Here is a 288,358-nt window from a genome sequence, read left to right on the forward strand (position 1 = left end):
CAGGCTGGGCTGGGCCTAGCATGACCACCACCCCTGCCTGCCCTCTGCCACCATTTTGGGGCCGGGTTCACTTCCCCACTGTCTGCTCATCCCATGTCCCCCTGCTCCCCTCCCATGAAGGACAGGTGGAAGGGCATGGATGGAGTGCCACTATGCAGCACCCTGTGCTGTTACCACGTCCAGGGAGCAGGGGGTGACAGGTGAGGCCAGCGCTGCTTCATTCTCCTTCATTCTCTAGGCCAGGGGTTTTCAGCCTTTTTGGATTAATGTACCCATGGTGGCTGGTCAAGAACACAAGACTCCTGCAGCAGGCAGTCAACAAGCTGGGGGGGCAGGGCAGTGGGTGGCAGAAGTGCCAGCGGTGGTGCCCACTGCTGAGTATCCCCTGAGGCCATCTCAAGTACCCCAAGGGGTACATTTACTACCTCTGAAGCATGACACCTTGACAAGATGAAATGCAGCATAGTGTGTACCAGGAATCCCAAATGGCAGGCAGAGCATGGTGCTTAATTTTTACCTCTTGCTTACCTTCAGTGATCATTTTGATCCTTTAAATGGTTCCCATTCTGTAAGTTTCATGATGCATGATATATATATATCATATTATATATATATAATATGAGAGAGAGAAATGGGGCAGGGCAGGAGGAAACAAGACACAGCATCTCAAAGCTGTGATAACTTTTACAAAGCCCCCTGGGGGCAGACGTGGTTTCTGGAGAAAACAGTTTATAAAGGGAAGAAAATGCTTTTTGTTTTTAATTTTTCTTTCAAGTTTGAAAGTTTGCTTTCAGTATTGTTTGTAACATTTAGAGGACTTTTTATGTATTAGCTGTTTTGTGATCAAGCTGTCTTTGTTTTGCCTGAGCTTCATCCTTCACCTGCTGAAAATTGCTGCAAAGTACCAAGAGGCCTCAATCACAATGCCCTCCACAAACTGTTAAAAGTGATTGGCATGTTACAAGAGGGGTGCATATAGCGTAAGAAGTATGTCTAGCAGACAGGACATGGGACTGGGATTTGGGAGGCCTAGAATCAGTTCCTGGCACAACCAGAGTCTTCTAGTTTGACTGTAAACAAAATCACTTATCTACCCTGTGTCTCAGTTCCTACTGTTAAATAGGGATAACACTTACATGCCTCAGAGAGGTGTTGTTAAAAGAACCCCCTCAAATTATGAAGTACACAGATATAATTTATTATGTGGGGGTTCATGAACTGGTTATATATATATATAGGTGTATGCTTGCGTGTGTATACTTTACCTAAAAGTAAACAAGCATATTATTTGCATCACATAGATGATGGATGAGAAAAGAATTGGGAGACAGGAGAAAGCAAATTCTATTTTGAACTAAGTGCATGCATGTTCAAAGGTGATGATAATTGTAAAAAAATTTTTTCTACTGCATTAACATTAATGGTCTTTACATTTTTAATTCTGTCTTCATCTGCATACCTGTTTATTATTTAAGAGCTGGGATCTGGAAATTATTTTGTTTGGATAGGATTTATATTTGTGAGATTTTATTTATTTATTTTCTCTCTTTGGATTGGTTGAAGGACCATAAAATAATTGGTTAGTATTGCTTTTACATGCTAGGGTTATTACTGATAAATTATGGCTTTTGGTTCAAAGCTGCAGAATATTTTCCCAATCTGACAAAAACAGCACAATTATATCTGCCTCAGTTTGCAGGCTGCTGTTTGTTGCTTTTCTTTCCTATGTTGCACATTTTATAGTGCTAAACCACACCCTGCATGCAAGTCATTTGGGCTTTGATTTAAGCCCCTGAAAGTTAATGATTTGAGTCAAAGTTCATTGGACTGTATTCTACCCAGGGTTGTGACACTTGGTAAATAATGGTTAGATTTTACATTCAAGCCTCTGTTTTGTGAAATCCTCTTTCTTATCTTGTCTTATTCTTTTAATATGAATTTAGTGAATTCCCCATGCACAAATGAGTAAGTATAGGCCCACAGTCTCCAAAGCTTTCTATGTAGCAACCCAATGCCAATGCTATGAAAGTCCCCCCCCCACCACACACATTGTACTGCCAGTGTTTATCTGTTTATTCCAGCTCCTTAAAGAGTAGGCACAGTTAGTTTTTTGTGCTAACTCAGATCATGGGTCTTTTAACTGAAATGGACAACTACCGCCAGTTAGTTGTAGCCAGGGTGATACTTTGGTAGGGGGATATTTATTTATTAGAAGCAGCACTGGGACAATCTAATGAATAAGTATCTGTTGGTAACACAGTTTAGTCACAGCCAACCTGAGGATAATGCAACTTGGCCAGAGATGGGATAATCAATGATAAAACAAGACTTATTGCTTGCTATTTAGCTGGAGTTTTTTGGCATCATTGCATTGTGAATTACATGGGTTGGCAAGTATACGAGTGATTTGTTTTGTTTTGTTTTGTTTTGTTTTTTTTAAGCTGGACAATATGTGAAAATGCAGTTATGTATGTTCAGTCAGAGGTGGTTGCGTTTTGACTTTACAGAAGATGGGATAAGCAGATCATTCCAATGGATGATTGACTACATTGAAGGAATTTAAATAAAGTTGAGGTGTCTAACCATCAGGAAGCCAAAATGTATGTTTATTTAATCTATTAAGGCCATGAGTTTATCCCCTTATTGTTTTAAGAGTGATTTGTGTATTGTCTGAGTGATTTTGACAGCTAAACCACAACTAAGACACTGCTCTTACTGAACAACCCAATGATACATGTTACACTTATGAAACACTTTTTAGCCACAGTTTTATTGCCTATAGTTTGTTTCTGTTTATACAACATTTTAAAAGGCAGAGTCAATCTAACTTTAATAGAATAATCCACCTGGGGAGAGTTGGATCAGGAGGGAGGGAGAGAAGCTTTTCTAAAGGATGCAAAAAAATTGACATTTTACAAAATAAGAATAATTGAGAAATACTGGGCATTTGACAAACTCATAGTGTAGTTTGGGATTAGGGCTGATATAATAGGTGGATATAATATTGGCCATAAAATGATTTTAAATTACAAGTCCCTGTAGCAGGGCACTGGGGTGTGCCTGCTCCATTAAGGAAGCTAGCAGCCTGTGAGGATGCTTGCAGGTGGTGCAGGGAGCTAATGAGAGGTTCATCTGATAGGAAAACAACTCAGGCTGAAGCTATACAAGCCCAGAGCCTGAGCAGGTCAGGGAGTCTAGCCCTGCTGTTACCAGTTTTGCCCATCACTTGGGGGTGTGCCCATTTATTAGGGGTACATTTCTCAGGTCTCTGTAATTCTATCAATGTGGTGCTTGTGTTACTTGTGTTTCTATATACACAAGTGACTTCTGCAACTCATCACCCCCAATAGAGCTATCTTGCAGGACTTGGTTTCAATAGGCTTGGGTTCCTTCAGCTACTGAATCAGTCAAACACATATATGCACACACACACACAAATTAATAGGATACACCTGAGCCACATTGGGTTATTTAGCATTGACAGGCTCACACCCTCATATGCCTTGAACTGAGTTCATCAGGGCAACAATAAAATGCAGTCAGACACAAGCACACAGGTTAACAGAGCACATCTGAGTCAGGACAGACTATTCAGCATTGATCCTCATGTGCCTTGATCTCAGTTCATCCCTTATTTCAGGATGACAATAATAAATGCAGTTAGACTCACGTACACATACACTAACAGTACATCTGATCAGGCTAGGTCTGATCAGCACTTTCAGCTGATACCCTCATGTGTCTTGGAACTCAGAATGTCCTCAATCTCTTATCACAATGATTCTAGTAGTAACCTCCTTGATGAGCAGACCCCATGATAGTTTTGGGCATTACAGGGATCTTTGGTTTAAGTAAAAGGAGTGTTGCTGCAGAGCAAATGGAGAGGTCAAGGGGAAGGAAGAGTAAGTGAGGTTGAGAAAGAAAGTATTGCAACCAGCTTGACCATAAACGTTCTTTATTGCCAGGTATATGAACTTATGGTGATACCAGTATTAATAGCCATACAAGAGAACAAATAAAACAGTTACAATATTACATAGTTTCAATTAGGTATTTGGGGAAATCTAGCTCAAATTTTATTAGAAAAGTTAGGTTTAGAGAGAGCTGTGCCTGGAGTAAGAGAATTAAGGTCAAGTTCCTGGAGTCAGAGAGAAAGAGAGTGATCAGCAAAAGTCTGGTTTAGAAAGCTGTTCTTGGAGTAAGAAAGTAAATGCCAGGTTTAGAAAGCTGTGCCTGGAGCAAAAGAGTAAAAGTCAGGTTCCTGGAGTCAGAGAGAGAGAGAGTTGAGATCTCATCACTCAGCGAAGCTTGAACTAGTCAAGGTTCCCAGGTGTTTGTTGGAGTTTGCAGACAGGCAGAGTTCTGGTCATGATCAATGGAGGGATTGCAGGAAGAAAAGGAGTGGAATTGGTGCAGCTTTTGGATCCAAGCACCAGAACAAGTAGGGTTTTTTGGAGAGAACTAATAATGGCTCAAGGGAGGACACTAGGTTTGTTTATGGGTAAACAATGACTCATATGCTCATAATAGGAACTGATCACTCCTAACTATGGGTGGCATTACTCTGAGGGAGCTCACAATACAAAGAGGCAGATTCATTGTTTTGAGTACCAATAAAGGAGTCATTATTAGAATTGGTCTGATAACTGCTGAGCTGGGTGTGTGTAGATGTGGGTTGGAGCAGGGATCCCCCATCATGCAGTGCTGCCCTGCTTCTCTGGTCCCAGAACTCGGTGTGATCCTTGCCTTGGAATCTCTGTTCTCCATCCTGAATGCTAACAAAGGTGTATTCCTGTCCCATCTCCCATTTAAATGAGCTGTCATCCAGTTCCATCTTGAATGCAAATGAGACCAGGGGAGCTGCTTCACACTTATCAACCTTGTCTGGAGGGCTTTAAATGTGTCTCCTACTTCATCTTCATTGTCTTTTGTAAGTCCTTCCTCTAATCAGTTCTTGTTTAGGCAGAGGTGGGAGGGGGTGTGTCTTTTGTGAGTCAGACAGGCTGCATACTGTGCCAGGGTTCCCCAAAAACACAGAGCTGAGAGGTAACACTGCCAGTCACAGGGATATTAGACTGCTACCCAGATATATTAGACTGACTTTTTTTATGCCTGCAGTTAAAGGGGCAGAGCGCTTTTTTCCCTTTTGGTGTTTGTTATAGCCCAGGGTCTTATGGTTTGGTTTGGGGCCATAGGAGCTGTATGCAGAAGTCCCTTTAGTACCCAAGAGGCATATGATTGTCTTGAGCCCTGCCAGGAGCAGGATCAAGGCACAAGCAGCTGTCAAGCTTGTGCAAAGTGCAAGGCCACAGAGCCAGACAGAGGCTAGAGGCCCAGCTAGACAGGGATCCAGCAGACAAGGGCCCAGTCCCCCAGAGGGGTGCAATCAGACAGGGGCTATGGTCCCAGTGGCTGAGGGGCATGGCCAGACAGGGGTCTGTGGATCCCACAGATGGGCCAGGGCCCCATTGCTCAAAAGGGCCAAACATCATTACAATAACACTCATGAGGTTTGGGGCATGTTGTAGGGGAGGACTGGAGCCATGAATGTAGCCTCCAAAGCTTTAGGTGCCTTCCAGTAACACAATCATAGAGAGTCCTGGCAGGGGGCCTGGGACCACAGAGGCCCAACAAGGCACCCTGGCATAGTAGAGACTGGTATGGTACTGTTACCAGATTTGCCCATTACTTTGGGGTGTGCTCATTTATTTGGGATACATTTCTAGGGTCTTGGTAATTCTATTAATGTGCTGCTTGTGTTACTGGTGTTTCTATACGGAGCTGTATCTCTCTCCCTCTGCAAGCCCTCACCCCCAATGGAGCTATCTTGCAGGACTCAGTTCAGTGGGGCTGAGTTCCTCCAGTCCCCAAATCAGTCATACACATAAACACACACAGATTAACGTAACATGCCTGACCTGGCCGGGTTGATCAGCAGGGACAGGCTGATACCCTCATATGCCAAGAATCAGTTCATCAGAGCAACAATAGCCACAGTCAGACACAAGAACACAGTTAAACAGAATACCTCTGAATCTGGCTGGGTGTCCAGATGACACCCTCATGGGCCAGCATTCAGTTCATTAGGGCACGTCTGAGCCAAACTGGGTCAATCAGCCTGTACAAGCTGATCCTCTTATGTGTTTCAAACTCAGCACGTCCCAATCTTTTAGCCACTTGATGAGCAGACCCCACAGTATTTTTGGGCTACACAGGGATCTTTTGCTTCGGTAAAAGGAGCGTTACTGCAGAGCAAGTGGGGGGGAAGAGAAGGAAAGAAGGAAACATACCCAGTTACCACCAGTGTGACTATAAAAGTTATTTATTGCTAAGTAGATGAAATGTATAATGACACTAGTAGTAATAGACATGCAAAGGAAAAACAAACACAAACAGTCACAGTATACCCTGGTTTCACTAAGTATTTGGGGAAACTTAGCTCAAGCTTAATTAATACAGTTCAGGTTCAGAAATCTATGCTTAGAGAGAGAGAAGAGAGAGAGAGCTGGAATCTCACCAGTCCAAGGCACTCAGGTTGCAAAGCTGACAGGTCAAAGTTCTCAGCATGATCCTTGAAGGGAGACGATCTGCCTCCTTCAGCCTCTCCAGAAGAAAGCGGATGGTGTCAGCACACACACTGCTGCTTCTTTTACAGATTTTTATACCCTCAGTTCAGCTTCTTTCAAGCATTCTCAACAGTGTAAATCAAATTGTCTTTTCCATTGACAAGGGGTTATCTGGTTGGAACATCTCCAGAAACTGATTGATACTCAGGAAACGCATACTTAGGAGCCAACTTGCCATTCCTATGGATAGCAGATATACTTGATGGGATATCTCCTGGTGTCTTCAGAAACAATAGATTGCAGCATCAAGGTTCTGGATTTTTACTTGCTGTGAACAAGCCTCAGCTTAGCATGACTTTTCCAGATCTTACTATAGTCTTTTAATGACTTAAGGCAATTATTGGAGTGTTCATAACCTGTTGTGAAGAGGACTTCCACCAGTCGTCTCGGGAAAAGTATGACAACACTTGTGGTCAGGGCTCCAACGGGCTGGAGGCTGTGATGAACCCTTTACCATTGTTCAAATGTTGTCCATACCCCCTCCGACTCGGTCGATTGCCTCAGCATTCCCTAACCTGGCAACCGAGTTTTAACCAATTAAGTTTACATAGGCCTCCCATAGTGGGACCGGGGAATGTATGGCCCGAGATGCCTAATAAACTTACTTTTGCTTAGAAGTGTGTGTGGGGGGGAGGAAAAGTCCTTTGTAAATCCAGATTAGAACTGGTTTGATAAATGCTGAGCTGGGTGTGAGGGTTGATTAGCATTTGGAGCACAGCTTCCCCATCATGCAGTGCTCCCCTGCTTCTCTGATCCCAGAATTCACAGCAGTCTCTGCTTTAGGTTTCTGTTCTCCATCTCTCATGTAAATAAATGGTCATCTGTTCCCATCTCAGATGCAAATGAGACCTAGGGCAGTTGTTCCACTTTTGTCACCCTTATCTGGAGGGTTTTAGGTGTGTCTCTCACTGCATCTTAATCAGTTTCTGTTTAGGTAGAGGAGTGGGGGGGGACAATTCTTTGTGAGTCAGACAATCTGCATCCTGTGTCAGGGTTCCCCAAGAACATGGAGCTGACAGGTAACAGTATTGAGGAACCCCAATGGGAGTCCAGTTGGATTGGGGCCACACGATGTAGCAGGTGAGAAGGAAAGGTGCTCTAGGGGTGGAGCAGGGCATTGTCATAGAGTTACCAGGAGACATCATGGCAACCTCTGGGATCCCAACACATTACTGTTCCTTAAACCTGAGGGAGAAAAAAACAAACCTAGTTGGCAAATACTTTAAAAATGTCCAAATTCCTGTTCTCCTCTCCTTCCCAGTAAAATAAAACCCTCATGGAGTCATGCACACGAAGGGCTGAAAGGAACGAGTCCGTTCCTTTTCACTGAGCTAGGGTTTAGACCATTTAGAGCACTGTGGAAAGATGTTTGTCTAACCTGTCTTAAAACCTCCTAAGATTTTTTTCAAATCCAGGGATTTTATTTAAACCAAACTAATTTCATGACCATTTTTTTCAATTTCATGAATCAGAGGGAAAATGGTGATTGAAAAATTCCAAACAGGCTGTAACTATAAGGCTTTTATCTGGTCATTATTATTTTGTGATCCCTCCCACCATGACACCTATTTGTTATATCCACACTCTGCTCTCATCATAGTCTTAGGGCTTTTTTACAAGTGCTCCAGGAGCCGGGGTGGGGTGTGCTTTAATTAGTGAGCACTTTTAATTAAAAGTATCTGAGCATCACATGTATCAGCATTCCCAGGCTGAAAAATGGCAGCAAGAGCTTTGAACTAAAACTCATTGAATCAACTTTAGTTCAAAGTGCCCCGCCATCATTTTTTGGTGTAGAAACACTCAATTACTCATGTCTGGTCCAACACACTGGATTTCCAGCACGTCAGAACCAGCTTCCTGGATGTGTATAGGAGCCCTTAGATTGTAAGACATTTTAGGGCAGGGGCTGTCTGTATGTTATACTTATAAACTGCTTAGCTCAGGGATGCTGGGGTACCTAAATGCTAACACAAGACAATAAATAAATAATAAATGTATCAGTGCAATAAAGACAAAAGGTGAATTAAGTGCCCTCAGTAAATATAAAGAAACTTGCCTGAGCTCAGTATCATTCAGATAAATATGTTACTTGTGTTCTACGGTGTGTGTATATTCAAAACAAGAAAGCACCTCTTCTAGAAATGTATGTTTTGTTTTGTTTTTCACCTGTATTATTTTGAACAGGTAATTTATGTGGAAAAAAGTTTGCTGCTGTCCTGTTTCATGCTGGGTTTTTTTCTGACTGGTAAACTGAATACGTTTCATTATCTCACCTTGTCTAATAGCCCTTAATTGTGATGACCAACTCTTAAGTAATTTGAGTAACACAGCCCCAGTATACCCCTATACTTTTCTTTATTCCAAAAGCCCTACATACCTTTTACTTTGCTTACAAACTCATCAGTTCCTTACCTGACATGCATAATGCAGGTAAACATTCCTAACAAGAATATCTGCATCACCCTGTAAAAAACTTGGGGCTGTAAGACATAAATGTATTACTTAAATAACTGCATAGTAAAAACCCCACTGGCTGTATCATGTACTCATCTATTTAAGTCAATAAAAATCCATCTGACTGTTTTAGAGTTCCCAGTCTGGCCCACAGGGAAAAAAGGAACTTGGTCAGAGACATAAGGTCCAGCTTGCTGCAAATTAAACAAGGCCCATATCTTTGGCAGTTTATTTACTAGAATCCCAGGAGAACATTGATACAGCATTAAAATCTTTTCATACGGCTCAAAAATTAAGGATATTTTCATCATTTGCCTTAAAGAACTTTGCCCTACATTAAATAAGTACAGTCGACCTTTGCTATTCATGGGGCATACGGTCTCGTATCCCCCGGAAATGGTGAAATCTGCAACTAAGGCACGCAATACCCCTTGCAACGGGGGGGGGGGGGAGGGGGAGGGGTGTTGGAGAGGCATGGCTCCAGTGGCAATGGCAGAAGTGCAGCAGCTGTGGCAGGAGCCCAGCGGTGGGAGCCTGGAGGCAGCAAGAACAAAACTCCCAAGGAGCTCCTGTAAGTGTATAAAGTGTATTTAAAATGTGGTTTCAGCATTCACAAATAGTTGAAACCGCAAATGCTGAAGCCATGAATAGTGGGGGTTTCACTATTCACTCTATGGTTGTGAATAGTGAATTCCAAACCCATGCAAATGCCTGCCTAGGGAGGGAGGCTGAGCTGCCTATGGACCATTCCTCCCCCACCATAACTGCTGGAGCCTAAAGGTGCCTTGCCTGCCCCAGCTGCTTCAGCAGGCCACCCCCACCTTCACCTCCACTTTCACGGGAAGCACACCCTGAGTGGCTTAACTGGATGGCTCGCACCATCACTGCTGTGGTGGCCATTGTCTCTGCTGCTGCCCCCTCTCAGGAGAGAGGAATATTCCCTGCTGCACCACCTTGCACCACCTGACACCACACTTGTACTGGATTACTTCCTAATTGACTGACTGCTCCTGCCATTCCCCACATCTACCTCACTGCATCTGATCCTGTTTGTCTTCCTGTCTACTGTTCTGCTGCTGAGCACCTGGCTGGCGGTCTGGGGGGCTCCTGGATAGATCTTCCACAAACAAAGCCCCTCCACTGCTCCAGCCATCTTTTACATCTTCTACAGCAGCCTTCCCTGTGTGTTTTGCCCTTGTGGTAAGTCCTGTGGTCTATTCCCCCTGCCTGATATTTGTTGTGTAGCTGAGTAGCCAGCTTGAGTCTCCCCAGCTTGTGTGTTTTGTGTGTGTGTGTGTCCCCTCTCCCACATTCCCCAAGCATAGCTCTCCAGACTTTTTTCCTATGGGGATGTAGCTCAGTGTGCTTCAGCCCACTTCTCTTTTCCCCATATTTCCCCCACAATCCCAGCCTGCCCCTATTAGATTCACCAGACCCACTGCGCATTCTGGGGTTTCTTTATGGTTTTCCCCTCCATGATGTGAAGCAATGGCAGGGCAGGAACCTTCTTAGGGGGAAGATGCCCCCACAAAACTTCCTGAAGCCTGCTCTATGTGGGCAGATTGCAGCCAAGCCCCCAAGGGGATGCATGCCTCTGCAGCCTCAACCCCAGAGGCAGAGTCTGACCAACCTCCTCCCGGGGGTGGAGAAGCCTGCAACCTCTGCAGTGTAGCTAGCTTAACTTCAGTTTGTGCCTTAGCTTTTCTCAACCACTCTCTGCAGGTGTGGGTGAGTGCAGAGTAATCCTCTTTGGTAATACTTCCTGTTTTCCAGATGGTGTAGGCTATTCTTTTGAGCTTAATGAGATCCAAGAGCCCTGTAATAAGCCAGAGAGGCTTCCTTGCTTGTTGACTGTATTTCTTGTGAGAGAGAATGGTTTTGCCCTGTGCTTCAAAGATTATGTTTTTGAGTGATGATTGTTCCTCATGTACACCCTTTTGGGGGAGGGGGGGAGGTTATGGCCTCTGATTGCCTGACTGACCAGTTCTCTCAGTTTGCAGAAGTCTGCCTTCCCAAAATTAAGGACTTCTGTTTTACTGAGGGGTTTGCCTGCTCTTTGGTGAACTAAGAAGGTGACCAATTCATGGTTGCTGTCACCAAGCTTCCCTTTGATCTGCAGTTTGCTCACCAGGTCTTCCCCTTTGGCTAGGACCAGATCTAGCAATGCCTCTTTCTTAGTCTGCCCATAGACTTCCTGGCTTATGTATAGGCCATTGATGCATGTGAGAAAGCTATGTGACCTGTCAGATTTGGCCATGTACTCATCCCAAGAGATGTCACGGAAGTTGAAGTCGCCCATAATGGTCAAGCATCAGGAGCATGCGGCTTCAACCAGTTCCCTATTGAATTCCCAATCTAGGTCTTCCTCTTGGTGGTGGGGTCTATAGTAGACTCCTACAAGTCAGTTGCCCTCCTCATGTTCTCAGTTTATCGGGGTGCTCATCAGGATCTAGGGAAACGTCTGTTCACCAGATCACCCCAAGGGATGGCAAGATCAAACTGTCACAAACTCCACCACAACCAATTCAGGCTGGACATAAGGAAGAACTTCTTTATTGTCCAAGCCCCCGAAGTTTGGAATAGCCTGCCACCGGAGGTGGTTCAAGCACCTACTTTGAATACCTTCAAGACACATTTGGATGCTTACCTTGCTGGGATCCCATGATCCCTGCTGACTTCCTGCTCATGGGGCAGGGGACTGGACTCGATCTTCTGGGGTCCCTTCCAGCCCAAGTGTGTATGAAATCTATGAAATCTAATTCTTCATCTTAGTGGGGACGTCTATATTAGATAAGTACAAGTATGTCACCCTCCCCATGTTCTCCTTGTATCTTGACCTAGAGGGTCTAAAGACACCCTTCCTTGTTTGGAAACTCAATCTGCAGGGAGATAAGCTTATCTTTGATGTAGAAAGCAACACCCCCTCCACTCTTCCCAATGTGGTCTCTCCAAAAGAAGGTATCACCCCCTATTGCCTTTGACCAATCATAGGTGGAGTCCCACCAGGTCTCTGTAATTCCTACAAGGTCATATTCATTATCACATAGGAGAAGGTTCAGTTCCTCCTGCTTGTTTCCATAGCTCCTGGCATTTGTGACCAAGCAGTTAAATCTGCTATGTGAAGCCCAATGCTTCCCTGAGGGGTTGAGAGGGACCTTACCTCGGGCGGTCACTAGAGCGGGATCCTTTAGGCTACCTAGGATATTGATAATGTGGCTGAAATGACCTGGGCTAGAACTGTTAGTAGACTGCCCATCCCCCAGTGGTCTCAGTTTAAAGCCCTGTCAAGAAGGTCAGCAATTCTGGCTGAAAAGAGCTTCTTCCCTTTCCAGGTGAGGTGGAGGCCATCCCTTCCCAACAGTCTACTCTCTCTGAAGTGCAGGCCATGGTCAAGGAAGCCAAACCCACTATGATGGCACTGTCACCAGTCTTCTATTCACCTCACTGATGCATCTGTTCCTTTGGAGCCCATGTCCTGCAACAGGGATGATTGGAGAAAAAACTATGCATGCCCCCAAGCCCTTGATGCCAGCTCCCAGAGCCCTGTAGTCATGCATGACCTGGCTCAGACTTCTCTGTGCCATGTCATTGGTGCCAACAGAGATGAGGAGCATGGGATGGTGGTTGGAGGACTGGATGAGTTTGGGAATCCTCTCCATCAAATCCTGAACTTGAGTTCCAGGCAGGCAGCAGACCTTATGGGCCAGGGGGTCAGGGCAACAGATTGCTCCCTCGGTCCCCCTATGAGGGAGTCACCCACCACGATAAGTCTGCGCCTTCTTCTAGACGCAGGTGCTGGTGGCCCATTCAGTGGAATGCCTGGTTCCATTGATACAGGAGGTTCAAAGTGGTTGTGCAGCTCCAGGGGAGTCATGACCCTGGTGCTGTGCCCCTTTGAGGTGGAGACAGCCATTTTCCAGGCAACCCCAGGCTGAACTTCATGGTGGTTCCCAGGTTCCACCACTCTGTCATTAGTCATTGGATAGAGAGCCTGAAAGTAAAAGTCCAGCTCCTGCTCTGCATCCCTAATGGAGTGCAGGCACTGGACCGTTGCCTGGAGTTCCTTAATCTGGCACTGTAGGGCCCCCACCATTAAGCACACCCCACAATGGGGTTATCAGTGCCCCCAAATCCAGCTGCCTGCAGTCTTGCTAGGCAGCCTCCACAAGGAGCCAGGGCCTGTTTGTGCATCCTATTCTCATGGCTCTGGTCACACAGCTCCCTGTGGGGCTGGGTGAAGTAGGAGCCAGTGCAGGGTGAGACCTTCCTTGGCTTCTCTCAGCTGCCTCCCCCCACCTGTGCTATCCCCATCCCACCATGGGCCTCACTTACCTCTGGCTGTGCTGGGGGTCAGTTAAGGGTGCTCTGCAGCTTCTGGGGGTCACTGGGAGGCTTTGGGGTACGGGGGCATGATGGGCTTACATCCTTGCATCTTGCACCACTCCCAGAGCCCAACTGCCCCACAGCCCAGCTGCTGGCTGCCCCTTGTGTCCCACCCAGACTGCAGCAAGTGGTGGGACCTGCTCAACAAGGGCATGACTGGGGAAACCCAGTGACTGAGTCTTTACTCCACCCTCATCCCATGAGCCACTGGGGACCTCAGCTGGCAGCTTTTCTATGGAACCTTCAACATGGGCATGTATGTGGTGACCTTTGTGGACACCTCAGTCTCCTTTCCCTTCTGTGGACAGAGGGAGACCATAGTGCACATGACCCTCGAGTGTGCCAGGCTGCAGGCCTTCCACTTTCTGGGGACCTGCAGTGCTTCCGGTGCCATACCCCAGGGCACTTGCATCATGAGTGCCCTATGGGCCAGGCTTAGAGGCCATCTGCAGGTCCCATTGGCAAGAGGAGTGTCCCTACCACCAGTGCCCCTCCCCACTTGGGCTCCCCCGGCACACCAGCCATAACTACCGGCCCCACTGTGAGCTCAGAGGACCCCCAACCAAGTTGGTGGAGTCTCAGGGAGGGGGACAGCAACTGAGGGAGGAGAGTGAGCAGGATCCCCCAACCTCCAACTGTGCCCTTGCTCTAACTGCCCCACTGCCCCAACCCCCACCTTCTACTGGAGCCTGTCCACCTGAGGACAACCCCATGGCTGAGTGGGTGCAGGTCCCCTCCAGGCACAAAGCCAAGAGAAAGGCCCAGGAGCACCTGAAGCCCTCTGACATAGAGGACCTCCCCTGCCCTCCCAAGACATTCACATGGGGAGAAGGAGTGGTTCAGCTTCTGGGGACCTCCCCAGCTGTGCCTGACACCCCACCCCCAGTGAAGATTAAATGGGTTATTCCAGTAGAGGAGGCTTTGGGGCTACTGGACACTCCTGAACAGGAGCCCATGCAGAAAGCCCCTCACTCCACTGGCCAGGACCTACCCCCTGAAAGCATGGGTGCTGAGGCTGAGGTCAACCCAGAAGACAGTGTAGTAGTGGAGTCGACCCCCTCTGATGTGGGGTATACAGGGGCCCTGGGGCTCACCCTGGTGAGCCCTGAGGAGGGTTATCCCCTTTCCCATGACCTCAAGGCAGGCACCAAACTCACTTAGGTGCCTGACAGAACTCTTCACCCCCTCCCAAAAAACCCTCACTTCTAGCCTTCCCCATGGTCCTAGATGAGAGGGGATCAGAGTATTGTCCCCTGATCAACAAGCCAATCTTGTTGGGGACCTTGCACAGACCCCCCCAGGACTCCAATGTACTCCACCATCTTGTGAAAGACCTCCATCCTTACCCCCACCCCTGTCTCTAGGGGCTGCAGAGCTCTCCCAATACCAACCAGATTCCAGGGTGTTAGTGAACTGAGAGGGGGTTCAGACTGTACCTTAATGAGCTCACTGAACCCCAGGACCAGGAGGAGGATGCCCGAGACCTGGCATGCTCCATGGAGCCTATAGACTTCTCAGTCCTGGTGGTGACAAGGGGTGAGCTACTTGCATTTCTTAACTACAACTACACCTGGCAGTCCACCAGCAAGGTACAGCTCACCTTGGATTGCTGGGGAGACTTGGACAGCATCCTTACCAGTGCAAAAGCACTGGCAGGGGAAGGCGAGGGGCCCCAAAGCTGTAACACCATGATCTATAGGCAGGCCTGCAGTTTTGTAGACCCTCTCTATACTTATGGGAGGGGGCTATGTGAGCCAGGGAACCCCACACCAGGGATTGAGAGGTGTGAGACCCCTGCTGAACCATCTACTACACCCCCCAGCCTAGCGGTCATTTAAGATTGTAACCATCAATGTCCACTGTTGCAAGAAGGGTCTCTGGAGATGCCAGGTGCTCTCCTTCTTTCAGGAGGCAGGGAACCTCATGGTATGCTTGCAGGAGACCCCGACAACTCTGGTTGACAAGACTAATTGGCAGATGGAGTGGGGAGTCAGGGTCTTTTTTAGTCACCTCTCGGCCAACTCTTGCAGGGTGGCTACCCTGTTCTCCCTAGGCCTGCAGCCAGAGGTTCTTCAGTATGTTTAGGTGGTGCTGGGCCACTTGCTGCTGCATATCTGGGTCCAAGTGCAGGGCCTGGTCTTGAACCTTCTGAACATGTGTGCCCCTGTGAGGGACCTGGAGTTGGCAGTTTTTTTCACCAGGTGGCCACTTACATTGGCACTCTCAACCCTCACAAGTGCCTTGTCCTTGGCAGGGAATTTAATGTCACCCTAGATGCAAAATACCGGTCGGGCAGGGAGTGGAGCCAGGCTGCCATGGGCATCCTCAGGGAAATCCTGATGGACTACTCCCTGGTGTATGTCTGGCATGCCTGTCACCCTACCGACCCCCCTGCCTTCACCTATGTGAGGGTGGCAGAGGAGCAAGTATTCAACTCCCAGTTGGACCGGGTTTATATCTCTTTGCTCCACTTTGACTGGGCCCAATACTCTGGCATCTGGCCGACCCCTTTCAGTGATCACCACCTTGTTTGGACCCAAGCCATGTGGGGGCCTGAGCATCCTGGGTTGACCTACTGGCATTTCAATGCCAGTCTGCTGGAGGATGTAAGCTTCTGGGATGCCTTCTGGGAGTTTTGGCTGGCATGGTGGGAGTAACAGGCAGCATTCCCCTCAGCTCAGAGATGGTGAGACATGGGAAAGGTGCCAGCTTTTTTGCCACAGCTACACTTGGGGCTACCCCCACCAAAGGAAGGCAGTCCGGGAGCAGCTTGAGTAGAAAGTGCTACAGCTGGAGAGGCACCTGTCCCTCTGTGGAGAATCTTGGGAGAGGTGGGAAGAGCTTTGTGCTCCAGACAACCACGATGCCCATGGTGTGTTTGTCCTCTCATGCATCCATCTTCTTTGGGAGATGGACTGCGGCTCCTGTTTCTTCTATGCCCTGGAGAGGAGGTGGTAGCCAAGAAGTATATCACCTGCCTTCTGTCAGGTGATGGTACCATTCTCACAGATCCAGGTGAGATGCCTGCACATGCAGGCCTTCTACGAAGATCCTGGGATCTGACTGACACTGAAGCCTGACAAATCCTGTGGGAAGGACTCCTGCAGGTCAGCATGGGTGACTGGGACCAGCTGGAAGCTCCTCTCACTCTGGCTGAGTTTACAACCACCCTTTACCTGATGCCCGGCAACAAAGTGCTGGACATCAATGGGCTGACCATGGAGTTTTACTAGGCCTTCTGGGATGTCTTCAGCCTGGACATTTCCATGGTCTGGGACAAATCTGAGGGAAGTGGGGAACTCCCCCTGTCATGCTGGAAGGTCATGCTGACCTTCCTGCTGAAGAAGGGGATCCCCATGACCGGAGGAACTGGCTTCCCATGTCCTTCCTCTGCATGGACTACAAGGTGGTAGCAAAGGCCATCTTGTTGCACCTGTGGTCCATGGTGATGAATGTGATCCATCCTGACCAGATGTATATGGTCGTTGGATGTTCCATCTTTGACAACCTGTATGTGGTTCAGCACCTCCTGGAGCTAGGGCACTGGGAGGGCCTGTCTTTCACCCTCCTATCCCTGGACCAGGAGAAGGCATTTGACAGAGTGGATCATAAGCGGATCACAGGAACGTTGCAGGCCTTTGGCTTGAGGCCCTGGTTGTGCAGGCTCTTCAGGTGCTGTATGCCTCTGCAGAGTGTTTGGTCAAGCTCAGCTGAACCCTGATGAAGACCATCTCATTCAGGAGAGATGTGTGTCAAGGCTACCCATTGCCAGGCCACCTGATGTCTTGGTCCTGGAGCCCTTCCTCATTCTCTTGTTGAGGCAGGTGGCATATTGATGCTCGGGGACCTGGTGGTGTGATTGGTCCTGTCAGCATATGCTGATAACATGGTCCTCAGAGTCCAGGACTCAGATGGGTCCTCACAGTCCAGGACTCAATGTACTGAGGTCCCCAGTGGCTCATGGGCCAAGAGCTTTGGACTGGCAGTGGGTGACTGGTGGCAGGTGAACTCATTGCCACCCATGATCTGTGGGATCTACTGGAGAGAAGGCTCACTGCTCAATTTTTGGTCTATCTGGCCCTCACACATCCCTCCCCACCAGAAAACTGCAACCAGCTGGAGGCAAGGGTGGTGGAGAAGCTCTGGGCATGGAAATGGATCCTGACATGTCTCCCCCTGCTTCGGAGAGTGCTGGTGCTGAACCAACCGGTCCTGTGCATGCTCTGCCACAGCTTACACACCCTGTCTGTGCCCCAGAGGTCCTGGCAGGACTCCAGACGTGTACTGGAGTTTTTCTGTCCAGGACAACACTGGGTTGCTGCAGAGGTCCTGAGCCTCCCCTTGAGGAAGGGAGGCCAGAGATGGGTTTGCCTGCACAGCCAGGTCCTGGCTTTCTGCCTTCAGGCCCTACAGCAACAGCTATATGGTGGCCACTCAGCATGGGTCCACCAGGGGAACACTTTCCTCTGGCAGTTCTGGGGGCTCCGATACAACTGGCAGCTACTCAGCCTGCAGGACTTCTCCATTCAGGACCTTTGAGGGCTTCCAGATTTCAACCAGGACCTGCTCCAGGTCTGGAGCCTGGTTTCCACCTTGACGTCCTCCACAACACTCACCCAGGGTGCCAACCTGCTCCTTGAACCTCTCTGGAACGCCCAATTGGAAGTGTCAATGACAGACATGCCCTGGTTGTGACAGAGGTTGATCCTGGCTGGTGTCACCTGTATTGAAGACCTCCTGGACTATGGGAGGCAGGAGTGGGTGGACCCCGCTGTGCTGGCCCAGTGCGTGGTTCTACCCACAAAACGTGCGGCCTGCCATCTGGTCCAGGAGATGAAATTTGCCCTACCTTCCAATGCAGATGGAGCCCCTGGATCTCAGCTGCAGGGGCTGCCTGTCCCTTTTTCAGGCTCTGGGGCACAAGAGCATGGCTACCTCCCCTTGTGGGGTCTGCTCCCTTCTAGGGTCTCTGGCACGCCAGCTGGAGGAGCTCCAGGCCACAGTCCAAAGATGGCATGCAATCAGAGACTGTGAGCAGGAGATGGACTCCTACTGCTAGGCCCTTCTCCCCTGGGAGCCGGAGGGTCCACATCCCTTCAGGACAAGGGAGGACTCTGGGATCTCTCATTCTGTCCAGTTGGGGGATCGACCAAGGTGGTCAAGAGCCCTAAGGCCCGCCGCACCAAAGTCCCTGCCCTGCTGGAGCTTAGCAACAGGTATGAACCTCTTGCAGCGCCAGCAGAGCCTGCTGAGTTGCCAGCTCCCTCAGGCAACACAGGCCCAACTGCAGCTACCACCCCCACTCTCCCCAAGACAAAACATAAAGTGTTTGTTGTGGGAGACTCCATACTGAGGGGGTAATCTGCTGCCCCAACCCCTCAGCTCAGGAAGTCTGCTGCTTTCTGGGGACCTGCACCCAAGACATTGAAGAGAAGATCTCTAAGCTCCTCCAGCCCACAGATCACTATCCCATGCTCCTTATTCATGTGGGCACCAATGACACAGCTCGGAGTGCTCCCAGCCAGGTCATGAGGTGCTACAGGATTTGGGAGCAGAGCTAAAGGGTCTTGGGGTACAGGTGGTTTTCTCTTCAATCCTCCCAGTCTCAGGGTATGGGCTGAGGAGGGAGAGGAGGATCCAAGTAGTGAACCAAAGACTGTGGCACTGATGTCATTGGGAAGGCTTTAGCTTCCATGACTACAGGCCACTTTTTGGTGAAAGAGGCAGTGAGCTGCTGGGAAGAGATGGCCTCCATCTCTCTTCCCTGGGAAGGAGGCTCTTCTCAGCCAGACTGGCTGACCTGCTCCACCAGGCTTTAAACGAAGCCTGCCGGGGGATGGGGGGATTACCGCCACTGCTGGCTCACTGAGCAACCCTTGAAAAGCCAGCAGGCCAAGGCATTTAAGGGAGCTGACCCCTGCCCCAGCCCTGGTACAAACTGTGGGCAAGGCAAGAGCCCCCAAAGGGACACTTGCCTGCCTGTACAAAAATGCCAGGAGCTTGGGGAATAAGCAGGAGGAACTCATTCTCCTGCTTAACACAAATAATTACATCATAGGGATAATGGAGACCTGTTGGGACTCCACCCATGACTGGACCACAGGTATAGATGGCTATATCTTGTACAGGAGAGATCAAGTAGATAAAAGGGGCAGGGGTGTAGCTCTCTATGTTAAGGAAAGGTATGTATCCCTGCAGGCTGATGTTACTGACCAGGGTGGACAACTGGAGACCCTCCGGGTTAAAATCCATGGGGAACATGGCACAGGGGACACAACGCTGGGAATCTACTACAGACCTCCCACCCAAAGTAAAGAGCTTGATCAGGAGTTCACCTGGGAACCGGCTGAGGCTGCATGCTCCAGACCATGGTTGTCATGGGTGACTTCAATTCCCCAGGCATCTTGTGGGAGGATCACTCAGAAAAATCTGAGCTGTCACAAAGCTTCCTATCATGCATGGATGACCTCTACCTGACTCGAGAAGTCTATGAGCCAATGAGAGGTAAAGCACTGCTTGACCTTTTCTGGCTACTGGGGATGACCTAATCGGTGACCTTGTGATTGCTGGGAAGCTGGGTGACAGTGACCACAAGCTGATCACTTTCACCATCTGCCGTAAAGCTGGCAAGTCAGTCAGCAACACTAAGCCAACTTTGACAAGCTCAGGAGGCTTGCCAATGAGACCCTACAGGACCACAACCCCAGGGGGAGAGGAGTCTAGGAAAAGTGGTTGCTACTCAAGGGAGCGATCATTAATGCACAAGCTAATTCTATTCCATCTCGGAGGAAAGGCAGCGAGAGGGCACAGCAGTCCCCCTGGATCTAGCAGACCTCCTGAGGCTAAAAAGAAAGGCCTACAAAGGATGGAGGATAGGATTCACCTCCAAGGAGAAATATTCTGCACTGGTATGGTCCTGCAGGGAGAAAACCAGGAAAGCCAAGGCTGCAACTGAATTCCAACTAACTTCGAACATCCAGGACAATAAAAAGTCCCTTTTCAAACATGTGGGGAGCCAAAGGAAAAGCAAGGGGAACATTGGACCCCTGCGGAACCAGATGGGACAACTGACAACGGACGCCCAGGAAAAAGCCAACCTATTAAATGGTACTTTGCATCAGTCTTTCATCAGTCCCATGGGACACCCATACCTGCTACAGGACAGGGACGTCTGGGTGAGGGAGATCCCCTGCCCCTCATCAATGCCGACCTCATGAAGGAACACCTTGAGAGGCTGGATACCTTCAAGTCAGCTGGCCTTGACAATCTACACCCCAGAGTACTCAAGAAACTGGCAAGCATCATAGCCCAGCCTCTGGCATGGATCTTTGAGAACTCCTGGTGCTCTGGTGTAGTGCCCAAAGACTGGAAGAAGGCCAATGTGGTTCCTATCTTCAAGAAAGGGAGGAAACTAGATCTGGCAAACTATAGGACAATCAGCCTGACTTCTATCCCCAGAAAGATCTTAGAAAAGTTTATTCAAGAGGCCATCCTTAATGGACTGGCCAATGCCAACATCCTGAGGATAACCAGCACGAGTTTGTTACGGGTATATCTTGCTTTACCAGTCTCATTTCCTTCTATGACCAGATGATCTATCACCTCGACAAGGGAAAAGAGATTCATGTCATATATCTTGACTTCAAAAAAACCTTCAAACTGGTATCCCATGATCACCTCTTGGTGAAACTGGCCAGTTGTGGCATTGGGTTCACCATGATCCGCTGGCTGGGAAATTGGCTTCGTGGTCAGACCCGAAGGGTGGTAATTGAAGGAAGTCAATTGTCATGGTGCCCTGTGACAAGTGGGGTCCCCAAAGGCTCTGTCCTTGGACCCATATTGTTCAACATCTTCATTAATGATGTGGACTTTGGAGTCAGAAGTGGACTGGCCAAGTTCACCAATGACACTAAACTATGGGGCAAAGCATCCACACCTGAAGACAAGAGGGCAATCCAGGATGACCTGGGCAGGCTCAGCGAATGGACGGATGAGAACATGATGGTGTTTAACACTGAAAAATGCAAGGTTTTCCACCTTGGGAGGAAAAACCTGCAGCATCCTTAAAGGCTTGGCAGTGCTAGGCTAGCTAGTACTACAGAAGAAAGAGACTTAGGAGTCATCATTGACCACAAGATGAACATGAGCCTGCAGTGCAATTTTGTGGCTAGTAAAGTGAACAAAACACTGGCTTGCATCCATAGATGCTTCTCAAGCAAATCATGGGATGTCATTCTCCCATTGTACTCAGCCTTGGTGAGGCTGCAGCTGGAGTACTGTGTCCAGTTTTGGGCTCCACAACTCAAAGGATGTGGAGAAGCTTGGGAGAGTCCAGAGAAGAGCCACGTGCATGATCAGAGACCAGGAAAACAGACCTTATGATGACAGGCTAAGACATACGAGGCTCTTTAGCTTGGAAAAGCGCAGGCTCAGGGGTCATCTGATGGCCACCTATAAGTTTATCAGGGGTGACCATCAATTTTCTGGGGGAACGTTTGTTCACCAAAGCACCCCAAAGGATGATGAGGTCAAATGGTTATATACTACTGCAAGACCATTTCAGGCTGGATGTAAGGAAGAATTTCTTTACTGTTCAAGCCCCCAAGGTCTGGAATAGTCTGACATTGGAGGTAGTTCAAGCACCTACATTGAACACCTTCAAGAGTAAATTGGATGCTTATCTTGCTGGGATCCTATGACCCCAGCTGACTTCCTGACCTTCAGGCACGCTGCTGGACTCAATGATCTTCCCAAGTCCCTTCCAGCCCTAATGTCTATGAAATCTATGAAACTGTTTTGTTTTTGGTTACATCGTCCATGGCCTCACCAAGTCCTGGGACCTCCTGTTCAACCTCCTCCTGGCCTTGGCCAAGTGGGCCCTGTACTTGACCAGGAATGAGGATCTGGCCAGTAAGGTGCCTGGAGACTGCAGGGTCATTTTCCTCTTACTTGTCTGTGCCTGTTTCCAGGAAGAGCACCAGTGGGTGGTGTCCAATGGCTCTTTAGGTGCATTTGAGGAGCAGCGGGTGTGACACGGGGGGCTTGGCTCAATGTCCTCCTCTGGAACACTTATTTTCACGTTTTAAACCTTTGATCCCCGCATCACTCCTATCCTGTTTTTGCTTTAGTTGTCCCAAGGAATTAGTTGCATTATTCACCATAAGAGCCATTACTTAGTTAGGTGGGCCTTTGGTCCATGGTATTTAGGTAACAGAAATAGAAAAGAGCTTTTGAGGCCCAGCCACTTGGTATCTGGGGACACTAGCCCCTTGTGTCAGTTAGACTGCTGAAGCAGCATCCCAAATTCACTTTTTAAAATACCCCAAAATCCACATTGTTCCACAATCAGAACAAAAGAGAGAGAGAAAGAAGAAGACCTAATCAGTTGGACAATGTTTTATTGATAAATTTACAATTTTAAAGCAATCTGGAAGCCTACCAGTGCCTCCATCCTCATAATAAAATGAATCCTAAATATCTAAATGTTGTTATGTTTGCTTTTGGTTTCCTTATCACATGGTGGGTGTGTGATGCAGGGATGTGTGGTTTGCAGGAGGGGTAGGAAGAGGGATGTGGGTGGGTGCAGAGGGATGTGGTGTGATGTGAGTCAGTGTCTGGGTAGGGAACTGTGGGTGTGAGGGCTTCTTAGAAGGGTGGGTCCCCTACATGAATGCTGCATGCCCCCGGCAGCTGCGGGGCATGGCAGCACTGGTGGCAGTAGCAACATGGCAGCAGCAGGAAGTGGGGATCTCCCACAGATTCCTCCAGCACTGTTGGCAATGGGTGGGTCAGGGGTGAGCACTGACCAGGGTTTGGCTACCACCCACAGATGCCACCATAATGATCAGTGGTGGCTAGCGATGATTGCTGACTGCCCACAGGCACCGCCACCAGCAGGGAGGGGGGATTGGTAAGCGGCAATTGCCTTTTCTCAGGGGATGCACATTCACCTGCGTGCACCCCTTATGTGTTGCCAATGGTCCCCTGCCCCTCACAGGACAGAGCCCCTCCCCCCCACCACATGGACAACCCTGCCTGCAGGGTCTCAGCCCCCTCCAGGGTCTACAGCTACCCCCCCAGCCCTCCCTGCTGGTCTTCAGTCCTCTGTTAATTCCCATGCTCCTCTCCAGCCTCCAGAGGCTGGATAAGAGCAGGAGAACAAGCAGGAGGCTGGAGAGAGCAAGAGAATGAGCAGGACGCTCATTTCCCCTACCCCCATTTTCCTCCACTCCCCATTTGCTCCCCTCTCCCCATTCATTCCCCCAATCACTTGTTCATTCCCTCCACCCCCACATTTGTTCCCATGCTTCCCTTTCATTCCCCCTGATCCATGTTTGTTCCCCCAGCTCCCTGCTTGCTCTTCCAGCCCCCGCCCCTCCACTCACCAGCAGTAGCAGAGAATTAGCAGGAGGGTGGAGAGAGCAGGGGAAATCTCCAGCTTATCTCCAGGGGCGTGTCTCCAGCCCCCTGCTTGTTTCCATCCCCCTGTTCCTCCTTCTGCTTGTCTTCAGACTTCAGAGGCTGGAGATGAGCAGCAGAACTAGCAGGAGACTGGAGACAGCTCCTGGAGATATGTTGGAGGCATTCCACTGCTGTCTTCAGCCTCCTGCTTGTTACCCTGCAGGGGAACCAGGGGAATGAGCAGGAGTCTGCAGAATGATCAGAAGGCTGGAGACAGCAGGAGAGTGTCTCCATCTCATCTCCAGGAGCTCGTCTCCAGCCTCCTGCTCATTCTTCTGCTCATCTCCAGCTTCCTGAGGCTGTAGATGAGCCCCTGGAAATGAGCTGGAGACTTCCCCTGCTCTCTCCAGCCTCCTACTCATTCTCTACTACTGCTGGTGAGTGGGGGGGGGGGCTGGGAGAGTGGTCAGGGAGCTGAGGAAACCAATGGAGGAAGGTGGGAATGAACAGTGGGCAGGGGGAATGAACAGGGGTTTGGGGGACTGAATTAAATTTGCAACATATGACATGGTTTTTTGTTCCCACACATGGCTTTTGCAGACTCTCAAAGGGGTTTGAGATGCTGCCAGAGGCACGGGCATGCTCATCTGGATGCTCTTTATCCAAAGATTGGGGTTACAAGCATGAACTTAAACCTCTAGTTAAAATAAATCCTGCAAATCAACTAGAACTCTTCATTCAAAATGTTTGCCTCAATGTATCAGAGCTACTGGGTGCTAGGATGACTATCTACCAGAGGGAAACATTTAAACAGGTTAAGATTTATTCTGTACAGAGGCAGAACCTATCTGGAACATTTTAGTTCCATTTTTCCAATATTAAAAGACCTCTGTGCAGAACTCAACTTGGGATATGCTTCTGTTATATTTTGTAAGAATAGAAAAAACATCCTTTAGTTTTACATCCTAAATTATTTCCCTCTTCCCTGACAGATGCACTTGAAAGGATAGTGAATAAAATTTGACTGGAAACTTTGCCAGGAATGTGGCATCCAGTTAAGGTGAAAGAATGGACATGTATTCACATCACTGTACGGTGACATTGGATTGGTACTGCACCATGTTTTAGTACTTGCTTAGGGGAAGTACTAAAACCTGGCACAGTAGCCACCCATAGTGCAGCATATGGGTGGCACACAGTTAGATTCACCAGTTACATCTCCATAGTGGTGCACTATAGCCAGGCAGTGCACTGTTACAGAAAAGTAGCTGGCGATTACATGTAGACCCATGTGATTGCTATATGATCTTAGTGTGCCATATAGTGAGGACCCAATGTGTATTTTGCTGCATCTTCTGCTGAAATGTTTCCTCCTTGAAATCACTAATCATATACAGGAGTATATAATTTATCCTACTAAAATAACACCAACTTCATCTTAAGATCTCTGAAGACATTGTGAGGGGGGAAAATAAAACAACTGTAGGTTTTCAGTGTAGTTTAGTCACAACAGGGTTTAAGAAAATCGAGTGTGGAAACCTGAGAGAATGGGAATGAGAAGGACTTCTTTGTCCTTATTTTGACAGTGGTAACAATCCATTGTAGCTTTGTTTATGTAGCAAAGATCAATCAATAAAGATTACATAATTCCTTTTCTAGAGAAAGCTAGAGATTGATGATGTTTAGATTTTTGGGAAGCTTGAGGTTACAGAGAACAAGTATATTAACCCCTCTCCTCTCAAGAAGTTGGGATGATCTCTAGAAATTATGATAAATACTACATTTTGAAATGTGTCTTAACTGGAACTAGATTAAAAATTGTTTAATTTAACCAATGGCTATTGGTCACTTGGGCTGAGGGAACTTTTGGTTTTGAAGGCAGATTTTATTCTTCCCTTACAGGGAACTCGGGAGGTCTAGTCCAATCCTCTACTCAAAGCAGGACCATCCCCAACTAGATTATTCCACCCAGGGCTTTGTTGACTTGGGTCTTAAAAACCTCCAAGGATGAAGATTCCACCACCTCTAGGTAACCTGTTCCAGTGTGTCAACACCCTCCCTAATGAGACAGTTTTTCTAATATCCAACCTAAACTTCCCTTACTGCAACTTGAGGCCATTGCTCTTTGTTCTGTCATCTGTCACCACTGAGAACAGTCCAGATCTATCCTCTTTGGAACCACCCTTCAGGTAGTTAAATGCTGCTATCATATTCCCTCTCTGTCTTCACTTCTCCAAATCAAATATACCCAGTTCCCTCAGCCTCTCCTCATAAGCCATGTGCCTCATCCCCCTAACCCTTTTTGTTTTTCTCCACTGGACTCTCTCCAACTTGTCCACATCCTTTCTATAGTGTGGAACCCAAAACTGGACACAGTACTCAGGATGTGGAAGAATAGAGGGGAATAATTACTTTTCTTGATCTGATGGCACACTCCTACTAATTCAACCCAAGATGCTTTTAGCCTTCTTGGCAACAAGGGCACACTACTGAGTCATATCCAATTTATTTTCCCCTGTACTTCCTAGGTCCTTTTCTGCAGAGCTGCTGACTAGCCAGTTGATCTCAAGTCTGCAGCAGTGCATGGGATTCTTCTGTCCTAAGTGCAAGACTTTTCACTTGTACTTGTTGAACCTCATCAGATTTCTTTTTGGGCCAACCCTCCAATTTGTTAAGGTCTCTCTGAATCCTAGCCCTACCCTCCAGAATATCTACTACACCCTTCAGCTTGATGTCATCTGCAAACTTATTTAGGGTTCAATCCATCCTGGATTCCAAATTGTTAATTAAGATATTAAAAAAAACCTGCCCCAGAACTGAGTCCTGGGGTACTCCACTTGATACTGGCTGCCAACTGCACCTCGAGCCATTGGTTTCTACCCATTAAACCTGACAATACACAGGCTTTCTTTCCACCTTACAGTCCATTCATCCAAGCCATACTTCCTCAGCTTTCTTGCAAGAATGCTGTGGGGGCCTATATCAAAAGCCTTGCTAAAGTTAAGATATACCAAGTCCACTGCTTTCCCTGCATCCACAGAGCCAGTTATCTCATCATAGAAGGCAATCAGGCTGGTCAGGCATGATTTGTCCTTGGTGAATCCATGCCGTCTGTTTCTTATCACTTTATTCTCCTCCAAATGCTTAAAAATGGATTCCTTGGTGACCTGTTCAATGATTTTTCTAGGGACTGAGGTGAAACTCACTGGTCTGTAGTTTCCTGGATCTTCCTTCTTCCCTTTCTTAAAGATGGGTACTATATTTGCCCTTTTCCAATCATCCGGGGCTGGAGAGTATCAGGAGTGGAGAGGAAGGGGTGTGAGTAGTACTCAGGGCAGGTGTTGGTAGGGCCAAGGGGCCCAGTACCTGGGCTGGGTGGAAGCTGGGGCAGGGGGCCCAATGGCCAGGTGGAGTGGAGGCAGGGCCAGGGGCCGCAGTGCCCAAGCTGGGTGCAGGTAGGATCAGGAGGCTCAGTGCCAAAGTAGGTGTGACAAGGCTGGGGCCCAAAAGCCAGGTCCAACAGTGGACTTGGGTTGGAAGTTCCTGCAAAAGGAAAGGGGCAAAGGTTGAGGTCCCCAAAAGGGAGAGTGATTAAACATTGTGTGGGTACAAGACTACAAAGACTGAAGACTACAAAATTATCCCTTAAAGCTACAGGTGCCCTAGTGGGCAAGAAAAAGAATTAGCAGCATTGTATAGCACACACTTTTAATTACAATTTCAAATAGGAAAATCTGAAACATTAAAATCTGTACCTGATATTCACATATCTTTCAATATTTAATAACCAGAAGACTAATGGACACATTTAAACCAATTAAATAATTTATTATACAGTGTAATTCCAATATGTGGAAAGCAAATAAAATGTTTTTCTCCTTGGTATTTTGGCAAAAAAAAAATCTCTTTGGGATAAATTTAAATTTATTTGCATTAGTATAAATATGCAAGAACTCCACTGATTCTATATTTATACCAATATAAGTGAGATTGTGAACTGGACCCGTAATTTTGGTAAAAACTGGTTAGGAACTTTTTTCCTATTCACCCAATTTTGACATATTGAAAAAAAATATTGCATCTCAAACTTCAAATGCTGAAATCTCAACACGTTTATGGGAAAAAAATGAAAGAAAATAACACTTTAGGGGAAACTTAATTATGTATTTGTTTTTTAATTTCAATCTTTCACTTACATTTTGAATTGAAACTGTTTCCTGAACTAAAAAACTGCAATTTTTCATTTTGGGATTAAACATTTTACTAATTTTGAAACATTTTTCATTTTTTGAGTAAACTAAATTAATCTATCAAAATGACCCTTTCTCATAAACATAGTTTATGAAAATACAATGACATTTTATCACAAAATAATGAAAATCTCTGTTAACAGAATGTTTCCAAACAATGGCTATAGAGACTTAAAGTAAGCCTATATTTTCCTCAAAATCTGATATTACCTTGTTGATATCCAGTGAATGTTGTTTTCTGCACATGTGATCCCTCAGAGATTCTTTCTTAGTCATTTTCAAAATTCCTTTCTTTATCTTCCTTCCAATTGCAGCGAGACTCCAGGATCCTCCTTTTATAAACATTATTTTTACCAAACCACATATTGATCCTTAACGCAGCCTAATAGGAAATGTTGAAGTGTCTGATGATACAAATCTCTCAAAACTGATTTTTCAGTAGCACTAATGGAACAATGGAAGATAGATGACTTATATCATTCTAAATCTCCATGCATGTTGTGAGGTTGATACAAGAGAAGAACAAAGAACAAGAATGTAGTGAAGGTTTGATCTTGCAAACAGTACATTTTTCTCTATGACAGATTTGTTCTATGATAGGTGGAATATCAATAAGGCATAAAAGTTCCAATATATAATGGTTATTCATTGTCTTTTATTACTTAAGCCTAAAGACTTCAGATAGCCCCATTGTGCTAGGCACTAGGGGTAAAAAAGGAAAACTTTTACTTTAGAAGAAAAAAAAACAATTTTACTTTAGAAGAAAAAAAAAAGGCATTTTCCATTGGATCAGGCTGAAAGCTACATAGCATATGAAGGAAGATTAAAAGCAATGAATCTCTAGCTTCATATTGCCAGCATAGGCACCACTCATTATCTTCCAGTTAAGGGGGGAAAAAATCTCTTTGCACAAAATCCCTTTCAAAATGAAGAATTGAAATCCAGAAAAAGCAATTGGCCAGGAGGATAATTATCAATATTTTAGATTTGGTTAAGGTCCAGGAATGCAGACTGGAGGGAAAGGTTGGGAAAATTATAAATAGAACAGTAAATTTGGGGAAAATTGTGTGTGTCTTCACCCCCACTGTAGTTGCATCTATTCTGTAGTGGCATTATAGCTACGTACAAACATTCAAAAAGCCTGAGGTGGAATTTATCTAAGTTATGTGTTTTTCTGTAAACCGCGTAGTTTAGGTTAGTAGCAAACATAACACACATTTGCCCTTTGGTGGGTGATGCAAAATCTTAGACTGGGTTTTGGCATTTTTAAATTAGTCTATGGGCATGTTTACATGTGCTCTGGGTATGGGGGGGGCTTTAATTAGAGTGGCTATGAGAGGCACAGCACCTTGTGTATCAGCATCCCCACTCCTCAAAATCACAGTGGGAGCACTTGAACTAAAGCTCATTCGATGAGCTTTAGTTCAAGTGGCCCCACCACCATTTTGAAGCATGAGGATGCTGATACATGAGTCATGGGAGGCTGCTGAAGCACAATAATTACCATGCTCCAGCAGACTCAATTAATTGAGTTTAGAGAAGAGAAGACTGAGAGGGGATTTAATAGTAGCCTTCAACTACCTGAAGGGTAGTTCCAAAAAGGATAGAGTGAGACTGTTTTAATTAATTGAGTCTGCTCCAATCAACTTTAATTACAGTGGGTCGGAGGAGGCTCCACGCTTGTGTACAGGCACACTTTGCGTGCAGAGCTTGTGATCTGTTACAGGTACAGACCAGTTTCCAATTACTTATATTGGTAAAAGTGTAATATCTATACATGACCTAAAGGTTACATCTTACTTTCCCTTTACATGCTTAAGTGGCACTTACATGGTCATGTGGCTGTCATTTTGGGGACTTTTATGTACAGAATGGAAGAATGGGATTGTCAAAAGTAAAATGGATGGAACAGTACTTGCCTAGGAAACATGAGATCCAGGTCCTAGGCCCATTGGACTCACAAGAAGTTTGAATCTACATCTTCTGCTTCTTAGTAAAGTACATTAATCACAAGCCCATTGGTTAGATATTATTCAGTGTGCATTGTAGCCTCCCTTTTGAGACCTGACCACTGTGGAGCTGGAAGGAGAGTAGGGCCTAGAACCCAAGTCAAGGATGGAGATTCCACAGCCTCTCTGGGTAACCTGTTACTGTATTATACTACACTCGTAGTGAAAGAGTTTTTCCTAATATATTACCTGAACTTTCCTTTACTGCAACTTGAGGTCATTGCTCCTTGTCCTGTCATTTGCCACCACTGAAAACTGTCTCACTCTATCCTTTTTGGAACCACCCTTCAGGTAGTTGAAGGCTGCTATTAAATACCCTCTCAGTCTTCTCTTCTCTAAACTAAATATGCCCAGTTCCCTCAGTCTCTCCTCAGAAGTCATGTGCCTCAGGCCCCTAACCAATTTTGATGCCCTCTACTGGACTCTTACCAGTTTGTCCATGTACTTTCTGTAGTCTGGGGTGCAAAACTGGACACAGTACTCCACATGTGACCTCCCTAGTGCTGAATAGAGGGGCATAATTAGTTCCCTTGATTTGCTGTCAACACTCCTACCAATTCAGCCCAGCATGCCATTAGCCTTCTTGGCAACAAGGGCACACTGCTAGCTTATATTCAGCTTTTTGTCCACTGTAACCTCCAGGTCCTTTTCTGCAGAGCTGCTGCCTAGCTAGTCACTCCCCAGCCATTACCAGTGCATGTGATTATTCTGTCCTAAGCACAGGACTTTGCACTTATCCTTATTGAGCATTATGAAATTTATTTTGGTCCAATGCTCCAATTTGTTTAAGTCTCTCTGAATCCTAACCTTACCCTCCAACTTCTCTACTATTTCCTCCAGCTTGGTATCATCTGCAAACTTGCTGAGGGTTCACTCCATCCCATCTTCCAAATTGTTGATGTAGATACTGAAAAAATCTGGTCACAGGACTGACCCCTGGGGCACTCTACTTGATACCAGCTGCCAACTAGACATCAAGCCATTGACTACTACCCTCTGCACCCAATGTTCTAGCCAATTTTCTATCCACCTTACAGTCCATTCATCCAGCTCATACTTCCATAGCTTTCTTGTGGAAGAATTTTGTGGGAAACCATATCAAAAGCCTTGATAAAGTCAAGGTATACCCACTGATCTCTCTACATCTATAGTCATCTCATCATCGAAGGCAATCAGGTTCATCAAGCTTGACTTGACCTTGGTGAATCTATGCTGACTGTTCCTAACCACCTTATTCTCTTTCAAGCACTTAGAAAATGACTTCTTGAGTACCTGTTCCATGATTTTTCCTGGTACTGAGGTGAGGCTAACTGACCAATAGTTTTATGGATTTTCCATGCTCAGAAGCCAAGGACAGAGTGAACACAGCTAAGTACAGTGATGCCCAAAAGGTGTGTCACACCATAAGGGATGAAAATGTGTCAAAAGATTCCCCTGTGTGAGGACTTAAATGATCTCCCCCCATTTGGCATATTGTCTTATCCCCAAATACCATAGCAACACCTGCAGCTCCTGCTCCCAGGACTACCATGACTGCTGCTGCCTTCCTCCACTCTTCCCCCACACCCAGGAAGCCCAATGTGCTAGCCATGCCAATGGTCTCATCAACCAGCTGTGTCATTTGCAGACTGTCAGGTGGATTTACAGACAAAGCCATCCAAGCTTTACAGACCAGCTGTCCCCTTCACTTCCATGTTCCCAGGGCCAGGAGAAGCAGCTGCAGGGGTGGTCTCAAGTGTGCAAGATCCTGCATGAATTGCCTCAGCAGCAGAGGCTGCCCTTGCCCTTGAGGTACAGACCAGGGATTGAGAGGGGACAGACAGTGGAAAGAGAAGGGCACGGCAGAATGAGGTTCTGTCACAGCTTCCCTCAAGTGGCATCCACTAGATTCTCAACTATTTTAATACCAGGAGCCCTTTTCATATCTCTTCTAAAATTAGATCTATCTCAGTGATTTTCAGCTGAGTTGTTGAAAAATGAAGGAACGTTATGGATTGGGTTTTGAAGCTAAAACAGTTGAGAATCTCTGATATAGAAACTAATCCTTTGCTTAAAGAAGTATTTTGAGTTAATTTTAATAGTACAACTCTGCACTGGTATGATTTCCTCTGGCTGGGGAATGGAATATATTATGTTACAAAAATGTGCATGAACACACATTTTGGGGTGTAAGAGTGAAGTGTTCTGTTAATTTTAATCCAGAAAAAAGGGTGCTTTTACTATCAAAAGTTTGGGAAATAACCCAAGTAGAATCCAAATGGTATGCAAATAATATAAATTACTTTTACATGGGAATATAAGTGTCACTTAGGTATGTAAAGATGAAATAGGATTTAGCCCTAAAGGTGAAGGCTGCTGTTTCTGATCATGGGGTATTGTTCAATGCTGTAATAGTTTTCTTCCTTAATCCTCACTGATGTGAAGCCTACCCCTGGGGGAAAAAGAGGCCTGCTAAACTGCATTATTTAAACAAAATATAAATGATATATATGTTACAAGGGCCTTGGGATTACTCTGTGAGCCAGTTTTCATTTTGTTTAGATCAAGGTCACTTAAGGCATGTCTACACATTTACCTGTGGTGACATAGCAATGCACTATTTTGCTGTATGGCACACTACAGTGACTTAGTGATTACATGTGTCTACATATGACACAAAATCTCCCGTGCATTGCACACATTAATCATCCTTCTCCATGCTGAAGTACTAAAGTGTAGCACCATAGCAACGTCACTGTATGGTGATGTGTAGACACACCCTTAGAGAATAAAAGAAACCAGCCAAAATTTTTTGTAGTGTGCATGTTATGCATATAATAGATATGCTGACTGTAATGCAGTATACAACCCCCCCAAACCCCCCGGGGGGGTGGGGAGGGACAAAAAAGGAGGAAGCAGGAGGTAACCAGAAGAGATGGATGGAGCAGCAAGAGGGAACACATGGTCCCAGATACCTGGGGATGTTTGATGGGACTGGAGGTCTTGGTGGGTGAGTTGGCCAGGACTGCAGACTGAAGGAGCTTCACTCAGATTTGGGTGCAAGTGCAGGCTGCTGATTCAGTGCTGTTGACTCTAAGGGCTGGTTTGGGGATACCTCAAGAGGTGTGGTGGAGAAATTAAAGTGCTGAGTGCATGTTACCACAATGTTAACGTTTATTTATCTTTTACCTGTTCCCTCCCTTTGCTCCACTCTTCACAATCCCATTTCTAAAACCATCACTGCAGCCCCAGAAACTAGCACAAGAAGCAAAGGGGGTACCAGTTTTATATAGAAAATCATAGGGCTTAGGGTCACAAGCCAATGGGCCAAAGGGAGGGAATGGGTAACATTAACACCGTGGTAACGTACACTTAGCTCCTTAATTTCTTCCCCCCACACACTTCCACCTGGCCCCACACTTGTACAGGTGTCCTCAAACCAGGTTTTAGTCACAAGAGCACTCAAATAGCAGGCACTTGCTTCCAAATCTGAGTCCAGCTCCTTCAGTCCACAGCTCTGACTGACTTAACCAGCAAGAACTCCAGTTCCTTCACATCCTGCCCCCCCAGACATCTGGGACCATGTATTCCCTTCTCCCTACTCTGTCCTTCTCTTCCAACCACTTCCTTCTTCCTCTTCCTTTGTCTCTGCACTTCTTGGGTGCTTCTCTGGGTTGTAGTCCAAATTACAGTCATCACAGTTCTGCAGATTGCCCCCTTGCTGTTATACACATCACATGCACATTAGTTTCTGCCTTAAAAGGGTGCTTGAAGATTAATAAAAATAAATAGGAAGGAAAGTTTAGTAAAATTAACTGATAAAATGGAGAAACCCCAGAGACTATACAATGAGGGGGCTGGAAAAACTTACTGACTGTATGAGAGAACATTTAAAATTAAGCAAGCAACAATTGCAAGCCATCATAATAATAGTCTGTAACTATTTGAATTGTGTAAACAGAGAAGAAGGGGAGGAAATAATACAAATAAAGATCTGAAGAAAGAATTTTTGATGGATCAAATATTCTGTGAAATACCTTCATGATGGAGGTAATGGAAATCTCATTGCTTGGGAAATTTAAAACTAAACTGGGTATGTTTACACATGCATTTACTTTGGTCTAAATTTACTCTTATCTAAGTGTCCTGGGACACGAGGGATGCAAGAGTACTCACCGGCAGCTCAGGAAACAGCATGTGGGAGGTGGAAGACAGAATCCGCATGGCTCGTCAGCTGCCTGTTTATACAGCTGTGGCTAGCCGGTGACATCAGCACTGAATGCCAGCCAGCACAGATAAAAATGGCAGTGCATGCTGCAGAGCAGGCAGGGAAGGAGAGAGTACAGCCACCGATGCCCTTGCAGCAAAGATGAGCTGGAACGCTGGACTGGGAGAGCAGGAATGGCTGGGACAGAAGCAAGGAGGAGGAAGAAGAGCAGCTTGACAGCGCTGCAGACAAGGCGGCAGAGGGACACCAGGATCGCCTCGGAAGGATGACAGCAGGCACACCTGGAGAGCTCTGCCCCGAGAGAGAGCGACTGCATGGAATCCAGGGAGAGTTACCGCTGGAGGGAACATCACTGCTGGACCAGGAGGTGCCTTAGAGTAGGCAGGGAATGGGGTGCCTAAAGGGATGAGGCAGCCAGAGTCCCGCTGAAGTGCGGGGGGGGGGGGGACAGTACATCTGGTTTTATGTTAGAGCTTCCCTTTTTCTTTTCCTTTTTGATTTTGCTCTATCCTGAGCTCCAAGGGGTATAGGAGGGTAGCAGACCCACACTGTAGGCTAGATCGTGTTGGGAGGGACCAGAGCAGGACCCGGTTGAGGGTTCCAAGAGCGAGAAGCCGACCAGCTTGCTACCACTACACAAGAGGTGTGAGGCCAGGGTGCAGGGATGGCGAAGCCCCATGAGTAACCGCCGGGAGGAACCTTGGGTCAATGAGCATGCCTGATGAACAGCCCCGGACACTGAGGTCATCAAGTTGTGGCAGGTGAGCATGGGGTCAAGGATTCAGGTAGGAGTCACCAGCTCAGACAGAGGCACGAGCCCAAGAGATGCGTAACATCAATTGTCCGAGCGAAAGCGGCATGAGAGCGACTAGTTGAGGCCCGGCAGCGACACTAAGCTAGTCCAGAGTGAAGATTTTCAGGCAGGTGTCTACACATGCAGGAATTAGGAAGAATATTTGCTTCTGTTTGCACCATGTTTCCTGCAACCCTGTAATGGGCCCCTGCCACCATTGGGGGGAGGAGTTCCAAGCTCCCCATGGATGATGGCAGGGAACACTGGGGCTGCAGGGATAATGTCCCCCTACCCTGGCAGCAGGGAGCTCCTGGCCTTGGCTCCCCAATTAGGGGCAGGGGACTTGGAAAGAACTGCAGGGGACGGGCAGGTCCCAGCCCCAATCTTCTCATGGGGCAGTGAGATAGCTGCTAGCTGCTGCACTGCAAATTGGGCCAGTGGACTTGGAGCTATCCCACCCCTACAACTCTTTCTAAGCCCTGTGCCTTAATCACCTGCTCAGGGCATGGGGCTGGGACTGTTCCCATCCCCCAGCTGCATGCCAGACAGGGGCTGAGCTTGTTCCCTGCTCAGGTCCCCAGTTGCAAAGCTGGGCAGCTAGGAACTTCTTCCCCCCAGCTCCATGAGCATGGAGCTGGGGAGCAGAAACTTGGAGAGCTTGTTTCCCTCAGCTCCTAATAGGACTGTATGTGTAGATGTTGAGACATTTACTATGGAACTAATTAGGCAAATCCACAGTAAATGTCTCACATAGGTGTGCCCTGTATGACTTAACAGTACAGGACTTTTCTGTAAGATTCTTTGTTTTGTGAACTGATTTCTACTCCAGGAAGTTTTAAAAATGTGTAATATTTATGGAGTTGCTAAATAATATGAAAACCAAAATTAGTAGGAAAGTTGGTCTTTTTTAAAAACATATGAAAGATTGGAAGAACTTGTGGAATCTTTACTATGATGATTAAAACATTCAGAAGAGGCATTTTAAATGGTGTTTTGCATGACTTAGTTCATTGCTCACTTTTCTCCTCGTGTGCCTTTAAATTACATTGAGGAGACAACCTCCCCACCCACCCCACTCAATATTTAGGCCTTTGGATTTCTTCAAATGTCCTGAGAAGAGATTTGCATGTGTAGAAGGGAAAGAGTAATTAACAATGTTGAACTGATTACAGTAGTGCCCTTTTCTTTTGAACAGATGGATCTACCTAAATAACTCAAATGATGGCAACAGGGAAGTCCAGTCTGATTTATAACTACATTAATCTCAGACAGATAATAGATCCAGGGAGCAAGCCTCATGGGTTTTAGAGGTGGTAATGCTGGTTTCAAATAACTAATAATATCTGCTGAAAGAGAAAACTGACACTCAAGCTAACTTCATAGGAAAGGTAGGAAATGACAAACCAGTATTTGATGCTGCCAACATACCAATCGGTAATGTTAGTAAAAGTGTTTAGGTTCTTCATGCCAATAACATGCTGGCATGGAGGCAACTGTAGTCTCACCAATGCAGATGCATTCAGGCCCTTGATCATAAAAATAGATTTTCTGGTATTGAATGAAAACATGTGAGAATAAACTTGAAAATACTGCAGGATGAAAAGAGCTCTGAGCCAGAGATTAGCAGCCAATATTTTAACTAGGGACAGATACAAAGAGTGGCAATGCATAGGGGGTGCACAGGGGTGCACATGAACCCCCTGAGAGCGTTGGTGCACCCCCGGACAGCCGGCGCTCCCGAGTTAGGCAACAGGCAGGCAGGGGAGACAGGCAGGATGGCTCATGCTTCAGGGTTGGCATAATTGGTCATGGGGAAAACCCCACCCCGGTTGCTGACTGATGACTGGGGGAGCATGTGCCCCCACAACTCAGGAGGCACTAGTCATCTGTGGCCCAAAACATTACTCCTTGGTTCATCTATTTGCAGAAAGGAGGGATGAAGGACATAACATTCTATTTTTCCCCTTCCCAAACCCCACCTTTGAAACAAAAATACTTTATTATAAATTTTGTACAAGGAAGGAGTCAGTACCACTTGACAAGTCAACTTACAAAGATGCTTGTTGACAGATATGTTTGGATTTTGTTCTAAAACTCCCCAAGTATATTGAACAAATGGATAGAACATATGACATTTATGTAATTTGAGGATAGAGAAAGATGGAAAGCCTAGTAATATGGGACTATAGTCCTACAGAATGATTTTTAAAATAACAGTTTTTTGGTGCAATATCATGCATTTCAGAGGGGGGGGAAAGTTGATTATATTTATGAGCACCCAGGACAAGTTTCCTCTGGGCAGGTTTATAAACTCAGCAATCCCTAAGAGCACCTCCTGGGAAGTCTAGTGACTAGTAGGGTAAATTATTTTAATTTTACATTGTTGTAAAATTCTTCTCCTTCTGTACATAACACCTTCTTCATTGTTACCTTCCTTGCTTTCAGATATCCCTTTCCATTGTTTTCATTAAATTAATGTTTTCATTACATGAATCATGTCTGGCCCATTGCTACCCCATGCTCCTAATCCATGTGGGCACAAATGATACGGCCAGGAGTAGCCTATATCACCTGATGAAGGACTATCAAGCTCTGGGGGGCAAACTTTTCCTTATTTGAAAAGAAGCAGCTGAAGTGTATGAGTTAGATTGTTGGAATTTGAGTTCTTGGTTTAGCTCTATTTTCAGTTCCTTAGGCTCTACCGTCGTTCATATAGTTTGTTGATATTGTTTGGTATTTTTTTTGAAGTATGCCTAGTGTTTATGACAATACAATGTTGCTTAAGTTGTGCTGCCAAGCAAATGCAGAATAGGCCATTAACCAGAAACAAAGTGTATAATTTGTATATTGAAATAACGGAAAATAAAGGGAGAAAAACTAGGAGTTGAAAGGCTAATGGCTATAAATATCTAACTTGTTGGGCCAAAGAGGCCCAAAAGTGGGAAATATGGAAATAAATTTAACCAGGCTCCTAACTTGACTAAGAAAAGAGACAGAGACCAGAGGTGCTGATACTGCATATTTCAGAAAAATGTTCTAAGATAAGAAAATCCTGTATGCCTTGTTTTTATTTTTATATATTATCCTGTGTGCAGATGTTAGTTTTCTTTTCTCTCTGAGAACCAGAAACTGATAACCGTTCCAATAAGCACAATGTTTCCCTTTTCTTTAAGTAAACTGCCTGTGTGTCTGTGTGTGTCAGACCAGTGATTTACTCCTATTTGTTTCTCCAAGGTCATATTTTTTCTCTCTCTCTGTCTTAAGTATAAATATGCTTGTAAAATTATAAAGTTTGAGAATTCCTTTGAAACAGACAAGTGGGTGATTCGCCTTGCTGTATGGAATTCTCCCTGTGATCACAGAATAGCCCTAAAGAAAGGCTGGCTCTGTCAGTTCTGATTCAACCACAATGTGAAGTTTGATTTCTTCCACACCCAGTAGGCCATGGGGTAACACAGCAACAGTTCCACATCCTCAGTCAAATTGGCAGCCACCAAAGCCTGAGCACTAACTGCCTGCTGGTGGGGTCTGGTGCCTCTGGACCCCACCATGGAAGCCATGCCCTTGGCCCACATTGGCAGTGCCTGTGGTGAAAGAGGAGACTGGCTGGTGGATGGCATGCTGGCATGGGACAGTGGATCCCCCTCTTCCACGTCCCCCTGCCTTCTCCGTTCTGCCTCCCTGACTGTCTTCACCAGCACCTCCATCCACTGATTCAGACCTTGGCTGCTGCATATGCTCCCCTTCACCATCAGGTCACATATGGTGGCCAGCATATGAACCCTACTGGACCACAAGGGATCAATCAGTTTCACAATGCCCTCCTTCTTCTCTGGCAATGAGAGACTCACACTGGGAGGTGACATTGGGGTGGAGGAGACAGTGATGTCTATTTCTGGAGTTAGGGGAGGTGGTGCAGTTGCAGGGACATTAGGTATAGATACTGCTCCCACCTCCTTGCTTGCACTGGCAGCAGAAGCCTCATGGCTGCTTGGGAAGAGGATGTGTGTATGTTTGGGGCTGGGGAGGACTTGCAGATCAGGGTTTCCCTCTACCCCTCTCCCTCCCCTGCCAGAAGATCTGGTGCCTGCCTTTCCAGCAAGCTTCATATTAATCTTTCCTGTGATGAAAAAGATGTGTGTCTTTGTGTGTCTTACTTTTTCTGGGTTCTTTTTCTTCTGGATTGTGCAATTAGTTTGCTTTGTGTTGTGTGTAGTAGACTGTGGTGGGCTGATGAATCTGATTACTGATTATGAAAAATAACTAATAAATGTGTGTGTTGTCCTCTGTGATATTGGTTCTTCTTTTCTGGGTTGTGCAATTATTAGATTGCTTTGTGTTATGTGTAGTGGACTGTGGCAAATTAATGGATTTGATTATTGATGATGAATAATAACTATAGTGTGTGTTCCTCTTCTGTGATGTTATGTGTGACTGATTCTTCTTTTCTTTTGGGTTATGTGATTATTAGATTGCTTTGTGATGTTTGTAGTGGACTTTGGCAGTTTAATGGATCTGATTACTTATGGATAATAACTAATACATTTGTGTGTTCTTCTATGATTTTGATTCTTCTTTTCTGCATTGTGCAGTGATTAGACTGCTTTGTGTTGTGTGTAATGGACTGTGGCAGGCTAATGAATCTGATTTTGATTATGATTAATACCTATGGTGTGTGTTGCTGTTCTGCAATGTGTGTAATAAATATATACAATCTCAGCTTCTTCTATGAATATATGACTTCTTCTATGATCTGTGTGCGTGTGTGTAATGTGTGCTTCCCTGCACAGCTGTGGATCACACTGCCAGGGAAATCACTGAGCTTTCTTTTTTAAATGCTTGCAAAAGAGAGAGAGAGAGCAAATATGAATTGAAATAAATTAATTGGATAAGTGTTAAGTAGAAAGATTCTAAGATAAGATAAGCTAATCTGAGCTATATCCTATCCAATCCATTCTAAGAACAAAAATAGTGGGCAACTGACTGACTAGGAAGCAAGCCAGGCAGTCCAGTACCTTTCTGCACTGTTGCTCACTCAGAACCAGCTCACAAAAGGCACAGCAAGCCTGCAGGCAGAGGCTTTTATTCTGTTTCTATGTCCCTCCCCCAGACATTGTGATTGGAAGGGCAGACAGAGAGCAATCACACTCACTGGCCAGCTAGAGATGTCAGTTCTCCCCCACCCCCGACCCTGACCCCCACTCCCCTTCCCCCCCCAGCTCCTCCTCCCTTCTCTAAGTTTCTGTTTCCCCATAAAGACTGCCTTCTGAATCTCTGAATTGCTGAATCTTTTCTGAATCTTTTCTGAATTGATTCAGAGGCTCTGAATCAATTTGGGAAGTGTTACGCTTCCAGTGATTTGATCTGGATTCAGAGATTCATCCTACAAATCAGGCTGAGTCTTCTCCGAATTGAATTGTGAACCAAAGCTTTGGACATCCCTAGCAGATAGCATATGTGGGATAATCGGCTCAAAATCATCCCAGACCACATTACCCACTCACTTCTGGGGTGCGGGGGTGCATGTATGGATGCTGCAATGTTCCCGTCCTCAGCAGGCAGAGGCACAGTGACAGGAGGAGCAGACACAGATAATTCACTTGCCTCCATGCCCTCTAACTCATCCTCCTCTGAAGTGCCTTTTGGGGAAGGAGACCTGGCTCTAGGGAAAACTTGAGAGGTGTGGTGCACAAACTCAGATGATGCCCCCTCCTTCCCCAGAATTTCCCTTGCTATGGTGCTCAGATCCAGCTCCAGCTCTTACCTAGCACTGAACCATGCTGGTGCTGCTGCTTGTTGTTATGTTAGTAGAGGGCAGGGGGGAGGTTATGGCTGCTGCTTTTGGACGAGATGTAGGCTCAGGCACAGGCAGTGGCACTGGCACTGCTCCCCTCTCCTTGCTGTCTGTAGAACTAATGGAAGCCTCATGCCTACCTGTTGTAGCAAAGAGCCTGTCTCAGTTTGGGCAGGGTGGGACATACAGTTCTCTGTCTACCCACTCTTCTGCTCCTCCCTGAAGGCCTGCCAGCTGTCTTTACAGCACACTTCATCGTGTGTTTCATTGTGTCTTGACTTTGCCTTGTTGTGCTGGAAAATATGGGTCTTCTTCTGTAATGTTATCTGATTTATGTAATATATGTTGATAATTGTATGTATGTGTTCCTGTAGAAATTATACATTATAACATGTAATATAATTATGCTGTTCCTCCCTGCATAGTGAGAGAGAGCACAGATTTCAATAGAATCAAAATAGACTAACAAAAACAGAAAGAGGATTTGGGGCAGAGAATAAATTGAAAGAAATCAATTAATATAATAACAAAAGAAAAGGGTATAGAAGTACAAGGTATTGGGGAATCCCACTTACTAGGCTAGCAAGTAAGAAATGAATGTTGTTGTCTGACAGTGCTGAGCTGCTGGAAGACACCTCAGTAATTGACCCCAAAGAAGAAAGCAACCTAGTTCAAACAATGCTCCTTTTTATGCTGTTTTTGCCTCTCTCCCCTAGAACACTGGGATTAGAAGGGACCTCAGGGAAGGATCCCAGTCACTGGCCAGCTACACAGTCAGTATCAGAGGAGTACTTACTCCCACTTTTCCCTCCCTCTCCTTCCTTTCTGTTTCCCTGCAGGCAAGCTCAGCTTTAGCCTCAAAACTCAAAATGTTTCAAAACTTTTTAAACATTTCAACTGCGCTCATTTTGTTTTCAGGCTGTTTTGAAGCCCTTTATTTAATTTCAGTTGTGCTGTTTTGAACTTGAAACAAGTCATGAATATGGTATGAATATATTTTTGCATTTCCATTGTCTGATCTGAATGCTAGTTAAATTTGTGTCTAGCTTTCCAATAAAGTGATCATCTTGAGCAGAGACAGGCATACTCTCTCTTTAATCCAGGGCTCCATTCAACAAAGTCACTTTCCTTGGTCCCAGTTTGGGACTTCCCTTCAGGGGACTTACATGAAACAGTGGAAATCCACTTTCTTCTTTACATTTTTATTTTTCCCATAGGCAGGTAACCTACCTTCAAACAGAAATAAAATATAAAAATTCTGACATAAAAATATTAATTACAGTGATTGTGATAGCCTGATAGGCACTTCAAATTTAAGTGGAGAAAAACATTAACAAAAAATATCGACCAAACTTAATTAAAACCAATTAAAATTTGGAGTTTGGCTCTTTGCTCTACCTTTTATTTGATATGGCGCAACCTGATCAAACCTAATGATGGGTGAAATTGTGTCCTTGTGTGGGTATGCATGAAAGGGAAATAAAACCAACTTGGATACCTCAGTGAAGATTTATGTAAGTTTTGAACCAAATGTGCAGGTATAAGCAAGACTCTGTCTTGTGTTAATCACACATAGGGCAGGCAGGTGGAAAGAAAAATAGATCTTGAATCTATTAGTAAATCGATTCAATCAGTTAAGAAAAGCCATTGGAAAGAGAGAACAAGTTTTTGGCTGGTTTCATACTGGGACAAAAGGACACCTGGTAAAGCTGTAAATTTTCCAAATTAATCTCTCTATTGGATCACTTGAAACCTTCTGTAAACAATATAGAAAGTAAGCAAAATGTTGTTTACAATTAATCTCTGACAGACATAATTGTCATTGAATTAGACCTGTAGAATCAAACTTTAATTTCACAAACATCTTTAAGCCAGCCACCTCCTGAAGTGTTTTGATGAGTTATTAACACTTTTGAGAAGACAGATATTGTTTCAATAGCATTGATTTAGCTGTAATGACTTTTTTAAATATTGCCTCTTGCCAAGCTAAGGCACCAAAAATTTGCTTAAGCTGCAGAAAGACAGCCAGCCAATCTGATATGCACCACTATTAGAATAGAACTCATATTGTTTGGTGTCATTCTGACATCTGCATTTACTAATTGATAAAGACTTGACACTACACAAAAGTACTTGTCTCTTTCCAGGTCACCTAGCAGCTAATAAATGTGGCCAGGATTCCATCTTTTCATTACTAAGTCAATTAAGGGAAAAATAGGTTTGCTTTCAGGTCAAAATATAAATTGAGAATTTGAGGTGAAGTTTAGATGTCAGTGTCATCTCTTAAAGATATTCTATTTCTTGTATGTTTTAAACAAATGCTGGATTCCTTAAAACTAAAACTCTCCAGTATATGATACATGGTTGATTTAGTTGATTCAGAAACACTGTATACTAAGTGACTTGTGTCAAAAAAGGCTGAGGAATTAACTACAGCCATAACCCTTATTTTGAGTTTATCATCAGTTTGACAAGAAGCAAAACTCTCCACAGATTTAAATATTAAGAGAGCATGGTAAACAAGGTCATGTCCTATGGAAATGGCACATTTACTTACAATTATGAAACAGCAATAATGAAAACAACTTGGAAATAAAATGTAATTCTTGCCACCAAGTAGTCACTACAAAATAGCTATGCTTTGAATTATTTTAATAAAAATCTCCAGCAAAAATGTATCAGAAAATTCCTATGTAATGTAAGGTTTTTGGCTGCCTTGAAGAATTTAATAGAGCATTATAGTTCTATTATAGAATTCTGGCAGAGAGTGGAAAACCATTAAGAAAGAATACCATTCTCTTTTAATTAATTAGAGATATTTTTGTAGAACCTCCTGCTGGTTAATCCTTATAACTTTATATGTAAAAATCCTGCACCCTTGCAGTACATTGGACTAATTGACCTTATGATCCCTTCCAATCCTATGATTCTATATGAGCTGTGAAAATGTAAATGTTTAAGCTTAATATTGTATCAGTCTGTCATATATAGTTATAGTAACCGAACTGGTTTGGCTTCAGTATCAATGTTTTGCTTGGAAACCTTATGCAATGCTGAACTAGAGATTATTTTATGAAGTCATAGGGTATAAAACAAATCAAGAAGAGAGAAAGAAGTCTTAAAGGAGGACTTATGTCAATAAGAATCAATAAGTCTGCATCTATTTGCTTTTACAGTATGAAACATCCAGTATTTGGACAGCAGCAGGATTCAGGGACTGGAAGGGAGAAAATGCTAATAAACTGAAAAGTAGAGCAGCATTTTCTGTGCTATGTCTTGATTTGTCTTTGATGAGCCTTCCTTCTAAGACACAGACTGGCACTGTTACAACTGGATGAAAGTTTGTAAAGCCCCTCAAGACTAGATGCTACCTAATAACCGTAAAACTTCAGCTGATAGTTTTTACTTTCTGTTGGTTACTAACTTTCAAGGTTCAGTTTGGTTTAACATTTGACAGAAGACTCATGTGGGTACCAGGGAAGTATAAACATAGGAGAACAAAACATTAAATATTATAAACTGAAAATACAGATTGGTACCTGACACTGGTTGTGGAGGAGAGAGAAAAATATCATGGCCATAAGTAGAACTACTGAAGGGATAAAAAAAAAGGAGATTTTGAATGCTGTGAAGAAGTAGGATGAAGCAGCTGAAACAGGAGGAAATAGGGAATGTTTTATGAAAAAGTTCCTTAGAGGCAGAGATACAGATTATATGGTTACATGTACACAAGATGTTTAAGGCTCATTACCCTAAATTTAATGTGAATTACAGCACATGTTGCCTACCCTTAATGCACTTTAAAAATGGCAAATTTCAGCTATTTATGCTTAAATTTGATACCTGCAAAGGTATTAACGCTTTAGTCCCAAGTCAGTCCACACACAGTGTTAATTCACTTTAATGCTTGCATGTGTAGACTCCTGCCTAAACCTGCTTAATGTGCATTAAGATAATGTAGACACTGCCTATGTGACTAAGATTATGCAGTTTGTGACAGGCACACAAATGGCCTTGAACAGGAAAATTCAGGAAACAATGGTCCTTGTGCATTGGATCTTACAATATTATTGATCAGCATACTGGAAGCTCAAAAACAAGGAAACTTCCTCCTGAATAAGTCAGTACAGCTACCACGATAGGTTTAGAGCATTTAAAGAAGCTTCCTGTTAAAAATCCCATTAGGACTTTCAGAATTCTGTTTGCAAAACAATTAAAGCTATGTTTGTATATAGATGGGGTGCACTTCTGAATTTAGAATCTTTTTTTTTAAAGCAACCCTGTTGCCCTGTGGGGTCAGGACAATCTCAGGATCTCAATATTGCACTGTTAGACAGGAGGGTGTGACACAGTTGCAAGTATACAAACACACAAATCAATTAGGTGCATACACACACACACTACCATACAAATGCAAACCAGCCTAGGCACATGCATACCTACCACCAATTCAAGCACATACACACTAAAAATTAGACAAAAATCAATTGCCAATACCCACACAGTCAGTACAATACACAAATAACTAATTGATATATCATGCACACAATGAGATATATTATATACACACACACTTACCAGTTCACACACATACAACCCACCTACACATAGGTAAGTTCCTAAATTGATGGTATGGTATGTATGTGTGTGCTTTGGGTACCTGGGATACTTGGAGGGAAGGTTAAGGTGAGAGAGAGAGAGTTAAAGTGTAGGGAGTGAAAGGAGCCAGAAATGGGATTAGAACCCATGGACTAGAGAGAAGCTGACTAAAGAACTGAGGCTTGGGTTTACTTAAGATCAAGGGGCTCCAGGATTACTTGAGGTCACTGGTGCATGGGAGGGGAAAAAAGAAAAAAGAAGACACCTAGTGGCAAGGAGGAAACAGCCAGGAAAGAAAGACAGAAACCTGGGAGTTTGGGGCTGGAAATGTAGGCAGACAGAAGAGATATTGAGGGAGGGGGCAGATAACTGGTGGCAAGGAGGAAACAGCCAGGAAAGAAACTGAGGCAGAAACCTGGTTGCTCAGGGGAGAAGACAGTGACAAAGAAACGGAGGGTTTGGAGGCAGAGAGGATCTCAGGACAGGTGTTGGAGGTGGCAGTGAGTCAGAAGCAGGGAAGGGAGTAATGAGGCAGAAGTTAGAGGAGTGAGGAGCAGAGATTGGAGCAGGGATGAAACTTAGTAAAGCAAAACCCAACTCAGGGTCCAAATAACAGTTTTATTAAACAGACAAAACACCACACAGCCCCATGAAGTTATTGGTTCACACACGCATGCACGCGCACACACACACACACACACACACACACACACACACAACCACTCACAATGGCAGCAGGAGAAAGAGACTCAGTGGAAGGGCTGGAGTCCAGGTAGGGAAGAGAAACAGAGTCCAAGTCCTTGATTGAAGAGATGGTGCGGGGTGATAGCTACCTATCCAGGTTGGAAGGGATCTTTGTCCAGTAGGTGTTGTCCAGAGTGGGGTCACCAGTAGGGCCTCTGGGTGGATAGGTGGTCTGGCATGGTGCTGGTCCAGATGGAGAGGACGTCCCAAAGAGTCAGTCTTCACTACCTGTTTTTATGGGGCAGAATACCTCTGATCTCCTATGGGAAGGGCCTGTCCAGGCAATGTCAGTCCTGTCCCAGAAGGTTCCAGGTGTTTTTAATGAGCATGTGCAGCCTGGCACAATGGTGGGTTGCCTCATCTTTTGTTTCTTGAATGCTCAGGGTGGTTTGAAGGGCTGGGTCATTGGACCAGGAATTGGTGTTATGTTTGGTCATTCAGAGGGAGCTATTTTTAGACCTACTGCCATTGTCTCTCAAGCACCCTCATTTATCCCCATTCATTCAGGAACCAAGTTACATGGAAGGGGTAGGTGTGAGTCATGGGTTACACAACGGGCCTGGGTACAGGATGGGGGCTTGACATTACAAGATGAAAACTTGACATGACTTATGCGAACTTACATATATAGGCCTAAAACATTAATCACACAATATAAAAGCAGTAAAAAAAAATATAAAACATAATAATTATCTGTTATGATACAGTGGATATCTATATCAAAATAGCAGGGCACTTATTTGCAAGGAAGGGAAAGAAAAATAAAACTTACTACTGATATAAAGATGGGTTAGCTTGATTAATTGAATAGGTCATAAGAATAAGTACAAGTAGTTCAGAAGTTTATAAGTTCATAAGTTCAAGTATTTTAATATCTGTCTAACAAAATGTTTTAGTGAGCAGTTTGACCTATGCTAAATATAACTAATATATAACTATATATAATATATAACCAAATATAACTAATGCTAAATATAATTTTAGGAATCATAAGTACTAATATAGAAAGAAAATTATTCCGGAATTGGCTTGACCCAACTGGAAAGAGGAAGATGCCGAGGTCAGCTTGACCCAACTGGAAAGAGAAAAATGCCCTTGTGATGATTCCCATCGCAAGAGATAATTATAACTAACAGAAAAAAATTATGTTATGACTAATCTCATAGCACATGCAACTAAGCATATGTAGAAGGAACCATATAAATATGGAAGTTAAAAATTCCTCTGGGTAGCTCTTGGCCCTTAAGGCGGGAGTCTACCCTTCTGCAGAAGCAATAAATTTTCTACTGGCACTTCTGTGTCTCTTGACTTGTATTATCACGGCTAGTGCTCACAACACAAGACCAAGCTGTCCTTTCCTGTTTGGGCAGCTAACTCAGGTTTTTCTGACAATTTTGGTGACCCAGATGGGACCCTAGCTCTCCGGGCCTGAGCTGCCATCCCCTGCAGCAACACCCAAGCTGGCTATGGAGTAAGTTTGCCCTAGGGATCTTGAAGGAGGGGGTGATGGCTCTGGCATGGAGGTAAGATGAACTGGGTCTGAGACAGTAGGAGTGACAGTCCGGTACCCTGAGTACGGTGTTTCTCAGGAAATAATTGGCATAATGCTAGCACTCATTCTAAAATACTTGCTATTGGCTGTTTATATGTGTTTAGTTGGTCTTGTCTGAGTGTTATAGGCCCCTCTCTCTCCCAGTTCCTCACACTGGTGACACAGGCAATCCTAGTGGGTTGTCCGTCTGACCCTTTTGGGCCGGGAAAGCTGTGTGGGGCACCGGTCAAGCTTGTGGTCACTTTGAGAAGTCCCCTTTCCTGTTTGGGGCACTGGTTAAGTCTGGTCTAAAAGTTGACTCTGGTATTCTAGTATTCTGGTTTAAAAGAATAAGGGGTACCCCACCGAGGGAGACAACATGGGACAAACAGGATCTGTCCCTGTCCCTCTAGAAAGTCCCCTTGGAACTGTTCTGTCAGATTGGGCTGAAATCCCGGGAACTAATCAGGTTAAGAAGTCTAAATTAATCCAATTGTGCACAACTGCTTGGCCTCGATATACTTATCAGGACCCAAGTCGACAATGGCCTAGTCTTGGTTCATTTGACCAAGAAGTTTTAAGATATTTTAGAGGGTTTATAGAGAGCTCTCACCCTCGTCAGATGAATTTCTGGTATGTTTGGGCAAATGCAGCCCTTATAAAGAAAAAAGATCATAACAATAATAATCCAACAAAAACTCAAGCCCAGCATTTGGCCCCTCTTCGAGTTAGTCCAGAGAACCATCTTGGAGCTTTACCACCTCCATACATCCCAACAGCTCCCTGTTCTGAGGAGGATGAATGGCACCCGGCTGGACTGCTGCCTCACCCTGTCCCAGATCCAGACTCAGCCTCATCCCCAGGGTCATCGTCATCCTCAATAATGGGGAGCGATCGTAAAGTCATAGGCTCTCCAGTGGATAATCCTGCACCCCAAGCACCGATTGATAGTTCTCCAGTGTCCATCCATACGAGGAGCCAGAATAAAGAAAAGGTACCTGCCTGTCTAGCCCCGTTGCATCAGTATCCCATCCCTACTCAAGAAGGGGTCAGCTTTCCATATACTCATATCCCATTCAACCCTCAGGACCTTGTTCTCTGGCAAACTAATACCCCCAAGTTTAGGGATGACCCAGAAGTGGTGAGACGCAGGGTAGAAACTATAATTAACACCCACATTCCGACTTGGACAGATATGAATCAGCTCTTGGACATTCTTCTTAGTAAGGAAGAGAAAGTAGAAATTATTAATCAAGGCAATTTGTGGGCCATAGAAGGCGACAGTCAGGACTGTACTGCATGGCCCCTAGATCCTCCAAACTGGGACCCAAATGATGATCACCATGGTGACAATGATTTGAGACTTTTACAACGGGCCCAACAAACCCTCTTTCAGGGATTAAAAAGAGCAGGGCAAAAAAAGGCAGATTGGTCCAAGACATTAAACAAGGACCAGCTGAGCACCCCAGTGATTACTGTCAAAAACTTTTGAGCGCTATGATTAGACATGGCGAGGATTTTGACCCAAATAGCCATGCTAACCAAACAGTGGTCAATTCCACCTTTGTCGGCCAGGCAACTGAGGATATAAGAAAGTATATTACTAAGCATCACCCTGATTGGAATACCAAGACGCTCCCTCAGTTAGTTGACCTAGCTACTTATGTTTTTGACCGACGTCCTGAAGTCCAGAAACAAGAGAAATTGAAGTTTAAGCAAAAAGAAGTAAACATGTTAGCTGCCGCCCTCACCCAACACTTTCAAGCTGTGCCTTGCCACAACTATGACCAAGGCTGAGGGAGAGGACGAGGACAAGGAGGTTTCCATCCTAAATCACCCCAAATATTTAATCCATCAGCAGGGCCGCGGCCAAATGACACCTGTAATTATTGCAGGCAGAGAGGACATTGGAAGAAAGATTGCCCGGTTCGTCCACGGGGGCCCCCCACGCCATATCCGACTCCACGTTCAGCTGCCTCACTGCCTGAAATTGACCATCACCAGCAACTTCTAGGAGATTTACTTGAGTCTCATGAGTGACTGGGGTGGCGGGGAGGCTTTTCCATAAGATGAATTGCAGAAATTCAGATGTAACCGCATATAAGATAAAGTGTCCTTCTTCTGAACTGTATGTTAACATAAGAGTACGAGGCCAAGTGTATAAATGTTTGGTTGACACTGGCGCAGATCTTTCTTCACTGGGTGTTTCCCCAGGGCAGGCTAATTTACCAGTAAGGGGGGTCAGGCGAGTAATGGGAATATCAAGTAGGCCTTTTTATGCCCCATATAGTGTCCCTACCAAGGTCACCATCGGACCCCTTTCCACTGGACATGCTTTTTTATTGTCACATGGGTTTCCTGTTGGTTTGCTAGGAAGAGATTTATTATGCAAGCTGAGAGTGGTTCTGGAATGTAGCCCACATGGTATTCAAATTACCATTCCTAGTACAAATCTTCTAGCTTTCCAGGCCATCCTAAGTGATGTAGAGCATTCTTCTCTCCCAGTGGACCTCCTAACTTTACCTAAATCTTTGTGGGACTGGACCCCCACAGCAGTGGGGCTTCTTAAAACTGCAATCCCAGTCATTATTCAAACCAAGGCAGGTCCATCTCCATCAGTACCACAATATCCTCTGTCCAGAGAAGCAATAGAAAGTTTAGAACTCTGGTCCACAGCTATTTAGAGCAAGGGATATTAAAGGAATGCCTCTCACCTTGCAACACCCCTATCCTCCCCGTTAAAAAACCCAAGCTTGGTCCTGACAGAAAACCTGTATATCGATTTGTACAAGATCTTCGAGCAATTAATAACTATGTTGTCCCACAACACCCTGTGGTACCCAATCCAGCTAATGTCGTGACCACCATACCAGTGTCAGCAATGTATTATACAGTTATTGATTTCTGCGCAGCTTTTTTTAGTACCCCTATACACCCAGATTCACAATACTTATTTGCTTTCACCTGGAAAAAAAGACAATTGACTTGGACACGGTTACCCCAAGGATATGTAAAATCCTCCACAAAGATCTATCTACAGTTACCTTATCCTCAAACACTGCTTTGATTATTTATGTAGATGACCTCTTATTAGCTTCAAAAGACATAGACTCTTGTAAGGAAGATACAAAAAAACTGCTCTTTTCCTTGGCAGATAAAGGGCATAAGATGTCTCCCTCAAAGCTGCAATACTGTCAACCTGAAGTTGAGTATTTAGGTTATATACTCAGAGGAGGCACGAGAAAATTGTCCCCAAAGCATTTACAAGCTATCCAAGATCTACCATGACCTCAGAGTAAAAGGCAGGTCCATGCACTTTTAGGTAAGGCAGGATTTTGCAGGCCCTGGATCCCAGCTTTTGGAGAAATAGTACAACCCTTAGTCCAGGCCACTGCAAATGAAGCCGAAGATCCCATACACTGGTCTAGAGATAAGGAACAAGCTTTCCACTGAATAAAGCATGCCCTTATGACTGCACCAGCCCTGGGTCTCCCTGATTACACTAAACCTTTTATCCTGTACGTTCATGAGAACAGAGGAGTCGCTTCTGGAGTGCTAAAGCAGCCCTGGGGAGATCGGCCTCAACCAGTTGCATACTACTCAGTTCAGCTGGACCCTGTCACCCGAGGAGCTGTTGCGTGCCTCCGCTCCATCGCTGCTACTGCACCGCTGGTACAACGAGCCCAAGATCTGGTCTTAGGCCACCTGCTCATCGTAAGAGTGCCACACTCGGTTGAAGCTCTCCTCCTCCAGCATAACACTCAACATTTTTCAAATCAGAGACTAAATTGATATGAAGTTCTTTTGCTAACATCTGAAAACATCACCATACAACGATGCGCACGACTCAACCCAGCTACCCTCCTGCCAAAGGCAGATTAAGGACTCCCCCACCATGATTACTGCAAAGTGGTTGAATTTGTAGAAAAACTCCGGAGTGACCTTAAAAATCAGCCCTTACAGGACCCAGATTATATCCTTTTTTCCGATAGATCATTGTCAGTCATCAAAGGTAAAAGACATGCAGGGTACGCAGTGACCACGGTGCAATGGGAATTGGGAAGCCAGGCCCCTTGCGCCACGTACCAGTGCCCAAACTGCAGAACTTATTGCCCTGAGAAGGACTTGTGAACTTACTGAAAATTGTTCAGTGACTATTTTTACTGATTCTCGATATGAATTTGGCATTTGTCACGCAATTGGACAATTGTGGAAGCAATGAGGTTTCCTTACCTCGAACGGACATGCTATTGCACATGCCACTGAAGTAAAAAGACTCTTAGATGCTATTCTGCTTCCCAGAGAAATTGCTATTGTCCATTAGCCATTCAGCCTATCCCTGATAACTGTGACTCTCAGCTCTCCTGTATCATTTTACCAAAACTCTCCTCCATCTATCAACTTCTACAACCAGCTGAAGTTCAAACATGGGAGACTAAATATGAAGGGAAAAAAGGAGGAGATGATGTGTGGCGAGTACCCGATGGATGTCCTTGTGCTATTTTACGCATACTGGTCCAACAAATTCATCATCTTAATCACTCAGGAGCAGAAAATCTAGCACACAGCGTACTCCAAGATTGGTTTGCTCCCAGCATCTATGTGGAAGCTCCCAGGATTGTAAATTCCTGCCCCATATGCCAAGCCCATAACCATTTGACAAAAAGGGCACCTCATATTGGAGGAAGATCTTGGACATATTTACCATTCCAGCGATTACAAATTGATTACATAGACTTACCAAAGGCTTATCGTTACAAAAATTGCTTGGTGATAGTTGACCAGCTTACATGTTGGCCAGAAGCTTTTCCCACAACATGGCCAGATGCTTCTGCAGTAGTCAAAGCTCTTCTTAGAGACACTGTACCAAGATTCGGGCTTTCTGAAGTAATTGAGTCAGACCAAGGGTCACATTTCACAGAAAAAGTTTTTAAGGTTTTAGGGGTTCGGCACGGTTCCACACTCCTTACCATCCACAATCTTCAGGACAGGTAGAAAGGCTAAACTTATCCTTAAAAACCCTTTTAGGAAAGATCTGTGTCGAAAATAAATTAAAATGGCCTGAGGCCCTGCCTATTGTACTGTTTGCTCTTAGAACAAAACCACGCAAACCTCTCAATCTATCACCATATGAGTTACTATTTCATCACCCACCACCCTTGTATAAAGGATGGAAGAGTCTGCACTTGAGCTTGTTAGGAGGAGACAAGACTGATTATGTTTTATCATTGCAGCACTCTCTCAGTTCTCTTCACAGGGTTGTGACATTGGTGCAACCAGTACCTCTTGACTCCAGTCTTCACCGTTATAAATCAGGAGACTGGGTGTGAATCAAGATACACCGATGCAAGGACTCCCTAGCTCCACGCTGGGACGGGCCCTTCCAGGTTTTACTAACAACTCACACTGCAGTCAAGATTGCTGAGAAGGAGTCTTGGATCCATCACAGCCATCTAAAACCAGGACAAGCACCTGTAGCCGAGTCAGAACCATGCAGTATTCCACCGGTAAAAGAGCAGCAGGAAACATCTGGAAAATTTAGTGAACAAAGGAACTCAACCTTTTCCTTGTTTGGACTAAATAGTATGCAATATATACCCTGGGTTATCTTTTTCCTACTTCTTCCCCCTTTCCTGATATTTTTCCTAGTATTTTGTTGGCCATGGAGGGAAGGTCAATTATAAGAATGGCTCTCTTGCTCAGAATTTATTTTACGGGAATAACTGCTTATGAGAAAAACGTTGTGTTGCAACTAATACAATCATGGACCAAGACACTTGATCCACCAAGTCTCACGGTTGCTTACCCGTTCCTAAGTCAGTAGACATATGCCCACTTAGAACATATGTAACGCCCCTTGACATGGATAGGACCTTATCTAAAGGCCTTCATTATAGTGGATCTACAATATTAGCGGACTTTCACTTGGGAATGAAAGCAAACATTTCTTGGCCAGCCCAATCACACAGGTTACCAAAGAGTAATTTTGAGGACGAAAGCCTTTAAAATGCACCACAAACATGAGCAAGCAATACACACAATAATTATTACTATTAAAACAGAAAAAAGGGGTGTTTGTATAGAACTGAGCCACCCACTAATCATCCATCAAAAAGAGCCGGCCAATCTTCCGAGCCAGTTATTGCTCGCCAAGGCTACCTTATTGACTTTAGTAGCTATTTGCTTAATCTGCTCTATTTGGTGGTGTAGTGGGATTGAAACATTGGGAATAGTTATACAACAATATTCTTTAGACAAGTTGAGTTATTGACATAAGCCCCCTTCATGAATAAGCAGAGCGTCTATTGCCATTCTATTCTGTAAAGTAATTCAGGAGGTGGCCTGTAGTTGTTGATTGACTAAGCTGAATCCGTCAGCAGTAGCATTAGCTAATATTGCAATTTGCTCTGCTATTTCTGCTAGTGCTACGCTAGCCTTTGCGATTCCTATTCCCCATAGGAATTGTCCTTCAAGTCCCCATGCCAGCTCTTTTTTAACCTGTTCACCATATATTAGTTGACTCCAAGCTTCATTGGGAAACTGAGGAATTGACGAGTCGCTGCATCGATTTCTTTTACTATGAACTGCAGGAGGTGTACGACCAGTATATACTAGAGGTGGGCACAAGGTTACTATTCCTAAGGTGCATTGGACACTGCTTAAAATTGCAGGTAACTCAGTCCGGAGTTTTCCATCAGTACAGGCCCATAGGAGTCCGAGTGGGGCAGGGACACTGATTTCACTGCAGGAGAAGGGTTTTTTTTATCTAGTCTAGGCCCTTTATACTGTCCTAGAAATAATTCAAAATCTGGAACCTTTTTTCCCCATTAAGGTTTCCTGGTCTTCCTCGATTTCCCAATTAAATAGGTCAGAGGTCATGTTTAGCCAATAGGCTTCACCAGTACTATTCCATGAATTTGTCCTTGTGTTTTACCTTTGCCTGAAGCTGTCTCCATTTTGAATACAGCTGTTGCAAGCAATGTGTGCAAGTAGGGTTTTCTCCCTGCTTGCTCTGGCTAATGAGGAACAGGATCCATGAGTGATTAGATCATCATCTGCCTAGTCATTGTGCACTGCATGGAGCCAGGGTCTAACAAGTATAACCCATGATTTAAGAGGTTTATTGCAGGTTGCGTATATGGTGTTTCAAGATTTAACCTCAGACAAAGCATATGACAGCCTCCAGCAAGCACTCAATGCTCCATTGATTGTTGCAGTCAAAGACATCAAGAAAGGTCAGAAGACTTAAATAACAGCAGCCTGTCCATCACTCTAAAGTCAGTCTGGCAGTTTTGACATTATTGGACATTAACCTGGAAAGGATGTATAAAGAGCCTCTGCCACTTCACAGCCATTGGACCTGGAGGTGGATTCTGGACAAAAATCAGACTCTTGACTCCAGCAGTGGGATCTACATCAGAGGGATCTAGGTTTCTTGTCTGCAATCCCCTGTATTGGAGCCATGGTTTATGGATAGAAATAGGAACCATGTGAAGGTAAGGGCCTAAACAGCCACCACAATTAAGTTTTACCAAGCCACTATCCAATGGGGAAGTAATTGCTGTTGAAAACAGGGTGTGTTGGGAAGGACCCACAAACTTAATCTGTCTTAACCACACCCTATGGGTGAACAATACAGAAGGATGTGTGTGGCCTGTGGATTCAAAGGGAGTCTATTATAATTCAAACCCCCAAAGGTCCCACTACAATAAATTGGCCACCCGCAATAGAATTCAACACCAAAGCCAAGCTGACTCCCGCTAAAAGCTGGATAGCCATCATTTGGGCACCAGTTTTCAGGGTGGGAACAATTAGAGAAACAAAAGAAATTGGAAATGAATGGAGATGGGCAGCTCAAACCAGCACTGCTGCAGCTGAGGCTATGTGGATGTATAAATTAGCCATGGATGTTGCAGAACCTTATGGAATGGGAGATGTGTGATTGCAAATAGTCCACCCTGAGTCCGTGCTAGTGTTTGCATAGTAATTAGCATTTTTGCTTTGTTAGGTCTTATTGTTGTTGGTACTTGTGTGTGTATATAGCATATTCATAATAGAAACAAATAAATTCTGCTGCATGTTCATGCCAATGGAAAAGCAGAAAATATCTCTATGGTACCTTTGTCCCAGTTCCTGGCTCAGTCCCAGGCTGAAAAGCAAGTAGCCTGAACACTCTCTCACTCACTACCAACAATCGGCAAAAGGTCAGTTCTCTGTCTGAGTAACACAAAAGCACCATCTACCTTGCCGGGCCCAAGGGGTGTATTGTGCAGAAAGAGTGATGGTCTCTAGAGAATCGCCTGGGTTTCTCTTTTGCTGCCTATACTAATTCTGTGAGGGAGTGTTAGGGTGACTGTATTTGAATCTTGGGGAGCATTGGATTTGCAGCTAAAAAAAAGGCTATAACCTGTGGTCTAGCACAAGGCAGAACGACATATTAAAAGTAACATTGCAAGATGCTTAGGCAAGCATTTTCCTAGCAATGTAGTAGTGCTGTAAGATACATAGCTCATTTTGTAAGCAGAACAGGATGCAGACCACTGGCTATTGTTAAAGATAAAGCAGAAGGAAGAACTTGGAGATGATGAAGAAATCAGCAAAAAAACGCAAATGATCGAAAGAAGCCAGGGTCATGATTTTAGGTATGCGGTCATAACAAAAACACATGTAAATCAGTGAAATGCATAGGTAATTTCATGCTAATGAAACAAACAGTAAACAGGCAGAGCTTGAGCTAGCAGGGAATATGGGTGGAACAAAGGTGGAGTAAATGTTAATTGAGAATAAACTAAGGTGTATAAATGTGGGAAGAACTAATGTTCAGGGTGGCTCCCCAATTTGTCGGAGCTAGTCTGAAGCTGTCTCCATTTTGAATAAAGCTGTAGACTAGCAATGTGTGCAGTGTGCATGATGGCATCGATTTGTTGTCTCCCTAGTCATTGAGGAGTCGAGGTGTAAAAGTTATTAGTTATTAATATTATAAGTTATAGTTAGTTTACATACACACTAAAGATAACACAGAAGAAGAAATCAGAGATTGAGATTCAGATTAACATATACAACACAGAAGTTAGAGTCTTAGAAGAAGAAGATATACTATTTTAGGTACACAACAGAACAATACAGTAAAGAAACAGAAAATTTAGAAGTCACACATTCACATTCCTAATTTATGTATCACATCACAGAAGAAGACACTAGATATATAGTTATGAAGAATCTATCATAATCATAGCAGCGTCTGCACATAACACAGAGTAAAGAAAACACAACACAGAATATGTCATACACACACACATACACACACATTTTCCAGGACAGGAAAGATTAATATGAAACATGTTGGAAAGGCAGGTGCCAGGTCTTGTGGCAGGACAGAGAGAGGGTTCCAATATGCTCAAGGCCATCTCTGATGTCAGTTCCTGCCCCTCCCAAACATAGATGCATCCTCTTCCCTAGCAGCTATGAGGCTTCTGTTGCCAATGGAAGCAAGGAGGTGGGAGCAGTACCTGATGTCCCTCCACCTGCACCACCTCACAAGTCCAGAAATAGGTGCCAACAGCAGAATTACCATCTCTCCCACCCCAATTTCATCTCCCAGAGTGAGCCACCCACTACCAGAGAAGGAGCTGGAGCTGGAACCAGGGACCTGAGAGCCCTAACTAAAGCAATTCTGGGGACCAAGGAGATATCTGAGTTTGTGCTCCACACCTCTCAAATCTCCCCTAGATCTAGATCTCCTTCTCCAGAAAGCACCTTGGAGGAAAGCACCTCGGAGGTTGAGGTTGTGGAGGCTCAGGCAAGTGACTCTGCTGAGTCAGCTCCTCCTGCTGCTGTGCCTGCTGAGGAGGGGGTTAAGGCAGGATACCCACCTTCAACCCAGAAGTGGGGGAGTCGTGTAGTGTGGGATGATTTTGAAGTGGCAGATGATCCCAGGTTTGTTCTCTGCTAGCACTGCCAAAGGCAAATCAGTCAGGGCAAGGAAGTAAAACACTGCACCCCACAGTGATGCTGCTGCATCTGAGGAGACAGCATTCCTGTGCCCTTCTTTTTGCTCAGCCTGGCACCAGTGCAAGCAAGCCCAAAGGAAATTCCACCACTCACTCCAAAACCTCCGTTCACCCAAAGCAGAGGCAGGCCACCCTGGAGCATCGGGGAAAGCTGCAAAGTGAGGTGCATTGCAAGAGCAAGTGAGATCACCCAGAGCATTGGGGAGATGCTTGCTCTGGATAGCCAGCCCTTCTCCTTGGTGGAGCAGACCGAGTTTAGGCAGCTTATTGCCTCATCTCTACCAAGTACCTGTATGCACCACCGTTAGCAGAAAGGCGGTGCCCTGTATGAGGCATGCAGGGAACACTTGAAGGAGGAGCTGCACAAGGCAGGTCTGCAGATAGCCTTGCACTTCATCTCCAACATCTGGAACAGCCAGAGTGGAGATCACAACTAGCAGGGTCAGGGAGGTGTGGTGGAAATACTGGCAATGCGGCAGCCCCATAAATGCCAGGACCAAGGATCTCCTGGTGAAAGGTGGGTAGGCGGCACCATAACCTCCAGCTAATGCACTCACATGCAGACCTGACTAGGGAAAGCCCAGACCTGTCATATTTTTGAAAATGAAAATAGAGGCATCAGGGCATGAGGGACAGGCTGGAGAGGAGTGGGGGGTGGGGGATGTAGCAGTGTGGGTAAAAGTGCAGAGATACCTGGGGAGTCAGATGTCTGGCAGGTTGCAGTGTGTCAGAATTCCATGGTCTGCATTGAGTCCATGAGTTTGTGTACCATGAGTTTGTGTACCTAGTAGGCTGATGAAGTGAAGTTCATAAGCCCGGCCGTGAAAAGTGGTTTGTAAATTGTTCTCTCAGGATCAGGCCTGAGAGACTGGATGCAGAGTGTTTTTTTCATGAGAAATGTGCCACCACAGGTAGTTTAGTATTGTTGTCTTTGATAGATTCTGGTGTGAAGTTTGTGGGGGAACTGGAGATTGTTGGCAGGTTTTGTGGTTTGAGTTGTAGGACCTTTGCTTTGATTCTGGTGATGAGGTTAGGTGCTTTTTTGAATTTACAAACCACTTTTCAGAGCTGGTGCACCTTAACACACACACATACAAACACACAGAGTCAGACAGTGAGGGTGCACCTTAACAGACATGCTAAAGAAGAAGCTCCTGCAGGAGAGGAGAAGGGTTCTGTCACAGTTGGCTCCCTGAGATGCTGCTAGTACTACTATGCTAGTGCACAGTCACTCACTAAGTTATTTTATACCTGTTGCCATTTAAAATGATGGGCCACCTGTTCAGCACGGGCAAGTCCATTCTGGAGATGTGCAGCACCCTCCAAGACATTGTGGAAGACACTGTCCTCTGTGTCCATGACCCCCAGGTGGTGGTGGCAGTACTCTGTGCACTGGGGTTCCCCAAGTGTATCAGGGCCCTGGACAAGACCCATATACCAGTCACTTGTCCACCCCATGGAGATTACCCCTATTATAGCCATAGGGGTTTCCATATTGTGGTCTAGCCGGCCATTGTAGACGATTGGGAGACATTCATGCATCTGAGTGCTGACTGGGTGGGCAATGTGCACAAAGCCCATGTCTTCAAGAACTCTGACTTGGAGAGTGGATGCTTTGTGCCAGGTGTGGTGGACCTGTAGCCAAGAGCCATTGTCGTCCCACCCCTGATCATCAGGGGCCCTGCCTACTGAGAGCTGTGTGGCTGAGGCTATGCCTTACAGTAGCTGCAGGCACAAGGCAGGCTGCTGGGGGTATGCAGCAGACAGCCCTGGGGTACTGACCAGGAGCTGCAGCAGCCTGAAGCAACTGCTATGCACCCACCTGCCTGGTAGTAGCATTGCCCTGGCAGCTGCAAGGTAGAGCAGGGACACACAGGAACACAGGCTCCAAAGATGCAGGCACAGGTGAACTGTGGCCTGCCCAGGGGAGCACACAGAGCCTGCAGAGCCCTCAGGCTGCCTGTGATGTGTGCCCCAGGACACAAAATGGCTTGAAGTTTTTATAGCTTGCAGGAAGGGACTGCCACTCAGTCTCCTTCCCAGCCCTGCAGCAGGAGAAGCTCCTAGCCACTAGCCCTGTGGCTGGCCTCAGGCCGGCCCCCAAGTGGCTGGACAGACCAGGAAGCAAATTTGCTGCTGGATCACATCTACATGTGTGCTACTGCACAGTTACTAATCATGCTTAAATTTGCTACCTGAAAATTTGCTACCTTTAAGAAATTTAAGCACGATTAAGGTTTTTTACTTTGCAGTAAGCACATGCATGTGTAGACATGCACACTTTACTGTGCAGTAAATTAGGCAAACATGCAGTAATGCGTCTCATGTAGGGAAAACATGCCCATAGTGTTCTATATGTGACAGGGGGCATTCATTACACCTAGAGTGTACAATCAGAGTGTACAAGCTTTAATAATTTTGCAGTGTGTTTTAACAGAGCAATTAAAATTGTTCTTTCAAGCTGTTGGTTAAGTATTTTCTATTTCCAGACAGCACTGTTTGTGTGAAGAACTGTTGTCTTTTACAATATTGTATTTAGTAGGTCATTAAACTCTAAATTTTAAAAATGTGAGCATCTAAAAGTCAAAATTGAGCCCATTGAAATATTCTGAAGATAAAGTCATTTTTATCTGTGGAAGCTCTCTAGTATGATGTGAAGCTCAGAGGAAAGGGTGATCTGTTTCTCAGTGACAAACTGTGAAATCAGGTCTTTTGCAGGTGTCTGAATAACCAGAGAAACCATTCAAGCTTCTTCTACCTACTATGAATTTTGTCAAGTGTTCCCAAGATGGTTTTTTAAAATCAATCTCAGTTTATGGATCTGAAGCCATTTGCACCTGCTCAGGTACCAATTAAATGGCAGGTAGTGCTGTCAGTGCATAATGTTGATGTAGCATAGTCCATTCCATTATTTGGTATTTGTCCTTCCACGTGTGAAGGGAATTGGGTAAGTCTTGAAATTCCATTTTTGATGAGGGGTAGTGAGGATCCAGCTCATGAACTGTATTTAGTTACATGGCTCTTATTACTGAACTCACAATTGTTATTTTTTCCTTAGAACAGACCTGTGACACAGGGAAGTGTTATTCCCCCTGTATATCTCAGGAACAAAGGCACAGGGTACATTTAGTGACCTGCCCAAAGTCACATAAAAAATCTGTGGCTGAGCTGGGCTGAAGGCAGGGTAGATTTTCACCATCAAAAATGGTTCTCGACATTTTTGGACTCAAGGCATCCCTCACTAAAATCTAATCTGCAGATTTTTTTCATTATTCCTCCTTAGCAGAATTAGAATTGGATGAACTGGAAGGGAAAGACAAGTATAACAACCATGAATCTGTTTGAAAGATGATATTGTTGTGAATTCATTGTAGGTGGCAGATGCCCCGGAGCTATAGATTGTTCAGTTTTATTTACTCTAGTATTTTTCAGTGCAAGGAAAAACATACTGCAACTGACTTCTTCTGTGTTCCTATCCATAACACTGAGAATGACAGCAGCCAAGGTATGACAAACTACCCCTTGCATAATGACATTTCTGCAATGAGAATCCTTTCATTATAGTCTTGACTCTACTGACATCTTTCTTAAATTTTTCACTGTTAAACTATTACTGGTGCAATAGCAATGGTGTGAGTATTCATGAGGAATGTTCACTTCTGCCAGTTAATACCAGTTTGGCAAATGGGCTGGTATCCTGTGTTGCACTGTTGTTATTACTGGTGGAACCTATATCAAAGTGACAACTGGAACAACAGCATAACTCCAGATGAAGATGGAAAGTGTTGTATTGGCTTACTGCACAAGAAAATTTGGTGATGTTAACACTTTCATTGATGAAACAAATATCATAAATTTTGTGAACGTGTTAACATTACCTCTGCCACAGAAAAGCCACTACTTAGCAATTTGAAATATGCATTCTGTAAGTGTAAGTACACCTAGATACATTCTGTAGAAAACCAGCAAATACTCCTTCCTTAACCATTTAGATGCAGCAGCAGAAACATTTTAGAGTGTGTCTGACTTACCCTTTTGCAAGAATCACAGGGACAGGGCAATGGATGACGCTAACAAATTAACAGCATCATTGGTTGACTATCTCTTGTGTTTATTTGCCTTGATGTTGATCTATTTTAATAGAACTAGATGATAAGCAGCCCTGTTAAAACCCCTTCTTTGTAAACCAGAAGCTTGTTATGTGACCATTGCAGAATTTCCTGTCCTTTGTCTTTGTACAGTGTACTCTTAAAGCACACCTTAGTGTGACAGGCTCAGATGATCTACCCAGTGTCTGATGCCACCTAGTGGTCTGACCCAGCTGCCCATGCTCCCTGACCTCGTATCTCTCGCTTGCTGCAACTTTACCTTAAAGTCTTATAACTGGGGATGGCACCTCCAGAGGCTGGGGTAACTTTTTCTAGGTGCTTTCCTCTATGTACAGTCCTCTACAGTCCCCTTTAAGATAGCCCAATTGTGCCTGAGGAGCTATAACCATGGTCTCCATCCTCTCTTCTAGCCAAGCCCATGCTTCACAGATATGAATCAGTATTTGGAGGTGTGACCCTGGCTCTGATTCCCTGCTTGGTTCCTTAAGCCTCAAACCTTTGTTGTGGCTTCCATACTGCCCCCATAGGCACAACTCAGTGCTCCAGTTTTAAACTTAAGCATAGCCTAAATATAAGCAAATCACTTCTCATTAAAGTTCTCCACCACTCTGGGTCAATATTCCATCACAAACTATACTTCCAACTTTGCTGTCTCAGTCTTGCTCTTGTGGGTAGCTTGGATGTCTATGGACCTGTTTCTAGTAGCCACCTTCCCCATGAGCAACTCTCATTGCAGCATGCAGGGCCAGACAGCCCTGTTTGGTATAGGAACTCTGCTTATGTACCTCAGAGTGTCCCTTCCTGTCATGCAGCTTCCCAGCCAGACACAGTAGTTTCCCCTTTACTTAAAGGCCTGTCTGTGCTCTCCTGCCGCAGCCCCACACAGCCAGCTCAGCCTGCTGCACTCTCGTACAGTAATAGGAACCCCCTGACGCCCTGTTACCCTTTTCCTTTCAGATGCTTGGCATTCTTCTCATTATATATTGAAAGTAACTCAGGGGGCATATCTATACATGCATTTACAGCTCATTTAATTTAGTGGAAATAGGCTGACGTCTACATGTGCAGGCATTAAAGTGCATTAACTCTGTGTGTGGTCTGACTTGGGATAATTGTGGTGGGTGACATGGAGGTGGAAACCAGCCTCCAGGCCTGGAGGTTGTCTTGGTAGAAATCTGGCAGCCCTCGCAGAGCTGAGGAGCTGCTAGTTGTATTGGAGCCCCCGGAACTGGTGGAGGAAAGCGTGCCCCAGATGGCCCCATGCCACATGGCTGCAGACACTGTATATCAGGTGCTGCAGGGTCTGAAGGCAGAATGCCAAGACCTGGCAGTGCAGGCAAACCAGGCCCTGGCTGCCCACCCACAAGGGGAGGCTCAGGACCTCTGCAGTGACCCAGTACCCTCCCAGCCAAAAAAACTCCAGTGCCCATCTCTGTAATCCTGTCAGGCCCTCAGGGGGCCTAGGCAGGGTGTATAAGTGGTGCCAGAGCATGGACAGGACCAGCTGGTTCAGCAAGAGCACTCTCCCATGCAAGGAAAGACATCACAGGAGCCCTGCCCATGCCCATGCCCAGAGCTGCTCCACCACCCTTGCCTCCAGCTGGTGCCAGTTCTCTGGTGGGGAGGGGTCTGTGGGGGAGAAGTAGACCCCCTAGTAGATCAGTGAACCCACACCCCAGTGGATCCTGTGGAGCATGGGTGGGAGTTAGCCCACCTGTCGCCCATCACCCAACGCCAGGCCAAAGCTCTAGACCCAGCAGACCTGGGCAGAGGAGGCCACCGAGAACAAGGTCTGGTAGGCCTCCACCCATGCCACATCACCTGAGTCCTGAATCATGAGGAGTATGTTGTCAGCATACATTGACAGGACCAGCTGCACTGCTGGCTCACAGAGCATCAACCTCACCAACTGCTTCCACAGGAGAATGAGGAAAGGCTCCAGGGCCAAGGTGTACAATTGGCCTGACAGTGGGCAGCCTTAACACACCCCTCTCCTGAATGGAATGCACTCCATCAGAGTCCAGTTGAGCTTTACCAAACATTCTGAAGAGGTGTACAGCACCTGGAGAGCCCGCATGAAGCAGGGCCCAAAGCCAAAGGCCCGCAGCATGCCTGTGATGTACCCATGATCCACTCTGCCAAACACCAACTCCTGGTCCTGGGACTGCAGGGTGAAAGACAGGCCCTCCTGGTGTGCTAGCTTCAGGAGGTCATGAATGAGATACAGGTTGTTGAAGATGGAACATCTAGGCACTGGGTATATCTGTTTGGGATGGATAACATCTGTCAGCATGGACCACAGGTGCAGCAAAATGGTTTTCACTACCACCTTGTAGTGTGTGCAGAGGAGGGACATGGGACACCAATTCCTTAGGTCACAGGGATCTCCCTTCTACAGCAGAAGGGTCAGCACAGCCCTCTGGCATGACAGGGGGAGCTCCCCACTTCCCTCAGATTCAGCCAAGACTGCAGCTATGTCCAGGCTGAGGACATCACAGAAAGCCTGGTAGAACTCGGAGATCATTAATTGATACTGAGAGTCTTGTTGCTAGGCATCAGGCAGAGGGTGGTCAAAAACTCATTCAGAGTGAGATGAGCTTCCAGCTTGTCCTGGTCTCCCACACTGACCTCCAACAAGGTCTGACAGGTCACAGCATCAGCTGGATCCAGGGAGAAGCGCTCTTCATAGAAGGCCCATGTGTATTGGAAGGCCTGCAAAGAAGGGCCTTCCAGTGCATAGAAGGCTCATGCGTGCTGGTCCATGCATGCAGGTGTACATCTTGGCCCCTTGCCTCCTTTTCAGGGCATAGAAGAAGTGGGAGCTGCAGTCCATCTCCTGAAGGAGCTGGACGTACAAGTAGACAAATGCACTGGGGCATAGAAGCTCTTCCCACGTCTCCTGACACTCTAAGCAGAGGGATGGGTTGGTTGGGTTGGTGACCAGGTGCCTCTCCAGCTCTAGCACTTCCTGCTCAAGCTGCTTCTAGACTGCCTCCATCTTCTGGGTGTGCCCCTGAGTGTAGCTGCAGCAAAAAAGCCAGAGGGCTTCCCCATATCTCACCATCTCTGAGCCAAGGGCAAAGCTGCCCACTGTTCTCACCAAGCCAGCCAGAACCCCCGGAAGGCAACCCTAAAGCCCACATCCTTTAGCAGGCTGGCATTACAATGCCAGTAGGCCGACCCTGGATGCCCAGACCTCAGCATAGCCTGGGCCCAGAAAAGATGGTGATCACTGAAAGGGGTCAGCTGGATGCCAGAGGAGTGGGCCCAGACAAAGTGCAGCAAAGAGCTATAAACCTGGTCTAAGCAGGAGTGGCATGCCTGCTCCTCCCCCACCCTCACATAAATGAAGGCAGGGGGTTCCGTGGGGTGACAGGCATGCCAGACATCACACTAGGGAGTAGTTCATCAGGATCTCCCTGAGGATGCCCACAGTGGCCTGGTTCTGCTCTTTGCTTGACTGATCTCATGCATCCAGGGTGACATTAAAGGGGGCCATGTTGGTGGGGCCTGAGCTAGGGTCAGAGACAGGCTGCATGGGTGTGCTGCCTGGTGTAGTGCACCTAGTCCCCTCAGGCTCTAGTGGTCTAGGTTTCAGGGCCTTGCCCTTCCCACACCCAGCTGTGGAAGAGGATGAAGAGGAGCCTTTCCCACTGCCTTTGCCCTTGGTCCCCAATGATGGGAAAGGCAGTTTGGTAACCACTCCAAGGGTCCCCTGACCCTTTTGTCCCCCTACTAGAGTGCCACCTGCCCCTGCAGGTTGCAGGATTCTCCACCCCTGGAGGAGGTGGGTTGGACTCTTCCTCAAGGATGGAGGCTGCAGAGACATGAATCCCCTTGGGGGCTTGGCTGGGATCCACCCCTATAGTGGGGGCTGTAGGAAGCTCTGTGGGGGCATCTGCCCCCCAGAAGGTTCCTGCACTGCCATTGTTTCATGAGGGGAGGGAAGACAATAAAGAAAACCAAAATATCCTGTGGGGCTGGTGAATCTAGTAGGGGCAGGCTGGGGTTCTGGGGCAGAAAGGGGTTGGGAGGAAGGGAGCAAGGGAGCTGATGCTCACTGAGCCATGGCCCCACAGGCAAAAAGAACCCTGAGGCCTATGTTTTGAGAATGTGGGGGTGGAGGGGGAAAGCACACACACACACACAAGGGCTGGGGAAACTCGAGCTGGTTTACTCAGCCACACAACAAACACCAGGGCAGGGGAAGAGGATCACAGGACTTACCACACAAGGGCAAAAAACACACAGGGAAAGCTACTGAGGCAGGTGTAAAAGGTGGCTGGAGTAGTGGAGGGCCTTTGTTTGTGGAAGAACTGTTCAGAATCCCCTCAGGCCTCCAGCCAGTCACTCAGCAGCAGAGCAGTAGGCAGGAAGACAAATCATGATCAGATGCAGTGAGGTAGGTGTCGGGGAGGGTAGGAGCAGCCAGTCAATTAGGAAATGATCCAGTGCAGTTGTGGTATCAGGTGGTACAGCAGTGAAAAATCCCTCTTTCCTGAGTGGGGGCAGCAGCAGAAACAAAGGCAGCAGCAGCAGTAGTAGTAGTAGTAGTAGTAGTAGTAGTAGTAGTAGTAGTAGTGATGGTAGGAGCTGTCCAGTTCAGCCACTCAGGGTATGCTTCTGGTGAAAGTGGAAGTGAAAATGGGGGTGAACTGCCAAGGCAGCTGGAGCAGTCAAGGTTCCTTTAGGCTCCACCAATGATTTTGTGGGAGGGGCCCACAGGCAGCACAGGCTGTCTCCCCAGGCTGTCCCCTGATCACAGCTTGGTGGTGGGCTGGGCACCAGAATGGAACAGGGTGTAGAAGCTGGGGTGCAGTGCAGTGCAGTTGACCCCTCCCTGAGTGGGGCAGCAGCATGCAGCATAGGACTTTCCCTGAGGGGGCAGCAACAGCAGCTGTCCAAGGCAGGATAGGACGTGGCCAACTTACTCCAAAAGCTCTGGGACCAAGCCAGCAACTAATAGTAGCCAGAGGCAGGATGGGGCCTGGCCAGCTTCTCTCCAGAAGCTCCTGAGACCAAGCTTGTAGCAACCAGCTACAGCAGCAGTAGCCTGGGACCAAAAGGGGTGTGGCCAACTTCCTCCCAGCAGTTTGAGAAGTTTAAATTATTGCATAGGAATTGGTGATTTTTACAAGAGCGTTATGAGGGCATTCTACATTTTAGGCTCCTCCCCCAGAATCTCCTGAGATGGGTAGTCCTGAGCAGCTTTTTGTACAGATGGGGCCAGGACAGGGCAGCTTTTTATACTGCTGGGGACAGCACAAGTGGTGGCTCTAACTCTCTCTAGCTGCAGATGCAGGAGGAGCCAGGCAGGGTAATTTTGCCCCAAGTGGCACAATTTGCTGCACAACAAAGTGCATGTCTGACCACGTGCACTGAAGCAAATAGCCCCAGCTCAAATTTTCACCACTTCTATTTGAGCTGCTGCAAGCGCGTGTGCTTGCATGTGTGTATGTGCCCAGAGGGCCTGGGGACACTACTTCCTGTGCCACCTGGACTGCTGCAGCAGCATCCAAAATCCATTTTTAAAAATACACCAAAATCAATGTTCTTCCACAGTTAAAACAAAAAACCACTCTATACATACACACACACACACACACACACACACAAACACACACACACATCTAGAGAGAGAGAGACAGCAATCAATTGAGTAATGCTTTATTGCTATATCTACAATGTTAAAGCAATTTGAAAGCCTACCAGTGTGTCTATCCTCATGACAAAATAAATTCTAAATACCTCTATATGTTGATGTGTACTTTTGGTTTTCTTCACGCATGATGGGTGTGTGATGGGGGGATGTGGTGTTTGCAGGAAGTGGGTGAGAAGAGGTGTGGGGGAAGGTGGGTGGGTGTGTGTGGAGGGATGTGGGTTGGTCTGTGGGTAGGTGTGGAGCAATTGCTTGGGAGACTGTGGGTGTGGGGGACCTTGTGAGGGGGCTGCTCAGGAAGGGTGGTGCACTCCCCCAGCACATGGAATGCCCCCCCACCCAGGGTCCCAGCTTGCCCCTGAAGGATCACAGCCCCTATCCCCCATAGGGTCCCACCCCACCTGCCCAGGGTTCCAGGCACCCTGGAGGCCCCCACACCCAGGATCCCAGCTCCATCCTGAAGTGCCCCAGCCCCCCCACCCAGGGCTCATAGCTGATCTTTCACAGCAGCTGGGGGGGGAATATGTGCCGAGCCCTCCCTGGGGTTCCTCCTGTTGCCGAGCTGGGCCAGTCTCCTGGTGGCAGGACTCAGCCTGGCATGTGGGGACAGTGTGCTGGGCCCAGCCAGGTCCTGGAACCCCTCTGCCACCCGGCCAGGCCAGACACATTGCAGCAAGACCTAGCACTGTGCCCAGGCAGGTTCTGGGGCCCCTCTGAAACCCAGCTGGGCTGGACCCATGGCAACAAGACCCGGCGTGCCATGCGGTCCCCACATGTTGGGCCCACCCTGGTCCTGACACCCTTAGGTGGGGCCACTTTGTCATCTGGCTGGGCCCTGCCTATAGTGGCAGGACCCAGTCCAGCACATGGGAACTACATGGAGCCAAGCCAGATCCTGCCAGCTGTGGGGCTTCTTGTGCCGTCCGGCTGCACCAGGTGGCACGAGCAGCCTCAGGGCCAGCAAGACCCAGCTTGGCTCTGCACAGTCCCTGTGCACTGAACCAGGTCCTGCCATTATATGAAGGCCCCAGCCGGGTGGCAGGACCTGGCACGGTAAATGGGGACCGTGTGCCATGCCGGGTCCTGTCACCATGGGCTGGGGCTCCTGCCTCTACCCCGCTGTGCCTGTGGGGGTGTAAGGACCTGGCCCAGCTCTATGTGGCTCTCTAATCTGGCTTTGCACTGGAGTGGATCACACAGCTCCAGGAGGAGCTCTGGCCAAAATCAGTCTTTTTTGGAAGACTGATTCCCTGCTGGCTCTGGGCATGGTCTCGAACCATGCCTTGCTTTGTTCTATTGTGGAGTGGGTTTTTTAGACCCCTGCAAACTTTGCAGTATGGGGAACTTTTTTTCATTCCCACACGTGCTTATTGCCCGGCCTCATAGAGATTTGAGGTGGATCAAGAGGCACAGGCAAACTTGTCTGGATGTGCCCTCTGTGTTTATCTCTGTGATATAAAAATAAATTCTGTTATAAAGTATATTTAGCATATACTTATATATATATATATATATATATATATATATATATATATATATTTAAAAGTATAAGTATATCATATATATATATATATATAACATATATATGTTTAATTACCAAAGGCCAGGATTCATCATGGTTTTGATCCTCAATCTCCCTATACATGTTGGGCAGGTTTGGTTTACTCTAGTATTTTTCAGAGTTTAAAGACATCTGGTTTCAAAGTATTACTAACATATTTAACGATTTCTTTGCCTCTGTCTTCCTCAGTAGGGACCAGTTCAGCCACCTCCCTGCTGGGCCCCCCTCGGGCCCCGGGAGAGACACGCCTGGGCCAGGGGTTAGCGAGGAGTTAGTTAGGGTACTTCTGGAGAGGCTGGACGTGTTCAAGTCCGCTGGTCCAGACGATCTTCACCCTAGGGTTCTACAGGAACTGGCCGAGGTCATTGCGGGAACCCGGCACGGCTCTATGAGCACTCGTGGTGCTCTGGTGAGGTGCCGGAGGACTGGAAGAGGGCCAATGTGGTCCCTATCTTCAAAAAGGGAAAAAAAGAGGACCCGGGAAATTACAGGCCAGTTAGTCTTACCTCAATCCCGGGTAAGCTCTTTGAAAAAACTATCCTGGCACACATCCAGGAGGGCCTTGCGGGGGAATGCATGCTCAGGGGCAACCAACATGGGTTCATCAGTGGCAGGTCTTGTCAGACCAACCTGGTGGCCTTTTACGATCAGGTCACCAAATCATTAGACGCAGGGGTTGCTGTGGATGTAGTCTTTCTGGACTTCCGGAAGGCTTTCGACACTGTCTCTCACCCTGTCCTCATCAAAAAGCTGGGAGACTGTGGTGTCGATGCCCACACAGTCAAATGGGTCGCCAACTGGTTGGAGGGCCGCACCCAGAGGGTGGTGGTGGATGGGTTCTTCTCGACCTGGAAGGACGTGGGCAGTGGGGTTCCGCAGGGCTCGGTCCTCGGGCCCGCACTGTTCAACATCTTCATCAGTGACTTGGATGAGGGGATAGAAAGCACCCTGTTCAAGTTTGCTGATGACACTAAGATGTGGGGGGATGTGGGCACACTAGAAGGGTGCAATAGGCTACAAGCTGACCTTGACAGGTTGCAACGGTGGGCAGATGAGAATAGGATGGGGTTTAACACTGATAAGTGCAAGGTGTTGCACATGGGGAGGAAGAACCGGCACCACACTTACAGGTTGGGGAACTCCCCTCTTGCCAGCACGGAGACGGAAAAGGATCTTGGAGTCATCATTGACTCCACGATGAACATGGGCCGGCAGTGTGGGGAGGCAGTCAAGAAGGCCAACTGTACCCTGTCATGCATCCACAGATGCATCTCAAGCAGGTCCAGGGAGGTGATCCTCCCCCTCTATGCAGCACTGGTCAGGCCGCAGCTGGAGTACTGCATCCAGTTCTGGGCGCCACACTTCAAGAGGGACGTGGACGATATGGAAAGAGTTCAGAGGAGGGCCACTCGTATGATCAGGGGTCAGCAGGGCAGGCCTTATGAGGAGAGGCTGCGGGACCTGAGCCTGTTTAGCCTCCACAAGAGAAGGTTAAGGGGGGACCTTGTGGCCTGCTACAAACTGGTCAGGGGGGATCAGCAGGTATTGGGGGAGTCCCTGTTCCCCCGTGTGCTGCCAGGAGTGACCAGGAATAACGGTCACAAGCTGGCGGAGGGTAAGTTTAGATTAGATATTAGGAGGCGCTACTTCACAGTCAGGGCGGCTAGGGCCTGGAACCGGCTTCCAGGGGAAGTGGTGCAGGCTCCTAGCCTGGGGATTTTTAAAAGGAAGTTAGATGAGCACCTTGCCGGGGTCATCTGACCCCGGTGCTCTTTCCTGCCAAGGCAGGGGGTCGGACTAGATGATCTACGTAGGTCCCTTCCGACTCTAGCTACTATGAAACTATGAAACTATGAAAGCTACAGTATACTAATTTACACTATCTGATGAGCTTGTCTATTGTCTTTAAGTAGTAATTGGACACCTCTTGGCATCTACTTCTATCGTAAGACAGAATCTCTCTGGAGTGGACAAGTTTCAGAAAATTTGTTTATTTACCTTGGAGAAGAGGGGTTGCTTGAAGTCTGTAATATTTGGAAGTGTATAGCTTGGACCATTACCGGTTTCCCTCACTTTATGCTGTACATGTGTTCTTGGAAAACAGCACATAATTCAAATTCGCATACAGGGAACCCATATTACAATGTAATTAATAAGGGTATGTTCCAAGACCTCAACTGTACTAACCCCCGAGACTCCTTTCTACCACTTCTACAATACAATTTTGGTACTCCCCAACAGCAAACAGTACACACAAGCACAAGGCACTATCATAATGGGGATGGCAACTACAGAAACATGTGTCACAGACAACAAGTGAGGAGCACAGATCCATGCAGGAGACTATTTTGGTGCATGTCACTCCCACAATCCACCGCACAAAGCAGCTGAGTGAGGGCTTCCACCACAGCAATTGCATAAGAGTGAAATTACCTCACATATAACAAAATTTTGATATAAAAAGGGTCATTGTGTAAGAGTGAATTTACACATACAGAACCTGCATGAAGCAAGGGAAATCTGTATTTCCCTCTCACAGTGATGACTAGGTCCAAAGCTGTCTCAACTATGAAAAAGAGATATGTTTGACACAGGATTCAAAGGATTCCTAATTATGAGTTTATTACAACGGTAATCTCTGCTTGCTGAAAGAAGGAGAGATCAGTTTGTGTATGCTCTAGAATAGTCTTTGGTTTTAGAGCTGAGAGACTTTCAGCTTTGGTTTCATTTTATCTCTTCTTCATCTGAAGCTGAGAGATTCCCTTCTGACTTGAAAGTTGGAAAATCCTTCTCTATCAGTTATCTACTGTGAAATAAGTATATACATGTTCCACCTCAGATCTATGGTAAAATACTCCTTTAACAATACATAGTTTGTGAGTACCTATGGTAGGACAGAAAGCTGGAAACCCTGGCTTCCTTGAGACTATGTATAAAAGTCAAGCTTTGAAGCAGATGATACTGTACATATCACAAGGTCTTAGATAGTTTTCAAGTTCTAGAAAATCTCTGATAGACATTACATATTAGTGTATATAATAGCATAAATAATATTAGTATAGTAAGCTGTTCCTAAAGATAGAGTAATAGATTTTGTAGTTTTCCTGGTGATCATTATTGTTTACTGTTATATTGTTTAATAAACTGTTATAGTTTGTCTCAGTTAAAACTCAGCTGTGAGGAGTTGTTCACTAGTTTTGATTTAGTGTCCTGACAGAGCAATCCAGGTATTGAGATGATAGTTGCTGGAGGCCTGGATTGCACTTATTAGCGTTCACTCCCCTACTTGGCTAGTGGGGTATATTTGCTCAAATTGTTATTGCCTTTCATCTCTTGTTTAATCATTGTTTCCAGTCAACAGTGGGACCATGATGTCATGGTGGGAGGTCAAGGCCGAAAATCAACCGTTTCTGCTTTTGAGTCCCTAAAGAAGAAAGTACAAGTGTTTGGTTTCACACTGTCCAGCAACATGATCCAAGAAGTTGGGCCCCAGTGTGAATTCCTGGGAATCCAATGGCAGCAAGGTGGACCCACCATACTAGCCAAAGAGCTGCAGAGTCTGGTAGATACCTCTGCCCGCAACAACATAAAAGAGCTGCAAGCCCAGCTGGGTGCACTTAACTTCTGGTGCCTGCATGTCCCTGAGTTTAGTATGTTGGCCCAGCCTCTATATAATCTATGCAAAAAAACCACCAACTACAATGGGAATGGAGCCCCACGCATCAACATGCTATGCGGGCCCTCAAGGAGTCAGTGATCACTCATGACTCCCTAGCAGCACGGCTAGTGAGGATTGACAGCTAGTAATTTAGGGGGACGACACTTGCCAAACTGAGGTCCCCATTCCACTTTTGAAATAGAATGATTGTTCCTCAGGGTTAGTAGTTTTACTTTGGATGTAAGCTTGACTTACCTCTGTGGTGGGATCTGCACACCAAATTTCATTGCTATTAGCGTAATACCCATACAGCTTACATTGACCTGGGGAAGCATTGGACCTGTACATGACAGCAGAAGCCCCTTTAGGTGGGACTTGATTAACTTTGTCTCGAACTTGTTTGGTGTTAATATACCCTAGTTGGGTGCCAGGATAGACTTCTGCGAACCACGTGAGACTGCAGGGGCACCCAGTTAATGTGGGCAGACAGACTACTAACACAAATGTACTTATGACAGTACTTGCATGGCACATATTGTCCGTTGATTGTTGGATCTCTGCAGCCGAAGGGGAGGTACGCGATGAGGTTCCGGGTAAACGTTGCAGGTTTCATGTGTGTGTGATGGATCCACGAATTCCTTTCAGCAATTTTGATTGGGTGGTTAGTAAGAGTTGGTATGGTCCTTCCCACATTGGCTCTAGGCAACTTTTCCGTCGTGGAACACAAACCCACACGTAGTCACTGGGACTGAAGGGATGTATCTCGCAATCAAAAGGTACAGGTTGCTGAACGGCAGCACGGCACTGTAAAGAAGCAAGCTGCTTCTGCAAAGAAATCACATAATGGGTTAAATTCTCATCCCCTGATAGCAATCCTGTAGCTGGAGGAAGGAAACCATGGGTAATGGCGGGTGGATGACCAAACAAAAGCTCATAGGGAGATATCTTAACATCAGCTCTAGGCACGTTTCACATAGCAAAGAGTGCAAGGGGCAATGCCTTGGGCCACTTAAGCTGAGTTTCCAAACACACTTTGCCTAGAAGGGTTTTTAGAGTCTGATTTGCCTTTTCCACCCCTTCAGATGACTGAGGGTGATAACGGGTGTGAAGCTGCCTAGTGATTCCCAACCATGTGTAAATTGTTTGTAAGACCTGGGAGGTGAAGTGACCTCCTTGATCTGAGTCAATGACTTGAATAATGTCCTTTAGAAGTGCATGAGTGACTTGCTGATGAGAGGCATGGGTGGAAGGAAACACCTCCACCCAATGGGTGAACTGATCTCACACTATTAAGGCATATCTGTATCCTCGGCACTGGGGAAGTTCGATGAAGTCTATTTGCAGTCTCTCAAATGGTTGATATACCCAAGGTCAGCCCCCAGGTGGGGCTTTTCTCTCTGGGCAAGAGTTGAACGCTGGGCAAGTGTGGCAGATGCTGGTCACTTGCTTAGCCACTGCACGGATTCCAGGGGCAAACCAAAATCGGAGAATGGTTTCAGCTATGGCAGTTGCCCCATAATGACCTTGCCCATGGACTATTTGGCACAGGGGCCGGTGTAATGTTTTAGGCAAGATGGGGCGGTCATCACTAGTGTACCACAGTCCATCTTTTGAATAAGCCCCATAGAAACATTTCCAGTCTTCTTCTCCTTTGCACGCTTGCTCATATCCTTCCAAGGCTCTGGGTGTCTCCCACACAGGAGCAAGGGTGTTGAGATTTAGGGGTTGCTGAGCAGCAGCTTTGGCAGCAGCATCCACCCACTCATTTCCTTTAGCCTCAGGCATGCTCCCGCTGGTGTGTGCGGCGACATGTATTACGGCTATCTGTCTGGGTTTCTGGATGGCTTCCAGGAGCTCAGAAACCTGAGTGGAGTTCGCAATCTTTGCTCCGGAAGAAATAATGAAGCCTCACTGTTTCCATAATTGCTCGGTGGGGTGGCAAATTCCAAACGTGTAAACGTTGCAGTGTATACGTTTAAAGTCATCCCGGTTGCCAGTTCACATGCACGAGTTAAAGCAATCCGTTCAGCTGTTTGTGCACTCAGCCGGGGAGATAAGGGCTTTGCTTCAACGATGTTGACGTCAGTGACGACTGCATACCCAGTTCAAAGAACTCCAGCTTCTATGTAGGAGGACCCATACACATAGAAGATTAAGTCAGGATTGTTCAGGGGCACATCAGTGAGGTCATCTCAGGGCTTTTCCATCATATGAATGACGGTGCAGCAATCGTGATGTGGCTCTCCATCCTCGGGATGAGGCAAAAGCGAGGCCGGGTTGAGGCTAGTACAGCGTGAGATGCACACATTTTTGGCAGCTAGCAGAGTCACTTCATACCGGGCTAAACGCTGGTGAGAGAAGGCTTGAGTCTTTTCTTTAGTCATTAGGGCTTCAACTTCATGAGGAACCCTGACTTCAAGGGGGTACCCCATGACTAGCTCTTTCGATCGCTCAACAAACAGTGCTGCTGCTGCAATGGCGCGCAGACAGCTGACTACCCCTTTTGCCACTGGATCTAAGGTGGCAGAATAATAAGCGATTGGGTGTAGCTGAGGTCCCAGTTTCTGGGTTAGGACTCCTGAAGCTACTCCCCGTTTTTCGTGGACAAACAACACAAATGGCTTCTTGTAGTTGGGGAGTCCTAGAGCAGGGGCTAGTGATAGCTGGTGTTTAACTTGGTGAAAAGCATGGTCTAACTCGGGGGTCCATTGAACCACTTCAGGTTCTCCTTTCCGAGCGGTCTCTACCAGAGGCTTAACCATCTCTCCATAAGTAGGGATCCACGGCTGGCAAAATCCAGCCACTCCTAAAAAGGCTCGCATATGCCTCTTAGTGGTGGGCTTTGGCAAGTCTTTTATAGCCTTTACCCTTTCATCAGACAATTCCCGCAGCCCCTCTGAGATCACATGCCCCAGGTATGTAACCTTCTTTTGGCAATATTGTAAATTTCCTGGGCATACTTTATGTCCTCCTTCAGCTAATCCTTCTAATAGTCTTAAAGTATCCATCCGGCAGCTTACCTGAGTCCATGATGCTAGTAGTAGGTCCTCTACATACTGTACAAGCACTGTGTCCGAGGTAAGTATGATACCTTGTAAGTCTCTCATCAGGATTTGGCTGAAGATAGTAGGACTCTCGATGTATTCTTGGGGAAGTCATGTCCAGGTTAAATGTTGTTTTCTCTTCCAAGTGAAAGCAAAAAGGTATTGAGACTGGGCTGCAACTGGGATTGAAAAGAAGGCAGCACACAAATCAACTACTGTGAATCGAGTGGCCCACCATGGGATGGAGGTAACAATAGTGGCAGGGTTAGGAACTACAGCAGCTCTGGGAATCACATAAACATTTATAGTACGTAAGTCTTGCACAAAACAATAAACAGGCTTGCCATCCTTTCCTAATTTAGGTTTCCTGACTGGTAACATGGGGGTATTGCAAGGAGACTGACACTCCACTAAAATCCCTTTCCTGATGTATTCATCTATAAGGGGCTGCAAACCTTCTTCTGCTTCTTTATTCAGCGGGTACTGAGGCACTCAAGGCGGGACTCCCCCCTTGGTTTGAATAACAACCGGAGTGACAGACTTCAGCAGTCCTACATCGGTGGCCTCCCAGCCCCACAATGTGGCTGGCAATCGTTGTAGTTCCACTGGTAAATTTCCCTTCCCCCCCACCCCCAAGGCCAGTGCCCTGGCGAAATAAGGCAGTTTGTCAATTGGTAATTCTAAAGTTATTCCCTCTGGACTACAGCGTAGAGTGGCCCTCAGCTTACACAGTAAGTCCTGTCCTAACAAATTCATAGAAGCACGGGCAGACAACAAAAAGGAGTGTTCACACGACAACGGTCCCACTTGGACTCGAGTAGGGGCACTTCTGCTAGTTTTGAACAATTCCCCCCCACTCCCATCACGTTTTCAGTTCCTTCCTCAATTAGACCTGCACATTCAGGAATTGTAGATAACATAGACATAGTAGCGCTGGTGTCAATTAAACAATCATATCGTTGCTCTCCTACCTGAATTGAGGCAACAGGGTCGCTCTTATTGCAATTTATAGCTACCACAGGGCAGACTGGGTGAGGGTGGTCAATCGGGTCATTGAGTCCTTCTTTCCTGTGAGTAGTTTTTGACACCGGCTCCTCGCGTCACTGGTCCGGAGAGGGCCCCCGTTCTGAGATGGCTCCGATGTTCATCCCCTTCCTCTGGGGACACTCTCGTTTGAAGCGTCCAGGTTGTTTACAGTGGTAAAATACTTCGCTGTCCCTTTGAACTGTGGGCCACCCCTCGCCCTGGTTTCTCTGACCTAATCCCCTTCCTTGAAACCCCCCCTGGCCCCTTCCCCTGTTTTGTCCTCTTCCTGACATTCTGTGCATCGTTCCCTCAACCATTGCAGCTAATAGCTTAAAATCTTCCTTTCTCTCCTTCTTTCTTTCCCTCTCCTTTCTCCCATCAAACATGTAGCTTGCTATGTTTCTTATCTCTAACATACTCTTTCCTTTCCACCCTGGAGTATACCTGCAGAAATGCTCCTTAATATTGGGAGCACTCTGGTTTACAAAGGCTGATACCAGCGAAGGCACATGCTCTGGTTTATCTTCATCAAGATGAAAGTATGTCTTGGCTGCCTCACACAAACGGATAAAGAAGGCATCCAGATGCTCCTCAGGTCCCTGTTTGCATGCATGGAATTTTCCCCAATTCATTGGATTTTTACTCGCTTCATCAAAGCCTGCTAGTAAATCATTCCGGGCTTCCCCCAGGGATGCCCTTCCCCCGGGGGTATTGTAATCCCAATTAGGTTCATTAGAAGGCCAAGGATCTCTGTTTGCTGCTGAGGCAACAGCCCTGGCACAGTCTAAAACTTTAGCTCGCTCGTCTGGGGTCAACAGGGTATCCATGAGTTCCTGCATGTCTGACCAAGAAGGGTCATAAGTATGGACTATGCGCCGAATAGTCCATCCTACTTCATCAGGTTTTTTCCTGAAAAGTGGGGGTTTGTTGTTGCAAAATGAGGCGGTCCCCTTGGGTGAAAGGCACATGAATTAGAGTAGGGCGAACCTGGAAGATGCCCCCGCCATCCACAAATGGGACTGGGTAGGTTCGCAAAGGAGCCTGAACCACCGCATTCAGGTGTTCCTTCCCCTGGCTGGGTGGAAATGCCTCCCCCACAGGAGCCTGGCTCTGGGTCCAGACTGAAAAAAAGCCTCTGGAGGCAGGGAGCCCAGAGCTCGGAGCCAGTGCTGACGTCACGGGAGCTGCAGCGCTCTCGTCAGGGGGCAGGGGTTGACTGGGGACAGGGAGAGCAGGGTAGAGAGGCTCAGGGTCGTCTTCAGACTCCACAGAGACTGAAATCAGAGGATCATAAGGAGGTGGAGTGGTAGAGTAAAGAACCGGTTTTGGGGCTTTTTCGGCCAATTCAGCCCACAGGTACAAATAATCCATCTGTTGAGGTTTTAAAGCTACCAATTTCATTCAAAGGAATGCCAAACGAGACTGATCAAATGAGCCAAATTTCGGCCATCGTTTATCTGGAGCACCTTGTTGAGTTAAGACGGGCCACTCCTGTGTACACAAAATACAAGCGCGCTTCCTGCCCATGCCAGACTGCACTGGCAGATTCCCTTCTCCCCAAACCTGGAGAAGCCTCCCTAAAGGAGATCCCGGTGAGACATTTGAAGCTGATTGTCCCATCCTCCCAAGACTTAAGCACGCTGTTCTATAAATTCCTGGGAACAGCTATCCCTCATGGCGGGCCCCACTTACCTGACGCCCAGACTGAGCCCTCCGAATGGTGACAAACTCATCTATACCGGCTGGGAAGGCTGGTCCGGACGATGAGCAGCCAGGTCAGCACACAGGGGTTCCCTTCGTGGTCACCAAAATAGTTGAGGAGTCCGTGACCCCTTGCAGAGCTATTCCCAGAGACACAGAGTCGCTGTCTGTCTCAAGATTTATTCAGCATGCTGGGCACCCTGAGCGAACTCAGAGGCCCCGAATAAAACTGTTAGAGGCATTTTATAGTTTACAGACAAGATGAGTGCGCAGGTGGGAATTTTCCACTGTGAAAGAAAACAAGATATCAGGTCAGCTTGAGAGACCCTTAATTGGTTCAAACTGGTTTTTGGCTACGTGCTTGTTTTTGAAACGCTAACTAATCCTTGATTGCTTCAGACTTTAAGATGACTAAGGTTTAGTCATTCCAGAGTCTTATCAGGCTGTTTTCGTGAAATGCTGAGTCTTGTTTTGTAGTTTATTTCTACAGTATTAGCTATGATCTTGTTAGAAAATTTCTACACCCCAACCACCTCAGAAAAATATCAGAACAGAGGCTTATTGGATGTTGAAATGAGGGATATTCTCCAAAGACCAGGTTGAGCAAAATATGATAAGGCTAAACTGTATGCAGCCGTGCTTCAGAAATACCTGACCTACGTAAAACAGGGTAATCTGGACAGATGGAAATTAACCCTATTTCTGCCAGAACAGACCCCCCCTAGAAGCTGGATACCACCTAGAAACCCCCACAAAAACCGACACAGTCATTCAGGAAGTACTGGATAACATGCATGCCTGATACAGGAAAAATGCTAAAGTACTGCTCACTAAGCTGAGCCAGCACAAGGAGTTTCTTGGGATGATCAAGGGGGTTTTGTCTACAAAGGGGTGCTCATCAAGGGGTCTAACATGGTTGACTTGGTCCGGAGAACCCTTCAGACTCACGCCGAGACTACTAAATGCCCGCCTAAAGGCTGGGACATCTTTATGAAAGCCATGGCCGAGCTGAATGTACCATCTTCTGTTATGGGCAACGTCGTGAATCGTGATCATTCGGAATGCTTGAAAGGATCTGACTCAGACCAAGAAACACCAATAACACTACCTAAGAAGCCAAAAACTGTCTCTAAAAGCCATTGGCATGTAAAGTTTTACGCTTTGAAATAAACTATTCTATACTGCTATAAAGTTTTTTCTACAGAGGTTTTTTTAAATGAAAACACGTACACACACACACACATTTAAATAACAACAGCTTTATTTACACAAGATCAGCTGAGTGTTCTATTTAGACAAAGCATTCATGAAAGTCATGGCAAGAAATACATGTCTGGGCATGTTGAAACATGTTTTGAGCAGGCCCAGCCACACAGAAATTTTTATATTTACTTTTTACAAAATGCATCACCACCCTATCATTTTGTGCTAAATCATCGGAATAATACAAATTTAAAATCTGTTCAAACAATAGCCCCTTGCTACGGTGGTGCAGGAAAAACACACAATGGTATCCGCAGGCAACAGACTGGGGGTCTTGTAACTGTTTCATCTGGAAAACAGCGTCAGTAGCACTCTTGTTTAAAAACAACATAATGTTTTGAGGAAAGAGAGCGCTGTTTGGGGGGGGGGTGACCGTATGAGTCAAAAAATTCTTCCCGGTTCCGATCCTCCAGGTAAACAGCCAACCAGTGTTCTCTGGGTTGATTATGAGGGTGCGTGTTGACCACCAAGCTCAGGGGCCTTTAGACAGTCGAGTCTTAGGAAGCCAGTCGCAGGGGAAAACGTCTTAAGAAAGTTCCTTTGGCATAGGGGTGTGAGGACAAAACCCTGATGAGCTGTTTGGTATCCATCTTCACATACAGTCAAACACAACATTTCTCCTCCGATTTATTTCTATTACGATCATGTTAACCATGGTGGGCAAAGCCGCAGCAAAGCGTATTTCTGCTCTCAAGTTCCTGGTTTTAATCAGTGAATAATGATCACCACACTCCTAGTCAGGGGACAGGTCAAAGGCAAATAAGGTGTACCCCAGAGCAAACTGTTCATGGTTGATTATCAGGGCCCGGTCTTTCATGTGTTTACCAGCTGTCTGTACCAGTTGCATGTATTCTCTCACACAGTTACTGTTCTCAAAATCTGGTTGTAGGGGTTTTGTTGGGGTTTGTTCTCCATCGATGTAGAGGGCCACAAAATTAATATTGTAATGTTTAAAGTTAAAGGGGTCCTTAGCATAATTCCCACCAAAGGCATCATTATCCATGAACCCAATGACGATGAGTTTGGGCAACTGCCCCAGAAACAGATTCTCCTGGCTGCCAGCAGGAATGCTAAACACTTTCATACCCATGCAGTCTACGGGGTATTTAGCATTGGCTGTAAGCAAGGCCTCCACGTGGCCCAATTGGACGCCCGGTGCTACCTTCACTTTTTCACAAAAAGTGAGACAGATGTGATTTTTAGTTTACAGGGGCCAGCCGCAGCAGTACCCATCAAGCAGAAGGAATCTTTGCTGCGTGTCAGCTTAATTTTCATATCCACGCCATTCAGCAACAGTTTTTCTGGAAAAAACAAATCGCTATGGAGATGACCAAGCAGCTCTATCTTTTTGCTCCGGTCTGTCAGGTTTGCCCATCTCTGAAACCCCTGATTATTGCCATCCTGCACAACCGTTTCATTATGACCGGGGGGTATCTTTGTAAAACAACCCAGTAGAAAATTGTGTGGTGAGGGTGTCATTGCTGTAGTTGAGAACCGATTTGATGAAAGCTCGATGGGGTAACAGTTGTTACTCTGACTTATCAGACAGTCTCCCAGAGTGACATCCAGCTGACTGAAGACAGAAGCTAGCGGGTAATTCACCAAACCCACCACTGCCCAGGCATCAAGATCAGTTCCATCGCCTTTTACAATCTTGCAGCAAAGGTACAGCAGCGTATTGTTCAAATCCATGTAATCTTCGCCATTCCCCACTATGAAAAAGTCAAGGGGGCTGGACTCAGTAATAGCTGAGAGCGGGGGGATCTCAACATACAGGCTTTTCTCAATGCAAGTCTGCATAGGGGCTATTTGAAACACATCCAGTTCAGATTTGGCACATTCTTCAGACCCGCAGTGAACAAAGGCCATGGCGGTTAAAATATATTTCTTTTTCCTCCAAGAGAAAACCCCTTCTTTCTTCCAGGCTGCTTCTTTGTTTTTTGTGTCTGGCTGCCCCGTCGACTTACCCTCTTCTTTTTAAGGGGTTGAGGAGGTCCTGAACATCTGGAGTCTGTTGCATCTCTCTTTCTTTTAAAGCTCTTTCTTTGAATATACATGAGACCGGACCCCTCCTGCTTTGCCGGCTTGATCACCTTATATAGGACAGCTCAGGAGACATGACCAATCACATCTTTGGCTTTGTTTTGTGCCACATTTTTAGTATGGGGCTTAATAATCTCCAGGCCCCTTCTCAAAAGTGGAACGGCTTTTCTAAAGAGGCTGTGAAATATGCCACCCACTCCAGCCCCGTACATCCCAGACACCCCCTGATATCCGGGAAGACCATACCCAGCCTGGGCTTTATAATAATTTCTGTACAAATTAGGGTCCCCATAGTTTTTTACCATCACCATCATGCTTTTACTTACTTTAAAATCTCAAATTCTTCCGGGGGCGTAGGTGAAGCTTAACGGTCACCTTACCAAAGTGAAATGAGATGTGTTTGTTCTGATCCATCTTTATTTCAATGCTGATTGTGTCGATGTGGTGCTGGCTGATGGGGACATAATGCGGGTTGTCATATGTGATGGTGACAAACTCATTGTTGCTCCCACAGATAGGGACGCAACGTAGCAAAGGTACCGAAAACTCCCTGACAAGCTGATGTTCCCCAATGTCCATGTAGACATACAGCGAATTGAACCCACAGGTAATATCAGCAGGGAAGGGTGGTTTTTTAGAAGAGACTCCGGGTAGCATCCCCAAAATATAGGCTAGCTCACCATGCGTATAAAAACCATAAGTGTTATCTTTGGATTTAAGTCTCACTTTCCCGAATGCTCGATCATAGTGCATAAGTAGTTCGGGCAGAGCACGATGGTTGGTAATTGCATTGTTTATAAGATCCAGTAATTCTGTGATGGCTGTATAATACCCCCGAGGCACACTGTACCCCCATTTTTTAGTCCCAGAAATGATTTTGAAAGGCGTGTCTTCGTTGATGTTCTTCCAGCTGTGCGGATATTGTATTTCTGCTAACCCTATCTCCCAGTTCCCCAGCAGATCCAGAGGTTTAACCTGCTGTATGGTAAAGCTTGAGCTGGTGTTCTGCGGAAAAATGCTGGCACATGCGTTGCTGGGCAATGTGATGTAAAAGTCACCATCACACATTTGGTCTTCTGTCTGAGGTACCCCTATATGTTACAAACTTGGTTGGCTTCCACCCAGCTGTTAAATTTAGACAGTCACCCCAACCATTTCACCAACAACCACTTCTTTCTTCCCTTTCCTTTTGTTGCTAGAACTTTTTCAACCCTGTAAACTCTGCCCTGTTTGGGGTTCACTTTTTGTAGTTCTTCAGGGTAGAAAGAACCCTCGATAGGTTCGTCTTCATAATCTTTCAGGCGGTATACAGGCGTCTGCACACGTCTAAGGACTTCATCCACTATGAAACTCTCATCAGTGAATGTTTGTTCATAACCTTTTTCAAACCCCCCTTTGGTCCTAGACACTCTTACGTGGTCTCCTTTTCTAAACATGGGGGCTGCTGGTTTTAATTTGAAATAGTCCCTGTACACAGTTTTCCACACCCTTTGAGAGTTTGAGAAGTTCACGTCAACAGGCCTGGCGCAGATAGTTCTGTGAAAACTGTGGTTGTAACTCTTTATAAACTCTGGTAACACATCAATGTAGCGAAAGGTGCTGCGGGCTGTAAAAAACTTCCACATCTTTGATTTTAATGTTCTGTTGAACCTCTCTACCACCGCCGCTTTCACTTCACGATTCATCACGAAATGGTGATTATTATACTGTTTTAACAGCTTGCTTAAAGACTTATTTAAAAATTCTGTTCCCCAATCAGTCTGTAATTTTTGAGGTATATGGCGCTCAGTAAAAATGGTTTTAAAGGCCCGAGCTATTTCACCACCTGCCTTGTCTTTTAGACCCAAGGCCCAGGCATACTTTGATAATAACTGTTAAGATGAACTTAACTCCACCGTTGTGTTTGGAAAACTGCTGCATATCCACCAAATCTGCCTGCCATTGAGCATCAATATCTGAAACAACTGTCTTGTTTCTTTTAAAGCATCTTCTTGCTGGTTTGTATAGGGTGTAAGAATCCTGATCTGAAAGCCAAGCGGCCACCCCACTTCTGTTCAGAACCTTATTATGTCTTTTGGTGGCTTCAAAAAGCGTGTTCACCCTGCTAAAACTGCCAGCTTCACCAGGACAGTAATAAACTTCCTTTAATATAGCCTCCAGTGTAGAGATGTCTGGCAACCACTTCCCCACAACACCCACCCCCACACTAACACCCTTGTGTTGCATTCAAATGCTTGAGGACAAATTTAAACCGTGGCGTGTCTCCTCCTCAAAACTATTTCTACGGTAACGCTTTCTATAAAGCCGTCTTGGGGTTGTACTGAGTGGGCCTACAGGCATTGTGAAAGAATCCATATCTGCCCCTGCTTGCCTTAGCACAGTCTCAGATAAACAGAGTGGTCATTTGGGAAAGCAGACAGACCTGGTGGGATTGCTGCCCAAATCTCACCCCCTCTACTCATTCCAATTGGTTCAACATCGTTCTTGGGAGGTCTGAGACCTCTGAAACCTCTGCCAATTGGTTGGAGGTGGTGGGGCAGGTTGTTAGAGGGGTCACACCACCACCCTGCCACCCCATAGACCACGCCTGTGCTCTGGCGGGGGGGCTAGATCAGTCTGGGCCCTGATAGGCCAGAACTACACCACGTGATCTAGGGTGGTTCTTGCAGCCTGAGGGATTGGGCCTTGGGGGTCTGCATGGGCTGTCCTTCTGATGTCATGGACCATGGGGTGCTGGTGTCACACACCACATGACTGGGGTTGTTGGGGCGGGGGTGTTGATGCCACACACCACAGGACTGGAGGTTGGGGCGGTGTTGCTGATGTCACACACCATGTGACTGGGGGTGGGGGCGGGGTTGGTGATGTCACACACCACGTGACTGGGGGTGGGGGTGAAGTTGCTGATGTCACACACCACGTGACTGGGGGCAGGGGGGCGGGGTTGGTGATGTCACACACCACATGACTGGGGCGAGGCCAGGGTTGGTGATGTCATATACCACATGACTGGGGTCAGGGGCAGGGTCGATGATGTCATGCATCACATGACGGGGGTCAGGGGGCAGGACTGGTGACATCACACACCCTACATTGGGAAAGTGGGCGGGGCTAAGGGGCGGGACTTCTGGTCCCGCCCACCTGTCATATTTGCATTGAAAGGCGGAGAGCCTATATACTCCTGGCTACCCCTGTAGAAGAGGAAAAACTTCAAAAGGCAGGAAAAAGACATCTGGAGCTGTGAAAAGAGAAAAACTTTGTGGGAAATGGCACAGGGAGGCCTTGCCTTATACATATAGCATGTCAGTGCAGTGCATGGGAGCAGAAAGGCTAAGGGGCCTGGGGCAAAGTGGAACAAGCAAGTAGATGAGTTAGCTAGAGGCAACACAGAAGCCTTTGTTGCTAAAGCAGAGGCTCAGCCACTGCCAGAGAAGGCGCCCGGCTCCTCCCTCTGGAAGATCCCTGGAGTGCTAGCCACAGAATGGTTGCATTGGCAGCATGAGCACCCTGGCTGTGATGGCACTGCTCGCCTAGCAGCCACCTGGGGCATTCACCTAACTAAACGGGAAGGACAGAAACTAGTCAACTCCTGTATCACCTACCAGGAGGTCAAAGCTTGACTACCCCTGCCTCGACAAACCCTTTGTCGCCGTGTGATGGAAAGATAATATGGCAAGTTTAGCAATGTGACTTTATAAACCCGCTTCTTCGCACTCCCAGAAAGCAACAGTATGTGTTTGTAGCCATAAAAATGGTCACTGGAATGATATTCACCTGGGCCTATGCCATCCCAGATTGCACCCACTGCCAAAGGCCTCAGACACGCTGGGATACTGGGAATGCCCAACCACAATCAAAGAAGTGCAAAGATGGCCTTTCAGTTGCCGATGGTGAATTGTGGACTGGCAAGGAGGTCTCTGTCAATGTTAGTGTAGGACAGGGTGGTTACTTGATTTCCTTCCATATGCCAGAATCGGGAAAAACGAGTGTGGGACAGGGCAAAATTGTTATGGTTTCTTCCAGTGGCCCTGGTGCTGTTACATTCTGCCTGCAGGTGCACTGCCTACCCTGGGTCCTGGCATGACCACTGCTGCAACCCCACCTGCAGCTTGAAATTCTACAACCACCCAGAGCCCAAGGAGGCAACCAAAACTTCCAACCTCACCTCCATGGGAGACAATAGCTCCAGCGGTTCCCCTGCCCCATGACACTTGGCACAATAGTGTACAGCTCACCAAATACACCGATCTCTTCCAGGTACAGCAAGGTACTGTGGTGGTTTAAAAATGGCTCTTATGCTGTCAAGTGGTGGCCCACAGAATGGGAGGCCAACACGTCCTATGTTCCAGGCATTTTGTAGTTCCACCATATAAATGAAGGGGGCGCATGCTCACGAAATTAAATACACAATAGCTGCATATTGCCAATCAACCTGGGAAAACCTTCAGGGTACAGCCCTGGTCAACCTAGAACAACTGGCCGAGCCTATGGGGGGCACCGTGCCAGAAACATTTCTGCAAAATACCAAAGCCATAGTCATATCTGGGCAGTGTGCATTTAAGCATACAGATGGGGACACACCCGAGCAAATACGCTCCTTCAACCAACCTGATTGGGAGATTTACCAATCCCAAAGGGAATAAAAATGGTTAAATACCTGAACAAGAGAACCTCTAACTGTTTTTTGCATTAAGCAGGAATGCACGTTGTTAATCCAAAAGGACCTACGACAGGTGTACCTGCTACTTCGCTTATCTAATGTCAGTCCCTAGTGGAGGTCCCAAACCAGGGCTCCAGTCCTCCTTTCTGCCTCCTTGTTCAGTGCCCGAATCACATTTAACCCCAAGCAATAGTTTGTCAGAACAGTATTTCCTAACTGCTCTGCCGGCGCTCAGTTGGCAGAAAAATATACTGCGTTGGGCCTGGCCATCTGCTTTCCAACCCACAGCCCAGCCTCCAATTGCCTGGAAAAAGAGGGAAACCCTAGAACATGTGTGGAAGGGGCTCAATTCAGCCATGGGAGTTTGGAACATAAATAAATCCCAAAAAAACCCCAAGAAATCATGGATATACAGCAAGCCATAGTTTTTCTCAATAAGGGAGGTATGATTAATAGCATGGCCTTAGAATATACTGATGAGTTAGTGGCAACCACTGGCCAAAAAGCAGAACAAAAAGGTTACCTTTTGATGCATGCAGCCTTCCAAGCCGATGCTAATCAAACCTGGAGCACTGCTTGTGCCTAAGTGCAGCTTTCACTTAACTTTCATTTTTCCCAGGTAAGAATGGCCTGCTGCCTTAGAGCACCATGGACTACCCCAGCTTTAGCCCAACAGTTAGTTTACCAAGAGACATGGAGCAAATGCTATTTCATTGTACACGGGGTAGCAAATGGCACATGGTCCACTGCCCATCTCTTAACAACAAGACTAGAAAGTAAGTGCATGTGAGACTGGGACTTACATCGTCCCATTTAGAAAACTGTAATCCCTGAAAGTCTCAAGTATTTAGCCCAATCTCCGGTGTACCCTGTAAATAACATTCTAATAAGCTTTAAAACTTTATGGAGATGGTGGCCTAATAGTTCCCCCAACATAGTTTGTGTAACACCCCTACCAACAACTCCCTATATTACCCTAGCCCAATGAGTTTGCTGCGAAGGTCCTGGTCACTTATATCATCCTAACAGCACATTTTAAACCTCCTGCAGTTATGCGGAGACTCAAAATTTCCAAGGGGCATCAGCTACCTTATATGTCCATGACTAGGAAACCACCTTAATGTAACCAAAAACCCAATTAAAACGTGTCACCCTTAACCTGGGGCATGTTTATATCTTTAACCCAAAATCCCGAGCTAAAGGAATGGGGTGAAGTAGCAACCTACATTCAAGGTTTGTTTAAAAATGCCCAAAAAGAAAAACAACTTGCCCTTATAGCTCAAGAGGGAGGGTGAATTATTAAACGCACTACTAATATTCCCTATTATGTAAGTGGTATGAAGTAACCTGTACTGTGCAAATATATATCTTTACCGAAGGTACTCCTTTTCCTTAGTTTATAGTAGTAATAAGTTTAATCATAAAAATAATATTATTCAATATAATCTTTAAATATTGTTGTTATAAAATTAAGTCTAATACCTATGCCAAAGCAAATGTTGTTGCTTCTGCCAACCATGTATATACCACCTGGCAGAAATCATATTTGTAAACCTTACCAAATGCTCCAAAAAAGTAAAGTGTGGATTGTGATGACCAGAACCAGAGGGATTAATATGAAATAAATATGTGCTTCTTAGAGGCATTTGGTATTTCGCCTAAACAAGTAATATTAGTAAATATAAAACTTATAAGTTTGTAAACTGCAGATGTAACTTGTCTGTCATAACTTTAACCAAAATGATAGAATTAACTGTTCGTGGAACTAACTCGGCCCCATAGGTAAAGCTATAGATGTGAGACTAACTAACCTAACAGTTTCTGCTCAGAGTTCAGCTTTAACGATAAAAAACTGAATCCAACTGCCTGGCACACCCAACACATTCCAGGAAAGCATATTCAAATAAAACCTAAAAGGGGTTGGGGCTTAGGCAGAGCAATGCTAATTTCAAACCTAAAGGTGCTGCATTATAATTTGCTTATTGGATAAACCCGAGTCTGGGTAGTAACCTTTTATGATAATTTTTAATACCTTTCAATCCCACAGGGTAACAGCTATAGGGCAACATTATGAGCGTCTCTAAAGCCAACAGACTAGGTATAAAAAGCACATGCATCAAGTATCTAGCAGGAAGGAGGGAACAGAACGGTCATTTCTGTTCCATGCCCGGACCCCAGACTTCCGGTGTGAGTGAGGATTGGATCCTGATCAATGAACCTTCCCCAGTAATCCCTCTGACAGTGTCGATCAGGGACACCTAACTTTGCTGGAATCACTTGACGCGTACCTGGCATTGAGGGACTATCGATAAGTTGCCAACCCATGTCTGTCTATCTGTTGTTTTGAACAGCCCAGTGGCTAATACCCTCACAATGCCCAGCTGGCCTGCACAGAATTAATCTATCTATCTGTTGCTATTATCTGTTATTTACTCTTAGCTCTTTAATACACCATTATCTGCTTATCGCATTTATCTTCCTGTTAACTGTTGTGTGTGTGCAAGCTATAATAAATTTGCCTTTACTTCACTCCCAACTTTATCTCCTCAATCCAAAACTGAACCTAACAGCCCAGTTGGCCTGTAATAAAATTAATACTCTCACAATGCCCAGCTGGCCTGTGACACATATCCTCCTCAGTCTTCTCTTCTCTACACTAAATAATTCCAGTTCTTCCAATCTTTTATCGTATGTCATTTTTTAGACCTCTTATATATATTTTTTCTTAATCTGAACTCTCTGCAATTTATCCACATCTTTCCTGAAGTATGGTGTCCTAAATTAGACACAGTGCTGCAGGTGACAGCTCTGTAGGGCTGAATACAGTGGGAAACTAATTTCCAGTGACTTGTGAATGGCATTCCTGTTAATAAATTCCAGCATGTCATTAGCATTTTTTCCTACTATATTCTATTGCCGATTTATATTCAGATGGTGACCTACCGCACTGTATGGAATTAATTCCTTTTGATCTTTTCCATTCTTATGTTTTACCTTCAAATGAGTGATTAATTCCTATCCTTGTATGAAAAAATATTGATGCTGAAATACCTCAGTGGTACACTGAAAACAAGTTTTCCATTCTGAGCTGATCTGCAGCCTGTCTCAGTTGGTTGCTGTCAACCCCCCCAGGGGTGTAGGATTTGAATGTATTGCTGAAGTAGAATGTACAAACTCCTTCACGGGCAAAGTCAGATATGTAAAAATTGCCTGAAAATTAAATTTAAAAAAACCCTGTTTGAAGTGAATCGAAAATAGTTAGAGGTACAGGGTCAAACCTAGCCTTTAGGAACATTGCTCCTTATAGAGAAGGGTCTCTTGGTCTTTGCATTTTAAAAATCTATAATTACCTGCATTAGTGGTTGTTGGGAAACTTGACAAGATGGGAATTGACTGCTTCAGTGTTTTCTTTATTTATAGGGCTTTTCCTGAGCAACTAAGAAAGAAACAGGACACTTTGCTTTAACGTGGCTAATTCTCCTTTTGGTCAGATACCACATTTTCTGTTTAAGTTTAGAGTACAGTTTAAAACTATTTTCTTAGAGTCTCAGCTGGTATAAATTGTCACAGTTCCACTGAGGTCAATAGAAATGTTCCAGCTGACATGAGCTGACACTTGTCTATTGCAACCCAAGCCCCACACACCATTTGTGTTTTTATCTTTTCAGCCATGGGCTTTTTACAGGCCGATCAGGTTCACTTTGGTCACTTTGGTCAATCCAGAATGATTGTGAATATTGTCTTTTTTGTTAGCTCTGTTTGCATGGATTCTATTAATGTTGTCAGATTGGTCACTGGCTGTATGAAAATAAGAAAGAGCTGGTACATAATGCAGCTGTACTGGTAACTTCAATGACTTGCTTTATAATCATAGGACATTTTCTATAGCTGTGCTTTATAAAGTTCTCAGGGATCCTTCTAAATTAAGTGGACTATAAATGTCCATAATCATTATTATTATTGGTTAAGAGTCAGGGCCTGTTTCTAAAATTGGACTGTACATATTTATGTCCTTGTACAGTTCAGCCTTGGCTGCATCCAAAGAACATTTGTATTGCATTGAAATTCTCTAAAATGTATTAACCCTGAATATGGTAAAAATGATATTAATAATGATTCACTAGCACTTATTTTTTGATGGAAATAATGATCTAATTATTTCCTCTACATTTTCTCTTATTGGATTTGAATGGGAGACTTATAGAGCTTATGCTTTTGAGGGAGGATGGTATAATTACAAGGCACTACTAGTCTTTACTTCTGTGGATTTCTTTTGGTTGCTTTATTGCTGTTACATAGGAGGCTTTGCCCCTCAAAGCCTTGTTTAATGGTTCACTCCCTCACTCGCTAATTGTTACTGTCTTTGAGAAATTGCTTTTCCACAAATGACTATAGCATTGCTTTCATTCTGTAATACATTTATTAATAAATATTGTGGTCATGCTGAGAGGCCAGGACCCTACTGAACTAAGGGTGTATAAATATAAAGCCAGACAGCTTTTAGACTATAAGCAGCATGAAGTTATGCTATTATCATAGGAAATGCATTCTCAAGCTTGTGTTAATGAGGCACTAAGGTTGCATGATCAAATGATCAAAAATGAATTTTCAAGAGTTTATTTACTTTGGGCACCTTATTGTTATAATTGCATTAGCTTGTCCTCATTTAGCGTGCAAATTGCTTTCAGACACCCATTTGACTCACAGATTACATAGCCCTCTGGCTTTACTACTTTACACAGCCACCACATCCTAGGCAAAATTCTTCACTGGCCTAGCTCTTCTGCAATAAACAGAACTCTGAGGAGCAGAAAATTTGACCCAAAACATTCAGATTTCCATCTCTGCTCAGGTGAAGACTAGAAATAGCACCATATCATAGAATCATATAAAATTTGGGCTGGAAGGGACCTCAGGAGGTCATTTAGTTCAATCCCCTGCTCAAAGCAGGACCATCCAACTATATCATCCCAGCCAAGTTTTTATCTAGCCGGGTCTTAAAATCTTCAAGGATGAAGATTTCACAACCTCTCTAGGTAGCCAGCTCAAGTGCTTTATCAGCAAGAAAGGTTTTTCTAATGTAACTTGGGTGGCAGCCCAATAGTTGCCACCTCTGCCCAAATTCATAGTTTCATAGTTTCATAGTAGCTAGAGTCGGAAGGGACCTAGGTAGATCATCTAGTCCGACCCCCTGCCTTGGCAGGAAAGAGCACCGGGGTCAGATGACCCTGGCAAGGTGCTCATCTAACTTCCTTTTAAAAATCCCCAGGCTAGGAGCCTGCACCACTTCCCCTGGAAGCCGGTTCCAGGCCCTAGCCGCCCTGACTGTGAAGCAGCGCCTCCTAATATCTAATCTAAACCTACCCTCCGCCAGCTTGTGACCGTTATTCCTGGTCACTCCTGGCAGCACACGGGGGAACAGGGACTCCCCCAATACCTGCTGATCCCCCCTGACCAGTTTGTAGCAGGCCACAAGGTCCCCCCTTAACCTTCTCTTGTGGAGGCTAAACAGGTTCAGGTCCCGTAGCCTCTCCTCATAAGGCCTGCCCTGCTGACCCCTGAGGGATGGTGTGGTGAGAGTGGGGCAGGGCTTCCAGCCTGCCCCTGCTCCCCACAGAGCAGCCCATGGTCCCAAGAAGGTCTAACACTTAACTATTTAAACTTTATTTACAAAACAAGAATAATAAGAAAGGTTATTTACAAGTGAACTTAAATGGCAAAACAAACCAGAATGCTTTTGTCAACCCGTGACTCAAGAACCACAGGTAGGTTAACCAGCAGCTTTCAGCCGCTACTGAGATGCTACAGCAAGGAAGTAGGGTGCTTGTTTCCAGCAGCTCCAACAGGTTTCCCAACAAGTGACACTGCAACAGTGTAAGCTCTTCTGGTCTGCAGCAATCAAATTGTATCAAACCCCAATCCCCTGAACAGGCTGAAGGGTGACCCTCTGTGGCAACCCAAAAGGCAAGCAATAAAGTAGACTCCTGCAGCAATCAGCATGACCCAAGCACAAAACTCAGGGACTCCATCCGATGACAATCAGCTGCAGAATAAGGGACAGAACTGAGTCCCCCCTGGGGCAGTCAGTGGCAGAGGGTCAGCAGCACAGGCAGCTTCCATGGGTCACTGCTCTAAACCCCTGGTCCAGATGACATGCCTTGTGGCTCTCCAATCCTGCTCTGAGTGCTGTCCTGCACTCCAAGCTCCTGGGGACACTCATCCTGGTGCTCTGCCATGCCTCAGGATCCCAATGACTTGCTTGCTACTGTCCCACTTCCCCGGGGAAGATAAGGGGTTTCCTCAAGTCACCGGGCCAGCTCCCTGCTCTGGATAAGGATGCTGCCTATGCTCCTGGCCACTGCTTCTTCTCTGCAGCGGAGTAGGGGGCCGACTGCCACCTCTAGCCTCCAGGATGCCTGACACATCCAGCACACTGTGACGGGGTACACTGTCCCACATCCAGCTTTCTGCCCCAAGCCCTGGCTGCAGCTTCCTTTCTGCTGCAGGACTGGAGGCACGGCCAACTGCCACTGCTTTCTTCTTCCAGGGCCATCGAGGCTCTTCAGAGGGGTCTCTCTGCTCCCTCTTCTGGGTCAGCTCACCTCAGCTCTTCTTAGGTCTGCTGTGTGTTCCCTGGAGTCAGTGTCAGCATCCCCCACGTGCCCGTTTGGCTGCTGCTTTTATCCCTTCAGGCAGTCCCTCCCTGTCTTGTAAACCAGCCAACCAGGGCTCAGGGTGGCTGGCCCACAACACCAGCCATCCCCCTTCCATGTGAATGAGGGGATTGAAAACCCCTTCTTTTGATTGGCTTCTCCTTTTCCACAGGGCAGGTCTCTCCTGCTCCACCCTTCAGGTCGCTCAGAGTTCACCAGCACTATTTCTAGCCCAGGGTAAGTATCTCAAGCCAATCTGGTGATCCCACATTGGCAGTCTGTTACACTATTATGTAAACAAACTTCCCTTGATTCAACTTGAGGACATTGCTCCTTGTTTTCTTATGTGCCACCAATGAGAACAGTTTAGTTCCATCTTCTTTGTAACCATCCCTCAGGTAGTTGAAGGCTACTATTAAATCCTCCCAGTCTTCTCTTGCCCAGACTAAATAAGACCAGTTCCCTCAGCCCGTCTTCATAAGTCATGTGCCTCAGCCTTCAAACATTTTTGTTGCCCTCCACTGGACTCTTTCCAATTTGTGCACATCCTTTCTGTAGTGGGGGGCCCAAAACTGATGTGTTCCCACCAATGCCAAATAAAGGGGGATAATCACTTCCCTCAATCTGCTAGTAGTGCTTCTACTTATGCAGCCCAGTATGCCCTTAGCCATCATGACAACAAGGGCACACTGTTGGTTCATATTCAGCTTCTTGTCCACTGTAACCCCCAGGTCCTTTTCTGCAGAGTTGCTGCTTAGCCAGTCAGTCCCCAGCCTGTAGAGGTGCATGGGGTTATTCCTGTCCTAAGAGCAAGACTTTGCACTTGTCCTTATTGAACCTCATGAGATTTCTTTTGGTTCACCCTCCCCTGCATTTATCTAGGTCTCTCTGAATCCTAGCCCTACCCTCCACTATATTTACTGCTCCCCCCAGCTTGGTGTCATCTGCAAACTTGATAAGGGTATACTCCATCCTATCTTCCAGGTCATTGATGAACACATTGAACAAAGGCGGCCTCAGAACCAACCCCTGGGACACTCCACTTGATACTAGCTGCCAACTAGAAATCAAACCATTGACTACTACCCTTTGAGTCTGATAGTTTATCCAGTTTTCTGTCCCCCTTTCAATCCATTCGTCTAAACTGTACTTCCTTAGCTTGCTAATGACAGTGTTGTAGGAGACTAACAAAAGCTTTGCTAAAGTCAAAGTATATCTAATCCACTGCTTTGCCTACGTCCGCCAAGCCAATCATCTCATCATAGAAAGTAATCAGGTCGGTGAGGCGTGCCTTGCCTTTGGTGAATCTATGCTGACTGTTCCTGATCACTTTCTTCCCCTCCAAGTCCTGAGAAATGGATTCCTTGAGGACCTGCTCCATTTTTCCAAGGACTAAGGATCCCAGGTTTGTAGTTCCCTGGATCATCCTCCTTCCTCTTCTTAAAGATAGGTACTACATTTTCCCCTCTAGGACTTCTCCCAGTCACCATGAGTTTTCAAAGATGATGGCCATGGGCTCTACAATCACATTGGCCAACTCGCTCACTACACTCATGTGTGTTGCATCCAGCCACGTGAGACTCGTACACATACAGTTTTTCTAAATAATCTCTACCCTGTTCTTTGCTTCGATTAGTTGACTCAAGGAAGAGGATGTTTTTATCAGATCCCACACTTTCCTTTTAACTTTAGAGAAGAATGTTAAACTACTTGCTTAGAGTCTCAGCTAGCATAAATTGTCACAGTTCCACTGAAGTCAGTGGAGCACAATGGATGGTGGAGTAGTTTTTTAAAGTTATATTAACAGGGCAATAACAATGGAGTGAGACTTAAGTTTGATGTTTAGTCATGCAGAAGGCAAGGGACAGAATAGAATCTTTCAGAATCCTTCATAATCTAAATTTCAGGAGTGACCGTCCTAGACTGTCCTAGAGAAAAAATATTTTTGTCATCTATCTTGTCATTCTTGTTTGATTGATTGATTGATTGAAATGTTCAGGAAAGTGAGATTTTGCATATATCTTGAGGTAAAGGTGCTTTACAATTGTGGGAGGGAAGAATCCTCCCTTTTTTCTAACTGGAATTCTCTGCTGGGTTATTTTTGCAAAACATTGCAAGAATTTTAGCTGAGTAATAGAAACGTGGACTTGGTCTCTTGCTGCTGTTATTGAATTTTCATATTTTTTCATATATAACATATATTTGAAAGACTTGGATGCCAGTGACATCAGGCTTTAATTTCAGCTTGGAAGAACAAGGCCTAGTCTGTATAGTCAAAGTCTTTGTTAGGAATATTAGGAAAGGATAAGAACATTATACAACTGCCTAGAAAACTAGAGCGGGGAAATAATCAGGTGGAGGTGTTGATGATTTAAAAATGAGGTATGACTACATGAACACACTGAATACTGAAGAGATATACATGTGAAGTTATGTTTGATATAGCAGAATTTGAAAACTTGTGAAGAGTGAGAAGTTTACGTGAGGATATATAAAACTGACTGGCTTATTTTCATACCTTCAGAGTGGCTGTGTCTCATCTTAATTTTAGAAAGGATGAAAACTGCTAACCAATATAAAAAACTGATTAGGAGTTATTGATTTAACTGACAATATTTAATGAATCACCTTGGGGGGAAAAATTGGAAACAAGCTACTAAACTGACTGACATAATGTGGTGCATTATTTTGCTAAAATAAAATGTAAATGTCATCCCAAATTGTCAAACAACAAGACAGCTAGGGTCAGTGCACATCTAAAATATACAGGGAATCTGTTTCTTCAGAGCCTTCGAATTCACATATGCCCTCAAATGCTACAATTATCTATTGATGTGGAAGACTAGTTTGATAATTCTGCAAATGAAACTTTTAGGTGTTATTAGTTTTTGTCCATTTTGATTTACCTGGATGACAATGAGATAGTAAGAATTTACTGAAAATTCACTGAAAATACTGTTAAGTAAAGACAGCTCATATGATTTACAAATCAGCATTTTCTCCTGTTATGGTTTTAAATTAGGACAAAAAATTCAGGTCACATACATAGTTAATTTTTCTACAATTTCCACAGAAAATATTAGTGATTTTTAGTGTTTATTGGTTTAGTACCCAAATAGCTGCTCTCTCATCCATTCCCTATGACTTCATCACCTTGTAATAGAGATTGGATTACTTTTAAAATATTTTTCCCACTTTTTGCTCAGTGAAGTAAAGCTTCGGTGTGAAACTATGAAAAAGTATTACATGGTAATTACACTCAGAATGATCCACTTTGTAGAACACTGTTAATCACAAACACCTTGAAATTTGCAGGTCATCAGATACTGCTATACTTTTGATGCTACTGGCTCATGTGTCTTCAAAGTGTTTTCCTGTAAAAATAGAAAGATTCCTTTTGACCCAGTAAGGAGTTTCCTTGACAATGGGAACTGCTTGTGTATTGTCTCAGTGGATATAAAATAAGACAAAAAGAAATAAAACTTGGGCAATAACAAGTGTTTGGAGCAGGCAGTAAACTCTGAGTGCATGGGCATCAACAAAAGACAAGGCACATCATAAATGTTGATCTGATAGAAAAGGTTTAAAACAGTCCCATATCCTGGTGGGTTTTTGCGAAGATCAATAAATGTTAATTGCAGCTTGAGTGTGGCTTCCCACCTGACACTTTTATTATTCCCTCAGAAAGACAAAGTATCTTGATGATAGGAAAAGGATATTGGGAACAAGAATCACTGATGACAAGTTTAGTTTAGGCTGCTTTAGAAATATTGCTGTATTTCCTTCCTTTTAAAAAAGAAACCCACACCTCAGCCTCAGTGACAGAACTATCAAGAATTGGCATATGAGGATAATGTAATAAAAGGGAGAAACCAGGGAGGAAAGTGTCTGGGTGCATACACAGAGATGCAGCTCAATCAGCCTGGAGGACATGCTGTGATTTTTGTAGAAAGCTGACAGGAAATCAATGGACTTCAAGAAGTACCCACCATGAGGCAACAACACTTTTTCCACTCCTGTTTCTTTCCTTCTAAATAAACAGATCTACATGATTTAATACTTGAGGTTTTTACTCTATTTATCTGAAGATTGGAGGGAGAGGTACGTATATATTTACCTCTCCCTCCAATCTTCAGATAAATAGAGTTAAAATATATATACATCCACAGCCAGGATAATGGGTAGAGGCATAGGTAAGTCAAGGGGATGTAAGGCTGCTTCTTGCATGGATGCTCTGACTCCATCCATCCAGATCATTTCATCCAGCATTTTGCAGTAGCCTTTGATGAGTAGTTCTGCAGCCTACATGTTTATGACTGAGCTCTGCTTTTAAGAAGTCCTGCTCTAATGGTACCTTAACAGAGTGCTTCCTTCGATTGTATAGTTCATGAAGCATGTACCAGAGGGGCTTAATCATATAGGCCTTCGGTAGCAGATTAAATATTTTACTAGAGTATAGCAAAACTGTCCCTGATTATTTAATTTATACATGCATTGATCATGTTTTTGCAGAGCTTCAAAAGCTCAGAGATGGAAATTTTGACTCCTTCATCATGGTGGCAGGGGGTGCTGTAATTAAAGTTTATTGAATATACTTTAGTCAAAGCACCCCCAATGCCATTTTGAAATGTGGGATGCTGAATACACAAGATGCTGCAGGCACTTTAGAAAGGCTCTTGGAGTCTCCTTCTTTCTCCCCAACCCCTGGAGAACATATAAAGTTCCCCAAAGTTTTGAAAGAACCCTAGCTTGCCACAGGTAAAGCAGGTGAATAAGGGCATTAGCAACAAACTAGTTCTCATATGCATACACATATACACATATTCAGCCTAGCCTGAATATATATTAGTCCAGGGGGTTGCAACTTAGGTACCTGTTGCTGTAGACTGAAAAAAAAAAATCACACCTGTAGATAATACTATAAAGCTTTCATCCCAGGAAATATCTAGATCATGGTTGTTTAAAAATATACCAAGGTGAATGTGCACTCTTACTGAAATCAAGAGATCAATTCTATGTAACATCTCTGTTCAAATGAGGCTCAATGGCAGGCACCAACAGTGCCCTGCCAGAGGGTCACTGGTGGGATGGGTGCCCAAGTTATTGTCTGCTTGTAGTGGGAAAAAACAACTGCTTAATAGCAAAGTTAGCCAGGTCCAACCACACATGTAGGTTCCTAGCTGGGATACAGGACCTCCACATAACCCAGGAGGTGCATAGTCCCACCAGGGGAAATGCCTTGCTGGACTCGGTCCTTGCCACAGGCAATGACCTGGTGAGGGGTCTGCGGGTACTAGACCATCTGGGCAACAGTTATCATTGCCTGCTGGAATTTACTATCCATCACAGGGTGGTGAAAGCAAGCAGTGAGGCTAAAATCCTTGACTTCAGGAGGGCCAACGTCAATGAGCTAAGAAGATTAGTAGGAGAGGCATTGGGGTCTTGAAGGTTCAATGAGATGTGAGTCCAAGATGGGTGGTTGTTCCTCAAGGAAACAATCCTCTGAACTCAAAGGAAGTCAGTCTCAATGCGAACCAAGGGGAACAGGAGTGCTAAAAAGGCCCCATAGCTCAGCAAAGGTATCCAGGAATGCCTGAGGGCAAAAAAGGAGGCATACAAACAGTGGAAGCAAGGGGCTATCACCAAGGAGGATTACACCTCCATTGCTTGTGATTGCAGGGAGGCTGTTAGGAAGGCCAAAGCAGAGATGGAGCTAGGTCTAGCAACCAGAATTAAAGATAACAAAAAGTCCTTTTTCATATACATAGGGAGTAAGAAGAAGGCACCAGGTAATGTGGGTCCCCCTACAGGACAGGCTTGGCAATCTGGTGATTGCAGCAAATGAAAAAGCTGACCTCTTTAACAAACTCTTTGCCTCCATATTCCTTAACATGGACCAGGACTTTTCCCCCACTAAGATTATGGATGGACCCAGGGGAGGCACTACCATGCCTAGGCTTAGGGATGACCTAGTCAGGGAATTTCTGGAGGGGCTGGACATGTTTAAATCAGCAGGTCCAGATGCTCTTCATCCATGGGTGCTTAGGGAATTGGCAGGGATCATAGTGGGGCCCCCTGGCACAGCTTTATGAGCACTTGTGGAACTCTGTCCAGGTACCAGAGGACTGGAAAAGGGCCAATGTGGTCCCCGTTTACAAGAAGGGGAGAAAGGAGGACCCCAGAAATTATAGGCCAAACAATCTTACCTCAGTCCTTGGGAAGACCTTTGAGAAAATTATCAAGGAACACATCGGCAAGGGCCCAGCAGGGGAGGTAATACTCAGAGGCAACCAACATGGGTTCATTGAGGGCAGATCCTGCCTGACTAACCTGGTTTCCTTTTATGATCAGGTCACAAAGTCTTTGGACAAGGGCATCAAGGTGGATGTCGTTTTCCTGGACTTTAAGAAGGCTTTTGACACTGTTTCTCACCACATTCTCTTAAAAAGCTAAGTGACTGTGGGACTGATGCCTACACAGTCATATGGGTGGCAAATTGGCTAGATGGTCACACCCAGAGAGAGGTGGTGGATGGGTCATTTTCGACCTGGAGGGATGTGGGCAGTGGAGTCCCCCAAGGCTTGGTCCTGGGGCCTGTACTGTTCAACGTCTTTATCAGTGATCTGGATGTGGGTGTGGAAAGCATGCTGTCCAAATTCACTGACAATACCAAGACATGGGGAGAGGTGGGCATGCTAGAGGGGAGGGACAGACTCCAGCTAGATCTTGACAGGTTACAGAGGTGGGAGGATGAGAATAGAAAGGAATTCAATGCAGAAAAGTGCAGGGTACTGCATCTAGGGAGATGAAATCAGCAACATGCCTATAGGCTGGTGAACACCCTTCTTATCAGCACAGCAGCAGAAAGGGAACTTGAAGTCATTGTTGACTCCAGGATGTACATGAGCTGCCAATGAGAGGAAGCAGTCGGTAAGGCTAACCGCATCTTGTTGTGCATCTACAGATGCAACGTAAGCAGGTCCAGGAGGTGATCCTTCCTGGATCACATCCCTGGGTGATTAGGTTTAGTCAGGCTGCAGTTGGAGCACTGTGTCCTGTTCCGGGTGCTGCACTTCAAGAGTGATGTGGCTAGCATTGCGAGGGTGCACAGGAGGGTCACTCGCATGGTCAAGAGGCAGCGGGGCAGGGTCTATGAAGGGAGGCTAAAGGACCTATTCAGCTTCCACAAGAGAAGGCTGCGAGGGGATCTGGTGGCCATTTACAAACTCACCAGAGGGGGCCAGCAGAAATTGGGTGAGGCTCTGTTCCCCTGGGCACCACCAGTGGTTACTAGGAATAACAGCCACTACTTGTTAGACAGAAGGTTCAGGCTGCACATCAGGAGGCATTACTTTATGGTTAGGGCTGCCAGGCTCTGAAATGGACTCCCAAGGGACGTGGTGTTCTCTCCTACCTCAGGTGTCTAAGAGGAGGCTGGATAGATATTTGGCTGGGGTATTATGACCCCAGCACTCATTCCTGCCTGGAGCAGGGGGCTGGACCAGATGATCTGTTTAGGTTCCTTCCAGCCCTAAGCACTATGAAAAGCATCTGGGTGAAATGGGGTATCTTGGAAATCAATTTCTAGAAGAGTCTGAGTTTCAAGAGCAATTGGAACTACGCTGATGGAAAGGGAGCTGTCTTGGAGGTACTTTATGGGCTATCTGTAAGGCGGGCAGGGTCTTTGGATTTTCTCAGGCTTTGGAGGAGTCCAGCTTCCCCTTAGTCAGGGATGGCAGTATCAGCAGGAAGGCTAATCTCTGAAAATGCTGGCAAGGACTAGGACTTTGAAGGACTAGATGGTAGTCATACAAAAGGGTAAGGATATTTGTTTGTCTTTTTGGTTTTGTTTGTACACTGATGGACAATTTCTTATACAATCCTTTTCTTCTATATAATAAATTCATGTGTTGTTTGTCCCTTCACTGATTGCCCATGGTGAAAAGTAATCTTTGTATGAGTGATATTCCAGGCTAACCCATTCTATGGAAAAGGGGGTCTTAAATTTTTTTTCACAACCCAATGGGAATCCACGCAGAGCTGGCAGAGGGACCTATGAGGACTCATATAAGGTCAGTGGAGCTGAAGCTTGCAAGGATAAGGAATTATGCCAGGGTAAACCTTATTCCTTTGGATGGGCAGTGGAGTGAAACTAAGGACTCTGGGGGGTACCCCATAGATGGGTTCATAACAGGTAGGATTAAGAGAAGCATGCTATTCTAGGCCTCAGATTCTGTTTTTGTTTTCTAAAATTAGACACGGGGACTAGAATAGTGTTTCTCCTGCCCATATTTCCTTCTGGCTCCTTCCCTAACTCTCCCATCCACAAGCCCAGTTTGTTCTTTTGTTTAACAAATCAGGTGAAATAACTTCAGCTGCTGCTTGAAACAGCATAGGGTTGGCTAGTTAAAGACATAAGCAAATTTATTGTGTGACTTGTCCTGTGCAATGCTTCCCAGCCAATGTATATATCACTTTCTAAATTCACCAGTGTGGAGAAGGATGTTCATGAAGGACCCAGAGGGTGTATCCACACATGCAGGCATGTGCCCTTGCAGCAGCTCAAATAGGAGCGGCACAAATTTGAGCCAGGGATTTTTGCCTGAGTGCACATGCCCAGACATGTGCTTTGGTGTGGAGCAAGTTGTACCACTTGGGACAAAATACCCCTGCCCAACTGAGCAGGGGGAGATAAAGCACAGGTGCTGGCCCCAGCAGTATAAAAACATGCCCTGGCAAGCAGCTCAGGGCTACTTGCTCTAGATTCTGGTGTACCATGATGCTCAAGCATGCCAGGCTGCAGCCCCTCCACCTCCACATCTGGAACCTTCTCCTGTGGTTCTGGATGAACTTTATCCCCCACCTTTTTATTTTTGGACACCACATCCATGGCTCCACCAAGTCCCAGGATCTCCTGATAAACCTCCTCCAAGTGGGCCTTGTACAGGAAGGAAACTCTGGCTGGGAAGGTGCAGGTCAGTGAGTGGGTAGGTGTATGGAATTGGGGGACTGTGGGAGGGGCTGCTCAAGATGGGTGGATACCCTGCCTCCCACAGGGTATCCACTCCCATTCAACATACGGACTGCCCCCCTCTGCAGGGCCCCAGATCCCCCCTGCAGGGTTCAAGTCTCCCCACATAGCCACAGATTCCACCCACCCCTGCTGGGCCCACAGCTCTCCCCCCCGGGTTCCAGAACCCCCCCTGCAGGGCTCCAGCTCCCTATCCCTACAGCAGCAGCAGTCATGGAGCACTCAGGGCCCAACGCTGTTGGAGCTCCCCCATGGTGCAGTGCAGCCCTGATTGCCTCAGAGCCAGTGCCACCTGTGCCACTTGTCATGCGTGCGGTCCAGCTCAGCATGGTGCCACACAGGGCCATGCACCTTTCTGCAGTGCCAGGCCACTCACATTGTCACCTGGGGGCTGGCACTGAAAGCGGAGACCACCTGCCATGCTGGGCTGGGTCCTGTCTCCACAGAACCAGCCCAGCCTAGCGGCATGTGGGGCCCAGGCATGGAGGACCTGGCCTGGCATGACATGCGGACCCTATGAGTGACACTAGCTTCCAGATGACAGCACAAGCAGCTCAGCACTGCAGAAAGGTGCACAGCCCTGCATAGCAGCTCACCAAGCTGGGCCACACTCACACTGAGTAGCACAGGTGGCACTGACTCTGAGGCGATCAGGACTGCACCACAACCCAAGGGAGCTCTGACAGCAACAGGCCCTGGAGCATCTCATGGGTGGAGCTGCGGGTGCTGCAGGGGACCCATGCCCTCTGACCAGGCCACCTCTCCCACGCACAACCTCCCACAGTCCCCCCACACAAGCATAGCCCTCCCCTACCCCACAGTCCCTATTTACCCCTGACAGAGCCCGGGTCCTGAATCTTGCCACGCTTCTGCTTGCCCCAGCATACTAAGGGTGCATGCTCTGTGTGGTGAGGCAGCAGAAGCACATAGAGATGCTCTGGCCAGAAACCAGAGCATCTCTCTAGAGGGCTGGCTTCCTAGTTACCTCAGGGCTCAGTCTGGGACTGTGCCTTGCCCCACTTTTTTCTCTCAGGGTATTTTTTGATACCTGGATATCCAGGTATCAAATTTTGAGCCTATACTGCAAATATGTAGCATGAGGAACATTTTTTTGTTTGCACCATTTTGATTTGATTGCCTTTTGCAGCATCTCAAACTGGTTTGGGATGCTGCAGGAGGCACACGCATGCTCGTCTGGAGGTGCCTAGAGAGAGGAAAGTAAGCTTGTCTTCAGCTTTAATGAATACTTTATAGAAGCAAATAAAATGACAATGCCAGTTGGTGAACACAGGTAGAATTTAAATCCTATGGATGATTTTTAAGCATCATTTTAGCATATAGCATCTTTACTAATTTTCATTAAGTGCCTGTAATCTGTGAATAATGTTCTTAAGGAGAAGCCTTAAAAAAATTGCATGGTAAGCTGCAGAGGATGTATGTGTAGCCTTGTTGAGCAGTGGGATGCAGGTATAAATAGGTTTATGCATTTAATATTTAAACTTCTCTGGACTGCAGCTGAGGTTAGAACATCCAGACTAGACCATGCAGCTAAATGGAAGATTACTAGAGTGCAGGAGTGTTATGACCATGTTCTCTTATCCCTGATCCACCCTCTCACCACCCTTATTCTGATGAGGCTAAGAATGACATAGTTTGGGACTGCTTAAACCAGCTCAATGTCATCTTCAGGCTCCATTTTGCCAGGTTTGTCGCCCAGTTGGTCATTCCACAAGCTTTGAACTGCCATGGTAGCAGAAATAGGCACAACACAGAAAGCTAGATCTGGCCCCATCTGTGTCCTCTTAAGTTTCATAGTTGGTAGGGTCAGAAGGGACCTGAGCAGATCACTGAGTCCGACCCCCTGCCATGGCAGGAAAGAGTACTGGGGTCAAACGACCCCAGCAAGGTGTTCATCTAGCCTCCTCTTAAAGAACCCCAGGGTAGGAACCAGCACCACTTCTCTTGGAAGTTAGTCCCAGATCCAAGCCACCCTGACCATGAAGTAGCGCCTCCTGATAGCTAGCATAAGTCTACCCTTTGCCAGCTTGTGACTGTTATTTATAGTCACTCCTGGTAGTGCTCGGGGGAACAGGGACTCCCTCAATGCCTGCTAGTCCCCTCTGACTAGTTTGTAACAGGCCACTAGATCCCCCCTCAGCCTTCTCTTGTGGAGGTTGAATAGGTTCAGGTCCTGTAGCCTCTCCCTGTAGGGCCTGCCCTGCTGCCCCCGATCATGCAAGTGGCCCTCTTCTGGACCCTCTCCATGTTGTCCACATCCCTCCTGAAGTACGGTGCCCAGAACTGGTTGCAGTACTCCAGCTGTGGCCTGACTAGTGCCACATAGAGGGGGAGTATCACCTCCTTGGATCTGCTTGAGATCCATCTGTGGATGTATGACAAGGTGTGGTCGGCCTTCCTGACTGTATCCCCACACTGCCAGCCCATGTTCATCTTGGAGTCAATGATGACTCCAAGATCCTTTTCTGCCTTTGTACTGATGACAGGGGAGTTCCCCAACCTGTAGGTATGGTGCTGGTTCTTCTTCCCCAAGTGCATCACCTTGCACTTGTCAGTGTTGAATCCCATCCTATTCTCATCCGCCCACCCCTGTAACCTGTCTAGGTCTGATTGTAGCCTATTCCTTCCTTCTAGCATGCCCACATCCCCCGACATCTTAGTGCCATCAGCAAATTTGAACAGGGTGCTTTTTACCCCCTCGTTCAAGTCACTGGTGAAGATGTTGAACAGTTTGGACCCGAGGACCGAGCCCTGCGGAACCCCATTGCCCACATCCTTCCAGGGGAAAAATGACCCATCCACTACCACTCTCTGGGTGTGGCCCTCCAGCCAGTTGGCAAGCCATTTGACTGTGTGGGTGTCAACACTACAGTCCCCCAGTTTCTTAATGAGAATCGGGTGAGAGACAGTGTTCAAGGCCTTCCTAAAGTCCAGGAAGACTATGTCCACTGCTACCCCTGCACCTAAGGATTTGGTGATCTGGTCATAGAAGGCCACCATGTTGGTCTGACAGGACCTGCCTCTAATGAACCCGTGTTGGTTGCCCCTAAGCATAATCTCCCCTGCTGGCCCCTCATGGACATGTGACAGAATAATTTTCTCAAAAAGCTTACCCAGGATTGAGGTAAGACTATAGGTCAGTTAGTTTCCTGGGTCCTCCTTCCTCCCCTTTTTGAAGATGGGAACCACATTGGCCCTCTTCCAGTCCTCCAGCACCACACCAGAGCACCATGAGTGCTTGTAAAGCTGTGCCAGGCATCCCGCAATGACCTCAGGTAATTCCCTCAGCACTCTAAAGTAGAGATCGTCTGGACCAGCTGATTTGAATACATCCAGTCCCTAGTTAACCTAATGTATTATTTTTTCCCCCCCATCTCTCATACCCAAACTTCCTCCAATCTGTTGCTATTGAACTCAAGTGGGTAGAAGGGAGTGAAAGTTTAGGGAATTACAGTGGCAAGAGAAACTTTCTGTGCTGGAAGTTTTCCTCAGCAATACAATCATGACAGGGTGAATCACAGTTCAGGTCAGAGATCCAGCCAAAGCATCCATTAGACCTTCCTCTGTGAAATGGTGATCAGTGCTTAAATATAAAGAGAGATGCAATGTAGATTTTTTTTGGCTTAACTGCCATAAAAGCCCTAGAATATTGTACTGTGTTGTGCCATGCAGGAGGTTAAAGGTTAGGAAGCACTCATATGAGACAGTGGTCCCTGAGCACTCCAAATGTCCTCTGAAAGACCTCTCTCTTTCTCATCCTTACACACTCAAAATCATCTGTGAAAAGGTTTTATTATTTTTCTTAAACACAAGTTAGTATATTGTGTACTCAAGCTTATGAATGAAACTAAAGAGCTAATAGCACTGGAGAGAGGAAGTGGAGCATTGGGTAAACTTTACCCCCACAGTTCAGCTAAATCTGCCAGTATGGTCCATATCTACTCTGATCTAGATCCTTAAAACCTTACATCTCATATCACATGTCCTGCTACTCACTTCTTAGTCAAACTCAAAGCAGAAAAGCTTTTTTATTGTTACTTGCATCACAGTATAATGTAGAGACAATCTGGGTCTAGATGCTTTACATATGCTTAGTAAGAGTCAACTTGTGTCTTGAAGTGCAAACTTCTCAGAAATCTTCAAGTAGGAAACTCATCAAAATGTTTCCCACAAATAATTTCCATTCTTTTAAAATAGTGTCCAATGAAGCATCAAAGCATCCCCAGGCAGCTATACCTTTTTTTTTAAGTTAAGGAATTGAGGTACAGTGGGATTCAGGGCTAGATTTTGCCACCTTATGGAGTGGTTCTCTTGACTCCAAGTGAACATGAGCACCAGTGCTAGTGCATATCATACTGTCTAGTATTGACTGACCTGTTCAAAACTATGCAGAACGTTAACAGCAGAACTAAAACCAAAAAAGATACTCAGATCTCTCCAGACCCAACCAAAAACTTTAACCACAAGGCCATCTGCAACAGGGCCCACGCCTATTACAAGTCTGCACCCTGAACAGCCCCACATCCTGGAAACATTCCCCTCCCTGTCATCTACTGTGCCTGGTGGCAAGTCCCCACACCCACCTAAGACCTAGAGGGATCTATCAGAGGCTGGGGATGCAGGTCTAGGGATGCAGGAAGCTTCTCAGCAATGAAGCTTACTCAGCAATTAAGCCCATGCTACAGATGGTGATGTAGGAGAAGCCTGATATAAGCATACCATTTGGAGAGGACGGTCATTGCACTTATATTCATAGTGTGCTTATACAAAAACTTAACCTTGCTTTACTATTACTGGAACTGTAACAACAACAGCTATTACCTGAGTCATATGCTGTGCAATTCAATTCAATTTTATTTTGTTTTTAGTCACCAAATACATGCACAGTAGAATCACAGAAATCATAAAATAATAGAAAAATGAGGGCTGAGAGGGATCTCAGGAGGTCATTTAGTCCAACCCCCTGCTCATAGCAGACCATCCCCAACTAGACCATCCCAGCTATGGCTTTGTCTAGTTGTCTCTTAAAAACCTCCAGATTGTGAAATCTCTATCCATCCATCTCCCTGAGTATCCTGTTCTAGTTCTTAACTACTTGCATAATGAGAAAAATTTCCCTAATATCCAATGTAAACTTCCTTTGCTACAACTTCTGTCATTGCCATTACTGAGAACAATTTAGTTCCATTCTCTTTGTAACTACACTTCAGGTAGTTGAAGGCTGCTCTCTCTCCTAGTCTTCTCTTCTCCAGACTATACAAGCCCAGTTTCCTCAGTCTCTCTTCGTAAGTTATGTGCCTCAGCCCTCCAACATTTTTGTTGCCCTCCATTGAAATTCTCTCCAATTTGTCCAAATCCTTTCTGTGGTGGGGGGCCCAAAACTGGACACACAACTCCAGATGTGGCCTCATCGGTGCCGAATAGAGATCTATTTCTCGTGATCTGCTAGCACACTCTTACTAACGCAGCCCAGTATGCCTTCAACCTTCTTGGTAAGAAGAGCACACTGTTGGTTCATACTCAGCTTCTTGTCCACTGTAACCTCCTGGTTCTTTTAAGAAGAGCTGCTACTTACCTAGTCAGTGGTGCTTGCCTGTAGTGGTGGATGAGATTGTTATGTCCTAAAAGCAAGACTTTGCATTTGTCCTTGTTAAACCTCATAAGATTTCTTTTGGTCCAACCCCCGACCGTCCCAATTTGTCTAGCTCTCTCTGAATCCAAGCCATACCCTCTAATATATCTGCTACCGCCCAGCTTGGTGTCATGTGCAAACTTGATGAGGGTGTACTCTATTCTATCTTCCAGGTCTTTTATGAAGATATTGAATAAAACTGGGCCCAGAACTGACCTCTGGGGCATTCCACTTGATACCAGCTGCCAACTAGATGTTGAGCCATTGACTACTACACTTTGAACCTGATGCTCCAGCCAGTTTTCTATCCCCCTTACTGTCTATTTATCTAATCCGTACTTCTCTAGCTTGCTGGGGAAAATGTTTAGGGAGACAGTATCAAAAGCCTTTCTGAAATCATGGTATACCCCACCTACTGCTTTCCCTGCATCCACAGAGCCAGTCAGCTCATTACAGAAGGTAACGAGGTTGGTCAGGCATGAACTGCCCTTGGTAAATCTATGCTGACTGTTCCTAATCAACTCCTTCAAGTGTTTAGAAATGAATTCCTTGAGGACCTGCTCTGTGATTTTTGCAGGGACTGAGGTATGACTGGTTTCATCCCTGCATGCCTGAGCAATACACTTATACTCCCCCCTAGTGGTTTGTCCAATATTAGTCTTCCTGTACAATGAAATGGTTTGTTCCTGTGCCCCAAGTAAAGTTTATCGTTTTTGTTTTTTGTTTTTTTTAGGTACAACCCACTCTCCTGGACTCCTTTCACCCTCACTCTGGTCTCCCAAGGGATCCTCCCCATCCATTCCTTCATGGAGTTAAGTCTGCTTTTCTGAAGTCCAGGGACGTTAGTCTGATGCTCTCCTTCATTTGTTTCCTCAGGATCCTGGACTCAATTGTCTCATTGCTGCCAAGGTTACCATGCAATTCTACATTCCTCACTAATTGTTGCCCTGCTGCTCAAAAACAGGGAAGAAGAGCATGGCCCCTAGTCGGCCTCTCTAATACTCGCACCAGGAAGTTATCCCCAACGCTCTCCAAAAACTTCCTGGATTACCTGTGCACTGCTGTATTGCTCTCCCAGCAAATGTGAGGGTCCCTGAAGTTCCCCATGAGAACCAGGGCCTGTGATTGGGAAATTTATGCTAGCTTTTTTAAGAAAGCCTCATCTTCTTGGTCTGGTCATCTATAGCAGACACCCACCATGACATCATCCTTGTTCCTTTCCTCTCAGACCCTAACCCAGAGACTTTCAACAGGCCTATCTCCAGTTTCATACTGGAGCTCTGAGCAATCATACAGCTCTTTTACATAAAGCACGAGTCCTTCCCCCACCTCCCCACCCATACTCTCTTGCTTTTCCTTCCTGAACAGTTTATACCTATACCTATGCAGTCATGTGAGCTATCCCACCAAATCTCTGTTATTCTAATCATAGCATAGTTATGTGACTCTTCAAGGACTTTCAGTTCTTTCTGCTGGCTTCCCAGACTCCATGTGTTCATGTAACTGAGGTAATTATCCAACTGCCCTACTTTATCAGGAACAATATGAAGGCCTCCCCTGTTGCCTCCTTTTGCTTGTGCTTCCTTCAGGTCACCCACTTCCTCACTTACCTCACAACTTTGGTCTCCATCCCCTGAGGAACCTAATTTAAAGTCCTCCTCATTAGGTTAGTGAGCCTGTCTGCAAAGATGATCTTCACTCTCTTTGTCATGTGGATCCCATCTTTTCCTAGCAAACCTTTTCAGAACAACATCCCATGGTTGAAGTAGTCAAATGCCTACTGGCAACACCATCTGTATGCAAATCCATGCATGCACCCCCTTTAGCAGGGTGGTGGTGTCCTCCCTGTATGATGCATGCAGGGAGTACTTGAGGGAGGAGCTTCACAAGGCAGGGCTGCAGGTAGCCTTGCACTTAACCTCCAAAATCTGGATCAGCTGGGGTGGTGATCATGCCTACCTCTCCCTCATGGGGCACTGGTGCACTCAGTCAGGCCATTAGTGGGCTCTACTGCAAGCCAAGGTGCTGGATGAGTCCCACACAGCTAGGGAGATCATGGGGGCCATGAACTCCATGGTGCATGGGTGGCTTGTTGGGCAGGCTGAGCTTACCCATGGGTTCATGGTCACCGACAACGGGGCCAATATGGTGAAGGTTGTCCATGATGCCAACTGATCAACAAGCCAGCTGATTTCAAAATGCAGGAAGGTGATGGGCAACTTCCACTGCAGCATCAATGTGGTCAAGATGCTGTGGGAGAAACAGGCAGAGCTGAGCATCCCACATCACAGAATCATACAGGATGTGGAGACTCGGTGGAGCTGCACATACCTGATTCTCAAAAGGTTGGTGGAGCAACAGAGGCCTTCCATGAGATGGCCTTGCTTGGGGAGATTGGGATCAGCACCTCCCTGAACAGAGCTGAGTGGGGTACCATCTCCCAGATCTTGCTGGTCCTCAAGCCCTTCCTCAAGGCCACTGAGACCCTTAGTGCTGGCGATGCCCTCCTCAGCCAGGTGATCCCCCTAATGAGGGAACTGGAATACCAAATGGAGAAGTTCCAGGTGATCAGTGTTCCTGGCTGAGGCAGGCCACTGTCACCAGATGTGCAGGCACTGGTAAGGCAGCTGAAGGAGAGCATCAGGACATGGCTGGATCCCTTGTGTTCTAGTACAGTCCACATGATGGCAGGCATGTGTGACCTGAGGGTGAAAGGGAGCATGTGCACTGGCATCCCCAGAACCCTTGATCACTGGATGCTGGTGCTGGTGAACAAAGTCAGGGAGGCTGTAGTACAGATGCAACAGGATGTGGAAGAGGGAGATCCATTTCCCTGTGCTAGCACTCCCAGCACCAGCACCGGCACCAGCACCAGCCAGTCTCTGATGTGGGCCATGGGCATGGCTTGAATGCTGGGGTCCAAATGCACCAGACCCCAGGTGCAGGCAGGTAGCACCAAGGCTTTGGTGGATACCTATCTCACTGAGAATGTGGAGCCACTGGATTGCAATCCCTTGGCCTACTGGGTAAACAGTAGCAAGACATGGCAGGATCTGGCCACGGTTGCCCAGCAACACTTGTCCTGTCCACTGACCAGTGTTCCAAGTGAGAGGGTGTTGAGCATTGCTGGGGATGTTGTCACACCCCACTGCACCTGCTTGGACCCTACACTAATGGAACAGCTGGTGTTCCTAAAGGTGAACCTACCGCTGCTGGGGTTCCCTAAGCTCCACTTGCAGATGGACTGAGTGCCACCCTCCTCACTCCATCAACACCATTTTCCTTTTTAAAGTGTTTTAGAAGCCAAGTAATGCCTTGCTCTGAGCTGGAAGGGGCTACTAACTGCATCACCAGCCAGCAGAGGAAGAACATGTCCCTGCTGAGCTCATTCTCCTGCCAGGACAAACTTGGAGGTATGGGACTAGGGCTATGGGGAAGAAGGAGGCCCCAGGAGCTGGGCATGACCACTAAAACTGCACCCTGCCATGGTAGGGAGGCCTGGTGGGACTGCTGGCATCATGGAAGCCCCATAAATGCAAGGACCAACAATACCTTGGGGAAAGGCAGATAGGAGGCACTATAACCTCTAGTTAACACACGAATGCACAAAGTCCTGGATGGGGAACACCCAGACCTGTCACATCTTTGACAGGCCTGATGCTTGCTGGTGTGAGTACAGTTGTGAGGCTCTCGGTGAGCTCAGCTTAGCTGCCCAGGATGCCAGCTTTAGGGTTGAAAACCCCTTTGTCAGGCTGAGGAAGTGCCTACAGTTCATCTTGGATGGAAGGAATAGTAAAGAAGCCAGAGGATGGCCTGGACTGCAATGCAGGCAAGAAAGCCAGGCAGTGAAAATTAAAATGGAGGCGTGGCGGGGGGGAGGGGACAGGCTGGGGTACAGGGTAGGGAGGAAAGGGGGATATAGCAGTGCAGGTAAAAATCGCAGAGGTGCTTGGGGTGTCAGATGTCTGGCAGGTCGCAGTGTGCCGGAATTCCACTGTGTATATTGAGTCTATGAGTTTCTGTACCTACTACCTAGGAGGCTGATGAAGTGCAGTTCATAGGTCCAGCTCTGAAAAGTGGTTTGCATTGTAATTTGTTCCCTCTCAGGCTCAGGCCCGAGTGTTTTTTTGGTGAGGAATGTGCCCCCACTGGTAGCTGGGTTTTATTGTCTTTGATAGATTCTGGTGTGCAGTTTGTGGGGGTCCTGGAGATAGTTTGCAGGCTTTTAGCCTGTGAGAGTAGGCAGGTATTCTATCCGTCTTTGGATCCAGCTGCTTTGGATATCAGTGATCTGATCTGGAGCTCTGGATCAGTTTTCCACTTTGATCACACACACACACACACACACACACACACACACACAGAGTCACTCACCCACCCACATCTCAAGCTGCTGACAGGCAAAACTCATGATGCAGGGTCCTGGAGGACAGACTCCCCCAGCGAGACACACATGGTTGGCAGGCTTTGTGTCCTGGCAGGGGCCAGCACACAGGCCTGCACTACATTTAACCCCCCTGTTCCCCAAGACAGATGTAGTCACGCAAGCCCCCACCCATATCACAAGTTTTGCCTGTCAGCAGCTTGGGGTGAAGTTCCCCCCAAACCCCTGCACCAATCTTCTTGGAACTTGGCAGGTTTTGTGGTCTCACTAGGAGCCACCATCCCTGCAGTTTTCACTCCCCTGTGGCATAACACATTGATGTGACAGGAGTTTTGCTTTCAGGAATTTGGGGTGCAGTTCCCCCCAAACCCCTGCACTCAATTTCCTAAAACTTGGCAGTCTTCATGCTCTCAGCGGAGGATACCATCTCTGCAAGGTGCACCCAAATCAGAGATAAAATAACAAAGTTACAGCTATTTCATTGATCCTCCATTATAGCCTATAACCAGATCTCCAAATCAGCTCTGAAGCTTTGGAGCTGCTTCAGCTGGGCCAAAGCAGGAAACTGATCTGGAGCTCTGGATCAGATCACTGCCATCTGAAGTGTCTGGATCCAAAGGCGGATCAGATCGCTGCTGACTTGCAAAGGTCTATTAATTATTAGTCTAACTGTTGAGTTTCCACTACTTACACAAAATATATGTAGGTTAGTTAATCTTAAATAAAGGAATAGGTTACCTTAAAGGCTCCTCTTCAAAGTGGGGTCCTGCCAACTGACTTGCAAACTTCTGTGTTTGCTGTTGCTGTTTGTTCAGGGAGTCTCCTTTTATACTGTTCTGGGCCTGGACTGACTCCACCTACTTGTTAGGGCTTTTGTCAGACTCAGGCAGCAATCACCCACAACCACTCAGCTAGCAGCACTCCCAGCTGCTCAGAGCACATGCCAAACAAACACTCAGTACGCCAATCACACAGGCAGCCCTGGCTCACTTACCGTCCTGAAGCAGGATCTGGTGCCTGGCACCTCTTCCCCTTCCTCCTCTTGTTCCCAGTGAACTGCTTGTAACATGCCTTGTTGCTTCTCCTGTTAGCTCGCTTGTAGTTTGCTTGAAGTACTTGTATATATAGTGTTCATGGCTGATTAGAATCATGTTGGGCAGAGCACTTTGATGCTAATAACTAGTGATTCTAATAAGTGGAAGCACTGTAGATTTTCCTGCCATTGACCATCTTATGATGCTGTAATAGAACAAACAGACATTTTTATTAGAAATGTAATAAGTTGCCCAAAAAATCAGTGTATCAATTCAGAAATCCCATCAGTGCACTTTTCCGAATGTCTGCATCTCTCAAGAGATCTTAATGCGTTGCCCAAAATTCACTGAATAAATGGGGTTGTCAAAGACATGATTGACAAGATAAGCTACCTCTCATCAGCATGCAAGACAAATAATGATTGCTGACAAAACTTTTTGTTGCTAATTATGACCAATTCAGCACTAGTGTGACATATACTGTAAGTCTGCAGTCAAAATAAACACATATTAGGCTTGCTTTGGAAGACTTGTAGTGACAAAGGTTGAAACATGGTGTGCTTATATCAGGTGATCCACAGATGTTATATTGTAACATGGAATGCTTGTATGAGGTGATCCACAAATGGGAAAAAAAATCAGTCTCCTGGAAAAGTATTGCTTATACCTAAACTGTGTCTTTATTAGTTGTGCTTGTATACAGATTCACTGTACCGGTTTAACTGTTGCTTTTTGTGCTTGCTGTTAATTCTTCTAATAGCAGTTTTTTAAATGTTAAGTCCACACAAAGTTTTTGTGTGAATTGTATCACAAATATTCAACCGTGGCCACACTATTACATTCCTGGCAGACCTTCTTCAGCTTTAAGAAATAGATCAGAAGCTGTCTAGTAGGCCTGTGTGAAGCAGCTAGTATTCACTTCGGATGCAGATTCAACTGCTGCTGAAGCAGCTGAATCTCTGAATCACACAGGCCCCATCCCCTGCCCACTGTCAGTGGCTGCGCTGCCCAGCCTAGGTCCAGACTCTTTGGAAAAAAAGTCCTGACTCACTAGCTGCTGCCAGGTGGGGGGCAATCCCGACTGCCCCCCCCATTGCCCCATGCCATGGGGGGGCTCTGCCATGAGCCCCCCAACCCCTGCCCACTCTCCCCGCCCCACTCCATGGCTATCCCACCCACCCAGCTCCTGGCATTTAAAAAAATAATCCTGACTCATTAGCTGCTGCTGGGTGATCCCTGCTGTCCCTCACTGCCCTGCACTGCATAGGGAGCTCTTCCATGAGCCCCCAGAAGCCCCAAGGCTGATGCAGCAACTGGTGAGACCAGGGTTTCTTTTCTTTTTTCTTGTTAAAAGGCTGGGAGCTGGGGTGGGTGGGTGGGCGGAGGGAGTTGGGGGCTCATGGCAGAATTCCCCAAGCAGCATGGGACAGTGGGGGCAGCAGGGATAGCCCCCCTGCCTGGCAGCACCCGGTGAGTGGGGGCTTTTATTTAAATAACCAGGAGCTGGGGTGGGTAGGGCAGCCATGGGGGGCTGGGGGAGTGGGCGGGGGTCAAGGGGCACTCAGGGGGACTGAGGGAGGAGACAGGGGATGGGGCCTGGCAGGGGTCCTCCTATGGTCTCCTTCTCCCTCCTCCTGCCCTTTACTTACCAGGAAGAAGTCTGGATCCAGCTCCCTGCTGCAGAGAATGGGGACTGCCCAAATCACCAAAGCTCTGAATCTTTTCTGAATTGATTTGGAGAGCTTTGAATTGATTGGGGACCTTTTAATTGGTCCCCTGATTCAGTTTGGATTGGGAGATTCAGCCACTGAATTGGGCTGAATCTCCTCCAAATTGAATCAGCACCCAAAGCTTCACAGACCCCTACTGTCTAGTAGTTTTCAGTGTTCTTTGCTCAGTGCTCAGATGAACCTTAAGCACTTAAAGTAGGCAGATGCCAGTTGGGTGGACCTGGCCCATTACCACCCTTCTATCATTAAACAGTCACAGGAGGTGCTCCAAGTAATCTCATTACAGGCATGGAGGCTTCCCAGAAGATAATAGCTTCAGTCCACTCATGCCAGATTAATCAGTTGCTTTAAATAACTGCTGAGATACAGCTTTATAGGAGTCCAGTGTTTTAGCTAATTTAATACCCAGCTTGTTAGTGTTGACATAGATTTTCTGTCTAACAGGGCAGTATATATTCAGCAGGAACTCTTTTTTTTATTATGGATGATTCACAAATTCTTCTGTGCAACTCAGAAACTTTTCATGCTTGTCACCATTTTATATTTAATCAGCATGATTGGGATGAAATACATTTTAGAACAATGAAATTACAGATTGTCCCATTCTTTATCACCTTGAGGAAACAAAAGTTCTCAACCAGGCATGTAGAGCTAACAGAAAAAAAGAACTATGTTGTTTGTCAGTTGGCCAAAGAGTTATAGTTGTACTTTTGCCAATGATTCATCTGATCTGGGCTGTATAGGGTAGTCTCCAATTGACATGCTATTAGCCACTATACAATGATTGAGTACAAGCTAACTCTTTAACCAATTCTTCATGTCCGTTTTCTTGTGCAGGGACCGGGACTTCCCCACTGTGATGCCAGACAGACTCGAGGGGAATGCCTCCAGACCTCAGGTTGGGGAGGACCAGGTTAGAGAGCTTCTGGAGGGGCTGGACGTGTTCAAGTCAGCGGGTCCAGATGCCCTCCACCCCAGGGTGTTGAGGGAGCTAGCTGGGGTTATTGCAGGGCCCTTGGCGTGGCTTTACCAGTGCTCGTGGTGCTCCAGCCAGGTGCCAGATGACTGGAAGATGGATAACATGGTCCCCATCTTCAAAAAAGGGAAGAGAGAGGACCCAGGCAACTATATGCCCATCAGTCTTACCTCTATCCTTGGGAAACTCTTTGAGAAGATCCTCAAGGAGCACATCTGTGATGGGCCGGCTTCAGGGATGAAGCTGAAGGGCAACCAGCACGGTTTCATTAGGGGCATGTCATGTCAGACCAACCTGATTGCATTTTATGATCAGGTCACAAAGGCAATGGATACAGGTGTCGCCATGGATGTAGGCTTTCTAGACTTCAGCAAGGCCTTTGACACCATCTCCCACCCCATCCTCATTAAAAAACTAGGCGACTGTGGCATTGATGCCTACACAGTCAGATGGATTGCAGACTGGCTCAAGGGTCGTACTCAGAGGGTGGTAGTGGACAGGTCATATTCGACTTGGGGGGAAGTGGGCAGCGGAGTCCCTCAGGGCTCGGTCCTGGGGCCTGCGCTGTTCATTTTCTTCATCAGCGATTTGGATGACGGGGTGAATTGCAACCTGTTTAAATTTGCTGATGATACCAAAATTTGGGGTGAGGTGAGCACGCTAACAGGGAGGGAAAGACTGCAGCAAGACCTGGATAGGTTACAGGAGTGGGCTAACATAAACAGGATGCATTTCAATACTGACAAGTTCAGGGTGCTGCACTTAGGCAGTAGAAACCAACAGCACACTTATAGAATGGGAAACTCCCTTCTTGAGAGCACGGAGGCAGAAAGGGATCTTGGAGTCATTATTGACTCCAAGATGAACATGGGCTGACAATGCAAAGTCATGGTTGACAGGGCTAACTGGACCTTGTCATGCATCCACAGTTGCATCTCAGGTAGAGCCAAGGAGGTGATCCTCCCCCTCTATGCGACACTGGTCAGGCCACAGCTGGAGTACTACGTCCAGTTCTGTGCGCCCCATTTCAGGAGGGATGTGGACAACATTGAAAGGGTCCAGAGGAGGGCCACCCGCATGATCTGGGGACTACAGGGCAGACTCTACATTGAAAGACTGCAGGACCTAAACCTGTTCAGCCTTCACAAGAGAAGGCTGAGGGGGGGACCTGGTGACTGTCTCTAAACTCACTAGGGAGGGACCAGAAGGGTTTAGGGGAGACACTGTTCCCCCTAGCGCCCCCTGGCATGACAAGGAACAATGGACACAAGTTATTAGAGAGTAGATTTAGATTAGACATCCGCAAGAACTACTTCACAGTCAGGGCGGCTAGGAGCTGGAACCAACTTCCAAGGGAAGTGGTGCTGGCTCCTACCCTGGGGATCTTTAAGAAGAGGCTTGATAACTACCTGGCTGGACTCATTTGGGTCCAGTCTTTTCTCCCGCCCAGGCAGGGGGTCGGACTTGAGATCTACAAGGTCCCTTCCGACCCTACTTCTATGATTCTATGATTCTAAATGAATATATCCTGAAATGTTCTACTTGATAATGGCTTTACTTTGTGAATAGAAAAAACAAACAAACCACCCCCCAAAAAACCCAACCCAACTCAACCCAACCCAAGCAAACCAAAACAAAACAAAACAGGATTTTCTTAGCAATGTACAAAGCAGAGACAAGTCATTTAACTGCAAGTAATTTACTAGACATTGCTTTTATATAACTGCAGCAAGGGTCAAGCAAATAGCAACTAGCAAATAAAACTCAATGTATTCAAGAGCAGAAGCCTTGATATCTAAGATAAAATTCCCCTCCACAGAGGTCAAGTCTTGTGATTCAAGTTTTGTTCTGTGGTGATCTTATTAGTCATAATGGAATTCGATTTAAGTAGAGCCATCAGAAATTTGAGTGGAAATCTTTTCCATCAGAAAATACCACTTTTTATTGAAACTGAAAGGTTTTGTGGTAACCAGTAGTATGCTACGGGGGGAGACTGGGGCAGTAACCCCAAGAACTGAGCTATTGGGTAGAGGGGAGACAGGGGGTAGTAACTCTAGCAGTTGCTATACTACTGGCTCAGCTAGTACCAATGACACCACTGACACCCAGGGTACAGAAGTACCTAGATAAGCCTCTGCTAGGAACAAATTCATTTCAACAACACTTGTGCTAAACAACTTTTGAAATGATTTGAAATTAATAGTATTTATTTCAATGGGCCTGTTTTAACTTACTTTTTCCATTTTGTCTGACTGATTTATATAATTGTGAGTTTTATGTTATAGTTTATCTTTCAATTAATTTTAACATTACATTATATTTCATATACTGAACATTTCACATCACGAACAACAATTTTGCTATAATTTATATGATCAAAGTCATTTCAATAAAATCACTTCAAACTTTCTTTAGTTTTTGACTTTTCTGTTCTGTAGAAATGTTGGAAATGTAACTTCTCTTCCTAATATGGGATGAAATTTTTTAAAAATGTATGAATTTCACATGGGATGGAATTTCTGGCCACAACCATCAACAACTACAGTCCAAGCATTTTCTACAGAAGCAAAGTATGTGAAAAATTTAAATAGTATTTGAAAAAGTATAGCTGGCACCAGTTCAGCTGAACCATTATTAGCAATGTTGGAATTAACCTCAGATGCCTCCCTCCTGCCCCCCACCCCTTTTTTATTTGTTTTGCTCTGGGTCACATACTCCTGCTTGAATTGAGTCTAATTGATGTGGTGCTCACAGCATTCTTAGGATGCACGCAAGTATTCAAATGAAGTGGTAGAAGATTAGCAGTCTAGTTTAAGTAGCTGGAAACACTATCAGTACAACACTGAATAAGTGTTTTAGGGTCTGGCTGTGTGTGCCCTGTGCTGCCAATGGCACCCAGTCAAGGAGCTCTTATGAACACATCCCAGTGTGCTTTTCAGTCTTCCCTGTCTTCCTGGAGATGGCTGAGAGCCACTGAGGGCACAGGTCAGGGCTGATTAGCTGGCCATCTAGAGGACCATACTCCACCCCCTCCTCACAACACCTACTCTTCCTCTCCCTTCCAGCTATCATACTTTTAGTCAGATCCACAGTGTATCTGATATCTCTTCAAGCCAGTCATTTCCCTCCAGCAGCTCACAAGGAATCCTTAATTCTCTGTCATCTCTGACAGACCCTGATGTCTGATGGGTCTGATGACAGTCAAGTGCTAGCAAGCTGGATTTGGGTGCTGGAGGGTTGGGTGCTTCCCTGGGGGGGAGGAGGTTGGGGTGGGTGCTCCATTTCTGGCTACGGTCAGAATGGGCTGATCCATGTCAGTGTGTGCATGGTGGAAGAGTGGGTAGAGCATAGGTGGACACTTTTTCTGGTGGAGGCCCATCTCTGTGGTTTGGGTATGGGGTGAGGGGGAGGAGGGCAGAGTCTGGCAGCCATGGCCACAGTTTCTGCCCACAGTGCTGGTGGGGCTGTCAGTGGCTGAAGTCTCACCAGTACACTTGAGGGGTTGGGTCCTGGTGGATAGGATTCCCCTACCTGTTCAGGGCTAACAGCTTCATGGCCCTGGGGCTATGGAAAGGACCTGGGTTTTCCCAGCCCTTCAGCTGTCAAGGGGAGTGATTTGCTGTGTCTCAAGCTGCAGCAGTAAAATATGTCCTTGGAGTGGAGAAAGGGGCCTGAAGCAAGGCATGCTGTCAGAGAGGTAAGTTGCAAGCATTTGTTCATCTGGTGGCAACTCTACCAGAGGTGACTTCTACCTCTTCAGAAGTGATAGAACTTTCTATGAACCTGTCATTTTTGTTTCATTAGAACCTATTTGAATACTTGTACAGTTTGGGTTTCTACTGTTGGAACTGTGATTCTACCAGTAGAAGTATAGCACTTGCACACACCCTTAGTAAAATAAAATCAAAGTCCTAAATTGTTTCACTGTTTAACTGAACTTCTATAGCAAAACTTTACTTTTTTTATGTATATGTATTATTTCTATTGTCATAACACCTGGTGACTCTGATCTCATTGTTCTAAGCCCTGGAAAAACATAATGAAAAGATGTTTCATGTCACAATTTTTACAATATATCTACATTTATTTAGTCACTATCTATAGTGAAGTTTCATTCTACTGCTGGATTCCCCCTACTTGATTGATGTTCAGTGCTGCAATCCAAAGGTGTTACCTCCTTCCTACTTCTCCTTGAACAAGAAGGAGAGAAGTTTGTTTAAATTTTTTTAAACTTTAGATCGTAACTCAAGGCACTTAAACAAAAAAGTAGAATTTCAAACAGGATCTTTCAAAATAAATTGTGGGTCCTGTCTAAGACGCCATGAAACAGTACTTTTAATTGCCTACTTATTGAGGACTTCAGGTTTATTACCGTTATATATTATTTGAGTTAATCTAATGTCTTTAAAAAAAACACTTTACTTACTTCAACAGTCTGGTCAGAATAACAAAATTTCAACTCCCCATAAAGGTCTGCCATGATTCAAAGTGGGTATTACAGTTTTGGACCAAGTTCCATTTGTACAGTTGTATATACTTGTCCTATGCATGGTTCCAAGTTGAGCCATCAGACCTTTACTTCCATGAGCAATGAAGTCACTTTAAAAAATTAAATATTAAAATATTTAGTTAATAAATAATTGGAATAGTGCCTCATTTTAAAAGCTGAGTCTTTTAACTGGCACATTTTAGCAAACTGTCATTTTGATGTTCCTGGGTTTGACACCTTGATAACAAGTGTTTCTAGAAGGTGGAAGTGTGAGTCTGGGGACTGCTGAGCACTAAAACTTCCCTGTTACAAATACAAAAATTCCCAAATACTAAATCTTAATGTGACTTGATATAAAAAAAAATAAATGCAATCTTTAGTTCCATTCGCAAAGCTCTCATTCGATGACTTTGAGGCAGTTGTGGCTGCAGAGTTGAGGACAACATTTGAATCACAGTATATACATTTGGTCTCAGTCTCTTACATATTCTTTGGAAAGTGGGTATAATGGTGGCAGATTGGCTTATAATATAAAATCACCTGACTTGCCCTGAACAGGATTAATGATTTTTTTTTAATGAATATTACTTTTCACAAAATAATTGGTAAGAATTTTCCCATTTGGAAAATTTGAATTTTCTTCTAGTGAATTTTCACTTCTTCAGGGAAACGATATATTTTTTTTTTTTGTAGGAATTAAGCAATATTCTCAGTTAAATACACCAGCCTCTTATTGCTGTAAAACCCTTCTGTTTAGTATATACATGGAAAAAAGTCAAGGACAGGTTCCCTGTTCCTCTTGAACTCCACTTCTCTGTCTCTGAATTAGAGGCCTTAAAGTAGAATGATCACAAGTGTTCTCTAATATAATCTCTATTGTAATAACTGATTAGTTTTGTTCTCTAGCTAAGAGCTGCAGGATACTGCACTCAGCTGTGTCCCCAGCGTTTACTTGTCTGTCACACTTGTGAAGAAGTTGTACTTCTTGCCTTCTACAGTACTAGTAACATTCAGTAGCAGTCTCTGCAGAAAAGTTCAAGAAAAAAAGCAAGTATAGACAAGATAATAGATTTTGTTTTTAAAGGGTTACTATTCCTCTGACCATTTATTTCATTTGAATGATTTCAATTGTATTCCTTCTGTGAATGTTTTTTATTGATTTACTTCCAAACAGAAAAGAAAAATAATAATTTCCCCACAGAAATTGAAGAAGCTAGAATATAATACATGTGTCTGCCACCTGGAAAATAACATTAACTATACAAATAGTCACCAGCCTGTAAAGAATATGAAAGAAATACCTTTGCCATTTCCTGCCACTTTCAACTGCAGACAGTGCTTGACTCAGTAGTATGAGAAGCATTTTTCTGTATATCATATAAAGAGTTCTGATTTGTTTGAACTGAAACAATTTCTCTGACCAAAGAAAAAGCATTGCTTCTGACAAGTACAAATTCAGAAGGATTATTATTATTATTATTATTATTATTCAGTGTTTTCCTAAGCAACCATTACAGATTTAACTCAATAAAGACAAGCCTGGTTTGTATTTGATAGATTATATGACAGTTGGTATATGTTTCTCCTACAGAAAGTCACTTCAGCTTTCTGGCTCGCTCTGAGCCTTGTCACATCCATTCAAGGAGTGTGTTAGGTTTCTGCCAATACTTAGGAGGAAAAATAAATACACAAAATGACAGGAGGAGGTACAGGCAAGAAGGGGCTTCTGTTATATCAATGTCCAGAAGAGAAATGTACAAAGTGGGCTTTCTGCTACACTTTCTTGCAAGAAAATGCTAGCTGCACACTAGCACTGGCCAAGTATCTGGCCTCCCTCCATCTGATAACAGTTCACCCTGCAACTTTCCAGTAATGCCATGACTCCATAAAAGTCATGTGGTCATCAATAGCCAGGAAGAGCAAGTAACCAGGCTGCCTGGCTGCCTGGCTGCCTGCCTCCCTGCCTCCCTCTTGCTCTCCAACCTTGCAGCCCTGCATCCATACATATCATATCAAGAGATTACTCAAGGGACCTTGGAAGCATATTGTGGATTGGTGTTTTATCCTATTGTATTGTGTTCTCTGGCAATGGCTGTACTGTAAAAAAAAATGTATTCACCAACTGACTACCAATGACACTGTTGAGTAAATATACACACACACACACACACACACACACACACACACCCATTTTAGCTTTATTGTGCTTGCTCAATTGAATTGATTGCAATTCAATTTATTGTGAAAAAAAGAAAGATGAGGAAGAAAAAATTCTGATTTGTAATTGTCATGTCTGAATTCTACCTGTCAGTTAAAGCGCCGATGCCAGCAAAGCAAAAGACTATAATAACTTAGTAAGGACGCAGGCCATAAAGACCCCTCAGCACTAGTGGCCTTTATTTTTCCACTTAGAAAAGCATTGCGGTTGGAGTTTGTTAAAAGTCTGTTCTCCATACTTAAGAAGCTTGTTGTCTGTAATGGTAAGAATTGCAGGTGCCAATCACATGTTTGACCTTTTGAACCCGCTGAGGGCAGTAAAGTAGGTCAGATGAATAATGTATCTAGGTCAGATGAATATGTATTTAGGTCACTGGTGTAAGAACGTAATTGGTGGTCAGTAAATATTCACAATTGGCATGTAGTGATTGGTCACCACTGACTATAACTAAGAGCAGATTCCCGCTATTAAGCGGAGAATCCGCGCACACCAAGGAGACACAGTCAGCAGATTGGCCACCTGCAGACATCTCCCCGCCAACCGATCTTCATTTTGGTGTACTTCGTTCCTCACCGGTTCGCCTGTTCTTCTCGTCAAAGAGCTCTCTTTGCTGATCGAAAGTTTGCTGATCGAAAGTGCATTATAGTTTCTCCCTGTGTATTAGCTGTTGACCAGTTCTGCGACTATTGAGTCAGGCAGCCGCACCTAGCCTCCGGGTTAGAAAGCAAGGGCTCAGCTCAGGAACCCCGTGAACCAACAGACCCCTTTAAGTTGTTCTGTTTTATGCACTGTAACTGAACAAGCCAGCTCTCCTGCCTACGCTGCGACCATCGGTAGCATAAGTACAATAAACCTTTCATACAACCAATATGCTTCAAGCCGCCTGACTCCTACTCGCCGCTACTCCCCACCTGTCCGGTCATCTATCCCTTCTGCGCCAAGCCGGTCGTGCCGACCCAGGCTCGCAGGTCAAGGGTACACCGGTTACGAGGTGTAACAGTAATTGCTCCTGTTTGATTTCAGGGTGTGAACCTGGGAGTAGGGGAGCAGTTTGCAGCCAGCTAGGGGCAGGAGTGAGTGCAGTAGCTTCAAAGATTGGACACAAAGCTGGTCAGGGCCTGTATTTCAGATTGGTTGGCCTCCCTTCCAGGCACCTCAATGATATCTGGGCATAGCCATCTGCTGCATAACACTTCTGGCCTCTCTATAGGGAGCAGAGTTCTTTTTTAAACCATGGCCGTAGCTAATTAGCAGCTCTGCTTAGCTGAGACCCATCTGATGAGGATATGCCAATACCTAGTGTAGGAAAAGGAGGTATTACAAATTTCTTGAATTTGGATGAAAAGAAGTTCTCCCACTATGATGCTTTCTTTGAATACACTTGATTCTGCAGAGGCCTAGAGGTAGCTGAACCCTGGATTCGCAGATTACCCTGGGCTGCCTTGGGAGTGCTGCTCCTTGTTTCCCTCTCACCTTCTCCCTGTCCTTTGAGAAGGTTGAAAGGAGAGATATGGCAAGGGAGGACCAAGGAATCCTGAACAAAATCTGATGAGTTCTCTCCAGGGGGTCAACAGGTTGCAGTCGACCTGGGGTGGGGGGGTGGGGTCTGCAAACCCAGCTACTAACAGTTCTAGCCCAGGTCATGTCAGCTGCAATACCAATAACTTGGGTAGCTCTGGTTGAAAGGTCTCACTTAAACCCCTTAAGGAAGAATTGGGATTCTCATGGCAGACTTAACTGCCTGTACACAAACACCAGGAGCTTGGGAAATAAGCATGAGGAACTGGCTCTTCCCCTATGTGAAAATAACTATGACCTTGTAGGAATTACAGAGACCTGGTGGGACTCCACCTATACTTGGTTGGTGGCAGTAGAGGGACCTTATTTAGGAGAGACGGTGTGGGGAAGAGCGTAGGGGAGTTGCTCTCTACATCAAGGATCAGTTCACCTCCCAGAAGATTGAGTTTCCAAACCACGAAGGGTGTCTTGAGACCCTCTGGGTCAAGATACGAGTAGAACATGGGGGGGTAACTTACTTGTAGGAGTCTTCTATAGACCACCCCACCAAGAGGAAGAACTAGATCAGGAATTCAATAGGGAACTGATTGAAGCCACACCTCCTGAATGCATGATCATCATGGGGGACTTCAATTTCCCTGACTTCACTTGGGATGAGCGGATGGCCAAATCTGACAGGTTGCATAGCTTTCTCATTTGCATAGTTTCATAGTTTCTAAGGTCGGAAGGGACCTCAGCAGATCATGTAGTCCGACCCCCTGCCATGGCAGCAAAGAATACTGGGGTCAAATGACCCCAGCAAGATGTGCATCTAGCCTCCTCTTAAACACCCCCAGGGTAAAAGCCTGCACCACCTCTCTTGGAAGTTGGTTCTAGACCCTAGCCGCCCTGACTGTGAAGTAGTGCCTTCTGATATCTAACCTAAACCTACCCTCTGCCAGCTTGTGACCATTACTCCTGGTCACTCCTGGTAGTGCTCGGGGGAACAGTAACTCCCCCAATGCCTGCTGATCCCCACTGACTAGTTTATAATAGGCCACAAGATCCCCCATCATCCTTCTCTTTTGGAGGCTGAACAGGTTCAGGTCCCATAGCCTCTCCTCATAGGGCCTGCCCTGTTGTCCCCTGATCATGTGAGTGGCCCTCCTCTGGACCCTCTCCATGCTGTCGACATTCCTCTTGAAGTGTGGCACCCAGAACTGGATGCACTACTCCAGCTGCAGCCTGACCAGTGCTGCATAGAGGGGGAGGTTCACCTCTTTGGACCTGCTCGAGATGCATCTGTGGATGCATGACAAGGTATTGCTGGCCTTCCTAACTGCCTCCCCACACTGCCGACCCATGTTCATCTTGGAGTCAATGATGACCCCCAGATCCTTTTCCGCCTCTGTGCTGACAAGAGGGGAGTTCCCTAAACTATAGATATGGTGCCAGTTGTTCCTCCCAAGGTGCATCACCTTGCACTTGTCTGTGTTGAAACACATCCTATTCTCATCCGCCCACCCTTGTAAACTCTCTAGATCTGATTGTAGCCTGTTGCATCCTTCCAGTGTGCCCACGTCCCCCCACATCTTAGTGTCATCAGCAAATTTGAACAGGGTGCTTTTTACCCCCTCGTCCAAATCACTGATGAAGATGGTGAACAGCGCGGGCCGAGGACCGAGCCCTGCGGAACCCCACTGCCCACGTCCTTCCAGGTTGAGAAGGACCCATCCACTACCACCCTCTGGGTGTGGCCCTCCAGCCAGTTGGTGACCCATTTGACTGTGTGGGTGTCTACACCACAGCCCCCCCAGTTCCTTAATGAGAACGGGGTGAGAGACAGTGTCAAAAGCCTTCCGGAAGTCCAAGAAGACTATATCCACTGCTACCCCTGCATCTAATGATCTGGTGATCTGATCGTAAAAGGCCACCAGGTTGGTCTGACAGGACCTGCCACTGATGAACCCATGTTGGTTGCCCCTAAGTATGCAGTCCCCTGCTGGCCCCTCCTGGATGTGTGCCAGCATAATTTTCTCGAACAGCTTGCCTAGGATTGATGTAAGACTAACTGGCCTATAGTTTCCTGGGTCCTCCTTCCTGCCTTTTTTGAAGATGGGGACCACGTTGGCCCTATTCCAGTCCTCCGGTACCTCACCAGAGCACCACGAGTGCTTGTAAAGTTGTGCCAGGGGACTTGCAATGACCTTGGCCAGTTCCTTTAGAACTCTAGGGTGGAGATCATCCAGACCGGCTGACTTGAATATGTCCAACCCCTCCAGAAGCTCCCTAACTAAATCCTCGCTAACCCGTGGCCCAGGTGTGCTTCCCCAGGGCCCGAGGGGGGCCCAGCAGGGAGGTGGCTGTTCTGGTCCCTACTTAGGAAGACAGAGGCAAAGAAATCATTAAACATGTTAGCTTTGCTGTCTGGTGTGACGACCAAGTTTCCCATCACGTCCTGCAAGGGCCCCACATTACCCGGGACCTTCTTTTTACCTCCTATGTATTTAAAAAAGGACTTCTTATCGTCCTTAATCTGGGAAGCTAGTCCCAGTTCCATCTCTGCCTTCGCCTTCCTAACTACCCCCCTACATCCCCGAGCAACTATAGAATAGTCCTCCCTGGTCATGACCCTTTCTTTCCATTGGGTGTAAGCCTCCTTTTTAGCAAGGAGACATTCCCGGATGCTTTTGGTGAGCCACGGAGGCTTGTGTGCTCTCATGCTCCCTTTGATCCTCGTTGGGATTACCTTCCTTTGGGCTTGGAAGATCGTCTCCTTAAGGAGCGACCACTCACCTTGGACACCTGGCTCCCCTCCCCTCCGGGACCTCAGCACTTCTTCAACTATCCTCCTTAGCTCGTTGAAGTCTGCCCTCCTAAAATCTAGGGCCGCTGCCTTACTGCATGCCTTTTCCACCTTGCGCTGGATGGTGAATTCCAGCAGGCGATGATCGCTGTCGCCCAGGTGGTCGAGCACCCACAGCCCCCTCACCAGGTCATCACCCGTGGCCAGCACTAGGTCCAACAAGGCGTCTCCCCTGGTGGGGTTGTGCACCTCCTGGGTTAGATGGAGGTCCTGCACTCTGGCCAAGAACCTATGTGAGCGTTCAGAGCTGGCTGACTGTTCTTCCCAGCAGCTGTCCGGGAAATTCAGGTCCCCCATGACTACCACATCTTTAGCCTTCACTACCTCTGTGAGCTGACCCAAGAATTCCTGGTCAAGCTCTTCTCCCTGGTTGGGAGGTCTGTAGTAGACTCCCACCATTAAGTCCCTTTCCCCTCAACTGCCTTGTACTCTAACCCAAAGCACTTCAGAGTGCCCCTCCCCTGACTCCTTGCTAATTAACGAGGATGTGTATTCCTCCTTAATATAGAGTGCCACACCCCCACCTCTCTTTCCTAACTTGTCCATCCTGTACAGCCTATAGCCCTTGACATTCACTGCCCAATCTTGCGTTGCATCCCACCACGTTTCCATAATCCCCACTATGTCTGGGCTGGTGTCAGCCAGCAGGAGGTTGAGTTCCTCCTGCTTGTTGCCCATACTACAAGCGTTTGTGTAGAGGCATTTGAGGCCTCCTGTGGGTGTGTGTACTGACCCCTTAGTCCCAGCGTTACCCTGGCCCCTATCTCTTACCTGTTTATTTGCTTCGCTCATTGGTCTGGGCTGGGCTGTAGTTGTGGGTGCTGTTTAGTCTGGCAGTCTGATGTTTCCTCTGCCCTCATCTTCCCCTTCCCCCGACGAGCCTAGTTTAAAGCCCACCGAAGGAGGTCCGCCAACCTAGAAGAGAACACACACTTACCTTCGATGACCTTTACCTAACCTAGGTGGTCTGTGGGTCAACTAGGGCAGAGGTATTGCTTGATTTGGTCCTGACCAAAGGGGAGGAACTGGTGAGCAATCTGAAGATCAAAGACAAGCTTGGTGACAGTGACCATTAATTGGTCACTTTCTTAGTTCACCGAAGAGCAGGCAAACCCCACAGTAAAACAGAAGTCCTTAACTTTGGGAAGGCTGACTTTTGCAAACTGAGACAACTGGTCAGTCATGCAGTTAGATGCCCCCACACACACCAGAAAGGAAGTACATGAGGAATGGTCATCTCTCAAAAACATAACCCTTGAAGCACAGGGCAAAGCCATACCATCTCGAAAGAAATGCAGTCAGTGGGCAAAGAAGCCCCCATGGCTGAATAAGGAACTGTTGGACCTCATTGAGCTCAGAAGAGTAGCCTACACCAGCTGGAAAACAGGAAGCATTACCAAAAAGGATTACTCTGAACTTGCCCACACCTGTAGAAAGTGGTTAAGAAAAGCCAATGCACAAACCAAACAGGCTAGCTATTGGAATCAAGGACAACAAAAAGTCCTTCTTCAGATACATGGGAAGTCAGAAAAAGAACAAAGATAGCACTGGGCCCCATGAGATCCATTGGGGAAACTGACATCTGATGCCCAAGAAAGGCCAAATGGCTTTTTTGTATCAGCTTTTCACCCTCCCAGGAGGATCAAATAGTCAGGAACAGCACAAACCAATCCTGGAGTGAGTGATGGGCCCAAAATCGATGTGGATCAGGTGCGGTTAACACCTTGAGAAACTGAACATTTACAAGTCCATGGGCCCAGATGGAATGTACCCGATGGCCTTAAAGGAACTGGCAGACATCATTGCATCCCCCTTGACAGAGATATTTTAAAAATCATGCCACTTGGGTGAGGTCTCAGATGACTAGAAAAGAGCCAAGGTCCCTATCTACAAGAAAGAGAGAAGGGATGACCTAGGGAACTATAGACGTCCATCCCTGGAAAAAAAATCCTGGAGAAAATTGTCAAGGGATCCATCAACACCAAACTAATGGAAGGCAAGCTTCTGAATGCCACCCAACATGGCTTTGTGACTAGCAGGTCTTGCCTGACCAACCTTATCCCCTTCTATGACCAGGTAACATGTGCCATGGACAAGGGAGATGACGTGGATGTCATATATTTGGACTTCAAGAAGGCCTTTGACCTACTTCCCCATGATGTCCTGGTGGTTAAGCTGGGGAACTGTGGCCTTGTTCATCATATGGTCTGATGACTAGGCAACTGGCTATAGGGTTGGAACCAAAGTGTACTAGTTGACAGGAGCAAATCAACATGGTGCAGGGTGACCAGTGGAGTCCCTCAGGGCCTGGTACTTGGGCCGGTACTTTTTAACATCTTCATAAATGGTCTGGACTCTGGAGTCAGATGTGAACTGGCCAAGTCCACGGATGATATGAAATTATGGCGGAGGGCAGTCACACCACAGGACAGGCTAGGGATACAGGCTGACTTGGACATGCTGTCAAGGTGGGCCAACCAAAACCTGATGGCCTTCAATGCAGAGAAGTGTAAGGTGTTGCACCTCAGGAGGAAGACCCCCCAGCATACTTACAGGCTCAGCAGTGCAACACTCAGTAGCACCATGACCGAAAGGGACTTGGGGGTCCTGACTGACCACAAGCTGAGCCACCAATGTGATGCTGTGGCTGGCAAAGCTAACATATAGACTGTGACCATGGCTGGTTGGAGTCCAAGGGTGCTACAATGTGGGGCTGCTGCTGGCTAGCCCTGCAGTATAGCACCCTTGAACCCTAGCCATCCCCTCTGCAGCACGTTGAACCTGGAAGGAGCATCCCTTGGCTGTCAGACTGATCCTCTGGGCCCCCTGCCAGCTGGGGCTGTGCTACCCCTGCTCACATGCTGTGGTCCCACATGTGGTACATGTGTAAATGCTGCTCCTGGGAACAATAAACTCCTGTGTGAACTATGTCAGAGTTTATTGCATCAAATTAATTTAATGTGTCAACATGTCCAGTGTGCGCAATCCCCTACTCTCTCACCACCAACAAATCTGTCAAAATGTAGTGACAAGCAAAAGGGTTTATATCATTTTCCTAAACTGATACTTTTCAGCAAGCAGAGCTCTTCTTGGGGAAGTTTATGTAGCATATTTATGTATAATGTCCCCTCTGTGGTCAAAATGCTTGACTTGCAAGAACAGCAGCAATGAAGTAGGTTGTTTTCATGTTTAGATAGGAAGAGGATGGAAGGTATGAAAGGTCAAAATATTGGGGGTAGGCAAGGTTTTAGTAGGAGCCTCATGATAGGGAGAAGGGTAGGAGACTGATTGAATTATCAAGAGTTCCCAATCCTCTAAAATATATTAGAACAGCACTGTCAGTGTTATTATTCTCCAGACATATGAGTCCTTCACTTTTACTTGAAAAGTGCCAGGGGTAGGGTGCCCACCTTGAAACACATAATAGACCTAAAATTGTTTCTTTCTTATCCTACTGATGAAGTCTTTTGTTTTAAATGAAAGTATGAATAACACTTTCCTATGGGGCCTGGACCTCTTTTTTTCTCAGGAGAGGAGTGGAGCTAATAAGACCTAGTTTGTTTAAGTTATGTATTTGCTATTTATGAACTATATTGTGCCGCTGCGTTTGATTGTATAATTAAAGGTATCCCTGTGCAGTATTGTTTTTATTCATTGTTTTTATTATAGGACTTTCTACAGGCCCTGGAAGAGGTCAAGAATAACACTTATGGTATGCACTGGATAGGCATATCGTAAGAGACTGGCCTTACCTTGAAGTGCTTGCACTCTACGTAGACCAGAGAAAAAACAGGAGGGCAAAAAGAAATATTGTTGGTTCTTATTTTACACACAGAGAGCCAAGGCATACAGAGAGTGAATGATTTATTAAGGATATGCAGCTAGTATCTCAAATGAGCTATATCAGATGTGATATTTTTTTCAAGATCGTGATATTACAGGGTTAGAACGGGATTTGTATATAGAGAATGTGATGCCATTTCCCAGAACTTTGAAACTAAGAACCCAAGACCTGGACTATGCACAAACAATTTATTGGCTGACAGAAAATGAGCTAGTCACTGTCCACCAGTAAGGTGGTGATTATTCATACAAATCCACTGCAGTGATAGGGGAGGAAGAAAAGTGAAAGGAGTTGGAGGTGGCAGGGGTTGGGGTGGCAATGAGATGTTTCAGCTTTAAAGCCTACTTTTCTTATTTACAGGCCTCACATTTTATACCATGTTCAGTTCATCCATTTGCAAAATCTAGGCCTCTGCTTTTGATTCTCCTTGCAGTCTCTTAGCCACACCTTTATCTAGCCTACAATTAAGGAATGTGGCAGCCATAGGTAACACATGTGAGGGGGCACAGGAGGGCATGTGCCCTGCTAAGATTGGCCTCCACTGAAGATGCTGCTGGCTTCTGTGGGCAGCCACTGCCCCCACTTCTGTCAATACAACCACCAGCAACTGCAGGTGGTCCCAGCTTGCCGCCACTTGACAGTGTAGACGGCAGCTGCAGGTGGTCCCTGCTCACTGCCCGCAGCTTGCCACCCCCAACCCCTTCCCCCTAACACCACCATGGCCTCCTGTGGGTATTCCCCTTTGACCATTGTTGATGTTGCCATGGCCACATCCTTGTAAGTAGTGAAATGGCATCTGGAAATAGTCCTGAATTTTCTTCTCTTCCTTTCAGATTTACCAAAATAGGAACCTGTCATTCAGCAGCTCTTAGCAGGTCAGCCCTGGAGCATAGGCACTGAACGCAGAAAGGAACAGAACCTGTCACTGACAAAAAGGGAATCCTGTAAAAATATATTAGAGCAGCACAGTCATTGCTATTATTCTCCAGACATGGGTGTCAGTCTAGTGTCCAGTCCAGGGTTATCAAACTCAAGGGCTGACCAAGGGTGACAAACTTGTGGGTTGCATCCAGATGCCAATGGCAGCGCTGGCATGGGAGGCAGAAGTGATTGAGGTAGTGGTGTCCATGGGGGGTCAACACAACTGTCATTGACACACATCCTAGGTGGGGCCTTATGCTCCACATTTTGGCATTGTGTCCTGCCTCTGCTTCCCCTTCCCAGACCCTCTGGGAGCCCCACAGACCATGTGACATAGTTCCATGGGTCACACTTTTGACAGCCCATTTCTAGATCCATCATCAAACTGGGATCCTGTATTCAGTAAATACTGGCTGTATCTACATGAGACACTTTACTGTGCAGTAGATTATTCTACTGTGCTGTAAAGCACCACTGTCTACATGTGCTCACATTTACTGCTAACTGCACAATAGATACTGCACAGTAAAAATTGTAGATGCTGGCTGGCAGCAAACTTGCTCCCAGTCAGTCTAGCCAACAGGGTGCCACAAGGGACAGGTAGGTCTCTGTCCCTGACCCCAGCACTGCTCAGCTCCCTGAATCCCCTAAGGAGCTGATCAGGGCCAGAACCGGGGAACTGTCTCCCCCTGTACCTGCTTCCTGTGCAAAGATAGCTGCTCTGGGGAATGAGTAGGGCTGGGAATCCAGGCCTCACTTGTCCCATAGAGCACCCAGGTCCAGACAGCAGGAAATCCAGCTGGATGCTCTGGGAGAAACTGGGGGCTTGGAATCCTAGAGCAGCCAGCTGGATTCCCAACCTCTGCTTGCTCCCCAGCTGGATTGCCCTCTGAATAGAGCTGGTTGCTCTAGGGCAGGGGTTGCTACACATACCCCTGGGGGCACTTGGGAAGGCCTTAGGGGGTATGCATGGGTGGGTGGGCACCACCAGCCACCACCCCACGCTGTCACCACCCAGGAGCAGAGGTGGGACAGAGCAAAGGCAGCAGAGCTGCTCTGTGGGCCAAACAGGCACTACCCAGCCAGTCAGACATGGAGGGGTGGGAAGGTTGTATATGTTGGTGGCTGCTGATTTCATCCACCACCCCACACTGCTGCCACTCCACATCTGGCCATGTCTCCCCCCACCCCCCCGCTCCATGTCCAACTGCTGAGGGTATTCTTATTTTAAAAGATTTTTAAAAGGTTGTCCCCTCTAGGGGACAAGTGAGGGATGGGAATCTAGCCCCCATTCACTCCTTAGAGCAGCCAGCTCCACCAGTTCTGGAAAAAGTTCCAGTGTGGAACTCACTGCTCCAGAGGACAAGGAGGGCTGGATTCTCAGACCTACCTACCCAGAGCAGCTGGCTGCATGCCAAGCAGGGCAGCTGCTGGCAAGCCCCATGCCAACTGGGACCTGTTACCTCTCAGCTCTGTGTTCATGGGGAACCCTGGCAAAGTACACAGCCTGTCTGACACACAAAGAACTCTCCCCCTCCCCACCTCTGCCTGAACAAGAAATGATTAGAAGAACTTACAAAGGACAAGGAAGATGCAGTGGGAGACGCACCTAAACCCCTACAAACAAAGTTGATAGGAGTGAAGCAACTCCCCTGGTCTCATTTGCCTCTGATGCAACCATATGACAATTCATTTAAATGGGAGATGGGACAGACATGCACCTTCATTAGCATTCAGGTTGGAGAACAGAGATTCCAAGGCAAGGACCACACTGAATTCTGGGATCAGAAAAGCATGGGGGCATTGCATGATGGGGAATCCTTGCTCCAAATGCCACAATCTACACACCCCCAGCTCAGCATTTATCAGATCAATTTTAGTAATGACACCTCTATTCAATGTTCCCTCTAAGGAGTAGCAGTCCATGAGAGTGCTGCTTCAGTCCATGAGTGTGTTGCTTCGGTCTGTGATCACACCAATATGCGGCGTGGGACACTTACCAAAGGTAAGCTCCTCACTTCTCACCTGGGGCAGGCAGCTGGGACTGGGGACTGGGGCCTGGGCCTCTGGCCTCCAGGCAGCTAGGCCTGGGGCCTGAAAGCCAGGGGCTTGGGAGCTATGGGCCTAGGGGTTAGGGGCCTGAGGGCTGGAGGTCTGGGGGATTGGCCTGGGGACTAGAGGCCTGGGGCCTGGCACAGGCTCCACTGGCTCTGGGACACTGCTCCATTCCCCTGCTTCACCTTGGGGAGCAATGAGGCATGTAGCATCAAGGCCAGGGAGTGGAGCACTTCCCCAGAGCTGGCAGAGCCCATGGAGCCATTCACCAGAGCCGGAAGAGCCTCACTCAGGGCAGACAGTGGCTCCTCCCTGAGGGGAGGAAAGGCAGAGATGGAGGCTGGGGTTGGGGACTAGTGTAGGCTCTGCCAGCTCCAGGGAAGTGCTCCACTCCTCAGCCCTGATCCCACATGCCTCCTTACTCCCCAAGATGAAGCAGGGGAGTGGAGCAGTTCCCTGGAGTCAACGGAGCCCATGCCAGGCTCCTGCCTCCACCTCTGCCTCTGCCTCACCTCAGGGAGGAGTTTACCTTCTGTAAATGTCCCATGCTGCAGCCCAGCTCCTATCCCAGTGGTTGCATGGCCTAAAAAAGTTTGTGCATGGCCAGACTTCTACTTGTGCTCAGCCATGCACACACGCACCTTAGAGAGAACCTTGCCTCTATTGGTATCGAAAACACTGAATCTGCCTGTCTGTATTGTGAGCTCCCTCAGGGTAATGCCACCCACAGTCCGGAGTGATCAGTTCCTATTATCCACCATATGAGCCATTGTTTACCCATAAACAAACCTATTGTTGTCCCTTGTACCATTGTTATTTCTCTACAAAACCCCTACCCAAAGCTCAAGTTTTAGTACTGGTGCTTGGATCCAAAAGCTGCACCAGTTCCACTCCTTTTCTACCTGGAATCCCTCCATTGATCATGCTCAGAACTCTGCCCATCTGCAAGCTCCAACAAACACCTGGAAACCTTGACTGGTTCAAACTTCCCTGAGTGGTGAGACCCCCAACTCTCTCTTTGACTCCAGGAACCTGACTTCTATTCTCTTACACCAGGCACAGCTTTTTAAACCTGACTTTTGCTAATCAAACTTGAGCTAGACTTCCCCAAAAACCTAACTAAAACTTTGTAATACTTTAACTGTTTATTTGACTCTCTTATAAGGCTATTATTACTAGTATCATCATAAGTTCATATACCTGTCAATAAATAACTTTTATGGTCAAGCTGGTTGCTATACTCTCTCTCTGAAACTCACTTACTCTTTCTTCCCCTTGACCTCCCCATTTTCTCTGCAGCAACTCTTCTTTTACCTAAGCCAAAGATCCCTGTAATGCCCAAAACTACACTGGGGTCTGCTCATCAAGGGGGTTACTACTAGGATCATTGTGACAAGAAATTGTGATGTGCTGAGTTTTAAGGCACATGAGGGTATCAACTGAAAGTGCTGAACAGACCCAGCCTTCTCAGATGTACTTTGTTAGCATGTGTGTCTAACTGCATTTATTACTGTCCTACTGAAATAAGGTATAAACTGATTTCAAGGCACATGAGGGTGTCAGCCTATCAATGCTCAATAGTCTAGCCTGACTCAGATGCTCTCTGTTATCCTATTTGCTTGTGTCTGGCTGCATTTTATTGTTGCCCTGATGAACTGAGTTCAAGGCATATGAGGGTGTTAGCCTGTCAATGCTAAATAACCTGGCCTGGTTCAGGCATGTCCTGTTAATATGTGTGTGTATGTGCATACATGTATTTGACTGATTCAGTGGTTGGAGGAACTCAGGCCCATTGAAACAGTCCTTCAAGATAGCTCCATTGGGGGTGAGGATTTGCAGAAGGAAGAGATACAGCTCCAAATAGAAACACAAGCAGCACATTGATAGAATTATAGAGACCCCAGTAATGTACCCCTAATAAATGAGCACACCCCAAAGTGATGGACAAATCTGGTAAAAAACCACCTGGACTATCTGGGGTGTGGAGAAGTGTGGAGCTCCCCCTGGTTGCTACAGGGAGGGAGAGCAGGGTGGGAGCAGCCCTGTACCAGGCTGCTCCTGTTGGGAGTAAATCTCCTCCCATGAGGGCGCACATGTAGTTCATAGTTGGTAGGGTCGGAAGGGATCTGAGCAGATCATCAAGTCTGACCCCCTGCCATGGCAAGAAAGAGTACTGGAGTCAAACAACCCCAGCAAGGTGTTCAGCCTCCTCTTGAAGACCCCCAGGGTAGGAGCCTGCACCACTTCTCTTGAAAGTTGGTTCCAGACCCTAGCTGCCCTGACAGTGAAGTAGTGCCTCCTGATGTTTAGTCTGAAGCTACCGTCTACCAGATTGTGACTGTTATTTCTAGTCACTCCTGGTAGCGCTTGGGGGAACAGGGACTACCCCAGTGCCTGCTGGTCCCCACTGACTAGATTGTAAATGGCCACTAGATCCCTCCACAGCCTTTTCTTCTGGAGGCTGAACAGGTTCAGGTCCCTTAGCCTCTCCTTGTAGGCCCTGCCCTGCTGACCCCTGATCATGTGGGTGACCCTCCTCTGGACCCTCTCCATGTTGTCCACATCCCTCCTGAAGTGCAGTGCCCAGAACTGGATTCAGTACTCCAACTACAGCCTGACCACTGGCGCACAGAAGGGGAGGATCACTTCCTTGGACCTGCTTGAAATGCATCTGTGGATGCATGACAAGGTGCGGTTGGCCTTCCTGACCATGTGCCCACACTGTTGGCCAGTGTTCATTTTGGCATCAATAATGACTCCAAGATCCTTTTCTGCCTTTGCACTGATGAGAAGGGAGTTCCCCAGCCTGTAGGTATGGAGCTGGTTCTTCCTCCCCAGGTGCAGTACTTTGCACTTTTCAGTGTTGAAACTCATCCTGTTCTCATCTGCCCACCCCTGTAACCTGTCTAGGTCTGATTGCAGCCTATTCCTCCCTTCTACTGTGCCCACTTCCCCCCACATCTTAGTGTCATCTGCAAATTTGAACAGGGTGCTTTTTATCCCTTTGTCCAAGTCCCTGATGAAGATGTTGAACAGTGCAGGCCTGAGGACCGAGCCCTGTGGAACCTCACTGCCGACATCCCTCCAGGTCAAATAGGACATGTCCACCACCACTGTCTGGGTGCAGCCCTCCACCCAATTAGTGACCCAATTGACTGTGTAGGTGTTGACATCACAGTCCCCTAGTTTTTTAATGAGAATGGTGTGAGAGACAGTGTCAAAGGCCTTCCCTAAAGTCCAGAAATACTATGTCCACTGCTACACCTGCATCTAAGTGTTATGTTACCTGGTCATAGAAGGCCACCAGGTTGGTCTGACAGGACCTGCCTCTAATGAACACATCTTGGTTGCCCCTAAGCATAATCTCCCCTGCTTGCCCGTTGTGAACATGTGCCAGGATAAATCTCTCAAAAAGCTTGCCCAGGATTGAGGTAAGACTAACTGGCCTATAGTTTCCTGGGTCCTCCTTCCTCCCTTTTCTGAAAATGGGAACCACATTGGCCCTTTTCCAGTCCTTGGGCACCACACCAGAGCACCGCGAATGCTCATAAAGACATGCTAGGGGTCCTGCAATGACCTGTGCTAATTCCCTCATCAGTCTGGGCTGGAGATCATCAGGACCAGCTGATTTCAATATGTAGATGTGGATTACCCTGGTTGACAGAGACTAGCTCAATTTCTGTCAGCCAATACGTTATTTGTGCATAATCCAGGTCTTGGGATCTTAAGTTCCAAACTTTTGGGAAATAGCATCACATTCTCAACATACAAATCCCTTTCTACCTCTGTAATATTGTGAGCTTAAAAAAATCACATCTTATATATCTTGAATATTCATTCCTAGCTGCATGTCTTTAATACATTGTTCACTCTCTATATCCCTTGGTTCTCTAACTATAAAGTAAGGACCAACAATATATTTGTTTGCCCTCTTCTTATCTCTCTGGTCTATGCAGACTGCAAGAACTTCAGGGTAAGACTTACTGCACAGTATTTTTACTGTGTAGTAAGCCTTCTTAAATTAATAGCACACGTAGATATGCCCAATATGGATGACAACAAGCACCTTGAGGAATTACCCAAAGAGATAAATTAATCTCTTTCCTTTTTATTTAGCATACTTGCTGATTTATGGTACCAGGGAAAGTAAGAGCACTCTATAAAAGTAAATAAAAAATGGAATCATTTAGATCTAAAGGAAAACGAGAAATACAGAGGGATTTGCTGTCCTCAAATGGCCTCCCTTTGTTTGTTTCAATTTTGAATTAATAATAATAATAATAATAATAAATCAAGGTAGTTTTGATTTGCACTTCTCCATTCCATTGTTATTTAGTTGGTGAATGATTTCCATGAATCGGACTGCTGCACAGTAGATTCATTAAAAATATCAAGCCCAACCCTGTGTTCCATGGGGCTAACAGCTACTTTGACCACTTGTGTTTCAAACTGTGGTGGAAAAGACTACACAGTATGAAGTGTCAGGGAATACATGCAATTCATCATTTAAATAACCACTACTCAGCCTGCATAGAGGGTGAAGTGTTGACTGAACCAGAATCAAGTAGTTTGATGTTTTCATTATCTACAGACATGGTTTCTAAACTTTATAGACTTGAGACACCTCTTAGAAAATACCAGCTTGATTTTCACTCCTTTTTTGACAACAGAAAAATAATAGAGCAATTTTTCTGTTACAAAGAACACAGAAAAATCACAACAGGTCACAGTGTTTCTAACAGTATCAATTCCTGTAGCTACAAGTATGCACAGAGCTGACCTGAGCAGGGTGTGGGGCCTGAGGAAAATCTGCCCCCATTCCAATCTTGGCTCTGGACCTGAAGAGTGGCATCGTCGGGGTGGTGGGGGGTGGATAGTGAGAGGCTGGACATGGAGCATCTGCTTCGCCCAGCTCTGTACTGCTACTGCTCCACCCCACTCTGCAGGGGCCCCCAAAGCACAGGGCCCAGGGCAGTTGCCCCACTTTGGCCTCCCCTAGGGATGGCCCTGGTTACGCACCTCTCACATGACCCACAGAGACATCAGCAGAATCACCGGCTGTGGATGAGGGGAGGCAACTAACTGCCACCTCTATGAGGACAGATGGAGTGATCAGCTGTCCTGACCACCTGACTCATGAGGTCCACTGCCTCCCAGGGGCCCAAATCCAGGACATAGCAGAGAGGATTCTTAAACTCATCCAGCCCTCCAAACACTACCCCATGCTCATCCTTGTGGGTATGAATGAGATGGCTCAGAGAAATCCTGGCTGGGTCATGAGTGACTACAGGGCTCTGGGGGCTGGGCTTAATGGATTGGGGGTGCAGGTAGTTTTCTCCTCCATCCTCCAGGTTGTGGGCCATTGGCCTAGGAGAGATGGATGTATCAAGGAGGTGAACTGAAGGCTCTGGCAATGGTGCTACTGAGAGGGTTTTGGCTTTCTGGACCACAGCACACACTTCTGAGAGAGAGGTCTTCTGGGAAGGCATGGTATCCACTTCAGCCAGGATGGTGGACCTCCTTGACAGAGCTTTAAACTAAGGTCACCAAGGGATGTGGGAACAATGAGTGGAGCAAGCCTAGGGGCCAACAAACAAACAGCCATTACAAAAGGAGATGATAGGAAGGATGCTACAGCACTAACTGAGGAAATGGAGCTCCCTTAACATTACAGAAAACTGAGGTCCTCCAGCAGAGGGCTCAAACGCCTGTACACAAATGCCAGGAGCATGGGCAACAAACAGAAAGAACTGGCCCTCCTGCTTTCCAGCAGGGATTATGATACTGTAGGGATAACAGAGATGTAGTGGGATTCTAGCCATGATTAGACCATAGCTATAGAGGGATACACTTAACATAGGAGGGATTGCATAGAGAAAAAGGGTGGAGGTGTACCTCTATATGTAAAAGAGCAGTACACTTCTTTGGAAGCTGAACTTGGTACTAAGGAAGGGTGACTTGAAACCCTCTGTGTAAAAATTTGGCTGGGGGGACATGGTGAAAGGGACATAATGGTAGGAATATATTACAGACTTCCAAATCAAGATATGCAGCGAGACTGGAATTCTTCAGAGGACTGAAAGAGGCTGCAAGAACATGGGATATGGTCATCATGGGTGACTAACTACACAGACATCTGGGAAGAACACCCGGCCAGATCTGACCAGTCACATAGATTCCTGGCCTGTATCAATGAGCTCTACCTGTCTCAGGACATATACAGACTGACCAGAGGAAATGCCATCCTAGATTTAGTCTTGGCCAAGGGGGACAACCTGGTGAGTGAACTGAAGATAGAGGGTAACCTAGGCAACAATGACCATGAGATTATCACTTTCACTGTTCATTGAAGGGCTGAGAAATCTACCAGTAAGGTATAAATTCTTGACTTTAAAAAAGCTGACTTCAATAAGCTAAGGGCTTTAGTGAGTAATGCCCTACAAGATCATGGACCACAGGGAAAGAGTGTGGCTGAAGAGAGGTCATTCCTCAAGGATATGATTCTTGATGCACAGAAGTTGTCCATACCTGTATGCAAAAAAGGTGGCACAAGGGCCAGGAGACTATCTTGGCTCAACAGGGAAGTCACAGATCTTATGAAAATGGGAGGCTTACCAATGATAGAAGATAGGAGTAGGCACCAAGGAGAACTACATATGATTGGCCCACACCTGTAGGAGGGAGATTAGAAAAGCAAAAGTGGTGGTCAAATTCAGGTTAGCAACCAAAATCAAGGACAAAAAAAGTCCTTCTATAGGTATATAAGTAACAGGAGAAAAACCAGTGGAAATGTGAGACCACTGCTCAGTGCATCTGGACTTCGATCACCGACATCAAGGAGAAAACTGAACTCCTGAACAAGTACTTTTCATCTGTATTGCACCAGTCTAAAAGTGATAGCCTGCCAAGTGCAAATATGACACAGAATAGAAACAGTAGGGACGATCACTTACCCACAGTCAATGTAAAGGGGTAACCAGCCCACCAACTGTTAGCACAGACACTTGGAGGGGCTGGATGTGTTTAAATCAGCAGGCCCGGATTATCTTCATTCAAGGGTGCTCAAGGAATTGGCCAGTGTCATAGCAGAGCCACTGGCATGGCTTTTTGGGCACACTTGGTGTTTAGGTCAGGTCCCAGAGAACTGGAAAAGGGGCAGTGTGGTCCCTATTTTCAAGAAGCGGAGGAAAATGGATCCAGGTAACTATAGTTCCATAGTTTCATAGTTTCTAGGGTTGGAAGGGACCTGAGTAGATCATCTAGTCCGACCCCCTGCCATGGCAGGAAAGAGTACTCGGGTCAAATGACCCCAGGAAGGTGTACATCTAGTCTCCTTTTAAAGACCCCTAGGGTAGGAGCCATCACCACTTCTCTTGGAAGTTGGTTCCAGATCCTAGCCGCCCTGACCGTGAAGTAGCGCCTCCTGATATCTAACCTAAATCTACCCTCTGCCAGCTTGTGACCGTTATTCCTGGTCACTCCTGGTAGTGCTCGGGGGAACAGGGTCTTCCCCAGTGCCTGCTGGTTCCCTCTGACTAGTTTGTAACAGACCACTAGACCCCCCCTCAGTCTTCTCTTGTGGAGGCTGAACAGGTTCAGGTCCCATAGCCTCTCCTCATAAGGCCTGCCCTGCTGTCCCCTGATCATGCGAGTGGCCCTCCTCTGAACTCTCTCCATGCTGTCCACGTCCCTCCTGAAGTGTGGCACCCAGAACTGGATGCAGTACTCCAACTGCAGCCTGACCAGTGCCACATAGAGGGGAAGGATCACTTCCTTGGACCTGCTTGAGATGCATCTGTGGATGCATGACAAGGTGTGGTTGGCCTTCCTAACTGCCTCCCCACACTGCAGCTTGATTTGACAGTCAGATGCAGCACTTGCTACATATTTCACCACTAGATAGCTCATTCGTGCACAAAACTTATTGCTCACGTGCTTGGTAGGCAAAAGAAAATTTATTTCTGGACTGTAGAATGCGAACTGCTCACCACTGACTTGAACTGTTTGCACTCTGCTGATCTGGAACCTCATTGTACATACTAAATAAATATACTTTAGTGGCTCACTTGTTGTCTATGTGTCTTTACACCTTTGGGATGTTAGAACTTATTTACCATGCACTAAAGTTCTTAAAAATTTTCAAAATGAAACTGGAGTTCATACGGCTTTGTCTTTCTGATAACATCTCTGCACATTTTGCATTCTCATTTTGCCATTCTCTTATCTTCCTTTCTTCTCTTTATATATTTGATGTGCTGTAGAGAGCCATGACCTAAGTTTTAACATATTTGGGATGGAAATCATCTCTCATTACTTGTCTTCATAATGGAATCTTGTTCTCTCACTGGTGCCTGTTAGTAATTTCTGCAGGAAACCTAACGAACAATAATTATTTTATTTTCTGTCCAAGATCTAATTCAATTTGATAAGCCAATGTAGTTTGAGATTTGAATAAATCTTAGCCCAAGGCTATATGAACTTTTCTGTGTGGTTCCCCCTGCAGGAACTTTCATGGCTCTTAGTTGATGAAGAAGGAGCTGAACCAGTACCAGAAAAACTGGAAATTATTGGAAATGTCTCCCCTCTGTAAGGGTTACCATTTTTATAGGTCCAAAAAAGAGGACACCTTTTTGGGTTGGGGGAGGGGCAGAGGGATTATGGGGTAGGGCCAGTGCCATGCCGGTGTACTGCCCTTCCTATTCTGTTGCTGCTCACTGACAAGCCACACAGCAGTACGCTGCCCCCAACTGCCCCCTTGTGCTGCCAGTGCTCTGCACACCCAACCCAGTCACCTGTACCATTCCCCATGCCCTCAGTCCTGACCTGCAGCCCCTTCCCCCCCCCAATTGCTGCTGTTGTCCTGCCTCTGCCCTCCAGCCCTGCTGGTGCCCCTCACTCTTGACCTGCAGACCCCTGCTTCTCCTCCCCTGCTGCCCAAGCATCTCCTACTTACATACACACACACCCCCCTGTATGGAGAACACGTGACCCCTGACCGATAATCACAATGCCCACTGCTCCTAGCCCTATGCAGCCAGCCCAGGAGAGCAGAAAACCTGGACATTTGCTCTTACTTAAAAAACATGCCCAGACACAGCATAGGGGTCCAAAAACAAGGACAACCCGGACATATGGTAACCCTACTCCTATTGCATCGATTATTTGGGACTGCTCATGTTTGGGAAAGCCTACTCTAATTGAGTTCCAGTTCCAGTTTAGTGAAGTATTTAAGTATATTCGTATCTTGGAATTGAAGCGTGCTTTCAAGTGATTTGTTGAACCCTGGACCTATATCAGAGGATTTCTGAAAGCAGATGTTCAAGAGATTTCCAGCTCCAGAGTCCTGTCTCAAAGACAGGACAGTCTAGGCAAATATGAGGGCACCAAAGTTGTGAATGCTTCCTGTCAGTACTGGGAGCAGTGGAAATGCTTTTAGGTTGCCATTCTAAGATAACTTTATTTCTAATCTTCTCTGTTTTCAGCTTTTATCAGTACTTAGCTGTCCCAGGCATAGTTAGCTGAGCTGAGCTCCATGCTCCTACTGCCTCTTTGGGAGGAGAGGGAAAAGTTCCCCCCAGCATGGAACAAAGCTTCCTCCTAACCTGGGGGGGAGGAGTGGGGGAAGAGTACCCCTCTGGGGCTGGGCAGAGGGGGCTGGGCAGCATCCCAAAGAGGGGAGGGAGGGAAGAATTAATCCCTTCTCTGCCCACTTTGCCTTAATGAGTGTCTCCACTAGGGCTGATCCCTGCTCCAGCTAGAGAGCAGATGCTGGGGGCGTCTTGTTTATCTTTAATCAGCAAGGGGTCTGGGACAAGAATTGGATGACCCAGTTTGACCCAAATCAGTTAAGTCTGATACTACAGTTAAGGTTTATATCAACCCAGTTTTGGCCATTTTGAAACTGGTTTATGTGCACTGAATCTTTGTTCTGTTATAGTAAGCCAGTTTATGTGTAATGAATGTCCCTAGCCCATGTGTTTGTGGCATGTTGGTTGCGATTATTCATGCATTTTGAATTGCACTCACTCTTGTAAATATTAACAAAGCTCGTACTTAGTGGTTCATAGTTTGTTTGTTTTCTTATGAAACATCTCTCAGTATCTTACAGTGGGTGACAATGGAAGCACATCTTTGAGACAAGAACAGAGGCAAGTTGGATTTAAATAAAATTGCTACCATATACACATTAGTCTGAGGTGAGGCCCCACCCACGTGCTACTTTGAGCTTTGCCACATTTTGTTCTTGTTGGAAAATGCCAGTTTGTCAAAAAGAGTTCCACAGAAATGCATCATTTCCAACAAATTTTCACTGAACTGCAGAAAGCCAGAATTTGTTTAAATATTTGCTCTATTTTCTGCCACCCCAACCAGCAGACTACTTTTGAGTCCAGGATTCTATGGTCCATATCACACAGACAGCTCAAGCCCAGTGATTCCACTGCTTACACATCTGTGGCTTTAGGGTAGATCTAGTATGCTGAGTGTCCAGAACTAGGAACTCTGATGCTGTAAGAGCCCCAACTAGGATTCAAGGTTGAATGAGGCATCCCCTAGAACCTGGAGGTGGATCTGTTAAATTAAGTTCTCTAAATAAATTCAGAATGTATTTTCCTAAGGAAATATAAAACATCCAGTCTTGTTCCTAATTATTCAAATTAGGAACTGTAGGAAAACCCCCAGTTTTTCTTTTTTTTTTTTCCTTTTAAAATGCATTCCCTTCCCTTCCCCAACCATTTTTTATTTTTTCTCTCCCTCTCTATTCCCTATAGATAAGTATAAGTGAGCTAAGACATAGGATAAGATTCAGCGTTTTATTTTTGTAGAAAGTTGTATTCATTTTGTTTTTTCTCCTTTTTGTATTCTATAATTATTATGTTTATATTGATTTTTACTGTTCTATATAACTGTTTTACTGATACTATATGATTTAGGCCTACATATGCATGTTAGCATAAGTCATGTCAAGTCTACACCTTGTGTCCCCTGATGTTGGAATCTATGATTCATACCTACCCCTCCTATGTAAACTGGTTTCTGGATGAATAAGGGTGCTCGAGAGACAATGGCAGTAGGTCTAAAAATAGCTCCCTCTGAATGACCAAACCATCAGAACCAATACCTGGACCAACAACCCAACCATTGGAACCACCCTCAGCATTCAAGAAACAAAAGATGAGGCAACCCACCATTGTGCCAAGGCTGCATGCTCAGTAAGAACACCTGGAACCCTCTAGGACAGGACTGAGCTTGCCTGGACAGGCCCTCCCCATAGGGGATCAGAGATAGTATGCCCCATAAAAGGGGTAGTGAAGACTGACTCCTTGGGACAACTTCTCCAGCACCACGCCACACCACCTATCCACCCAGAGACCCTGCCGGCAACCGCCTTCTGGACAACACCTGATGGACAAAGACCCTTTTCCAGCCTGGATAGGTAGCTATCACCCCCACCCTCCCTTCAACCAAGGACTTGGCCTCTGCTTCTCTTCCCTACCTGGACTCCAACCTTTCCACTGAGTCTCTTTCTCCTGCTGCCATTGTGTGTGTGTGTGGGGGGGGGGGGTGTAGTGTGTTGTCTGTTTAATAAAACTGTTATTTGGACCCCAGAGTTGGATTTTGCTTTACTATGGTTTGGCCCTGCTCCAATCTCTGCTCCTCGCCCCTCTAACTTCTGTCTCATTTCTCCCTCTGCTGCTTCTGGCTTACTGCCACCTCCAACACCTGTCCCATGCTCCTGTGGCTCCAGCCATCCTGACCTCCTCTTTGCCTTTTCCCCGATCTCTGCCACTGTTATTGTCTCACTTACACTGCATTTTCCCCAGTTCTCTGCCACTGTTATTGCCTTGTCCCCACTGCCTTTTCCCCTGATTTCCCAGCTTTCTGCCTCTGTCTCCTGGCTGTTTCCTCCTTGCTACCGGGCTTTTTCCCTTGCTTCCACCCTGGCACCAGGTGAGCTCAGGTAACCCCATGGCCACTTGACCTTAAGTAACCCCAAGCCTCAGTTCCTCAGCCTGCTTCTCTCTAGTCTACCAGTTGTAATCCCAATTCCAGCAACTTTCACTCCTTACACTTTCTCTCTCACCTTAACCTTCCTTCAGGTACCTGAAGGTACCTTCTCAAGTACCTGAAACACACACATACATACCATACCATACCATCCAAGTTAGGAACTTACCTGTGTGTAGATGGGTTGTATGTGTGTGAATTGGTGAGTGTGCATATATATATATATATAGATAGATATATATATAGATATATATATATATATAGATATAGATATATATATAGATATATATAATTGTGTGCATGATATATGAATTAGTAATCTGTGTATGTGTACAGAGTGTGTGGGTATTAACAACTGACTGTTGTCTAATTTGTAGTGTGTATGTGCTTGAATTGGTGGTAGATATGCATGTGCCTAGGCTTGTTCAGATTTGTATGTGTCCGAGTTGGTAGTATATGTGTGTGTGTGCACCTAATTGATTTGTGTGTTTGCATATGTGCAATTGTGTCACACCCTCCTGTCTAACAGTGCAATATTGAGATCCTGAGAGTTGACCTGACCCCACAGGGGAACAGAACAACTTGAAACCCTTTTAAAACAGAAACTCCTGTTTTTTCATCAGCTCCAGCAGGGTGCTGAGCACTCACAATTCCCTTTGGAGTAATTCAGCATTTCCAGGAATAGAGTTTTGTCTAACTAACTTCTACATTCAGTTGCTTCTATCTGTGGTTGGTTATTTTTTCATAAATTCTGTTTTGATTTACAACCATTTGGCAAGGGACGCTGGAAAAAAAGTAGCAGAACCTAAAATTCAGGGAAGGCAAAGTCAGGAGAACATGTGACAAGGGCAAGCAAGTTTTTGATTTTCTACCTGAAAAAATGAAGTGTAACAAAGGCAGGCATCTGTGACAGGCTGCTTGTATTTTAAAGGTAGGAGAAGTACTAAGCTATATACTAAAGTCTTACAATATAGTTGTTTTCAGCACATTTCAAATCCTGTTGTTCATGCTGTTTCTTCCATTAGGAGCTATACATTCTACTTTATTTTCTTTGTTAACTTTTGTTCACTTAATTTTACCTGCACCCCTTTTCTTCATTTAGTCTTCCTGCTGTGTTTGTCCTTCATGTGTGTTGTAAGTCTTCTAGGGCAGATACACTTAGGAACATAGAGTCACAGGAACATAGGAACATTGTTACACTTAGGAATATAGGATCACAGGAAATTAGGGCTGAAAGGACCTCACAAGGTCATATAGTCCAGCCCTCTGCTCAAGGCAAAATTATTCTTCACTAACCCAGCCTAGCCAAACATCTATCTAACTTGATCTTGAAAACTTCCAGGGGTGGCAATTCCACAACTTCTTTAGGTAGTCTGTTTCTTCTCTAGGTAACCTGACCACCTTCATAAAAGGTTCCTTCTAATCTCCAATCAAAACTATCCCTGCTGAAGCTTGTGTTCTGTCCCCTATGGTCATGGAGAAAAACCCACCCCATCCTTTCTGTAATTGCCCTTCAGGTTTTGGAAGGCTGTTATCAAATCCTCCCTCAGTCTTCTCTTATTCTGACTAAATAACTCTAATTCTTTTAACCTTTCCTCATAAGTCTTTTATCAAAGCCCCTAAACTTGTATTGCTCTCTGCTAGAATCTTTCCAAAATGTCCACATCCATTTTGAAATATGAAGGCCAAAACTGAACACAGTACTCCAGGTGAGGCCTCACTGATGCTGAATAGAGCCAAAGAGACACTTCCCTTGATTTGCAAATGATATTCCTGTTAATTAAGCCCATTATGCTGTTGGCTTTTTTTTCTTTCTTTTTTTTTTTTTTTTTTTTGCAACAGGAGCACACTGTTGGCTCATATTCAGTTTAGGGTCTATTGCTAATTCCTGGGTCCTTCTCTGTAGTACCACAGCCTAGTTAGTCATTCCCCAGTCTGCACTTGTCCTTATTGAATCTCATCTGATTGTCTAGCCAGACCATTCTGGATCCTATACCCACCCTTCAGAATGTCTGCAGCTCTATCCAATTTGGTGTCTGTAACAGGGGGCCTTCTTGGGGCTCATTTACCTTTGGCCCACCCACCTGTTTCTGGGTTAACTCCCCACCTTCTCACCCACCACTCCTTTTTTTTAATTTATTAATTGGTGTTAATTAAGTGGGAGGCTGCCCATTTTTTGCTCCAATGCCAGGGGTTCTAGCTGCAGCTCCATTCCTCCCCTACACCGCAGCCCAAGCCTCACAGATGGCATCCAGATGTTACCAACATCATCAGCCCCACACTGGGCCCCAGAATCCTGCTATTTGAACCCCACCTGGATCCATCCATTCAGTTGGCCTATTTTGCCTTCATTCCAGGCTGCATAGCTCCATGAGCTGCTTCTCCCTTACATAAGTGGTCCCCCTGGGACCTTTGGCTGTACTGGCCCTGGTCTACCTCCAGGCCAGTCAGAACCCCAGGCCCTCAGCTCTGGGCATCCCTTGCAGTGGGCCCCTGGCCCTTTGACCCTTCCAGTCCTGGGCCCAGCATTGACCAGTTGGGGAATGTCAAGACAGGTTTGAGTCTATGGCCCCACTCTCTTGCTGGGGTCCACCTTCCAGACCCTACAAGAGGGTAATCTACCCAGTTGTGGGAGCTGGGATTAAGGCACCCTGGCCTGCATTTCACCAGGGTAGTAACTGGCCTGGCATTTCCTGGGGGCTCCTGCGCCACTGAGAGACCCACCAGGCCACCCACTCCTGGCAGGGTGCAGTTTTAGGTCATGCCCAGGACCAGGAGCCTCCTGACCATCCCCTACAGCTCCTTCCTTATCTCCAAATGATACCTGCAGCCAGGCAATGTTGTTGCCTAGCCTTCCAGCAGCAAAATGCCCTGTTTATTTGGGAAGCCCTGAATCCACAATGGTTGCCCTAATCAGGCATCTGCTGGCTGCTGTCTTCAGGCCCTGAAATTGTCAGGCACAAATGGTACCCTGCCACAGTGTTATTTGAAATTTGCTAAGCATGTACTTGATCCTTTCTTCCAAATTGTTATTGAAGATATTAAACAATACTGGTCTGAGGACAGGCACCTGGGAAACCCCATTTGATACCACCTCCCATCTAGACACTGAGCCATTAATGACTGCTTATTTAGTTCAGTGATCCAACTATTTATGTATCCACCTTAACAGCACTTTTATCTAGTCTGTATTTCCTTAACTTCTTAATGAGAATGTTATGGGTACAGTATCAAGGCCTTACTAAGGCAATAATATATTACATCCACTACTTACCTCCCATCCACAGAGCCTGTCACCTTATCATAGAAGGAAATCAGGTTGCTTAGACTTGTTATTGGTGAATTCATGCTGGCTATCCATGATCTTCCCTTTCTTAAAGGTGAGTACTATATTTTCCCTTTCCCAGTCATCCAGGACCTCAATCAACCTCCACAACTCCTCAAAGAGGATTTTTGTATAATAAGTGGAGTTCTAAGCCTTGTCTGTGAGGATAATAATGAGAATAAGAATAACAGATGAAAGCCCATCACTCTACTTCATTCTCCAGCCCTGTGAACAACTGATATAGATGTGCGACTTTAACATTATTTAGGAATTCTTTCTTTAAAGGAAAGGAAAAAAAACCCAAACCAAAACCTGTGATTTCTTCTTTTTCTTTTGCTTTGAAAATCCCACAAGCCATTATCTGCTAGTGAAATAGTATGTAATGAATGTAATTTTGCACAAATAAAATAATCACTGAAAAAATTATAGGGCCAGATTTATTTGCCTTCAGGGTGCTTTACAATGCTTATGATGGAAGAAGAAAATGTGGACGGACACTTTTAGGGAATAAATATAATTATTTTAAAAAGAAAAACAGTTCATGTGATCTGATTCTTTAAGATAGCGGGAACTTATAAGAGAGGTCATAGCCTATATCTTGAGAATTTAGCAACTTTACAGTTGAAAACTCTATTAATCCAGACAGTGAGAGAAAGCAGATCAGCTTTCCCAGGCAGCAATATAGCAAACTGCTCCCAGGCAAGAAAATTGGTCTCAGAAAGGAAGCAACAACAGAATTTGGAAATGCAATAAAAAATAAGATGTGGTCATAAAATACAACATAAAAACATATGTTTAATGGGTTTTTTTATTTCTTATTTTCCACTTAGTGTTGTGATTATGCTATGGCTAACAGATGCCATAACACAAATCAATGAAAGAGACAGGCTTGAAATACTGTTTTCAATTACCCTGCTCACAGCAGGTAACACAAGCTCAGCTATAAATAACTACCAGATCCTGCATTGCCTCACAGATTAAAATTAAAGATATGGAGATAATTTAAATACCCCAACATAAACTCCACCACTGTGAATGTATTCTGGAGCCAATTGCCTGTGTCCCACCCACAAAATGGGAGATGCTTCTGGGAAGTCACTGCCAAATGAAGCATTATTTCGTAATGTTTTATGACAAGATAATGACAAAGAAGAGAAAGCAGCCACATTTCCTCCTCTTTCCACTTTTTTTTGCTGTGTGGATGTTAGCTAATTATATTTTACCCCCTTCCTCCCCCTTTCTCCTTAAGGCTCCAGGAGAAATTAGTCAATATGTGCCTGTTTGTGTCATGCTGTCTCCGTGAGAGAGAGCTATATTCTGCAAACTTGGCCTTGGGGACTCCTCCTCCTCAAAATTCTAATCTGCTTAATGTTTTAGTTCTTATGATATCCAATACAAACACATTTAACTCCTTCCTTCCTTCCACTTTGGATGCTTTGGACCAGGTTTGCTTGGAGCTGTGGGAGTCGATCCTGAGCATAAGACTCCATGGCTTTTTATCTCTTTTCTTTTCTGACTCCCACCTGTCTAAAGGTTTCTTGCTTCTATTTATCTCCCTTTCTGATTTTTTCCTTGCATTTTTCACAGTGTTTTTTCTTCTTTTTCTCTCTGCTCTCTGTCCCCTCCCCCTCTACTTCTGGTTACTTTGCCTGCAAGCTGATATTTCAGTTTTTCTCTTACTGTTTCTTTTTCTTTCTTTCCTTCTTTTTTGCTTGTTTGTTGTAGGGAGTTATTTTTTTCTATATCTTGTCTTTTGAGGGGTGCTTTTTATCCCCCCACATTTTTTATTTTTTCTATTTCTGTTTTATTCATAACCCCCATAAGCCCCACTCTGACTCTTGTCACTCCTCCTCTGGGCTCACATTTCCCCTCCCTTTCCATTTCTTATGGCTGCATTCCCAGACACTTATCTCTGTATTTAATATACACAATTTTTTTTCATTTCCTTAGCTTTATCTTTTGAAATTAACCCTGTCCTAGCAGGAATGGCCACTCCTACACCCAGTGGCAGGCATGAGGATGCCTCTCAAAACCTCCCCCTTAACCATGGTTTGAGGGTTCACACCCCTCTCTATGTTGGGGTGGAGGTCTGCGTAGATGCCCTGGCTGGTCTCCTGGGACAGTGTAGCATACGCTATGCAGGTCGTGTTAACATGGTCCCAGTGATTTACCTGAGCATTCCACCCAGGTCAACAGGGTGTGTGGAGGACCAGGACATTACGGGTGTACACTATCTTGTTATGCCCCTAGACACCCAGGCTGTGAGGATGGTGATTTCCAATGTGCCCACACATATGTCTGACCAGGAGCTGACCAAGGGACTTGAGCCATATGGGGTTTTTATGAGTCCCTTTCACTGACTGATGATTGTAAGCAAAGACACAAAGTTGAAACATATCTGTCTTTTTGAAGGCAGGTCTTCATGCTCCTTAGGGAGGGCCCTTGGTCTCTGCCTCACTCCTTGAACTTCACACTTGATGGGCGGAGGTTTGTGATTTATTTTTCCTTGGGGGAGACCACATGTTTCCAGTGTGATAGCTTTTCCCACCTAGCAGCCCAGTGCCCACTGGGAAAAGTAGCTGAAACATCAGTGACTACAGCAGTACCAATGGATGCCGCATCCTGGACACAGGCCCCACCCAGTGAGGCTGGGAGCTCTTCCCGACCTCTTTTCACCCCTGTTCCATTTGAGGGGGCTGGGGTCTCCAGCATGAGAGTACCATCCAGCAGAGGAGCTGGGACTACTCCCCAGCAATGTTCCCTTCAAGCTGTGTATATGTGCAGCCACGCACAATTTAAAATCTTGCTATGCACTAACTTATTAATGCCACACACCTGCCTGGAGAGGAGCTGGGCACGGAGCATGGCAGAGGCACAGGGGCTGGTGTGGCACACTTACCAAAAGTAAGCTCAGGCAGCAGCTCCTCCCTGAGGCAAGGTAGGGGTGAGGATGGGGGCTGGGGCAGAGTGATTCCTTGCTTCCTAAGGTGAGGTGGGGCTGGGGGCTGGGAGCTGGGGCTAGGGGTTGGCACCAGGGAATGACTCTGCTCCCCAGACATAGATCCTCCAAGAAAGGGAGAGATAAGCTTTCTAAGACTAATAGCAGTTGCTCCTTGCATACCAAATATGTCCCAAGTATCTTCTCTGCAGCAGCTCCTCCATGGGTATCACCGCTGCCCCAAATTAAAATCAGCATCTGATCAAAGAGAAGAGCTGCTGTGCTGCAATCAGAGGCTCAAGTGAGATTTGCGTAGTGCAGGTGGGGAGAGAATTGTTCCCCAGCTCCCCAGCTCCAATGCCACGTAACTCCTTGCTCCCCAAGGCAAGGTGAGGCGGGGCTGGGGGCTTGGTCATTTAGAAATCACACAAAGCCAGTTATCTTCTCTTTGTCAATATTGGGAAATAGTCCCATTCCATGGAACAGGGTTTAGCTGTATTTATGTCCATTCATCCATCCATAGCCTGCCATATAACACAGGAAAGGTGAACAGAAAAGACATCCACACCCCACACACCTTCCCTTAGTTAGATAAATTAATGAAAATGTAAATGATCACACCTTTAAAAAACCATATGCATAGACTAAAATTATAAATGATAATGTTTTATTAGTTTAGGTGAATACAGGAATACCACAGATAATCTTCTGAATAGTAGTCAAGAGCAAACAACACCTGAGAATACCAGCCATGCTTCTGAATAACAGTGTGCACCCAAAGGGGAAGTCAGGACCAAAGCAGCATGCTCATGGACTGAAGTGGTGCACTCACAGATCACTACACCTTAGAGGGAACATTGCTTCCCAGTCCTCTCCCCCACCCATCCTACCTACAGTGCCCACCACCCCAGGGTAGAGGTGTAGAGGCCCCACCAGGTTGAGGGACTGTGATCTCAGTCACCTGATGACTGTCTGCATCACCCTAGCACAACACCATCTGCTACTCGTTAACATCTGCGCACCCACTGATGGCCAGGAGCGGGTCATTTCCTTTGAGATCTTGGCCACCCTCCTGTGCAATGCTAGTGAGAATGATGACCTACTCCTCACAGGTGGGGACTTTAATTGCACCATTGCTGCCTTGTTCGTTCACACGGGGCCAGAGCCCCACCTGTCTTCAAACTGCAAACTGCAGTCTGCCTTGGAGATGGCAGGCCTTGTTGATGTCTGGTGAGCCTGGCATCTTGACATATGCCAATACGCCTGGGCCAGGATGAGTGCCAGTGGTTTCACCATAGCCCATCTTGACTGCCTTTATGTTGGAGTGGCCTTTATGTTATGTGGCCATCTGCCACTCCTGCATAGCGGCTGCATTGTTCCCTTAGGCCTGTCAGATCATGGCTTGGCCTGCTGTGAACTGAGCCTCTTAGGGAGAACCTGCACACAGGCACCCTATTGGTGCTTCAACATCAGCTTGCTTCAAGACTCCTACTTCCAGGACTTCTTTGTCCACTTTTGACAGGGTTGGGAAACTGCAAGACAGAGCTACTCCTCCTGGAAGCTATGGTAGGACATGGGCAAGGTACATATCTGGGCTTTTTGCCAGCAGCACACCCAGCTGGCCACGAATTATGCCACCATGTCCAAGAGATGGAGGAAGATGTGGCAGAGCTCAAGGCTGCCCTTCTGGCTGTTGGCAGTGATGCAGTGCTGCGTGAGAGCCTCCAGTTCTGTAGAAAATGCCTGTGGGACTTGGCAGAGACTGTGGCCCATGGAGAAAGGATCCATACCCACTGCTAGGAACTGGCAGAAACTATTGCCCCAACCTGATTCTTCAACCTGGAGTGGCTGCAGGCAGCTAGCAAAGTCTTAGATCACTTCAAGACCCGCAAGGGCCAGGTACTCACAGACCTAGGTGAAGTACATGAGCACGCCATCGCCTTCTATCTTGACCTGTTTGTGGCCACACAGGAAGTGCACAAGGGCCTGCCATGTCTCTGTGCCCTGGAGGCCAGTTAGCTTGAGCAGGAATTGTCTCTGGAGGAGCTGGCAACTGCCGCAGCTAGCCTCACCTCCAGCAAAGCCCCAGGCCTTGATGAGTTACCTGTTGAGTTCTACAAGACCTTCTGGCCTCTCCTCAGCCCATGCCTCCTGCACTTTTTCCAGGACAGCCTTGCCAACAAGGTCTTGCAGATCATCTGCCACCAAGTGGTGCTCATATTGCTGCCCAAGAAGGGTTGGCAGCTGGTCTGCCTTCTTTGTGTGGACTACAAGATTCTGGCCAAAGCACTGGTGACCCCCCTATGCACTATCATGGCCTCCATCACTGGGCCTGAGCAGAGCTACTGCAGGCCAGGCAAAACCATCCAAGAAATGCTTATGCTGCCTGACCTACTCACAGCTAGTGAACTTTTTGGCCTAGAGGTTGGCTTCATCTCTCTGGATCAGGAGAAGACCTTTAACTGGGTGGGCCATGCCTATCTCTTCCAGACCCTGGAGGCCCTTGGCTTCAGGTCCCTCTCCACCACAGCCCTCCTGGTCTTGTACCAAGACACCTCCAGGCTGCTTAAGGTGAACAGGATGCTCTGCACCCCATTCCCCATGTGCAAGGGCATTCATCAGGGCTTCCCCCTATTGGGCATGCTCTATGCCCTGGCCATCATGCTGCTGCTGCATGCACTGCAGCACCACGTGAGTATTGTGGCCTTGCCATTGGCCATGGGCCCATCCATTGGCCCTCCACTCCAGCTGTCGGCATACATGGGTGTCATGACCAACTTCCTTAACACCCAGGAAGATGTGTAGACCCTGAAATATTGCCAGTGAGCCTATGAACATGCCTCCTCATCCCGTATCAACTGGATTGAGTAATACCTTGCTGTTTGGTGCATGGATCAGTGCAATCCCCTCTGGATTTGCCAGAAGGCATCACCTAGCACCATGAAGGCCTCAAGGTCCTGGGCATGTTCCTGGCCAACTTTCATGGCACGCAACTGGGACAGCCTTGAGGAGGGGGTGGAGGGCCACCTGCAGTGGTGGTGCTGGTGTCTACACAGCCTCTCCTAACATGGACGTGTCCTCATTGCAAAAAACCTGGTGGTGGCAACCTTGTGGCACTGGTGCACCATACTCAACCTGCCGCAGGACCTACTTGAGAGGCTCCAGTGCCTCCTGGTAGATTTTTTATGGGATGGGCACCACTGGCTCCCATAAGCCATCCTTTATTTGCCTGACACTGAGGGGGGCCAGAGCCTGGTTGACCTGGTGAGCAAGGTGGCTGCCTTCCACCTGCAAGCTCTTCAGTGACTCCTCTAAGATGAGGAGCACCTACCCTGGCAACAGTTGGCATGCCAGTTCCTGCAGAAGGTGGGGGCCCTCAGTTTCAAGTGGGAGCTCTTCTTGCTGGACCTCCAACTCTTCAACTGGGTGGTGCTTCTGGCCTTCTACCACAGCATGTTACGAGCCTGGCAGGCTACCTTCCGCCTCCAGCCCCTGGCCCAACACCAGGAGTTCCCATAGCTGCTGAGGGAGTCCCTGGTCCACAACACAGCCCTGAGGTGCCCCATGCCAAGCCTGGCCTCTTCCAGCCTCATGGCCACCCTCATCCAGGCATGTGTCCTCCTTGACCCATCTCCTTGACCCTCCTCAGTTGGCCTCGCTCTCACCTGAGGCCCTGTCCACCCAGTTAGGCATGAGCTCAGTTCACAACATGGGCCATCTTCTGCATGACATCTAGGCTGCGCTCCCACTGGAGGCAGAAGCCACCCTGGATGACCATCTTTGGGCAACCCAGGTCCCCCACACTGCAGATGCCCCAAGCAAGGCTTTTCCTGTGCTGTCAGTCACCCCGTACATGGCCAGCAAGCTGGCCAGTTGGCCTGGAACCCTGCTGATACTCCCTGTGCCTCCCAACAGTGACACAGGTTGCCTCTTTGCTTCTCTGTTGTGTAAAACCTGGGTGGTTCACATCTGCCATGTCTAAATGCTTGTGGACCACCCTGACACATTGTAGTGATGGTGCCTGGGGCTGCCAGATTCCCTACCATCCCAGCTGGCTTGGCACCAACCACCAAGAAGACAGGTGACCTGCAGTGGTGGTTGCTGTACAGCATCCTAGCCACTGGCACATTTACATCCCACTTTGACCCAGTCACCTCTACGGCCTGTCCCTTCTACCCTGGGGGCATTGAGGAGAACTTCTTTCATGACTTCCTCAACTGTCCCCACCTGTGGCCACTCTTTGTCACCATTGAGCCACTGCTGTTGGTGCTGGGCAGAAGCCCCTTGGAGAACACTGAGTGGGATGCCATTTGCCTGGTCAACTTTCTGCTGGGTCAGCCCAAGATAGCTGCCTTCAAGAGCTGCCACAACCAGCTTGCCAGGACTAGCTCAGATGATGCTCTGTGGCTTTTTGCCTCCTGGGGTGGGCGTGCCTCTCACTGGAGTTTGATCACACTGCTCTGTTTGGTGATGCCCAACTTTGAGGCATGCTGGGTCTTTGAGGGAGCACTATGCCGTGTGGAGGATGTCCATATTCAGTACACACTCTGATATCATGACCGGGCAGGCTCAGTGTTGAACTGCGACTCCCAGTTCACACCGCACCCTGGGCCCTCACCAGGCTGCTTTTTTCTTTTTTTCTTTGTGTGGTTAGTTGAAAGTTTTGCTACATGTATTAATGGATAGAGCAGGGTAGAAATCATTTGTTTATACAGGACTTTGGTCTGTACAACCACATGGCCAGGTGTCCTGAGCACATAACGACATGTTAGGCACAACAAGTAATACTGTGAAGGTGTCTATCATGGTGTGAAGTTATGACTGTAATGGCATGGTGATTTGTCTGTCTTTGCTTGTTATATTGGACCTGGACCCTGGAGGGGCCAGCTTTTAGTACCCTGAGCCCCTAAATAAAGTAGCTAAAAAGTCCGTCCTTCCTTCCTTTCTTTCTTCCTTCCCCTGAGATCCAAGTGACAGAAAGATCTAAAATATGCACCAAGAACCCATCTTGCAGGGCTGCTGGTTAGTTTAATATCATTGGGCCTAAAACAAAGTAGGTTTACAGGCAGACTAGACGAGGCAAGGAAATCAGTATATTGAAGGAGCTGAGAAACAAGATAGTGTTAGTGCTGAATTGGATGCAAGTACAAGAGTTTATATTGTGTGCTTCTGGTGGCTCTGTTTACAGAAGTGGGATGACTGTTTGAGAAAAGAGATAGTCCTGAGATCCAGTAATGGATTGAGGAACTACAACACTCAGCACTGAAATGTCTAACTCTTGGGTACCTTGCTATGTAGTGAACTCCTCATCTGTGCTTCAGGGTGAGCATGTAGGGTACAAAGCAATGTCATGCAGAGATGGAACCCACAAAGACATAATTTTGAAAGGGGAGCTATGTAAGTTAGTCAGTAGGAAGTGCAAAGGAGGGAAACAGTGCTTATATCTTCACCTTGAAAGAGAGTTTGGAACTTATGGCCAGATCCAAAAAGATCTAGAAGTGCATAAAGGTAGTATAATATAGGCACACAAATCCAAAACTGCTAATTGTATTCCTGAAGTCCTCTTCCCCAACACACACAGCTTCCCCTAAGCTTAGCAGTGCCTCGTCTCTCCAGTTTTAAGCATTAATGTTTCTTTGGGTTAGGGACAGACATTACACATAAACTGTTTTAAGTGATCAGAAACTTGTTTAAACCTGTAACAGAACTGATGTTTACTGCACATAAACTAGTTTGAAAATGGCTGAAACCAGTTTGAGATAAATTTGGTTGAATGTAGTATCAGGCTTAACTGATTTGGCTCAGATCAGTTTATGCAATGTCTGGCCCAGATCCTTTTCTGATTTAAGTTAAACCAGCCTCTCCCAGCATCCTGGCATGCTTTCTGGGCTGGGTGGGGCTCTCTGCTCCAGAGAGCTGGGTTGGCCCCTCCCCTCTGCTCCCTGGCTGGAGCTCCAGCAGAGACTGCATGTACAAGACATCTACCTGGCTTCCTCCTGCTCTCCCTCCCCACCCCAAGTCCCTGGGTCCCATACTGAATGCTTCTTTCTTTTAAAACATGAGTAAGTGGTAATAGTTCTACTATAGCCTAGTGATTTGAGTTCTAACTTTAGAGTCTGGCAGACAAGCATTCAGTTTCTCCTTCTGCTAACTGTCTTCAAATCCACAGTTCCAACCTCCTAGTAGAGTGCTCTCATCATCAGGATATGGGGTATCTTCACTCTTTCCCATGAAACAGTGATAGAATAAAACATGGAAAAATTTTGGACCATGGTTTGGAACCAGGCTTTCCCCATCCCAGGACTCTCTGGTCCTACTACTGGACCAGAGAGTCATGCTTTCCTTTTGTTTTCTTCCTGGAATTCTTTCTGCACAGTGGTACAACAAGAAAGCTGAGATGGAGTTGGGAAGGGGATGTCAATATATTCAATAACCTGTGGTTCTGTCATTCTGGGAGGATATTTGTACTCCTTCAGCTAGCAGAAATAATTGAACTGGATCACCCATATCATGGATATCATGGACAAGGGTTTGAATAACTAGACTAAAATATATTGTGTTTTAAAGGAATAGAGAGATACTGTCCTAGTTCTTTAAAAGAAATGATGTAGGTGCCTACCTTCAGGAGATGGTTCATCGCTGTGGATCTCAAGGGCTCTAAGTCTTATCCTCGTCCTCAGGCAACAGAAAAATACTGGTACACAGATTAGGTGGCTCAGAGTTTCATGTTCTGACTGTATGAATCCTAGTTAAAGGTGCCAAACTGTCCTATATGACGCATAGGAAGCATAGGTATTTAATTTAGGATTTAGGATTCTACTCCATGGACCAAATATTTAAGTCCCATATTAGATTTGGCTGTTAACTCTAGAGCTGCCTTCCTGCCCTCAGAATTCACATGCATGAACCTTCTCCTAAGCTAAGTATAGACAGTCAAAAAGCCGAGGCAGAATGAATCCTATCTTCACAGGTTTCTCTAAGCTTCATAGACTGAACCAATAACAAATTGAACTGACCTTCAATTTTCTCTTGACACAGGACAGAAGGCAAGGGGGACACTAGATCACACTTCTCAGCCTGCGGGATATTGCCAAGCCCAAGCAAGCAGAGGTCATCCCTAATTGGCTGCCCTGCACATGCCACCAATTCCCTGCTATGCTCCACCCCCCTCAGGGCCCCCTCTCAGGGCTGACTGCTTAAGCCAGGTGTCTGGTAATGAGGGAAGCTCCATACGTCTTCCTAGCCCAGACTGGGATCCCCCCAGCTGTGGTCTGCCCAATTGTGGAGGGGGAGGGTAGCATAACCTGCCCCCCCACATGAGGTGAGGCCAGTGTGAGTCATTCATGTGCACAGGAGAGGGGGAAAGGAGTCCCTCCTTTGGGGGATGACTCTGAGCCCAGGGTCTGATCATGTTGGGGGAGCCCCATGCCAGGGATCCCCCTGAGCCCTGGTCTGCCCAGCTGCAGGGGGTGGTGGTTCTCCATCTAGGATGGCATAAGTCACTGACCCACAAAAGGGAGGGGGAAACAAAATTCCCTACCCCAGTCTTGGCCCCCCCAAGATGGGGTCTTTCCAGCTGGGTGGGACCAGGCTCCACCCAGCTGGGCAGGCTCCATATAAAGAAGCATCAGGCCCCACCACTCAGCACAAGACCCCAGGGCTGCCCAGCATGCCTTCCTTGCTGCTGGTGGTGTCAGGATCCAGCAGAAGCTGTCAGGCATGTCAGGAGGCTTGCACATTAGGGTGGTGGGGATGGGAGTGCAGCAGGATCAGGTCCTGCCAGCATTTGGGGCACTGCCCAGGGAAGGGAAAGCCCAGTTGCTCACCCCAGCTCCAGGGGTGTGCTGTTCCTAACTCCCACCCACAGATTGGCTATTTTTATTCTTCTCTACCCCCCTCCCCCTACCTCCAGATGGACGATCTTTGTAAACCTGCCAGTCCCCTGCCTCCTATCCTACTCAAACCCCACTGGACTGGCCAACTCTCCCCTGGACCTGCTAAACCCTCTCCCCCACCCTTACTTAGATCACATTCCTAGTGCAGCCCCACCCATCACATGCCTATGCTTTATAGATCATAGATTGGATATATAGGAATCTATTCCTATAGATCCATTCCAGTAAATGGATCCAATCTATGATCACACAGGCAGGGATCCAATCTATGATCACACAGCTTAAAGTAGTCAGTGTGAATGTATATCAGGTTCCATAAACATGCACACATGTCCAGATTTTTAAGTATTAGGTGGAGGACTGATGTTTACTGATAAGTTCTCTAATATCTAGGCTGTAAAGTCATGTGCAGTCTCTCTTTCTTGCTCCCTCTGGCCCAATGAATATTTAAGAGCTCTGACAGAAGAGATAAAGAGAATCCTCCTTCTGAATATCCTGTGGCCTTATGATTCCAGCATTTCCCTGGGAAGTGGGAAGTGTGAGAGCAAGTCAGTTCAGGCAGTGGAATGATTTTAGTCTGGGTCTCCCATGGCTTGGGTAATTGCTCTGAATGTTGTCCAGTTGAGGAAAAAGGGGATGGACAGCAGTAGCACTGTTTCCTTCTTTGATGATAATTGGAGTGAGGCCCAAATAGAGAGATGTTCCCCAAACCTCCCCAGCAGACACAGGCCCATCAGTGAGATTGGTGGGGGAACCCCTGGTACATGAATATGTACCTGAACATTAACTGGATGCTTGGTGTTATTGTAGCACTACTAGTGCCTTTTTATTTTGTAAAAGTCTGGATAAATGTCAAGGGTTAGGACTTTTTTTGACTTGCTATGGAAACCAGGTATGCTGTTTGCGCAGGAAGGCCCTGTTTTTTCTTAGGATTTTATCATTTTACTTTGCATTCTTAACTCTTGCACAAATATATATATATCCCTATGGTATAACCATCCCAGTTCCATGCTCAGTCCCAGTCCCTGGCTGGAAAGCACCCTAAACACTCTCTCTCACTTGTCATCAATGGTAGGCAAAGGTCAGTCCTCTGTCTGAGTAATACAAAAGCACCATTGACCTTGCCAGACCCAACGGGTGTATTGTGCGGGCAGAGTGATGGCCTCAGGAGAATTGGCTGCACTTCTCTTTTGCTACCTATACTAATTCTGTGAGGGAGTGTTAGGGTAATGATATGAATTTTGGGGAATACTGAGTGTGCAGTTGAATAAAGGCTTTTTCCTGTGTCTCAGCAAAAGCTGCTTGTCACAAGGCTGGATAATATATTAAAAGTAACCTCAGCAAAAGCCGCTAGTCAGTGCATGATGTGTTGGATAAAAATAGAACACAGCCCACCAGCTAGTGCCAGGAGACAAAGTAGAAATATGGCCTTGGAGATGGTGCTAAAGTCAGCAAGAAAACCAGAAAGAAACATTGAGAAACCACAAGTGACTCAAAGAAGATGGGGGTCAAAGACTTACGCATGCTCTCTTAGCTGAGAGGCATGTAAATGAAAGAAATGCATGAGCAATACCATGCTAAGGAAGAAAACAGTCAACAGAGGTGGAGCTTGAGATGGTAGGAGAACTGGAACCAAAGGAAGGACATAGGCGGGGTGAATGTTAATATGTATGAACCAAGGTGTATAAATTGTGAAAAAAAATAATGTTCAAGGTGGCTCCCCAGTTTATTATTTTATGGGATCTAGTCTGAAGCTGTCTCCATTCTGAATAAAGCTGTTGCGAGCAATGTGTGCTGATGTTTATGCCCTGCTTGCTCTGGCTAATGAGTAACAGGATTCATGGGCAATTAAATCATTGTCTCCCTAGGTGCTGGGCGCCGCATAGAGTCATGGTCTAACACCCTTTGTGGAATAGTAAAGAAGCCAGAGGCTGGCATGCAAATGCAGGCAAGAAAACCAGTCAGTGAAAATGTAAATTGAGGCATCAGGGAGTCAGAGGCAGGCTGGGGGCAGGGTGGAAGGGGTATGTAGCAGGTAAAAATGGAGAGATACCTGCTACCTGGGGAGTCAGATGTCAGGCAGGTTGTAGTGAGTGATAAATCCAATGTCTATATTGAATCCATGAGCTTCTGCATCTAGGAGGTTGATAAAGTGAAGTTCATAGGCCTGTCTATGAAAAGTGATTTGTAAATTCCCTTTGAGGATCAGGACTGAGAGACTTGAGACAGTAGTTTTCTTGTGAGAAATGTGCCCCTACAGGTAGTTGAGTATTTTTATCTATAATAGATTCTGGTCCACAGTTTGTGGGGGTACTGGAGATATGTTGGCAGGTTTTGCATTTCTTGTCATGGCATGGTCTGGATCCATTCAGTGTGTTTTGGGCTGTAGAAAGTTGGCTTCTGGTGATGAGATTAGTGAGGTTTGGTGCTTGTTTGAATTTACAAACCACTTACAAATCCTGAATCTCAACTGAAATGAAACACAACCATTTTGCACAGCCCTACCAGCTACCTGTTGATAAGCTCCAAAAAGCCCTAAGCGGCACTGTGCTGTTTGCCTTTGTCCTTTCTCCCACATGATGAACTATAGCCAGCATGTAGCATGTTAGCTAATGCTGAGGTGTCTGGGTATGACAGAGGAAGGAGGAAGCCAGGCAGATGCCCTGTACCTGCAGTCTCTGCCAGAGCTGCAGACAGGGAGCAGAGGGGAGGGCCTAGCCCAGCTCTCTGGAGCACAGAGCCCCACCCAGCCCAGAGAGCAGGCCGGAATGCTGAAGGACTCTGATTTAACTTAAACCAGGAAGGGGTCTGGGACAGACATTGCATAAACCAGTTTGATCCAAACAGTTAAGTCTGATACTACATTCAACCAGATTTCTCTCAAACCAGTTTCAGCCATTTTCAAACTGGTTTATGTGCACTGAACACCTGTTTTGTTACAGGTTTAAACCAGTTTCTGATCACTTAAAACAGCTTATTTATAATGTCTTCCCCTAGCCTCAGGGAAGGTAGTGAAAATTTAAATTCCTAAGCAACTTCAGGCACTTCCAGGTTTGTGTGCCTAAAGTTCATTCAAAAACCTCAGCTGAATGAGGATTTTGAATAAAAGTGCCTAACACAGCAGGTAAGTAGCAGTTAGTCATGTAAATCCTTTTGTGGTTTTAGCCTTTATTGTTTATTGTGCATACTATGTATTCACACCTCCAGCTATACTGCTTATAGTACTGTCTAGCTGTCTATTAATTCCATCCCCAGGTATCCAAATGCCTTATAAAGGTTAAAGCTGTGGTTCTCAATCTTTTTAGACTCAAGGCACTCCTCGTTTGACTCAGTGTGCCCTGTGACAAATGACAGCTTTTGGGAAAAAATACTAGAGCAAGTCTTTTGTTGCAAAGAACTCAAAACTCACAACAGGTCGGTGTTTTTGAGACTATGGATTCCTAGTGAAATTTCTGGGTTTATCTTATAAATCAGTGGTTTTCAACCTTTTCATTTGTGACCCCCTAAAAAATTTCACATGGAGGTGCAGACCACTTTGAATTGTAAGTATGGGTATTCATGTACTTCTGGTTGAAAATAATTATCTTTTGTAGATCCCTTAGACATAGTCCTTGGACCCCACATGTGTTAGGGTGACAATATTTGGATCTTGGGGACCACTGGATTTGCAGCTGAATAAAGGCTTTACTTGTGTCCTAGCAAAAGCTGCTAACCACATGGCAGAATGATATCTAAGCCAGCCATTTGTTTATGCTAAGTAACCATCTTAACTGTGTCAACCATTTTCAAGTGAGTCTATGTAAGTCTGCGTGCTGTGAAAGAGGTGAAGTCTTAGGAATGTGGAAGATGGTAAAACAGGGGACAGAAAAACAGACTGGAATGTGGAAAACAACATGTAATTGGTAACAAAATCCAAGATGAACATATGCAAAAAGGTGAATGGTGATTGGTAAAGAAGCCTCCAAAATCTGCCCATTGACTGAAGAAGTGGGGTGAAGGTCTCAGACGTGCTCATAGCAAAAAGACGTGTAAATGAGTTAAATGCATAGGCAATTCTATGCTAATGAAGAAAACCATAAACAGAGGTAGAGTTTGAGATGGGAGAAAAAATGGGTGGAACAGGAGGGATGGAGGTGGAATAAATGTTAATAAACATGAACCAAGGTGTATAACATGTGAAAAGAACTATTGTTCACTGTGGCTCCCCGATTTGTTGTTTTTTGGGCAGCTAATCCAAAGCTGTCTCCATTCTGAATAAAGCTGCTGCGAGTAATGCATGCTGGTGTTTGCACCTTGCTTGCTCTGGCTAATGAGTAACAGGATCCACAGGCAATTGGATTGTCGTCCCCCTAGTCATTGGTGCTGCATGGAGTTGGGGTCTAACATCTTGGTGTAGCCAGCGGGATTCAACACACATTTGGAGGGGAACTGGTCCATCCTGATCCTACCAGGGTAAGGCCTAGCTGTGTACTTACACATGAGTGTACTAGGTTCTCCTGAGCCACCTCAGCTATCATACCCTGTCTTTTACCTTTCCCCAGTTGCATGGCAGTGCATTCAGAGGCTTTTCCTCTGTGTGTGTGGGGTCAGAGTGACCTCCATGTTTTTTATTGTGAGTTGGGTTAAATGGAATGGGGGTCCACTGCAGGGGCCCCAGGAGAATCTATTTTGCCTGACTTGGATTACAGCCTGGGGTAGGGTAGAGGGAATTTTAAGTAAAGCAACTGCCCTCCAGGCTTTAGCTTGGCGTGTTCAAATTTCACCTCCAAAACACTGACACCTAAGAGAGAGAGCCTCAGAGTGAAACCTGCACTCTGGCTGGATGTACCTTAACTCTGAGGACAGCCCTGAGCTTAGTAGACATAGTATTTTTTAATTGTTTGTATTGTTGATGTTTTTGTTTTTGCTCTGTATCAATAAATTCACCTATTATCAACTGGCAGGTGTTGTTGTCAGTCTAAAAGTCGTGCCCACCCAGCAACTTCACCAGGACACAAAAGTAGTAACTTAACTAAACAGAGAATGTGTTGATGCAGTGATCTGTTTTAGAGGGGTTAGCCAAAACTTGTAGTAGAGTTGTATAGTAACTAACTAAAGTTATAAGTGTTGTGCAGGAGATGCTGTTTGTTACTGCTGACCAGGAGACTTTGTCTGTCCAGGTGAGGCAGAGTAGTGGACATCAGTATATACTATGGTCCACTTGGAATTAAGTAAAAACCTCCTGTTGTGTTTATAATAGGAAGCTAAAAAGCAAAAGCGTCATTTCTGTGCTAGAAAGGCTGTGTGAATGAACAGGGTCCTTTCTCTCTAAGGTCCTTAAGAAAATAATTACAGTCTTCTGTGCACAAAAAAGAACAAAAGCAGGTGTGTGTTTTCTCTGAAGTTTGTAAAGTGTAAGTTACCAGTGCAGGTTATAATTAGAGTGTTATACAAGCAGTACAGCTTTAGAGAAATCAAAGACAGCTAGAGAAATGTGAGACAGACTCTAGGAACCTGTGTGCACCAGAAAATAAAGGCAAAAAGCACAGAAAGAGACAAGGTATGTTACTAGACATCAGTTCAGGCAGTGGCAGAGAATTTGTGATTAGAAGTGAGAGGAAAGTTAGTTTTCCCCCCTGCCTTTCCAGGAACAGTGAAGAGCCTAGAAGAAAGAGAGATTGTCAACAGCTGTGGAAACAGAGATCAGTGCCTAGAATTAATTTGAGTTAGTCTGAGCAGGGAAAAAGGAGTAAGCTTATCAGAGGCATGTTTTGTTTTTTCTCTGAAAAGGTATAGTTTAAAGGTTTCCTTTTTAAGGTGGAAAGAGTTTTCCTGAAGGGATTGTGTATAGTGTGTAATTTGTCACCCACATCTTTCAGGGAAACTTTCTTAGTCCTAAAGTAAAGCTGGCTAGGCCATACAGCTGTAAGAGAGAGTAATTTAATAAATAAATCCATTTGCAAAGAGCAAAGCAAGAAAAAGCCAGTAATGAGAATGGATTGTGAAGCCTGCAGAAAGAATACAGTTAAAATCCGTGAGGAAAGGAAAAACTAAAAGTTAAGTAAAACCTAGAAAAAAGTGTTAGGGTTCTAGAAAGGTGCTGGAGAGAAAGAAGGATCTAATAAAGAGTCTGCGGGACCTTAAAAAACCACAAGTAATCTGGCAGTCCAGAGAAGAGGCACAGAGAAAAAAATCACTGTTAGAGCTGCCAGAGCCGAGAGCCTGCACTCTCAACTGACCCGAGGGGTTGGCCAAGAAACCCAGAAGTCAAAGACCATGCCCATAAGAAGTAAAGAAAAACAGTCTGCTTTCAAACATAAGTATAGCTTCTGTATTTAAGAAATATGTATCAGCATTCCTCTAAATAAGTGCTTAACAGGGAACATGTTTTTCTCCTTGTTTGATGCAGTGTTAACTAGATGCTTTTATCTTTGTTTTTAAGAGCAGCTTTGAATATAAAAACGAATGTATTTTCAGGATTAATTAAAGTGCTGCATCATTTCTATTGTTTACTTATGCCCTAAAACCTTGACAATTTTTGTCGATGGTAAAAATTAGATTTAAATCTTAAGAGAGACTGAACAACTACTGAGCTCCTGAAATATCCTGGAATCAGTAATGGGTGGTGATTATGCTAATGAGTTGTACAGGCTCTGTCTTATATTTACTAGGGATATGGTTAATCCTTTCTTTGTGAAGAACTGAGTTTCTTCCTGTGAAGGAAGTCAAGCTGCCTCCCAGCTGAAATGAGCCATTTTATCTTCCAGGCAATGCACTATAAAAAGGATATACTTAGAAGACATCGGCTTTAATTTGTGTTAGGTATCAAGCCCCAGGGAAAGAAGGCTATGCAGAATGTAGGAGTCTATCTGCGCTCGCAGTCCCCAAAATAGCGTAAACTTTTAGATGACCTTATAAAAATCTTAGCGTTTCAATTTGGGAAATGCATTAAAAGTGGGGAAGTGAAGCATCTGTGGTGGGAAAATCTTAGTGGCAGGGTCTGTCTTGTTGAACTTCTTTGAATGTTCCCTCTAGCCAAGTTTCATGTACTCTTTCCAGTCCTTAAATTGAACTAATTTAAAATAATTTCTTGTGATACAGCAGTTAGTTTTAAGTGAGAGATTTGTGTCTAGTTGTTGAAAATAATAGTAGAGCCAGTTACCATGGGGGGAAAATACAGAGGCATAGAAAGCATAAAGGAGACTTTGGCAGAGCTTTGCAACACTGAGCACATGTTTTGTGGTGACAGGAGAGGTCAATAGCTAGGAAATCTCTTCATTTATCTTTTAGCTGAGTTGTCAAATGTATGGGGCATAGAAATACATGGTAAAGTTTAACAAACAAATGAAGATAGATTTGTGCACAGAGAGTGGCCTTTTCAAAAATAACAGTAGCCTGAGGTTAGATGTTTCTTAACTCTCATCATCATGCTGCCCTGTGAGGGGCTTTTTAGCAGCTGCTCCCAAAATACTCTTTCCCCCATTTTTCAGTACTTACTAATGTGAAAAGATCAAGATTAGCACTAAAGCTAGACAAATAATTTGTAATAAGTCATCTGTCTGACAAGTGTCTCTCTCCATGGTAATGTTGATGTGATGTTGCTGTGATGGTCTAGGAATTATACAAGAAGCATGAATTCTTGTGTGTAATATCTTTTTACTGGACCAACTGCATGGCTGGGATAGACCTAGAAAAGCTTCTGGATGTTGCAATACCCTTCCTCAGGCTTCTGGGAAAGCAGACACAGCAGAACTGAGTAGCAGATGGAACACAAGCTTGTGTAATATGGCATATTAGAGGGAAGGCATACCATGGCCAGGAGAAAGAAACATAAGACAGTCTCTTCTCTTCACTTGGCAGTAAGAGGGAAAGATGACATATATGAATAGTTATTTTTGTACCATTTCCAAACACCTTAAATCTCTCTCTGACAGTAGCTTTTCCTTGCAAGTAAAAATATATATTCTTTTTCACTTCATAACTAAATAAATAGTCTTATTTCATTTTGCAGTTAATTGTTTTGTCAGGATCCTTCTCTGTTCTAATTAATTATATGTCAGTTCTGAAGGTCAAGCTTTCCAGCTGAAATGACTAATTCTTAGCAATGCTAAACTGCAGGAAAGCAAAGGCACCTGTTTTCAACTGCCTTGTCAATCTTTGCAATGGCTGACATCTTTCTGTGTAATTAAGAAAACAGACTGTTCTATCAGTGTGTGACCTGTATTTCCTTCGTCTCTGGCAGTACAAGGGCAATATACCAGTTCTTTTCTGCTTCTATATTTCTTCCATGATGATTTTGTTGTGGTTCAGAGACCGCTTTTAAATATAAAGAGTGACAGTTAAAAGATGGATTGGAGTGATTTTTTCTGATCTGGGTCCCATCTTCTGAAGGGCTTACTGGCACAAATAGAATCATTCTGGAGCAGAAGAATTAGCTATTTGCCATGTCACACACCATAAAGCGCATGGGTGGGTGGAAAGACTGGGACAAACAACAGCTCATTCTATTATAGCAACTAAGAATGGGCTACCTAACCAAATAAAGCAAGAAGATCTGCCAGAAACCAGTCAAGAGTGACTCAGCATGTAAAAAGATCTTGCTACTTGAGCAAAAGATTTTTTATAAGTGGCAAGCAAATGTTATGACAATTGGCACTGGATTAGATTGGAAAAGGCAGGGGAATGTTTTGGGAGGCAAATGAATTAGGAGAGTTAAAAGCAGCACAGAGCATCTGGATAATAAGTAATGAACTGAATAACTACAAAGCAAAACCAGGACTTTTTTTTGATCATCAGACTACAAACAGAATTTTCTGTTTATCAGCCCCTTAAATATATGGGTAGGTTTTAGTGGCAGTACCAATGACACCAATGCTTCCACAGTGTCAACATGCAGGCTATCAGTATTTTGCAATACTTTCAGTGACAGAGATACAGCAGACATGTTCTGTTCAATTTTTTTAAAGGAAAAGAGATCAAAGAGAGAGCTATGAACTGATCTTTTTTTGGCTCAGAGAGATGGAAGTGACAAAATAGTTGATTTCATTGAAAAGCCATACACACGCTGTGAGAGAAACTTACCAATACATGAGAATAAAGGCTGACTGTGTTCCTTTAGGTAAATGAAAGCAAAACCAGCCCTTCCTTTGCCAATCAGTCTGGGGCTGGACAGCTGGAAAGAAATTTGAAAAACAAGTTCCTGTAATCAGGCTTTTAATTATGGATACCCAACTTCATATTACTGCGAGGAGAGTTACAAAGTACTGTGCTTATCTGGGAATTCCTCTGACAAATAATGTCAAAGTGAACAAGCAGCAGCACATTGAATTCTCCTTTGGGGTTGAGATTTGGCATCTGTAGCCAGCTGGAAAGGAATAACTGAAGGAAAGCACCTTGTTATCTGTTAACATGTAACTGCTTCATAAGATGCAAAATCTTCCTCAAAACTACAATAAGCTTAGCCATCATTGTCCCTGCTCCCAAGTGACCAACTTCTGGAAAGATTCTTGAGGTTCTAGTGGGTGAATAGCTTAAAATTTAGATTCTGAGGTTCAATTCACTACCTTTTGGATGCCCCGATACCAATATCTTTTTTTTTTTTAAGTCTAGTCTCCCAGTTTCTGGCTTTTCTGTGAATGGAATGACCTTTGCCTCAGCATGCTGGCCAGGGAAAAGTGGTTTAAACCTCCCTCCCTCCTCTCTCTCACTGGCATGGCATCACAGCTGGGGTCTTCCTGATGGGTACAACAGCCCTTGCCGGGTTTCATGCTCTGGCTCCCTGCTCGAGCAGTGGCGGTGGGGGCCAGCCATGGCCAGACACCAGTCCCAAGCTTGTAGCAAACCCCCAGTTCCTTTTCTTTTTTTCTTTTTTTTTTTTTTTATTGCATTCCCTCCCCTTCCCCAAACATTTCTGACTTTTTCTCTCCCTCTCTATTCCCTATAGATAAATATAAGTGAGCTCAAACTTAGGATAAGCTTTAAACACTTTTATTTTGGTAGCAAGTTTTTGGTTTTGGATATTCACTATTTTTTATTGTATTATTATTAGGTTTGTATTGATTTTTACTGTTGTATATTGTATTATTATCATTTTTGTATTGATATTTATTGTTTCATATGGATATTGTATGGTTTAGGCCTGTGTGAAGTGAACCAAAGTCATGTCAAGTTTCCATTTTATAATGTCAAGCCTCCATCTTCTGTCCTCTGCCTGGGCATCCCATGTTGTAACAATACGACTCATTGTACCCCCTCATGTAAATTGGTTTCCCGATGAATGAGAATGATTGGGCATGACTAAAATACAATGGTAGCAGGCCTCTACTGAATGGCCTGTAACAACTGGGCCATCACCTCACATTGGTTCATCCAGGAACCATAGACCTCACCCAGGAACAGAGACAAGACCAGCATTTGAAAAACAAAAGACCCTGCAGAACCAGCAACTTCCACCATTACAGACACCCGAAACTGCACATCCCTGCATAGAGCACGCATGCTCAGTATGCCAGGAGTTGACCCTTGCCTGGGCATGCTTCCTGTCACTAGGGTCACACATGGTCTGCCCCTATAAAAAGGGGCAGTGAAGACAGACCCCCTCTCCATCTGGACCAGTACCATGCCGCACTACCTATCCACCCAGAGGCCCTGCCAGCTACCCCCCTCTGGATAACATCTACTGGACAAGGACCCCTTTCCAGCCTGCATAGGTAGATATTACCTGCATACCTCCTCCTACAATTTGGACTCTCTCTGTCTCCTCCTGGACTTCAGTGGACTTCAGGTCCTGCACCAAGCCTGTCTAACCCCTGCTGCCACTGTGTGTGTGTGTGTGTGTGTGTGTGTGTGTGTGTGGATGCAAGGGAACCAATAAGACATTGTGTCACCATCTCCCCTGTTCAGTAAAACCACTGTCATTTACAACCCCAAGTTGGGTCATGTTTTACTAAATCTCAGTCCCTTTGTTATAGTTTCATAGTTTCATAGATTCTAGGGTCGGAAGGGACGTGAACAGATCATCTAGTCCGACCCCCTGCCATGACAGGAAAGAGTACTGGGGTCAAACGACCCCAGCAAGGTGTTCATCTAACCTCCTCTTAAAAACCCCCAGGGTAGGAGCCTGCACCACATCCCTTGGAAGTTGGTTCCAGGCCCTAGCCGCCCTGACTGTGAAATAGCGCCTCCTGATGTCTAACCTAAACCTACCCTCTGCCAGCTTGTGACCGTTATTCCTGGTCACTCCTGGCGGTGCTCGGGAGAACAGTGACTCCCCCAATGCCTGCTGATCCCCCCTGACTAATTTATAACAGGCCACAAGATCCCCCCTCAGCCTTCTCTTGTGGAGGCTGAACAGGTTCAGGTCCCGTAGCCTCTCCTCATAGGGCCTGCCCTGTTGTCCCCTGATCATGTGAGTGGACCTCCTCTGGACCCTCTCCATGCTGTCCGCATCCCTCTTGAAGTGCAGCGCCCAGAACTGGATGCACTATTCCAACTGTGGCCTGACCAGTGCCGCATAAAGAGGGAGGATCACCTCTTTTGACCTGCTTGAAATGCATCTGTGGATGCATGACAAGGTACAGTTGGCCTTCCTAACTGCCTCCCCACACTGCCGACCCATGTTCATCTTGGAGTCAATGATGACCCCAAGATCCTTTTCCGACTCCATGCTGACAAGAGAGAGATTTCCCTAAACTGTAGGTATGGTGCTGGTTGTTCCTCCCCAGATGCATCACCTTGCACTTGTCTGTGTTGAAACACATCCTTTTCTCATCCGCCCACCCTTGTAACCTGTCTAGGTCTGATTGTAGCCTGTTCCATCCTTCCAGTGTGCCCATGTCCCCCCACATCTTAGTGTCATCAGCAAATTTGAACAGGGTGCTTTTTACCCCCTCGTCCAAATCACCGATGAAGATGTTGAACAGTGCAGGTCTGAGGACCGAGCCCTGTGGAACCCCATTGCCCACGTCCTTCCAGGTTGAGAAGGACCCATCCACTACCACCCTCTGGGTGCGGCCCTCCAGCAAGTTGGCGACCCATTTGACTGTGTCGGTGTCTATGCCACAGCCCCCCAGTTTCTTAATGAGAATGGGGTGAGAAACAGTGTCAAAAGCCTTCTGGAAGTCCAAGAAGACTATGTCCACTGCTACCCCTGCATCTAATGATCTGGTGATCTGATCGTAAAAGGCCACCAGCTTGGTCTGACAGGACATGCCACTGATGAACCCGTGCTGGGTTGCCCTTAAGCATGCAGTCCCCTGTTGGATGTGTGCCAGAATAATTTTCTCAAACAGTTTGCCTAGGATCGAGGTAAGACTAACTGGCCTATGGTTTCCCGGGTCATCCCTCCTCCCTTTTTTGAAGAAGGGAGCCACGGTGGCCCTCTTCCAGTCCTCCGGTACCTCTCCAGAGCACCACGAGTGCTCATAAAGCCGTGCCAGGGGACTTGCAATGACCTGGGCCAGTTCCTTTAGAACTCTGGGGTGGAGATCATCTGGACTGACTGACTTGAAAATGTCCAGCCCCTCGAGAAGCTCCCTAACTAAATCCTTGCTAAACCTTGGCCTAGGTGTGCCTCCCCCGGGGCCTGAGGGGGGCCCAGCAGGGAGGTGGCTGTCCTGGTCCCTACTTAGGAAGACGAGGCAAAGAAATCATTAAACTTGTTAGCTTTGTTGTCTGGTGTGACGACCAAGTTTCCCAACGCATCCTGCAAGGGCCCCACATTACCCGGGACCTTCTTTTTACCTCCTATGTATTTAAAAAAGGACTTCTTATTGTCATTAATCTGGGAAGCTAGTCCCAGTTCCATCTCTGCCTTCGCCTTCCTAACTACCCCCTACATCCCCGAGCAACTGCAGAATAGTCCTCCCTGGAGATGACCCCTTCTTTCCATTGGGTGTAAGCCTCCTTTTTAGCAAGGAGACATTCCCAGATGCTTTTGGTGAGCCATGGAGGCTTGTGTGCTCTCCTGCTCCCTTTGATCCTCGTTGGGATTAACTTCTTTTGGGCTTGGAGGATCGTCTCCTTAAGGAGTGACCATCACCTTGGACACCTGGCTCCCCTCCCCTCTGGGATCTCAGCGCTTCTCCAACTATCCTCCTTAGCTCGTTGAAGTTTGCCCTCTTTAAAATCTAAGGCTACTGCCTTACTGCTTGCCTTTGCCACCTTGTGCTGGATGGTGAATTCCAGCAGGCGATGATCGCTGTTGCCCAGGTGGTCGAGCACCCGCAGCCCTCTCACCAGGTCATCACCCGTGGCCAGCACTAGGTCCAACAAGGCGTCCCCCCTGGTGGGGCTATGCACCTCCTGGGTTAGATGGAGGTCCTGCACTCTGTCTAAGAACCTACGTGAATGATCTGACCTGGCTGATTGCTCTTCCCAGCAGATGTCCAGGAAGTTCAGGTCCCCCATGACTACCACATCTTTAGCCTTCACTAACACTGTGAGCTGACCCAAGAAATCCTGGTCAAGCTCCTCTCCCTGGTTGGGAGGTCTGTAGCAGACTCCCACCATTAAGTCCCTTTCCCCTCGACTGCCTTGTACCCTAACCCAAAGCACTTTAGAGTGCCCCTCCCCTGACTCCTTACTAATTGACAAGGATGTGTATTCCTCCTTAATATAGAGAGCCACGCCCCCACCTCTCTTTCCTATCCTGTCCCTCCTGTACAGCCTATAGCCCTTGACATTCACTGCCCAATCATGCGTTGAGTCCCACCACGTTTCCGCAATCCCCACTATGTCCGGGCTGGTGTCAGCCAGCAGGAGGGCGAGTTCCTCCTGCTTGTTACCCATACTATGAGCGTTTGTGTAGAGGCATTTGAGGCCTCCTGTGGGTGTGTGTACTGACCCCCTAGTCCCAGCATTACCCTGGCCCCTATCTCTTACCTGTTTATTTGTTTCGCTCATTGGTCTGGGCTGGGCTGTAATTGTGGATGCTGTTTGGTCTGGCAGTCTGATGTTTCCTCCACCCTTGTCTACCCCTTCCCCTGACGAGCCTAGTTTAAAGCCCACTGGAGTAGGTCCACCAGCTTAGAAGAGAACACACACTTACCTTTAGGGGAAAGGTGGAGCCCATCCCATCCCAGCATGTCTCTCGTTGTGATGTGCCGGTCATGGCTGAGGAAGCCAAAGCACACCTCGAAGCACCATTCCTGTAGCCGCCAGTTGGTCTCCATGATGCATGTTTCATGCTGTCTGCCTCATCCACTCACTGGCAGGATAGAAGAGAAAACCACCTGTGTGCCCATCTCCTTCAGCACGCACCCCAGAGCATGGTAGTCCTCCATCAGGCAATCAGGGCTCCTCCTGGCCGCATCGTTAGTGCCCACATGGACTAGGACCATGGGGTAATAATCGGTGGGCCGGATTATGGTTTGGAGCATCCCTGTCATGTCCTGAATCCTCGCTCCAGGTAGGCAGTAGGACCTCGCATGCCGAGGGGTCCCGGAGACAGATGGGGCCCTCCGTACCTCTCAGGATGGAGTCACCAATGACAATCACACGATACTTCCTCCTCCTGGCCTTCTTGCCTCCTTCAGCTTGCACGGAACGCGGTGAGCATGGAGTTGCCTCCTCCCCGGTTTCGTCCTCTACTTCCTCCTCCTCCTGGGCTGCCAGGGCTTTGTACCTGTTCTCCAGCCGGACTGGAGGAACTGGTACTGCCATGTTTCGAGCAGCCCTGGCATGGGAGGTGACCATCTGCCACTTAGCAGTGGAGGGCTCTTCTTGAGGTGCATCCTCCTTGGTCGGACAACCCTGCAGGGAAAGAAAATACCTGTCAATTTCCTCCTTTGCCTCTCGGATTCCCCTCAGCCTGCTAACCTCCTCCTGGAGCTCCCTCACCTGCGCCTCCAGGGCCCTAAGGTGGGCGCCTAAAGGACAGGTGTGGGGGTCCCCAGTCCCTGCCCCCCCAGGCCTTGCTGGGCAGCTCCCGCAGGCCAGGGGGTTGGGGGATACTAGCTCCCCCGTGGGATCCATCTGGGTGGAGGCCTCAGACAAACTCCGGGAAGGTCGCGCCCCCCAGGCAGGGGCCCTGGCAGCACTCCATGTTGACACCATTGTAGGAGCTGCTGAGTTTCTAGCTGAGTTTGGGTCCTCTGCCCCGTGCTAGCAGGAGTCAGCCTCTGGGCCCCTCCTGCTCACCATCCGGCACAAACGCCGGCACGGTCTTACAGACCACGCCTGTTTGTGCTCTCTGTTCATGTGGCTCCCTACCAGCTCAGATAAGAGGGATCCGGGGGGCTTCCCCTCTGGCTCTGGCTCTGGCTCAGCTGCGTCAGTCCCTCTGCCCCACTTACCTTAGGGGGATCAGCTGCTGCTGCCCCTGCTGCTGCTCTGTTCGCCTCTGCTGCTCTCGCCTCTGCTCCGGGTCCGGTAAGGGGGTACACGTGTGTGTAAGACACACGTGTGCCCGTGTCCTTCCTCTCCCCGCTGCTCCTAGCTCCTATCTTAAATTCCAGCCTCATTCTTTCTCTCTCTCAGCTCTAGTCCCCAGCCTCTCTGCTAGTTCCCCTTTTCCCTGTGACTTTCTGCTACTTTTCTCTGCTTTCCTGCTACCCTGTAGCCTGCTGCTTTTCCTGTGATATTCTACTGCATCTCTCCATTTTCAGGCTTCCCCCCCTGCAGCTTCCCAGCTCCTATTAGCTGTCCTGCAGTTCTCTCCAGCTTCCAGCACCTAATGCCAGTCTCCGCAACTTCTGTAGCTGCCCTGGAGCCATCCTTTGGCTCCCCACACCCAGAGCCCCTCTTTAACACCCACACTTTCCCTTAGTCCCATTTTCCTCTCTCCCTACCTACCTTTTCAGCTCCCCTGTAGCTCTGCTGGCATTGCTTCCCTGTTCTGCAGGCTTTGGGCATTGTCTTTTAATCAATTAAGATCAATTAACCTGAAGTTACCTCTAAGCCTCCTTTCTTCAGCCCGGGCTCCTGTAGTTTACCGGTTCTAATCCCAGTCTTAGTAACTTTAACTTCCTATGCTTCTACTTTCTTACCTTAACTTTTCCCCAGGTATCCCAAGTACATCAAGCACATGCATATATATATACATATCACAATACCCAACTTAGGAACTCACTTGTGTGTATGTGTAGGTGGGTGGTGTGTGTGTGTAAATGAGTGAATACATATGTATATACATATATAGATATCATTGTGAGTTTGTGTGTATGTGTGGTATATGAATTAGTAATCCATGTATGTGTATTGGATGTGCAGGTGTTGGTAACTAATTCTGTATAAATTTGGATGTGTATGTGCTTGAGCTGGTAGCGTGAGTGTGTTTGCCTAGTAGGGGTGTATGTACCTAGTGAGTGTATGTGTGCTTAATTGATTTTTATGTGTGCATGTGCAATTGTACACCACACCCTCCTGTCTAACAGTGCAATATTGAGATCCTGAGAGTTGGCCTGATCCCACAGGGCAACAAGCTGGCAGCCTGAGACAAAGGGCAGGGTGGGAGGGGAGTTTAATTCTCCCTCTCTCCCCTCTCCCACTGGCACAGGACCCCAGCCAGGATGTGCCTGGCAGTGGCACAGCAGCCTCTGCCTGGATTTATCCTCTCCTGCTCCCCAATTGAATGGTGGGGGGCATGGCCAGATGCCAGCCCTGGGCTAGGGTCCCACACCAGTGGGAAAGGACAGGGAGAGGGGATTAAACCTTCCTCCCTCCCCCACTTTGCCTCAGGCTGCTGGCCTGGGGCTGGCATCTGGCTATGCCCCCAACCCCATCACTCAAGCAGGGAGTGGGTTGGGGGGAAGCCTGGCAAGGGCTGCTGTGCTTCTGCCAGGCAGACCCCAGATGCAGTCACAAGCAGGGTTTCCCACCCCTACTCCCACCCCCTTCTCAGTCAGCTGGATAGTGCTCTGAACAGAGGAGCGGAGCAAACCCTGCTCCACTGGAGCAGACGGCACGGCACAGCACAGCCCAGGGCTACAATGTATCTTGGGATACTGGGGGACTGAGTTAATTTAAACCAGGAAGCATCTGGGACAGAAGTTCCTTAAACCAGCTTGACCTAAATCAGTTAAGTCTAATACTACATTCAACCAGGTATATTTTGGCCATTTTGAAAGCAGTTTATATGCACTGAGCATCTGTTCTGTTACAGGTTTAAACCAGTTTCTGATCACGTAAACCAGTTTCTGTCCCTAGCCTATGAAATTAGTATGGTATTCATCTTATGTGTGGAGGAAGAATAGGACACTGCATTCCAAATAAGACCTTAGGTGGATCTTCACTTGAAGATAAATATTCTCTATGCCTTTTGGATAGCTTTTCTTGTCTGGCTACAGATACAATGATATGGTGGAATGGGGTCAGAGAAACCTTAATGCTTCTGTGTTTGTGTATTCAGTGGCTTGATACTACAGTTTTCCATCAAGCACCAGAGGGCATGGAAGGGCATATTTCAACCTCATTCCAGTGCACTGACCAAATCCTGAGTAATTGAGCTTTGGGGATAGGGGTTCTGATCAGGAGTCTAAGATAAAATTGTGGCATTGATTTAGTCAATAGATAGCATTTATTTTATAAACAACTGCTGTGCTTAGTATTAAACTGGTACAAACATTCAAAAAGCCCAAAGTAGAATCGATATAAGTCACTCAGTTTTCTGTGAGCGGCATGGTTTAGATCAGTAGCAAACAGAACACACATTTGCCATTTGGTGGAGTGAGAGGCAAATCTTACACTGGGTTCTGCCATTTTAAACCAGTTTGCATGCCAAACTTTTGTTCTATTATGGGTATAGACAAGTTTTGTACACCAAACTTCTGTTACGGGTATAGACTGGTTTCTGATCACTTATACCGGTAAAAAGGTAACATCTGTACGTGGCCCTAAAGTTCTCTCTACACTTTCTCCCATTGTTTTTTCAAAATGAGAACTGTTATAACTGTTCACACTGTGTGAAATCTGTATATAAAATCAATTTGTATATAATAAGGGTCCTTTGTTTTCTCAAAGAACTGACATGCAAGTCTTTTTTTATATGCTTTTCAATTTTTTATAAAAAGTTCATAATAAATCTTCATTTGCAAAGTTTCTGACACTCCACTGAAAATTATATTTTTGTTTCTGTGTTTTGGTTTCTTTGGGTGTTGGAATTTATTAAATATCACAATCTGATTTGTTTCACAAAATTCAAAATAAAAAGTAATTTCTAGTACCTCCTAGATACCACTACTGTGGGAATTCCATTTGTCTAAGTAGTTTGTCTTTGTATTGTACCATACAGTTTAATATACCTTTTCATTTTAAATGAATAATGTATCTATATGAGTGTTTTAAACTATATTTCAGTTTTAATCACCCAGGAGGGCTTTGCTCCCTGAAATTATAAGGGAGAGAATATGGAAGGAGAAAGGGAAGGACCAACTGTTAGATTATTTAAAATAGAAATTATGTTCAGCATGATTACAAGGGTTTGGCTATGACATTTCCCAAAGGCATCAACAAGAGAACTAAAGGTAATGCTGTCTCAAATATGTACTTAAATACCAATAATTGAACATGTAATTTATCCCTATGTAGTGATACCTACATAGGGACCTAAAATCTAATATAGGGCTCCTAAAAGAGTTTTTTCTGCCTTCAACCAGTGGGCATGCAATAAGTTCTGAGCCCAAACACTCCTAACAGCAACAGACAATCCCATCAGAGGCTATTGAATATGCTTTTAGAAGTATTCAGGTGCCTACAGATGCAGGCAGGGGCACAGTGGGATTTTTAAGAGGTATATAGGTGCCTGAATATCACCAGGGTCAAAACATTCAGGTATTATATCAGTGAAAATAATGAAAGAAGTGAAAAGTGTTGACCTTATAAACATTTAAAAATGGATAATTTCCAATCAAATTTCGATAATACCATGAAACAGTATTCATTTGACAAAGTGAGCATTTTCTAATGAAAAGATACTCCACCTTTGGCTCAAATCTGTTAAAAACCTTTATACATCTGGCCCTAAATTCCCAGGTTGGTGGCTGTCTTGGCTTCTTCATTGTACCCTGGTAAGAGGAACAAGCACCTTAGAAAAAAGTGTAGTTACAGGTGTGTCACAGGCCAGCTGGGCACTGCGAGTATATCAATTTAGTTGCAGACTGACTGAGCTCTGCAACTTTATTAGCCACTGGGGCTTTTTTGTTTCGGGATTGGGGAGGTGATGTTGGGAAGAAAACAATGGCAAGTTTCACTTATAAAAAATACATCTTACTTATAACAACAAAAGATATATTTTGCACATATGACAGTTAGTAAAAAGCTTAAGCGAATAAACATACATTATAACAATACAAGTTAAAATTGACAGTGATAATGAAACAGACAAAGAAATCAACCAAGAGTTCCCACTTGGTTAGTAACTTATTGATAGTCCTCAGTCAGATACACATCAAGTTGATTCAGTGAAGTCAGGCATCCCCAATCCACGCTGTCAGAGGGAGAACTGGGGGAAAGTCCCTCAGTCAGGATCTGGTCCTCGCTCATACTGGGAGTAAGGAATCCAAGGGCATGGGACAGCAATGACCATTCTGTTCCTTCCTTCCTGAGGGTTACTTAACCTGCGTGTTCTTTTATATTCTGTTTATGCTAATTGTTTTGTTATATAGCCATTCAGAGTGTTACTTTATAGCTGTTATCCTATGGGGTTAAAAGGTGTTAGAAATCATTATAATAAGTTACTGCTCAAGCTTGGGTTTACCCAATAAGAAAATCACACCACATCACTTTGAGGTCTGAGATTAACATGTCCCCACCTAAGTTCAACCCACATGTTAATACCTTGTGATTATGTTTGTTAATTTTTACTGACTCTAAGGAAATTTAATAAATCAACTACATCTGCGGTTATATTTTTTAGTTCTGCTTTCTAAAGTTCATGCTGTCTCAAAAACCAGATACATATATCTCCAGACAGACAGGAAACTGCTTCATAAGCTACTTCAGATATCTTCAAAAAGCAGATTTCTCTTGTTAACTTGCTTGTTAACCCTTCTGGTTCTGGCCATCACACAGTTACACACCTGAAACAGAAGCAATAACTAGGGAATGCTGCCAGATGTTGAGGAAAATATTCTTGTCCTCCTTGTCACCCCCTGCTAGCTGCTTCTCTGTGGACTGCTAGCCATGAAGGTGACATCTATGGAGTCCAGGAGTAACATGGGTATATTCCCAAAGAAATAATTGACTCCCTTTGTACACAGAGCTGGGAAGGAGATACATACATGGGGGGCATTTTAAAATGTATGCTGCATCTTTAGTTTGGGAGACATTTATACTAGAGAAATGTAATCTATTATGTCACTAAAACAAATTAGCTGCACCACAATTTTCCCTGGGGTAGAACAGTATGCTTTAAGCTATACCAACTCAATATGGCTCACAAGTGGCCAAGAACAGCAAGCTTCAGCCATGCTCCCTGTCTACCATTACCCATTGGGGCTGTGAAAAGCTTCAGATCATTATCTGGATTTGAAGATGATTTGGATGATTCAGAGTCTACATCTATGAATGTGAATCAAATCTCTGGAAGCTTTAGACTTTCTAAATTGATTCGGAGCTTCCGAATCGCTTCAGAAAAGATTCAGGGCTGATTCAGCGATTCGGCCATAGGGTATAATGGGGAATCAATGAAATATATATATCTTTGTGTTGTTTTTTGTCTGATTTGGATGAAACTTTCAGGGAAGGTAGCCTCTTCTGATAGCATGAAGTCTATCAAGTTTCAAAAAAATCAGTGCAGGGGTTCAGGGGGAACCGCACACAAAATTCCTGAAAGCAAAACACGTGTGTATGTATTAAACCACAGGGGGTTAAAACTGAAGGGGTGGTAACCCCTGGTGAGGCCACAAAGCATGCCAAGTTTCAGGAAGATCAGTGCAGGGGTTGGGGGGAACTGCACCTCAAGCTGCAGACAAGCAAAACTCGTGACATGGGTGACACTGTGTGTTAAGGCACAGCAGGGTGAAAGCTGCAGGGATGGTACCCCTTGCTGTGGCCGTGAAGCCTGCCAGCTGTCCAGGAGATAGGTGCAGGTGAGTTCTGGGGCCCTGCACCCCTAGCTGCTGACAGGCAAAATTTGTGACATGGGTGTTTGTGCAACTGACTGTCTATGTCTTGGGTCACTTGATTGTATTGATTATTTCCTCTCCTTAGACTGTGTGTTTGTAGGTGTTAATTGTTGCTAATTAACTGGCTACATTTGCTAGCTACTGTGTACTGAGCTGGTCCCTGAGTGAATCATGACTGATTGGTAACTGGTAACACAGTAGCTTAGCAGCTATGCCTGCAGTACTGTCTCCACCTCCCACCCCACCAAGACAGACACAGTGACTTGGACAATCACCCATGTCACGAGTTTTGCCTGTCAGCAGCTAGAGATGCAGGGCCCCAGAACCCTCCTGCACCCATCTTCTTGGCAGCTGGTAGGCTTCATGGCTGCAGTAGGGGCTACCATCTCTGCAGCTTTCACCCTGCTGTGCCTAAACACAGTGTCACCCATGTCATGAGTTTTCCTTGTCCACAGCTTGAGGTGCAGTTCTCCCCAAACCCCTGCATCTATCTCCTTGAAACTTCACAGGCTTTGTGGCCTGAGCAGGGGCCACCACCCCTGCAGTCTTCAGCCCACTGCACCTTAGTACACACAGGGCCATCTATGTCACAAATTATGCCTGTCAGCAGCTTGAGGTGCAGTTCCCCCCAAACCCCTGCACCAATCTTGAAACTTGGCAGGCTTTGTGGCCTCACCATAGGCTACCCCTCCTGCAGTTTTCACACCCCCTGTGGTGTAACATATACACATGACATGAGTTTTGCTTTCAGGAATTTTGGGTGCAATTCCTCCCAAACCCCTGCACTGATCTTCTTGAAACCTGTTGGACTTTGTGGCAGTTTTCACCCACCTTTGGTGTAACACATAGATGTGAAATGAGTTTTGCTTTCAAGAATTTGGGGTGCGGTTTCTCCAGAGCCCCTGCACTGATCATCTTGAAGCTTGGCAGATTTCACACTCACAGCAGATGCTACCATGTGTCCATATTTGATTTAAATCAGACATAAAACAACAAAGTTATAGATATGTCATTGATTCCCCATTATACCCTATGGCCGGATCTCCAAGGTGCCTGCGAAGCTTCAGAGCCACTTCGGCTGGATCGAAACAGAAACCCAGTCCAGAGCTCCAGATTAGATCGCTGGCATCTGAAATGGCTGGATCTGAAGCTGGATCAAATAGCTGCCTACTTACACAAGCCTATTGCCCATGTACTATGCTCCCCACAAGCCAGAGATTCTGTATGGTGAAAGAAGATATTGTCCATTTTCCATCATGGAACACGTACTTTTCTCATGGTCTGGAGGGTAAATAGAAATATGTTCTGTCAGCTCATGTTTCCAGACCTCCTACAGTCATTCTAGCTAATTCTACTGGAAGGTTGTACAGGTTTCTCTGTCAGTGGTTCTGGGGCACATACCACGAACTAAGTAAAAGATAGATATATGTTCTCTTCCACAGCACAACAGAAACACAGCAAGGAAAAATTAATGTTTGCCAAATGAGCATAATTGACAGAGAAAGCAACAGTAGCTGCAAACTGCTGGGGGAATATTGTTAACTATATAAAGTTAGTTATACCTACTGTACATACACAATACGGTGAGCTTAAGAACTTGCAGACCCACAAAGTAGAGGCAATGTATTGTAACTGAGATTGTCAGGGGTTTATGCAGCCTTTACAAGACCCTGGGGGATTTTTAAAGGAAAGATAATGTTTTAGCTGTGTGCAGTGTTTGCAGCTCAGGAATAATCAGTGCACAGAATGTTGCTTGCCTTGAATAACTGCTTTAATGTTTGTCTGCCTTGCCACAGTGCAGGAACTGATAAGCCTAAAATATGTAGGGGTGTGCTAATTTTATTCCTTACAACATACATAGTTTGTAAGAGCTGACCAGGTCCTTTTTATTGTCTGGAATTGTAAATTTATCATGTAAGCAATGGCCTAGGGGTAGGGAAGAAGTGTGAGGCATTGTGAGTGGCATTCAAAGGAAAGCTTTGTGGTGTCACTTCTTCAGATTTTCTTCTGGGAATTCTTTACCATAATTGCATGGTTTTCATCATAGCAAAATAAGCCATATGCTTTCTGCCTACATAGAAAATAACTACAGCCTCAATAGCAAGACAGAGGAGGAGGCATGGTATTCTAAAAACAAGGCTGATTTTAGTTACAGCATCAAAGCATCCCAAATTAGCTAACTGCCTTTTATAATTCCTTCTTTTAAATAAAAATTGCCAAACTTCAGACTTTGAAAAAAGAAAGCAATGTTTTTTCCTGCCTATGTGATCCATCACTGTGCAGAGAGGAACACAGATGGCACATATACCCTCACATTATAAAGAAGAAAAATCAGATATTCATAGGAGAAGACAGACAGACAGAGAGAACACAAATTTTACATAGCGCTTAACACAGAAGCAAATAATCAAAGAAGAGTCCAGTGCATGCTCGCAACAAAGGGAATAAAACACACAACACAAAAGGAGTGACACACAGAGAAAATGTTTACCCCCCCCAAACACAGGTGTATTCTCTTCCCAAGCATCCATGACATCAGTGTTGCCAGTGGAAGCAAGGAGGTGGGAGCAGTGTCTGCACCTGATGTCTCTGCACCTGAAGAACCTCCCCTCAGTCCAGAAATAGGCACCAGCAGTGCAGTCACTGTCTCCTCCACCCCAATGTCATCTCTCAGTGTGAGCCTCCTGCTGAGGAGGAGCTGGAGCTGGAACCGGGGATGCTGAGCATGCTGGCGCAAGCAATTCTGGGGACTGAGGGGGAATCAGAGTTTGTGCTCCACACCTTTCAAATTTCCCCTAGAACCAGGTCTCCTTTGGAAAGCAGCACCTCAGAGGAGGCTGAGGTTGTGGAGGCAAGTAGCTCAGCTGAGACAGCTCCTCCTGCTGTTGAGCCTCAGCCTGCTAAGGAGTGGGATAAAGCAGGATCCTCAGCTTCAACCCAGAAGTGGGGGAGTAGTGTAGTGCGGGAGCATTTTGAGCTGGAAGATGATCCCAGGTTTGCCATCTGCCAGCACTGCTGAAGGCACGTGAGCCATGGCATGGATGTGAGACCCTTTTGCAACATGGCAGTGCTGCTGCATCTGAGGAGGCAGCATCCCATTGCCCTTCTTCCTACTCAGTCTGGCACCAGTGTGAGCATGCTGAAAGGGAAGTCCCCCGCTCACTCCAAAGTCCCCTTCCCCCAAAGCAGAGACAGGCCACTCTGGACCAGTTGGGGAAAGGTGGACAGAAAGAGGGGTGCATTCTCAAGGCAAGTGAGATCACCGAGAGCACTGGGGAGATGCTTGCTCTGGATAGCCAGCCTTTCTCCCTAGTTTAGCAGCCAGGGTTCAGGTGGTTCATAGCACTTCTGGCCCCATCTTACAAAGTGCTCACATGCACTACCTTTAGCAGGATGGTGGTGCCCTCCCTGTATGAGCCATGCAGGGAGTATTTGAAGGAGAAGCTGTGCAGGGAAGGGCTGCAGGTAGCCTTGCACTTCACCTCCAACATCTGGAGCAGCCAGGGTGGTGATCATGCCTACCTCTCCCACACAGGGCACTGGTGCATACAGTAAGGCTGTTGGTGGGCTCTACTGCATGCCAAGGTGTTGGATGAGTCCTACATGGCAAGGGAGATCCTGAGGGCTATGAGCAGCATGGTGCAGGGGTGGCTTATTGGGCAGGCCGAGCTCACCCACAGGTTTATGGTCACTGACAACAGGGCCAATATGGTGAAGGATGTCCATGATGCCAAATTTTTTGGTATCTGCTGTGTGGCACACAGGCTGCACCTAATAGTGAGGGATGCCTTGGAGGGAGACAGGACTGCCAGTGATGGTGCCACCACCACTACTGCTACAAGCCAGCTGATATCAAATTGCAGGAAGGTGGTGGGCTACTTCAACTGCAGCATCAAGTGGGGCAAGATGATGCAGGAGAAACAGGCAGAGCTGAGCATCCTGCAGCACAAACTCATACAGGATGTGGAGACTCAGTGGAACTCCACATACCTGATGGTCAAAAGGTTGGTGGAGCAACAGAAGTCCATCCATGATATGGCCTTTCTTGGGGAGATTGGGATCAGCGGCTCCCTGAACAGAGTTGAGTGGGATACCATCTCCCAGATCTTGCTGGTCCTCAAGCCCTTCCTCGAAGCCACTAAGACTCTTAGTGCTGGCAATGTCCTTCTCATCCAGGTGATCCCCATAGTGAAAGAACTGGAGAACAAAATAAAAAAGTTCCAGGGGATCAATTTTCCTGGCTGGGGCAGGCCATTGTCACCAGGCACACAGGCACTGGTGAGGCAGCTGAAGGAGGGCATCAGGAAATGGCTGGATCCCTTGCAGTCCAATACGGTCCATATGATGGCGGGCATGTGCAACCCAAGGGTGAAGGGGAGCATGTGTGCTGGCAGCACCAAAACCCTTTATCACTGGATGCAGCTGCTGGTCAACAAAGTCAGGGAGGCAAAAGTGCAGAGACGATGGGATGTGGAAAAGGGGGATCCACTTTCCCGTGCCAGCACCAGCACCAGCACCAGCACCAGCACCAGCACCAGCACCAGCCAGTCAACTCCACTCCAGCAACTGCCAATGTGAGCCATGGACATGGCTTCAATTCTGGGGTCGAAATGCACCAGACCCCAGCCTTGGGCAGGTAGTGCCATGGCTCCGGTAGTTACCTATCTCACTGAGGATGTGTAGCGACTGGACTGTGACCCCTTGGCCTACTGTGCAAGCCACAGTCAGATGTGGCAGGATCTGGCCACGGTTGCCTGGTGTTGCCTGTAGGTGTCGTAGGACTTCGGCCCCTTCTTGATAGGTGCCTTGCCCCCAAGTGATGTCAGGATGAGACTTAGGCTCGGGTGCCACCTAGATGGTATGGGTGCTGCTCCTACTCTTCTGCCATATCTTTGATGTTCTTTGTTGGGTAGGCAGTCCCCTTCAGGTGGCCCTGACAAGCGAAGAGGTCTTGATCCTGGTCCTTTCTTTGTGGGGCTTCAAACCTCCCCTTTACCCCACCCTTACCACATCCATGGCCTGGACAAATGCTGCACTTTGCAGGCCTTCTCCTGGATGATCTCTCCTCTCACCCAGATTGCCTGCCTCAGAATAGATTGGGCCTTCCAGGCCAGCTCAAACTTCTCCACAGCCAGTTCCTTGGCTTCAGGCCGGGCGGGACACATAAATCCACACTGTCTTAGGGCTAACGAGCACTTCCAATGACCCCAACAGAAACAAACATCCGGCCTCTGCCGACAGACTCCTGGGATCCCATCTGCCAGTGCCCCTTGGTTGCTCTAATAAAGGAAATACAAGGAAAGGAAGGGGACTCACTTGTCCCTTTGCTCCTAGTGATTGTGGGGGCAGGCAGCCACCCTGTGCCCTACCCTGATCAGCTTCCCAGCTTGAGCGCCTCAGAATCTCAGCTGACCTAGGGTCACTCTCCAGTCACTGCTGCTGAGCTGGTGGGGCATGCAGTTCCCCCTGCCGGGCTGTTCTTGCCTCCCAACTGAGCTTCTTGCATGAGCCAGCAGCTCCCTGCCACCTCCTCCCACCACTGTATCTGAGCTCCTTGGTGGGGCTGCAGTGTCGCTCCCTTGACTCTTCAGGCTTGGGCTTCCTCCTTGATCTGCCAGCGCCCTCTGGTCACTGCTCTGTTCCTCTTCTCTACTCTTGAGCCTGCTGATCCTCCTCCTGGCAGAAGCCATCTCCTGGCAGGCATCCCATTCTCCCTCTGCTGGTCCCTCAGCTGTTCTCTCAGCTGTTTTGGAACAGCTCACATCTCTCCGAGGCTCCACCCCCTCCCTTACCAATCTACAGCTGCAGGCAGCTCTGGAATCATGGAGCTTGCATCTGCACTTCTCTGCTGCCACTTGCCTAGATCCCTGCAATAAGTATTGTGGTTCATGGGGGGGAGTCCAGGGCACCCTAGAGGGGTTTTCACTGCCCCTCTCACACCCAGTAACACCTATCCTGTCCACTGACCAGTGTTCTAAGTGAGAGGGTACATTGCTGGGGATGTTGTGAAACTCCACTGCACCTGCTTGGATCCTGCTTTGGTGGAGCAGCTGGTGTTCCTAAAGGTGAACCTCCCGCTGCTGGGGTTCCCCAAGCTCCACCTGCAGATGGACTGAATGCCGCCATCCTCACTCCATCAGCACCATTTTCCCTTTCTGAGTGTCTTAGAAGCCAAGTAATGCCTTGATCTGAGCTGGGGGTGGGTACTAACTGCATCACCAGCCAGCAGAGGAAGAACATGTCCCTGCTGAGCTCATTTGCCTGCCAGAATAAACTTGGAAGTATGGGATTGGGGCTATGGGGAAGGAGGAGACCCCAGGTCCTGGGCATGACCACTAAAACTGCATCCTGCCAGGGTATGGTGGCCTGGTGGGACTGCTGGTGGTATGGCAGCCATGTAAATGCCAGAACCAACAATCCCCTGGTGAAAGGTGGGTAGGAAGCACCATAACTTCCAGCTAAGGCATAGCTCCTCCAGGAGTTTGTGGCCATTATTTCTAGTTTTCCCCAAGGGAATCATGGTGAACAGTTGTTCACCAAGCCTCTGATGTACGCCTCTGAGATAGCAGTAAGCTGCAATCAGGTCCCCTCTCAGCCTCCTTTTCTTTAGGCTGGAGTCCAAGTTCCCTCAGCAATATGACTTGCCTGACAAGTCCCTGATCATAGAGGTGGCCCTTCTTTTGACCCTTTCATGCTTTAGCACATCCTTGTTGAAATGCAGTGCCCAGAACTGGATGCAATACTCCAGCTGTGGATGAACCAGTGTTGAGTAAAGTGGGAGAATCACTTCTTTGGATTTGCTGGAGATGCATTGATTGATGCATGCCAGAGTTTTATTAGCCCTAGCAGCTACTGCATTGCATTTCTGGCTCATATTCATGCTGGGGTGTATTGTTATCCCCAGCTCCCTTTCATTTGCAGTGCTGGTCAGGCTAATGATGCCCAGACTGTAGGTGTGCTGGGGGTTCTTCCTTCCCAGATGTAGCGCTTTGCATTTCTCTATATTGAACCTCATCTGGTTACATTCTGCCCAACATGCCAGCCTGTCTAGGTCTGCTTGTATCTGCAGCATATCTGTAGGTGTGTCCACACAACTCCATGTTTTGGTGTAGTCTGCAAACTTGGCTAATGGGCTTTTCACCCCCTCGTCCAGGTAATTGATGAAGATATTTAGCAGCACTGGGCCAAATACCAACCCCTGGGGTATACCACTGCCCACATCTCACCAGGACAACACTGATCCATTTATTTGGACTCTCTGCATCCCACCCTGCAATCAATTTCACACCCATTAGAAGGTCCCATTGTTGAGCCCGATATCTTCCAGTTTTCTGATCAGTACCTCATGGTATACTAGGTCAAAGGCTTTCTGGAAGCCTTTGACCTAGTATATAATGTCAACCACTTTTCTCTGTCCAGGTGATGAGTCACCTGATCATAGAAAGAAATAAGGTTGGTCAGACTAGATCTGCCCACAATGAAGCCGTGCTAGCTGTCATTCAGTATCATGCCTTCTGCAAGTTGGTCACATATAGCCTCTTTGATGAATGTTTCTAAGATTTTCCCTGGAACAGAAGTTAAGCAAATTGGCCTGTAGTTTCCCAGGTCTTCATGTGTCCCCTTCTTGAAGATGGGCACAACACTGGCCCTCTTCCAGTCTTCTGCGATTTCTCCAGAGGCCCATGATTTTTGAAAGATCTTTGCCAGAGACTCTGTGATTACTTATTCCAACTCATGCAGCACTCTTGGGTGGAGTTCATCAGTCCTGATGATTTATATATGTCTAATTTCTTTAACTTATAGTACACCAGTTCTATGGTAATGGTAGAAATAGTGTCAATCCCACCCTGATCATTCTGTGCCCTATCTGGCATGTTGTTCCCCTTGGCCTTGTGATGGAGGCAAAGTAGTCATTTAAGAGTTCTATTTTTTCCTGAGTGGTAGTGACTAAGTATCCTGAGGCATTGAGCAGTATGCCCACACTCCCATTAGTTTTTCTTTTACTCCCTACATAGCTAAAGATGGACTTGTTGTCTTTGATTCTTGTAGCCAGTTTTAATTCAGTTTCTGCCTTAGCTTCTGCCTAACAGCTTTGGTTCTGCCTAATCTGTTTTCTACAAGTATGGGCCATTGTCAAGTAGTCTTCCTTAGAGGCTGTCCCAAGCTTCCATTATTTGCACACCTCTTTCTTTTTCTGTAGGAGGGCTGCAACTTCCCTGCTTAGGCAAGAGGGGTTTTCTTTGACCCTTCTGTTACTCTTTCTCCATAAGGGAATGGATTTTCTCTGAGCCTTAAGGATTGTATCCTTAAGGAATGATCATTCTTCTCATGCTCCCTTTACCTGTGTTCCTTGGTCCCTCAGGGTTCCTTGGTCCCTTTACCTGTGTTCATTGGTCTCTACTAGTGACTTGTGCTTATTACAGTTTGCATTTTTAAATCTAAAACTTCGAGCTTGGTATCTGTTTTGCCAGCCTTGTGATGGACTGTGAATGTAATGATTTCATGGTCACTATTGCCTAGGCTGCCCTCTATATTTAAGTTGGTCACCAGGTCATCCCCTTTGGCCAGGACCAGTTCAAGAACTGTATTGCCTCTAGTTGGCCTGTGCACCTCCTGAATCAAAAAAAGCTCTTTGGTGCTGCTCAGGATCATGATTAATTTGAGCTTGGCAAGCATTCCTCCCAGGAGATGTCTGCGTAGTTGAAGTCACCCATTACACCCATGTCCCATGCATGTGTGGCCTCCATTACTTCATGGGTGAATGCTAAATCAAGTTCCTCCTCTTGGTTAGGCACCCTGTAGTATACACCTACAGTCATGTTTCTCTCACCATGCCTCCCCGAGAGCTTGACTCAGAGGGTTTCAAGCTGTTCTTCTTTGAAGCTGACATTGGCCTGTAGAGAGGTGTATGTTGGTTGATATGCTGAATCTAGCCAGGCCTTAAAAAAGTTGTGCCTTCTATCTTCAGGAAACCTGTGGGAAAAGAGGAATATAAAATAATATAAAAATGTTCAGCTGAGCAACCTCCTTCATTGTATGTTCCTACCCCTCAGCTTTTCAGTGATAATCACAGCTCATCATCTTCATGCCAGCATGACATCAGCAATCAAACAGGTAACAAAAAACCAAAAACACCCCTCCCCAACAACAAACAAACTACTACCATGCACACACACCAACATCAGGAAACTGAAGTATCTTATTCAATACTTTTTCTTCAGCCTTGTTGGTGAGATGAAGATAGTAAAAGCAGGGCCAAGGATTTGGATTTTTTTTTCTTATAGTAATTTAAAATGGAACATTGAAATTCTACCACAACTAGAGATGCTGAAAGATTCCCCTGATGGACACAATATGGTAGATTTGTATTCCTGAAAATGAAATATTAGCTAAAACTGGGGAAATGGTGGGATTTAAATTAACTGTAACATTTCTTATATTCTTTTCTGTCTCAAAGTCCTTGTTTTGGGTGTTTTTTTTAAAATCTCTTAGGATTTATTTAAGGATTTTATATTTTGTTTCTGCTTTGTTTCCAGAGACACCAGACAAGTTGGCAGTAGCCAAATCAGACCATGGGAAGCCTATGAGTGTCACAATGCTAGGACCCCAAACTATCAAGGTATGCCCAGGGGATGGAACATTTTCAAGGTGTGACATAGAGAAAATATGGATTTCTAAAACACTGTGCTAAGCTGAGCTTTGTAACTCAATATGGTCATTACATTCCTTTCCACCACCACTTCCCGCTTGTTCAGCTTCTATTCCCTGTGGCAACAGAAACAACAGAAGGTTATCTTGTATTGCTTGTGGCTGAGCCCTCCATGTGACAGCCAGTAATGCTGGAACATTCCCCGTGTTGCCCCTAGTGACAGCCAGAGGGAAAACACTTTGTGAATGGCATAGCAGGATGATATAAAGATGCTTGTTAGGCAAGGCATCTGGCAGGGCATCTGGCCAACATTAGGATGTTAAGAGAGAGACTTTGCCACTTGAAAAAACCTGGCATGCCCATTTCTGAGCCATCCAACTTTTTTTAAACAAGTAAATCCTTTTGATGTATTCATGCCACCTACACATGATTTGCAATTTTTGTGACTCCAGGAGTGCAAGAAATACCATATTTTCTTGCATACATCATGCAACTTTCCCTCCAGAATCACCCTTCCTAAAAATTGAAAATAGATATTAAGTGGGAAAGTTAATTTTCAACCCAGGAGGAGAAGCATCCTGCTTTCATTCTTGACCTACAGTGCAGCAACTAAGAGGGTCAATTGACTTATTAACTCTACACTCTATGGGTGTTAACAACTCTCTCTCCTTTTTAATGCTCTTGATGTTCCACTGATCAAACTAGCCTTTCTTAGGAAAGTTTTGCTGTCTAATAGCTGTTCCTGGTCTCTGTGCTCCTATTTCACAACCTAAGCAGGAAAAGGAGGCCAAGTCAGTTGAAGATTAGGATCTGTTCCTGCTTTATGCAGCTGTAACTATGGAAAAAAAACCTAATCTAAACCTACTCTCTAATAATTTGTGTCCATTGCTCCTTGTCATGCCAGGGGGCGCTAGGGGAAACAGTGTCTCCCCTAAACCCTTCTGGTCCCCCCTAGTCACCAGGTCCCCCCTCAGCCTTCTCTTATGAAGGCTGAACAGGTTTAGGTCCTGCAGTCTTTCAATGTAGGGTCTGCCCTGTAGTCCCTGGATCATGCGGGTGGCCCACCTCTGGACCCTTTCAATGTTGTCCACATCCCTCCTGAAATGGGGCACACAGAACTGGACGCAATACTCCAGCTGTGGCCTGACCAGTGTCGCATAGAGGGGGAGGATCACCTCCCTGGCTCTACGTGAGATGCACCTGTGGATGCACGACAAGGTCCAGTTAGCCCTGCCAACCATGACCTCACATTGTTGGCCCATGTTCATCTTGGAGTCAATATTGACTCCAAGATCCCTTTCTGCCTCCGTGCTCTCAAGAAGGGAGTTTCCCATTTTATAAGTGTGCTGCTGGTTTCTACTGCCTAAGTGCAGCACCCTGCACATGTCAGTATTGAAACACATCCTGTTTATGTCAGCCCACTCCTATAACCTATCCAGGTCTTGTTGCAGTCTTTCCCACCCTACTAGCGTGCTCACCTCACCCCAAATTTTGGTATCATCAGCTAATTTAAACAGGTTGCATTTCACCCTGTCGTCCAAATCGCTGATGAAGAAATTGAACAGATGATGTTTTTTATAATTCTTTTCCACTTAAATTGGGTTATTCTCTTAACCTTTGATCATAAAACAAGAATGTGTCAGGGAACACAGAGGCATTCAGTCTAGTAGGTAAAGCCACTAGGGGGTGTTGCCAGCACCCATAGCCAAGGGACAAGCTAAAGTCAAACTGGGTTCACACACCAAGTGAGAGGGGCTACGAGAAATGGATGTCAAGAAGTGAAACAAAGTCAAAATGGGGTTCAGTTGCCAAGCCAGGGGTGTAACCTGTTGCTGGCTTGTAGATGCTTGTAACAGGCTGCTCCCATCAGATTATGACAGTCTGCAGGCTTGCAGGGGCTACAGCCCAGCTGTGGACAATGGGACCTGATTGCAGGTCTACCCAAAGGACTGGGCCAACTGATAGGAACAATTAGCTGGCACAAAGGGAAGTAAAAAGGCTCTTAGGGAAAGTAGCTAGGGAGAGAGACACCTGAGAACCGAGTAGGAGAGAGCTACTAGGCTAGTAGCTGCAACACCAGGCCAGGGTATGCTCTCAGGGTCAGGGAAAGGTCCCAGGTGAGAGAGAAAGAGAGTCAGACAGATAGCGAGTTCCTAGACAAGTGGCTGCAACTCTGGACCAAGGCACTTTCTTAGGGTCTGGGAAGACACCCAGGCGCTGCGAGGCTGAAAGCAGCAGCATGACACAAGGGAACTAATTCTAGAGGCAGAGAAGGAAGAGTGAGAGAAGCAGAGAGCAGGAGTCACTTTCTCAGGTTCTGGGAGAACACCCAGGACTGTAAGGTAACCCTGGATGGAATATGTTTACGGATTTGAGGATTTGTGCTCTAGTGTTTTCTGTGAGGCAAGGGTGCCCAGGAAAATAAAAGACTGAGTTGAATAATCCCAGCGTGCTACAAGGGGGTTACTAGAAGCAGATGTCAGGAAGCAAGCTAAAGCCAAAATCAAATCAGGGTTCTGAAGTTCAGGGATAAGGCATAAGGCCAGGAACAGGCACCAGAGAAGTCACATAGGTAAGAGCGACTCACAGACAAACCAAGTTTTTTGCATGACAGGTGCTGCAAGAGCTTCTTAAAAGCAGCCCTAGAACAATCATCAGACTGAGGATCAGCTGACCCTGCTTAGGGGGTCAAGTGTTGCTGACCTTTTAGTTCTTGCACATTTAATTAGTACTTCATTAAGTACTAAATTAATGAATGTGTAGATGCACCCAGTATGTGTATTTATAAATGTTTAGTAATGATAATAAATTCAGTAACTATTTAGGGAAAGACCTTTAGCTGATGTAAACTAGTAATGCTCCACTGAAGATGATGGATCAACATTGATTTTGCAGGACCTGAAGATCTGAGAAAATCTTTAAAATGGTAGCTGAAATATTTTGTTTTGAAAAATTTTAAATGACAATTCCAGCTTTCAAGACTAATTTGATTTTTTATTATGAAATTTGCTATATCTCTTAGAAAAAGAATGAAAAGAAAAAATATGGTTGAAACTATAGTGAAATATTTTTAAAGTATCAAAGAAGAAAGTTTGGATTAATTAACCCATGGCTGATCATAAGTTTCAATTTATGAACATTTCTGAAAATTTTGATTTGTCAAAACCCTTATTTGAAACAGAAAGATGTTTTGATATCTTGAGAATTTTTATGGGATAAGAAAAAGCATTTTGCATGCTGCTCTAGTCAATTCCATGCGAGGCATTTCTTGCTGGTGAAAGTAATTAATTTCACCCATGTGTCCTTGGTGTGGATCTCAGCTTCTACTGCTTGGTGGACAGACTGTGTGGACAAGCTTGACTGAGTTTCACTGGTGAGAAATATCATGCATATCACTGCACAAGACTTGGTATCTGTAGTGCAGATGTGCATGGCACCATACTGTTACATGAACTAGAACAGGAGTGTCGTGTGGAATAGATGAAACCTGACAGATCAGAGAGAGGCAAAATTTACTGCTAACATTTCCAACTCTGGCCTGGCTTATAAGTGAAGTTTCAGGCAGAAACTAATGCTTTAATAAAATGTGACTGTTCTCATTATTGGAAAATATATAGTGGATTAAGCAACTTAGTTGTCACCCCAGGATTTTTTTTGGAGAACTTTTCATTTGTGGCCAAATTATACATTCAACTTGCCCAGATTTCATTAATAAGTTTATTTTAATTGACAGTGCTTTAATGGTTAATAAATCTTCACACAGAGAAAAGAAGGAATAATGATTGAGCTATGTAGAATAATTTAGCTGTCACAGGAGCTGCTCATCTATCAGCAGGTTTCTGTAACTTTATCACATCCTTATTATCTAGGTTATGCTTCTCACAGCTGCAAACTCTACAAGATAGAATGATAAAGATCCTTCAGTTATGTTCCAGGCTTAGAAAACAGTGGTTCTGTTCCAAAAAGGCTTTTATTCTGTGTGTTTATTGGATAAAATGTATTCTATTTCACATTATTGTTACAAGGGAATATATATAATTTTTCAAATGGCAGTGAAGTTATCAAAGGGAAATGTCACTGAATCAGAAGTAGCTTGGATAAAAAACATGTTTTTAATGGAATACATATTTTCAAGATGCACCTTGCTGTTCCTCTGATCTAATTTAAATAACCTTGCAGAATATTGGAGAAGGCTATTTCTCTCCTTTCCTCACCACCCTACTCCTACACATCAACAAAGGAACTGTGGTATTGAAGAGATGAGAAATGTTTAGCCTGCATGAAAGAAAGGAAAAGAAAGGAAAAGCCATAAATAGAAGACACACAGTAAAAATAAAATGTAAGTTGTATATCCAAAAGTGGTAGTGTGTTTGTCTGTATGTTAGACATCTAGGGGACCTGTACCTGAGCATGGAGGCTGCTATGATGTGCTGTAATTAATCAAGTTTGCTGCAGTGTGGTAATTACCACAACTGAGCAGCCTCCTACATCTCATGTATCAGCATCCCCACACTTCAAAGTGGCAGCAGGGGCGCTTGAACTAAAGCTTATTCAATGAGCTTAAGTTCAAGTAACCCCGCTGCCATTTTGAAGTGTGGGGACACTGATATATGAGATGCTGCAGTGCTTTAACTAGGGTGGATCTCAGAGTGGCTCGCTCCCCTCCCCCCCGATCACATGCAAAAGTTCCCTTTATGCTTAAATCAGAGGACATTGTGCATACAGAAGTCTAATGTTTTCATCAGGAGTTCTCTGTATGGTCAGTCCTCTAATCTTAACCATGAGCATGTGAAACATTATAGTTTACACTGTTGCATCTCTTTGGTGTTATGTGACTTATATAATAAGAATGAAAAAATAGGATCCAGGGCAAACCCTAGATCTGAACATATCCAAACTTGGAGGAAGTCTGCTATTAACTTTTTCCATTCAACAGAAAAACAATGTTAGAAATGAGGAAAGGCTTAGCATCACCATATTTAGTCTTTAGACTAACCTAGCTCTCATGTCCCATTAGATTTCAAAGTTGATTGCTAAATGTTTGATATGGTTTTTATGGGTGCCAATAAATCTGGGTTTGGATGAAAACTGGTATAGACATAGACCCATACCATTTAAGATGGTATAAGTATGTGTCCCATAAGCTGCTAGAAACATACATAGGTGTATACTGGTATAAAGAGAGATTATAGATTCATAGATTGTGGAGTCGGGAAGGACCACAAAGGATCATCATGTCTGACCCCCTGCCCCTGGGAGGAAAAAGGACTAAGGTCAGACCCCAGCCAGGTGACTATCTAGCTTTTTCTTGAAGACCTCCAAGTTAGGTGATCGTACCACCACCCTTGGAAGCCTATGCCAGATGCTGGTCACCCTTACTGTAAAAAACTTCTTCCTAATGTCTAACCTGAATCTACTCTCCACTAGTTTGCACCCACTATTCCTAGCTATTCCTAGGGGTGCTCTGGTAAATAGCGCATCTCCAATTCCCTGTTGTCCTCCCTTGATAAACTTATAGGTGGCTACAAGGTCTCCCCTCAGATATTTCTTGTGAAGGCTGAAGAGATCCAGATCCCTCAACCTCTCCTCATAGGGTCTCTCACGGAGGCCACTAATCATGTGAGTGGCCATCCTCTGAACCCTCTCCAGATTCTTTGTGTGCTTCTTGAAGTGAAGTGCCCAAAACTGAACACAGTATTCCAACTGCAGCCTGACTAATGCCGCATAGAGGGGGAACATCACCTCCCTTAATCCGTTGGTCATGCATCTGCTAATGACGACAAGATGTGATTGGCCTTGTTAATGGCTTCATTACACTGCTGGCTCATGTTCATCTTGGAGTCAACTATGACTCTAAGATCCTTCTCAGCTGCTGAGGAGCTCATTCTCCAACCTATAGGTGTGTTGGGAATTCCTCCTCCCTAGGTGGACTACCTTACATTTATCTTTGTTGAATTGCATCCTATTTCATTCTGCCCATTGATCCAACCTGTCCAGATTGGTCTGTATCTGCTCCCTGACCTCCAGTGTGTTAACTTTGCCACATAACTTGGTATCATCTGTGAACTTGGAGAGGGTGCTCTCCATACCCTTGTCCAAATTGCTGATGAAGATATTAAATAACACCGATCCAAGGACCGAACCTGCGGGACACCACTGCCCACCTCCTTCCAGGTCGAGACTGTCCCGTTCACTACCACTCTCTGTGTGCGGTCCCTAAGCCAGTTGGCCACCCATCTTACTGTGTAAGCATCCATTCCATAGCCTGCTAGCTTCCCTATGAGAATAGGATATGAAACTGTGTCGAAGACCTTCTTAAAATCCAGGTAGATGACATCAGCCTCAGCTCCTGTGTCAAGGCAGTGTGTGACCTGGTCATAAAAGGCTATAAGGTTTGTCAGGCAGGATCTACCTGTGATGAACCCATGCTGGTTTCCTTTCAGCCTCATTTCCCTTGCTGGGCCTTCACAAATGTGCTCTTTGACAATTTTTTCCAGTATTTTTCCAAGGATAGAAGTAAGACTGGCTGGCTTAAAGTTACCCAGCTCATTCCTTCTCCCCTTTTTAAAAATGTGCACCACATTGGCCCTTTTTCAGTCCTCAGGGATCTGGCTGGAGCACCATGAGAACTCAAACAGCTGTGCCAATGACTCAATTATAACACTGGCCAATTCCTTCAGCACCCATGGATGGAGGTCATCCGGGCCAACTGGCTCGTACACATCCAGCCCTATTTTCTTTAAAGATTAAAAATCCATAAACATTCTTGAAGCAGAGTTCTTTGCCCTTCCCCACTTGGAAGTGTGGCGCTCCATCAGTTGACATAATCTACTGAAGAATTATTGAGCTAGCAAAGCACAGTCAGGTGGTGTGCTATTTACAGACAGGCACCATGCTTTGGGCCATCTTTAATTTCTCTGATGTAGATAAACAGTTTTCCCTCGTGAATCTGTCTCTGCTGTATGGCACAGCTGAGCATTGTCCCAGCACAGCATGTAAATTATCCAGCTCTATAAGGGGTTTGGAACATAGCCTGGCAGAGCATCATTCAAGTCACCCAGGTCACCTTTCGATAAGATATCTAAATCATAGCAATCAGTGAGACCAGCAGAGCCAAGATGAACAGCAGGTGCAAGATTTTTAGAAACTCTCGGTAATACTTCAGACACCAGTCCTTTGGAGCAGTTAGTTACAAGAAAGGGAGGACTGTGAACAAGAGAATAAAAGATGTGACAAAGAACTGTCTTGTCTTAATTACCAGGGCAAGGGGCATTCGAGATGAAGGGAAAAGAGAGAATTCTTTCACATAGCTTTATTTGCCATTTAATTATTATTATTTGTTTACTCCTCTCTGGCATCTATTGCCTTAAACTATTCCCTTCTATTCCCTTAAACTTCAGTGAGGTAACTTGTATTTTTAATAGACAATGAATCAATCTCTGAGACAGCCTAGCCCAACCCCTTTCTCTGTCTCCAGAGAAACAAAGGCCAACATACAGCATCCCAGTGTTACAGGAACAAAGCAATCCTCTATTTCAATTTTAGTCATGCAGTCAAAACCACAAGATTTCACCAATAAATAAATTTAAAAAACCGAGGAACAACAAGTGAAAATACATTGTGGTTTTTCTTTTAGTTATGGGTACTCAATGATATTAACAGATGTTGTAGTTGCCAGATGTGGCAATAATAATTTAGGGTTTCTGGCCATCAGCTAGAATACCCTGCTTTTCTCAACAATTTGTTTTTGAGGTATTTGAGGAAAAACCTTTCAATACAAGAATGGATCCATTATGCTGCCCTCTTAGGTCCTGATCCTAAAATAAGGTTTCTTCTCTTTCATTCATTTTTTCCATGTTGGATGGTTTTCAATTTCTCTCTTTCTCTTATCCCTGTCTTCTCCTACCATTGTTTCATGCTAAGTGAAATTATGAAATTTGAAATGCACAATGAGGCCTGCCTGCCTGAAATTCTGATACCACTAATACAGATCTTGTGATTTGGGCCTGAGAAAGAGACAGAGGTTGCATCCAGACGAGCACAGCTGTGCACTATGTGGCACTGCAGACCCGTCTGTGGTACCACACACCACACATTCAGGTATTCTCCATGCTGCAAAGTGGCAGTGTGGGGTTTTTTTAACCTTGGGAGATCCTGGGGTTAAAATACACACATGAAAAATTGGGTGGTGCACACAGGAACAAAACCAGAGCCTGGCTGGCTGGAGCCACACTCTGGCTGCTGGTCAGGCTCTAAGTGGCAAGGTCACCACAGCTTCAGTTTCCGAAGGCCCCCAGGACCTCAGATAAGGCTGCTGGAGCCAGCACAGTTGCTGGCTCCAGCCTCCCCTACTCCACCCCAGGTAACCTGTCATGTACCAGAGGGTGTATGGCACAGACGTTCCCCAGGGACAAGGAAGAGCATCCAAAGGTGTGCCACTTCTTCTTGTCTCTGGGGAAACAAACATCCATGCTCATGTGAACACGGCTCTAAGGTTTATTCCAATCTTGGATGTAGTTTCCCAGAGTTACCTTGAATAAGTCATTTGGCTCTTCTGAACTGCTGTTATCTACCTGTGAAATATACCTATCAGTAGAAAGCAAGTATTGCTCTTGATGTAAACCACAAATTGTTACTGTTGTTAATTATTATTTTTAATTAAATATAAATATATATTTAAATTAAAAACAATATAAATTAATAGTATTTATTATGTTAAGATGCCTAGCTTTGGGCTTTCCTTTCCTTTTGTTCAGGCAAATTGGCTCTTCTGTTCTATAGTTCAAAGTTATGAGAGTGAACTATAAAACTAACCAAATCATTTAAATGAAGATAGCTATTTAATAACAATAAAGAAACATGCTGGCTGTACAAATGTGCTTTTTCTGGCAATCATAAGGAGCGCCATTAGTTATTTCATACTGGATTTCCCAATAGTTTGTTTTAATATTTATTAGAAAACAAGAGCAGAGGTTTGAACTTCCCCTAACTTAGGTGGAAATCTTATGTAGTTCTATCAGATAAATAAACCAAAGTCTTATATATAAACAGCAACTGGAAGTTTCTAATAAAGTCAACAGATCAACCCTGCTAAAGACTGGCCGTTATTTTATTCAGGACATTTGTAGCATACTGTTCTATTTCACTTATGCAATGCTGAAATTCAAGAGTTTTGGGGGTTTTGTTTTCAAATCAACATGCAGGTATGTTCCAGTTCTTTTCTAGAATATTCTTAGATCACATTCACTACTACAGTATTTGATCATCCACTAGCAATGCATAACTTTTCATGGCTAACATCTGTTTCATGTTGTAGTTGGCTGGGGTGGGAGAGGGGGTGTGTTACATATGGGCCTATATTGAGGGGTATCTGGGACAAATATTGTCCTGGAGTCATTCAGCCTGGGACTGGGACCTGATGTTTACATTTTGGGGTTGTCCTGCCCAATTAGGGATGGGTAGTCATCTTAGGTATCACTGAACCTCCCAAGATGGACCTATTTTGAAGTTTCTTTCTGTAGTACAAGGGGGTAGAGGTTACATCTGCTCTCTTGGACAGAATGAATTGTCTAAAATAGGCTCATTATGCAGGTTAAATTGCAAGAGCCCCTTTCATTTTTTTAAAATTAAATTTCATAGAATATTTGTACACATGTAACATGATACATTTTTTTTTAACATTTACATGCATTTAAATGAGAGAATGTATAAAAACAAGTTATATATGGACTTGATAAGTGCACATGCCAATGAAGGTGTGTGTGTCTATAATTTGTGAAGGGCTCAAATATCCACACATGAACACCATGCAGCAAATGATGGTTTCTCAGTAACTCCTCTGGTGACAGACAGTCTGGGGTAGGATTCCATGAGAGAGAAAATGGCTGAGAAAAAATGAGAAGAGCGCAGACAGGAGGAGAGAAACAGAAAATACACTGAGCTGTACTGAAGTTTGCTATAACTAGTGAGAAATTAAAGAAATGCATGGAGAAACAAAGAGAAACTAACCTTTCTTGAAGGGCATGATACTTTTCTATCATGTTTGCTTCATCACATTTTTTTAGGTTTCATCATTAGTCATGCTGAGGAAGAAATGGAGCAGAGTGACCAGGACAGATGGTATATAGACTGCTAATACCTTTTTGGGCATGATGGATGAGCAAAGTATTCTGAATTGTTGTTGTGATAGGATCATGTTAAAGTTATGAAACTTCTTTAGGGAGCTGAGATAAGGTGAGAGGCAGTCAGAATGGTCCTGAAAATGTTTTCCTATTTTTAGAAGCTTTTACAAGCTTCTACCTAGAAACTAAATCATAATCTGCACTAAATTATGTATGCTGTAATCACAGTTTTGGTGATGATTTGCCTTGCATGGCATTGCTAATTCTCATTCATATCACTAGTGCTTTTCTATTGATCTTTCCCTCCCTGCCACACACCTTTGCCAATGCAACTTAATCGCAACATATCTTGCTGTTTGAATCCTAAGGCTCTGCACAATACTTCAGATACATCTCAATCACATTCTAATGACAGGTCATTTGTGTGTGCTGTGACTGTCAGTCATGCAAAAAAGGTATGGTGACTGTGAGGTAGAAAAATTTTATTTTACTTTTTGATTATAAATTTCCAAAGGGATCTGTAAAATAGTCATTTTCATTAAAATATCAGAATTCTCATTTAGTTCTTTAAGAAAGGAGCCATATAATTTGTAATGTCCTCTAGATCACTTCAGAAGATGAAGCAAAACTGAAACTGCTCTCAGATCAATTCAATAAAGATATATGTTTTTAGACAATAATAGGTGTTCATACATACTCTTTGTGGTTCCACTCCCATAACAAAGGGAAATTTGTACGGTGCTGTTACCTCTCAGCTCCATGTTCTTGGGGAACCCTGACACAGGACGCAGACTGTCTGACTCACAAAGAATCCCACCCCCACACCTAAACAGAAACTGGTTAAGTTGCAGTGAGAGACACACCTAAAACCCTCCAGATAAGGGTGACAAGAGTGAAAAACAGGTCTCATTTGTATCCAAGATGGAATCAGATGACCATTCATTTACATGAGAGATGGAGAACAGAAAGCCTGAAGCAGAGACTGCAGTGAATTCTGGGATCAGAGAAGCAGGAGAGCACTGCATGATGGGGAATCTGTGCTCCAAATGCTAATCAACCCATGCACCCAGCTCAGCATTTATCAGACCAGTTCTCATCTGTATTTACAAAGGACTTTCCTGCCCCCCTCCCACCCCCACACCTCTAAGCAGAAGTAAATTTAATAGGCATCTCGGGCCGTACATTCTCCAGTCCCTCTATAGGAGGCCTATTTAAACTTAATTGGCTAAAACTCGGCTGCCAGGTTAGGGAATGCTGAGGCAAGACACCAAGTCAGGGGATATGGGTAACATTTGAACAATGGTAAAGGATTCATCACAGCATCCAGCCTGTTGGAGCCCTGACCACAAGTGTTGTCATACTTTTCCTGGGATGACTGGTGGAAGTCCTCTCCCAAAGGTTATGAACACTCCAATAATTGCCTTAAGTCTGTTAAAAAACTATAGTAGGATCTGGAAAAGTCATGCTAAGCTGAGGCTTGTTCACAACAAGTAAAAATCCAAAACCCTGATGCTGCAAGCTATCTATTGTTTCTGAAGAAACCAGGAGATATCCCATCAGTGTATTTGCTATCCATAGGAATTTCAAACTGGCTCCTAAGTATCTGGTTACTCCCTAACTTTATGTGTTTCCTGAGTATCAATCAGTTTCCTGAGATGTTCCAAACCAGATAACCCCTTGTCAATAAAAAAGACAATTTGATTTACATTATTGAGAATGCTTGAAAGAAGCTGAACTGAGGGTATAAACATCTGTAAAAGAAGCAGCAGTGTGTGCTGACACCACCCGCTTTCTTCTTGAGAGGCTGAAGGAGGCAGATCGTCTCCCTTCAAGGATCGTGCTGAGAACTTTAACCTGTCAGCTTTGCAACCCAAGTGCCTTGGACTGGTGACATCTCAGCTTTCTCTCTTTTCTCTTCTCTCTCTAATCATAGATTTCTGAACCTGAACTGTATTAATTAAGCTTGAGCTAAGTTTCCCCAAATACTTAGTGAAACCAGGATAATACTGTGATTGTTTGTGTTTGTTTCTCCTTTGCATGTCTATTACTACTAGTGTCATTATATATTTCATATACTTAGCAATAAATAACCTTTATAGTCAAACTGGTGGTAACTGGGTATATTTTTCCTTCTCTACCTCTCCTTCCCCACTTGCTCTGTAGCAATACTTCTTTTACCTAAGCTAAAGATCCCTGTGAAGCCCAAAAATACTGTGGATTCTGCTCATCAAGAGGCTAAAAGATTGGGATGTGCTGAGTTTGAAACACATAAGGGGATTAGCTTGTACAGGCTGATTGACCCAGTTTGGCTCAGACATGCCCTAATGAACTGAATGTTGGCTCATGAGGGTGTCATCTGGACACCCAGCCAGATTCAGAGGTATTCTGTTTAACTGTGTGCTTGTGTCTGACTGCAGTTATTGTTGCTCTGATGAACTGATTCTTAGCATAGGAGGGTGTCAGCCTGTCCATGCTGATCAACCCGGCCAGGTCAGGTGTGTCACATTTGTGTGTGTTTGTGCGTATGACTGATTTGGGGACTGGAAGAACCCAGCCTCACTGAAATTGAGTCCTGCAAGATAGCTCCATTGGGGGTGAGGGTTTGCAGAAGGGAGAGATACAGCTCTGTATAGAAATACCAGTAACACAAGCAGCACATTAATAGAATTACCAAGACCCTAGAAATGTATCCCAAATAAATGAGCACACCCCAAAGTAATGGGCAAATCTGGTAACAAACGCTGTCTACATGGAGTCAACAGAAATAAATAACTCCATCTCCTTTGCTTATAGCTTGTTATTTTTCATCTGAAAGTGGATACTTCAGATTGGATTTCCTGATGTTGTCCTCCTCTTCTGGGAAGATAGAGTGTCTAATACAATCCACCATAGCCTGGATTAGCTCTGAATAGATATCTGGCATCTTGGGAAAGATATAAAAGACCTTCCTGGATTTGTGTTCAAACTTAATTAAGAGACTGAAGATAAATTCTGCAACAGAGAATGTGTTTCTTCACAAGTCAGTGCCAAGGAAATCTCTCTTTGAAGGAAGCCAAGCAGTTTTCAGAAGAAGATACAATGGACTTGCAAAGAGATTTATATTTAGGCATTTAGATAAGTAGTTGGATTCTTTTGGGGACACTGAGCACCCATAGCCTTTACTGCATATATACTTGTTGTTTTCTTTGAACTTGTTTGGAACTACCCAGGGTTGGTGCTAACCTTCAAAACAGTTGATTCCAACAAGTTATGACAGTACAAAAACTTACCAAGTTTTGCATTATTCATGCGTATTATATTTCACTTTAAATGGCTAGCTTCAGCTATGTTTAATTTTAGCTATAGTAGTATCTTTGTGAAAATAGTCAAAGCACAAAACTAAACCCTAATAGAATTCTATAAATTTATTTTTTTAACTTTGAGGGACATTTATTCAAGAATCTTTATTCTCAATATTTATATTTGTCCTCAGATGTTACAAAGCACTGACATTTTTAGCCTTGAAGAAATGACCTTTCTAGCCCCTTATTCTTAGTTTCTGATACTGCACAAATCTTGAACAGAGCCATCACACCTTTCTTGGTTTTAATTTTCCTTCTGAAGGTGGGTGATAAGCAATACCTCTTGGCTGTATATGGTGTTCAAGTGAAATGTTAATGCTAATGGTGCTATTTGGCAAGGTGAGCTCTGTTAGATTATACAGTCTAACTCCAAATTGGGTATTGTTTCAGCTTTCAAATTTGTTTTATGCAGTTACACTTTCACATGATTCTTTGGCCTTTCTAATTGGATTTTAACATATGCTTTGTGTTTCAAAACTTGAAATGATGAAGACTTAGATAAAACAAAGCCCAGCACAGCAGCTGAAAAGCTAGCAGTGTTTCATTCAAAATAGATCAATAAATGGGAAAAGGAAATAATTGCCTAAAATACCAAATAACAACGTGATGCGGCTTTAGAATAATAATGATTAATTATAATAATGACAAATGGACTGATTAGGTTGATGTGCCTAAATCCTGCAGAAGCACTCTACCTAACAACCCTTTTTATCTTCTTTTTAAAGCACAAGGTCTTCTGTTTAGTGTTGGTGTAACAGGCCCAGGCCCCAGGAGTGGCTGTGATGCCCCTGGTGGCCCTGCAGCTCCTGCACCCATCTCACTGAGTCTCCTTCCTTTTCTCTTTCCTGCCATGCTCTTTCCTGTAATTGGTTAAATTGATGCAAAGAGAGGCTGCTCTAAAATCCTGGGGTGAGCTCTCACATATGCTTGAAACCAGTGAGTCCCTATGGGAAGACTGTACAGGTCTCAAACTTGCTCTCAGGTGCTAGGTGGGCTCTTCTGGCCAGTCAGTGTTCCAGTGCAATAATAGCTTTAAGGGTTAATTTTGTGACCTCTAACATCCCCTATGGCCACGTCCATGTCTCAGGTGATACAAATCACCTATCAGTGTGTGTTCAGCCCAATTTCCACTGTCACTCTGGACCTCCCAGGCTGTATCAGTCTCTGCCTCTTTTAGGGCTCTGGCCTCTAGGCCTTTAAGCTATCTCTGCCTTTTCTTGGGGCTCCGGCCTCTATGTCTTTCCTCCCCCTCCTGGGGCTCAGCTATGTTCTTAACTGGTCTGTGCCCCTTATGGGTTATAGGGCTGTAAAAAGAAGCCCTTTTTTGCCTGCATCCCCTGTATTTTGTGCATTTCTTTTCCCTTCTGAGTATTGGCAGAGAGCGCACTCATTGCTTGGGTGTGGCAAGGCTCAGAGCAAGCCAGAAAGCTGAAGTGGCTTTTTGTAGGAAAAACCTACAAACTATATCTACATATCAATCGAGCTAAGTATCACTAAAGGAAACAAAAGAACTAAAATATCCACTTCAAAGCAAAGCCTGTAAGAGACAAGAAAAGCCAAGGTGCACTGAAAACATGACTGTAAATATATCCTGGTGAACACATTCCCCCTTTAATTAAAACCTATTTCCCAGAAGAAAACTTCCTATACCTGTCTAAAATTTGTGCTAAATCAATCTACTGTATCTAACCTAACTCACTTATTGTCCCCAGTGCCTTTGAGCTTCACTAAATCACATTGCATTTTTATATTTCGTCTGTCTCATCTATACCCTGGTTTTTGTGTTTTATACCATTTAACGTTTACCAAAAGTATTTTTCTTTAACTTCATACCTTGTATTATTAGAATTATTATTATAAGACTGCATTGGAATAGTAATCACTGGAATTGCATTGTTATATTGGGGTTGGTTTCCTGAATGAATGGGAGTGAATCTGAGTAAGTGATTAAGTAATAGGCAGAGCCAGCTAAGGTTACAAGTTATTGAGCAGCAATTAAGACCTCCTACTGTAGATTGTTAGCAGAAAAGGATCAATGCCATTCCCTGGAAGTCCATTGTATATGAACAAGGTATCCAGTTTAAGTTAATCAATGCTGGAGACCAGTTCCTGGGACTAGATGTTCCCCAATGGACTGCTCCTGCAACCCTTAACAATACCACTGTTAAATTAGTAAAAATCACAAACTGACTCCCAAAACTACATGTACCAGCAGATGAACACCCTACCATGGCAGGCAGAGTGTCATGCACTACTCCAGACTCACATGGGACAGAGACTTCTGGATTGGGCAGCCAAGATGCTGCTGTGGGATCACACAAGTCTGCCAGAAAGGGATAAAAGGCAGTGAAGCATGACCCTCAGGGGTACCCTCTTCAACCCAAACAGCACCCTACCTGTCCATCCAGAAGGACCAGCTGGCAATCCCCTTCTGGAGAGCACACCACCTAGGAAAAAACTTTGACTGAACATTAGGGCTGTGCAAAGCTTTGGGTCATGATTCGGATTTGGAGATGATTCAGATGATTTAGAGGCTGAATCTATGAATCCAAATCAAATGTTGGGAAGCTTTAGGCTTTCTGAATCGATTCGAAGCTTCTGAATTGAATCGGAAAAGATTCAGAGATTTGGCCATGGTGGGTAATGGGGAATCAATGAAATATTTATAATGTTGTTGTCTTTTGGATGATTCATATGAACCTTTCAGGGATGGTAGCTTCTGCTGAGAGTATGAAGCCTGCCAAGATTCAAGGTCATAGGCACAGAGGTTTCTGGGAAACTGCACCCCAAAATTCTGAAAGCAAACTCATGCCACAGTGGAGTCAAAACTAGGGATGGTGGCCCCTGGTAAGGCCACAAAGCCTGCCAGGTTTCAAGGAGATAAATTTGGGGGGTTTGTGGGACACTTCACTTCAAGCTGTGGACAAGCAAAACTCATGACATGGGTGACACTGTGTGTGTTAAGGCGCAGCAGGGTGAAAGCTGCAGGCCTGCTAGCCCCTGCTGTGGCAACAAAGCCTGCCAGTTCTCAAGGAGATAGGTGCAGGGCTTCTGGGTTATGGGGCCTTGCATCTCTAGCTGTTGGCAGGTAAAACTTGTGACATGGGTGCTTGTGAGACTGTGTCTGTCTTGAGGCACGGGGGTCAGGGAGAACTACTGCAGACCTGGCTGCTAGGCTACTGTGTTACCAATCAGTCATGATTAACTCAAGCACCAGCTCAATACACAGTAGCTAGCTACTAGTAGCTACTAGATAACGAGTTAATCAGCAAGGATTAACACCTTCAAAACCAGACTAAGGAGAGGAAATAATCAATACAGACAATCAACTGCTCCAAGACAGACACAGTCAGTTGCACAAGCAGCCATGTCACGAGTTTTATCTGTCATAAGCTAGGGGTGCAGGGCCCCAGAACCCCCCTACACCTATCTCCTTAACAGCTGGAAGGTTTTGAGGTGGCAGCAGGGCTTAGCATTGAGGCCTGTAGTAGTTCCCTGCCCTCTCCCCACCCCCGGTGCCCCCAAGACAGACACAGTTGCACAAGCACCCATGTCAAGAGTTTTTCTTGTCAGCAGCTAGGGGTGTAGGATCCCAGAACCCCTTCACCTATCCTCTTGAAACCTAGCAGGCTTTGTGGCCTCTGCAAGTGCTACCATCCCTGCAGTTTTAACCTAACTGTGACATAACACATACACGTGAATTGAGTTTTGCTTTCAAGTTTTGGGGTGAAGTTTCCCCCCAAACCCCTGTACCTATTTCCTGGCAGCTTGGCAGGCTTCATGCTCTGAGGAGAGGCTACCATGCCTGCAAGTTTCATCAAACTTGGATAAAAAAAAAACAACAAAGTTATAGCTATTTCATTGATTCCCCATTATACCCTATGGCTGAATCTCCAAATCAGCTCTGAACCTTCAGAGCTGATTCAGTTGAATCGAAGAAGGAAACTGATTCGGAGTTCTGAATCAAATCACTGGCATCTGAACTGGCTGAATCCAAACCTGAACCAAATAGTTTTCTATTTGCACAGGCCTTCTGGCCATCAACTGCAGACTCCAACACGTCAGATAGGTATGCTCAGCACTAGTGCTCTATTGCAGCTGGTGAGTGAGAGAGTGAGAGAGAGCATTTAAAGAGACAGTGCCTCTCATAATCTGAATGTTTGCATTTGTGACGTGACTTTATTAACTTTTCACTCTGAGTTGGTCCTTGTAGCCAAGAGGGCTCCCTGGCCTGTTGATTCTTGTGACACTTAGGGCTATGGGTCTCAGGTCCTAGTTCTCATCCTTCCTAATCTATGCTTCTTACCCTTCTTGGGTTATGTTTCTGGCTCCTATTGAACTAGGTGCCCCTTGTCCCTGGTCTTAACTCTGTTAGGCTATATCCCTTTTGGAATATGGGCCCCCTGGCCCAAATTCCATCTCTCAGGCTGTATGGTCAAGTCTTTCTTCCTTTTTCTTCTCTTTATCCTCTAGCAGAATCATGCTTTGTATGTTGGGGCTCAGTCCCTGGCAGGACTCCCACAGCTGTTGTATGCCTCTTTGGTACCTGTAGGACCTTCTGACCTTCCTTTCATTAGCAAACCCAAACTGGCAAGAACTACAACACAAGCATAAGCACACTGGCTATAACTTAACTCCTACTCCTTCTGGCTGTGTAACTAACCTTTCCCTGTAATCCTGCAACCTCCTACCTGTAGCCTTCATTGCAGATAGCTCTCAATGGGTCTCTCAGGTCTAGTCTTTTAGGTACAGGGCTCCATCCCCAGTACCTTGTAGTTTTCAAGGCCCCTAGCCAGCCTTTCTAACAGAGTCCTTATCAGGACACTTGTAGCCTACAACAACAGACTGCATCCTGGTCTCAAGCCCTGGGCTTTTATACCTCCTAAGTCCCACCCCTGCAGGTCATGTGGCTCTCCCTGCCCCCTGCAGGTCTGATTTATCAGGACCTGCCAAGTAGTTGCCATGGTAGTTGGCAAGTACAGCTGCAGCTGTTTCCTTGTTCCTTGGTTCAGCTCAGCTCTACTGCCTTACTGCAGCAGAGCTACACCTGAACTAGGCATTCCTAGTGTATGGCATCTAATTGCCTACCTCTGCAGCCAGCTCACTCCATGCAGTGTTCCTCTGACTAGTGGCAGGTGTTCTCCTTTTCCTTAATGGCTAGTCCTCTGCATGGGTAACAGGGTGCCTGGTGCTTACTCCTGCACAGATACCCTCCATTCATACCAGGTAGTAAAGAACTGTAGTTGAATAAACATTTTTGGCATGGTTTCCTTTGTTCCTGAATTAATATCTATACTTCCACAAATGAGAGACAAATATTAGCCCAGGCAACAAAAACAAGTATCAGGAAAGTTCACAGAAAAGAGAGAAGAACTAGTACAAACAGTGGCAACATGTAGGAGGTACATAGGGGTGCGTGTGCACCCCCTGGGAGTGCTGGTGCACCCCCTGACAGGTACTGGTGCAGTCCCTGCTTAGGTGATGGGCAGGGTGGCAGGCAGGAACACTAGTTCCCCCAGCTGCAAGCACCGGCTGGGGAGTGCCAGGAGTGTTTCTGGGAGTGTGACTGGCCATGGGGGGACTTCCCCCAGTCAGTGGCCACAGGGGGACCCTCCCTCTCCAGTCCACAAGATTGACCATGGGAGGGACCCCCTGCAGTTGCTGACTGGTCCTGGTGGGGGGGGGAGAGGCACTAGTCACCCATGAGTACAAACATGCTCTGTTCGATTTATGATTCAGAGTTAGCAAATATGAAAACAAGTAGATTTTCCATTAGTGTCCCAATATAAAATAATGCTTTACACTGATAATATTTATTATTTAATATATATCCTATGATGTCCATTGGGCTTAATCAGTGCCTAGTTCTCGTAAGTGGTGTGCAAGCAGGGAGGACAAATCTGGCCCTACCTCAATTATCTTAATGGTGTGGTAGAACCACACAGCCCTAAAATGTTTCAACTGTGAAATTGGGAACAGACATTTTCTGTCCTTTATTTTCATATAGGAGCCTAGGCCTGAGATCTAAAATATAACTGGCCTAATAACCTTGACAGACTACCTGTAGGAAAGTTCCTTTTGAGGAGATATCAGAGAACACAAGGTCAAAAAATTAAAAAATATAAAAAATCATAAACACATGTTTAAGAAAAAGAAACACGGCTTTATTTTTATAGTGAAGAGTATTTAGCACTTCAGTCTTCAGCATGAAGAATTGTACAGGTGGTATACATTTCTAGTCCATATGGGTTCTTTAGATAAAAGACAGGAACATATTGGATACAGAAAACCAAATCTAAAATTCATTTAATATTTAAGAACGTTAGCTCTCAGAAATGCACCATGCTGAATTTCTGTATTTATCCCCAAAATTAGTAAAGCTCAGGCAACAGCTGTGTATACTTTTCTATGCCAGACTACTAGAACAATACTAGCCAACCCAATACCTGTATTTCACAAGTTTTTCAGGCCTTCCCTCTTTTTAACTGGCCTTCTTCTTTAGTTACCACATTCCCAGGAAACAACCAGCTTATTATGGAGTAAGTCTGATACAAAAGAAGCAATAGAAAAGCTAGTTAGAAACTAGATTCCATGAAAAATGCCAATGTGAACAAAGCAGAACATCATTGTTGTCTATGTTTTACATGGAAAAGACATGCATTTCTGGGGAAAAAATATCTTAAGTCAAAATGCAGTTTTCACATGGAAATATGGTTAATATATAAAATTATAAAGCAGCCCCTACTCAATAGCTTGTGTGATTAGGCTGAAGTTATATATTATACTTAGACAATATTAAAGCTGTGGGAATTTAAGGGGTGTTAAAGTTAAAATGTGCTGTGAGCGATTGTACATTAAGGGTTAATACCTTTTCTTAACTGCACAGCTGTAACTTGCCACTAGAGGGCTGACAAGTGGGGGTGTGGCTAGAAGTCAGAACACCTGGGCTCTGTCTCTGTGGAGGGAGGGGGAAGGAGCTGACAGCAATGCATTCTAGGATCCTGGAGGACTGCAAATTGAGTTTTATCTCTATAGAACACACTGAAGTTACCCAAACATCAGCTAGGTAGCAGGGCCCTTGCCTGAAGCACAACACTGAGATGCTCAGAGTACAAGTTAATGAGCTTTACTGTAACTTGGTCTTTAAAGATCATTCAGCCTGGACCAAGCAGAGCAATTGAAATGGAAATCTACATACTTCCCGTGTTCACACAAGCATAGACATTTGTTTCCCTGGGGACAAGAAGCAGTGGCACACCTTTTGCTGCTGCTATGTGTCCCCATGTAATGACTGTGTCACACTTGCTCTGGTGCACAGCAGGTTACCCTAGGTGGGGTAGGGGAGGCTGAGGCCAGCAATCATACTGCAGCATGGCTCTGGCTGGCCAGGCTTTGGTTTTGGGCAGCATGCACTGCCACCATGTGCACTGTGCCACCCTTCTTTTCTTCCATGCACCTTTTATTCACTCTGGGATCTCCCAGGGTCAAACCCCACCCCTGAGCTGCAAGGTAGCAGTGTGGGGAATGCCTGAATGTGTGGTACAGCTGTGCTCATCTGAATGTGGGCACTGAAGTTATCTTGAGGTCTCTCTTTTCAGAAGTCTGAGGAAACATGATAAATAAAAAAGATGAGCTTATATATACTGATAATTTATAAATACCTAGAAACAATAATGTTTGATTTTGCAAACAGGATGCTGTTTGTTCCCATCATGGAGATGTTGAAGCAGCACTGTGTTATGGGTAACTATATTCTAGGCTATTAACTGCTTTGATTGAATGACTCTGTAAAGAGCTGGAGAAAGTTCTTGATAACTGTTTGATCACATTTAGATTTTTTTCATAGACACTTAAAAAAAGTAAAAGCAGCAGCAGCAAACTGAAGAGAAAGAGCCCACTAATGGCTCAGATTTAAAGAGGCCTTATTTTCTTGCATAAAGAAAACATCTAAGTGTGATTGAAAAGGTCAGAGAATAGGGGAGTGTTTTTTTAACTGTATTACAAGACTATTTACATTAAATATAACTCTCTGATTATTAAAACAACATTTCCTGAATGGATATGATGAAAGGCACGTCTGCATGCTTAAAAAAAAGTATTGTTGAGGAAAGCCGCAATCAGCTTAAATTCACTTAAAGTATCACTTCAAGAAAAGTCTGGAACGTGTTGTTGTTGTTGTTAGTTGCTGTTGATGTACAAGGCCACAGACATTAATAGCCTGCAGAATAATTCACAGTATGGAATTATTCACAGCTGCCAATATGAAAAAGGAATAGCATAAATGTTTGAAATGATAATATGCAAACCCATTCCTGGGGGATTTGATTCTGAACTACTTGTTGCTTCTATCTTCTAAATAGCAGCATTCTACTGTAATACTTTCATATTGTTTCTCTCCATTTTTATTAACAAAACCCTCTTCGAACACAGTAAATATTTATTGAAGACTCATTTTTCTAATGGAGAATATATTTAATCAATGGCTTGTAAAGGGATCCCAATTTAGTTTTTGCTGTTGGAAGGCTGATAACCAAAACACAGGGACTGGAGCATCAACGACAGCAAAGATGGAAAGGGTAAATTCCAGTCAAATAAAATCTGTGTGTGTGTTATGGGAGCGGAATAGGGATTTAGAAGGGAATAGGGATTTAGAAGGGAATTCTGTGACCCAGAATATAATCTGTTATTTAAACCATATAAATTAAATTCATCCCCCTATTTTCGGGTCAGTTGTATGTAAGCCTGTGGCACTGGCACTGTCAGATACATTTTGGGGTCCTGAAAGCCTTAGCAAATGGATGGAAACCACCAGCTGATGTGAAATGGAAGAGAAGATTGGGGTTGTATTTTTCTCAGTATATCTCCTTACCCTCACCCTCCATCTTCCAATTACTCATAATCTTCAACAGCCAGCTAACTCAAATTTAGGGACTTATAATGACTAAAAGTCACTGTTTATTGTTACTTGGCAGCCACGTGATTTTAGGTAGCCTGTGAAAAGTAACATCCTCTTCTGTACACACTACCATTTATAATGCAAAGTCACAGATCAATCATTTTCATCTCTGCCAGTGACAGTTCTGGTATAGACTTATAACAGGTGACAAATTGGGCACATTAGAAGCCAAGTCTATTATCCTGGCTAATAAATTGCTCATTCTTTGATTTGCTGATTAGAGAAGGAACACACATTTTTTCTCGTCCTTCCTAACTGGAATAAGAAAATGCACTTTTATTTTTATCTACTCTCTTTCCCCTGCAATACGGATCAATCGTTCTGTCCTTTCCCGAATATATATTTAAAACTCCACTACTGCCTGAGCACATCAAGTGACAAGAGAAAGCCCTGTCACATATTAGCATCTTGATATTCCTTTTGTTAGTGAGACTTCTTGGTTAACTCTACATACATATATACATACATACATACCAAAGCACAGGGACTGGAGCATACATATGTCTCATGGTTTCTCTTACTAGTGAATCTTTTGATAAGGATTGTCATAGGATTGGCAAAAGTATACAATTCCATATACTCTTGTGATCATTACTCTCTTGTCTCATTTTGCTGAACTGAATTTTCAATCTAGTTCTTTACAGGCAGGTGTCTCCTACAAAGAATGGATTATTTCAAATGGCACCCTTTATTGATAGTCTTATCAGAAAAGCTAATAATGAAAGGAATATAGAAGCAGAATACTTCCAGAATTGGATTTTCTGAGTCAGATTTGGGATGCATTGACATATGGTATGAGGAAGTTTACATTGCTGCTATCTTTTATGTACCTCTTCAGTGGGGGAAAAAAAGAAAGTGTGTCAGTTAGTCTTACGGACTGTCAGTTCAGCATAAATTTCACTTTAGAAATTGAAAAATATTTTATTTATATGAATGATTTTTTATTTGAATAAAATGACAAGCGTTTGAGGTCAAGAAACCTTCATAAAGAAAGATGAAACAATGCAATAGCATTTTCCATTTACCTCTAACTGGAGCACTGAATAAATGGTAAACTTCACTAAGAATGAAAGATTACTCCTACTCCTTATTTGTTTTCTAGTGTCTCTCCAAGGAGCAATTAAAATAGAAATTGAAGTGGAATAACCTGGGGTTACCTTTGGAATCATCAGTTCATTTGCTGTAGAAAGAGGGATTGGTAAGTCTTGTTACTCATAATTAAGGCTGAAGCAGGGCATGGAGACTGTTGGAAGTAGTGGAATTGGCTATAAAACAGCCTATGAGGCTGAAGCTTGTGCCATAACTACTAACATTTTTCAGTCACAGTAAGCAGCACATGGTGGCACAAATGACAGTCCTGGGGCTGTATGTTACTTTATGGAGACTGGAAAAACCTCTCTGCGTTGAAGACCATCACAAGAAAGGGTTTTTCTCCCATTAATATCCCTAAGTAACCAACAAGTTCATCAAAGAAATCATAATGGGCACTAAGTAGCTAGTAGCTTTGGGCCCATAACGTATCCTCATGCAATCCCATGGTCTTCAGCAATCACTATAGAGAATGCTGATCTCATGGTGGGATCTCATGGTGACAAGAGGAAATGCTATAAGGTCACGTGGAAGCCATATTTCAAGAAAACAGATGCAAACATCAAGAGTTGGGAGGAGCTGGTGCTGCAGCCTCAACCAAGCACCAACCCATTTTGAGATAAAGTGTTTTGCCCTTGAAGCCTAGAAGAGAGAGCTGAGGAAAGAAAAGGGGAAGAATCCCAGTCTGCAGCCTATTCTCCCCTACAGAAAGACCTACAGCTTCTGTGGATGGATCTGTGGCTCAAGGACTGCAATGATCTTTCACTAAGGGCCCCTCTAGATGTTCAGGTTGAAGGCAAAATAGAATCTAATGCACAATTCACACAATCACACCTCTTGCCATGCCATAGGGACATGCCATGAGGCATGACTATGGGATTCAGCATCAAATCCCATCATGCCTTATTGCTGATATAGGGACTCTTCCCCTGCACTGGTTTCTGCTGTGCAAATGGGAGACTCATCAACGGGCGGGATTCCCATCTGTGACAGTGCCCCACATGCTGCTGTGGATCAGAGTCCCATAGCTGATGGGGTGCTGCCACAGAAGGAAGTCCTATCAGCTGACAGGATTCCCAGTTACAGCAGCACATGGGATGGTGCCATGGCCGGGAGTCCCATCAGCTGCAGGACTTCCAGCTGCTGCAGTGCATGGTGCACCCTCTGTCAACTAACAGGTCTGTCCATCATTAAAGTTAGATAGAAACCAGCTATAATTTAGTACACATTTTCCAGCTTTACCTTTATAGCTGGATGGACTTTTAATGGTGTGAATAGTTACTTTGCACATGTCACTGGTTTAAATTCATTACACAATTAACCCTGTAATTGCATGATGCATATAACATGTAGTGGAGGCTAACACACACACACACACACACTCCTTCTTCCAGAATACATCTCTGAAATAAATTGGACTGATTTATAACTCACACAACCATGTCATAATTCTCTAACCTTTACCTCAGAAGATGTTCCTGCCACAAAAAGTAGCCCTGGCAGCATGTATTAATTTTTAAAATCTGTTGACATGCTACGTATGAAATCAAATGACTTCCTCCCTGAATGACAAGGGAAATAAAAAAAATGAATCTTTTTTCTCTTTGAGGGAAGTAAAAGGAATTTGTATTCCAGTTATCTGATTGCTACTGTTGGACAGCTTACCCATTCTGCCCTTTGCCTTCCTCTGATCATCTAGAAATCAAAACACCCAGGGAATCTGAGACATGCTTGATCAGGCATCACAGGATTCAGACTGGACCATATGGAAATATTTGCAGTGAAGACTTCTATAGTAATAAAAGAACACATGCTGTGTTTTTTAATGTGTGAAACACTAGTAAACTGGCCTTCTGCCTAAAAATGACATTGTGTTCCCCATTTTCTTCATGATTATACCATTCTGGTTCAGAGCCTGTCTAGCAAGCAACTATAGCACTGGACTCCATTGAAATGTGATGTGTTTGGAGGGAAACAAGGAGAAAGTAGTCAAGATGAGTGGTGCCTTGCCGTTATTGGATCTTCCACTTTTTTTTAGGAATATGCCAGCAGGATCCTGCTGCAAGCAGCAATAGGTGGAATGATTATGCCTAATTCTGATCTAATATGAATGTCTTGGAAAGGTAAAGAATGAGAAAAATACAGTGTAAGGAACCAAAAGGGGAAAATTATAATGAAAATAAATATGAAAGAGTAAAATAGGCCACCCACTTGTGCTAACCTAGTGTGAGGGACTATCTGTTTCTCAAAAATAATACAGGGTACCATATAGGGTACCATATATATATATATATATATATATATATAACTCTTTTATCAGGGTCACCACTGAGGAGAAAAATATAAGTTTAAATTACAGGGAAAAATACATATGACCTACAAGTAGCTCTGAATGCTCATCCCTGCCATACTCCTGGATTTAATGAAGTTCAGAAAACACTCTATGGAGTTCGTTTTCCCCAAAAAGAGAGCAGTTCCATAAAATTGGCATATTATCAGGCCCAATCCAAGTGCCATTTATCAGGGCCAATCCCAATACCAGTAAAATCCAAAGAAAGTCATAGTGGAATATGAATCAGGTCCTTGGAGAAAAGTATACACTTGTTCCAGAAGGAAATCCAGCAGAAGATAAATTCAGACTTCTGTTCTTCTGTTCACAATTTTATGCCTTGCTATAATTGTGCTGTATATTAGTTTTATTTTCCAACTAAATATTAAATATCTGTAGAGTTGATAATTATTAGAATTTCTGTATGTTCTGCCACATGCACAGAATGAATCGAGTTGAGTTTGTAGTTATTACAGCTGTTATTAATCAAGTTGCATATAAAGGAGATGTGGGAAGAGTAAGGAATTTAGATCTCTCTACTAATCTAAAGTTTTTACTGCTTAACTTAGTTCTTGGTCAGTGGGCAACATTGTCTTCTTTACAGCTATTTCTAGAAGTGCTGAAATTATATCAGCCAAGGGCAGTGCTAACATTCTAAAATTGCTACTATAAGTTTGATAAATCTCTTATACTCTTCCCCCATTCTTTGCTCATATTCACTGAGTCTATTTGACTGAATAACCACAGTCTAAATCTAATTAGACAATAGCTTTTGCAGCTAGTTACCAGGGAACATAGTTTACATGCATGTCATCAAAGAGATAAGGCTTGAATTACCTTTTTCTTTGGGATCCATGGTAAATCTGCATTTCTATTGCAGAAAATTTTGCAACCAATCCACATCTGAGATGAACCTAAACCTAAATGTCACTGGTATTCCAGATATTGTTCATGACAAAAGAATGTATTGCAGGAGAAGAAATGAAAAGGAATAACTATGTATTCATGTTGACAGCTGTTTAAATCTTGGGTATATGGCTTGAGAAAGATCTAATTATGGCACTCAAATTTAAATGATTAAATGCATCAACCTAAAGTTGAGCATCCTAGGATCAAGTTGAAAAAACCTCTGTATCTCAAATGCAATGACATGATGATGCCACATTGCATTATGATAATGTTGTGTCTGCAGAATCAACCTGCTGCAGTGCCAATGTAGAAGAGCATGCAAATGGAAGAAGAAGACTAGACATAAAGGTCAGTTATTAGCCAGGAAGATTTCAGCAAACTGGAATCTCATTCCTAGAGCATAAGGCGAAGGTAAAAAAAAAAATTTTACACCAGAGGATAGGGAATAGATCCAGGCAGATCTGGACAGGCTGGAAAAGTGGGCAGAACAAAATAGGATGCAGTTCAATAAAGGTAAGTGCAAAGTGCTGTACCTGGGCAAAAAGAACCTCACTTACAGGCTGGGGGATGACCTTCTCAGAAGCACAGCAGCAGAAAGGGATCTTAGAGTCATAGTTGACTCCAAGATGAACATAAATTGTCAATGTGATGAAGTGATCAATAAGGCTTACTGCACTTTATCATGCATGAGCAGATGCATGATGAGCAGGTCCAGGGAGGTAATGCTTCCCCCTCTATGTGGCACTGATAAATCCACAGTTGGAGTACTGCATCCAGTTTCAGGCACCACACTTCAAGAGAGATGTGAAGACTCTTGAGAGGGTTCAGAGGAGGGGCACTCATATGGTCAGAGGCCTGCAGGCAAGGCCCTATGAGGAGAGACTGAGGGACCTAGATCTCTTCAGCATTTGCAAGAGAAGGCTGAGAGGTGATCTTGTGGCTGCCTATAAATTCATCAGAGGAGGGCAGCAGGGAATAGGAGATGCTCTATTTACTAGGGCACCCCCTGGAGTAACTAGAAACAATAACCACAAATTGACAGAGAGCAGATTTATACTTTCATAGTTTCTAGGGTTGGAAGGGACTTGAGCAGATCATCTAGTCCGACCCCCTGCCATGGCAGGAAAGAACATCTCAAAACACTTCAAGATGTTGAAGATGTGCATCTAACCTCCTCTTAAACACCCCCAGGGTAGAAGCCTGCACCACTTCTCTTGGAAGCTGGTTCCAGACCCTAGCCACCCTGACTGTGAAGTAGCGCCTCCTGATATCTAACCTAAACCTACCCTCTGCCAGCTTGTGACCGTTATTCCTGGTCACTCCTGGCCCTGCTCGGGGGAACAGTGACTCCCCCAATGCCTGCTGATCCCCACTGACTAGTTTATAACAGGCCACAAGATCCCCCCTCAGCCTTCTCTTGTGGAGGCTGAACAGGTTCAGGTCCCGTAGCCTCTCCTCATAGGGCCTGCCATGTTGTCCCCTGATCATGCGAGTGGACCTCCTCTGGACCCTCTCCATGCTGTCCACATCCCTCTTGAAGTGTGGAGCCCAGAACTGGACGCAATACTCCAGCTGCGGCCTGACCATTGCCGCATAGAGGGGGGAGATCACCTCTTTTGACCTGCTTGAAATGCATCTGTGGATGCATGACAAGGTGCGGTTGGCCTTTCTAACTGCCTCTCCACACTGCCGGCCCATGTTTATCTTGGAGTCAATGATGACCCCCAGATCCCTTTCCGCCTCCGTGCTGACAAGAGGGGAGTTCCCTAACCTCTAGGTATGGTGCCGGTTGTTCCTCCTGAGGTGCATCACCTTGCACTTGTCTGTGTTGAAACCCATTCTATTCTCATCCGCCCACCCTTGTAACCTGTCTAGGTCTGATTGTAGCCTGTTGCATCCTTCCAGTGTGCCCACATCCCCCTACATCTTAGTGTCATCAGCAAATTTGAACAGGGTGCTTTTTACCTCCACATCCAAATCACTGATGAAGATGTTGAACAGTGTGGGCCCGAGGACCAAGCCCTGTGGAACCCCACTGCCCACGTCCTTCCAGGTTGAAGGACCCATCCACTACCACCCTCTGGGTGCGGCCCTCCAGCCAGTTGGCGACCCATTTGACTGTGTGGGTGTCTACACCACAGCCCCCCAGTTTAGGTTGGATATTAGAAAGAACTTCTTCATTGTAAGGGTTGCCAGATTCTGAAATGAGCTTCCAAGGGAGGTGGTGCCCTCCCCTACCTTGGGGGTCTTCAAGAGGAGAATTGACAAGCACCTAACTGGGGTTGTCTGACCCCAGTACTCTTTTCTGCCTGGGGCACAAGGTCAGACTCGATGACCTACTGAGGTCCCTTCTCACCCTAACATCTATGAATCTATTACCTGTTACCTTGTTCTAGGCAGACCTAAAAATCTCAGACCAATGACCTCTGCATTCAATAACAGGTAAATTTTATTGATACACAGTGATAGCAGATAAGAATAATGCAAACAGTTTTATAGCTACCAGTTCTAGAGCTGTCACAGGGTCAAGGTATATTTGGCCAGTATGTGAGCTTCATCCTGAGGTTCCCTCTTGAATGTCAGATATCAGCAGTCTAGAGATGAAAGGTTTCCCCTCTTCCCCTCCTGTGGAGTACGTGAGATGGGCTGGTGGTGTGACCTCTGTCCATGGTGGCCTCGGCTTCCCTCTTGGGGACCCTTTGCTGCTGTGAAATCCTTTCTTTTGTATCTTTTTCCTCCTTCGATTATTCTTCAGATTGGGCATCATTGATTGGTCTCCCTGTGGTCACCATACTGTTCATGTTCTGTCCTGTCAGCATATTCCTTTGTTTCACAGCCCCATCACATTCATACATCCTAATTTGGTCTGTATTCCAAAACCAGAAATCCCAAAGGCTCTGCAACTGGGCACTGTAACCTGGCCAATGCAGCAGAGTCCCTTATCTCATGTTATGGAACAGTGTGGTACATGTCTTCAATTTCCCAGCCTGTGTGTCTGCTAGCTGCTTGCCATGAGAGAGAGAAGGAGCCACCATGCTCCAAAGCACACAGGCTAAACAAAGGCTCAGCGACCCCAGGTCCACAGCCCCAAGGAGCCCGGCAGAAATCTCCCTTACCTAGGTGTTTCGGAAAGGGAGGGGAAGAGAACTCCCATGCCAGTATAAAGAAGATCCCAGGACAGGAAAGGAAGAGAAGCGCAGAACTGGAATGAGGAGGAGGAGGAGGAGGAGTGAGCCGATACATGCAGCAGAGAACACTGAAAGCGATGTGGAGTGCTGGTAGGAGACTCTTGCAGAGAGTAAGACCCACAGCGGGGACTTAGAGCCAAGTCTACTGACCCTGCAGGGTGCAGAACTGTTTGTTTACATGCCAGGAGCTGGTGGAGCCCGGCAGTGAGAAAGGTACCGTAATAACCCTAATAGAGGGTCACTATAGACTTCCGCTGTACCGTAATACATGTAAAAGTGGCACAAGACAATAAGATGGTGTCATAGATGTACTCAAGGTGCTAAAAGGAATCTTGGCGACCTCCACAAGGGGCTCTGAGAGAGAAAGAGAGAGCCAACAAAGAGGGACTGACCACATGAAGGTCAATTTTCATTTAGATCTTGGCTGTAAACAGCAGGAACCATAACACAGGCCAGGACAGCCTTCTTTGTTTTCTTGTTTTCTTTTTGTCTGTTGTTGTTTGTTTGATTGGAACTGAGGACATGTGGCACGACCTATTGGCTGGTCAGAATCCTGGTGGAATGGGTGAGGGGTTAGGGGTGGCGGAGCCCTCAGAAACATAGGACCCCACAGGACGACGGTGAGACTACTAATTGGACTACACATACAGGTAATGAACTAACTCTGTTAACATCAAGTCATGGCAGGAAAAATGTGGGCATGTAGATCATCAATTAGAATCAATAACATCCTAGTCGAGCAGCAGGTGGTGTCCTACAGGTCTGCAAGTGACTGCAATACTTGACACTTGCCTATATCAGAAATAGTGGGCCTTTAAGGAAACTTTTTTCCCCAAAAATCTTTTAGAAATCAATTAACCCTTGCTGTTCCCCTGGATCATTGTTCTAATACCTACAAGCCAGTTCCCAAAAGCAAACCTCTAAATACCATTTTCTAGCCATCAGAACCTCTTTACTTGGCTTGGGTGATGAAATTGGCATAGATACATTGTGACATAATCATGTAATGATGTATTGTAAAATAAGCACATCACTGGTGATTCAGGTTCCAGAGTTTTCAGCTTATCCTCAAATTTTGCATTTTCCCACTCATAATTCAAAGCTGTTTTTGCCTAGAAAGTGTAAGGGAATCCCTGGCTAAAATTATGCTCATTTTATAGGTGCTCATGGTAACCTATTAAAATACTGGTGGTTCTGCAATAACATTAAAATATATCTTCTTTACTAAACTTTGAGCTCCTATTTCTCCCACTTATTCAGTACTGTAATAACTTCCAGTAGAAAGACATTTATAGAAAGTAGTCTGAGGATTCTTTGCACAGATGTCATGGTTTCAAACACTGCCCTTAGTATTATATGAAGTGAATGCAAGCACAGACATAGCCATGAAAATAGGAGAATCTGGCATATGTTTCTTGGAGGGTTGGGAAATTCATACATTCAAAATAGCTCCACTTGAGCTATTGCAGGAGCTATTTTTACTTATTTGCTACATATTTCTTTGTCATAATGTCAGAAATAATCTTGTTACATTCTCAGAGTCACTACTCTGTGTTCCAAAAGTCTGGGTTCTAAATATCTAGGTTAACTTGCTTTGTCTATCTCAGTGACAAAGGAGTGAATGATTGTTGTGGATATGTATGTATCACTATCAATGAAGGCAAGGAGATTGCAGGTGCATTTCCAAGAGCAAAATCTGCCCCTTAGCGTTTAAACAAAGACAGACAGTTTCCATTTTCAAAACAGCAATATTAAGACACACATCGCAGTTTGGTTGCACATTTTCCCAGGAATATTTGTACTTGTATCACTCAGTCCGGAAGGGCACAGGCACAGTTGTAAAAAGTATTAAAAATAAATGTTAAATGATTCACATTTTCAGGTCTTTTTCTGACCGTGCATTGAACATTTTAACTAGAGTTCTGAAGAATGGTGACATCTGCTATTATTGATGAAAATGCAGTTCATTTTAACCACATTTGAAATAAAATATCACAGAATATGCTTAAAATGAACTCCCCTTACAGTGAAGTTTCACTTCACTAACAGTAAAAGTTCATTTCAGTACTAATTAAGTCCCCCTGTGCTAATCCCCTCAGAATGCATGGTTATCATCTACAAAACAGATATTAAATGATGCGCTTCAGTGGATTTAATATATCCCTATACTTCTATACCTAAACAGAGATAAAGGAAAGCAAAATTGCCATCAGCCTTTATGGGAAGAAAAGACCAAGGTTTCCATTATGCTTCAGCTGTTGCAGAAAGGGAAAGCAGTATATGATGGTAAGAGTCTATTTTTGCACCATTTAAATACTTCTTCTCTAGTCTTCAAAAGAAACCTTGTACCATGGAAAAGGCAGATAAAATGGAGTGCTAATAAACTGTGCTTTTCTAAATGTCATAAAAGATGGGGGGGAGGTATTAGAATTTTAGGTGACAGGCATTCACTTACCTCCAGTTCTATTCCTGTCCTTCCTCTTGCTTATGCGGATGTACAGTCTGTGGGAAACTGGCAAGTGTGAGAGATGCGGGGAATGGCATAATGGAGCTGCTCTTCTGAGTGGTGTCAAGATGGATTAATTCCATCCATTGGCCTAAATATCATCATGGCTTTGACATCTCAGCTTACTAGAATCAAAATCAATGGATGAATCTACACATGCAATTAGCATGTAGCAATAAACTCCAGCGCATATTGTGCTGGAGTTTATTGCTTTCAGGTGCTGCATTTACATGTGCACCCAGGACTGCAGCATGTTGAGCCAGGTTGGAGCAGCCCAGTATTGCTCTGACACAGCTCAATGTGCTGAGGAGGAGGTGGCTGGGGCTCTTGCAGAACAGAAAAGCTAGCTGCAGGCAGCCCCCATACTGAAGCACCCTTGCCAGCCCCATCAACAACTACACATGCATTTCTGCATACTAAATAATGCCGCTGTAGGATAGTACTTGTGTTTACAAGTACTAATGTATGGCAGAGTTAAATAGTTTACTGTGGTGTAATAGGGCTGCATGTGTAGACAGGGGCCGCATCTGTATGAGACGCTCACTGTGCACTTATTACTGCACAGTCTTTTAGTACTTGTTTATACAATTATAAAGTATATTAATGAATATATAAGCAAGTACTAAATGACTATGCAGTAACTGGAGTTACTGCTCACTAGCATCACCCAATAGATTTTAGGTGACACTGAGCGCATCTACACTTGCCCTTACAGCACCTTTGTTACTGCACCATCATTTAGTACTTCTTTTTGGAAGTACTAAATGATGGTGCAGTAACAACCTATACTGTGTAATGCCAGTGGTGCATGGGTTTTTTTAGCCACTACATCGCTGTAGCAACATCCTATAGCAAGGAAGCATGATGACATGGCGATGTCACTGTGTGTCATGGTTGTCTCATGTTGACGTGCCCACTGAGTGCACAGTAGCTCATTATTAATGCTCTGTAGCATTCCACCATACTTCTTGTCATGTGACACTACCGCGCAGTAGTAATGAGCTACTTCACAGTCAGCATCTTGTGTAAACACAGCCACTGAGACTACTGCAGACCCAATTAGGCAGCCCCACAGTAAACATCTTGTGTAGATTCACCCAGTGTAAATGGCAATTAAACTGATAAGGAGCTGAAACATCTGTTAGGGTGACAATATTTGGATTTTTGGGAAGCATTGAATCTGCACCTGTAACAAGGCATGACCTGTGACCTAGCAGAGCTGCTGACCACAAGGCAGAATGAGATCTAAGCCAGCCATTTGCTTATGCTAAATAACCATCTTAACTGTGTCAACTATTTTCTGAGGATAAAGCAGCAAGTGAGTCTGTGTTCTGTGAATGAGGTGACGTTTTAGGAATGTGGAGGATGGTACAACCTGAGATGGAAAAACAGACTGGAATGTGAAAAACAACATGTAATTGGTAACAGAATCCAAGATGGACATATGAGAAAAGGTGAATGGTGATCGGTGAAGAAGCATCCAGGAGCTTCCAGGTTTTAGTCAAAGTCCAGCCATTTTCCAAAGAAGTGGGGTGAACGACATAGACATGCAATCATAACAAAAAGACATGTAAATGAGTAAAATGCATGGGTAATTCCATGCTAATGAAGCAAACAATGAAGAGAGGTGGAGCTTGAGATGGGAGGAAAAATGGGTGGAACAAAAGGAGGGACAGAGTTGGAATGAATGTTAATGAGTACAAACCAAAGTGTATAAATGTGGGGAAAAAAGTATTGTTCATTGCTGTTCCCCTGGTTTCACAGGCTGTGTTTCCATGAGGGCATTCACCCGAAGCTGTCTCCATTCTGAATAAAGCTGTTGCAAGCAATGTGTACTGATCTTTGCTCCCTGCTTTCTCTGGTGAATGAGTAACAGGATCCATGAGCAATTGGATTGTTGTCTCCCTAGTTGCTGGGCGCCGCATGGAGTCAGGGTCTAACAACATCTAGTGTTACTGCCGATGCTTCAAATGAGTAGATATTACATGCAAGACAGGATTCAAAACTCAACTGTCATCTGCCTAAAGCACAGGGGTCTCCCTATAGTACTGCTTCTCTGTGAGAACATTTGGCAAAAGAGCCTGTGATTTTTACCTGTGAACTTTTTGTTTTGTTTTGCTTTTTTGGCATTGCAGAAATTTCTTGTATTGGAAACCAGCAGTGAGAGAGATATAGCATTATTAGAAGACTCAGTATAAGGTACTTTGTATTGTAACTCTTCTAGGGAGAGGCTTTGAAAACGAGACCAACCTGTTTGTAAATTATGTGCCTATTATGTGGACATGGAGGCACAGTAACATCTGTGGGACTTGAATGTTTTGTTACTTAAAGCAGTCATTCTGTATTAGGGGCTGCCATAGTTCATATTGCTCATATTCATATTTTTTTTTAAGTGAATGTTTTTTCAGTAGTAGCTTTAGGTCTGTCCCCTTTGACTGTTGTTCCTTTCTTAGTGCTAATATAATAATAGGGTGAACATTAGTTTGTATGAGAACCCTGTCTACATAGCCCAGACTTTTCCCACATCACCCTGATTATTCTTTGAATAATACATCAGGTACAATGTCACAATATACAAACATAAGGTGCTTGTGGAAGGTCTCTTGTTTCCTCATAGCATAGAGACAGGATTTTGCGAAGTACATTTACTTAACATTAATTTGATGCTGCCTTGATCTGAAACTTGGATTTTCCACTTTGAAAAAAAAGAAAGCTTGGAAGTAGGAATGTCAGGTTCAATAATAATTCCATTTCCAAACACAAAAATGGGGCCAGCAGGTTGGAAATATTTTTCCTGGTCTTTCCTTGGATTTTTGGGAATGATCTAGAAAGACTAATTCATAGGGCCATGCAAAGATTCAGTCCCTGATTCAGTTAATGGAGATTTGGCCCAATTCAGTGGCTGAATCTCCAGATCTGAATTGAATTATATAGGACCCTTTAATCTCTCTGAATAGAATTGGAACCCTTTTAATCAATTTGGAGACATTCAGAAAGATTCAGACATAGACACAGCTTTAAATGTTTTTTTTTCTACATACCTCTAGGTAGTTGTGAATGCTGCAATGCTAGGGTGCAGACCTGGAAGTGGACCAGAAGCACTTCCGGTCCACTTCTTGGTCTGCTGGGGAGCATGCTGTCCCCCCCGCCATGTCCCCTTGGCTAAGCAACTGGTGCCTCCTGGGTCTGCTGGAGTCCCTGGGGTCCCCCCACAGCTGATTGCCGAGCCAGGGGAGTGCAGCCCCCCCACCCTGAGTGCTCCCCAGTGGGCCTAGAAGTGGACTGGAAGTACTTCTGGTCTATTTCCAGGTTCACTGCCATGCACATGGAGGGCCCCCCGCACTCCCGTGGGACGCTCCATGCACCTCAGCATTACAGGGTTCACAAGCTGCGCTAGTATGTCACGGTATGTAGAAAAAACATTTAAAGGTATGTCTATGTCTGAATCGCTGATTCTCCAAATCAGCACTGAATCTTCAGATTCAGATTCAGCCAAATCAAATCAGGGACAGTGATCCAAATCAATTAATTGAGTCACTGTCCCTGATTTGGGCTGAATCTGAATCCAAATTGAATAGGGCCCACTTGGCATATCCCTACTAATTCATAAGATAAATGCTTTTTTTCATTAGGAAAGAAAATGGTTACACATTTTACGGGTATATGTAAATGGGATCTCTCTGTCTTGCCTGGAAAATATGTCTTCCAGAAATAAAAACAGTATGTTATTTTTAAATAAAAAGCATGCCACATCTTCAGCTGGTTTAAATTGGGATAGCTCTAATGCAGCCACTGGAACTGTGCTACTTTGAGGCAGCTGAAAATCTGACCTGTATATAAAATGAACACTTGAATGTTTTTCCAAAGAACTGAGTTTGTTGCAGGGATTCTTTTACTTTACAATAAATACATTGTGTCTTGCATGTCTGAGAGTCTGTTTTTTTCTATTGTTCACGAGCTGTCTATTCAAACAAATCTTCTATATCTGAATTATCTGCTTAGCGGGGGTAGTAGAAATATCATGTGTGTCCTTGATTCTCAAATAAACATTGGGTGAAAAGTGAAACTCTGGAAAACTATGATTGTAGGACATTTATTTAAAGTACTGTTGTTTTTAATGGCATATTTAGATCTGCTCCCTTTGGCACTACCAATTTCTTCATAATAGCAGTAATATAATTATATTTTATAATGCAGAGTTATAGTGAGAATGTGTAGTGTTTAATTCTCATAACACCTCGGTTAATATGTAAATATTTCTATAGTCTTACGTATCTTTATGATTATGTAAATAGAAAGAGGGAAGTTAAGTGAATTGTGCAAGTCTATGACAGATCTGGCGATAAAAGGCATATATCTCCTAACTTCCAGTTCTGTGCTTTAATACCAGATCATGTCTCCACCTTTATGCAGAAAAGCTCTGCATTACAATTCTGGGTGCCTCATTTATCTTGTCATCAAATAGATTGTCTTTGACCTTTTTAAGATATTTGGTTTTATTCTTCTTTTCAAAGATCTGAGAAAAGGTGTCACATTGATAGCGCTTTAGCATGAGTTGTTCTGTCCAAAGAATAAGTGTAGATTTGGCAATGGCAATGCACGCTTCCTCACATTGCTTCCACTATACTACCTTAGTCAAACTAACATTCTAAAGTTAAGAAGTTGGTCCCTTCTCCTTCGTCTTTTGCTGTTTAGCCTGATTAAACTGCTAACAATACCAAGTACTGGCAAACACATTGTATATGTGAAGGGTCAAGTTTTAAGCAGGCAGCAAAATTTACAAGTTGCGCATTTTTCAATCATCTGTTTGGGACAAGAAAATAAGGAATTTGTTCATATAAAATATCTATAACAGCAACTTTTGCAAATAAAGTTTAGGATACATGCTGAAAATGTGACCTTAAATGTCTAAAAACTGGCCAATTTAATAATATTGAGATTCACCTGATAACAACACCCATAGTTGGCATATCTGAGCAAGGTATTTTATAGGCCTTCCAATAAATCTCTGAAATGAGTCACATTTTACTTTTGTTTAAGGGTTTGGGTACAAAGGAAAAAAAGCCTTTGACAAACCACTTATTTTCAGGAAATAGTGCCACAGTCTTCCATTAAAAATAGGCTCCTGTGCTGAGAAACACACTTAGTAGGCTTGACTTGTATGTGGCAGATAGACAACATTGAGCAGCAAGATTGCTTTCTAGCTGTTCTGGCTGTTTACATGGGTCATAAGTTTTTGTTCAGTATGGCTTACTAAATTTCTAAGAGTCAAGAGGCACAAAGAGGACACAAAGAGGCAATGTGATGGCATGGTAACAGTACAAAGGAAATCATACTGCATATCACACCATTTTTTGGCTTCCAGAATAATTGGCTTTGCAGAAGAGGATCACGGTGTTCCTGAAGGATGTCTACAAGGGAGCCAATACTTCTGAGGCTTGTTGATGAAGTAATGTAAATATTTTGTTGTTGTTTTTGTTGCTAAAATCCTCATGATTCCGCAAAGTCCTACTTGGAAGAAATTCAGCAAAACTCTACCTACTAGAAGCAAATAGTTTCCCTTGGAGTATGAAAATAAAAGTCAGCACAGAATCTGACACAATGTGCATTGCAGAAAGAGGGCTGTGGTAAGATATGATTGTCTATTTAAGTACACAAGGATTCATATTTACACAGTTCCTGTCTAATTCTAGGTATCTTAATTTTATTTTTTATAGTCTTTGTCTATTTACCATATTTACTCAAATCCAAGACATGGTCTGTCCCTTTCCCCCCAATCAGCATGAGGGGAAAAAAGGCCCTCATCTTATATTCACATACACAGAAATCTCATTAATACATTGTCTATCAATAAACTATTGTCAAAAGCAGGACTCTTTAGCCTGGGTTTTCAGATACTCCCAAAACCATGACTACATGCAAGCCCAGAGACCATGGAGTTCAGATGCCCCCTTGTCTTGCTTGTCACTAGCCAAAAGGCCAAAGGGGCAAGCTAGAGGGAAATGGTAATCTACAAGTTACTACAGGCCCTCTGAATAAGATATATACATATATAGTAGTTCCCATTGTGAGCAGTCCTCCTCAGCACCTACAGGTTTGTTTATGTCAAATTCAGTGTTTTCAAATTTGTTCCTCAAGTCTATGTATTCAGGGAAAGCAGGGTCTTACAGTAAGACAGGGGATGCAGGAAGAAGTTGGAGGGGCAGAGAGCAAGGGGATACCCCAGATTTATTTTTCTTGCTGTAGCTGTGGGAGGGGGACACATTCATGACAAAGGTCCAATAATTAGATTCTATTCCTGGAAAATTATAACAAAATTATATTTTTCCATATATAGAACCTAATTATTGGAGTGTTGTCTTATATTCAGGGTAATCTTATATTCAAGTAAATATGATATTGTTGAGGAGTTCGTGACCCCTTGCGGAGCTGTTCCCAAAGACACAGAGTCGCTGTCTGTCTCAAAATTTATTCAGCGTGCTGGGCACCCTGAGTGAACTCAGAGGCCCCAAATAAAACTGTTAGAGGTGATTTATAGTCTACAGACAAGATGCGCGCGCAGGTGGGAATTTTCCACTGTGAAGGAAAACAAGATGTTAGGTCAGTGTGGGAAAACTCTTAATTGTTTCAAAACTGGTTTTTGGCTGCGTGTTAACTAATGGAGGGGGGGCTGTATCTCTGCTTCATACTTCAAGGCGACGAGGCCTGTGTCTTATCAGCCTGTCCTTGAAGCACTGAGCCTGCTACACTATTATTTACGATCTTGTACCAGCCTGTCCTTAGAGGCTGAGTCTGCTATAGGAGCTTAACTGTTAGTAAAATTTCTACAATATACAGGAAACTGGATACTGGCAAATCGCAAATAGCCGTTTAGCCCAAGCTAAGAAGCTATTGACCAAGGTGTTTCATCCAGCCCTGGAGTTGCTTTTGCTTCAAAGACAGACAGCTGTAGAGTTAATAATTATAGGAGTGGCTTCAAAATGAGATGATTTTAAAAAATGATTTTAGGTTCTTTTGAGTTTTTTTGCCTTGTACTTTCAGGCTTCATTCCTGTTACATTTTCCAGTTTTTCTCCACTATTGTGAGGACTAAAAGCTTACATTCTCTTTGAGCTTCTCCCATAGTCATTTTAGCTACAGAAACTGGGGGTTTCAAACATAAGCAAATATTCTAAGTCACAATAAAATCCTGAGAGTTAGAAATGTACTGAAGGCAACACTAGTTGGCGTTTTGAAGAGGTGGACAAATGGACTAAAGAAAGGAGATGTAGTCATGATAGCCTATCCTTATAGCTTAACAGCCTAGCCTGCAATTTAACCATACTACCCTACTTTGTTTAAAATGTATCATTAAATCTTTAACTCCCTTCAGGGTATCAGCCAGTGGTTGGAGATTCCAATGTAATATTTGATCTGAGAGCAGTTCTAAGAGTGCGGTACAGTTACCTTAGTGCTAGCATTAGCACTGGGTGTCCAGCCAAGCTTTTTCATGGAATTTAAATCCACAGCTACTATGGCCTGAAGGCAGAAAAACCCACTAAGTATAACAACATCTCTATTACTGTTGTTGCTCTATGATTTACCTCTAGAATAGCAGTAGAACTAATGGGAACAGCTTCATTAGAGGTATGATGATGTCTTAAAAAGACTCTGACACAATCCCTCAGGAAACAAGTTATTTAAGGAATTTACTTTAGGGTTACATGTAGCATAACACTTAGATCAACCTAACCAGTTTTAAGTTGATCTAAATGCCCACTCAGGGTTTAAATCAGCCAAGGAAAATGGTGCACCGAATATAAATTCCCCCAGAAATGTTCTAGAAGGGCTGCAGCCACCATAGGAACACCACTATTTTTTTGTTTACCACATGTGAGCTAACATGTGGCAAAAATTGAAGGGACTTTGTCCATCCTATGATTTTACATAGGAAAGCCAAGGCCAGGGGTGGGCAAAATGGCAGATCCAGCTGGCGATCAGACTCCATTTCCCAGCAGCCTATACCCGCATCACTGTGGCTGGTTTCCGTGGAGACTCTAGTAGTGGCAGCACCATGACAGCATAGAGCCAGGGTTTCCATGGAGACCAGTACCAGCACCAGAGCAACTCCTTACTCAGCCATGTCACTGCCACACAATCCCATCCCCAGCCATGGAGCAGCTCCCTGCCCAGCCATGCACCCTGCCAGTGCTGCTGGGGCTGGTCTCCATGGAAACCCTGGCCCTGCACTGTCATGGCCATACCACCACTGGGGGCTTCATGGAAACCTGCCACAGCAATGCATGCAAAGGCTGCCCAATCCAGCCCATGGGGGACACTTTGCCTGCCTCTGCCTTAGACTCTTCTGCTTTTCCTTTTCTTTCTTGGCTTTATATTAGGATCAGTTATGCCCAGATGGCAACATCTCCCACAAACTTACACTGATATAGAGACTGGTTTTTTTGAGAACCTACTGGAAATCAGTCCCCTCCTCCTCCATGGGTTTTGTCAGTTCCTAAAGCTGGTTCTTACAACTAAGCCCATTTTACACTGTTATAAAACAGTTCACAGAATGAAAGTTAATGAAAAATAACAGTCTCATCCCCAGTATGTTTCTATAACAGATATTTTGCACATTTTATTTCTTTGTTGTTTTTAGCTATATTTATGTACAGGAAAACAAGATTTTTTTTTCCAGAGAGATCATCTGCTCCTGCTGCTTTTATTCCACTTGATGTCACAATTCTGGTTTTTGTAGAAATGTTTCTGCTGTCATAAATAGGCTTCAGGTACAGGAATAAGCATCAGCAAAAGTTTCTTCTTTCATGCAAATATCTGCAGTTAAAAACAAAAGGGATGCATAATTTAAATTATAATTTACTTGGCTCAATTCTAAACAAGATCTAGTTTCTAAACAGGATCACCAGTTTCTCACAAGACACTGGTGTTTCTCATTCCCCTCCCCCCCCCTTTCTTCTTTTTTGGATAATGTCTAGAAAATATCACTTTTTCAGTAGAAATTGCATGGGAGGTTTTAGAGAAGTGAATTGTTCTTATATATTATTTAAAGGTTTGGACACACAATGTGTTTGCGTTTGTGTAAACAGCCTTTCTAGGGCTATATACAGACTGTCAAAAAGCCCATGGTTGAATTGATTAAATCTTCACATATTAGTCTAAACTGCATAGACAGAACTGATAAGCAAGCAAATAGACATTTACTGTTGATTCTGGATATGCTGCAGTGGCCCAGGCCAGATGCTGGAGGGCACTTAGAGAATGCCTCCCTGCCAAGGCTGGCCTCCCCATCATGCAGGGGGGAGAGGAGGGGATTGCAGGGAAGGTGCAAAGCATCCCGGGATGCAGGGGAACTATGAGTTAATTATAGCGATCACTTATACTGGTTTATGTGTAATTTCTGCATGCAGTTATCTTGGAATAGGTGCCTTTTTGAGGACATACAAGTGTTACATTTAGACTGACAAGGTTAGTTCAATCTAAATGCCTGATCATACAGGTGCTTACAGGGCTTAACTCACTTGATATATGTTAGGAGTGTCCAATTTAAGTTACTTCACCTCAGGAGGCGAACTAACTTTAGATCAGCCCAGGTTAACCCATCTAAAATCAGTTAACCCATCCTAACAAATGCCTGGATGCATTCATAGCACAGCTCAGGGATAGAAAAGCCCAGACTTTCACTTGAGCCCCACTTGAGGTCTGTGCTGTTTTAACCTCCCTGACTACCCCCTGGACTTTCCAGCCCCACTCTTCCTCCCTACTCCCCAAAAAACACTATGAGTTCCACTTGATTCAGAACATAGCAGCTGAAGGCCCTTCTTTACAAAAAACCTCCTTCTGCAGTGATCTCAGCAATTAGTTTCTAATAGCATCAGAGATACCTGTTGTCTCTTTTGAAGTATACAGTGCTGCTGGCTGAATGGTGGGTGTTAGTCTTGGTGATGAGTAAAAAACAATTACTGTTCCTTTGTAGAGCTCACAGCATTGTTCATCTTTCCAAAAGCCTCCCACTTCAAAACGGGGGAAAGGATCAAGTAGAATCTAATTAGAATTAGAAAATTTTGCAGATTCTTCTCATATTGCTGATTTGAAGCTCAAAACAATCTGCCTTTGACCTGCAGCTAAAATTATGGCATAGGTTAATGAAGGCTGATGTGTGAGGGAATCACCCTCTTATTCAAATAGTAGTAGGAGATGTTATAAAAAAGATGAAAAAGAAAAGAAGTAGGGTTTCTCTCTTTCTCTTTTGCACTCCCACTGATGCCTTGTGGAAAACTTTGAAACTTTGCAAGAATGTCAAGTGATAAACAAACCTCTGCCTATGATGTTAGCTGGTTTTAACAAAGAAGGCTTCCTTGGGGAAGGGACTACATCTACCATGTTTTGTGCAAGGCATTTTATGATCTTCAAGTGATGCGGTGAGCTGGCTGTTAGCACACATTTTATGCATTTGGGTTCTGGTACCACCAACATTCCTTGTTTATCAGGAAGGATAAAGAAAAAATAGATTTTGTTTCCTTTAGTGTCAACCTCTCGCTGCTATTTTTTCCAAGATGAATATTTTTTGTGACATCCCAGATATTTCCACAGAAATAAAGATGCTAGAATATTATATCATTAAGGGGAAATAAGCAAAAAGAATCAATAAAACCAAATACCTATCATTTCCTTTTTAGGCAAGTATTAGTAGAGCCATACAAGTGTTAATGCAATCAAGGATGTAATCAAGGACACAACTATATTAAAATAATATATCTCAAAACAGATGATAGCTTTAAATAACCCTGTTATAAACATGATTCTAGTTTCTTGGAACTTGGGTGAGATGTAGCTTCTTCAGAGAGTTTTAGAATCAGACTGATTGCCTTGGGAAATTTCCAAGTATGGTATAGAGTATGCTGTAGAGATCAGACCAAATTTAGGCTTATCCGTGCTTTAAATTAGAACTAGGCACAATCTGTATATTTTGGCTTCATTTTCACTGTCTGTATTAGGGTATGTTCAAATGTGAAACTGAAGCAAAACAGAAATGATGCAGTCTAAGGTAAACTGTAATAAAAATATTTGTACAACCTTGTTAACTACAACTGAAAACTGATACAGGTTTAATCAGTAATAGTTAACCCACAAATAATGGAAATAAAATGCAGACAATTTATAGTGGATAAGTAGAGCTTTTTTTCTTTTTTTTTTGAATTTGAGTTGATTGGAAAATAATTATTGGTTCTTAACAGAAATTGAAACAGTTATTTCTTTTCATTCCAAATTGGCCTGAAAAATTGAAATTTTAAAACATTTATGGGGAAAATATTTAGAAATTTCAAAACATTTAATTGAAATGATGCTTATTTTTTAATCTTACTCTGTTAACTTCAAAACATAGTGGTATTATTAAATTAACAGTACTGATATTTATTAAATGTATAAAATAGAACTCATGAATATATTATTAAACTGATTACATTATAAACATTTTAGTAAAATAAAATCAAATGAAACAAGAAACCCAAATCAAATTATTTCAATATTTTTAATATATAGTGAAGAGAATCTAAAGAAATCATCTCCATTTTTCCACAAAAAATTCCATTAATGTTGATCTGTTCCTGTGAAATTCTATTTTAAGAAAACTGTATTTTCCAATGAAGAACTCTCTTGAAAAAATTTCATCCAACTGTAATGTTTCCAGAAAGGCTAGTCTTGGAACCATATGAAGCTTTCTTAAAAGGTCTCTCCCCCTGCCCACCTCCGTGGGTGGCAAAGAAGCAAATTCAAAATTATCTGTGCCCTTTTGTATATTTAATCTTTAAAAATTAAAATTCAATTTACAAAAACTATATATAGGAACTATATCACCCACCAGAGTATCTCTAACATGAAGTGCTGGTAAAGAACATGGCCATAGTTTAAGACAGGTGGTGGAAGGGAACAGTAGGTCAAATTAAAACTTCAGAGCATATTTACGGCCCTATAATTCTGATTAAATGATCACTATGTAAAAATTATTCAACATAATACATAATAAATGAAAATTATTTTAATAGATTTCTGTTTGCCTAGACTTCAGTTGTTAGCATGCACCACAAATGGGCACTACAAGATAAAGTACAGCATAGCACTGGGGTAAGACTCTGAGTCAGAGGATCTTTTACTAAAACTCCCTCTGATTTGTTTATCACATCTGAAGATCTCTAACTCTTTAGTGAAGGGGGGGAATAACCCCCCACACCCCATCAATTATAGTTTGAAACATTACAGAAACACATGCACATATACATACATGCACATCATCATACAGTTCTGATTTTGTCCACTCAAGAGCATAGGAATGCAAACATCCTGGACACATCTACATGTACAGTTAATGCTATTTGGGTTTCCTGTACACTAATTTACTGCACAGTAAACCAGCCTTGCACAGGTGTCTACAAAGTAGCCACTTGGGAGCAGATTTGCTCCTTATGGGAGTAGCCTGCTCCAGGCTGCCTCCTCTTCTGCTCCACCCCCCTGCAGCAGCGAGGGGAAGCTGGAGGCTCTAACTGCAGCTGCTTGGGGGTCAGGGGTAGTCTTTAAAAGGCAGCCCCAAATTGTCTTCTCTGGCCACATGCTTTTCTGGCCCAGAGCAATCTGCATCCTCATGACACAGCCCTCTATGGGCATGTGAAGATGAAATGGGGGCCCTCAATTGAAGTGGTGGGTTTTAAAAAACACCACTTCAGTTTAGGGCTGATTAAATGCTTGTGTCATGCACACACCCTGCTGACTTACCTTACTTTCTGGTAGGGAGGGGAGGGCAAGTTGCCAATGGGTGGAGCGGTCCCTGGGCTGCAGCAGGGACCAGTGCTTCCCTCCGTGGCAGCAGTGCCCCATCCACCAGGCAGCACCTGCCCTCAGGCACCTGGCTTAATAAGTCCTTGGGAGCACCACTGCCATGGAGGGAAGCACCAGGCCCCCACACAGCTCAGGCAGGCTCTGGGGGGAGGAGGGAGATGGGGAGATCATGCTTGCCACTTTTCTTCGGTGGAGCTTGCTTTCCTGGGCTACTGCTAGACTGCCTGCAGGGCTTCCTGTAGAGCTGTAGAGCTGCACAGAGTGCAGTGCTTTGCTCCATGGCTGTACAGCAGCAAACTAAAACTCCTCCAGAGAGTTTTACTTTGCTGTATCCCAAGTCATTTAAGGCACATTATGCCACTGAATTTCCTACAGCAGCTGGAATTAATGTGCATATGCTGCCAAGGCATGCAAAAACCGACATCATTAAGGTGGTACAAAAGCATTTAGCCTGCTTTAAAGTGCTGTGCACACATGCCTCTTGTTTCATGTGCACGTGTCCTATGATACTGTCTGCAGAATCTGTGCCCAGTGTGCAAGGGCTGCTCCACACCCAGGCCCTGGCAGCGATGATTTGCACTGTGGTCTTCTGCTTGCCACTACACTGGTTGTGCTTCCCTGTAACAGTGACTGCAATCTGGCCTAGGTAAGCCTCAACCCTTTCTGCACCACTGTGTCATGTGACCACATGGCTAGGTTCACTGCCTCACCTGGGGTTGTCCCATACTAGTCCCTGGGCTGTTGCCTGGACCCCAGCAGGGATGTAGATGATGCCCAAATGGGTGCTGCCACAGGTGTTGTCCATGAGCTCCTGGGACTCTAGCCCTGCTGCATGTGTGGGCCTATCATGCCAGCCAAGACTAGTGGCTCCGTGTTCTCCAGTGCACCTGGGCAGAAGTACAGTGGCTGGACTCCTTTGGGATGACCTGTGTCACATTCCAGGAGCTACTCAACCAACTCTGTTCAAACCTGGAGTGGCAGGCCACCAACATGTGGCCACCCATCCCCATGGAGACCCAGTTGACCATCACCCTCCTCAGGCTTTCAATGCGCACCAGTCTGTGCTTCTTTGGCCACCTGTTTGGGATGGGCAAGGCAACCACTAGGGAGGTCATCCTGGAGGTCTGTGGTGCCCAGTACAATGATCCCCTGGACATGGTGGCAGGATTCTGTACCCTGGGCTTTCCACAGTGCTTCAGTACCTAGATGGCACCCACATCCCAATCACTTGCCCTCCTTTTGGGCATCACCCATACTACAACCACCAGAGATTTCATTCAGTTGTGCCTCAGGCTGTGGTGGACCACTGGGGCACCTTTACAAATGTCAGTGTCAACAGGGCTGGCGGCACCCACAAGCAAAAGAACTTGTATATATATGGTGTGTTGTGTTCTTTTTTGATCTGGTCTGAATCTGAACGTGTGGCTGGCTGACTAGTTCTTTTTTTGTTCTCTGTTGCCTCTAGTCTGTATGTAACTTTTTAAAACTAACTATAACTAATAATATTAATGACTAATGTAATAACTATACAATCTCTTCTATGAATATGTGATTTTTCTTCTTCTATGTGTGCGTGAGTGTGTGTGTGCAAAGTGTGCTTCCCTGCAGAGTGATGGGTCACACTGCTAGGGAAAACAATGAGCTTTCTCTTTTAAAAGTATTGCAAAAAATAAATAAATAAATAAAAAGAGAACAAATATAAATTGGAAGAATTGAATTGGATAAGTATTAAGTAAAAAGATTCTAAGCTAAGCTAAACTAAGCTGAACTAAACTAAACTATATCCTATCCAATCCTTTTTAAGGACAAAAAGGAGCAGGGAACTGACTGACTAGGAAGCAAGCCAGGCAGTCCAGTACCTTTCTGACACTGTTGCTCTCTCAGAACTCGCTCACAAAAGGCACAGCAAGCCTGCAGACAGAGGCTTTTCTGACTTTTTATGTCCCTCCCCCAGGCATGGTGATTGGGCAGTCAAAGAGAGAGCACACTCACTGGCCAACTAGAGATGTCTTGACCCCTCTGCTTCTCCCTCCACCACTCCCCCACCCTTTTCTAAGTTTCTGTGTCCCCATAAAGACTATCCTCTGAATCTCCAAATCATTGAATCTTTTCTGAATCCTTTCTGTATTGATTTAGAGGCTCTGAATTGATTCAGAAAGTTGTAAGCTTCCGGGGATTCAATTCAGCTTTGGAGATTTAACCTCTGAATTGGGCTGAATCAAACTGTGAACTGAAGCTTCACACAGCCCTACTGCACAGTAGTGTATTAGCATTATTTTTGCCTGGAATGCTACTGTGCAGTTAGCATTTTGTGTAGACATGCCCACTGTGGAGTAAATTAGTCTCCTGTGTTGTAAAGCATCTTGTGTAGATGTACCCACTATTGAGTTAAATAGTACTGAATAGAATGTTTCTTATTGGTTTCTTATTCATTCACTTTGTAGTTCTGCTCAGTCTTGACCACAGACTACTGCAGTTTGAATCCCATCTGCATCAAGAGGCAGGACATAAACACACAACAAATCCAGCTATTGTGGCAGTTAATGGGTAACTCCATTACTTGTACTGAATGCCCACAGACATGAAAAAGTATTATGGATTTAGACCTCTGTAAAGCAAGTGCTCTCACTCTTGATTTTAACTAAGTCTGAAAAGTAATTTAATGTTAGATCTAATTGAAACTCCTACACAGTATATTTGCATATAGTCTATAGAACCTCTTGGGGCCTGATACTCCTCTTAGAAATTTTATAGCTGAATGATTTCATTGAGATTAGTGTAGTTATGCCTAATCTACAACCGTTATGAGTGAAGAATCAGGTTTTTGGTAGCATGAGTGCAAAAATCCAAGAAGTGAGATGCTGGTCAACAAATCAGATGAAATTATAGTTATTCCACTAGAATATCATGGAGTAACTTGCATATACTGATTTTTTCTATTGCCTCTAATAGCTCTTGGGCTTTTAATGAGATATAGAATGACATTGTCAACTTGGAGAACAGGGAATTATCATCCAGTTTACCAGTTGTAGTTGACACAAAAACCTTGGTTTGTTGTCAAAGCTGTAAAGTACCTTATGTTTTAGTGACAACTTTTGTCAAACATTGAATAGATAAGGATAAGAATGAATGTATTATCCTTATAACACAATGAGGTCTGGTCCATGATGAAGGCTGCTTGGTGTGATGGTTCTACTACTACTACTAATAACATAACTGTTACTATTAAAACTACTAAATGGTAAACCTAGTTGGTGTAACTTTCCCACTTTCTTTCATTCCTCTGGTGGATTTGCTAGCAATGGTGTTTGTTAAAGTCTCCATGGTTTCCATACAAAATTTTACTCTATGGAATTTTTGTAATTTACCTCATATTTATAAGGTGTGTCAGTTTATAGTGGCCACATTTTCTCATTATTACATACAAAGTTTAGATACTTTGTGATGGCTAGGATGAAAGAACCTTACTAAAAGTTGTGAGGGAAATGTGTCAAACCCTCTGACTACTACCATATGCTGCTAATCCATGGGAGCACCAATGATACTGTCAGAGGTGATCCTGAACAGATCAAGAGCGACTACAGGGCTCTGCATGCAAGGGTGAAGGGGATGGGGTCCAGATTGTGTTCTCCTCAATCCTTGTGGTCAAGGAAGAGGGCCCAGGCAGGAGTGACACATCCATCAGATCAATGCATGGCTGCACAGGTGGTGTTGCCAGCAGGGTTTGGCTTTTTCAGCCATAGGATGTTGTTCCAAGCAGAAGGATTGCTGGCAAGAGACTGGATCCACCTGATGAAGAGAGGGAAGAGCATCTTTGCAGACGGGCTCACTAACCTAGTGAGGAGGGCTTTAAACTAGGTTCAGCATGGGATGCAGAATGAAGCCCTGAGGTAAGGGGGAAAGAAGGACTGGGAGGAAGCAGAAGCAGGAGGGGGCAGCGTTATGCAAATAGACTTTTTACCTACTGCTTTTAATCTTATGTATTTTCTTCAGTTTTGCATTGCCTTAAGAATCTCCATTCTGTATTGCTCTATAGCTTGACATAAATGCTCAACCTTTGTATGCTGTATATGTGAAAGAATGGGTGAGAACATGTCTGTGGAAAAGAAAATCATCACCTAGTGACTGGCTGTAGAATGCAGACATATGAAAGACCAAAACAAGAAGAATCCACCCCAGAACAGCAAGAGAACAATGGAAATCAACCTTCAAGGAAATACACAGTGATAACACAGCAAAAGCCCAGAGGACTGGGTTAATTGACAAAGCTATAAAAGATGGGGCGAGACATATCAATTTTGGGTCTTATTCTGCATGTCATCCTGGAGCATTGGTTCATGTGACAAGATGGATTCACAGAAGCCAGGCTCCTGCTCATGATCAACTCAGCTGGCCACTAAGTTGATCCTAGCACTGATAAGACTGGTAATGTATACCAGCGCAAAACAGAAATTGGGGTATGAATGTGTGTGTGGGGGGGTGTTAAGTACTTAATCAATAAACATGGCATCTTTCTTTATCTTCCCTCATATCTTGACTTCAGAAAAGCTTTTGATCTGGTATCCCATGATCACCTCTTGGCCAAACTGGCCAGTTGTGGCCTTGGCTCCACCACGATCCGCTGGCTGGGAAATTGGCTTCGTGGTCAGGCCCAGAGGGTTGTGATTGATGGCAGTCAATCATCATGGTGCCCTGTGACCAGTGGGGTCCCTCAAGGCTCTGTCCTGGGACCCATACTGTTCAACATCTTCATTAATGATGTGGACATTGGAGTTAGGAGTGGACTAGCCAAGTTCGCCGATGACACCAAACTTTGGGGCAAAGCATCCACGCCAGAAGATAGGCGGGTGATCCAGGCTGACCTGGACAAGCTCAGCAAATGGGCAGACAAGAACCTGATGGTGTTTAACACCGAAAAATGCAAGGTTCTCCACCTTGGGAGGAAAAACCTGCAGCACCCTTATAGGCTCGGCAGTGCTACGTTGGTTAGCACTACAGAAGAAAAAGACTTGGAGGTCATCATTGACCACAAGATGAACATGAGCCTGCAATGCGATGCTGCGGCTAGTAAAGCGACCAAAATGCTGGCGTGCATCCATAGATGCTTCTCGAGCAAATCCCGGGACGTCATTCTCCCCTTGTACTTGGCCTTGGTGAGGCCGCAGCTGGAGTACTGCGTCCAGTTTTGGGCTCCACAATTCAAAAAGGATGTGGAGAAGCTTGAGAGAGTCCAGAGGAGAGCCACGCGCATGATCAGAGGTCAGGGAAACAGATCTTACGGGACTCTTTAGCCTGGAAAAGTGCAGGCTCAGGGGTGATCTGATGGCCACCTATAAGTTTATCAGGGGTGACCACCAGGATCTGGGGGAACGTCTGTTCACCAGAGCGCCCCAAGGGATGATGAGGTCGAACGGTCACAAACTCCTGCAAGACCCTTTCAGGCTGGACATAAGGAAGAATTTCTTTACTGTCCGAGCCCCCAAGGTCTGGAACAGTCTGCCATCGGAGGTGGTTCAAGCACCTACATTGAACACCTTCAAGAGTAAATTGGATGCTTATCTTGCTGGGATCCTATGACCCCAGCTGACTTCCTGCCCTTTGGGCAGGGGGCTGGACTTGATGATCTCCCAAGGTCCCTTCCAGCCCTAATGTCTATGAAATCTAATGTCTATGAAATAAGGGAATCCCTCACTCATGATTTGAACCATTGACAATTTATGTAACATTTAAGTGATGGAGAATTGTGAAAGGGAGGATGCAAGGTTATGGAAACAAGTTTATGGATGTCTCTCAGCTGTAGATTACCTGAGAAACTAGGGAGGTAGTTTAGGATCTCCTATCCTGCCACTAATCTTTGGCTGTAGCTGTCCCTGAGAGTTAGAAGGGAAAATTTAGGTGTTGTGTGGTTGGTGAGCCTAGATTTTAAGATTTATTGTGTGACTAAAGGCAAGTGGACTTTAAGGTGTAGAAACAGAGGTGGTATCTGAATAGAAAGTTGTAAGTAGTATAGGAATGTATTAATTAACATCTAGCAAAACAGGTTAAGCAGTTGAAAAATCCTTAGTGTCAGCTGTCTTTTGAAGCTTTGCAGATGGCTGTTATGCAAAAGATAAAAACAAAGACTTGAGGGTCCCCGTCCCCATCCCTTGGGGAGAGTTCTCAAGGCCACCATGGACAGAGGGCATACCAGTAGCCCATCTCATGTACCCCACTGGAGAGGGGCTGTGGTCCTTGACTTCCCACTTCCAGACTGACACCTAAGAGAGAGCCTCAGAAGTGAAGACTGCATCCTGGCCAAATGTAAAATCACTTGTCACCCAAAGAGCAAGTTTTGTCCAAGACACTACAGACTTTCTATAGAAACTTAAAAACATAAACCACCTTCCCAGCAACACCCTCCTGGCCACCCTGGATGTTACCAGCTTATCCTGCACCAACGTCCTACACCAGAATGGCATCCAAGCCTGCCTTACATATCTACAAGAACAAGATTACAACTCAGAATACAGACCCAAAGATGTTACTGACCTTATACACTTCATCCTCACACACAACAATTTCACTTCTAATAACCAACACTTCCTCCAGACCATGGGCACAGCTATGGGCACCAAGATGGCCCCACAGTGTGCCAACCTTTTTATGAGCTTTTTTTATGCTTGCCTAAGTGTCTTGGAATATACTTTTAATATATCTTTCTGCCTTGTGGTCAGTAGCTCTGCTGAAGCCACAGGTTAAAGCCTTTATTCAGCTGCAAATCCAGTGCTCCCCAAGAACCAAATACAGTCACCCTAACACAATCATCACCCCTCCATCCAACTATCTCTTGAATACTCCAGCACCAATATATGATTTTTAGACATGATGATCAGTATCAAGCATGGTAAAATACAGACCATGTTATACTAAAAAGCCACAGACCAACATACATATCTGCACAGAACCAGCAATCACCCTAAACATACCAAGAAAGTTGTGATATACAGCCAAGCCCTCAGATATCACCAAATCACACCCGGGATTGCCACCTCACCAATCTTAAAATGGCTTTCACCCAACAAGGACACTCCTCCAGAGAGATAGATCACACGTTTGAAAGAGCCACCTGGATACCACATGAAGAATTGCTACAGTACAGAAGAAAACCCCCCATGAATCGCACAGCATTAGTTATGACATATCACCCCTCCCTCGAAACCATATAGGAAATCCTCAAACAATTGCAGCCCCTACTAGAAAGACAACCTATTCTTCAAGAGATCTTCCCAGAACCACCCATTCTAGTCCTTAAACAAGCACCAAACCTCACTATTCTCATCACCAGAAGCAAACTTCCTCAGGCCCAGAACACATTATATGGATCCAGACCATGCCATGACAAGAAATGCAATACCTGCCAATGCATGACCACCCCCGCAATTACTACACTCCACAACAGAACCATCAGCATCCCTGCATCTTACAGCTGCACCTCCATAAATTTAATATATCTCATCCAATGTACCAAATTCCCTCATGGAAAATATGTGTGGTGGCACATTTCTTACAGGAAAACCACTCTCTCTCCAATCTCTCAGTTCTAATCCTCAAAAGAAACTTACAGAACACTTCTGAGAGATGAGCCTATGAACTTATTTTTATCAACCTCCTGGATACAAAAAATCATGGACTAAATATAAACATTGGATTTATGACATGTTATAACCTGCCTGACATCTGACTCCTTAAGTAACTCTCCACTATTTAACTGCTACATTCATCCACTTCCTCCTCCACACTCAGCCTGTCTCTCACCCACTGACTCCTCAATTTACATCTTCACTGACTGCCTATCTTGCCTACATACCAGCCTAGCCTCTGGCTTCTTTACTATTCATTCCATTCAGAAAGTGCACACACCAACTGCAGAGACTTCCTCAGCCTTACAAAGTGTTTTTTAAACCTGAAAGCTGGATATTTTTTTTCGAACTATTTAAGATGGTCTAATAAAAGATATCAGATTCAACCAAATAACTTTTGTTGCCTCTTGTAAGAATTGACAAGCTGTGAAAGAAAGATCAAGATTTGCTGGATGTATTGGTTTGCGAAGTGCAAGGCAGGAAATGCCACTAATGAGAATGGATTGAGAATCCTGTAGACCAGAAAGGATACAGTTAAGATCTGGTAAAGGAAAAGAAAGCTGGAAGTTAGGTAATAGAGATCTTCTGGAGAAAGTATTGCCACCAGAATGGAGAGCGAATTGCTGTTGAGGAATGAGAGATTCTTTAAAGAGGGGTTGAGAACAGACTCACAGAAAACAGAAGAATTGAGAGTGGCTATTAAAGAGCAGAGCCCAGCCAGAGTTTGTGAGAGCATGGAAAGCCAGGGATTCAGTCTGAAAGGTGTGTGAGGCAGAGTTAGTGACTTGGAATCCAGGAAGGGTTAGATCAGGAGAGAATAGAACTAGATGGAGTCCAGAGGCTCTGAGGGGACTCAAGAGAGAGAGAAAGATTGGATGAAGGATCTGCAGGGACCTAGAAGATGAAGTGATCTGTCAGTCCAGAGAAGAGGCACAGAGAAAAGACCACTGTTAGAGCTGCCAGAGCCAAGAACCTGCAATCTCAGTTGGCCTGAGGAGAGGTAAGGAAGCCCAAAAGTGAGAAACTGTGCCCATGAGGAGTGAAGAAGGCCAGAGCAGAAGAGTGGAGAGTTTGGTCCTGGGTATGACCTGAAACTACTACCCTCTTGTGTGTGGTTAGTTTGTTTGAGCTATCTGTAGCATGGTAATCTCTGCAAAATGCCACATAATAACCACACTGGGGAGTAGGCAGGGCAAGATGCCTTAAAACCCTAGCTCCCACCACCTTGTGGGTTACCCTTCTTTGGGAAAAGGCTATGGGGAGCATTCCCCAACAGAAAAACCCTTGGTGAAGACCAAGGAAAAGAGATTTGTGGCAGAAATACACCTTGGTACCACGCTGAGAGGAGAGCGGAAGAGAGTGATAATGGAATTTTAGAAAGAATTGCTTTATAGTAGAAAGAAATACAGCAACCTTGAAAGACAGTTGTAACTTGATCTCAGAGAGTGCCTGAGGTGGTTAAGTATAATACTTTATATTGCTTGTCCCATTAGAAGTCATTAGCAAAGAAAATTAAGCCCTGTGCTAGAAACTGTGTGAATGTTTGTAACAGAAGCAGAGCTTAAAGAGTCTAATGAGTAAGTGGCTTTGCAAACACTATTAAGGTGTTGGTGCAAAATAGAGAGTGTGAGGAAGGTGGTATGTTTACTTTGTGTGTGTCTTGCAAGTCAGAAAAAACTGCTGGAAGTGTAAGTATCTGCAATCTCATTGGTAAAGGAGGTGAGAATTTTTTTTTTTAACCTTCCCTCACTCTCCAGGAATAGTGTGAATCTTTTAGAGAGGAAAGTGTTAACAGCTTGTTCAGACAAAAAAAGATGGTTCTGAAAACTCAGTGTCAGTTATTAAGGCTCTTAATGCAATTGGTAGAGTTAATGGGTGTGTGTAGACAACACGGGCATTAATGGAGAGTGCCTGAAAAACTTAACATGGCTTTTTTTGGTGGATTGCAGTTTTGTTTGCACAACACTGCATTGCTGTTCACACGAATGGCACTTTCGAGCAAGTTAAGATTCATGTGTCATTCCCTGCAGATTTCAGTAGGGGGAGTCAAATACCAGTTTACCCCCTAAAATATCTTTCCTAATGTATTACAGCAGAGGGCACATGTAAACCACCTATGCTTCCCAGTCCCCACCCCTGGACTCTCACTGGGCAGTCCTGACTCTCACTGAGTCTCCCCTGAGCATGGTCATGGTCACCCCAAAATCCTTGTCACTTGCACCCACTTATGCTTGTTTGGTCTGGTCTCTCTTCATCAGTACATGATCCCAAAGACCCTATCCCAATCCCAAAGACAAGCTGCTTGAATCCTCCCCTCTTGTTCCTTTCCCTTTTCATCCCACCATGTTACAAATATATGTATTCTTTTTATTTTCCTTTTACTATAGCTGCTATGATAACTGCTATGATCTCCTAGAGTAGCGGGTGAGTGGGTAGGTGGGTGGGTGTTTGTTGCCACCCAGTTGATTGGTGATTCCTGTCAATGTTGGTAGTGGTGAGCATTTCTGGCTTTTTTTGGGACTACATTTCCCAGCATTCCCTAGCTCATTGATCTTCATAGTTTCCAATGGGGTTTCCATTGGAGCCCTCCTGTTCCCTAGCCAGGTGCAATATCAGTTTGTTTCTGTAGTGCCACATAGTTTTTGAAGGTGTGTTGTGAATTGTTTTATAAATGATTTTGGAATGTTTTTCATAAATGTTTTTGGAATGTAGTTTCTGTTCAGCTTGTTTCTACCCCCTCCCCCTCCAACCTAGCCCGCCAAGAGCTATAATATAATTATCATTCCTTCTCACCCACGTGTGTATGTGTGTGTGGGGGGGCTCATTCAGATGTGGGTGATGGTGCATAATGCCCCCTCCCCCAAATGTCTCAAAGTCTGGAAGCAGCAAACTCCTAGTCCAGTCCAGATTTCCTCCCTCTTCCCCTAACCATTGTCCCTTCTGCCCCTGTAGACAGATGCAGATTTAAAGTGTAATAAAAATGAATTTATTTTACAGCAAAGCACTAGGTGTTCTTGATGGGAATATATCCTGCCAGACAATCGTGCACAAGGGCTGCCTGACCAGCCTTTCCTTGAGGATATCTCCTCGATTCCCATGCTGCTGCCACTGCCCCACATCTCTGTTCTCTGGCCACTGCCTGTCACACTTCTTCCCACAACTCCTTTAAAACCTCTCCACAGCTCTCACAGATATTGTGCAGCACACAGACTGCCACTATAAAGGCCATGCTATTTTCTTGCTGCATCTTGAGGCAGCATGTAAGAGCCCTCCATCATCCTCTCAGTTAGCCAAATGCACATTCCATGGCCATCTTGCAACTGCTTAGGCGGTAGTTAAAAGCCAGCTTCTGCCAGTTGGTCATATTCTCTCCATAAGAGCTCATGAGCCAGGGCTTTAAGGGGTAGGCAGTGTCTGCTAATATAACTGGGGGAGCAGTGACACCGTGGATCGCTGTCTGCTCCATGCTGAGTGCATAGTGTACTTTCCCCATGAGAGCAGGAAGAGGGGAGTTTCTGAACACCACAGCTTGCAGAAGCATGGAGGCATATCCTTTCCTGTTTGTGTGTATCCTCCCCATCCCCACAGTGCACAGCACTGTGATGTGAGTGATGTCTAAAGCCCCCACACAGTTAGGGAACCTCTTCTCATTAAAGCTACCTATGACTTGTTGCAGATTTGCTGGGTGGATAATTTATTTGCTGTGATCTCCCTAAGTATCTAGCATGCCTCATGAGTTGCCAGCCTGACCTGGCCCCATAAAAACTGGTTCCCAGTGAAGTGGAGGCTGGATGCGCTTGCCAGTTTTATGATGGCCATTGCAGCCCTATTGTCTGGTGGGATAACCTGATGCATGTTAGTGTCCTGCCTCATGACGTGTGGCCCCAGCATCAACATCTCCCTTTTCATTCAGAGCATCTGCAACCACTGGTGGCTGTTCCAAGTCAACAGCATAATTTGCTCCCACCAGTATGAGATGTCCTTGTGGGATCACGCTGTGTGGACTCTGGTCCTCCTCTGGTTTCTCCACAGAGCCCGGTCAAATTCCACTTCTTCACTTTCCTTTGTGTATTCCAAGTCCTCTGAGTACCTGTATCTTCTTATTGTCATTAATGTTGTTAAAGCAGGAACACATCTTGTGACTGAACACTGTAGCACAGTTCCTATCCTTCTCAAGCATTCCAGCAGTAACCCCAAGGTAAACAACATTTGCAGAGCAGTACAGCTACCTTCTCCTCCTCCTGCTGCTCCATGTCCTCCATGTCCTCCTCCTTCCTCATGTCCTCCATGTCACGTATTTCATCCTCATTCTCCATTTTGCCCCTCTCTGTCAGCAGCGGCTTTTCACCCATCTGCACCAAGCGCAGGTAGTTTTGTGATCTGAAGCTTGGTGTAGCTGCTTTTTCAACACTTCACCTGGGCACCCCAGGGTATTGGGGATTTTTACACCCTTTCATCCTATAATCAAGCTTGCAAACAAAAAATGTTTTGCCTACTCCTCTCCTAGTAATGTAGGCTGCCCAAAACTTTTGCCAGTTCAGGCAAAATAGGCTGTATTTGTGCAATACACTTATTTGGCACAACAGGCAGGTAGGTATCAATTTGTGCAACATTCTGGGCTATTAAGCAGCCATCCCAAAGTACAGTGGCCTTATTTACTCCATCACCAGGTATTTTTTGCTGTTAACTGGGTGTTTCATCACTTTTGGGTGCTTTGACACTTACAGGTAATGACTTCAACAATTCTTGAAATTTTTCCAGAACCTCATACAAACACAAACTGAATATAAAGGCATCCCCCTTTCACAAATTGCTTGTTCTGTTGACTACAAACTGGTTCACTATGTCTCAGAAAGCCAAGGCCAACTGCATGGTGCTAATGGCTCAGGAGGCTACCATCTCTAAAGCCTGTGGACCCAAGTGGACCTGAAAAGTACTTGAGGACTTAATTGACATTTGGTCAGAGCAAAGGATCATAGGCATGTGCAGTTTAAGACCTGCTTTGCTTGCACACAAAACCAGGGACTTTACAAACTTTTCTGCCTTCTTTTTGCATTTTTTCCCCACACCAAGATGAGGCTGCTGGTGGGGGGTGGGGGGATTGCCCCACTCAAACACTATAAATTGGGGGAGCAGAGGTCGGGGTGCGCATTCACTGTATTGATGAGGGAGGTTTGAGGTGAGTGAGGGACGACAGCACAGGAGGGTCGGAGAAGGACTCATCCCAGTCATGAGACTTGTCCCTGGGGAACACAGCAATGTGAATCCAGGTTTTAAGAAGAATGCAGGCTGATCAGGTGGGGTGCAATGAAGCTTTGAGTGCTATCTGATGCCTGCTCCTCTGTTACATGCAACTCAAAGGAGCACAAGGTGATGTGCTACATGCCACCTTTTTAAAGTGATACCTGACACTTGTCTGTGCCCAAGGATGGCAGGATCATTCCTAGGGGGGCATGAATACAAGTGACTGCCCCAGGCACAGCAATCTGGGAGCCCCACAGAGATGGGCAGAGTGGACAGGGTGACTCCTCAGTGCCACTGTCTTCACATCCAGACACTCATCAACTCCCCTCTTCTGCAGTAACCATGGCGGCACACATGATTGGGTCTGCATGGCGTGAGCATGGGAGATAATTTGCCCAAAGCTCTGCACCATTGGCATACCATGGTGGGTCAAGCTCCAGGGGACAAGGCTGGGGTGCCACCACCCTTGCTTCTGGATGCACCTGCCTCAGACAAGACCCCTTCTCTGGTGGTTTCAACAGCAGGGGAAGAGCAGGGGGTGGGCAGCATGAAGTGGTGGCACTCCCTTCACACCTGTCAATTATGCCCCCTTCTCATCCATGCTGGGGCGAATGCACCACCCACCACATTCGGTACATCACTGCCCTGCACCATAATAGAGTCATCTCCCTTTGGCGGGGCATGTATTGTTTAGTTCAAATTTATGGTAAACGGGGCCTGGTGGAATTTTATGGACATGAATGAAGGTATGCAAGGAGCACAAGAGGCACCAATACAAATTCTTATGCTGTTTCTATCCTCCTTTCCTCCTTCCCTCTGGTTTTTAGATCCCCTTCCACTGCTTGCTGCAGGCTGATTGATCCTTGTTGGTGTGACAAGAGGATGGAACAGAAAGGAAGAAAGCAAAAATGAACAAGATGACAACACTTCCTTCAGGATTCTATCAACCACTGAACTATTATGCATTATAATTATAGTTGACTTTCATCCTGACTTATATATACTTATAATATAATAACAGGTAATTCTAATAATAGGAGGCAACTATTAATTCCAATAGTAATTTATTAATAAGAGTTTATAGTAATAGTGATATTAATGATGATTTATTAGTGGTCAATAATGATTGTAATGTTTAATTCCTTATCACAGCATTTCAAAGCAGATAGATCTGCCTTATCACCCTGCACGCATCTCACACATCCTGGGCTTCCCCTGTACATATATAGCCAGTGTATGATATAGATTTATGTTATATAGACTTATAATTACAGTTCGATTCCTTACAATGAGAAAGCAGATACTGAGCATAAGGCAGGTGATTATGCGTCCTCCCTGCCTCTTTCCCCATAGGGGGTAGGGATGAAGGAAATGCCTACCATCTGGTTCAAGCTGTTCCCTAGGTCCCTCTATTTTGCAGATCCATTTCATATCATTCTAGCACTCCTTCAGGTTGCTGGCCATGTTTGCTAATCAGCATATAATGGAATTGTAATTAGAGGATTGCTGTGGGCAGCAAATGCAGAGCCTTTCTTCTTGGTTACTGGTCAACACCTCCGGCAAACTCCCTCCAGGGATCCAGGTAGGAGGCCCAGGCCTGTGGGCTTTTCACCCCACTTGCCCACCTATGCACCTCTCCATTGCACCCTTAAAACTTTTGAATCATTGCTGGCCACAAAGCAAGCTGTGCTCCTGAGCTATGACCCTGTATGACACTTCATATAGTCTTCTCAACCTTCTCATTACTGGCCATGTCCCAGCAAATTTGGACTGGGATATGTCTTTTGACTAAGGGAAAGCTTTTTGGCTGGGAAAAAACCCTTCCTGCCTTTAATATATAGTCTTCTCACCCTCCACCTGGTTACTTAGCCACTGCAGTGGCAGAAGATGAGGCTTCTTCACTGGCTTTGGCCTGACCATCAGCACTTGCCCTGAGCCTTACACCTCTCCATGCCTTACACTTCTTCATTCCTTACACCTCTCATTTGCCCCCTTTTAACTTTGGAATCATTGCTGGGGGAAAGTTTCTTGCTGGGTGGGGAAAACCCTTTCTGCTTCTCTCCCTTCTCCTTCTTCTAGGTTGCTGGCCAATACCTCCTGACTCTGGGTAGGAGGCTTTTCACCCCACTTGCTCTCTGACTTACACCTCTCCCTTGTACCCTTGCAACTTTGAAAACTTTGCTGGCCACAAAGCAAGCTGTGCTCATGAACTATGACCACTGTAGTGGCAGAGGGCTCAGGTCACAAGTAGTGCCTTCCACTAAGGAAGTTTGAGTTTTGCCTCTGAATATTAGAGGTCTTCTTCTAGGTTGCTGGCCAAGACCTCCGCAGTCCAGGTAGTAGGATCTTCACCTCACTGTCTCTCTGCCTTACACCTAATACCCTCCCTCTGGTTAGCTTTGACCAGTGCATTGGCAGAAGCTGAGCCTTCTTCACTGGATTTGGCCTGAGCATCAGCTTGATTTGCACAAGTTCTGCAGGCCCATTTCATACTGTCTTCTCACCTGGTTACTGGCCATGTTCCAGCAAATTTGGACTGGGGTACAGGTCTTCTGACACCCACCAATCACTTTTTCTCCTTGAGGTTTCTGTCTCTTAAGTTTCTTCTCTGACTTGAGGAAGGAGGGGGGATTTTAAATAACCTAATAGATAATAGAACCCCACCCCCACCTGAGGAGGGTACTTGGGGGGCAGGTGGGTAGGAGGACATTCATCTGGACCTGAGGGGACCCCAACCATGCCAGGGGGCCCCCACCTGAGGTGTCCCCTCCCTAACTAAGCTTTGTGGGTGGGTTTGCTTGTTTTCTTGCAAGAAAATGCTACTTGTCCGTGGTTCTGAAATGGAATGTGATGAAGTTCAGAAGGTCTGCAATATTGCAATATTGAAGGAAGTCATGTAACCATTCACTCAAAAGTTTCAAACTACTTGCATAAAACTTACCATTATGGTGATGCTGTAGCTGTCACTGGGAGCTATGGCCACTGCAGTGGCAGCACATGGCAGGGGGTGCAGGAGCCTTAAGAGTCACAGGAGGATGGGAGGGTACATGGGTGGGGGGGAGGAGATACAGTATCGGTGGTGGTGAGGGGCTGAATAGTTAAGATGGGGTAGAAAATTAAAGGATTACTTCTCTCCCCAATTTTAAAATACTACTACTACTAATAATAATAATAGGTTTGAGCAGACCTGTCCTGACCTACCTGAATTGTGTGCTGTGAGGGAGGAGGGAGGAGTGAAGGCGAGTAAAAAAGAAGACACAGTGGCACCTACTGGCTAGAGGCTGGAACATAGTGCCCCCTTATGGCAAAGGGGATTAATTAGAAGTCTGTGGAGTCTCTGACTGTTTGCATGAACAAAATCCACAGTTGGAGTGGCATAACTGGAAAGCAATACAAATTAAAATATCTCTGACTAGTGTTAGTTTAAGGAGCTAAATGGACTTTAAACCATCTCTGAGTAGTGTTAGTTTAAGAAGCTAAATAGATTTTAAAGCGGTGGGAAATCCTAGGCTGTGCAAACACAAATGCAGTTACATCAATGTAAATGGGAAATTTTGTTTCATCTACATCTGGCCAATCAAGAAAAGTAAATGAAAGCATTTATTAAGATGCAGGCAGAAGGAATTAAATGTGGCAGGATACAGGCATGTGTTTTAAATGAGAAATCAAACTCCTCCCCCACAAAGGCAGTGCAAGTATTCACTAGAGCTGAAATAAACTTTCAACTATAAGTTATAATAGATGGTTTAAGTTAGGAAATGATAGTATAGATGTTTAATATTTACAGTTTCCTGATTTGGTCTGTTTTGAGGGCAAAGAAGAAAACCTGAAAACTGACTATAAACTTCAGAGCTTTAAATGCAGTAACAACTTTTGTAGCTCCTGGTATAACAAAATACTCTGAAGCTATAGTAGGAGGGATAAAATGATTTTTAATATTGAATTTGGCTAATATAATATTTTGGTTATTTTCTTAGCACAAAAGTGCTGGTATAATTTTGAATTGATATGCATGGGAACAATAGTACAGTTTTATTCAAATACCTTAAAGATTTTATAATGTCTCAGCAATAAAGCTATGGAAAAAAACCTTTAAATAAACATTCTGAGGGGAAAATTTGTCCCTCTAAAAGGAAAAACTATTTTTAAAATGACAGTTTGGTTAAAGTGTAAAAACAGCATTGGCTTCCCTTGATCTCACATTTTGGTGAAAAAAATTGTAAAGGTCCCATTTCCAATTACCAAAATGGTGCAATGAACCATTAAAAACACTAAAATAAATGTAAACAATCCTTGTCACTTTACATACACACACACAGAAAAATACCCCAAGAATTGTAAAAATATGTGCATTGTTACTGCATGTCAGCATTGTAAATGTGTAAATATGAATAAGAGAACTCCTTACTGCAAGGAGTTTTCCTTGGCAGATGTGTGTGTTTTCTCTTGCAGAAACATAGTGTAAAATTCAATCTAGTAGCAAAGGTGACTGAAACACTACAATGCCTCATTACCATCAGCAGCATTTTCTTCACCTAAGTCATGGTTTTATCAGCACAGCAAAAATTGTTTTGTTTGTTTGTTTTGTGTTGTTTGTCCTGTTGTGTGTTTGTTTTTTGTTTGGTTGTATTGTTTTAAGCTGCCAAAGTTTAAATGTATATGAATGTCATAATGATGTGATAAAAACCATTAGCAATACTCCCTTTAAAAATTGAATTTGTCCATGGATCCCAGACCAGGACACTTTCCGTCCAGTTTGGACAGAAGAGTTGTTCTAAACTTTGAAACAAAGAACAGCAATTCATATGAAAGTTTCAAGTTGTAAAGTTTACTTGTTTAGCAAAATGGCATTTATTTAAAAATGTAATATGTGCATGTTTAGTAAATAACTCGATGAAATGTTTTTAATGCTAAAGGAAATCTCATTTGTATTTAGATACTATTTATAACACCAACATACTAGGATGCGTATAAAAACTACATTAACCCATAGTTTTACAGGAAAAGCAAGAGCTGATAATCCTAGCGTATCAGTATTTATATAAAGAAGTAAAGGAAATTCTTTATTGATTAAAGCAAAATGCAGAATGGATGAATATGTAAAATTATGTGAAACCCTGAATAGCTAATTATGTCCAACGTGCAAAAAAAGACCTAACCTTCTGAGTATCAATCACTATTTCATTAAAGGAGGGGAGGTCCATGGAATAGGTTACAAATATATTTCATTAATAAATTGTCTTTACTTTTAGACTAACTGTTTGTGAACAATATATACAACCGTATCAAATTTTATTTGAACTGTTGGTGATGGACATGGATCAGCTTAATGCTGTGGAAAATACCACTAACTACAATGTGTATAAATAGTTTGCACAATTAAAAAGAGAACAAAGTAACCCATCAAATATGAATGAAGGAAGCCATTTAACAAATGCAGGAGAAAATATAGAAAGAAAAGTTTGGCAACCTATTTTTATGGGAAATTGATGATCAAGTTATGTATTTATAGCTGGGTAAGATAAAACATACTTTGGATTCCAAGTGAATTGGACTGGGGCCTATCGTTAACCATCTTAGTGCAGTGGTATATGAAATACAACTGGGGAGAAGAATCAAAATGGGTCCATGTATTTCAGTTAAAGTTATTCAATGGTGTATGAAATTTAATGTATTAAATTTATTTGAAAGCCACAGGTTACCCTAGCCCTGTCACCAGAAGACAGGTTGGCCCCTTTTAAGGCCAAAACTTTCTGGGCACAGAGTGCTGGTAAGGAGAAGGTTAAATGCTGAGCCTGGCCAGCTAGTCAGCTGACCAGAAGGGGCAGGCCAAAACTATAAAAAACCTGGGCAGAGCGGCAGTAGGAGCAGCAGCCAAAAGAGAAGGAGTGCATCCAAGAGCTCCATAGAGAGGCTTTGTAAGTGGTCCAAAGGCTGGAGGAGGGGATCTACAGAAGCCCCTGGAGAGATGGCAGCAACCCCAGAAGAAAAACTGTAGCCGATGGTGGAGAGCCATAGCACGAACCCTGCATAAATGTAAGCTGGCATGCTGCCTTCTTTAATCACATCTTTTTCTGGTGGCAATTATTGCCCGTGGACAGGACTGTTCATATTTCTTTTTGTTATTGAATAACACCAGTGGTTTGGATGAGGCTATCTGGGGAAGGAGGAGGCCTCATTGGGACCCTGCAACTGCATGGGGACCTGGTGCCAGTGTGGGTGCAGGATTTGGGGGTGCATTGATATTTTCAAGGGAGGCTCAGCATGATAGACAGCGGTCCTAAATGTTAGGTTACATTCTATTGTCATCTTTTCTATACTAACTGGAATAATGCTGATTGTAATGTGTTGTTGGATGAAACAAATATATTTTAAATTGAAATCACATGCCTTAATTGCTTCACAATATATAGCTTTGCAAAAATTATAGAGTGATCCGTTCAAAACAAAATGTTTTGAAGGATTAAGGAAGGGAAAGTTATACAAATAGACTTTTTGCCTATCGTTTTTAATCTTATGTATTTTCTTGAGTTTTGCATTGCCTTAAGAAATTCCATTTTGTATTGCTCTGTAGCTTGACATAAGTGTTCAATCTTTGTATGCTGTATATGTGAAAGAATGGGTGAGAGCATGTCTCTGGAAAAGGAAATCATCAGCTGTAGACTGGCTGAAGAATGCAGACAGATAACATATGAAAACAAGAATAATCCACCCCAAAACAGTGAGAGAACAATGACAATTGAACTCCAAGGAAGAACACAGTGATAACACAGGAAAAACCCAGAGAACTTAGTGAATTGACCAGGCTATAAAAGATAGGATGAAACATCAATTTTGGGTGTTGTTCTGCTTGACCTTGCTGGTGCAGGCTGACCCAGAACTTCCCACATAAGGCAGAACCAGCATCATAAAGGGGAGAACACTGGCATAGTCACTGGCTGATGTCATGTCCCTTGACCATCACAGTCAAGGATTTGCAATTAAACATCAGCATGACACTGGCTCTCCCCACAGAACCCTCACTGTCGCATAACTGCTGGAGGTCAGGTACCTTTAGGGGCCACATGGGGGGTAGTAATACTTATGACCCCAGGCTACCTGAAGTGCTTGGGTTGAGACAGGTCAGCCCACTCAGATTGTGCTCATAACAGGAGACAAACCCAGAAGAGCCCTGACTTCCTGGAGAAAGGTGTCTGTGTTATGCTGCTGGGCTGAAGTGAGGCCTGAAGCAAAGACACTATTATTTTACTTATCAGTTTATCTATTTTCTTACACAGCCCAGATGTCATTGATCACAGACCTTTAAAAAGACCCCCAGACTCAGCCAACTTATGCTGGCCCCAGGCTACTTAGTTTTCTTCCTTCACAGACCATTCTACCTAGCACATGAAGCCAGATGCCTAGGGAAGACCAGGTGCCTACTCTGATCACCAACAGAACACCTGAGTGGAAAGGGGTGGGTTGTAGGGAGGAGGAGCCCCACAGAAGACTCTCAGACATTGTGACATGCACCTGTCTAAATGAACCCTATATAATCAGCAGGGATCCTGGTTTTCTCTGCTAAAAAAAAGCCCATTTCTTCTGATTAAAAAACTAACCTAAAATCTACATTTTTCCATGATTAGAAGGAAACACCACTAAATAGATAGATTGATCTATCATCAGGGATCCTGGTTTTCCCTGATAAAAATCCCAAATTTTCTGATTAAAAAAACCCCACAAATAAAATTTTCCATGATTAAAATAAAACACCACTATATTGATTGATCTATTGATCAATATAACTTTGTAGTGGTGTTTCATTTTAATCACAGAAAAAAAAAATTGGGTTATAAATTTTTAATTAATATTAATATTAATAATTAATATTTATATTTTATAATATATTAATATTATAGTTTAAATGTATATTATACATTTCTGTTTTAAATCAGAAAATCTAGGGCTTTTTTTTCCAGAGAAAACCAGGACCCCATAATTATGTAATGCTACCTCCTGATATTCTTTATAGTTACACCAAGTTGTAGCAGGTGAGATACAAAAATAGGAGAATAAGGCACTCATTCAGTGTGTGGCACCTGGGCCTACCCCAGAGTGGCTGCTCGGCCCAGGCCCCTCTACAAGCTAGCAAGGGACATGAAGGATAAAAAGAAGGGTTTCTACAAGTATTTTGGCAATAAGAGAAAGGTCAGAGACAGTGTGGGTGCATCCACACATGCAGGCACATGTGCTTGCAGTACCTCAAATAGAAGTGGTGCAAATTTGGGCTGGGGCATTTTGCTTCAGCACGCATGCCAGGACAGACACTTTGGTGTGGTGCAAGTTGTGCCACTTGGGGTAAAATAATCCTGCCTGAATCTGCATCCAGGGGGAGCTAAAGCTTGGGGTCAGCACCTGAGCTGACACCAGTGTTAGGGTGACAGTATTTGGATCTTGGGGGGCACTGGATTTGTAGCTGAATAAAGGCTTTTTTCCATGTCTCAGCAGAGCTGATGACCACAAGGCAAAATGATATATTAAAAGTAACATTGCAAATGCTTAAGCAAGCAGTCTTCTAACAAGGTCATAGTGTTGTAAAGTATAGAGCCCATTGTGTAAGGAGAACAAGCTGCAGCCTGCCAGCTATCATCAGGAGATAAAGCAGAAGCAACACCTTAGAGATGAAGAAGGAGTCAGAAAGAACCAGAAAGTGACCAGAGGAAGCGGAGGCCAAAGTCTTATGCAAGCACTCATAACAAAAAGTCATGTAAATGAATGGCATGCATAGGTAATTCCATGCTAATGAAGTGAACAATAAACAGAGGTGGAGCTTGAGTAAGGAGGAGATATGGGTGGAACCAAAGGAGGGGTGAAGGTGGAGTAAATGTTAATGAGCATGAAACAAGGTGTATAGCATGTCAAAAGAACTAATGTTCTCTGCAGATGGTTTATTTTTTGGAGGGGGGGACCTGGCCCAAAGCTGTCTCCATTCTGAATGAAGCTGTTGTGAGCAAAGTGTGCTGGTGTTTGCTCCCTGCTTGCTCTGGCTAATGAGTAACAGGTTCCATGGGCAATTGGATCATCATCTTCCTAGTTGCTGGGTGCCGCATGGAGTCAGGGTCTAACACCCAGTAGTGTAAAAAGCTGCCCTCTCCTGGCCCCATCAATACAAAAAGATTCCCTAGCAAATAACTCAGGGCTACGTGCCTTTAGGAGCTTCTGAGGGAGGAGCCTCTGGGAGGAAATTGGCCACATCCTTTGTTGTCCCAGGCTGCTGCTGCTGCTGGTTGTTGCAAGTTGGGTCTTAAGAGCTTCTGGGGAGAAGATGACCAGGCCCCTTTCTGTCTCTGGCTACTGCTAGCTGCTGGCTTGGTCTCAGAGCTTTTGGGGGCAAATTCACTGCACCTGCTGCTGTTTCTTCCCCCCCATGGTCCTCTGCCACCCGCTCAGGAAGGACCCATCACACTGCACCCTAGCATGCCACCCCAGCATCTGCACTCCTGTTCTGGCTTGCTCCCCAGCCCACCACCAAGCCATGGGGAGGGAGTCCATGCTGCCTTAACTGACTGTTCCTTCTGCATTTCCCCACAACTGCCTCATCATCTACTTCTGTGTTTGTTTTCCTGTGGGGTGTGGGGGGTACCCCGTGGTATTCTTGCAGGAGACCCTGATGACTCCAGCCAATGAGCTTAATTGGTGGGTGAAGTTGGGAGGCAAGGTCTTTTTAGGTCACCTCTCAGCCACTTCTTGCGGGTTGGCCACCCTGTTCTCCCCAGGCCTGCAGCTGGAGGTTCCCCAAGATGCTGAAGTGGTGCCAAGCTGTCTGTTGCACCTTTGGGTCCAAGTGCAAGGCTGGCCCTGGACCTTCTGAAAGTGTATGCCCCTGTAAAGGACCCAGAATTGGTGGATTTTTTCCATGACGTGGCCACTTACATTGGCACCCTCAACCCTTGCAAGTGCCTGGTCCTTGGTGGGGACTTTAACTTCAACTTAGATACATAAGACATGTTGGACAGGGAGTGGAACTAGGCTGCTGTGGGTGTCCTTGAGGAGATCCCGATGAACTACTCCCTGGTGGATATCTGGCATGTTTGTCACACTATTACCCCCCCACCTTCACCTATATCTCCCTCAGTGTCCCCCTCAGGCACACATATTTTTGGTATCCCACTCAAATGCACTGATTTTGACCGTTTGACCCACATGACAATCCTATCCTGTTTTTTTTTCATTAGTTGTCCCAAGAATTTAGTTGTTTCATTCATCCATTTGCCCCTGTAAAAAGGGGCCACTATTTAGCCAGTTGGGCCTTGCCAATGGTAATCAAGTGGACAAATAGATATGAGCTTCTGTGGGCAGGCCAACTGGTACCTGATGACACTACCCCTTGTACCACCTGACTGCTGAAGCAGCCTTGAGAGTTCCCTGCACCCTCTACCAATGCAGTAGTCTGGTAGTGGGGGCTGCTGCCTATGCACCTGCCAGACCCAGATGGGGACTGCACCACTAGTAGAGACATCCACCCCTCTGAGTCAGCTTCCAGTGGGCTATGGGTGCAGAGTTACCCTTTGAGTGGCACTAGTGCGATGTGTGCCCCTGCCCAGCCATCGGGGAAGCTATCACCTGGAAGATGTTCCCAGTGTGGTGGCCTGCTTTGAACTGTCAAAGCATATCCTCCTGGCCGCAATTGGCCAGGAGGTCACCACCTCCAGCTAGGTCCAAGGTGTCAGCTCTGAGCAGACTCCTCTGTCTGGTTCCTGCCCATTGCTTCCCTAGCAGGAATTATGGTGTTCTCTTTTGAAAACTGAAAAATCCCTGATAAAAAATTCCCAAAAAAGCTCTGTAAAATACCCCAAAATCCATGTTCCTCTACAATTAAAACAAAAGACCACTGTATATATATATAGAGTGAGAGACAGTGGTCAGTTGGATAGTGTTTTATTGTTTTATCTACAGTGCTAAAGCAATTTGAAAGCCTACCAGTGTCTTTATTATCATAATGAATTATAAATACCTATATGTTTTGTTTTTTGCCTTTGGTTTTCTTACCAAAGAGCAGTTAGAGCTCTCCTGACTGCTTCACTAACCTGGATGTGGGGACAGCTGGGCCTGCAGCCACAGCTCCTTCCAGAAAGTCTCATCCTGCAGGGGGCATGGAGGGTGTGTGCTGGGGAGGATACGGAGTTTGCAGAAGTGGGGGTGGGAAGAAAGGTGGGGGGTGAGGGTTGCTGTGGTGGGATGTTTGGAGCCATGGGGTGTGTTGGTAGGTGTGGGAAGACTGTGGTGGGATTGTGAGGGGGGCTGCTCAGGATGGGTGGGTCCTCTGCCTCTGCAGGGTGCAGCTCCCCCCATAAAGCTTACTGACTTCTCTCCCCACAGGGGTAACAGCTCCCCGCAACAGGGGCCACCTGGCCCCTGCAGGGGCTACCAAATCCCCTACAGGGCCCAGGTGCCCCACCTCTACTTGTTTCCTCAGTCCCCCAGTGGCTGCCCCACCTTGCCACACCCCTTGCTTGCACCCCAGATTGCTATACATCTCATAGAATGCCCCCCCAGGGCTACATCCTACCCACAGGGGCAACAGCCCCCCACAGGGGATACTGACCCCTCAACGTGGTCCACATGGCCCATGCAGTGGCTCAGGGCTTATATGCCCCATTCCACTTGCTCCCCCAACCTGTCCCCATCCCCCACCAGCTTATTCAGCCCCCCAATGGCTGCCCTACTTGGCCTCACCCTCTGCTTGCACCCCAGGTTTCCAATGGATGTGTCACCCAGGTGAACCCCTGCTTGAACCCCCAGACCTCCCTATTGCTGTCTCACCCAGACCCACCCCCCCATCTATCCCTAGCAAAAAAAAAAAAGCTCCACACTCATCAGCAGTAGCAGAAGCCATCAGGGTCACTGGGGCCTTGTGGCAGAGTCCCCACCCCCCCACACACACACAGCACAGGGCAGAGGGGGGGCAATGGGAACTGGCCCTGATTGCCTGAGACCCACACTGCTATTGCCACACAGTGCAGGTGTGGCCCAGGTTGGCAGGGTACTCCATGTCTCCGCATGCTGTTGGGCAGCTGGGGCCACTGAAGCTGTCACCCAGGGCCTCGCACCGCTCAGTCTGAGTGGCCCCAGCCTGATGCAGAGCCATGCAGTGCCCTGCTAACCCAGGCCACACCCACATGATGGGGTGGTGGCAGCGTGAGTGCCAGGTGGTTGGGGCCTGTCCCTTTGCCCTCCCTTGCCCCTTGCTATTTAGGGCACTCTACCACAAGGCCCCAGTGACCCTGATGGCTGCTGCCACTGCTGGTGAGTGCAGGGCTTTTTTTTTTTAAATTACCAGGATGCTGGGGCTGGGTGGGGTGGCAATGGGGGGCGCTGAGGGGGAAGGTGTTGGTTGGGGCTAGGAGGGCAGTAATCAGGGCTGCTGCAGGAGCTGGTGGGGGATGGTGCCAGGCAGGGCAGTGACCTGGGGGACTCAGGAGCAGGCAGGGGATGGGGCCAGTGGGGGTACCCCCATGTCCCCACCCCCCTCATGCAGCTCCTCACCCTTTACTTATCAGACAGAGTCCAGGTCCAGCTCCCTAGAGGGCAAGGCAGTGTGCTTCTGCACCGGGGTGAGGGACAGCCATAGAGATGCTTTGGCTGGCTACTAGGGCTGTGTGAAGATTCGGGTGCTAATTCAATTTGAGGAAATTCAGCCTGATTTAGCAGCTGAATTGAAATCAAATTCGGAGACCAATAAAATGGTCTAAATCAATTCAGAAAAGATTCAGAGAAAGATTTCACCTCTGCCTGGCAGCCAGTGAGTCTTTTTTTGGTTTTTTAAAGAACTGAGATGATGGGGCTGGGTGGGGCAGCCACTGGCTAGGCTAGGAGAGTGGGCAGGGGTTCGGGATTTTAAGGCCCATCTTGACAAAGCCCTGGCTAGAATGATCTAATCAGGGATAGTCCTGCTTTGATTGTGGGGTTGGACTAGATGACCTCCTAAGGTCCCTTCCAACCCTAATTTTCTATGATTCTAACCTTAATTTTCTATGTTACTATTATTCTATGAAAATAATAACATTTTTATGTAAGGGGAAAATCACTGGTGCATGTTACAGTATGAGAGATAAAGAAAGGAAGTCTAGATTAACTGTGATAAATTGGCTATTTCTCAGCACACAGCAAAATGGCTCTTGAAGGCAGAAAGAGTCTTGCTGGGATAAGAACTTTGTCCTTGAGTGAGTCCTGGCAAATGAGCTTCCTGTTGAAGAATCTATGTGCTCCTGAGTTCCAAGGCACCACAGTTACTATTTTAAGTACTCTGAAGAATATTAAGTGATAAGACGTTCATTTGAGCACATAGAAATGTCTTCCAGAAATATTTTTTTGTATTTTTTTTCTTCACATGAGAGGGACATTGAAGTCTTATTATGCTGTGGTCTTGATTCCTACCTCTTAATGAAGAATGGGCTCCATGGATAATCTATCTGATCTGAAACAGAGTGGGCACATTATTCTAATCCTGGGGCAAAGTACAGGAATCTGAATAGACAGGGTAAAGGTAACTTTAAGTGTGTATCTTGGACAATTTGTGGGTGACATAGAGCAGTCTCAGGTCTACCTTTTATTTTCCATGACTTTATATGACCTGAGCTCTCATGACTCTCCCTCTCTCTCCCACATTCCCCTTCCAATGCAGGCCAGACAACAACCACATTAAGTGTGTTACCTATAGGCTATTCCATCCCCTCCATAGTGCTGTCACAATGGGGTGGGGAAGTAGTATATTCAGCCCATATTTTATGTAGTAGCAGTACAGTGAAATTGTAGCCATATACGAGAGGCACAGATTTTTGTGGGTTATAACTTCTATTAAACTAACTGGGTGTAGGTGTAATTTTAAATAATGTTTTGAATGCAGGACATGCTTCTTCATGTTCTTAAGATCATAGGAAAATAGGAAGGGACCTAATGAAGTCATCTAATCCAACCCTTTGCTCAAGGCAGGATCATTGTTGACCAAACCATCCCACTCAAGTGTCTGTCTAACCTGTTCTTGAAGATTTCTAGGGATGGAGATTCAGTTGGAACTTCTCCAGGGGCATAGATAGATGCAACAATATTTCCCATTTATGGTGAAGTAACTGCATTTGTATTTGCACAAAACTCTAAAAGTCCATTTAGTGCATTTAAGCATTCATTAAAGCGTTAAAGTTTAGGGCATTAAATTAAGATCACAGCTGGGTGGGGAAATGCTAACTGGAGCCTACCTGGGTACCAATATACAGGAAATCTCCATTGACAATGAAACCAAGCTAGCCAATCTTATGGGAGTTGAGAAAACAGCTACCCTTCAATGCAACAGGTGGCCAGTGACTTCAGTAGAAGGACTTAAGTGCCTGTACACCAATGCCAGAAGCATGGGGAACAAGCAGGAGGAACTAATCCTCTTGCTCTCCAATGGACACTATGATCTATTAGGGATCACGGAGACCTGGTGGGGCTCCTCTCATGACTGGAGCACAACCATAAAGGGCTACGTCCTTTACAGAAAGGATCAAGTAGGGAAGAGAGGTGGGGGTGTTGCCCTCTATGTGAAGGAGCAGTACATCTCCCTACAGGCCAATGTCTGCCCCAAAGAAGAACAGCTTGAACCCTCTGAGTCAAGCTCTGAGGGAGCCATGGTGAGAGAGACTTGACTGTAGGTGTATACTACAAGCCACGTAATCAAGGGGAGGAACTTGATCTAGCATTCACCAGTGAACTAACAGAGACCACCCACACAAAACATGGTTGTCATGGGTGACTTGAACTACCCAGACATCTCCTGGGAGGAATGCATGGCCAGCTTGGGTCGATCACAATCCTTCTGACCAGGACCGAAGAGTTTTTTTTGATTCAGGAGGTGCACAGGCCAACTAGAGGCAATGCAGTTCTTGACCTGGTCCTGGCCAAAAGGGATGCCCTGGTGACCAACTTAAACATTGAGGGCAGCTGAAGTGATAGTGACTGTGAAATCATTACATTCACAGTCCATTGCACGGCTGACAAAACAGATAGCAAGCTCAGTCTCAGACTTCAAAAACACAAATTTGAATAAGCTCAGGGCATTAGTAGTAGAGAATGTCCTGAGAGACGAAGGACCACAGGTAAAGGGAGCATGAGAAGAATGGTCATTCCGTAAGGATACAATCCTTAAGGCTCAGAGAAAATCCATTCCCTTTTGGAGAAAAACTAGCAGAAGGGTCAAAAAAAACCCCCTCTCGGCTAAGCAGGGAAGTTGCAGCCCTCTTGCAGAACAAGAAAGAGATGTGCAAACAATGGAATCTTGGGACAGCCTCTAAGGAAGACTACTTGAAAATGCCCCACACATGTAGAAAACAGATTACGCAAGCTAAGGCTAAAATTAGCTACAAGAATCAGGGACAACAAGAAGTCCTTCTTTAGCTACATAGGGAGGAAAAGGAAAAAATAATGGGAGTGTTGGACCACTGCTCAATGCCTCAGGATTCCTGGTCACTACCACTCAGGAAAAAATGGAACTCCTAAATGACTACTTTGCCTCAGTTTTTCTCAAGACCCAGGGGAACAGCATGTCAGGTAGGGCACAGAATGAGCAGGGTGGGATTGACATCCTTTCCACCATTGCCATAGAACTGGTGTATGATCAATTAAAGAAATTAGAAGTATATAAATCAGCAGGACCAGAGGATCTCCACCCAAGAATGCTGCAAGAGTTGGATGAAGTAATCGCAGAGCCCCTGGCAAAGATTTTTCAAAAATCATAGGTCTCTGGAGAAATCCCAGAGAACTGGAAGAACACCAATATTGTGCCCATCTTCAAGAAGGGGAAGTGTGAAGACCCAGGAAACTACAGGCCAATTTGCTTAACTTCTATTCCAGGGACAATCCTAGAAACATTCATCAAAGAGGCTATATGTGACAAACTTGCAGAAGGCATGATACTAACTGACAGCCAGCATGGCTTCATCGCAGGCAGGTCTTGTCTGACCAACCTCATTTCTTTCTATGATCAGGTGACTCATCACTTGAACAAGAGAAAAGCAGTTGACATCATATACCTCAACTTTGAGAAAGCCTTTGACCTGGTTTCCTATGCTGTACTGATCAGAAAACTGGAAGATATCAGGCTCAACAATGGGACCATCTAATGGGTATGAAACTGGTTGCAGGGTAGTACACAGAGAATCAAAATGAATGGATTGGTGCTGTCCTGGTGAGATGTGGGCAGAGGCATACCCCAGGGGTTGGTACTTGACCCAGTGTTGTTCAATATCTTCATCAATGACCTGGATGAGGGGGTGAAAAGCCCATTGGCCAAGTTTGCAGATGACACCAAAATATGGGGTTGTGTGGACACACCTACAGATATGCTACAGATACAAGCAGACCTAGACAGGCTGGCATGTTGGGCAGAATGTAACTAGATGAGGTTCAATATAGAGAAATGCAAAGTGCTGCATCTGGGAAGGAAGAACCCCCAGCACACCTACAGTCTGGGCATCGCTAATTTGACCAGCACTACAACTGAAAGGGATTGGGGGTAACAATAGAGCCCAGCATGAATATGAGCCAGCAATGTGATGCAGTAGCCACTAAAGCCAATAAAACTCTGGCATGCATCAATTGATGCATCTCCAGTAAATCCAAAGTAGTTATTTTCTTGCTTTACTCACCATTGGTGTGGCCGCACCTGGAGTAGTATTTGTAGCATTTGTGACAAGAAACAATTTGAAAGATACAAGGTGCAATGGAGAGGTATATGGCAGAGGTGGGTTAATGGGGCGAAGAGCCTGGCATCATGGACCTACTACACAGACCCCAGGAGGGAATTAGCTGGAGGGCTTGGCCAGCAACCAAGAAGAAAAATTCCAGATTTGTGGCCCGCAACAATTCTCAAATTACAATTCCATAATACACTCATTAGCAAACATGGCCAGTAATGAGGAGGAGGGTGAGAATAATATGAAATGGATCTGCAGAACTTGTGCAACAATTCAAGTAGACAGAAGAGAAGCTCTAGCAGTACTAGTGGCCAACAACAATTCAAATATTATATTATGTAAAGGAGATTCATAATTTTAAAGTATTTAATAATGTATGTATTTATTTTAGTACACATTCATTACATAGTTATTATACATTTCTTTACATGCTTATTTACAGAAACAGTTGCTTGTTAGTAGGCTACTGAAGGGACTTCTCGCTCAATGAACATGAGTCCCCTCAATGATATGTTTTTATACTGGATAGTGTCCTATTGAAAATAACCTCAGCTGCATTTGTGGCTTAGCCAGCAAACAAGGAGAAGGGTGAGTAGAAAGCCTTGCCCTCCTGATGTGGCATCAGGCTCACAATTAGGTACTTTTTGAAAAAAAGGTACTTTTCCCCAATCCAGAAGGCCCAGCTATGGGAATAGAGGGACCTAGGAAGGAGCTTGCTCATTATTATGGCCAGTAACCAGGATGTATGAAATCACAACTCCCACCCCGCTGCTCCCCGCCATGGTGAGAGGCAGGGAGGGAGGGCGCATAATCATTTGCCTTATATTCAATATCTTCTTTTTCATTACAAGGAATCAGTGTGCCCAGTATGTGTGTTGTAAGAGGCAGCTGCGCGGGGGTGGTGATAAGGCAGATCTACCTGCTTTGAAATACTGTGATAAGGAATTGAACCATTACAATCATAAATAATATTAATATTATTACAAGCATTCTTAATATATAACTATTGGAATTAATATTATTATTGACTCCTATTATTAGTATTACCTGTTATTATATTATGTGTCTATAATTATTATTATATTATGTGTGGATGAAAGTCAACTATAATTATAATGCATAATAGTTCAGTTGTTGAGACAATCCTGAAAGAAGTGTTGTCATCCTCTTCATCTTCTCTTTCTTCCTTTTCTCTTCAGCCTCTTGTCACACCCACAGGGATTGATGAGTCTGCGGCTAGCAGTGGGAGGGGATCTAAAACCAGAGGGAGGGAAGAAGGATAGAAAGAGCATTGGAATTTGTATTGGTGCCTCTTGTGCTCCTTGTGTACCTTCCTTCATGCCGATAAAATTCCACCAGCCCCATTTACAATAAATTTGAACTGAACCAATACATCTCACATAAACCAGAGAAGACCCTATCAGGGTGACTGTATCTGGGTGTGGGGCAGTGGTGTACCAATAGTGGCAGATAGGGTATCCAGCCCAGGTGTGGACACAAAGGAGGCACCATTGGCAGGTGCCTGGGGGTGCCACCACCCTGCAATACTTGCCCCCCACCTCCCACCACTGCCAAAGCTGCCACCAAAGGCAGTTTGTCTGGGATGTGTGATAACAAGTTGGCAAGCATCCATATGCGAGGCTGGCAGTGGTGCTGAGGTCACCCTGTCTGTTCCACCCGTTTCCATGGGTCCCCAAAGTGCTGTGCCTGGGGTGGTCACTTGTTTTGCAACCCCTAGGGACAACCCTGGCACCCTCAAGGAACAGACAAGTGTCAGGTGTCACTTACCAAAGGTGGTGTGGAGCACATTGCCATGTCCTCTTTTGAGTCAAATGTCACAGAGTTGTGGGCATCAAATAGCACTCAAAGATTCACTGCAGTCTGCTTGATGAGACTGAAGTCGATCCCTGGATTCATATTGTTGTGCTCCCTAGGGACAAGTCTCATGACTGGGATGAGTTCTCTTCTGCCTCCACTGTGCTGTAATCCCTCACCCACCTCAAACCTCCCTCGTCAATACAGACCTCTGCCCCCACAATTTAGTTTAAAAGGGCCCACCAATGGAAAAAAAGCTGCAATTTAGGTCCAGGAGCAGCTAGAGATGCATAGGCTATAAATTCGTTGTGCCCCTGAACCCCAAAGACCCCCAGCAACCACAGTGGACCCCGCCTGACCCCCAGCAGAGCTGGAGGTGAGCAGGACCCATGGTGGTGCTCTTATGAGCACTCGTGGTGCTCTGGTGTGGTCCCAGAGGACTGGAAGAGGGCGAACGTGGTTCCAATCTTCAAAAAGGCGAGGAAGAAAGACCCAGGAAACTATAGGCCAGTCAGTCTTACCTCGATCCTAGGCAAGCTGTTTGAGAAAATTATGCTGGCACACATCCATGAGGGGCCAGCTGGGGACTGCATGCTTAGGGGCAACCAACATGGGTTCATCAGTGGCAGGTCCTGTCAGACCAACCTGGTGGCCTTCTATGATCTGATTACCGGATCATTAGATGCAGGGGTAGCAGTGGACATAGTCTTCCTGGACTTCCAGAAGGCTTTCGACACTGTCTCTCACCCTGTTCTCATTAAGAAACTGGGGGACTGTGGTGTCGATGCCCACACAGTCAATTAGGTCACCAACTGGCTGGAGGGCCACACCCAGAGGGTGGTAGTGGATGGGTCCTTCTCAACCTGGAAGGACGTGGGCAGTGGGGTTCCGCAGGGCTCGGTCCTCGGGCCTGCACTCTTCAACGTCTTCATCAGTGATTTGGATGAGGGGGAAAAAAGCACCCTGTTCAAATTTGTTGATGACACTAAGATGCGGGGGGATGTGGGCACACTAGAAGGAAGCATCAGGCTACAATCAGACCTAGACAGGTTACAAGGGTGGGTGGATGGGAATAGGATGGGATTCAACCCAGACAAGTGCAAGGTGATGCACCTGGGGAGGAACAACTGGCACCATACCTACAGGTTGGGGAACTCCCCTCTTGTCAGCACGGAGGCGGAAAAGGATCTTGGAGTCATCATTGACTCCAAGATGAACATGGGCCGGCAGTGTGGGGAGGCAGTCAGGAAGGCCAACCGTACCTTGTCATGCATCCACAGATGCATCTCGAGCAGGTCCAAAGAGGTGATCCTCCTCCTCTATGCGGCACTGGTCAGGCCGCAGTTGGAGTGCTGTGTCCAGTTCTGGGCGCCACACTTCAAGAGGGATGTCGACAGCATGGAGAGGGTCCAGAGGAGGGCCACTCGTATGATCAGGGGACAACAGGGCAGGCCCTATGAGGAGAGGCTACGGGACCTGAACCTGTTCAGCCTCCACAAGAGAAGGCTGAGGGGGGATCTTGTGGCCTGTTATAAACTAGTCAGGGGGGATCAGCGGGCATTGGGGGAGTCACTGTTCCCCCAAGCACCGCCAGGAGTGACCGGAAATAACAGTCACAAGCTGGCTGAGGGTAGGTTTAGGTTAGATATCAGGAGGTGCTACTTCACAGTCAGGGCGGCTAGGGTCTGGAACCAGCTTCCAAGAGAAGTGGTGCAGGCTCCTACCCTGGGGGTGTTTAAGAGGAGGTTAGATGAACATCTTGTTGGGGGTCATTTGACCCCAGTATTCTTTCCTGCCATGGCACGGGGTCAGACTAGATGATCTGCTCAAGTCCCTTCCGATCCTAGAAACTATGAAACTATGAAACTACATTACCAGGACAGGAGTAGGCAAAACATTTTATTTTTGCAAGTTTGATTACATCAGAACAGCAGTGGTTGCTAATCTCAGATTGAAACAATGTACAAAAACCCCAGTGCCCTGGGGTGACTTGTTGAAAAAGCAGCTACACCAAGCTCTAGGCCACAGACCTCCCTACAGTCCCTGCCCCCAGCTTGGTGCAGACAGGTGAGAAGCTGTTAATGGAGAGGGGAAAAATGAAGAATGAGGATGAAATGCATGATGATGGTGAACAATACAGTGAAGAGTCTTCCAACATGGAAAATATGGAGGACATGGGTGAGCAGGAGGAGGAGAAGGCAGTACTGCTTTTGCAAATGCTATTTACCTGAGGATTACTGCTGCACCACTTGAGAAGGATAAGAATGATGAAAAAGTATTCAGTGGCAAAGTGTGTTCTTGCTTTAACAGCAATGAGAATAAGATGATGAAGATACAGGTACTCAGAGGATTTGGAATACCCAGAGGAAAATGAGGAAGTGGAAGATGACTGGGCTCTGTTGAAAAACCTGAGGAGGACCAGAATCCACATGTTGTGGGCCCATGAAAGCAGCTTGGACTGGTGGGAGTGAATCATGTTGATGACTTGGAATGACCAGCAGTGGCTAGAGATGTTCTGAATGGAAAGAGAGACATTCGATCATATTGTCTCAATTCTGGGGCCCCACATTGTGAGGTAGGACACTAACATGCATCTGGCCATCCCACCAGGCAAGAGCATTGCAATGGCCATCATGAAACTGGCCAGCCCATGCAGCTTCCACTACATTGAAAACCAGTTTGGCATGGCTGCCTGCATGGCCAGGTTGGCAACTCATGAGATATGCCGGCTGCTAAAGGAAATCACTTCAAACAAAATGATCCACCTGGTGAATCCTCAGCAAGTCATGGATGGCTTCAATGCCAAGGGGTTCCCAAACTGCATGGGGGATTTAGACAGCACTCACACCCCAGTGCTGTGCTCTGAATGGAGGGGAAGGGCTTTCACAAACAGGAAAGAATATGCCTCCATGCTCCTGCAAACAATGGTGGACCACCGGGAATAGTTCATTAACATTTTTAGGCTGGCTCATGGTAAGCTGGCAGTGCTAATTATGCATGCGTGTTCAAGAATGCCCCTATGCCTGACCTCATGGAAAAAGGACACTACACACCCAGTGTGGAGGAGACTGATCCATGGTGTTGCCATGCTCCCATCTATATTAGTGGACACTGCCTACTAGGGCTGTGCGAAACAGCACTGTTCCATTTTGACTTCCATGTCAATGTTTCAACAGAACAGTGTTTTGTTTTGAGTTTCATTTCATTTTGAAAACACCGTTCCATTTCATTTAATTGAAACTGTTTTGCTGTTTTGACACTGTTTTGACATTTTGCCAATAGACAAATGCCTATGTCATTGTCATTTTTTGTCTGATTAAGATGAACCTTGTAGGGATAGTAGCTCCTTCTGAGACCATGCAGGGTTTTTTGGGAAACTGTACCACAAAATACGGAAAGCAAAACTCATGTCACTCATAAGTGTGAAGACACAGGGGGGTGAAAACTGCAGGTATGGTAGCCCCTGATGAGTCCATAAAGCCTGCTAGCTGTCACTGAGGTAGGTGCAGGGGTTTCTGGGACACCGCACCTCAGGCTGCTGACAAGCAAAAATTGTGACATGGGTGACACTGTGTGTGTATAGAAAATCATGGACTCAATATAGACAGTGGAATTCTGACACACTACAACCTGCCAGACATCTGACTCCCCAGGTACCTCTTCACTTTTACCTGCACTGCTACATCCTCCTTCCCCCCTGCCCCCACAGCCTGTCCATCACCCCTGATGCCTCCCTTTCCATTTTCATTGACTGGCTTTCTTGCCTGCATTGCATGCCAGCCTCTGGCTTCTTTATTATTCTTTCCATCCAGGAAGAGCACACACGCAGACCAACTGCAAGTGCTTCCTCATCCTGACAAAGGGATTTCCAACCCAAAAGCTGGTATTCTAGGCAGCTGAGCTGAGCTCACCTGGAGCCTTACAACTTGACTGCAACCAGCAAGCCTCATGCCTGTCAAAGACGTGACAGGTCTGGGCTTTCCCCAGCCAGGACTCTGTGTGTGGGGTAGATGCAGGTTATCATCCGTCTTCCCCACATTTCAGGAGGGGGACCCTTACCCCTGGCATTTCCTGGGGCTGCCGTGACACCAGCAATCCTATGAGACCTCCCTGACCCTGGCAGAGTGCAGTTTTAGTGGTCATACCCAGGACCTGGGGCCTCCTCCTTCCCCATAGCCCCAGTCCATACCTCCAAGTTCATCCTGGCCCAGGAGCTCAGCAAGGACATGTTCTTCCCATGCTGGCTGGTGATGCAATGAGTGATGCCTCCAGCTCTGAGAGCAGGGCATTCAATGGCTTTTAAAAAAGGAAAAAAGGAAATAAGTACAGATGGAGAGGGGAGGGTGGCATTCACTTCATCTGTACCTGGAGCTTGGGGAACTCCAGCAGTGGGAGGCTCACCTTCAGGAACACCAGCTGCTCCACCAAACCAGGATCCAAGCAGCTGTGGTGGGGTTTCAGTACATCCCCTGCAATTTTGAACACCCTCTTACTCTGAACACTGGCTTCTGGACAGAACAGGTGTTCGCAGGCAGCTGTGGCCAAATGCTGCCACATTTGGTTGCGGCTTGCCTAGTAGGCCAAGGGGCTGCACAGCAGTGGCTCCATATTCTCAGCAAGATAGGCAGCCATCAAGGCCTGCATGCTATCTGCCTGATGGTGGGGTCTGGGTCCTCTGGACCCCACCATGGCAGCCATGCTCTTGGCCCACATTGGCAGTGTCTGTGGTGGAGGAGGAGACTGGATGGTGGATGGCATACTAGTATGGGACAGTGAATCCCCCTCTTCCATGTCCCAATGCCTCACCCATTCTTCCTCCCTGACTCTTCACCAGCATTTCTGTGCACTGATTCAGGCTTTGGCTGCTGCATACACTGCCCTTCACCCTCAGGTCACACATGGCAGCCAGCATGTGGACTGTACTAGACCACAAGGGATCAAGCCATTTTCTGATGCCCTCCTCCAGCTGCCTCACCAGTGCCTGCATGTCTGATGACAGTGGCCTTCCCCAGCCAGGAACACTGATCGCCTGGAAACTCTCCATTTGGCTCCAGGGCCCTGGGATTGGAAGGGACCTCAGGGAAGAACCACAGTCACAGGCACAGTCAATATGAGAGCAGTCCTTCTCCTCTCTTCCCCTCACTCTTCTTACTTTCTGTTTCCCTGAAGGCAAGCCCAGCTTGAACTTCAAAACTCAAAATGTTTCAAAACTTTCAAAAAGTTTTTACTGCCCTCATTTATTTTCAAGGCTGTTTCAAAGCCCTTCATTTTATTTTGATGTTGCTGTTTTGAACTCAAAAAAGTCAAAACAGCATCAAAAGGAAAGAGCTAGTGAAATTTTGCACAGCCCTACTGCCTACCCCCTAAAGCCCTGGTTCATACAGACTTATGGGAGGGAACATCTCCAACCTGCAGAAGCTGCTCTTTAACTACCATCTGATCAGTTGCAGGATGGCTGTAGAATGTTCACTTGGCTGACTAAAAGGGCAATGGAGGGCGCTTATGTGTCGGCTTGTGATGCAGCCAGAAAATATCATGACCTTTGTAGTGGCAGCCTAAATGCTGTACAACATCTGTGAAAGCCATGGAGAAGTTTGCAAGGAGTCATAGGAAGAAGAAGCATGACAGGTAGTAGGCAGACAACAAAGACGTGTCCAAGCAGCAGCAGCACAGGGACTGAGGATAAATCCTTCAAAGAGAGGCTGGTTGGGCGGCCCTTGTACATGATTGTTGGACAGGATATATTGCTGACAACAACACCTAAGAATGCTTTGTTTTTTCTCTTGGTTATGTTAAAATAAATTAATTTACATTTTAAATCTGTGTCTGTATACAAGAACGTGAGATGTTGTGGGTGGGGGGCAGAAGGGAGGACTGTCAGGGGAGTGGGGAGGAAATGTGGACTGGGCTAGGGGTTTTCTGCTTCCAGACTATGAGTGGTTTGGGGGAGGGGGGCATTATGCACTGTCACCTACATCTGAATAAGCCTGCCCCCCCCCACCATGGGCAAAAAGGTTAACTATAGCTCTTTGTGGGCTAGGCAGATGGTGGCCAAGGTGAACAGCAACCAATATTTTCAAAAACATTTCAAAAACATTTATAAAGCATTTCATGGCACACCTCCAAAGCCATATGTCACACTACACAAACAGATTGATGGTGGAACCTGGGCAGGGAATAAGAGGGTTCCAGTGAAAGTTCTCATTGGAAGCTGTATGCAGATCAATGAGCTTGGGAATGCAGGGAAATGTAGTCCAAAGACACCAGAACAAAAAAAAAAGTCAGAAGAGCTTGCCAGCTCACTGCCACCACCAACATTGACAGCAGTCACCAATCAACCGGGTGACAACAAACACCTACCCACCCACTACTGTAAATCTTGAACATTTCATGCTATCATAGAAGTTATACAGTAAATAAAAGAAGAGGCACATATATTTGTAACATGGTGGGTGGGGTTGGGAAAGGAATGGGAGGGGAGGAGTGATGTGGCTTATTTTTGGAATGGGGACTACAATGGGATCTTTGGGATCCCATACTGATGGAGAGAGACCAGACCAACCAACTGAGCATAGGTGGGTACAACTGACAAGGTTTTGCGGATTACTGTGCCCAGGGGAGACTCCCAATGAGAGGCTGGAGGTGGGAGCGGGGACAGGGGAGGCCGGTTTACATGTGCCTCCTGCTGTAATACATTAGGGAAGATATTACAGGGGGTAGATTGGTATTTCATTCCCCCTACTGACATCTCTGGGGAATGACACAGGAGACTTAACTCACTCAAAAGTGCCGTGTTGTGCAAACATGAAAGCTGTGACATGAAAACACAAATGCGTCACACCAAAAAAAATAAGCTGTGTACAAATTTTCAGGTGCTCAACATTAATGCCCATTTCATCTACACATGCCCCAGGTAGCCTGTTCCAATACAGACCTGAAGAAGAATGCCATGCATCAAAAATCCTGTCTGAAACTATCCCAAGCATGCAGTTGTCCAATAAAAGATATCATCCCCAATAATCATTGTCTGTATATATTACTGTTTATATATGGTTCTATATGCTCTCTCTGGAATATGATACTGTCTTTTGGGTAAAGATACATATTCAAAGCCATGGGAGGCTAGAGCTAGTATGAATTGCAGCCCCACTCAGTATTCTGGACATAGGAGAAATCACAAATAAGAAAAAGGACCAGCCAGAGCACAGCTTGCCACTTAGGGGCTATTGCTGAAGCTCTTAAACTGCCCTCCATCTCATGAGAGGCTGCACCAAGAATTAACAGATCACAAATGTGGCTTTGACACCATTTTTGCCAACTTTCCTTTCCTCAGAAAAACTGAACCCAAATACCTGATGAGTTTGATATATTATTTTAGAAAAAAAAACTGTAAGCAGTGAGACAGCTTACTTTGAAGATGAGGGATTTGACAAGTCCATAAAAGAGTGTGATATATCTAGGCAGACTGTTTATAAACACCGTCCTATCTACTACATTTGAAGGAGGGAAAAAAAAACTTTCCAAGGCTATGTATCTCCTTATCCATCACTGAAAGCATTTGTTGCACAAGAAAGAGTGTTTTCATCAAATAGAAAAGCTAAGATAAGATTTAGAAGACAAATGGTTTATCATTCAGCACACTCCAGTCCTCTATTTAAAGCACAAATACAAATTAGTCAGTCAAATCAGTGTCCTGCTGAGCCATGAGCTCAGAAAACAACTGATGAATCATTCAAGAATTGTTGTATTGGGAAAAAGTATTCTATTCTATCTATTCTATCCTGTCTCAAAAATCCATTTTTATTTTTTATTTCTTTCACTCTTTTCTGAACGATTGATATTTACTCTCTGCTGAGCTTCTGCTCAGCAGGGCTCTTTCTCTGTATTGTCTTGGTATTTTGCAAGCAGAACTAAATTGGTAGGGATGAAAATTATTTTCTAATATTTATAGACTTAACCACAAGCCTGTTGGAACAGTGTATCTAATAAACTACCTAAAAGCCAGTAAGTAAGGTTCAAGAGTTGCAAAAACTGATTGCCTATTAATGGATTTGAAGAGTGGGAGTCAGGGTTTTCAGTTCAAGGCCTGTGATTCTGAAATAGTCTCCATTTCACAGATCAAAAGGTTTTAGTGACCTTCATCCAGGTGACTCTGGGCACGTATACACATAGTTGGTACTGCACAGTCATTTAGTTCTTGCTTTAGCAAGTACTAAATGACTATGCAGTTCCTGCCAGTAGTGTGAAGTCCTGGAGGTGTACAGGTTATTTTAAAGTCTACACATCATGATTAGTGCCCATTGATGCTAAGTCACCGTAGCAATGAGCTATGTCACTGTAGCTTGTCGCTACGGTGACATAGCACCTCATGAAATGTGCCCAGTCAATACATTTGGTTTCCAGTTTGGTACTAGAGTCCACCTGGCATTTACATACAGGAGCAAGGAAAATAATAACTGACATAAAGTAGTATTAAAGAAATGGACAATCTGATCTAAATATCAACTGAATTTCAAAACAGGCAACTCTGTTTGGCAGAGATCCAATTGTGAATTTGCTGATTGACTCAGTGATAAATAATTCTATAAAGGCAGGACTTCATTGATTAATGGAAGATCTAAGAAGTCCTTTGATGACAAAACAAAACATGAATTTGCCTTTTAGATCCTGTGTTCCTACTATGAACTCTTCATTTTAGGGTGAAACTCAAAAAGGAAACAAATGGTCAATATTGAAAGGCACGACAGATACTTCACAAATTGTCACAATTCTGAGCAATGCATACAGTGTTCAGATAAGGGAAGTGAATTTCAGATGCTGCATGAATTATTCTGAAGGCAATGCCTGCAATAAAACTCTCTGTCCTTTATTTTGTTCTACATTAAGCATAAAATCTTGGATGAGCTGTGCACATACACAATTTTCTTCTGCTATCGAAGAATTTTTGCCTGAGTTTGTTGTAGCTAGACATGACAGCAATTTCCCTTCTAGATTCTGGTCAAATTCTTAATGGAGGACAACAATGCTCTTGGGCTTGGGAGTCAAATGGAAGAATCCTAGTAACTTTAGTCTTCTCTTTCATCCCATCTTTTGTTTTCTTTTGAGTTCATTTCAAAGGGTTTTAGGTAGTATAGAGAAACATTGACAAGCGCCATGGTCCTCATGGTTAAGAGCGTAAACAGCTTCTTGGGAGAATATTATTTGCTTCAGAAACAGAGAAATGAGGGAAACTGATGAGAATACAGAGGCTGAAATCAGCCACTTCAACATCCTTTCATGGCACAGATTAATTTAATGTTGTGTCAGTCTAGGCCTTGGTCAATTAACGTAATCTGGGCACAGCTACACAAGATGCTTTACTGTTCACAAGAACTAACTACTGTGCAGTAAACGTCCACATTTATATGTGCAGACACTTGCCACACAGTACTTGGCTCTAATCATGAGTAAATTTGCTACCTGTAGGTACATGTAGCAAATTTATTCATGAGTAATTACTGTGCTGTTGAGCATATGTACATGCCTGACCAGGAGCAAATGTGTTCCTGGTCAACTGGGCAGCAGGGGGTGAGAGATTGCCTCATGCCCTTGGGAGCTGCCTGCTGCCGGGGCGGACCTTAGCAGGGACAATGTCCCTCTGCCTCAGCAGCAGGGAGCTCCCAGGCCCTGCTCTGCAGTCATGGGGACAAGGCTGAGAGATCCTTATCGCCCAACCCAAGTCCTGCAATTGTGGGGCCATTTCTGGAAGATCTTTATCACTCAGCTAGAGTCCCATGGTCATGGGGCCCAGGTTGGGAGATCCTTCCCTTCCAGTGCCAGCAGCATGGCACTGGCAGCAGACAGCTGCTGGGGTCAGGAAGTAATGTCCCAGCCCCTCTGCCCCCCCCAGGAGACAATTGTCTCTTAGTCCCTGGTCTGGTCTAGGCTCCTGGCCTAGAGCTCCCCCTGGCTGTTGCAGGGACCTGTTGCAGGGTTCCATGGAGTGGGAGCATTCTGGTACTAGGAGCAGTGAACTTGATCCCATGTTTCTGAATGTGTAGATACGTGCCCAGGAGAGTTTACTTTAGAGTAAAGTGTTCCCAGATTATTTGCATATGTAGACATGCCTTCTGATGAGAAAAACCATTGCTTCATACCTGGGATCATCAGTATTTTTGGAATCATGTTGGAGATGTGATATATATACAGAAACAGATCCATGAGCTATTCACTTGCCCTTTCCATATGAATCCCTCCTCAAAGTCGTTTCCATTAAACATTGTAACTTGATTTCTTCAGTATAGAGCTGTAATGGCTATTTAGGCCCAGATTCAACTCCTGTTGGTATCAGTGGCTGTATCTACATGTGTGTTTAACTGCAGAGTAGACTAAATGGCTGAGGGGTGAAGTTTCACTATCTACTTGTGTAACACTGTTATGTCACAGTAAACTAATGTATGTGATTGCAGTAAATTAATTTATGCCAACATAAGAGAGTACTATTTTAAAGTGAGGTAATTAGCTGTGATTAAATGCACTTGACCATGGGTGTAAATTGCACCCACTCAGCCCAGCCACGGGTCTGGACTCCTGCCAGCTGCTTACCCCCCACACAGTTCTTCATGTTCAGCATCCTCATACCACACATAGTCCCACTGCTTCCCAACACCACCACCTGGAGCCCAGGGGTGTCCCCTAGTGTCCCAAGCCCTGATATAAATTGTTCTTCTCTGGCTCAAATTGCTGCTGTCCTGGGCGCACATATAAATGTTGCACCCAGGAATAGTTTACTTGGGCTCAAACTGCTCTGGAGTTTATTGCTTCAAATTATTTGCACATGTAGATGCACACAGTGGGTGTGTCCAGATGAGCACACATGTACCTCTTGCCCCATCTCAGACCCCTTTGAGATGGGGAAAGAGGCACATGAAGGAATGAAAAAAATGTTCCCTGCACTGTAACCTTGCAGCATGTGGAGAAAATTAGATCCCTGGATATCCAGGGGTGAAAAAACCTGCTCCGCAGAACAGCGGAGCAAGGAGTCAGTCCTCCAGTCAGCATGGGAATTAGACAGCACAGGAGTCAGTCCTCCAGAAGAGATGCTTTGGTTATGGCCAGAGCATCTCTTTGGTGATCCTGCTGTCCCTGACACTGTCCAAGGTAAGTAAGGGAATGGAGAATGGGAGTGGAGGGCTTATGGGCGTGGGTGGATGTGAGGGATGGCAGTGGGATATGGTGAGGTTTGGGGAGTGGAAGTGGGATGTGGAGAGGTTTGGGGAGTCCCCAGGGCTGGCAGGACCCAGCTGCACCTTGCACATGGTCCCTACATGCTGAGCCGGGTCCTGCCACCAGGGAACCAGACTGGTTGGGCAGCAGCAGGGCCCCAGGGCTGGCAGGACTCAGCTAGTCCTGGCATATGGTCCCTGTGTGCTGCGCCAGGTCCTGCTGCCAGGGGACTGGCTTGGCGGGGTGGCACAAGTAGCCCCGGGGCTGGCAGGATCCAGCTGGGCTCTGTGAACAGTCCCTGAGAGCGGTAGGCTCAAAGCACCCCACTCCCACTGCTGCTGTAAAAGTTAAGTTATGGGGCCTGGGTGGGGGGAGTTGCGGCCCTCCAGGGGGGAGCTGGGGCCCTCTGGAGGGGCATTCCATGTGCTGTGAGGGGGCTGCACCCTGTGGGGGCAAGGTGACCCACCCCTCCTGAGAAGCCACAGCAATTGCCCCACACCTACCTACACACCAACCCACATCCCTTCACATACACCCACCTACTTTCTCTCACCCCTCTTCCCACCCCCTTCCTGCAAACACCACATGCCCCATTACACACCTATCATGTGCGAAGAAAACCAAAAGCACACATCAACACATATAAGTATTTAGAATTTATTTTTTCATGATGATAGAGACACTGGTAGGCTTCCAAATTGCTTTAACATTGTAAATATACCAATAAAGCACTGCCTCTCTGTCTCTATAGATGTGTGCATATGTGTGTGTGTGTGTGTGTGTGTGTGTAGAGTGGTCTTTTGTTTTAATTGTTGAAGAACATGGATTCTGGAGTATTTTTAAAAATTGATTTGGGATGTTGCTACAACAGTCCAGCTGGCACAATGGGTAGTGTCCAGGGGTATCTCACCCACCCATGATTTAATTTGTTGAGGTCTAACTAGTATTTGTAACAAGCAAATCTTTGTTTTGATAATAGCACAAGGTACATTTTTGATGTGTTCTTTCTATATCCCATTTCATAAGACTACTACATACATGGTTGCCCCAGTATAACTTGCTCTTACCTGTGTAAGGAAGGAGCAAACATATGGTATACTGGTGTAGATCTAACTTGGGGAAAACTCAGGAGTAAAACTCCTTTTGTATAAGTTACACTAGTGTAGGTATCATATATCCACGTCTATCCCTGGGTAACAGAGCAAAAAACTGTTGACTGTGTAGGGAGGGAATCTAACAGCATTAAACATGACAGCTACACAGGAAAGGGCTGGTTGCCTTTTCCTTTCACACATCACTGAAACTTCTGTTATTGTACAACATTGATCTAAGTTACACCAGTGTTGTTTGCTGGGCCCACAGGCAGGTAACTGTTAACAATGGAAGTTGTGTGATTCATTTACTGCATATGGTTGTCCAGCTGCATGACTCATTGTGGTGCTGGGGAATACATAGGGACATTTCTGTGTGGGAAAAACCCACAAGTCTTTCCTTACAATGAGAGCTCCAGCGTGGCTTTTTTTTTCTCATGACTTGTTTTTAGCACTGTCTTCCTTTCTGCTGTCACCAGAGGCTATCATCACACTCTTTGATTGCCTTTCTGCTTCCTCTACAAAGATTGAGGACCTCTTTCCAATCCATTCTGTGTCCCAATTTACCCAGGAAAGTGTGTGTAAATTAGAATACCTTTGGCACTCAGGCAGTGTGCTTTAGGCAGCTGACTTTTAACAAGAAGCCACAGAGGAGATAGTGACTGAACAACTAGCTAACCTAGATTAACAATGTATTAAGGAATTAAGTAGAATACAGAAAAAAATCTTAATTCTAAAACAAGTAAACTCTATTGCCAAGATACATCAGACAAAGAGGGGAAGTCATGTCTTTTTTAAAGAAAACAGTAGAAAAAGAGAAAATTACTGGGTTCTAAGATTCCTCTTAGCTAATATGGTGGCACTTAACCTGGATCCAAACAGTTAGGTAATATAAAGCACGTCTTTAATCTGTTCCTGGGTAGTTGTGCAGCCAGGCTGTAGCACAGTGGTTCTCAAATTTTTTTACTGGTATCATTTTAAGAAAGATATTCTCACTCAGACCTTCCCAAACCCATGCATGGCTGCAACAACCAAATTAGCAAATTTGATCCCTTTACTGTCTACTCACCCCACTCATGTTTATGCTGCTTGATGATTACTTTTACTACTCATTACTCATTGATGCAGCATGGAATGACCCCTTTGAAGTACTGGGTGTATCCTCATCTGCATCTCATTGCCTCCTGAAAGAGGAGCTAAAAAGGCAACAAGAAGCTCACTTGGAAAGGGTTATTGGAGATACTGGGGTGATTTTAAGAAAGAATTCTAACTTAGGGAGCTTTTTTGGCAATAGGTTTTCCATATCAGTCTTGGTTATAGATGGGAGTTTCTGAGGGAGAGCCTACTAGTGGGGATGAGGTAACAAAGTCTGCTTAACCTGTTCTGAATATCAGTCTGTCTGACCAACACTAATGAGAACAAAATACTGATACTATTAGGAGCTTCTACTATGCAACTAACCGATGAACTGGCTAGGAGAAGTTATCTGAGTGGGGACCCTGAGGCAAAGATGGATGCGGTCTGATTCTGAGTTAGAGAAGACCTTGTTATTCCCTGTGTAGGAGACTGTAGTTATTAGCACTGACTTTTCTAACATTGCAGCTGAACAATGTCCTCATGTAGATGTCCTCAGTGTCCAGATTTGATTATATAAAGAAAAAACACAACAGAATCATCAAGTAGACACTGGTGTTCTTGACCTTTTTGATTAACTAATTGTACATAAAATACAACTTCATAGAAATGCTTAGTGTAGCTTCTATTTCTGGAGTTCATTCACAAAAATGCCTTATATTGGGCTTTGATAACTTTGCTTTTCCCCCCACAATAATATTTTTTGATAAATCAATGTCTCTCTCCTCATCCTTTACTTTCTTTCCCTGCTCCCTCTACCACACATGGATTTAATTTTTCTTTAACATAAAGGGAAGTTGAAGTTAAGTGTTTTCCTGAAGGTCATAGAAGTTGCATGGGAAATGACAGAGAAAGAGAGGGTAATTGGGGAAGGGGTAACTAGGGCAGCAAACTCTGGGAGGGGTTCTTGGGTGGAGCCTGCAAAAATAGGTACCAGTGATAATGCAGGAGCTGGCACTCCCCATAGCTGAAACTGCCAAGAGTGTAGAGCTGCCTGTTACACTTCTGGAAATGAGGGTTTCCAAATAGACTCCTAGCAGCTGAGTGCTTTGTGATTAAGGCTGAAAATCCCAATGAGTCAATGCTAGGATTGGGAACAGACTTTGGAATGCCTCAGGCTATTTGTTTCTTCCATGCTGTTTCTATGGGCACCAAGGGAATGTCTGATACAGCCTGAAAAAACTAAAAAGCTGTCATATATTTTTTCTTATCCAGAGCTCTAAGGCACAACCAATGATATAAGAGTCTTACTGACCACTGTTTGTCTGCTGAGCCTTCAGGCTAGGTAAAGGCATTCAAAAAGCGTGAGGCAGAATTGATCTAATTTATGCAATTTTCTGTAAGTGGCATAGTTAATTGGTAGGAAACAGAATGCTTTCACCTGGAGGGGAGCGGAGTGGAGTGCAGCGGATCAGATCAGATCAGATCAGATTGGATCGGATCTTAGATGGGATTCCTCCATTTTTTAAAATCAGTCTGTGTATGCTGAACTTGTGTTCTGCTATAGCTATAGACCAGTTTCTGATTACTTATACATGTAAAAGTGTAATGTTTGTACCTGGCTTCAGTGTTTTTCACAGGGATGATTCTGGGCCTTTCCTCCAACTAATGTTATTTATAGTCACATGCTAACAAGACTGGTGCTACCAAAAACACAGCCAAATCAGACACCACTAGCAAAGTATGACCCCTCTCACCACTATTCCTTACCTGACATAAGATAGCACTTGAGTGTGGGTTGTTTTACCTTCATTTAAACCCAAGAATATAGGAAACTATTGCTAGATAAGAGGTAGGGCTGTACAAAATTTCACCTCCACTTTTGTTTTGACACTGTTTTGACCTGTTTCAAGGTTGAAACAGAAAAATCAAAATGAAACAGATATGGTTGAAACAGCCTTGAAACAAAATGAGGCAAGTTGAAACATTTTGCCATTTTAATGCTGTTTCAATGTTTCACCCATAGGCTATAATGCGGAATGTTGAAACAGCCTATCACTTTGTCATTTCTGGCCAGATCTGGATGAAACTTGCAGGAATGATAGCCCATGGGCATGAAGCATGCCAAGTTCCACAAAGATAGATGCAGGGATTCAGAGAAACTGCACCCCTAAGGCTTGAGAGCCAAACTTGTGTTATGTGTATGTGTTAAGTCACAGTGGGTTGAAAACGTCAGACTTGATAGCCCCTGCTGAGGTCACAAAGCCTGCCATTTTTCAAGGAAATAGGTATAGGGGGTTCACAGAAAACATACCCCAAATTCTTGAAAGCAAAACTCATGCCCCGTGTACGCGTCACACCATAGTGGGGTCAAAACTGCAGGAATGGTAGCCCCTGTGGAGGCCATAAAGTCTGCCAAGTTTTAAGGAGATAGGTGCAGCAGTTTGGGGGAAACTGCACCTCAAGCTGAACACAAGGAAAAACTCATGACACAGGTGACACTGTGTGTGTTAAGGTGCAGCAGGGTGAAAGCTGCAGGCCTGCTAGCCCCTGCTGAGGCCACAAAGCCTGCCAGCTATCAAGAAGAAAGGTGTAGGAAGTCTATTCCAGCCTGGGGGCTCGGACAGTAAAGAGGTTGAGTGAGACTGGGGCTGGGGAGGGGCAGGAGCTGCACAGGCAGCAAAGTATGGGACTGGGCCATGAGTGGCTCATCCAGGGAGCACAGCTCCTGCTGCTGCATGCACTCTGGGAGGCATAGGGGGACTGTGTGCCTCCAGATCTCTGTGGGGCAGGGCAGGCTGCTGCTGCAGGCTAGGGCTGGGGCCAGGGTTGTGCCGGGCTGTTCCCAGGCATGACTTGGTGTGGGGCAGGGTGGGTGTGGGGATCTCAGGGGCTTCATTCCTTCTAGCCCAGTGGCACAGCCAAGGCTGGTCCCACTACAGCCTCCAGCTCTAGGGGCCACTGGGAGGTGTGGGGCTGGGACCGGTGCAGGGCTGGGGGGTAGCAGATTTGCAGGGGGTACCAGTGCTGGGCAACAACTCTGGGCATGGGGAAAGGGATGGATGCAGAGGGCTCTGGCCCTGATTCCAATCCGAGGCCTGGCATGGCTGTGGTCCCTCCTGGTCCCTGCCCAGCCCCAGCCCCACTCCCTTCCCCCCATGGCCCTTTCCCCTCCCCATGCCCCTTCCCCCACAGACTTTCCCACTGGGGAGGAGGCAGGCACACTTGCGTGTGTGCACTCAACCCCCCCCAATTCTTTTTTCTCCCTCTGCCTAGGTGACTCCATGTTTCTATAGGTGGAATTTTGGACACATTGGAATCATTCAGTGTACAACTCTATAACTCCCCTAATCATAGCCCTAAAGAATTCAAGGTAAGATGGCAGAAGAAAGCGTCATTTCAAATAGTACTACTCCTTACAAGATGAGACAGACTTACAATTGCAAAATTTTGCTAATACTATTTTCCTTTCGAATTTGGATGAAAACAAGAAGACAAAGAATATGGTTTTAAAAACTTTGTGCTTCATCATTCTTCCTGACCTGTCGCATCCTAATCCAGCAAGGGAAGGGGAGTCCAATTTCTATTATGTTAACAAACTGTGATAAATGAGACTGGATGCTGTTAAGATCTCAGTTCTTCTGTTATTTCAATTTACTTTCTTTATAAAGCTAATAGTTTCCATTTAACTTGCTTATGAAGGGATTTTGTAGTGGAAGCCATGCTCATTTCAAGATGGTGTTAACCCTTTGTGTGCCCTTAAGATGCATGGTATATATCCATGAAATAGCAGTTTTGTAGCTCTCTCAATAATAAAATCAAGCATTAAAGAGAATTGTTTTCTTAAAGCACTAATACAAAATGCACCCTTTGCTTTACTACTAATATCGTACATTTACAATACACAGGTCATCAAATTTATATTTACTACTGCAGCCATGCTGTGCCTTAGCTATACTGTATACTGGCATATAGCACTAAAATTAACACCCTACCCAGTAGTACAATGCATGTAGTGATACTACGTGGCTGAGTTATGGTTTCTAAAGAACTATACCTTCTCATTGCCTAACCATTCTGGCTCTTAATTTTTAGTGTTAAAAGGTTTTTTTTATCCAATACTTTTTTAATTACTATTTGTTTAAATGGAAAGGTAATGAAGTCAGAAGAGGGAAGTGAGAAATCAGAGATGTCATAATGTTCATGTGACAATACAAATGGGGTTTGAACTCTATCTACCAGAAAAATTCCTGTACCTTACAGAGCATTTTAACTTGGGAGAAGTTAAATGGGTAACAGACCAGAACAGGGAGATGCAGGAAATCATCTATAGCTGTTGATTCCCTTTGGACTGTAAAAAGAAAGAAGGGCACACATTGTCCTAATGTTGAGAATCTTGCATCACCAGAACTAACATAATCTTTCCATCTTCCTCACTCACTCTCACACACTCACACACATGAGTATGCAGAGCAAGTACAACTTAAATGATAAATATGGGTTTAAATGTTATAAAAAAGAGGAAAGGAGGTAAGACAGAAGGCAGGGAAAGGCCTTCAAATAAGAGTGCCAGTCAACATTTTTTTTCTTTTGTTTAAAAAAAATAGCCCTTCAAAAACAATTTTTCTTGGGAATATATTAGTTGGCCAAAACACCTCTTCATGTTCTTTATAGATTCAGAGCTGAATTTTCTGCTGTCCTAATTCTATTGTAATCAATAGATTTAGGCTGGGAGAGAATTTGATCTATGTGGGAGAGAAGTATTTCATTTCACTGAATAGACAAAATTAAAAGAAGGATAAGCAGATCCACTCAGGAGCCAATTCTCTTTTTGCTTCCAGGAAAAACAGGCTTTATTCTTCATTTTCTTATACGCCTTATAGTATTTTATACCAGTACACTGGCAGAAGTAACTACAGAAGGAACAGGGCAATGAGAATCAGGCTCAATATCCAGGCACGGGGAAAAGCACTAAGCAATACGCAGTTTTCCTTACCTATCTCAAAACAGAATCATATCAAGTGTTCTACATAAATTTATCCATTAGTTAAGAATAAGCATAAAAAAATTATTCAAGACACTTTTCCCCAGAACAATACTAGTCGTTGAAAAACAGCTTTTGAAATACCTTCCAGAAAACAAAGAATTTATTAATAACCAGACACAACTATAGGTCAGTGTAGTTCTGTTCTATTCTGTAATAGGATTATACTGTAATTATTGGTGTTGTATGTCAGAGCTGTGCAATGAAGCATTAAACAACATGACTAACATCGGTCATGTGTATCTTTTCTCATCCTGTTTCTAGCAGAAAAAACATTGATATACATGGATCCTGATATTATGCGTGATCTCACTGTTCACCCTGAGGGACACTTAGAACAAAGTAGTCTCACAGGGTGTGTCCATATGAGCGTGCACATCCCTTTTGCCCTGTCTCAAACCCCTGCAAGACAGGGCAAGAGGCACATGCGAGAATGAAAAAATGTTGCCCTGCTGCATGGGAAGAAAATTAGACTCCTGGATATCCAGGGGTCTAAAAAAATTGAAGTTAAAAAGTGGAGTAGGGCATGGTCCCAGACCATGCTCTGAGGCAACCAGAGGTTGGGTCCTCCACAGAGATGCTCTATCACAGTGTCTCTATGGTTTGCCCCTCACCCTGGTGCTGAAATGCATAGCCAGCCAGGCCATGTGTTCAGCACCGGGGCTCCAGTACCAGTGAGTAAGGGGTTGGGGAGGCTGGAAGAGGAGGGAGAAGATGATGGGGGGCACCATCATCAGCCCTGGCCACTTCCCTAGTCCCCGCATCCCTGCCCTGCCCAGCCTGGCCACACACCCTGCCTGCTACTCCAAACCCCCATCCCTGCCCTGCCCAACTCCTCCGCCAGCCCCCCTGACCCCCCGATCACTTTTCTGCCCCATCCCTCAGCCTCCCAATCACTTCCCTGCCCAGCCTCACCCCCCCACCAGCCTCCAAACCCCACAATCAGTTTTCTACCCTACCCTACCCTGCCCGGCCTCATCCCCCGCAAGTAGTAGAATCATAGAATCATAGAAGTAGGGTCGGAAGGGACCTTGTAGATCTTCAAGTCTGAACCCCGACCTGGGTGGAAGAAAAACTGGATTCAAATGAGTCCAGCCAGGTAGGCATCAAGCCTCTTCTTAAAGATCCCCAAGATAGCAGCCAGCACTACTACCCTTGGAAGTTGGTTCCAGCTTCTAGCCACCCTAACTGTGAAGTAGTTCTTGTGGATGTCTAATCTAAACCTACTCTCCAATAATTTGTGTCCATTATTCCTTGTCATGCCAGGGGGAACTAGGGGAAACAGGGTCTCCCCTAAACCCTTCTGGCCCCCCTAGTGAGTTTATAGACAGTCACCAGGTCCCCCCTCAGCCTTCTCTTGTGAAGGCTGAACAGGTTCAGGTCCCACAGTCTTTCATTGTAGGGTCTGCCCTGTTGTCCCTGGATCATGCGGGTGGCCCTCCTTTGGACACTTTCAGTGTTGTCCACATCCCTCCTGAAATGAGGCACACAGAATTGGACGCAGTACTCAAGCTGTGGCCTGACCAGCGTCACATAGAGGGGGAGGATCACCTCCCTGGCTCTACTTGAGATGCACCTGTGAATGCATGACAAGGTACGGTTAGCCCGGCCAACCGTGACCTCACATTATCGGCCTATGTTCATCTTGGAGTCAATAATGACTCCAAGATCCCTTTCTGCCTCCGTGCTCTCAAGCAGGAAGTTTCCCATTCTATAAGTGTGCTGCTGGTTTCTACTGCCCACCCTGCACTTGTCAGTATTGAAGTGCATCCTGGTTATGTTAGCCCACTCCTGTAACCTATCCAGATCTTGCTGCCATCTTTCCCTCCCTACTAGCATGGTCACCTCACCCCAAATTTTGGTATCATCAGCGAATTTAAACAGGTTGCGTTTCACCCCATCGTCCAAATCGCTGATGAAGAAATTGAACAGCACAGGCCCAAGGACCAAGCCCTGGGGGACTCCACTGCCCACTTCTCCCCCAGATTGAATATGACCCATCCACCACCACTCTCTGAGTGCAACCCTTGAGCCAATCTGCAATCCATCTGACTGTGTAGGCATCAATGCCACAGTTGCCTTGTTTTTAATGAGGATGGGGTGGGAGACAGTGTCAAAGGCCTCGCTGAAGTCTAGAAAGACTACGTCCATGGTGACACCTGCATCCATTGCCTTTGTAACCTGATCATAAAAGGCAATCAGGTTGGTCTGACATGACCTGCCCCTTATGAAACCACCCTTGAGCATCATCCCACTACTGTCAAGTGTACCCCCTGCCTGGCCATCAGGGAAGCTATCCCCTGAAAGATGTTCCAAGTGTGGTGGCCTGCTTTGAACTGTAAAAACATGTCCTTCTGGCCCCATTTGACCAGGAGATCAGCCACAGCCCGTTGGGTCCAAGGTACCAGTTCTGAGCAGGCATGGTCCTGCCACTGGCTTCCCTAGCAGGAATTCTGGTGTTCCCTATTGGAAAATCCCAAAGTCACTCTGTAAAATACCCCAAAACCCATGTTCCACCACAAGTCAGAGATGGTACATCTTCACTCTGTAAATGAGACTTC

The 288,358-nt window shown here is 45.2% G+C and overlaps 3 long non-coding RNA genes across 10 annotated transcripts; 2 read left to right on the forward strand and 1 right to left on the reverse strand.

Moving 5' to 3' along the window:
• Positions 1-71,040: 71,040 nt before the first annotated feature.
• On the reverse strand, positions 71,041-159,226 carry LOC149859734 (uncharacterized). Of its 6 annotated transcripts, none has more exons than XR_016443577.1 (6): positions 159,159-159,218; positions 158,762-158,910; positions 127,825-127,968; positions 113,238-113,482; positions 75,809-78,846; positions 71,041-73,613 (listed from the first exon to the last, which is right to left on the reverse strand). It is a non-coding gene; the product is annotated as an uncharacterized LOC149859734 (long non-coding RNA). The 6 variants fall into 6 exon arrangements; XR_016443574.1 differs by adding an exon at positions 116,154-116,226 and having other exon boundaries at positions 71,041-78,846; XR_016443575.1 differs by adding an exon at positions 120,410-120,582 and having other exon boundaries at positions 71,041-78,846.
• A 6,290-nt stretch (positions 159,227-165,516) lies between these two features.
• Positions 165,517-227,064, forward strand: LOC149859735 (uncharacterized). Of its 3 annotated transcripts, none has more exons than XR_016443585.1 (7): positions 165,517-166,305; positions 190,615-190,697; positions 194,907-195,066; positions 214,248-214,343; positions 217,756-217,820; positions 222,846-222,946; positions 224,472-227,064. It is a non-coding gene; the product is annotated as an uncharacterized LOC149859735 (long non-coding RNA). The 3 variants fall into 3 exon arrangements; XR_016443586.1 differs by having other exon boundaries at positions 224,479-227,064; XR_016443584.1 differs by having other exon boundaries at positions 222,846-227,064.
• Positions 227,065-254,648: 27,584 nt separating this feature from the next.
• LOC149859736 (uncharacterized) lies at positions 254,649-267,218 on the forward strand. The gene is made up of 3 exons (XR_016443506.1): positions 254,649-254,895; positions 264,861-264,998; positions 266,768-267,218. It is a non-coding gene; the product is annotated as an uncharacterized LOC149859736 (long non-coding RNA).
• Positions 267,219-288,358: the final 21,140 nt, after the last annotated feature.

The sequence above is a fragment of the Crocodylus siamensis genome, chromosome 7, assembly GCF_052110815.1.
Source record: "Crocodylus siamensis isolate JL-2025a chromosome 7, ASM5211081v1, whole genome shotgun sequence".
NCBI lineage: Eukaryota > Metazoa > Chordata > Crocodylia > Crocodylidae > Crocodylus > Crocodylus siamensis.